General features: G+C 45.0%; 1 protein-coding gene and 1 long non-coding RNA gene across 15 annotated transcripts; one reads left to right on the top strand and one right to left on the bottom strand.

Moving 5' to 3' along the window:
• The first annotated feature begins 11,337 nt into the window (after nt 1–11,337).
• On the top strand, nt 11,338–13,194 carry LOC139584086 (uncharacterized). The gene is made up of 3 exons (XR_011676695.1): nt 11,338–11,406; nt 12,869–12,970; nt 13,069–13,194. It is a non-coding gene; the product is annotated as an uncharacterized lncRNA (long non-coding RNA).
• Nucleotides 13,195–23,793: 10,599 nt separating this feature from the next.
• On the bottom strand, nt 23,794–195,801 carry LOC139530924 (serine/threonine-protein phosphatase 2A 56 kDa regulatory subunit epsilon isoform-like). 14 transcript variants are annotated; one of them, XR_011666151.1, is made up of 15 exons: nt 195,638–195,773; nt 193,764–194,939; nt 84,042–84,205; nt 43,839–44,035; nt 39,002–39,103; nt 38,601–38,693; nt 38,340–38,470; nt 38,162–38,246; nt 31,797–31,905; nt 31,410–31,463; nt 31,228–31,278; nt 27,350–27,469; nt 26,825–26,952; nt 26,570–26,671; nt 23,794–26,269 (listed from the first exon to the last, which is right to left on the bottom strand). XR_011666151.1 is itself a non-coding variant. In XM_071327730.1 (15 exons), exons 2-15 carry the CDS (start codon nt 194,912–194,914, stop codon nt 26,170–26,172), a joined length of 2,562 nt encoding a protein of 853 aa, XP_071183831.1. In that variant the 5' UTR covers nt 194,915–194,939; nt 195,638–195,773; the 3' UTR covers nt 23,794–26,169. The 14 variants fall into 14 exon arrangements, 9 of the variants coding, with proteins under 9 accessions (XP_071183831.1, XP_071183836.1, XP_071183832.1 ...); XM_071327730.1 differs by having other exon boundaries at nt 38,187–38,246; XR_011666152.1 differs by lacking the exon at nt 26,570–26,671.
• Nucleotides 195,802–247,503: the final 51,702 nt, after the last annotated feature.

Raw genomic sequence — 247,503 nt, 5'->3', positions numbered from 1 at the left:
CTGTTGTCAATGTCAATATACTCAGTGTAAATGTGGATATCGACTTGACCACTTCAGCCTGGTTTTCCACCTATAGGTTTCTGTGCCTATGCACCACACACACAACCACTAAGTAACGCTTTACCGACATCGAGCGCTTCATGGTTTGAGTTAACATTACAATCAAATAGAGTATGTCAAGCTCGACACAGACAATACATATGTCACGCCCTGGCCTTAGTTATCTTTGTTCTCTTTATTATGTTGGTTAAGTCAGGGTGTGACGAGGGTGGTTTGTGTGTTTTTGTCTCGTCTAGGGTGTTTGTACTGTCTAGGTTTTTTTTGTAGATTTATGGGGTTGTGTTCATTCTAGGTGTTTAGGTAAGTCTATGGTTGCCTAGATTGGTTCTCAATTAGAGGCAGGTGTTTATCGATGTCTCTGATTGGGAACCATATTTAGGCAGCCATGTTCTTTGGGTATTTTGTGGGTGATTGTTTCCTTTGTCAGTGTTTGTGCCACACGGGACTGTTTCGGTTTGTTCACGTTTATTGTTTTTGTATTTGTGTTCATGTTCAGTTTTCCCTATTAAAACATGGACACCTACCACGCTGCGTATTGGTCCGATCCTTGCTACACCTCCTCTTCAGACGAAGAGGAGGAAATCTGTCGTGACAGAATAACCCACCAACCAAGGACCAAGCAGCGCGGTAACGGGCAGGAGCAGGAGAGACAGCGAGGTCAGGATTTCTGGACATGAAAGGAAATACTGGACTGAAAGGGACCATGGAAACAGGCTGGTGAGTATCGCCGCCCCAAAGCTGAGCTGGAGGCAGCGAAAGCGGAGAGGCGGGGTGGTATGAGGAGGCTGCACGAAAGCGCGGCTGGAAGGCAGAGAGGCAGCCCCAAAAATGTCTTGGGGGGAGGAACACGGGGAGTGGTGTTAGGCCAGGTAGGAGACCTGAGCCAACTCCCCGTGCTTACCGTGGAGAGAGAGCGACGGGCAGGCACCGTGTTATGCAGAGATGCGCACGGTGTCCCCGGTACGTGTGCATAGCCCGGTGCGGTACATTCCAGCACCTCGTATCGGCCGGGCTAGGGTGGGCATCGAGCCAGGTGCCATTAAACCGGCTCTACGCATCTGGTCTCCAGTGCGTCTCCTTGAGCCGGGGTACATTCACCCTCATTTGTTGACTTCTGTGATCGAAAAAGCCTTGGCCTCATGCATGTCAACATCAGAAGCCTCCTCCCTAAGTTTGCCTTACTCACCGCTTTAGCACACTCTGCCAACCGTGATGTCCTTGCCGTGTCCGAATCCTGGCTTAGGAAGGCCACCAAAAATTCTGGGATTTCCATACCCAACTATAACACTTTCCGTCAAGATAGAACTGCCAAAGGGGGAGGAGTTGCAATCTACTGCAGAGATAGCCTGCAAAGTTCTGTCATACTTTCCAGGTCTATGCCCAAACAGTTCGAACTTCTAATTTTAAAAATTAATCTCTCCAGAAATAAGTCTCTCACTGTTGCCGCCTGCTACCGACCCCCCTCAGCCCCCAGCTGTGCCCTGGACACCATCTGTGAATTGATCGCTCCCCATCTAGCTTCAGAGTTTGTTCTGTTAGGTGACCTAAACTGGGATATGCTTAACACCCCGGCAGTCCTACAATCCAAGCTTGATGCCCTCAATCTCACACAAATCATCAAGGAACCCACCAGGTACAACCCTAAATCCGTAAACATGGGCACCCTAATAGACATTATCCTGACCAACCTGCCCTCCAAATACACCTCTGCTGTCTTCAATCAAGATCTCAGCGATCACTGCCTCATTGCCTGTATCCGCCACGGGTCCGCGGTCAAACGACCACCCCTCATCACTGTCAAACGCTCCCTAAAACACTTCTGCGAGCAGGCCTTTCTAATCGACCTGGCCCGGGTACCCTGGAAGGATATTGACCTCATCCCGTCAGTTGAGGATGCCTGGTCATTCTTTAAAAGTTACTTCCTCACCATATTAGACAAGCATGCTCCGTTCAAAAAATGCAGAACCAAGAACAGATATAGCCCTTGGTTCACTCCAGACCTGACTGCCCTCGACCAGCACAAAAACATCCTGTGGCGAACTGCAATAGCATCGAAGAGCCCCCGCGATATGCAACTGTTCAGGGAAGTCAGGAACCAATACACGCAGTCAGTCAGGAAAGCAAAGGCCAGCTTTTTCAAGCAGAAATTTGCATCCTGTAGCTCTAACTCCAAAAAGTTCTGGGATACTGTAAAGTCCATGGAAAACAAGAGCACCTCCTCCCAGCTGCCCACTGCACTGAGGCTAGATAACACGGTCACCACTGATAAGTCCGTGATAATCGAAAACTTCAACAAACATTTCTCAATGGCTGGCCATGCCTTCCTCCTGGCGACTCCAACCTTGGCCAACAGCCCCGCCCCCCCCGCTGCTACTCGCCCAAGCCTCCCCAGCTTCGCCTTTACCCATATCCAGACAGCAGATGTTCTGAAAGAGCTGGAAAACCTGGACCCATACAAATCAGCTGGGCTTGACAATCTGGACCCCCTATTTCTGAAACTGTCCGCCGCCATTGTCGCACCCCCTATTACCAGCCTGTTCAACCTCTCCTTCGTATCATCTGAGATCCCCAAGGATTGGAAAGCTGCCGCGGTCATCCCCCTCTTCAAAGGGGGAGACACCCTGGACCCAAACTGTTACAGACCTATATCCATCCTGCCCTGCCTATCTAAGGTCTTCGAAAGCCAAGTCAACAAACAGATCACTGACCATCTCGAATCCCACCGTACCTTCTCCGCTGTGCAATCCGGTTTCCGAGCCGGTCACGGGTGCACCTCAGCCACGCTCAAGGTACTAAACGATATCATAACCGCCATCGATAAAAGACATTACTGTGCAGCCGTCTTCATCGACCTGGCCAAGGCTTTCGACTCTGTCAATCACCATATTCTTATCGGCAGACTCAGTAGCCTCGGTTTTTCTAATGACTGCCTTGCCTGGTTCACCAACTACTTTGCAGACAGAGTTCAGTGTGTCAAATCGGAGGGCATGTTGTCCGGTCCTCTGGCAGTCTCTATGGGGGTACCACAGGGTTCAATTCTCGGGCCGACTCTTTTCTCTGTATACATCAATGATGTTGCTCTTGCTGCGGGCGATTCCCTGATCCACCTCTACGCAGACGACACCATTCTATATACTTCCGGCCCTTCCTTGGACACTGTGCTATCTAACCTCCAAACGAGCTTCAATGCCATACAACACTCCTTCCGTGGCCTCCAACTGCTCTTAAACGCTAGTAAAACCAAATGCATGCTTTTCAACCGTTCACTGCCTGCACCCGCACGCCCGACTAGCATCACCACCCTGGACGGTTCCGACCTAGAATATGTGGACATCTATAAGTACCTAGGTGTCTGGCTAGACTGCAAACTCTCCTTCCAGACTCATATCAAACATCTCCAATCCAAAATCAAATCAAGAATCGGCTTTCTATTCCGCAACAAAGCCTCCTTCACTCACGCCGCCAAACTTACCCTAGTAAAACTGACTATCCTACCGATCCTCGACTTCGGCGATGTCATCTACAAAATAGCTTCCAATACTCTACTCAGCAAACTGGATGCAGTTTATCACAGTGCCATTCGTTTTGTTACTAAAGCACCTTATACGACCCACCACTGCGACCTGTATGCCCTAGTCGGCTGGCCCTCGCTACATGTTCGTCGTCAGACCCACTGGCTCCAGGTCATCTACAAGGCTATGCTAGGTAAAGTGACGCCTTATCTCAGTTCACTGGTCACGATGGCTACACCCACCCGCAGCACGCGCTCCAGCAGGTGTATCTCACTGATCATCCCTAAAGCCAAAACCTCATTTGGACGCCTTTCCTTCCAGTTCTCTGCTGCCTGCGACTGGAACGAATTGCAAAAATCTCTGAAGTTGGAGACTTTTATCTCCCTCAACAACTTTAAAAATCTGCTATCCGAGCAGCTAACCGATCGCTGCAGCTGTACATAGTCCATCTGTAAACTACCCACCCAATTTACCTACCTCACCCCCCATACTGCTTTTATTTATTTACTTTTCTGCTCTTTTGCACACCAGTATCTCTTCTTGCACATGATCATCTGATGATTTATCACTCCAGTGTTAATCTGCTAAATTGTAATTATTCGATTTATTGCCTACCTCATGCCTTTTGCACACATTGTATATAGATTCTCTTTTTTTTCTACCATGTTATTGACTTGTTTATTGTTTACTCCATGTGTAACTCTGTGTTGTCTGTTCACACTGCTATGCTTTATCTTGGCAAGGTCGCAGTTGCAAATGAGAACTTGTTCTCAACTAGCCTACCTGGTTAAATAAAGGTGAAATAAAAAAAATAAAAACATGGCACCAGCCCTACGTATGGTGTCTCCCATACGTGTTCATAGCCCAGTGCGGCTGATTCCACTTCGCCGTACTGGCATGGCCACGGGGAGTATTCAGACAGGTAGGGTTGGGCAGGCTCGGTGCTCGAGACCTGTAGTGCGCCTCCACGGTCCGGTCTATCCGGTGCCTTCTCCACGCACCAGTCCGCCTGTGGCAGCCCCTCGCACCAGCCCAGTACCACCTGTGCCAACACCACGCACCAGGCTTCCTGTGCGTCTCCAGAGTCCAGTACACCCTGTTCCACCTCCCCGCACTAGCCTTGAGGTGCGTTTCCCCAACCCGGTACCACCAGTTCCGGCACCACGCACCAAGCCTCCTGTGCGTCTCCAGAGCCCTGTACGCCCTGTTCCTGCTCCCCGCACTCGCCCAGTGGTGCGTGTCCCCTTACAGAGTCCTGCCTTTATAGAATTCTGTCTTTGCATAACGTATAGAGTCCCCTCCCTCTATATGAAAATAGCTTCCATTGACATTTCTCCATTATTTTATTTTCATCTCAGAGCTTGCTTGTTCATGCCCACTAACGCTCATATCTGCTTTTGGTTAGGTTATAATGATGGTAGAACCCTTTTCACGTCCTAAAAATAATGCATGCATTGCATGCTGTCACGTTCTGACCTTAGTTCCTTTGTTTTGTCTTTTGTTTTGTATGGTCAGGGCGTGAGTTGGGATGGGCAGTCTATGTTTTCTGTTTCTATGTGGCGTTTCTTGTTTGGCCTGATATGGTTCTCAATCAGAGGCAGGTGTTAGTCATTGTCTCTGATTGGGAACCATATTTAGGTAGCCTGTTTTGTATTGGGGGTGGTGGGTTATTGTCTATGTTATGTTGCATGTTACCACAGTGTTTCTATAGCGGTCACGTTCGTCTTATTCGTTTTGTTGTTTTTGTTTAAGTGTTCTTCATTAAATCTAGAAATATGTATTCAAACCACGCTGCGCTTTGGTCCGCTTCTTACGACGATCGTGACACATGCTTATGTTTCACGTGTCAGTCATCAGTTATTTTGCATCCATCCTTCTCCCTGTATCCTTCTGACCATAGTACGTCCAGCTGTCATAAATGTGCGTATGGCCCTGGTTAATGTACTCTTTCAAAAATAGAGTATAGCCTGGGTGTCATATGGCCTGGGTGTCATCTTCTCTTAATGTGCATGTCCTTGCTTCTTCAGCCTGGCAACTAGACCTATTTATATTTAACGCTCAGCTCCAACATAATCCCTCCTCTGAGACTAAACAGTCTCACACAAAAACACTTAAAGAACACCAAGAGGATGGAGGCAAAATGAACATCAACTATATACATACAAATAGAAGATGAAATGAATGTGAATATGGCACACAACCGCACAACTGGACCAAACATCTCCAATCAATAACACAGATAGGAGTAAAAGATCCAGTCAGAAACAAAAATAAAACACAGAAGCAATGAGCATGTAGTATGCCCACACATCCAGAAACTATCAGCTATACAGTGGGGAGAACAAGTATTTGATACACTGCCGATTTTGCAGGTTTTCCTACTTACAAAGCATTTAGAGGTCTGTAATTTTTATCATAGGTACACTTCAACTGTGAGAGACGGAATCTAAAACAAAAATCCAGAAAATCACATTGTATGATTTTTAAGTAATTAATTTGTATTTTATTGCATGACATAAGTATTTGATCACCTACCAACCAGTAAGATTTCCGGCTCTCACAGACCTGTTAGTTTTTCTTTAAGACGCCCTCCTGTTCTCCACTCATTACCTGTATTAACTGCACCTGTTTGAACTCGTTACCTGTATAAAAGACACCTGTCCACACACTCAATCAAACAGACTCCAACCTCTCCACAATGGCCAAGACCAGAGAGCTGTGTAAGGACATCAGGGATAAAATTGTAGACCTGCACAAGGCTGGGATGGGCTACAGGACAATAGGCAAGCAGCTTGGTGAGAAGGCAACAACTGTTGGCGCAATTATTAGAAAATGGAAGACGTTCAAGATGACGGTCAATCACCCTCGGTCTGGGGCTCCATGCAAGATCTCACCTCGTGGGGCATCAATGATCATGAGGAAGGTGAGGGATCAGCCCAGAACTACACAGCAGGACCTGGTCAATGACCTGAAGAGAGCTGGGACCACAGTCTCAAAGAAAACCATTAGTAACACACTACGCCGTCATGGATTAAAATCCTGCAGCGCACGCAAGGTCCCCCTGCTCAAGCCAGCGCATGTCCAGGCCCGTCTGAAGTTTGCCAATGACCATCTGGATGATCCAGAGGAGGAATGGGAGAAGGTCATGTGGTCTGATGAGACAAAAATAGAGCTTTTTGGTCTAAACTCCACTCGCTGTGTTTGGAGGAAGAAGAAGGATGAGTACAACCCCAAGAACACCATCCCAACTGTGAAGCATGGAGGTGGAAACATCATTCTTTGGGGATGCTTTTCTGCAAAGGGGACAGGACGACTGCACCGTATTGAGGGGAGGATGGATGGGGCCATGTATCGCGAGATCTTGGCCAACAACCTCCTTCCCTCAGTAAGAGCATTGAAGATGGGTCGTGGCTGGGTCTTCCAGAATGACAACGACCCAAAACACACAGCCAGGGCAACTAAGGAGTGGCTCCGTAAGAAGCATCTCAAGGTCCTGGAGTGGCCTAGCCAGTCTCCAGACCTGAACCCAATAGAAAATCTTTGGAGGGAGCTGAAAGTCCGTATTGCCCAGCGACAGCCCCGAAACCTGAAGGATCTGGAGAAGGTCTGTATGGTGGAGTGGGCCAAAATCCCTGCTGCAGTGTGTGCAAACCTGGTCAAGAACTACAGGAAACGTCTGATCTCTGTAATTGCAAACAAAGGTTTCTGTACCAAATATTAAGTTCTGCTTTTCTGATGTATCAAATACTTATGTCATGCAATAAAATGCTAATTAATTACTTAAAAATCATACAATGTGATTTTCTGGATTTTTGTTTTAGATTCCGTCTCTCACAGTTGAAGTGTACCTATGATAAAAATTACACACCTCTACATGCTTTGTAAGTAGGAAAACCTGCAAAATCGGCAGTGTATCAAATACTTGTTCTCCCCACTGTACCTTAATCCTGATTCTTTAACATTTCAAGAGATAATGTTACTTGAGTTATATTACCACATTTACCTTTGTGATTCACAATCATTCCTTTATCAAATTACAAACTCCTGCAGTATCTAACACCCAAATAGTTTAACAATTAACTATAGTGTTTCCCACATCCATCCCATTATCTCCATAGCTGTAGAAACATTCATATTTACTTTTTACAGTAGTAAACCTATCATTATGAGGACCATTCAATTCAGTTCTTATGTCATATGTTGCACATTCATGTTCTCCCAACATATTTTTATTTAATTCACTTCTGCCTTTAGTGCTACCTAATGCCAGACTGCATTCTATGTTACACAAAGGAATGTAGTATTTTCTCTGAATACACTGAACATTTTCCATTTAACACATTCTTCAAATGATGCAAGTTCAAGTACTATCAAAAGATCAGGCAAAGGTGATTTGCTACACAAAATGCAATTGTCCATCCCATGTTTAGCTGTTGTGTACTTAGCCCACTTATACAAGTCATTCTTTACTGCTTTTCTACATTTTTGGTCAATGTTTGATTCTGGGGTAGTTTCTTCATTATGGCAGTTAACAGATGTCCAGATTTTCTGCATCAACCCACTTTTTTGTGGTCTTGCTATTGTCTTAGTTGGTGTACTAGTCTCTAGTTAGAGGTGATTTTACAATTTCTTCTCTTCCTGCTTTCACCATACTTCTTGATTGTGCGTGAGTCTGTTGTTTCTATACCAGTGTTCACTGTTGCTCTTGTCATGTCAATGTCATTATTCTTTTGTTGTTCTAACTTCAATTGTCTGTTAAGGGGACCATTCAAGAGCTGAAAAGTCAATTGTGGGGAAATCCCCCTCTTCTTCAGCCTGTGAGACTTTTCCTTCTCCTTGTGGGGTCTCCCCTTCTGTTCCTTCCCCTGAGGTTCCCTCCTCTGACCGGACTGGGCTTCCATCTGGAAAGGCATTGATTTCAGGGAAGAGTCGTTCCCATTCTGTAGGTGGTACTTCGGGGTCCCACTGCAGAGGGCTTCCGTCAGGGAGGTCTGCCACACCAGGTATGTCATTAGGAGTAGCAGGCATGTCACTCTCCCCCAACCCTGAACTCTCTGGCCCCTCAGGAGAGAATGTCGGTTGTCTGCAGGTTTTTTTCTCCAGCGTTGTCTCTCCTTCGTTCTCTTTTGGGTGCATCAGGCAGTGCATTCGTCGTATCCTGGTTTCCACTTGGTCTGCTGATTTCTTTGCTCCTCCCCGGCGTCTCGATCTCCTCTGTTCCCGTTCCCTTTTGACACCTATCTGGTGTATCAGCATTCTCTGCGTCTTCATGACCTAGGGGTTGTCTCTTCCTTTCCGACGGGACTTTGGTACAGTGGTTTAGATAGTACCACGTGTTGCTTCCTTTCACCTGGACAGCAGTTAACGTTGTTCGAGCCACCTTGCAGGGACCTTGGCTCATTCCATTCTTCCAGAACACTCGGACCTGGTCACATTGGATCATCAGACGTGAAACCTCTGGTCCTGGTCCTGATTCAGGTTTCTGCCTTTTTTCTGCGAGGCATTCAAACTTAGAGACTTATGGCCTCTGTTCTATGATTACACCATACACCATACAATTAGTAAAAATGTCTCACCCCATGTTCAAGAATGGCCTATTTCTCGCTCATTTTACGTTATTTGAAAACAAAATAATCTCCAAATATATATATATTTTTTAAACAAAGCGGTTATTATTATTAATAATTTAGAATTATATAAAAGCCCCTTGGATATTCTCACAGATATATTATTAACCCTGTTATTAGCATGACAATATATATTGGTCATGGCTCCCGAGTGGGGCACAATGAGATTGCCTTGCAGTTCTCCAGCTGTATCCACTGAAAGCGTGCGAGGTTCAAGGCACGAGGGCAGAGGGCACGGGATGGGCCGCAGAGCCGCGCACAATTAGACGGACCTAGCCCATGGGGGAGGGGGGAGGGGGGTGGACCCCCACCCCGCACTGGGTAGCACAGAGCAACACTTTAAGGGGCATTGCAGAGAGACTAGAGAAACGTTCTCGCTGTTCTTAGTGCCAGTCTGCACGTTCCAACTAAAACATGTAACTAATAATGGCATCTTTATGCTTTCGTTAATAAAATAATTATGAAAATACTCTTTCAAAATGCCGATGTTTATTTAGTTATGGATCGATAACGAATTACTATGGGAATAAATATCACTGAATTACAGAAATATTGGAACAAAGTTGTCTAATGAAGGTAAACAAATTGTTGCTTACTGGAAAATACTCTTTCAAACACACACGGCCAAGTTGTACAGCGCCATTATGGCTATTAGCAGGTAGCTGGACAATATACTTGCCAAGAAGGAGGGTAGGGGTAGAATTCTAGAATTTCTCTTCCTCTAAAATCAGAAATAAATGTTTTGGCCTTCACAAATATTCTTTTGGCCTTTATTCAGATTACAATCGCTCACTTTCGTTTTTTTGAAAACGAAATAACCTCCAAAATATCGTTATATATTATCAAGTTGATGGCGCAGTCATATAGCTGAGCGACTCACTCATTCATGGCTTTGGATCAAAATAAATAAGTACCAACATTGTTTCTGATAGTCTTTAATAAAGAAATGTTTTGATTATCCTGACCTGGACACAACGTACAGTATTATAATAGCCCATTATGGGCTATTAGCAGGACAATATACCTTTACCAACATCTCTCTGTATTTTGATACTTTGTGGATGGGGGCTCCAGAGTGGATGGTGGCTCTCGCAGTGCAAACCGATGAAGGTTCACAGTTGCAGGTTCGATACCCGTGCCGGCTGCCACCGGGAGACCCATGAGGCGGCTTCTGGTTTTAATTTAGAATCCTCCAATCCTCTATATGTAATTATTTGCGGATAGTCACGTCATATTTTTCTGTATATACTGTAGGCCTACCGTAGACGACATGAGTCTCACTAGTGTTGAGTAATGTGCTGTTAAAAGTGGTGTAGGTCTTATTTATTTTAGAGCATATTGAAGTTTAGAAGCAATAGGATTTGAAGCAATAGCCTACAACTATTTTAGCACCGTTTCGCACTGCTCTGAGACAAGCATGTCAGTTAAGAACAAATTCTTATTTACAAGACAGTCTACTCCTTCCTCCCCATCGAAGAATTGAACCCCGGTCTCGCGCAATGACGCGATGACGACCGGGCTGTCCTTGTAAATAAGAATTTGTTCTTAACTAATTCCATATGTGTTATTTCATAGTTGTGATGTCTTCGCTAATATTCTACAATGTAGAGATGGTAAAAATAAAGAAAAACCCTGGAATGAGTAGCTGTGTCTAAACTTTTGACTGGTATTTGCTTAATTCATTTGATTAATATTATGTTGTTTCTATTCCAAGAAAAACGTAAAAAGCCTGTCATTCATTGGTTGTTTCTTTGGAGCTAGCTAAGCTATCATTAGCTAGCTAGGTGGATAATGTAATGTGCAGTAGGCTACAGTAACGTTACAGTATTACTGATTGACAATAATACAGCCTTGTCACTACTAGTTGGTTGATATGGGGTGCAGTAGGCTAGCGTCGTTGTTATTCGTTGGGTCCCTTGACAAAATTATGTTATTTTTGACTTGGTAAAATAAGCTAATGGTTATGTGCACTCTCACTAGAAGGAATTGTGTGCTTTGGTGGCAGATTTTCAAAAGAATATAGACATATACTGTATATCATCAGCAATTCTCAATCAGATGAGATACACAGCTAACCCATATTGAATTTCATTCATTCATAAATGTGGACACTAATTATTAATATTCCAATTCTCTAGGCACTCCATTCCCAAACCCGAAGCCCCCTGTCCCGAGCAGGAAAGACCAGGAAAAAGTGTTGGCTTAAGGTACAACTTCCTATTGAGGAAATGTAAGACAACTCAATGTTATATTTAGATTTAGCGTTATTTACATGAATAGAAGCATATACAAGCCATCTATCAAATGTATTTTATAAATCTCCTTTTACATCAGCAGTTGTCACAATGTGCTTATACAGATACCCAGCCTAAAACCCCAAAGAGCAAGCAATGCAGACGTAGAAGCACAGGAAACACTCCCCAGAAAGGCAGGAACCTAGGAAGAAACCTAGAAAGGAACCAGGCTCTGAGGTGTGGCCAGTCCTCTTCTGGCTGTGCTGGTGGAGATTATAAAAGAGTACAGCCATTTAGCCAGATTATTCTTCAAGACTTTTAACTGTTCATAGATGACCATCAGTGTCAAATAATAGAGGGTTATAGAGGGTGCAATAGTTCAGCACCTCAGGAGTATATGCCAGTTGTCTCTTCATAGCTGAGCATTTAGAAGTTGAGTCAGTAGGTCCGGTAGAGAGAGACAGGATCAAACAGCGGGTCTGGGACAAGTTAGTACCTCTGGTGAGCCTTGAGCAGGTCAGGGTTCCATAGCTGCAGACAGAAACAGCAGAGACGGAATCAGCAGCATGACTAGGTGGCCTGGAGACAGGGACAGCCAGGAGTCGTCAGGCCAGGTAGTCCTGAGGTATGGTCCTAGAGCTCATGTCCTGCATCCTTTATTTCACTTGAGTGTAGACTAAGCCCTAGAGGTTTGTAACTTTACATGATTTAGCCTTCTTGTCAATCCAGATCTGAATATTTGATATCCTTTTTACTGTACTGTACACTGTACACTGTTCCCAAGCTAATCACTGAATGGCCTACTACAAGGATGTGGTCAGGTTGAGGTTGAGGTTGAGACTTCTAAGTCATAATAACACAGAACACACACACATCAGATTGCAAGGGCAAGTGTAATGAGCAGTTGGGAAAATGAAGTCTGCTGCGTGGGTTGCCAGATACACACACACACACGCACACGCACACGCAAACGCACACACACACACACGTAATTAGTTTGCTGTATTGTATTTATTATGGATCCCCATTAGCTGCTGCAAAGACAGCAGTTTCTCTTCTTCAGGTCCAGCAACATTAAGGCAGTTATACAATTTTAAAAACATTACAATACATTCACAACACATTAAGTGTGTGCCCTCAGGCCACTACTCTACTACCACATATCTACAACACTAAATCCTTGTGTACGTCTGTGTACAGTGCGTATGTTATCGTATGTATGCATGTGTCTCTTCAAAGTCCCCGCTGTTCCATAAGGTGTATTTTTATCTGTTTTTAAATCAAATTTTACTGCTTTCGTGATTTAATTGATGTGGAATAGAGTTCCATGTAGTCATGGCTCTATGTACTACTGTGCACCTCCCATAGTCTGTTCGGTTTAGGTTAGTGTGTAATCAAGGCTTTGTCATTAAAATTATATTTGCCCATTTTTCAGATCTGCTAACCTGCTCGCTTTCCACCAAGCTGTTCCAGGCCTGGAGTGGCATGCTGGAACTTCCAGAGGCATGTAGACCTGAAGCAGTGTGATGTGGTCCAGGTAATTATTAAACACATGTTTACACACTCACTGAATCACTCACTCTGTTTTGTTGTATAATTATTTTAACTTAAGAAAATTGTTCCTCTCTCTTTTAGATCTCACACCCTTATTAGCTCAACCACAGTCTTCACAGCTGCAGTCGTTTGCATCGGCAACGCCAACCACGATAGGTGATACAGGTAATTATCACATGCACGTATACACACATGCACACTCTCCCTCACTTGGGGCTCTATTCAATCACATCCGCTTTAGCCGGCATCCATATAGTGGTTGTCTTGGCGGTGTCTGAGGTGGAACTGTGTTAGAGCTGTCAAATTCACAAGTGACTCCTGGCATTATACCTAAAGCGGACATTGCCATTGGCTGCACGTAGTCGCATTAACAGAAATCTCATGCAGCCCTGCTTACAAGTTAGAACACTGGAATTTGATATCTACACCTCGATTAGGCTGATAGAAATCCTCATTATTTAGTTGAATGATTTTGAATTTGAGCGTGATTATTTATATATAACCTACACTTTCTCGTTCTGAACTTATAACGCGAGTAGGATGGCTGTAGTTTTGTGACAATGATCAAGAGCTGCTGCTTACCGATTTTGACAGATCCAACACAGTTACACCTTAGACACCGCCAAAACATTAGCTATGCGGGTGTAGGCTATCACCGGTTAACACCTTACAACTAAAAAGACTGAATGAGTGTATGATTATTGTCAGTTAAGAAAATTGTCCCTCTCTCTTTTAGATATGCCACCCCCAGCAGTTCAGCTGCAGTCACAGCTGTCCTCTGCTGTGGTATTTAATTAACCGGCTGCACCAGTTCCTTCTACACTGGCTGTGGAGGGAGAAACTTTTGAGGATTTATTTTTAGTAATATTTTGCGCCCTGCAATTCAGCGGTTGTTTAGGAAAATTATCCATCAAAAGGGATACGTAGAGCAGAGAAGTTAAGAAGGACGGAAATTCCACAAATTAACTTTTAACAAGGCACACCTGCTAATTGAAATGCATTCCACGTGACTACCTCATCAAGCTGGTTGAGAGATTGCCAAGAGTGTGCAAAGCTATCATCAAGGCAAAGGGTGGCTACTTTGAAGAATCTCAAGTATAAAATATTTGTTTCACACTTTTTTGGTTACTACCTGATTCCATATGTGTTATTTCATAGTTATGATGTCTTCACTATTATTCTACAATGTAGAAAATAGTACAAATAAAGAAAAACCCTGGAATGAGTAGGTGCGTCCAAACTTTTGACTGGTACTCTATATCCAACGAGACTGGATATAACAAGACAGCTTTAATTCCTTTGGCAGGCGCCCTGCTCCGAAGATCAATACATGTTACTTCTGACGTGGACAATTTTGCCTGATCCAGTGCACACTTCTTCTGTTTTTCATCAACACAATTAACCAAAACAAGGCCGCTTCTAGTCACCTTGAGTAAATCCACAGATGTTGCCATGGTGAAAGGGTGGCTTAGTACCTCACCCTCTGCTTCCTTTTGGAAATTAAGCTACAGCACCAAGGGACTTTCTGACTCCTAGCTGAATCAAGCACTTTGTTACCACTGTAAGGTCAACATTGTTGAACGCTTTGGCACAATATTATGTTATTATAGTGTGTTTATAATGGTCTTACTTGCATCAGTGGAATTTACATCATATCTAGCAGGCTGACCAACACATCTGTCGTCGACCTGCCCTTTTTACATTCAAGCTGTCTTTGGTCAAGCTTGTGGTCGATGTCTTCCAGCATCCAATTGGTGGCAAAGCTGTCAGCCACCTTAGCTCCAGTATTCCAGAATTGTTCCAGTGTTCAACAGCTGTAATGCCTGTAGAACCATTCAGACTGTGAAAGGTTCTTGGCAGTATGGCGAAGTACCCCTCCAAACAAGGGCTTTGGGATGGAAATGCAATATGGCAGTCTTGCCAACATACAGTGGGGAGAACAAGTATTTGATACACTGCCGATTTTGCAGGTTTTCCTACTTACAAAGCATGTAGAGGTCTGTAATTTTTATCATAGGTACACTTCAACTGTGAGAGACGGAATCTAAAACAAAAATCCAGAAAATCATATTGTATGATTTTTAAATAATTAATTTGCATTTTATTGCATGACATAAGTATTTGATCACCTACCAACCAGTAAGAATTCCGGCTCTCACAGACCTGTTAGTTTTTCTTTAAGAAGCCCTCCTGTTCTCCACTCATTACCTGTATTAACTGCACCTGTTTGAACTCGTTACCTGTATAAAAGACACCTGTCCACACACAATCAAACAGATTCCAACCTCTCCACAATGGCCAAGACCAGAGAGCTGTGTAAGGACATCAGGGATAAAATTGTAGACCTGCACAAGGCTGGGATGGGCTACAGGACAATAGGCAAGCAGCTTGGTGAGAAGGAAACAACTGTTGGCGCAATTATTAGAAAATGGAAGAAGTTCAAGATGACGGTCAATCACCCTCGGTCTGGGGCTCCATGCAAGATTTCACCTCGTGGGGCATCAATGATCATGAGGAAGGTGAGGGATCAGCCCAGAACTACACAGCAGGACCTGGTCAATGACCTGAAGAGAGCTGGGACCACAGTCTCAAAGAAAACCATTAGTAACACACTACGCCGTCATGGATAAAAATCCTGCAGCGCACGCAAGGTCCCCCTGCTTAAGCCAGTGCATGTCCAGGCCTGTCTGAAGTTTGCCAATGACCATCTGGATGATCCAGAGGAGGAATGGGAGAAGGTCATGTGGTCTGATGAGACAAAAATAGAGCTTTTTGGTCTAACTCCACTCGCCGTGTTTGGAGGAAGAAGAAGTATGAGTACAACCCCAAGAACACCATCCCAACCGTGAAGCATGGAGGTGGAAACATCATTCTTTGGGGATGCTTTTCTGCAAAGGGGACAGGACGACTGCACCGTATTGAGGGGAGGATGGATGGGGCCATGTATCGCGAGATCTTGGCCAACAACCTCCTTCCCTCAGTAAGAGCATTGAAGATGGGTCGTGGCTGGGTCTTCCAGCATGACAACGACACGAAGCACACAGCCATGGCAACTAAGGAGTGGCTCCGTAAGAAGCATCTCAAGGTCCTGGAGTGGCCTAGCCAGTCTCCAGACCTGAACCCAATAGAAAATCTTTGGAGGGAGCTGAAAGTCCGTATTGCCCAGCGACAGCCCCGAAACCTGAAGGATCTGGAGAAGATCTGTAGGGAGGAGTGGGCCAAAATCCCTGCTGCAGTGTGTGCAAACCTAGTCAAGAACTACAGGAAACGTATGATCTCTGTAATTGCAAACAAAGGTTTCTGTACCAAATATTAAGTTCTGCTTTTCTGATGTATCAAATACTTATGTCATGCAATAAAATGCAAATTAATTACTTAAAAATCATACAATGTGATTTTCTGGATTTTTGTTTTAGATTCCGTCTCTCATAGTTGAAGTGTACCTATGATAATAATTACAGACCTCTACATGCTTTGTAAGTAGGAAAACCTGCAAAATCGGCAGTGTATCAAATACTTGTTCTCCCCACTGTATCTCATCAGCCACCTGGTGGAAGGGACTTTGTGGATCTGAGGCCCTTTCCCCTGTTGCCTCCATCATCCTCCAAATCCCACCAACGTCATCTGCCTCAGAGCGCAACTGGTCCTTGTTTGGGAACACACACACCAAAGCACGCAACAGGCTGACCAATACAAGGGTTGAGAAATTGGTGGCCATCCGGGCAAATTTGAGGCTTTTTGAGCCTGACAACGAGCCATCCTCAACAAGGTTGGAAAGTGACAGTGAAGATGAGGCCTCAGAGTCTAAAATCATCCCATGTGAAGAGTCAACTCATTTAATTTAAGTTAAATTCGTAACTAAACATAATTTTTTTTTCTATTGGAAGGATTTAATCATTTGCGATTATGTCTACTTATGATCAGGTAAAAGGTGTATGTTTCTGTCTCCATATGATATGGTAAATATATCCAATGCAAAAAAACATCTACATTTAAATGGTATTAATATTAAGTTGCATATATTTCCGTTAATTGCCCATATATTCCCGTTAATTCCCACTGAAAGTTTCCACCTCTGAATATTCCCCAAAATGTGCAACCCTAATTGCTACTATGCAAATATGCAAGTGACCATTTCACTGTACCGTTTACACCTTCTGTGAGCCTATGCATGTGACAAATAAACATATATAGTGTGTGTTTACCAGAGACGGTAATTTGAAGAACAACATGACCTGCATCAAAGTCAGATTAGGATAAAAGCCAATGACTAGATAAAGTGTATTTTTACCTGTAGTTCTTTATTGTAGGCTACTACTTCCACCACTTTTAGACTTGAAATCTTTGGTTGTTTACTACACTACCTTACTTTAGCACATGGCTTCACATGTAAATCCTTAAACATCAAGGAGTAAAACTGTGGGTTAACTGAGAACTGTGGATTAACTGAGACCTATTCTTAGTTTTACGAGGAACGTCCGACCCTGCATGTACTGTAAATCCATCTCTGCTGTACAGAAACTATTCCACAATAGGTGGTACACCACACACATACTGTAGTTCTGCAATAGACTCATGCTATAAAAACACCTGTGGCCAGTCAACATGCATGAGGACCTGTCTGCCTGTCCTCTGATCATGCAGGTAACATCAGTGGATCAATCCTCTATGTCAAGGGCAAAGGATGATGACAAAAAACAACAACATGTACATAAATACAGAGATGAAAAAAAGCAGATGTACATTTAAAAAAAAGCATGAGTAAAAACACTGTCCAAGCTCTATCCCACTCCCAAAATAATATTACCCTGGAATGCACTGGGTACGTACAACACCTCTCCTTCAGATATCCTCTCCTTCTTTAATTTCCTCTCTTCTCCTCTCCTCTCTCAGCTCATCATCAATTGTCACTCCAACCTAGCTCTCCGCTGTTAATGGCATCATCATGTCCCTCTCCCCACCCTGGGTTCATAACATGCCTACCCCATCTGGTGGTGGGGCACTGGAACAACAACTCTGAGTTCCGGGCCAGACTGGGGAGTTTCTCTGGTTTCTACATGTAAATCGTGGGAAAGTTATTGGTTGGCCACACTCCAGGTGGCCGGGGGATCAGACACAGCTTGTTGGATGGCAGCGGTAGGTACAGTTGGCCAGGGGTCTCGTTCTGCCCCGCCGGTCCGCACTCTGGGAGCAGCCCCACTCAATTGGAGACTCTGAAACAGAGACAGGGAAAGTTCAGGACCAGACACACTGTGATCTTGGAAATCAAGGCTCTTTACTAAAACTTTACTAGTTTTAGTGAGTGAGAACTATCATAGTTTAACTTGTCTGTGTAATGGCTAGCTAGTTAGCGGATACGCGCTAATAGCGTTTCAATCGGTGACGTCACTTGCTCTGAGACTTGAAGTAGGGTTTCCCCTTGCTCTGCAAGGGCCGCGGCCTTTGTGGAGCAATGGGTAACGATGCTTCGTGGGCGACCGTTGTTGATGTGTGCAGAGGGTCCCTGGTTCGCGCCCGGGTCTGGGCGAGGGGACGAACTAAAGTTAAACTGTTGCATTGATGCTGTTGACCCGGATCACTGGTTGCTGCGGAAAAGGAGGAGGTTGAAAGGGGGGTGAGTGTAACGGATGTGAAATAGTTAGAGGGTACGCGCTAATAGCATTTCAATCGGTTACGTCACTTGCTCTGAGACTTGAAGTAGGGTTTCCCCTTGCTCTGCAAGGGCCGCGGCCTTTGTGGAGCGATGGGTAACGATGCTTCGTGGGCGACCGTTGTTGATGTGTGCAGAGGGTCCCTGGTTCGCGCCCGTGTCGGGGCGAGGGGACGGTCTAAAGTTAAACTGTTAAATCTGCGCTACGGATCCCTTTAGCGGGATCATTTTCCTAAACAACCGCTGAATTGCAGGGCGCAAAATATTACTAAAAATATTTATAATCATGCAATCACAAGTGAAATATACCAAATCACAGCTTAGCTTGTTGTTAATCCACCTATCGTGTCAGATTTTGAAAATATGCTTTGCAGCGAAAGCAATCCAAGCTTTTGTGAGTGTATCAATCAATGCTACAACAGCTAGCCCTAAATTAGAATGGGTACGAAAGTCAGAAAAGCAATAAAATTAATCGCTTACCTTTGATAATCTCCGGATGTTTGCACTCACGAGACTCCCAGTTACACAACAAATGTTATTTTTGTTCGATAAATATGACTTTTATAACAAAAAAACTGCATTTGGGTTGCACGTTATGTTCAGAAAACCAAAGCCTCGTTCCGTTCGACGAAAATTCCAAAAGTATCCGTAATGTTCGTAGAAAAATGTCAAATGTTTTTTATTATCAACCCTCAGGTTGTTATTAACAAACATAATCGATAATATTTCAACCGGACCGTAACCTATTCAATAAAAGAGAGAAAGAAAATGGAGAGCTACCCCTCTCGCGCGCAGGAACTAATCAGAGGACACCTGACTAGTTTTGAAAAATCTCGCTAATTTTTCAAAATAAAAGCCTGAAACTATGTCTAAAGCCTGGTCACAGCCTGAGGAAGCCATTGGAAAAGGAATCTGGTTGATACCCCTTTAAATGGAAGAAAGACGGGCCAGGAAACACAGATTCTTAAAAAAAAAAATTACTTCCGGGTTAGATTTCCTCAGGTTTTTGCCTGCAGAATCAGTTTTGTTGTACTCACAGACAATATTTTGACAGTTTTGGAAACTGGAGTGTTTTCTATACTAATCTGTAAATTATGTGCATATTCTACGATCTGGACCTGAGAAATAGTCCGTTTACCTTGAGAACGTTATTTTATTTTTTTATAAAAAAAATCTGACCCTAAGTGAGATACTTGTTTTGTTATTCAACTACATGTCATCCTAATGGGTTGTGCTGTGAGCCACTGAACTGTGTGTTCCTCCTCAGCCTCAGGCAGCAGCAGGTGTCTTCTATAGGGGCTGGGCAGGTTGGTCTGACTGGGAGCCTCCTGACTGGTCCTCAGCTGGACCGCCACTGTGGCATTAAACGCTTGCTGCAAGACGCAAACATATTCCCATCAGAGATGTACGCAATGATATTAATAAACTAATTGGAAACCTTTTATAAGCCACTTATAAAAGTAAAATTTGTAAAATTTCATTTTGCACCATAAAGCTCACAAAATGTTACATGAAGTTATAATAGTTGATAGCAGGAGAGTGCAATAAGAGTAACCCACTCTCCATCTGCGTGCACTGTTCCAGGACTACTGAAGAACCTGGTCACATGTTTAGCTCATCCTTGCGTCCTTGTCTATCAGGTGGACTATAAAGTCTTCAGCTAAAAAACACCACAGGGACACACACAACGATTTCTGTTTTTCTCATGTGAGAGTGGAGGACTACCTGAGTCTAAGATATCGTCGAGAAAGGGGGTGGAGAGAGAGGAACGTGAAATGTCAAAATAATGATAGACAAATATTGCCACAAATATGATGTAAAAGATTAAAGACTGGACATACTTCAAATCAAATTTTATTGATCACATACACTTGGTTAGCAGATGTTATTGGTCACATACACTTGGTTAGCAGATGTTATTGCGAGTGTAGCGAAATGCTTGTGCTTCTAGTTCCGACAGTGCAGCAATATCAACAAGTAATTTAACAATTCCACAACAACTACCAAATACACACAAATCTAAGTAAAGGGATGGAATAAGAATATGTACAAATAAATATATGGATGAGCAATGACAGAGCGGCATAGGCAAGATGCAATAGATGGTATAAAATACAGTATATACATATGGGATGAGTAATGCAAGATACGTAAACATCATTATTAAAATGGCATTAATAAAGTGACTAGTGGCCAATGATTTCAAGTCAGTATGTAGGCAGCAGCCTCTCTGTGTTAGTGATGTCTGTTTAACAGTCTGATGGCCTTGAGATAGAAGCTGTTTTTCAGTCTCTCAGCCCCAGCTTTGATGCACCTGTACTGACCTCGTCTTATCGATGGTAGCAGCGTGAACAGTCAGTACTTAAACCAGGGGTAGTGATGGGGGAAAATACCGATACAGTTACACATCGGGATATTATCACAATATTGTTTTTGCACTAGTTTGCAGTACCTGCACCAAAACTCCAGGATTTTGTCTTCGTAGCTTGTTCTCCATCTTCTTTTTAAATAGGGAGACAATTCGTTTTCAGCACTTTTATTTCCATGACTGATCAAAACATGACTTCTCATGGCTCTCTCTTGTCCTTCTGCAAGAGAGCCATAATCGTGAGAATATGGTGAGCAATATGTTTGGAACATCAAATCGCAATAAAATCACAGTATCGAATCGCAATACATATAGGATTGTGAGAATCGCCTCCCGGGTGGCGCAGTGGTCTAGAGCACTGCATCGCAGTGCTATGCTGCGCCACCAGAGTCTGGGTTCGCGCCCAGGCTCTGTCGCAGCCGGCCGCGACCGGGAGGTCCGTGGGGCGACGTACAATTGGCTTAGCGTCGTCCGGGTTAGGGAGGGTTTGGCCGGTAGGGATATCCTTGTCTCATCGCGCTCCAGCGACTCCTGTGGCGGGCCGGGCGCAGTGCGCGCTAACCGAGGGGGCGGGTGCACGGTGTTTCCTCCGACACATTGGTGCGGCTGGCTTCCGGGTTGGAGGCGCGCTGTGTTAAGAAGCAGTGCGGCTAGGTTGGGTTGTGCTTCGGAGGACGCATGACTTTCGACCTTCGTCTCTCCCGAGCCCGTACGGGAGTTGTAGCGATGAGACAAGATAGTAATTACTAGCGATTGGATACCACGAAAAATTGGGGTGAAAAGGGGATAAAAATTATAAAAAAAAAAAAAAAAAAAAAAAAAAAAGGATTGTGAGAATCGCAATACATTTCGTATCGGCACCTAAGTATCGTGGTAATATCGCGTTGTGAATTCCCTGGCAATTCACAGCCCTAACCAGGAGTGGACAATCTAAGGCCATTTATGACTAGTCCATAATGTAATAACTGACAATAATGTAATTGCTTTTTCATTTCTAATGTAATAACCAGTCTCCTGGCCCCTAGCGATAGAAGAAAAAGAGAGCGAGATAGAGTGATAGAGAAGGTGTAGTACCCCTGACACTATAGTCCACACCGGTCTCATGGCCAGCATCACAGTGAGGCAGTAATCCATCAGATGGAAGTTCTGCAGAGAGATTAGACAATATAAACAGACTGAAGGAATGAGTGTGTGTGTGTGAATTTTCTCACCTGAGAGGTAGAGGCAGCAGGTGGCTGTGTGTGTGTGACTGTGTGCAGGTGTGTGTGTCTATATTATTATTAACCAGAGACGTTGAGGCCGCTGGATGACTATAGGGTTACCACAACACAGTCCTTTATCAATGTACTGTGTGTGTCTGTGTGTGTGTGTGTCTGTGTCTACTACAACCCACCAGAGATATGGAGGTGGCAGGATGACTGTAAGGGTACCACCACACGGTACTTTAGATGTTGTTGTACTAAATGAACAGCGTCACTGGGACGGCAGGTAGCCTAGCAGTTAAGAGCCTTGGGCCAGTAACTGAAAGGTTGCTGGTTCAAATCCCAGAGCTGGTAAGGTGGAACAAAAATCTGCTGTTCTGCCCTTGAGCAAGGCAGTTAAGCCCCCAACCACAGGGTACCTTGGCATTCTTGGGCACAGGGACACCATTTCAAATGCCAAGGCAGCAGCTTCTCTTCCTGGGGTCCAGCAAAAATTAAGGGAGTAATATACATTATAATACAAATGTTAAAATACATTTTACAAAATTTTCACAATACACAATCCAGATTAACGTGTGTATATTGTGTATGTTATGTACGTTTGTGTTTGTACCTGTGTATGTGACTCTTCACAGTCCTCGTTTTTCCATAAGGTGTATTTGTATCTGTTTTTTAAATCTGATTTAACTGCTTGTGTGAGTTACTTGATGTGGAATAGAGTTCCATGTAGTCATTGCTTTATGTAGTACTGTGTGCCTTCCATAGTCTGTTCTGGACTTGGGGATTGTGAAGAGACCTTTGGTGGCATATCTTGTGGGGTATGTGTGGATGTCCGAGCTTTGTGCTAGTAGTTTAAACAGACAGCTCGGTGAATTCAACATGTCAATACTTCTTACATAAACAAGTACTGATGAAGTCAATCTCTCCTCTACTTTGAGCCATGAGAGATAGACATGTATATTTTTAATCTTAGCTCTACCTGTACATTTGAGGGCCAGCCATGCTGCCCTGTTCTGGGCCAGTTGTAAAGTCCCTCTTTGTGGCACCTAACCACACGACAGTAGTCGACAGTAGTCCAGGTGCGACAACTAGGGCCTGTAGGACCTGCCTTGTTGATATTGTTGTTAAGAAGGCAGAGCAGCACTTTATGGACAGACTTCTCCCCATCTTAGATACTGTTGCATCAATATGTTTAGACCATAACAGCATAATTTAGGTCGGACTGTGTCTTGAACGTACTGAAGTTGAAGTCGGAAATTTCCGAGTACCCAGTTCCGAGTTCCCAGTTGTTTTGAATACGGCATTAGTCACAGCGGAGGGAGAGAGAGCAACTGAGTGTCCGTCTCTCATGGTCCCTGCTCTCTCCTTCCCTTCCTCCGTTGAGACTGACCAGAGAGGGGACACCGTCTTCCACTTGATGGCGTAACTCGTATCGCACCGCATCTGCCTCATGCACAAATTCATCTTGTTACTATGACCAGAGAAAGATAAATATTCCACGATATTAAAATTGACACAACCAGCTGCTAATAATAATAAAAACACAGGGCTATCTATATCACCGGTCAAAAGTTTTAGAACACCTACTCATTCAAGGGTTTTTCTTTATTTTTACAGTTTTCTACATTGTAGAATAATAGTGAAGACATCAAAACTATGGAATCATGTAGAAACTAAAAAAAGTGTTAAACAAATGATATATTTGAGATTCTTTAAATAGCCACCCTTTGCCTTGATGACAGCTTTGCACACTCTTGGCATTCTCTCAACCGGCTTCATGAGGTAGTCACTTGGAATTCATTTCAATTAACAGGTGTGCCTTCTTAAAAGTTAATTTGTGTCATTTCTTTCATTCTTAATGCGTTCGTTTGAGCCAATCAGTTGTGTTGTGACAAGGTAACCCTATTTGGTAAAAGACCAAGTCCATATTATGGCAAGAACAGCTCAAATAAGCGAAGATTAAAGACAGTCCATCATTACTTTAAGACATGAAGGTCAGTCAATACGGAACATTTCAAGAACTTTGAAAATCAACTACATGGTGACTCAATGGCTGCTTTGGGGTCCGTCAGATTTGAAGTCTTGCTGCCCTCCTGTGGCACTTCATGGTAGCATTACATTTGTTGTATTGTAAAATTAGCTTCACTTAAACTGAAAAACAAAACTCACATTCTGCTAATTATTGGTGAACCAAAGCAATTAAACAATGAGTAAAATCCTGTAATCGATCATTCATCATACCAAAGGATATTGAGACGGGTCTATGTTGACTGCAGACTACTTTACAGTTGTTGCTGACTTGCTTGACTAGCCAAGTGACAAGCAGAATCAATTAGTCATGAAATACATAGCAGAGTAGCTAAGCAACAATCAAAAACCCATGATGCCTTCATGTGTTTTTCACCTCTCCATCACATACAAAGTAAACAGTAGTATGCTGTCTGAAAATAAAGCAATCCAGCATCTGAGCTTTCATCACAAAACAGGTTTAATTATATTATATGTTTTTTAAATAAATGTATTTCTTCAACCCCTTTTTTCTTCTTTTCATTCATATTATATCTGGGCCACCTTAAAGCAACTTACTGTACATTTAAACGGGATATGAACTGGGCCAAGCCTTCCCTCTCTCTGCCATTCCCTCTTCCACTCCACAATAAAAAAATATCTGATGGTCAAAGAAACAATAAAAATCCCCAAATGAGAGATTAAAAACCAAGAAGGAAACAAAGAGAAAAAACAATCATAAATACCAGATAGTCTTGTTCCATATTAACTCATATACTGAATACTTCTTGGCTGTTCCTAAGCAAAAATATACACAAAATTACTACAAGATACAATATATCAGTGTACTGCGTTTAATAACAATATACAGGTTTGTAATACTGTGTAAAGCACACATGGGAGTGACACTCCTTTTCACAATAGGCGAGTTTGGTGCTCCTCTATAGCTTGCAATCGGTTTTTTAAATTTTTCATATTTTCTGTGTGGCTGGAGGGTACCAGTACCAGACTGATACCAGGCTACCTGGTACTGCAGGGTCAAAGTCCACAAAACCAAAGAGACAACTGAACTGACAGAAACCAATCAATCATTGGGGAGACATACACACACACAAGTGAAAAAAAACAAATGTGGAAGTGGGGAGAAAAATGGGGCGAGAGAATGAATGTAAGTGTGTGTATGGAGATCTTCCCTTGTTTTTTTATTTTAGTCCCTGTACATACAGGACCTTAACATGTTCGCCTCTTGGAGGAGGGGTTGAGAGGGACGAGGGGTTAAATTCATTTCCTCATGGCTAATGGGTCCATAATATAATACCAGCATAGCTTCAGCATGAGTCAGGTCAGGAGGGGTGAGAGGGTGGTCCTTATAGAGAAGGGGTGCCCTCTTGGTCAGGGCGGGGCCTCCCAGGTATCTCACTCAGTCAGGACGTCCCACAAAGGGAGAGAGGTACAGAAGCACCAAAGTGTGAGAGGGACAGAGAGAAGAGAGAAAGAGCAAAGAGTAGAACCAGAGATGGAAAACGGGTTTGTATTCAAGGAGAGTGGGTGGGGTTCTCAAATAGGAGGGAAGTTAAAACAATCTGTTATTTTTGCTGTTCATTTCAAGTCTTAATGTCCAAAGAATATTTTTACCCCCACACAAGTTCCTTATCGCGTTAGAATTTTTTTTGAAAATTTTTTATTTTGCAATAATAGCAGTTTAAGGATAAAAGTTATTTACAGTGCTGTTGAAATAATGAAACAACGTGTGAATCTACCATAAAGTAAGTCGCACAATACAGAAAAAAACAACAACAAAAAACCCGGTCGCTCCATGCCGTTCCAGATGGCCGTTCCAGATGGCCGTTCCAGATGGCCGTTCCAGATGGCCGTTCCAGATGGCCGTTCCAGATGGCCGTACAGGATCCGCGGGGCGTGCTCCGGTGGACATGGATGGGAGAGGAGGCGCTTCGTTAAGTGGGAATTATCCCGTCACGCCTAAGGCTCCTCTTCAGCTCCAGGTCCTCTAACTTCTTCCAAAGCTCCTCCCTCTCCTTCTCCTTCTCCTTCTCACTGCAGACAGTACAGGGGGGGGGGGGGGGGGGGGGCAAGGTAGGACTAGCTGCATATTACTGAGATATTACTACTGGGTTTACCACCACTAAGTACATATCCTTATCCTGCTAGTCAAGAATCACAATATTACACACACCACACAGTGTATGAGGAAAAAAGTGTTATTCTGTATTGTAATTTTCCGTGTAGTGAGCATGGGCCTATTTGAATAGGTGTCTAAAACTATACACGCTTAATACAACAGCACTATGCAGTACCACACCAGAGAGGCCCCATTAATGATGCAGCATATCTTACCGCTGGCGGTCTGACTTGTAAGTAGCTGTGAGCTCATCAAACAAGGTACTGTTCATCTCCATGAAGGCTTTCAGTACGTTGTACACCAACGCCACTATCGCGCTTCAAGGCAAAATAAAAAAACATGTAAAAAAAACAGCCAATTTCAACTCTTTCAGAACTTATGTTTTCTCTAATGAAAACAAATACAAGATGATAAATCAAGTTTTTTGATAGGACCAATCTATGTGTGAGTGTGTGTTGAGGTGGACTCACGGGTTCCAGTGTTCTTTGGAGATCCTGTACAGGCTGGCGAACATGATGGGTAAGATAACGCTGGAGTTCTCCTCAATCAGACTCATGATGTACTCGTTGTTCCAGTAGTACAGGGCCCTTTCTGCCACCTGCCAGGGACACAGAGATGTAATACACAATACCTACACCCATACGCACTAGCCTCTTTTCAGATTTATTTTGTGATCCTATGGTTATTGTCATGACAACGACCATAGAAGTTAGCTATACAGCACAAACAGATCTGGGACCAGGCTAAACCCTCCAACAACAACCATGTACTTATAAGAGCACCATAGATATGCTGAGATTACCCCTAAAAAAACAGGGTCCGTGCTATCCGGGATCCTTGGGACATCCCTTTGAAGATTAAATAAGGGACGTGGTAGGTCAGGGACAGGTTATGGTAAGAGTATGGGTTAAGATTAGGGTAGGGACATCCCAAGGATCTCAGACAGCACTGACCTAAAAACCCACCAGGATTTGTGTCCTTCTCTATAGACTGACCTGGAAGTGTGGGCTGGATACGCATCTGGAGATCTGTTTGAAAAGCGGCTCCTGGATCTTGACGAACTGTGTCGGCTCGATCACGTCTAGGATCTCCTCCAGCTCCCCCAGGTACATAACCTGAGAACACACACAGTTACAAACACACCTGAGGTACATCACCTGACAGGGTTTGACATTTAGGTAAATTAGATTGTGGAACACTAGGCTAGTAACAAGTAAAAAGTACTGTCCCGAATGAGAAAATTACTGGCCTGGGCCAGATTACAGGAAAGCAAGTAATGCACGCAGAATTTCAACCATGGGGGGGTTTAATTTGCAGTCTGGACAAGTACCTTATAGGCGATTGTAGCCAACCATACATTCTGATATTTACACTGATTGGAAAACAAAAATAAAACCATGCCAACTCTCAATGAGGACATACAAATCTGTTGTTCTGCCCCTGAACAAGGCAGTTAACCCACTGTTCCTAGGCCGTCATTGAAAATAAGAATTTGTTCTTAACTGACTTGCCTAGTTAAATAAAGGTAAAAAATGAAAAACACTGAGCGCACAACACATTAGGATCACCTCTTTCCATGACAGACTGACCAGCTACGCCACCTGTTAAATCCACTTCAGTATAGATGAAACGGGGGAGACAGGTTAAAGAATAATTTTTAAGCCTTGCGACATGGATAGTGCATGTGTGCCATTCAGAGGGTGAATTTTTATTTTATTTAACTAGGCAAGTCAGTTAAAACAAATTCTTATTTTACAATGACGGCCAAACCCGGATGACGCTGGGCCAATTGTGCGCCGCCCTATGGGACCCCCGATCACGGCCTGTTGTGATATAGCCCGGGATCGTACCAGGGTCTGTAGTGACACCTCTAGCACTGAGATGCGGTGCCTTGTGCCACTCAGGAGCCAAAAGATTTAAGTGCCTTTGAACGGAGTATGGTAGTAGGTGCCAAGCGAACCGGTTTGAGAGTGTCAAGAACTGCAAAGCTGCTGGTTTTTCCCACTCTCAACAGTTTCCTGTGTGTATAAAGAATGGTCCACCACCCAAAGGACATCCTACCAACTTGACAACTGTGGGAAGCATTGGAATCAACATGTTCCAGCATCCCTGTGGAATGCTTGACACATTTTAGTCCATGCCCCGACAAATTGAGGCAGTTCTGAGGGCAAAAAGAAGGTGCAACTCAATATTAGGAAGCCATTACTAATGTTTTGTACACTCAGTGAATAGCCTTAACATATGACACTTCATAAAATGTAATATTCCCCCCTAGAAAGGAGGCCAATAGCATATTGAAGAAAAGTAATTTCTTTAGGGCCTATACATGGTCCATATTGCAGGCAGGTGTGCTATTTTAACAATAAACATTATCACATGTAGCCTGATGCAGCATCGTGGCTACATGGCTGAATGCTCAGCTGCATTGTTTACCCCAATGGGATAATCAGTTAGCTAGATCACAGACTTGATATGTCCTTGCTGCTTGTTTAATGTCCTAAAAACTGCCACTAGCATGAATAAAATTGTGATTTGTACAGTGTTTATAAATACAGAGTTATTGTGTCAATTTCAGTGAATATAGGCCTACTGTTTATGCACTCGAATGGCAGTTATGTAAATGTTAACACAAAATGCTTATTTTTTTGTCATGCTAGACACTCAGATGTGTAAATAAGATTCAGTTTTACCAAGTGACGTGTAAATTATGTTTTAACAAGCAAGCAGCTACATAGTGTACGCCTACGTGAACCTTTCTTTGCAATTATGGCATTGCTGTGTAGGATGTCTGATATGAGAAAAGGCAGGTGGAGGTCTTTTATTCTGCGATTGTGAAACGCCCATGCCAATCTTTAACTCTGCCTCCACTGAGACAGGTCTGGGGCAAGTACAGAGGCAAAAAAAGGTATGTGAACCCTTCGGAAATACCTGGATTTCTGCATAAATTGGTCATAAAATTTGATCCGATCTTCATCTAGGTCACAACAATGCGTTTGTCTAGTCTGCTTAAACTAATAACACATAATTATACGTTTTCATGTCTTACTTGAACACACCGTGTAAAGATTCACAGTGCAGGGTGGGAAAAGTATGTGAACCCTTGGATTTAATAACTGGTTGACCCTCCCCTTTGGCAGCAATAACCTCAACCAAACGTTTTTTGTAGTTGCGGATCAGACCTGCACAACGTTCAGTAGGAATTTTAGACAATTCCTCTTTACAAAACAGTTTGTTCAGCAATATTCTTTCGATGTCTGGTGTGAACTGCTCTCGAGGTCATGCCACAACATCTCAAATCGGGTTGAGGTCAGGGCTCTGATTGGGCCACTCCAGAAGGCGTATTTTCTTCTGTTGAAGCCATTCTGTTGTTGATTTACTTCTGTGTTTTAGGTAGTTGTCCTGTTGCATCACCAAACTTCTGTTGAGCTTTAATTGGCGGACAAAGAACATAACATTCTCCTGCAAAATGTCTTGATAAACGTGGGAATTGATTTTTCTGTCGATGATAGCAAGCTGTTCAGGCCCTGAGGCAGCCCCAAACCATGATGCTTCCTCCACCATACTTTACAGCTGGGATGATGTTTTGATGTTAGTGTGCTGTGCCTTGTTTTCTCCACACATAGTGTTGTGTGTTCCTTCCAAACAACTCAACTGTAGTTTAATCTGTCCACAGAATATTTTGCCAGTAGCGCTGTGGAACATCCAGGTACTCTTTTGCGAACTGTTTTTTTTGGACAGCAGTGGCTTCTTCCGTGGTGTCCTCCCATGAGCACCATTCTTGTTAAGTTTGTTACGTATCGTAGACTCGTCAACAGAGATGTTAGCATGTTCCAGAGATTTCTGTAAGTCTTTGGCTGACACTCTAGGATTCTTCTTAACCTCATTGAGCATTCTGCGCTGCGCTCTTGCAGTCATCATTGCAGGACGGCCACTCCTAGAGAGAGTAGCAACAGTGCTGAACTTTCTCCATTTATAGACAATTTGTCTTACTGTGGACTGATGAACATCAAGGCTTTTAGAGATACTTTTCTAACCCTTTCCAGCTTCATGCAAGTCAACAATTCTTAATCGTAGGTCTTCTGAGAGCTCTTTTGTTCGAGGCATGGTTCACATCAGGCAATGCCTCTTGTGAATAGCAAACTCAAATTTTGTGAGTTTTTTATAGGGCAAGGCAGCTCTAACCAACATCTCCAATCTCGTCTCATTGATTGGACTCCAGGTTAGCGGACTCCTAATTCCATTTAGCTTTTGGAGAAGTCATTATCCTAGGTGTTCACATACTTTTCCCAACATACACTGTGAATGTTTAAATGATTCAATATAGACAAAAAATATATTGATTTGTGTGTTATTAGTTGAAACACAGTGTTTGTCTATTGTTGTGACTTAGATGAAGATCAGATCAAATTTGATGACCAATTTAGAAATCCAGGTAATTCCAAAGGGTTCACATACTTTTTCTTGCCACTGTATGCTGACCATACTGAGGCTTTGACATTCTTGCCTCAGCTTGGAAACCGAATGTTGGTTGATAGCAAGAGTGAAGCGTCAGACGTCGGTTAGATTGTGAAAGATGAAATATAAATAATAATTGTTCTGTTTTGGAGTTTGAAAATGTACTGCCCCACGCGGGCCATATGAAAGCTTGATTAACTGGCCAGGTTAGCTTGGCAGATGTTGCCGTGCCAGCGGGCAGCCCTGAATTAGTTACTAACACACCCTAACCCAGGTACACCACCTGAGAACACAGTTACAAACACCTGAGCAGGACAACACATCAGGTCGTTACTATCCAGGTAACAGATCTAAACTCCCATTAACATTAGCAGCTCAGTGCTCCAGACCAAGGAAGGGAAACTTCCAGTGCTCTTACCTCTTTTTGACTGCAGGTTTTTCGCCAGAACTTCAGTAAGCCCCTGATGACCTATAGATAGATTAGATTAATAGATGTGAGATAGGCGTGAGAGAGAAATGTGTGACTGAAGGGAGACGATGACTGATTAATAGACCCTTCTGATTACAAAGTGGTGTGACCATGGGCGAGATAACACTTACTGGTTCTGTTAACGCTGGGTCTTTCTCTAGGAACTGTACAATGCAATACGCCAACTGGAAAAATAAGTCGCGATAAAGAAAAACATAACACATTGTCAATGGTATGGTTGGAAAATGTGGAACACCAATTAGGATCGACTCACTGGACAGACTCAATCATGTAGAACAGGGCTCTCCAACCCTGTTTCTAGAGAGCTATCGTCCTGTCAGTTCTCTCCAACTCTAATCTAGTGCACCCAATTCTAATATTTAGCTGGTTGATAAGTTCCAACTGGGGTTTGAGCGAAAACCTACAGGAGGGTAGTTTCCAGGAACAGGGTTGGAGAACCAAACCCGGATGTTGAACATCAACAAAATTAGGATTGCACACAGTCATACACACAGTACCTGTGCGTGGAAGAGGGACAGACTCCTGACAGTGTGGAGGGGGATCAACACTTTGACCAGAAACTGTTTGTGCTCTGCTTTGAGCGGCAGGGCAAAACCATTGATTATGCTGCAAGAGAGTGGGAGAGGAGAACGCATCGCTAAGCCAGGATGGCAAATTACACATGTCAGTACAAAGAGACAAGAATTTAGTATAAAGCTTACTGGAGAATCAATGTTAACAAGACTGAGGCAAAGATACATTAAGGGTCAATAGCTTTTACATGGGCCAACGGAAATTACACAGGTACTGTAACTACTTTATGCAAAGTTACCAACAAGCTTTAGCCTGGGCTACAGAACTAAGACCCACGGAGGATGAAATGGTAACTCCTTTAACCCTTTATACTTGTACCCGTATACAGTTTGAACATGGCAGATTTGGACACTAATAAGCACCTAAATTGGATCGCAGTGGCTGTACAGTAAAATGCTATAAACTACATCAGAGCTCAGGCTCTGCGCTTCACATGGCTGTATGGGGTTTTGAATGACAGACTTTCGGAAGTTGAGCACCACACGTGGCAAGATGTTGCTCCCAACCCTCCTGCTAATTGGGCAACTTGCACACATTTTTTGTTGTCCGAGTGAGGAAAACGCTGTAAATTAAGAGGAATCAATCCATTTTGAAAGATGCGACGTTGAGGATTATAATAAATAGTGCTTTGGATGTCATACAAGCAAGTCAAACACCCGTAAGTCTAGGGTTGTCTGTCCCCAACCCCAAAAAAATCTTGGTCGACCAAGAGTCGTCTGTTCTTTAGACCAATCGATTGGTCAAAATGTTTAAACATGTCATTTTCCATAGACACATCCTATGTGTTTTAATCAAATTAACTATATTCACTGAGCTTGACTGATGATTAAATAATTAAGACACACAAATGACTAGAGGGAGTTCGACCAGCAATTTATTTGATTGTGCCAGCCTCAGACTCGCTACTTTGTGTTAAAAGAAAAAGACAGTGATTGTGTGACTAGCACCGCTCTCTTCCATGCTGTAGCGACCACCACAGCGTTTATCGCGCTGTTCGTGTTGCTGAAACTGCAATATAATTACAGAATTCTGACAGAAAAGTTCTGTTAACGAAAGCCCTCATTTGTTTAGAAAAAAACATTCCCTATTCCCTCAACCCTTGATCTCTTTACGTGACACATGTATGCATTAAATGCACTTGACCAATAGGGCCTGACCTAAGCACATCAATAAATTGGTTATAACAAACTCCGAACATTAACAGCAAAATGGATGCAGAGGACGTGACAAAAACTCGAAATGGGGGAATGTTTACTGGTTGCTCATGAGGTAAAGGGGAAGTCAGATGTGTGGAAATTTGATTAATTATGGAAAAGACTGGAGCTCAAGAAAAATAAGGTAAGGAGCAAGAACTGCCAAACAGGTGCAGTTGAATTACAATATAATTTTTCTGACCGTTGGGAACAATGTAAACACTAAATAAATTCTAAGCGTACCAGAGTCTGTTGTAACTTTTTTGTTAAGCCTTTATTACAGCAGACTAAAAACAGCCGCATTGTGAATGCAATTTCCGTAATAGAACGGTTTATTTATGATTTAAGCTAATTATTCAAGGCTAGCTTTATTTTAAAACTAAAATGCTTGATTGCATTTCAATTCTTGAATGACTCGTATACTGTGTGATGACATGAACAAAATAATGACTGATTGATACAGTAGCCTATACAAATATTGAAATATAGGCAGGCCTAAGTAAGTTACAGTATAGAGACTTAACAGGATGCGCTCTTAGGCCTACAGTTCAATGGTGGTTGTACAAGGCTGCTATACTAAGCCTACTAATGATGACATTACTTATTATTATGATAATGATCATAATAACAATCAGTAGATCAAGAAAAAAAAGAGCATTATTATGAATATAATTTTTGGGACGATATGGAACAGTGTCAACACTAAATACATTTTATAATACCAGAGGCTATTCTAACGAAAAAAAGTAGAACGCCTTTATTACAGCAAAGCAAAGATAAAAACAGCAGAATTTGTCAAATTGTTTACATGTTGTTGCGAGGCTTGGTGCTCACGGAACCAGTAGGCTATTAAACACTCAAACCAGCAACAGAAGCAGGATCTGTCTTATTTCTGTAGATATACAGTGCATTCGGAAAGTATTCAGACCCCTTAAATTTTCCCACATTTGTTAAGTTACAGCCATATTCTGAAATGGATTAAATCGGCGGTGTCAGAGGAAGGCCCTAAAAATTGTCAAAGACTTCAGCCACCCTAGTCATAGACTGTTCTCTCTGCTACCGCACGGCAAGCGGTACCGGAGCACCAAGTCTAGGTCCAAGAGGCTTCTAAACAGCTTCCACCCCCAAGCCATAAGACTCCTGAACATCTAATCAAATGGATACCCAGACTATTTGCATTCCCCCCCCCCCTTCAACGCTGCTGCTACTACTCTCTCTTATTATCTATGCATAGCCACTTTAGTAACTCTACCTACATGTACATATTACCTCGACTAACTGGTGCCCCCATATTACCTCGACTAATTGGTGCCCCTGCACATTGACTCTGTACCGGTACCCCCTTTATATAGCTTTGCGATTGTTATTTACTGCTGCTCTTTAATTATTTTGGACTTTTTTTATTAATTTTTTCCCCTTAAAACTGCATTGTTGGCTTGTAAGTATTTTACTAAGTTCTACACCTGTTGTATTCGGCGCATGTGACAAATAAAATTATAACGTTTTTCCCCTTTCCCCAGTCTACACACAATAACCCATAATGACAAAGCAAAAACAGGTTTTTAGAAATGTTTGCTAATTTATCAAAAATGTTAAACGGAAATATCATATTTACATAAGTATTCAGACCCTTTACTCAGTACTTTGTTGAAACATTTTTGGCAGCGATTACAGCCTTGAGTCTCCTTGGGTATGACGCTACAAGCTCGGCACACCTGTATTTGGGGAGTTTCTCCCATTCTTCTCTGCAGATCCTCTCAAGCTCTGCCATGTTGGATGGGGAGCGTTGCAGCGAAGCTATTTTCAGGTCTCTCCAGACATGTTTAAATCAGGTTCAAGTTCGGGCTCCGGCTGGGCCACTCAAGGATATTTAGAGACTTGTCCCAAAGCCACTCCTGCGTTGCCTTGGTTGTATGCTTAGGGTCGTTGTCCTGTTGTAAGGTGAACCTTCACCCCAGTCTGAGGTCCTGAGCGCTCTGGAGCAGGTTTTCATCAAGGCTCTCGCTGTACTTTTCTCCGTTCATCTTTGCCTCGATCCTGACTAGTCTCCCAGTCCCTGCTGCTGAAAAACATTCTAACAGCATGATGCTGCCACCGCCATGTTTCACCATAGGGATGGTGCCAGTTTTCCTCCATACGTGACGCTTGGCATTCAGGCCAAATAGTTCAATCTTAGTTTCATCAGACCGGAGAATCTTGTTTCTCATGGTCTGAGTCTTTGGGTGCCTTTTGGCAAATTACAAGCGGACTACCATGTGTTTTTTACTGAGGAGTGGCTTCCATCTGGACACTACCATAAAGGCCTGATTGCTGGAGTGCTGCAGAGATGGGAGAACCTTCCAAAAAGAGCCATCTCCACAGAGGAACTCCAGAGCTCTGTCAGAGTGAACATCGGGTTCTTGGTCACCTCCCTGACCAAGGCCCTTCTTCTACGATTGCTCAGTTTGGCCAAACGGCCATCTCTAGGAAGAGTCTTGGTGATTCCAAACTTCTTCAATTTAAAAACGACGGAGGCCACTGTGTTCTTGGGGACCTTCAATGGGGCAGACATTTTTGGTACCCTTCCCCATCCTGTCCTGGAGCTCTATGGACAATTCCTTCGACCTCATGGCTTGGTCTTTGCTCTGACATGCACTGTCAACCGTGGGACCTTATATAGACAGGTGTGTGCCTTTCCAAATCATGTCCAATCAACATAATTTTACCACAGGTGGACTCCACTCAAGTTGTAGAAACATTTCAAGGCTGTAAAGTAACAAAATGTGGAAAAAGTCAAGGGGTCTGAATACTTTCCGAAGGCACTGCATATTATTTATAAAGCCAGCAACATTTAACAGTTAGTCTATTGATTATAGGCCAAATTAAGTTGGGGTTTCCTTCCTCCTCACTTTTCTTAGACAATAAGGCAAGGGCTGTTTTCTCATCTCCTCATTTTGCTGCTGCCTCCACCACACCAATAATCTGGTTAACTTTGATATTGTGCACATAGCAATATGGTCTAGGAAAAGGCAACAGCGCACTGATGCGTTTCAGAACCATGGACAGCGACCACTATTCAACGTGAAAAAAGTGCATTTTTTATCCCCCCCAAAAATGTGTATTAGTTTTTGTGCCCATAGGCGACGTTGTTGTCGGTGATGTCTAGTGAAGACCTGAATTACAACAGGCCTACAAGCCCTCAGTCCAGCCTCTTTCAGCCAATTGCGGACAGTCTGAGCACTGATGGAGGGATTGTGCATTCCTGGTGTAACTCGGGGAGTTGTTGCCATCCTGTACCTGTCCCGCAGGTGAGATGTTCGGATGTACCGATCCTGTACAGGTGTTGTTACACGTGGTCTGCCACTGCGAGGACGATCAGCTGTCCGTCCTGTCTCCCTGTAGCGCTGTCTTAGGCGTCTCACAGTACGGACATTACAATTTATTGCTCTGGCGACATCTGCAGTCCTCATGCCTCCTTGCAGCATGCCTAAGGCACGTTCACGCAGATGAGCAGGGACCCTGGGTATCTTTCTTTTGGTGTTTTTCAGAGTCGGTAGAAAGGCCTCTTTAGTGTCCTAAGTTTTCATAACTGTGACCTTAACTGCCTACCGTCTGTAAGCTGTTAGTGTCTTAACGACCGTTCCACAGGTGCATGTTCATTAATTGTTTTCAAAAGGCCCTCAGGGCCGACAGAGAAGTTCTCCACTTTTTCCCCTTTCCATTTATTCCCATAGTAATTCATTCATTATAGACACCAGCAGAGTAAGTAGACCGTTAAGTAGTAAAATAAAGGTTAATTAAAAATAAGACCTACAACACTTAACAGCACATTACTCAACACTAGTGAGACTCATGTCGCCTACGGTAGGCCTACAGTATATCTATAAATATTTTTTCATCTCTACATGTAGGTCTCCTGATTTAAACCCGATCAAACTTGTTGCAACTAAAATGTAGTAGAAATAATCTGCATGTTTGCCTGGCATGGATTGTGACTCCATCTTGTTCTTCGCCCTCTCCAACTCCGCCAATAATAACATTTAGAGGATTGGAGGATTCTAAATTAAAATCTAATCTGTGAGAATATCTAAGGGGCTTTTATATAATTATAATGCAGGGTTAATAATAATAATAATAATCGGTTTGTTTAAAAAAATTACCGAAAGTGAACGATTATAATCTGAATAAAGGGGAAAAGGCCATTCTTGAACACGGGGTGAGACATTCTTACTAATTTGTAAATAAAGCCAGTTTGTTATTTAGAATGATTTATTTCTGTTTTTAGAGGGAGAGAAACCAAAAGCTCACAGCGCCTATTTTTCGGAAAATCGTCAGTCCAAATGTCAAGTGAAATACTCCCATGTTATTTACCCAAGTTCTCTCTTAACTCCAGGACCACCGATAGTTTTTGTTGTTGTTGCAGGACTCTAGTGCCAGAGGAGAGACTCTCAGATGGAAAACGCCTCCATTAATTGCCACAGTTTAGACTACCGGTAGAGCAGAGTTCTAACTCCCCCTTGTGATAGTGTGGTGCAATGACAGAATGCAACCATCTACCACAAACGGTCACGGCATAAACTCTGAACTTTTAAAGGAAGAACCACTATAGGAGAGCAAAATAAAAAATAAAATCACCTTATAATTGAATACTGAGTCATAAAAGTGCATTGAAATTACTTAGGAACTGTGCACATTTGAGAGTTGTGTGACAACTGAGACACCAGTTAGTCCTCTCACTCAAACCCTTGTCATTTATTTGTCTTGTGTTGCACCTAACCCACATTTTTCAAGAATATTCTTATGTTAGTGAATGTATCCAGAGTATTTCTAGATTTAGTTATCAACAAATGCGACGAAAAGTACAGTAAATGTAAAATACACAGTGTAATGTTTGGATTCAGTCTTGTGTCAGGTGAACCTGTTACGTCCTCAACTTTGGTATAATACGTTTCCCATAATCTCCAAACTGTTCCTTTTCAATTGCTACCATGCTTAGGCATGTGCCTTTCATACTTATTTTGTAAGAAACATTTCAATTTATCCCTATCCATATAGTCCAATTCCCACAAGTGTAAAGGGTTAAGACGGCGCCTGAGAACAAAGGAGTCAGAACTAACCATAAATGAATCCAGGGTCACGTACCTTCCCAAGATCTCCAGCAACTCAGCAACCCCGTTAAAGTGCTCAGTCTCATAAACAAAACTTTACGGGAGAGGAGAGAGTGGATAAACGTTAGTGAAACATCAGTAAAAGTACCACGACGGTCTGAGTAGAGAATGAGGAGCGCCGTCTTACCGTAGAAAAATATTATTTATCTGTTTTCGTATAAAAGCCCTCAGCCCCAGGAATTTCCCATATATTCTGTGTAAGACTGTTTTCAGGTAATCTCTCTCCCGAGGGTCCTCACTGTCAAAGAGCTCCAAGAGCTACAGAGAGCCAGGGAGAAAGAACAAAAAGGGAAAGAAAAAGATATGAAACAACTACAAACTCCTCAAACTTGTACAACACTAGTCTACATTTTTTAAAGTGCAGCTTCAATGTAACAGTCTCACTCACCTGTAGAACAAATTTCTGGTCTATGTACTTTTTGGCAATGCTGGGCTGGAATTCTTGACTCTCCAAGAATCGTATGAAGAACTCATACACTAGCTATGATACAGTGAAAGAAAGAGCGAGATGGAGATGTTAAGGAGGCAGAGCAGCAGTTACAAAGAAACGGGGGTGAGAGAATGAACACCTGACAATAGACCCGTAATAATATCTTACTAAATCAGGGACCGAGAAACAGAACACGCTCAACACCAGCTCAAATGTCCACATACAAAATAACATTATATCAAAAATAGCTATGGCACCAGGAAGGTTCTCATGGGGGGGGAGACGAAACTCAGTCTCCAAATGAAGACAGAACGAACACTCACAAAAACGTATACATCAATTCTAGCCTATGCTGTTACCTGTAAGTGCGGCCATGAGGCCTCGAGTGTGGGTTCATCCTCCTCTGGGTCAAACTCATTACTGTCCGTGGGCGGAAGGGTGCGGAATATGTTGTAAGACACCTGGAAGACAGGGTAAAGGGGTAAATCAACTGATTTCACTGGAAAGTAAGGCAATTGACACAGAGTAATATAACAATCAGTTTTATAGCCAACTCAGGCACTTCAATACTGATGTGAAACCCAAATGTTGACTAATGAGCATTGTTCTTGTCAACTAGCTAAATTAAATTAAATACAAACAGCAGAAAATTCCCCACCCTCTTCCACTCGCCACCTACCATCCGTCACTCCCACTTCCTGTTTACTGAAGATCGGGACTTCCTTCCCCCACACCTTAAGTAGGTTCACCTGATTCCAATCAAGGTGGTTACCTGATTGAATTGTTTTGGTTAGTTTTTTAAAATGTAGTTTATAGTCCTATCCTTTGAAGTATATCTCCCTTCAATGGATGTGTTATTGACCAAGTAAGTTTATCCTCTCTCCTTTATACCTTCGCATTTGGTGTTGACTTTCTTTCTATAGAGTGTTACATGGTTTGCCATGTGTTAGCCACTAGCCGAGCCTTACCTTTTTTGTAGTCCTTGGTTCTTGAGACTATACTGATCAAAAATATAAACGCAACGTGTAAAGTGTTGGTCCCAAGTTTCTTGAGCTCAAATAAAATATCCCGGAAATGTTCCATACGCACAACTTATTTCTCTAAAATCTAAAATGTTTACATCCCTGTTAGTGAGCATTTCTCCTTTGTCAAGATGTTCCATCCATCTGATTAAACAGCATGATCATTACACAGGTGCACCTTGTGCTGGGGACAATAAAATGTCACTAAAATGTGCAGTTTTGTCACGAAAAACAATGTCACAGATGTGTCAAGTTAAAGGGTCCAATTGGCATGCTGACTGCAGGAATGTCCACCAGAACTGTTGCCAGAGAATGGAATGTTAAATTCTCTACATACGCCACCTCCAACATTGTTTTAGAGCCTTGTATACTCACCAGACATGCTACCCATTGAAGAGTGGTACAACATTCCACAGGCCACAATCAACAGCCTGATCAACTCTATGCGAAGGAGATGTCGCACTGAATGAGGCAAATGGTCGTCACACCAGATACTGACAAGTTCTGCTCCACCCCCCTAACTTTTTTTTAAGGTATCTGTGACCAACAGAAACATATCTGTATTCCCAGTGATGTGAAATCCATAGATTAGGGCATAATGAAAAATAAAATCCAAATAACATTTTATTGGTCACATACACATGGTTAGCAGATGTTATTCGAGTGTAGTGAAATGCTTGTACTTGTACAGTGCAGCAATATCAACAAGTAATCTAACAATTCCACAACTACCTAATACACACATATCTAAGTAAAAGGATGGAATAAGAAAATGTACATATAAATATATGGATGAGCAATGACCGAGCGGCATAGGCAAGACGCAATAGATGGTATAAAATACAGTATATAAATATGGGATGAGTAATGCAAGATACATAAACATAATTAAAGTGGCATTAATGAAGTAACTAGTGATCCATTTGTTAGAGTGGCTAATCATTTCAAGTCTATGTAGGAAGCAGCCTCTCTGTATTAGTGATGGCTGTTTAACAGTCTGATGGCCTTGAGATAGAAGCTGTTTCTCAGTCTCTTTGATGCACCTGTACTGACCTCGCCTTCTGGATGATAGCGGGGTGAATAGGCAGTGGCTCAGGTGGTTGTTGTCCTTGATGATCTTTATGGCCTTCAGGTGCTATAGGTGTCCTGGAGGGCAGGTAGTTTGCCCCCGGTGGTGCGTTGTGCAGACCGCACCACCCTCTGGAGAGCAATACGATTGTGGGCGGTGCAGTTGCCGTACCAGGCGGTGATACAGCCGGACAGGAAGCTCTCAATTGTGCATCTGTAAAAGTTAGTGAGGGTTTTGGGTGCCAAGCCAAATTTCTTCAGCCTCCTGAGGTTGAAGAGGCGCTGTTGCACCTTCACCACACTGTATGTGTGGGTGGACTATTACACTTTGTCCGTGATGTGTACGTTGAGGAACTTAACTTTCCACTGCTGTCCCGTCGATGTGGATGGGGTGGTGCTCCCTCTGCTGTTTTCTGAAGTCCACGATCATCTCCTTTGTTTTGTTGACGTTGAGTGAGGTTGTTTTCCTGACACCACACTCTGAGTGACCTCACCTCCTCCCTACAGTCTGCCTTATCGTTGTTGGTGATCAAGCCTATTACTGTGTTGTCTGCAAACTTGATGATTGAGTTGGAGGCGTGCATGGCCACGCAGTCATGGGTGAACAGGGAGTACAGGAGGGAACTGAGCATGCACCCTTGTGGGGCCCCAGTGTTGAGGGTCAGCGAAGTGGAGATGTTGTTTCCTACCTTCACCACCTGGGGGCGGCCTGTCAGGAAGTCCAGGACCGAATCGCACAGGGCGGGGTTGAGACCCAGGGCCTCCACCTTAATGATGAGCTTGGAGGGTACTATGGTGTTGAATGCTGAGCTGTAGTCAATGAACAGCATTCCTACATAGGTATTCCTCTTGTCCAGATGGGATAGGGCAGTGTGCAGTGTGATGGCGATTGCATCGTCTGTGGACCTATTGGGGCGGTATGCAAATGGTAGTGGGTCTAGGGTGGCAGGTAAGGTGTGAGCTGTAGTCAATGCTGTAGTCAGTGCTACCGGGCAATAGTCATTCAGTTCAGTTACCTTTACCTTTGCCTTCTTGGGTACAGGAACAAAAATGGTGGCCATCTTGAAGCATGTGGGGACAGCAGACTGGGATAGGGAGAGATTGAATGTCCATAAACACACCAGCCAGCTGGTCTGCGCATGCTCTGAGGACACAGCTAGGGATGCCGTCTGTGCAGGCAGCCTTGCGAGAGTTAACATGTTTAAATATCTTACTCACGTCGGCCATGAAGGAGGAGAGCCCACAGTCCTTGGTAGCGGGCCGCTTCGGTGGCACTGTGTTATCCTCATAGCGGGCAAAGGTGTTTAGTTTGTCTGGAAGCATGGCGGTGTCCGTGACGTGACTGATTTTCTTTTTGTAGTCCGTGATTGTCTGTAGACCCTGCCACATAAGTGTCTGAGCCGTTGAATTGCGACTCCACTTTGTCCCTATAATGACATTTCACTTGTTTGATTGCCTTGCGGAATGAATAACTACATTGTTTGTATTCGGCCATATTCCCGGTCGTCTTTCCATGGTTAAATGCGGTGGTTTGCGCTTTCAGTTTTGCCAATGCCACCATCTGTCCATGGTTTCTGGTTAGGGTAATTTTAATAGTCATAGTGGGTACAACATCTCTGATGCACTTCCTTAAACTCACTCACCGAATCAGCGTAAAAATCTATTATTCTCTGAGGCTACCCGGGAACATATCCCAGTCCGCGTGATCAAAACAATCTTGAAGCGTGGATTCCGATTGGTCAGACCAGCGTTGAATGGTGCATCATGTTTTTGAGTTTCTGCCTATAGGAGGGGAGAAGCAAAATGGAGTCATGGTCAGATTTGCTGAACGGAGGGAGGGGGAGGGCCTTGTATGCATCGCGGAAGTTAGAGTAGCATTGATCGTGTTTTGCCAGCCTGGGTACTACAATCAATATGCTGATAGAATTTAGGTAGCCTTGTTCTCAAATTTTCTTTGTTAAAATACACAGCTACAATAAATGCAACCTCAGGGTATATGGTTTCCAGTTTCCATAGAGTCCAGTGGAGTTCCTTGAGGGCCGTCGTGGTATCGGCTTGAGGGGGGATATACACGGTTGTGACAATAACCGACGAGAATTGTCTTGGGAGATAATGCGGTCGGCATTTGATCGTAAGGAATTCTAGGTCAGGTGAACAAAAGGACTTGAGTTCCTGTATGTTACAATTACACCATGAGTCGTTAATCATGAAACATACAACCCCGCCCTCCTTCTTCCCGGAGAAATGTTTACTCCTGTCAGCGCGACACACAAAGTATCCCGGTGGCTGTACAGACTCCGACAGCATGTCCCCAGAGAGCCATGTTTCTGTGAAACAGAGTATGTTACAATCCCGGATGTCTTTCTGGAAAGCAACCCGTGCCCTAATTTCATCTACCTTGTAATCTAGAGACTGGACATTAGCAAGTAATATACTCGGAAGCGGTGGGTGGTGTGCGCGCCTCCGAAGTCTGACCAGAAGGCCGCTCAGTCTACCTATTCTGAGGCGACGTTGTTTTGGGTCAGCCTCTGGAATCAGTTAGAATGCTTTGGGTGGTTTGAACAAAGGATCCGTTTCGGGAAAGTTGTATTCCTGGTAAGTTGACGTCGCTCTGATATCCAATAGTTCTTCCCGGCTGTATGTAATAACACTTAAGATTATCTGGGCTAACAATTTAAGAAATAATACATACTGCATAGTTTCCTAAGGACTAGAAGCGAGGTGACCCTCTCTGTCGGCACCATCTTCCCTTAGAAGAGTCAACTGACTGATTTCCTTATGAACTGTAACTCAGTAAAATTTTGGAAAGTGTTGCATGTTGCGCTTATTTTTCTTCAGTGTAGTTATCCTTTGTATATATTTTATGTTGAACTGACATCTATTCCTTATTGTTTACTCCCAGAATCCTAGGCTAGCAACCATCATATCCAATTACATCCCTTTTCAAAATAAATGGTAAACTAGGAGATGGGTACTCGTGTTCTTACAGACTACTCTGAAGCTGAGTAGTCTGTAAGAACCAGAAACCCTCCAGGATTTTACAAACTAAAATTGTAGCGTGGCTAGGAGTTAGTTTACTTTAAGGCACAATGTGTTGTGGCCTCACCATTTTGACAACCTCCGGGTAGGCCTGTTCTGTCAGGTAGCCCCTGCTGACGGTGACATAGTCCACCAGTTCGTTGAGCGTGGAGCGCTTGTACTCTTTCATCTTTAGGTCAGACAGCGTGTCCATGAAGTCAAAAACAGTACAGCACTGTTGCAGCTTCTTCAGGAACAGCTCCGGCTGCTCCGGCGCCGGCACGTCTACACACATAGGGAGAGAACGAGAAACGGTCAGTAGAGGCCTACTAGTATAGGGAGACTTCTGGTGGAGAGGGGGAGGACAACATTGGAGTAGAGATGGAGAGTGAATGAGGAAAGGAAAAGCTGTGAATTTTAAAGGACCTTCAATTGTTAATTTTTTATATATACACCCAGATGAACCAATCCAACTAACTCAGTCTTCCATGATTACGTAAGAGATGAGCTGCTATAGAGGCAACGGACCACACGCCACACGAACCTACAGGTCCCTCATTACTGCAGCATGTCACTGTAGTCAGATTACTGTGGATGTTGCTCTCACTGTTACCAGCGTAGTATAGGTAGAAGCGCAAAGACCATACATACAGTAGAAATCAGAGGAACCTGATCCAGACATGAAATTGCTTCCATCAGAAACCAGTTTGCACAAGATCTTAAATCTAGGCTATATGTACTTGTACTTAGGGTATATCTATATAGTCAGTCAGTGCCTGCAGTTTAAACAGGTGGTATAAAAAGTGGATAAAAGTGACCTCATCACAGGCCATCCCTAAGACTAAGTATCTACACTAAACTATCTACGGTCTTCTCAGCCAAGCATCTGTCAACATGGCATTACACAGGGCAATACAGGTAACAACCAAAATAAAGGCAAAACCAACAGTGTCTTAATAGGGTGTTGGGCCACCCCGAGCCACCAGAACAGCTTCAATGTGCCTTGGCATAGATTCTAAGAGTGTCTGGAACTCTATTGGAGGGATGTGACACCATTCTTCAAACGGGAAATTCCATAATTTGGTGTTTTGTTGATGGTGGTGGAAAACGCTCCAGAATCTCCCATGTGTTCAATTGGGTTTAACTGGTGACTCACACACACACCTTTAAAGCCCCTATGGTCCTTTCAAGACCCCTCTTTCAAAGTCAAGAGATCTCTTCTAGACACGGTATCCAAAATAATGGGCAACTGGGCATTTTTACATGACCTTAAACACGATGGGATGTTAATTGCTTAATTAACTCAGGAAACACACCAACTCCGCCATGCTGCAGCTCCTTACCAAGAGGGGCCTAGAGCCCAGGGACCAAGATGTGGCCATCATAGAGGAAGACCTCAGCCACACGCCCATCAGGACTGTGCGTTAGTGTGTGCGCGCATTCTTATAACCCTAACATTACTCCTATCATTGATCCTTTGCTCTCTCATGATTGGCTCATGGTCTGCTTCACTCGGTCTGAATGATCTGGAGAAGGTCCACTTGGTCCTGATTGACACGCTGATGTCACTGGCTGCCATGGAGACTGTTGGCAAGGTGAAGATGGCAGCGGAGGCGGAGCAGATGGGGGGGGCGGGGCTCCATGGAATAACACCCTCTTTTGGGTTAACCAGGTAAGACCAGAGCACAACCAGGTCATTCTAGAACACGACAAGGTAATTCTAGAACATGACCAGAACATTCTAGATCACAGCCAGGTCATTCTAGTACACGAACTGGTCATTGTAGATTACGACCATCGTACTGTTGACAATGTGATTGTCTCGATCTCTATCTGCAGTTAAATCAGAAGTTGAGAGCGAGCACTGAGGATGAGGAGGCTCCAACCTGCACAGACCTACAGCCTGTTTAACCAACAGTTAGTGTACACACACACACACACACACACACACACTAAGGTTGAATGGCAAAAACACGGTTACTGAGATTTACCGCCCAAAACCAGTCCCCTTTCCCAGGATAAATAACTGCGAGAAACCGGTAAATAATTAGTCATACCGAACAAAAATAAACACAACTAACTTTACTGAGTTACAGTTCATATAAGGAAATCAATTGAAATAAATTCATTAGACCCTAATCTATGGATTTCACATGACTAGGCAGGGGCGCAGCCATGGCTGGGTCTGAGGGCATAGGCCCACCCAATGGGGAGCCAGGCCCAGCCAATGAGAATTCATTTCCCCCCCCAAAAAGGGCTTTATTACAAGCAGAAATACTCCTCTGTTTCATCAGCTGCCCGGGTGGCTGGTCTCAGACAATCCCGCAGGTGAAGAAGCCGGATGTGGAGGTCCCTGGGCTGGCGTGGTTACACGTGGTCTGCAATTGTGAGGACGTTTGGAAGTACTGACAAATTCTCGAATAAGACGTTGGACGCGGCTTATGGAAAATAAATTAACATTAAATTCTCTGGTAAGAGCTGTGGTGGACATTCCTGCAATCAGCATGCCAATTGCACGCTCTCTCAAAACTTTAAACATCTGTGGCATTGTGTTGTGTAACAAAACTTCACATTTTAGAGTGGCCTTTTATTGTCCCCAGAACAAGGTGCACCTGTGCAATGATCCTGCAGTCTAATCAGCTTCTTGATATGCCTCACTTGTAAGGTGGATGGATTATCTTGACAAAGGAGAAACACTCACTAACAGGGATGTAAACAAATTTGCAAAAAAGAGAAACATTTGAGCTCTTATTTCAGCTCATAAAACCAACACTTATGTTGCGTTTATATTTTCGTTCAGGATATAAGAACAGCATGGCGTGAAATGATACGAAATGTTTAAATATGGCTTCTCTGTGGCCTCTGCATGATAAACCATCAACGCTCAGAGCATAGCAATGGAAAGACACAGATCTTGTGAATTCAGACAATATTTCAGATTTTCTAAGCGTTTTACAGCGAAAACACAATAAATCGTTATATTAGCATACCACATGTGCAAACGTTACCCCAGCATGAATCAAAGGCAAGGGGAGCGATAACGTTATGATCACCAAAATATATTAATTTTTTCACTAACCTTCTCAGAATTCTTCTGATGACACTCCTGTAACATCATATTACAAAATACATATAGAGTTTGTTCGAAAATGTGCATATTTAGCCACAAAAAAACGTGGTTATACAATGAGAATACTAGCAAAACTGCCCTGAAAATGTCGGGCGCTATATTTGAGAGTGATCTAGTCTAATCGATAGCTAATCATAAACTTGACTAAAAAATACAGGGTTGACAGGAATCGAAAGACAAATTAGTTCTTAATGCAATCGCTGACTTACATTTGTAAAATTATCCTTACTGTGCAATACCGGGTCCGCCAAGCGAAGCTACACATAACAAAATGGCGACATATGCGTTTAAAATTTTTCAACAGAACAGCGATTTATCATCATAAATAGTTCTTACTGTGAGCTGTTCTTCCATCAGTATCTTGGGCAATGTATCCTTTCTTGGGTCTAATCTTCTTTTGGTCGAAAGCTGTCCTCTTGTCCGTCGAAATGCCCACTAACGTTCGACCGGGACCCCGAAACGTGCCCGGCGCTTCAATGTGCATCACAAAGCAATGCCTCAAAATCGCACTAAACGGATATAAATTGCTATAAAACGGTTTAAATTAACTACCTTATGATGTTTTTAACACCTATAACGAGTAAAAACATGACCGGCGATATATAAGTGGCTAAACCAACGCTTGGAAAGAGAGAGAGTCCGACGTCCATCTTGCGTGAGGCGCAGCAGGAAAAGAACGGTACATCCGGTCTTTCGCGTTTTATACTGGCCCTGATTGCGCAATGGACTCCATTCAAATTGTCACCTCTTACTGACATCTAGAGGAAGGCATGGGCAGTGTTTGTATCCTCATAGGATTTACAGGGACTTTAAAACTGACCTGGGACCAGAGGCCAAAATGTCTGAAATCTCACTCCATATCAGGAAAAGTGCTGTAGAATGAGTTCTGTTTCACTCAGAGACATAATTCAAACGGCTATAGAAACTAGAGAGTGTTTTCTATCCAATAATAACTATAATATGCATATTGTACGAGCAAGAATTGAGTATGAGGCAGTTTAATTTGGAGACGATAAATGCTAATGTTGAAACAGCACCCCCTATATTGAGAAAAGGTTAACGGGATCTCAGCCGTAAGAAGTTAAAGCAGCACAGATAACGGAGACCGTCAGGATGAGCGTGTGGTTAGCCAAGTCTAGTACAATGCCTGCTATTAGACCAGCCCCAGTCCCGTTCCTGGTTGATTCATGTAATTTGTGCGCCAGTCCAGCCAGTGATGGTCTTCCTCCATCCATCCAGCATCTTTGCATCATCATGATGATATGGCCGGTGACACTTTCCTTCTTGAAAGTGCAAAACTTGACTCCTGACATGCAAAACATTTTTGGGTGGATTAATTAAAAAAATACCAAAAACATAGTTTGAGTAGACTTTCCCTTTAAAAGGAAGCAATTAACAGAGCATGTAATCCCACAGGAAAAAGTAATCCCTCCAGGGAGGAGAGAGAGCCCGGAACCACACACATGCACACCCCTCAAGACATGCCACTAGAGGTCTCTTCACAGTCCAGAACAGACTATGGGAGGCACACAGTACTAGATAGAGCCATGACTACATGGAACTCTATTCCACATAACTCATGCCAGCAGTAGAATTACATTAAAAAAAACAGATAAAAATACACCTTATGGCATTGGCAGCAGCTAATGGGGATCCATAATATACACAAAAACACACACAAGCACACTCCGCAACTGCAGTGCTCTCCAGAGGGTAGTGCAGTCAGCACAACGCATCCCACAGGGGCACACCACTTCCTGCCCCCCAGGAAATCCACAGCACCTGGTGTCACAGGAAGGCCAAGAAGATCATGAAGGACCTCAGCCTCCCGAGCCGAGCCACAGCCTCTTCACCCATCTACCATCTAGAAGGCAGAGACAGTACAGGTGCATCAAAGCTAGGATGGAGACACTGAAAAACAGTTTATATCTCAGGCCATCAGACTTAAATAGTCACCACTAGCCAGCCTCCGCCCAGTACCTTGCCCTGAATTCTTGTCACTGTTACTAGCCAGCTACCACCCGGTACTCAACCCTGCTCTTTAGAGACTGCTGCCCTATGTAGATAGTCATTGAACACTGGTCACTAATGTTTACATACAATTTTACCCACTACTTGCCCAAATGTATGTATGTACCTACCCGTCGAACATTTCATTCCAAAATCACGGGCATTAATATGGAGTTGGTACCCCCTTAGCTGCTATAACAGAATCCACTCTTCTGTGAAGGCTTTCCACTAGATGTTAGAGCATTGCTGAGGGGATTTGCTTCCACTCAGCCACAAGAGCAAAATACCCTCAAAAATTGTCATATGCGGCGAATACAACAGGTGTAGATATTACCGTGAAATGCTTACTTACAAGCCCTTAACTCCTATTTTTCTTAAAACTGCATTGTTGGTTAAAAAAATAATATTTACTAAATAAAGTAAAACATAGCAACAATAAAATAACAATAATGAGGCTATATCCAGGGTGGGTACCGAGTCAATGTGCGGGGGTACAGGTTAGTCGAGGTAATATGTACATGTAGGTGGGGGTAAAGTAACTATGCATAGATAAAACAGTGATTAGCAGCAGCGTAAAAAAAGGGGGGAGGGGCAACGTAAATAGTCTGGGTAGATTTGATTACATGTTCAGCAGTTCTATGGCTTGAGGATGGAAGCTGTTAAGAAGCCTTTTGGACCTTGACTTGGCGCTCCGGTACCACTTGCCGTGCGGTAGCAGAGAGAACAGTCTATGACTAGGGTGGCTGGAGTCTTTGACAATTTTTACAACCTTCCTCTGACACTGCCTGGTATAGAGGTCCTGGATCGCAGGAAGCTTGGCCCCAGTTATGTACAGAGTTGTACCCACTACCCTCTGTAGCACCTTGCGGTCGGAGGCCAAGCAGTTGCCATACCAGGCGGTGATGCAACCAGTCTGGATGTTTTCGATGGTGCAGCTGGAGAACAATAAGGATCTGAGGACCCATGCCAAATCTTTCTAGGATCCTGAGGGGGAATAGGCATTGTCGTGCCCTCTTCACAACTTTCTTGGTGTGTTTGGACCATGTCGGTGATGTGGACACCAAGGAACTTGAAGATCTCAACCTGCTCCACTACAGCCCCGTCGATGAGAATGGGGGAGTGCTCGGCCCTCCTTTTCCTATAGTCCACGATTATCTCCGTCTTGATCACGTTAAGGGAGAGGTTGTTGTCCTGGCACCATACTGCGAGGTCTCTGACCACCTCCCTAAAGGCTGTCCCACTGGTGTCGGTGATCAGGCCTACCACCATTGTGTCGTCGGCAAACTTAATGATGGCGTTGGAGTCGTGCTTGGCCACGCAGCCATGGGTGAACAGGGAGTACAGGAGGAGACTAAGCACGCACCTATGAGGGCCCCCTCGTTGAGGATGAGCGTGGCAGATGTGTTGCCTACCCTTACCACCTGGTAAGTGACACATGCCTACCAGCTCATCTGGTAGGCTCATTGTTGTCCGTAATAGTTTGTAAGCCCTGCCACATCCGACAAGCGTCGGAGCCGGTGTAGTAGGATTCAATCTTAGTCCTGTATTTACACTTTGCCTGTTTGATGGTTTGTCTGAGGGCATAGCGGAATTTCTAATAAGCATCCGGGTAAGAGTCCCGCTCCTTGAAAGCGGCAGCTCTACCCTTTAGCTCAGTGCAGATGTTGCCTGTAAACCATGGCTTCTGGTCAGGGTATGTACGTACGGTGACTGTGGGGACAACGAAATCGATGTACTTATTGATGAAGCCGGTGACTGATGTGGTGTAATGCAAACAAAGTGAAAAAACACAAAGTGGCACAATTGTTTAGGAGCCTGTAAAATGGCAGCCATCTCCTCCGGTGTCATTCTGTCAGGTCGGGCACTGATGTTGGGCGATTAGGCTTGCAGTTGGCATTCAAATCAAATATTGTCACATTACATATTCAGCAGATGTTATTGCGGGTGTAGCAAAATGCTTGTGTTCCTAGCTCTAACAGTGGAGCTAACAATTTACAACAAAACAAAAATCTAAAAGAATGAAAATAAGAAATATTAGGACGAGCAATGTCGGAGTGGAATTGACCAAAATACAGTAGAATACAGTATATACATATGAAATAATTAAAACAGTATGTTAACATTATTAAAGTGACCAGCGATTCCATGTCTATATACATATGGCAGCAGCCTCTAGGGTGCAGTGTTGAGTAACCTGGTGGAAGCCGGCTAGGGATGGCTTTTTAACAGCATGTTGGCCTTGAGATAGAGACTAAAACAGCTTCTAAAACAGCTTCTTAGTCCCAGCTTTGATGCACATGTAATGACCTCACCTTCTGGGTGACAGCAGGGTGAACAAGCCTTTGCTCAAGTGGTTGATGTCCTTGACGATCTCCTTGCCTTCCTGTGACATCAGGTGCTGTAGGTGTCCTGGAGGGCAGGGAGTTTGTCCCCGGTGATACGTTTGGCGCAACACCCTCTGTAGAACCCTGCGCTGCAGGCAGTGCAGTTGCCGTACCAGGCGGTTATACAGCCTGACAGGGTGCTCTCATTTTGTGCATTTTCAATAAAAAATATATTGGTCACATACACATATTTAGAACATTTTATTGCGGGTGTAGCAAATTGCTTGTAAAAGTGTGTGAGGGTCTTAGGAGACAAGGTGAATTTCTTCAGCCTCCGGCGGTTGAAGAGGAGCTGTTGCGCCTTCACCACACTGTCGGTGTGAGTGGACCATTTCAGTTTGTCAGTGATGTGTACGCCGAGAAACTTGAAGCTCTTCACCTTCTCCACTGCAGTCCTGTCAATGTGGATGAGGGCGTACTCCCTCTGCTTTCTCCTGAAGTCCAAGATAAGCTCCTTCATTTTGTTGACATTGAGGGAGAGGTTATTATCCTGGCACCACTCTGCCAAAACCTTACCTCCTCCCTGTAGGCTGTCTTGTCATTGTTGGTAATCAGGCCTACTACTGTTGTGTCTGCAAATTTGATGACTGAGTTGGAGGTGTGCGTGGCCACGCAGTCATGGGTGAACAGGGAGTATAGGAGGGGGCTGAGCACACACTTTTGTGGGGCCCCAGTGTTGAGTATCAGCATAGTGGAGGGGTTGTTTCCTACATTCAATACCTTGGGGCGACCTGTCAGGAAGTCTAGGACGCAGTTGCCCAGGGTTGGGATCAGACCCAGGGCCCCGAGCTTAATGATGAGCTTGGAGGGTCCTACGGTGTTAAAAGCTGAGCTACAGTCAATGAACAACATTCTTACATTAGGTATTCCTCTTGTCGAGATGGGATAGGGCAGTGTGCAGTTCGATTGCATCGTCTGTGGATCTATTGGGGCGGTATGCAAATTTAAGTGGGCCTAGGGTGTCAGGTAAGGTGGAGGTGATATGATCCTTGACTAGTCTCTCTTAGCACTTCCTGATGACACATGGCAATAGTAATTTAGTTCAGTTACCTTTGCCTTCTTGGGTACAGGAACATACATATTGAAGCATGTGGGGACAGCAGACTGGAATAGGGAGATATTGAATATGTCCATAAACACTCCAGCCAGCTGGTTCATCAGTAAGTGAACAGGGGCTACGGATGCCGTCTGGGCCGACAGTCTTGCGAGGGTTAACACGCTTAAAATGTCTTACTCACGTCGGCCACGGAGAACGAGAGCCCACAGTCCTTGGTAGCAGGCCGCATCACTGGCAATGTGTTATCCTCAAAGCGGGCGAAGAAGGTGTTTAGCTTGTTGGGGAGCAAGACGACAGTGTCCTTGATGTGGATGGTTTTCCCTTTGTAACCCGTGATTGTATGTAGACCCTGCCACATACGTTGTGTCTGAGCCATTGAATTGAGACTCCACTTCGTCTCTGTACTGACGTTTTGCCTGTTTGATTGCCTTACGGAGGGAATAACTACACTGTTTGTATTCAACCATATTCCCAGTCACCTTGCCGTTGTTAACTGAGGTGGTTCGCGCTTTCAGTTTTGCGTGAATGCTGCCATCTATCCACATTTTTTGTAGGTTAATAGGTCACAGTGGGAACATCCCCTATACACTTCCTGATTAACTCTGTTACATGTATATGTCATTGTTATTGTCAGAGGCAACCCAGAACAAATCCCAGTCCGCATGATCAAAATCTTGAAGCATGGATTGTGATTGGTCAGACCAGCATTGAATAGACCTTAGCACGGCTACTTCCTGTTTCAGTTTCTGCTTACAGGAAGGTAAGAGCAGAATATAGTTGTGATCTGATTTTCCAAAGGGAGGGCCTTGTAGCCATCTTGGAAGGGAGAAACAATAGTTGAGAGTTTTTGAAGAGGCAGTGCAACAGGCAATGCATTTTGCTAAGAGCATTTGTTTTGTTAAAATACCCAGCTACAGTAAATGCGGACCCAGGATGTGGTTTCCAGTTTGCACAACGTCCAGTTTAGTTCCTTGAGGGCCATCGTGGTATCTGCTTGATGGGGAATATACACGGCTGTGACTATAACCGAAGAGATCTCTTGGACGGTAATACGGTTGGCATTTGATTGCGAGGTATTCTACGTCAGGTGAACAAAAGGACTCAAGTTCCTGTACTTTACCAGTCACACCATAAGTAGTTAATCTTGAAACATGCGCGCCTTCTTCCCGGGAAGTTCTTTATTCCTGTCTGCGCGATGTACTGAGAACCCAGCTGGCTGTATGGACGGGGACAGTATATCTGGAGAGAGCCATGATTCCGTAATACACCCAGTGTATTACATCCCTTGATGTCTCTCTGGAAGGAGATACTCGCAGTCAACTCAAACTTTATTTTCCAGGGACTGAACATTAGCGAGCAATATACTCGGAAGCGGTGGATGGTGTGCACGCCTCCTGAGTCGGACAAGAAGTCCACTCAGAATACCTCTGCCGGCGGCGTCTTGGAGCAGCCTCTGGGAAAAGTTGAATTGCCCTGGGGGTTAAGAACAAAGGAAGCAATTAAAGGAAGGTTGTATTTCTGTTTGTAATGCTGTTGAGTTACCGCCGCTCTGATATCCAAAAGTTATTTTCGGCGGTATGTATTAACACAAAAAAAGTTTTGGGCTAATAATGTAAGAAATAACAAGAAAACTAAATACTGAAGTTGCTTAGGACCTAGAAGCAGAGCTGCCATGTCTGTCGGAGCCATTTGTGTGCCATTCCAATTTATCCCAAAGGTGTTTCTATTGGGTTGAGGTCAGGGGTCTGTGCAGGCCAGTCAAGTTCTTCCACATCGATCAGGACAAACCAATTCTGTATGGACCTCACTTTGTGCACAGGGGAATTGTCATGCTGAAACAGGAAAGGGCCTTCCCCAAACTGTTGCCACAAAGTTGTAACCAAAGAATAATACAGAATGGCATTGTATGCTGTAGCGTTAAGATGGCCTTACACTGGAACAAAGAGTTCTAGCCCAAACCATGAAAAACAGCCACAGACCATTATTCCTCCTCAACCAAACTTCCAGAGTCCAATTGCTGCAAGCTTTACACCACTTCAGCTAATGCTTGGCATTGTGAATGGTGATCTCGTCCATGGAAACCCATTACATGAAGCTCCCAACGAACAGTTATTGTGCTGATGTTTCCAGAGGCAGTTTGGAACTCGGTAGTGAATGTTGCAACCGAGGACAGACGATTTTTACGTGATACAGCACTCTGCAGTCTGTTCTGATGAGCCGTTGTTCCTGGACATTCCCACGTCACAATAACAGCACTTACAGTTGAACGGTGCAGCTCTAGCAGGGCAGATATTTTACGATCTGACTTGTTGGAAAGGTGGCATCCTATGACGGTGCCATGTTGAAAGTCACTGAGCTCTTCAGTACGGGCCATCCTACTGCCAATGTTGGTCTATGGAAATTGCATGGCAGTGTGCTAGATTTTATACATCCGTCAGCAACGGGTGTGGTTGTAAGAGTCGAATCCACTAAATTCCACTACTTTTGGCCATGTAGTGTATTTACACGGAGAAAACCAAACACTAGGAACACCTTTCTAATATTGATTTGGACCCCCCCCCTCTCTTTTGCCCTCAGAACAGCCTCAAGTCATTGGGACATGGATTCTACAAGGTGTCGAAAGCGTTCCACAGGGATGCTGGCCCATGTTGACTCCAATGCTTCCCACAGTTGTGTCAACTTGGCTGACACTCGTCCTTTGGGTGGTAGACCATTCTTGATAGACACAGGAAACTGTTGATCGTGAGAAACCCAGCAGCGTAGCACTTCTTGGCACATACTACCATACCCTATTCAAAAGGCACTTCAATCTTTTGTCTTGCCCATTCAGCCTCTGAATGGCACACATACACAATCCATGTCTCAATTTGTTTAAAGGATTAACAATACTTTTACCTGTCTCCTCCCCTTCATCTACACTGATTAAAGTGGATTTGACAAGTGACATCAGTAAGGGATCATAGCTATCACCTGGTCAGTCTCATGGAAAGAGTAGATGCTCTTAATGTTTTGTCTACTCTGTGTATACTGTACTATAGTCAAGGCTCATCCTATATGACTACTGCTGTATAGGCTTGGGCAGTATACCGTATATACTGGGGCATTTGGAAATAGCCACAGAATGGTTTTTCAATATCGTAAATTCTGTTGAATATTAACTACTTAAGTAAATACCTGCTGTCAGCTTGTGCAATACATTAAGAGATAAAGCAGATCGCGTTCTTCATATTACCTGTCACATTAACTTCTCTAGGGTAGAGGGGAGCATTCGGAATTTTGGATGAAAAGCATGCCCAAATTAAACTGCCTGCTTCTCGGGCCCAGAAGATATGATATGCATATAACTGGTAGACTTGGATAGAAAACTCTAAAGTTTCCAAAACTGTTAAAATAGTGTCTGTGAGTATAACAGCACTGATTTGGCAGGCGAAAACCTGAGAAAAATCAATTCAGGAAGTCGTTTTTTGGGGGGGGTTTGTAGTTTTCTATTCAATGCCATTACAGTATCCATTGACTTAGGACTCAAATTGCAGTTCCTATGCATTCCACTAGATGTCAACAGTCTTTAGAAATTATTTCAGGCTTGTATTCTGAAAAATGAGGAAGTAAGAGCAGTCTGAATGAGTGGACCCTAAAGTGTCACAGAACTTTTTCATGTGCGCGACCGAGAGAGTGCCTTTCTTGTTTACATTTTAAATTGACGACGTTATTGTCCGGTTGAAATATTATCGATTATTTAGGCTAAAAACAACCTGAGGATTGAATATAAACATCGTTTGACATGTTTCTATGAACTTTACGGATACAATTTAGATTTTTTTGTCTGCCTGTTTTGACTGCGTTTGAGCCTGTGGATTACTGAAAACGCGAACAAAACTGAGGTTTCTGGATATAAAGAGACTTTATCCAACAAAAGGAACATTTATTGAGTAAATTAATGTCTGCTGAGTGCAACCATATGAAGATCATCAAAGGTAAGGGATTCATTTTATCTCTATTTCTGACTTGTGTAACTGTTCTACTTGGCTGGTTACTGTTTGTAATGATTTGTCTGCTGGGCTATGTTCTCAAATAATCGTACGGTATGCTTTCGCCGTAAAGCATTTTTTAAATCTGACACCGTGGTTGGATTCACAAGAAGTTAATCTTTAAACCTATGTAAAATATGTTTTGTTTTCTGAATTTCTATAATGAATATTTCTGTATTTGAATTTGGCGCCCAGCAGTTTCACTGGCTGTTGAAGAGGTGGAACGCTAACGTCTCACGTACCCAAGAGAGGTTAAGAAGCTTACCATAGTTCCCCAGAACAGTAGAGCCAGTCACTTGTTTGTAAATAACACAAATGGGAGAAAGCGGGAGCAGGTGAGTCCAGCTATGCATTGACAGGGGTTAATATTTTGTTGGGGCTTCAATAGAGTGACGAGGAACGTGCAACTATAGTTTTCCTTCACAGAAAATACATTAGTGCAACACATTTGGCAGAAAATATACTTTTTAAATCAGAAGACAACAGAAGTGCAACACTATTTGGCTGGCAGCCACAAGTAAATGAGCTTACAATGAAAAAGCAAGGTCTGTCTTGCAAAAATTATGCACGGTCAAAGAATGTAATCAGCTACATTTGCTAATGCTTTGCTTAAAGTTATCTTTCATTTCACCTGAGTAAAGAATTCTGGTACACCGAGAAATTTCCCAAAGAAAAGTTTCTACACAATCAGAGTGCTGTCTGCTGATAGAATGCCAATTCATCAATTCTCATCCGAGTGGAGAAGTGCAACTGAAGCGTAAAATTAGTCTGATGCCGAGCAGAAATTACAATAAGCATTTTATATCTGCGTTTACAAAAAGCAGCAAGCGATTTGCTTTTATTTTTTTGGTTTAACTTGGTAGTCATCTAAGTAAGTTAATAAATTGATAAGGTGACGGGGCACCATATTTTGTAAGCTTTATGCTGTGTTTGAGAAGTCAAAGCCCTTAGGATGAGTTCTGTACAGCTGCCACTGCCATCATGATTTCCTTTCTCTCCACGGCCCGTCTGCTCCTCTCCCATCTTCTCCAAGCAGAGCAGGCAGGCCCCTTGCCCTACCGACTCCAGATTCAACACAGCCTATAGCCTTAACATGCTGTTTCAGAGCCAGTACTGTTCTTCCTTCAGACAAGCATGCGTCCAAATTTTGTTCATTTGCACCATGTATCTTGTTCACTTTCATCTGTAAAATGTCCAAACTCATCAAAAATGACATTCGGTAGCTTTTACCTATATATAAACTCAGCAAAAAAAAAGAAACGTTCATTTTCAGCAAACGTGTAAATATTTCTCTGAACATAAGATTCAACAGACAAACTGAACAAGTTCCACAGACATGTGACTAACAAATGGAATCATGTGTCTTTGAACAAAGGGGGGGGGTCAAAATCAAAAGTAACAGTATCTGGTGTGGCCACCAGCTGCTTTAAGTACTGCAGTGCATCTCCTCCTCATGGACTGCACCAGATTTGCCAGTTCTTGCTGTGAGATGTAACCCCACTCTTCCACCAAGGCTCCTGCAAGTTCTCTGACATTTATGGGGAGGAATGGCCCTATCCCTCACCCGCCGATCCAACAGATCCCAGGCGTGCTCAATGGGATTGAGATCCGGGCTCTTTGCTGGCCATGGCAGAACACTGACATTCCTGTCTTGCAGGAAATCATGCACAGAACAAGCAGTACAGCTGGTGGCATTGTCATGCTGGAGGGTCATGTCAGGGTGAGCCTGCAAGAAGGGTACTACATGAGGGAGGAGGATGTCTTCCCTGTAAAGCACAGCGTTGAGATTGCAATGACAACAAGCTCAGTCCGATGATGTCGTGACAAACCGCCCCAGACCATGACTGACCCTCCACCTGCAAATCGATCCCGCTCCAGAGTACAAGCCTCGGTGTAACGCTCATTCCTTCGACGATAAACGCCAATCCGACCATCACCCCTAGTGAGACAAAACCACGACTCGTCAGTGAAAAGCACTTTCTGCCAGTCCTGTCTGGTCCAGCGATGATGGGTTTGTGCCCATATGCGACGTTGTAGCCGGTGATGTGAAGACCTGAATTACAACAGGCCTACAAGCCCTCAGTCCAGCCTCTCTCAGCCTATTGCAGACAGTCTGCGCACTGATGGAGGGATTGTGCCTTCCTGGTGTAACTCGGTCAGTTGTTGTTGCCATCCTGTTTCTGTCCCGCAGGTGTGATGTTCGGATGTACCGATCCTGTGCAGGTGTTGTTACACATGGTCTGCCACTGCGAGGACGATCAGCTGTCCATCCTGTCTCCCTGTCTTAAGCGTCTCACAGTACGGACATTGCAATTTATTAACCTGGCCACATCTGCAGTCCTCATGCCTCCTTGCAGCATGCCTCCTTGCAGCAAGGCACGTTCAAAGATGTGCAGAGACCCTGGGAATCTTTATTTTGGTGTTTTTCAGTCAGTAGAAAGGCCTCTTTAGTGTCCTAAGTTTTTATAACTGTGACCTTACAGCCTACCGTCTGTAAGCTGCTAGAATCTTAATGACCGTTCCACAAGTGCATGTTCATTAATTGTTTACTGAACAAGCATAGGAAACAGTGTTTAAACCCTTTACAATGAAGATCTGTGAAGTTATTTGTATTTTTATGAATTATCTTTGAAAGACAGGGTCCTGAAAAAGGGATGTTTCTTTTATAGCTGAGTTTATGTATAACTTTATGAGCTGGATTGCCTGTCTCTGCAATTTGATTATTTTTGTTTGCGCTCATTAGCACATTTAGATAGCAGCCTACATGGAATTGCACTATTAGTTGTGTTAATTTTGTTAGCATTCTGGTAACAGATGCCATACGGTATTTTTTGCATTTTGTATTATGCTGGTCATATCGTAAATCCCAGGATGAGAGGACAGTATTAAAACATATATAAATAAATAATAATAAAATCAGGAAGCCACCCAACCCTACTGCTCTACACCTTTTATGTCTATACACTGTGGTGTACAGCAGGTCAGCCACCAGGGGGAGACTCGTCGAGGGAGACTCGTCCAAACGTTTGGACCAACATCGTGACGTCACAAGGGAGCTAGCTGCCAGATGATGGTAGGTGCAGTACCAGAGTTGCCGGGTACCTCTCCTAGTGGGACGGGATTGTGCGCTGTTCACGGCCCTATGGGGGCACGAGCTGAAGAAAAAGCTACGAGAAGGCCGAAGAAGAGCGCGGGGACGACCCATCCCCTGTACGGCTCGGAAGCAATCGGTTGACCAACCTGTATCTACAGGTCCGGAGTTGGCGCCGGAACCCGAACTCCCGGGGGAACCACTGGAGGAGTCCGGCCTCCCCCTCCTCAATTCCGAGGGGCCAGTCGAGACACCCGCTGGGGGCCAACTGAGGGGACAATTCGTGACGGCCCAGTGGGAGGATCTGAACTTGAAAGCCGCCGCAGCCCAAGGAATAGCAGTGGATGGACAGCTACTTCTGGGGGTGAGTGACTGGCGATACCCCCATTTCCAAATCAAGAATAACCTTTTGTATCAGGTGTCACACCCTCAGGGGGAACTTCGAGAGGTATTGTTGCTGCCCCGACGGTACATGGGAACCGTTCTTCAGCTGGGCCACACCCACCTTTTGGGGGCGCACCTGGGAATGGAGAAGACCCGGGAATGGAGAAGACCCGGGAACGGATCGCCGCCCGGTTCCACTGGCCCGGGATGAGGAGGGCTGTAGAAGACTACTGTCGCAGCTGCCCGGAGTGTCAACTCATTGCCCCAAAAGCACACTTCCGAAACCCACTGGTCCACCTACCGATCATCGGTGTGCCCTTTGAACGTATCGCCATGGAAATAGTGGGACCCCTGGTAAAAACAGCACGATGACACCGGTGCATCCTGGTGATAGTAGATTATGCCACCCGGTATCCCGAGGCTATTCCCATACGGGCGGCGGTATCCAAGTGAATCGCCCGGGAGCTGTTCCACCTCTTTAGCCGGGTGGGCATCCCGAACGAGATCCTGACAGACCAAGGTACTGAGTTTGTCCCGCCTAATGAAAGATGTGTGCTCTCCTGCAGATCCGGACCTCTGTCTTTCACCCGCAGATGGATGGGCTCGTCAAGCAGTTCAATAAAACGCTCAAACAAATGCTGCGGAAGGTCATCGAGCAGGATGGGAAGAACTGGGACCAGATACTACCCCACCTAATGTTCTCAATCTGAGAAGTACCCCAGCCCTCCACTGGATTTTCCCCTTTCAAACTCCTCTACAGGAGGAGGCCACGCGGCCTACTGGACCTCACCAAGGAGGTGTGGGAAGTCCAACCGACCCCCTTACGCAGCGTGGTAGGGCACGTGGAGATGAGGGAGCGGATGACAGCCATACGGCCAGTGGTAAGGCCCAATGCGCCCAAGCCTACACAAATCGGGGAACCCAGCCCCGAGAATGGTCTTAATCCCCACGGCCGAAAGTAAGTTCCTGGCAACATGGCACGGGCCATACGAGGTGACAGAGAAGCTGGGACCCGTCAATTACTGCTTACGGCAGCCGGGGAGATGGAAACCCCAACAGATTTACCACGTGAACCTGTTGAATAAGTGGCACGAGAGGACAGCCTTGGCCGTGTTATGGTTTCAGGACCCAGGACGCCAATGGTACCAGTGGTGGTCCCGAGCAATGAGGACCTGAACCCAGCCCAGAAGCAAGCGCTCAGGGAGCTCGTCGATCGGAACATGGCGGTGTTCTCCGAGAAGCCGGGCCGCACGACAATCATTTAACACCACATCCGTACCCGGCCCAGGGAAACGGTAAGAAAACGGCCATATCGGATTCCGGAGGCCCAAAGGAAGGTCGTGAAACAAGAAGTGGAGGCTATGCTAAGGATCGTTGAAGAGTCCCACAGTGCATGGTGCAGCCCCATCGTGTTGGTGCCTAAACCGGACGATGGCCTGCGCTTCTGTAATGATTTCCGGGGTGTGAACGAGATCAGCTTGTTCGACGCCTACCCCATGCCGAGGGTGGATGAACTCATCGACCGATTGGGAAAGGCCCGGTACATCAGCACCCTTGACCTGACCAAAGGATATTGGCAGGTACCGTTGACAGCCTCCTCCCGGGAGAAGACAGCGTTTTCGACACCAGACGAACTATATCAGTACCGGGTGCTCTCGTTCGGTCTCCACGGAGCCCCACCCACCCCACATTACAGCGCCTGATGGACAAAGTACTTCGACCCCACCAGTAGTATGCAGCGGCCTATTTGGATATCATCCACAGCCAAGGTTGGGAAGAGCACCTGACGCACCTCCAGGTGGTGCTGGACGAGCTCAGGCAAGCCGGGTTGGCAGCGAACCCGAAGAAATACGAACTAGCATTCGAGGAGGTGGAGTACCTGGGTTATTTGATCGGACGGGGGAACGTCAAGCCCCAGGAGAGGAATGTTCACGCGGTACATGACTGGCACGTTCCACGCACCAAGACACAGGTCAAGTCCTTCCTGGGACTGGCAGGACACTATAGCCGGTTTATCTCCAACTTTGTGGCTATAGCTTCCCCCCTCACCAATCTAACGAGGGCCCGCCTCCCGAAAACAGTGAAATGGACGGACGAGACAGAAGCGGCGTTCAGGCGCCTGAAGGAAGCACTGTGCTCCCCATCATATTCTCTTAATAAATCCTGTTTGGGATAGGGGGCAGCATTTTCACTTTTGGATTAATTGCGTGCCCAAACTGAACTGCCTCCTACTCTGTCCCAGATGCTAATATATGCATATTATTAGTAGTATTGGATAGAAAACACTCTGAAGTTTCTAAAAGTGTTTGAATGATGTCTGTGAGTATAACAGAACTCATATGGCAGACAAAAACCTGAGAATAAATCCAAACAGGAATCCAGAAATCTGAGCTTGTATGTATTCACCAGACTCCAGACGGAGTCTACATCACAAGGCGATGGCTCCCTCTGCTGGACGTGCCAGGTCTCGACCGGCTCTGCGGCCAGGACTAATTGGGGCTGATTGTGGTTGGTGGGTAATCAAGGGCTGATTGCTCACCAGCTGTACGAGTCCAATAAAGCTGCCAGAAGGGCAGCACACAAAGGGGAGGGACTGGGGGAAGAAAGGTGACTTCCGTATAGTTGAAGACAGTGCGAGCTAAAAGGAGGGAGTTCCGTTTTTGTGCCCGACAGGATACAGCAAGACCCGGAGTCCAGAAGACGGTATCCAAATTTTGATCTTACTGCCTGAATTTAAATTGAATTAAATTGAGATTTTTACAGTGCCGTGAAAAAGTATTTGCCCCCTTTCTGATTCTCTCTATTTTTGGAACTGAATGGTATCAGATCTTAAACCAAAACCTAATATTAGATAAAGGGTAACCTGAGTATACAAATAACAAAATGGATACTTATTTTATTTATTTAATTAAGTTATGCAACACCCAAATCTCATGTGAAAAAGTAATTGCCCCCTTACACTCAATAACTGGTTGTGCCACCTTAAGCTGCAATGACTGCAACCAAATGCTTCCTGTAGTTGTTGATCAGTCTCTCACATTGCTTTGGAGGAATTTTTGCCCACACTTGCATGGAGAGCTGCTTTAACTCAGCGACATTTGTGGATTATCAAGCATGAACTGCTCGTTTCAAGTCCTCCCACATCATCTCAATTGGGATTAGGTCTGAGCATTGACTAGGCCATTCAAAAACTTCAAATGTATTGCTTTTTAAACATTTTCATGTAGACTTGATTGTGTTTTGGATCATTGGATCATTGGATCACATTCTCCTGTAGAATTCTGATACAGAGCAGAATTCCTGGTTCCTTCTATTAAGGCAAGTCATCCAGATCCTGAGGCAGCAAAGCATACCCAAACCATCCCAATACCACCACCATGCTTAACTGTTGGTATGAGGTTCTTTCTGTGGAATGCAGTGTTTGGTTTTCGCCAGGCATAATAGGACCAATCAGGACAACCAGTCAAACAAAAGTCAGTTATATTTCTATGGCAACAAATCCTTCAGAACTAACTTGCTCCAGGGCAGGCTAACTCAATTTATCTTGAATGAAGTGGGAGTTGAGGATCAATGAAATCAGATACCCTCCCTCTCGCAAAGATTGTGTCATTGTCCTTAGGGCCTGGGTTAAATGCATTCAGTTGTTCAACTGATTAGGTATACCATTTCCCTTAATTTTAGGAAGACAACTGATTAAATATTTAATTTAAAAGTTTTATATAATGTTAAAAAACCCTTCACTTGACATTTAGTAATGACAGCATTTGTTTTTCCAAACTGTAGACAATCCATAGATGGTAGTTCCCATTCAAGTAAAGACTGGCAGCCATTGCGAGCATACGAGTTTAACAGTCAAATTATCAGGGTTAGAGGTTACAAAACCCTTCTATGGATTATGTCTACAGCCACAACACAACAAGCTATTCCACAAATAGAAGGAGCGATAGGAGTGGGGAAAAGTGGCTCGTGCGTGCACTGATAAGCACACCAAAGACCGCAGTAACGATAAGTAATAAAATAAAAGATGGCACTTCTAAATGCCTATTTCACACCATAGCCTGCTGAATTTGGACGCTCTCTCAATGAAAGAACATTTTTCAGCACAAATGAAAATGTGGCACTCGCCCATGGATTGATGCTTCAGCATTGTCTTAATGAAGATTTCAGAGTTGGACTAGCCATGTGCGACATGCACACACAGTTACAAGCCTGCTAGAGTTAGAGGCACACGGACGAGCAATATCCACTGTCGTAGTACGGAGCCTGAGCTGGAATGTGACGCTAGTTAGCTTTAGAAAACCCTGAGTAGAGCTAGCATGCTTCGTAGGATACCCCTCTGACGTAGTACACCAAACCACACTGAACAACCCTACACATGACAGCCCTGCCCACAACACAGCACACATTGTCCACCCAGCAGTGGGAACACCGCTCAGCTGACCACAACAGTGGCATTACGGCATGGAACACACAGACTTGGCAAGCAGCACCATTCAGATACCAGCTCTACCATCTCAGTTTATGACAATACTGAGTATGTTTCTCTGCCCAGGACACACAGCCCAACACAGTACAATCCAGGATTCCAATGTGTAACAAAGTACCGTGGGGCAAAAAAGTATTTAGTCAGCCACCAAATTGTGCAAGTTCTCCCACTTAAAAAAATGAGAGGCCTGTAATTTTCATCATAGGTACACTTCAACTATGACAGACAGAATGAGAAAAATAAGTCCAGAAAATCACATTGTAGGATTTTTAATGAATTTATTTGCAAATTATGGTGGAAAATAAGTATTTGGTCACCTACAAACAAGCAAGATTTCTGGCTCTCACAGACCTGTAACTTCCTCTTTAAGAGGCTCCTCTGTCCTCCACTCGTTATCTGTATTAATGGCACCTGTTTGAACTTGTTATCAGTATAAAAGACACCTGTCCACAACCTCAAACAGTCACACTCCAAACTCCACTATGGCCAAGACCAAAGAGCTGTCAAAGGACACCAGAAACAAAATTGTAGACCTGCACCAGGCTGGGAAGACTGAATCTGCAATAGGTAAGCAGCTTGGTTTGAAGAAATCAACAGTGGGAGCAATTATTAGGAAATGGAAGACATTCAAGACCACTGATAATCTCCCTCGATCTGGGGCTCCACGCAAGATCTCACCCCGTGGGGTCAAAATGATCACAAAAATCCCAGAACCACACGGGGGGACCTAGTGAATGACCTGCGGAGAGCTGGGACCAAAGTAACAAAGCCTACCATCAGTAACACACTACGCGGCCAGGGACTCAAATTCTGCAGTGCCAGACGTGTCCCCCTGCTTAAGCCAGTACATGTCCAGGCCCGTCTGAAGTTTGCTAGAGAGCATTTGGATGATCCAGAAGAAGATTGGGAGAATGTCATATGGTCTGATGAAACCAAAATAGAACTTTTTGGACAAAGAATGCTGAGTTGCATCCAAAGAACACCATACCTACTGTAAAGCATGGGGGTGGAAACATCATGCTTTGGGGCTGTTTTTCTGCAAAGGGACCAGGACGACTGATCCGTGTAAAGGAAAGAATGAATGGGGCCATGTATCGTGAGATTGAGTGAAAACCTCCTTCCATCAGCAAGGGCATTGAAGATGAAACGTGGCTGGGTCTTTCAGCATGACAATGATCCCAAACACACCGCCCGGGCAACGAAGGAGTGGCTTCGTAAGAAGCATTTCAAGGTCCTGGAGTGGCCTAGCCAGTCTCCAGATCTCAACCCCATAGAAAATCTTTGGAGGGAGTTGAAAGTCCGTATTGCCAAGCAACAGCCCCAAAACATCACTGCTCTAGAGGAGATCTGCATGGAGGAATGGGCCAAAATACCAGCAACAGTGTGTGAAAACCTTGTGAAGACTTACAGAAAACGTTTTTCATTGCCAACAAAGGGTATAACAAAGTATTGAGATAAACTTTTGTTATTGACCAAATACTTATTTTCCACCATAATTTGCAAATAAATTCATTAAAAATCCTACAATGTGATTTTCTGGATTTTTTCTCTCATTTTGTCTGTCATAGTTGAAGTGTACCTATGATGAAAATTACAGGCCTCTCTCATCTTTTTAAGTGGGAGAACTTGCACAATTGGTGGCTGACTAAATACTTTTTTGCCCCACTGTATATAGTTTAGTAGTGGAAAATAGGTGAGAGTCCAAGTCTAACCCATCCCTGCCAGACTATCCTAACACAACCCTGGGCTTGGCCCAGATTCACACCACTGAAGATAAAGCATTCAGCATGTCTCAATCCCAATTTTCCCCAATAAACTACATAGGAAATATCAGCGCCATGTAAACATTTAACAATTCACCCATTTCTGTTATATCCTATTTGTTTATCTCTGAGCGACGTTCTATCGATTCCTGGGGTCCTTAATTGTTTTGATGTGTATTGTAGCTATTCAAGCAGCCAGAAATACAGCTGGTATGACGATGCAAAAGTAGTCAAACTGTGCTTGAACAGCAAATGGCTTCAAAACACATTGAAAACCGAATCGAAAGAACATTGCTCAGCATTTGCACAAATACGGTGAATCTTTCGTTTAAAATGACATTGACATTTTTCAGATGCCAAGCCCATACCAGCAGAGCAGAGCACAGCAATCCACAGCACCCTGCCCATAGCCCCGACTAGGTCAGCACAAGGAGTTGAGCTCAATCCAGTGCAGTGAACTCTAGAAATCTGACAAGCCCCAGCACAGGGATGGGAGCATCATCTTAGCTCCCGTTGCAGACTAAATGAAGACACTGGTGTTTAATTAATGTGGAGAAAGCTGAGCTTCTCAAAGATGGAGAACGAGAGTAGTTTAACAGTTCACCACAGGAAATGTTCAAAGTTAATGTGAGTCACTTAAAGCTATTGAGCAGAGTTCAAGCCTATACAGAGAGCTCAGTCATCATCGCCACATAAACAGGGTCCTTTCATAGGACAGGACGACTGAAAGAATGATGACTACTGATGAGACTGGAGCCTCAGGAACATCATGTACTAGAAGTTGTCTCAGACATGGACTCACTGTAAGATGCAACTCCACTGCATGGTGATATGACTCCAACTCAGCCCGCTGTCTGCCATTTCCTTACTCCTCACCTTTACCTTTTAACCTGACTAAAAAAGATGGGTTAAACAGAGAGACCTGCAGGCTGAGAATAGCTAGAAGCAAAAGGCAGAAGCAACATTGCTAAGTAAAGGTACAAGTACTCATACTGAACTGTTCGGTACGGGGACCTCGGTTCGGTCCGCACTGTGAACCCGAATGAATACATTTAAAAAATGTAAAAGATTATGATTTTTCAACGCCGATACCGATTATTGGAGGACCAAAAAAAGCCAATACCGATTAAAATCGGCCATTTTTTTTTGTTTGTAATAATGACAATCACAACAATACTGAATTAACACTTATTTTAACTTAATATAATACATCAATAAAATCTATTTAGCCTCAAATAAATAATGAAACATGTTCAATTTGGTTTAAATAATGCAAAAACAAAGTGTTGGAGAAGAAAGTAAAAGTGCAATATGTGCCATGTAAAAAAGCTAGTTCCTTGCTCAGAACATGAGAACATATGAAAGCTGGTGGTTCCTTTTAACATGAGTCTTCAATATTCCCAGTTTTAGGTTGTAGTCATTATAGGAATATTTCTCTATACCATTTGTATTTCATATACCTTTGACTATTGGATGTTCTTATAGGCACTTTAGTATTGCCAGTGTAACAGTATAGCTTCCGTCCCTCTCCTCGCCCCTACCTGGGCTCGAACCAGGAACACATCGATAACAGCCACCCTCGAAGCATCGTTACCCATCGCTCCACAAAAGCAGCTGCCCTTGCGGAGCAAGGGGAATAACTACTTCAACGGCTCAGAGAGTGACGTCACCGATTGAAACGCTATTAGCGCACACCCCGCTAACTAGCTAGCCATTTCACATCAGTTACACCAGCATAATCTCGGGAGTTGATAGGCTTCAAGTCATAAACAGCTCAATGCTTGAAGCACAGCTTAGAGCTGCTGGCAAACGCACAAAAGTGCTGTTTGAATGAATGCTTACGAGCATGCTGCTGCCTACCACCGGTCAGTCAGACTGCTCTATCAAATAATAGACTTAATTATAACATAATAACACACAGAAATACGAGCCTTAGGTCATTAATATGGTCAAATCCGGAAACTATCATTTCAAAAACAAACGTTTATTCTTTCAGTGAAATACGGAACCGTTCCGTACGGGTGGCATCCATAAGTCTAAATATTCCTGTTACATTGCACAACCTTCAATGTTATGTCATAATTACGTAAAATTCTGACAAATTAGTTCGCAACGAGCCAGGCGGCCCAAACTGTTGCTTATACCCTGACTCGGCGTGCAATGAACTCAAGAGAAGTGACACAATTTCCCTAGGTTAATATTGCCTGGTAACCTGGATTTATTTTAACTAAATATGCAGGTTTAATAAAATATACTTCTGTTTATTGATTTTAAGAAAGGCATTGATGTTTAGGCACATTCGTGCAACGATTGTGTTTTTTTCGCAAATGCGCTTTTGTTAAATCATCTCCCGTTTGGCGAAGTTGGCTGTCTTTGTTAGGAAGAAATAGTCTTCACAGTTCGCATAGAGCCAGGCGGGCCAAACTGCTGCATATACCCCGACTCTGTTGCACAGAACGCAAAAGAAGTGACACAATTTCCCTAGTTAAAAGAAATTCATGTTAGCAGGCAATATTAACTAAATGCAGGTTTAAAAATATATACTTGTGTATTGATTTTAAGAAAGGCATTGATGTTTATGGTTAGGTACACATTGGTGCAACAGTGTTTTTTTTCGCGAATGCGCTTGTTAAATCACCCGTTTGGCGAAGTAGGCTATGATTCAATGATAAATTAACAGGCACCGCATCGATTATATGCAACGCAGGACACGCTAGATAAACTAGTAATATCATCAACCATGTGTAGTTAAATAGTGATTATGTTAAGAATGATTGTTTTTTATAAGATACGTTTAATGCTAGCTAGCAACTTACCTTGGCTCCTTGCTGCACTCGCATAACAGGTAGTCAGCCTGCCACGCAGTCTCCTCGTGGAGAGCAACGTAATCGGCCATGATCAGTGTCCAAAAATGGCGATTACCGATTGTTATGAAAACTTGAAATCGGCCCTAATTAAATCGGCCATTCCGATTAATCGGTCAACCTCTAATGCCTACACTGCGTTGTATGCCACTCCTTCAAGTAAATCTGAGCTGAAAAAAACATTAGGCCATTTCGTTAAAACTATAGCCTATGCGCACGTGGTAATCAAAATTCTCATCGTAACTGCCGTATTTCAAACTATCCTTTTGTGAAGCTCAGCCGGGAACTAGTTCTGTACGATGGCGAGTGGTGGAGTTGATAAACCAGAATTGGAAGATCCTCCATCATTTAAATCTCCAGTTTGGGAACACTGACTTCACAGTAGATTTCCACGCCGATGGAAAGAGACCGGGGATAAAAGGTTTACAGCATGTCGCCACTGTTCAGAATAGCTTATACAGAGTGGTGCGTGTACATTGTTGTCGGCCAATCACAAGTAATCAACGCGGCATTACAGTCAGGGCTGCCATGTGAAGGCAAGGCAGGAGACTATCAATGGAAAACGGAATTAAAAGTTAAATGAGAAGGATACACTACAATGACACACACAGAGACACGCAAAGTCCCGGGCCACTCTATAAAAGCAGTGTGTGTGACTGGCTGGTCAGGCTTGAGTTACGGCTGCAAGAGAGAGTGAGCGGCTCCAACAGATGGGCTCATCAGGTGACCAGGCCAACACCATGCCAGAGACTGAAGGTTGATATGTACTGTATGTATACACAGAGAGGCAGACCATCACAACACATATACACAGAGAGGCAGACCATCACAACACAGAGGGAGAACCACACACAGTCTCCATAGTCTCTGAGCTGCAGAGAAGACAACCAGCCAGGTAAGGGTCAGGGAGATGTGTTTGAGTGAGAGGATTGCGCCCGAGGATTTGGCCAAGTGCAAATGCACTCTGTTCAGTGCGCTCTCTACTTAGCAGCAGTGTCTCCTGGGCCATATACAGCGTTCCTCACTGAGTTCCCTGAATTCCTATCGGACCTTGTAGTCATAGCAAATAATATTCTAATTTTTGGTGATTTTAATATTCACATGGAAAAGTCCACAGACCCACTCCAAAAGGCTTTCGGAGCCATCATCGACTCAGTGGGGTTTGTCCAACATGTCTCTGGACCTACTCACTGTCACAGTCATAGTCTGGACCTAGTTTTGTCCCATGGAATAAATGTTGTGGATCGTAATGTTTTTCCTCATAATCCTGGACTATCGGACCACCATTTTATTACGTTTGCAATCGCAACAAATAATCTGCTCAAACCCCAACCAAGGAGCATCGAAAGTCGTGTTAAAAATTCTCAGACAACACAAAGATTCCTTGATGCCCTTCCAGACTCCCTCTGCCTACCCAAGGACGTCAGAGGACAAAAATCAGTTAACCACCTAACTGAGGAACTCAATTTAACCTTGCGCAATACCCTAGATGCAGTTGCACCCCTAAAAACTAAAAACATTTGTCATAAGAAACTAGCTCCCTGGTATACAGAAAATACCCGAGCTCTGAAGCAAGCTTCCAGAAAACTGGAACGGAAATAGCGCCACACCAAACTGGAAGTCTTCCGACTAGCTTGGAAAGACAGTAGCGTGCAGTATCGAAGAGCCCTCACTGCTGCTCGATCATCCCATTTTTCCAACTTAATTGAGGAAAATAAGAACAATCGGAAATGTATTTTTGATATTGTCGCAAAGCTAACTAAAAAGCAGCATTCCCCCAAGTGAGGATGGCTTTCACTTCAGCAGTAATAAATTAAATAACTTCTTAGAGGAAAAGATCATGATCATTAGAAAGCAAATTACGGACTCCTCTTTAAATCTGCGTATTCCTCCAAAGCTCAGTTGTCCTGAGTCTGCACAACTCTGCCAGGACATAGGATCAAGGGAGACACTCAAGTGTTTTAGTACTATATCTCTTGACACAATGATGAAAATAATCATGGCCTCTAAACCTTCAAGCTGCATACTGGACCCTATTCCAACTAAACTACTGAAAGAGCTGCTTCCTGTGCTTGGCCCTCATATGTTGAACATAATAAACGGCTCTCTATCCACCGGATGGGTACCAAACTCACTAAAAAAGTGGCAGTAATAAAAGCCTCTCTTGAAAAAGCCAAACCTTGACCCAGAAAATATAAAAAACTAAACCGGCCTATATCGAATCGCCCATTCATCTTAAATTGTTTTGAAAAAGCTGTTGCACAGCAACTCACTGCCTTCCTGAAGACAAACAATGTATACGAAATGCTTCAGTCTGGTTTTAGACCCCATCATAGCACTGAGACTGCACTTGTGAAGGTGGTAAATGACCTTTTAATGGCGTCAGACCGAGGCTCTGCACCTGTCCTCGTGCACCTAGACCTTAGTGCTGCCTTTGATACCATCGATCACCACATTCTTTTGGAGAGATTGGAAACCCAAATTGGTCTACACGGACAAGTTCTGGCCTGGTTTAGATCTTATCTGTCGGAAAGATATGAGTTTGTCTCTGAATGGTTTGTCTTCTGACAAATCAACTGTAAATTTCGGTGTTCCTCAAGGTTCCGTTTAAGGACCACTATTGTTTTCACTATATATTTTACCTCTTGGGGATGTCATTCGAAAACATAATGTTAACTGCTATGCGGATGACACACAGCTGTACATTTCAATGAAACATGGTGAAGCCCCAAAATTGCCCTCGCTAGAAGCCTGTGTTTCAGACATAAGGAAGTGGATGGCTGCAAACTTTCTACTTTTAAACTCGGACAAAACAGAGATGCTTGTTCTAGGTCCCAAGAAACAAAGAGATCTTCTGTTGAATCTGACAATTAATCTTGATGGTTGTAAAGTCGTCTCAAATAAAACTGTGAAGGACCTCGGTGTTACTCTGGACCCTGATCTCTCTTTTGACGAACATATCAAGACTGTTTCAAGGACAGCTTTTTTCCATCTACGTAACATTGCAAAAATCAGAAACTTTATGTCTAAAAATTATGCAGAAAAATGTATCCATGCTTTTGTTACTTCTAGGTTAGACTACTGCAATGCTCTACTTTCCGGCTACCCGGATAAAGCACTAAATAAACTTCAGTTAGTGCTAAATATGGCTGCTAGAATCCTGACTAGAACCAAAATAAATTGATCATATTACTCCAGTGCTAGCCTCCCTACACTGGCTACCTGTTAAGGCAAAGGCTGATTTCAAGGTTTTACTGCTAACCTACAAAGCATTACATGGGCTTGCTCCTACCTATCTTTCCGATTTGGTACTGCCGTACATACCTACACGTACGCTACGGTCACAAGACGCAGGCCTCCTAATTGTCCCTAGAATTTCTAAGCAAACAGCTGGAGGCAGGGCTTTCTCCTATAGAGTTCAATTTTTATGGAATGGTCTGCCTACCCATGTGAGAGACGCAGACTCGGTCTCAACCTTTAACTCTTTACTTAAGACTCATCTCTTCAGTGGGTCATATGATTGAGTGTAGTCTGGCCCAGGAGTGTGAAGGTGAACGGAAAGGCTCTGGAGCAACGAACCGCCTTTGCTGTCTCTGCCTGGCCGGTTCCCCTCTCTCCACTGGGATTCTCTGCCTCTAACCCTATTACAGGGGCTGAGTCACTGACTTACTGGTGCTCTTTCATGCCGTCCCTAGGAGGGGTGCGCCACTTGAGTGGGTTGAGTCACTGACGTGTTCTTCCTGTCTGGGTTGGCGCCCCTTGGGTTGTGCCATGGCGGAGATCTTTGTGGGCTATACTCGGCCTTGTCTCAGGATGGTAAGTTGGTGGTTGAAGATATCCCTCTAGTGGTGTGGGGGCTGTGCTTTGGCAAAGTGGGTGGGGTTATACAAGTTTCTCTTGGCTTAAAACAGAAATAACGAGGAGCGCCCACAATAGGTTTTGTGCAGGGAAGTGCTTAGTAATGAGTCTCTCAAAATTAACAAATTAAAAACACATCCTGACCAAACATCCACAGCATGACGGTAAACCCAAGGAGTTCTTTCAGAACAGGACAGAATGCTTCAGGAAACAGTGCTTCGACAGTGGAAGAGTAAGTCAGCTAGCAAGGAAGGCATTGTCGTTGTCATTTTATAACCGGTGATAAGCAGCAAGGAGGGAGTACTCCCTCTCATAGTAGTAGATGGGTTTTTTTTTGAAGGAGAAACTCACATGTACACAGCTAATAACTAGCTAACGTTAGCCAAAGCTAGCTAGCTAGCTACTGATGGTGCAACCCTAAGTAACAGTACATGAGACTGACCAGCTCAAATCGGTCTTAAGAAGTAAAAATGTGTACATTTTTTATTTATTTTTATTTTTACATTGGATAAAAGTAGAGACTCTGTGCTAGAAAATGGGATATCATACACTACAGTTGAGGAAGAACCTATGCGGAGTGGAGCAGCGGTCTAAGGCACCGCATCTTAGTGCAAGAGGCATCACTACAGACCCTGGTTCGATTCCAGGGTGTATCACAACGCACAATTGGCCCAGCGTCGTCCGGGTTAGGCTGGCATAGGCCGTCATTTTGAATAAGAATTTGTTCTTATTAACTGACTTGCCTAGTTAACTTCTTTGGGATAGGGGGCGCTATTTTCACTTTGGGAAAAAATCGTGCCCAATTTAAACGGCATCGTACTCTATTCTAGATCGTACAATATGCATATTATTATTACTATTGGATAGAAAACACTCCCAAGTTTCTAAAACCGTTTGAATTATATCTGTGAGTAAAACAGAACTCATTTTGCAGCAAACAAGAGCTCTTGGAATGACGTGACCCCAAATTTCCTTTGTTCAGCAAGGCGCGGGAAGGAACCCTGGATTGCCTTCTGAAAAGCTTTCGGTATAGACGGCTAATATCTCCGGCTTTGATTTTATTTGATACATGTGATAATATCATCGTAAAGTATGTTTTTTTCAATATAGTTTTATCAGATTATTGAACGTTTGTCGGGAGTTTTGGCGTTTTCCGTTCTCTGCGTTTGGTGAAGATGGACAACTTCGTGCCACTTGGCTAGCTTTGGTTGCTAATTCGACAGGAGAAGAGGACATTCTAAAACCAAACAACGATTTATTCTGGACAAAGGACTCCTTGTACAGGATTCTGATGGAAGCTCAGCAAAAGTAGGAACCATTTATGATGTTATTTCGTATTTCTGTGGAAAATGTTTAGTACTATTTTCCGCCCTCATTGCAGGCCCTGTCTCGCTATAACGTACTAAAGTTATTTTTAGAATTCTAACACGGCGATTGCATTAAGAACTAGTGTATCTTTCATTTGCTGTACAACATGTATTTTTTAGTAAAGTTTATGATGAGTTCTTTGATTAGATTAGGTGAGTCAGAAATATATCCGGATAATTTTGTGCAGTTTGGCTACGTATTCACATTGTAAAACCACGATTTGTACCGCTAAATATGCACATTTTCGAACAAAACATATGTATTGTGTAACATGATGTTATAGGGCTGTCATCTGATGAAGTTTGTCAAGGTTAGTGAATAATTTTATATCTTTTGCTGTTTTTTTGCGATCGCTACCTTTGCGGTGAATGAATGCGGTTGTGTGGTTGGCTATTGTGGTACGCTAATATAATGCTATATTGTGTTTTCGCTGTAAAACACTTAAAAAATCTGAAATATTGGCTGGATTCACAAGATGTTTATCTTTCATTTGCTGTACACCATGTATTTTTCATAATTTTCATAACTTTTCATAACTCATTTTATGATGAGTATTTAGGTATTTCACATTGCTCTCTGTAGTTATTCTTGCTGCTTCGGTGCTATTTGTGATTGTAGCTGCAATGTAAAACTATGATTTATACCTGACATATGCACATTTTCGAACAAAACATAGATTTATTGTATAACATGTTATAAGACTGTCATCTGATGAAGTTGTTTCTTGGTTAGTGACTAATTCTATCTCTATTTGGGGGTTTTGTGCAAGCTACCTGTGCTGTGAAAGAAATGTCTGTGCTTTTTTGTATTTGGTGGTGAGCTAACATAAATATACGTGGTGTTTTCGCTGTAAAACTTCTTTTTTTTTTATCGGACATGTTGGCTGGATTCACAAGATGTTTATCTTTCATTTGCTGTATTGGACTTGTTAATGTGTGAAAGTTAAATATTTCAAAAAAATAATTGAATTTCGCGCGCTGCCTTTTCAGTGGAATGTTCTGCTAGCGGAACCCCGGGGCTAGACAGGTTAAATAAAAGGTTTAATAAAATTAATGTTTTGGTACTACTTACTAGAGAGCCCTTCTTTGTCTACACCCATTCAGCATCGTTCACACCCTCTTAAGCTTTAGCCCCACCCATCTCTTTAAGGGTTGATTCGAGCGTTCTGTACTAACAGCAGCAGTCAAGCTAACTTGCTAGCTACTTCCAGACACAAATGAGAGAACAGCTCACTGTACATTACTAACCCAAGTAGAGCTGGTTAGGCTGTTAAGTTATCCAGAGCGTTGGTGACTGCAACTGTGCTATCAGGTTGTCCATTCGTAAATTCAGAGCACACTCTGGACGCTCTGGCCGATGAGTAGGGTTTATCCATTGGCTAGCTTGCTAGCTACTTCCAAACAGAAATTAAAGAACACCCCACTCTGACCATTTTAGTCACCCTAGCAGAGCTGGTTAGGCTGTTATGTAATCCAGAGCGATGGTGACTAACTGTACTGCTGGCAACAATTTAATACCGCTTTCATCCCTTTTTCTGTGGCTAAACCAACTATGCTAGTAATTGTATTCATATTTACAGACAGCATACAAGTTTGTTATTAAGACACATGAAAGTTCACATGTTCCAGAAGGCATTTCTGGAGAAAAAAAAAGAAAGAAAAAAAAATATTTAAATGTAAAGTTTATGTTCAAACGGCTCTCCTGGGAAGTAGTGACCCGCGACATACGCCTAGTTTCCTGAAATGGGCAACATACGAAAAATGATCAGGCCTATTATACATCTTACTCTAGAAATGATTGGTGAAAACAAGTCTAGGTTGGAACTGTTGCTGTTAAAATACAACTAAACATTTTCATTCTGAACTGGAATGAACACGAAGCAAGATGCTGTTTTGCGGCAAACACACTCACACAGTTCTGGGTTGCTCATCTACAGCAGGAAGCGGTCTCCTGCCTGAGAGAAAGCAGTAGATGTTCTGGTCTTGTTTGGCACCACATAACTATGCGAGTCAGGGCTCTCAACACTGGCATACTTAAAAAAACAAGTACAGAAACAGACTGAATGCTAAGCATGACCTCAGGGTTGCACTGTCAAAAACTGATCCCAGAATAGACTTGTTGAAAACTTCAACCAGCCACACACACACACACACACACACACACACACACACACACACACACACACACACACACACACACACACACACACACACACACACACACACACACACACACACACACACACACACACACACACACACACCTCTCATTAGGAGTGTGTGTGTGTTTTCTGGTCTACATCTGTGTGATGTGATTAGTTTATTTCAGTTCAGAATGAAAATAATTTATTGTATTTTAACAGCAACAGTTCCAACCTAGACAGATATGTGTTTTTAAATGGGGAAAAATAAACACGAATTGCTATTTATATGGGTATTTCATTGATATTTGTTTTAGTCTATATTACGTTTGTTTCAGGCATAAGGGCAATGAAATGTACCGATATTTATGTTTTTTGAAGCTTGGGTCCCAGTAAAACACAGAATTTCTCATTTGGGTCACAGGCTGGAATGGTTTAAGAACCCCTGGCCTAGTTGAAACACCCAACTCTGAACCACACATCCCCTTTGCAACAGGATTACAATTCTCACCTGAGCCCATTGTCTGTGTGCCCCTCTTACTATCCATCTCCTCTCTACATTGACTTTTATATATAATAAAATACCAAAGCAGATTGGAATTTAAAAAAAAGCTCAATTCAGTCAACCACTATACAAATTAATGACTAGAGTAAATGTTGATACAAGCCTAAATATTTGTAATATTTTCAGCTATTTGCCCATTTATGTGTTCTCATATGGAAGCTTCCCTGAAGTATCAGTATGAACTACTGTCAATCATTGACTGATGTAATCATCCTATGCAAACTTGGCTCTCCACTGTGGTAACACTATATGACCAGTCAATATCATTTGTTTTAACTTATGCCATTGAAAGCATCTGAGGCATTGTAAAGCAACTGTTCATTTGTTGTCACTAATAAAAATCACATCATCTCTTAGTAGAGTGGTGAGCAGTCTCTGTGTGCCTAAAACAAGACATTTCACTGCACCTTAGGGCTGGGCGGTATACTGTATTTTACGATATACCGGTATTGATGCGCCTGATGCGTAAAAACTGGTTTGGGTTTTTACATTACCTTCTATAAAAGGTATTTGAATGTTTGGTTTGTTAAATGTGGTACGCCGTGTGTAAAGTCCATTTTTATAGATTACTCCGCTACTTTAGTCATCCCTCTCCGCTCTCTCTCTCTCCATTCCACACAGATCTACAGTAGGCCCGCCCCGTCACTCAAGGAGCGCATTGACAGTTTACACGGTCAATGAAGCACGTGCAACAACGTTGATGACAACGATGCTGTTTTCACTTTGCTTCTTAATATAAATCCACTAGCGTTCTATAATTATACTATTAGTTTGTGTTTCTTACATCTGCAAATGGCTAGTTTGTCTTTTCTTAACAAGTTGGGCCTAAATTGGTTTGGCCGCTAATGCTAATCGCTAGTTAGCTGGCTAGCTAATAAATGTACTGAGTCAGAGAAAACGTAACTAGCTATACTGCCTGATAATACCAGTGATGGTGTAGAGCTAAATCAGTATGTTTGTGCAATAGTATCTTCTAAATCAAAGAAGAATACGTGAAGCATGAATGTGTTAGCTATATGAAATAGCTAAGAGACAACATTCAATCTAGCCAAAGATTATAGGGTCCCCTAGGAAACAACACTTGTTCGTACCCTGTCACAATAACTCTTCCTCCTCTCGTAGCATCGTTGTACCATTAGGTGCAAAAACTCCACATACCCAGTTGCAGCCCACTTTTTGGAAGCGAACCACTACTTCGTCCTTACGTTATAATCGGCATGGAACACGTCACCCTCCCTAGGAGGAGAGGGGGTGACCTTGACAATTTATTTTTTAAACGAGAGGCTGCCTGGATATTTAATTTAAAGAGCCTTGCTCCCTTCGGTCTCAACGTCGACTTTGATCCGAAGCCATTCTGGCGAATGTGATTTTGCTATTCATTGTAAATGTTTGCAAGCTTATGTAGCCAAATTGTATCTATGATTGTATGCTATCCATTCATGTGTTTTATATGTTCAGTTTATATGTGTAAATAACCATTGCTATCAAGCAACAACCAGGTAGGATTACAGACACCTATGTGTGTCCTTTGAAACTATATAAACTAGTGACCCGCAGTGTTTGTCATTATACCCTGATGACAGCTTGTCTTTCAAAACGTTGGTTATAAAATTATTGCTTCTGAGCTCCCTAGTGTGCGGCTCTCCTTTTCTTTTTCCAAGTGTTCTACTCCACTAGCCAGCACCTCGCCTGAACAGGTGTGTGTTTCTTTCGCCTCCACAATAACTCTTCCTGGCATTTTTCATTCGTTGTCATGTCAAACATTATATTCATAGTGCACACTATTATATTCTAACTATAGAATTTGAACAATCATTCCATTTCCATGATTCCAAAAGTTCACACAAGTATTTTTCTCTAAATCGCGAGTCAAATAGTAATTGCAACATTTGGTTAAAAATAAGGCCTAGATTGTTTGCTCATATTGTGCAGCTCTTAAGTGGCAATGTGGAAATAACCTCAAATTAATACAGGAAGTTGAGAAATTGATCATTTATTTTTAGTTGAAGTTTAATTGAACAGAATAAAACTATCAGAATGGAGAAAGATCCATTGAAATCACTTAGAATGTATGTGTTGCCACCCTAGGGTGATATATTTTGGATATATCATCCAGCCCTACTACACCTATCCAGTGTATTTGATAAATATGTTTCCTCTCCTTTCAAAAAGGCACTCTGTGTAAAGAGAACCTTTGTGTGGACAGCCCTAGATTACTCACATCGACAGCTGAGAGGGGCAGCAAGATCTGGGAAAATTACATAGCAAACATTCCACGAGCCATAGGCACCACACTATGCCCTTAACAAGCACAACTCTGAAAACACCTGCAAGCAGCAGCCTTGCCTGCAGCAACACCTGCTTGGCTACCACAACATCCTCTGGCAGACAGAGAGCCAACAGGAGAGAGAGGTTGCTGTGTGGCAAACAGAGAAGCTACTGCCCATCCAAAATACGACTCACCTCTACACCAGCACTCCTTAGAGATGCTTGCTGCACAGGCAGATCCACCTTTCTCCTACGTCCCACTTAAAAGCTCAGTCAAACCCTCTTTCGTTCTTTCCATTCTCCATCTCTACTATAGCCTAGTAAACCATGTCCCTCTGCCATTACCACTCCATTCTCTCCACTCAGCCCCACAGACAGACCAGCACAGCCCTGCTGGCCAAGTCATAGAGGGCACCTAGCAGGCCAACTATAACACTCTTACCCCCGGCAGCACCACGGACACTCACTCAAGCAGGTTTCCGTACCGCTGTAGAATCAATCAGCCAAAAATGTTTCACAAAAAATATAAAAACATGATTGTGTACAAATCAGTTTGTTGAGGTAGTGGGCCCACGCTCCCCTGTGCTGCTTGTTTGGAGCGAGTGGGTCTGCAAGTCTAAAGAAACACCTCGTGGATCAGGTTACCTCTGAGGGGAGGGTGTGGAGGGGAGCAGGGAGAGGCCAGGAAACAGCAGAGGGGGGCTCTACAGCCGGTGCTTTACACCCACCCCACCCTTTACCATGTTCCAGTCTTCATTCTATTTCGGCTCCCTTCTTTTTAAAATTCTGCTCACGAGGTCAGAGACCGCGATCCTGCTTACGTATTACACAGAGACGTGGCCCTAAAAACAGGCATCTCCCCAGCTCTCTTCCTTAAAAAGTCTAATGCAGCCTTTTATCTCAAAATAAAATCATTTCTGGGTAACATTTAAGTACCCTAGTGTTATTGTTTTCAATAAAAAATGGTCAAAAATAAACAATTAGCAATTTCTAAAGCAATAATTAAGCTAGGACATGTCAGTGGTCTGAGTGGGGAGGGGAAAACAAAAATTGCCAGAGCGGTTTGGAAATCTTTCTTATTGGTCTATTAACCAAGGCAAGTCACCTATCCCACCAAAACAGGCTGTCATTTAAGATGGTCTTTTCAAACAGCTCTTACACTAAAAAGGGCATTATCATTATTTTCACAATATTATCCCAACCTCAGTGTGGAAATATATTTAAAAAACAGGAAAATCAAGTTTGACTGCATTTAACCTTTAACTTTGGCATCACTCCACCAAGACTTCAGTAAAAAGAGGAAAGAGGGATTCTCAACTTCATCTAGGAAATGTGGAATGAGGGGAAAGGGTTTTCCTGACCTGGCCAAGTGTTGGAAACCCCTCTGCCATGGAGCATTAGGACACACTAATCCTTTCTCCAGGCGCCATGTTAGGCTCATACTACTTCTTCCTCTGTCACTATCACCATCCCTCTAACTCTCTGTGTAGAGGCTCTTAAAGAACTACCACAACAAAACTCCTGACTTGCACACTGACGGAGGCATCCATGCAGACCTGGAACTACTAACGGGAACACAATATCTAGGAATAAAAAGGTGCTCTTGTTGAGGCCATGGGCTCTGCAGCCTAGCAAATAAAAATGTGTATCATTGTTGATGCGGAGTGAAAATCTGTCCCCTTTCCACTTTCAAGAAAACTGAAAAGAACTGAAACATTAGGAGGTTCTGATAAAGTTCCAGGAAAACCATATCATTTCCCTGGCTGTGACTAGCAGGCGAAGTCTGATAGGCCTCCTTCCCAGTCTCACCACTCTCCAGAGTACATACTAAAGCACTCTGCCCCTATGGGTCAAAGGTCAGTCAGTGGATGATTAAAGAGGGCATGTGGCGGCGCAGCGTGGAGGGACGAGGCATCGCCAGTCTCCACAACCTAGTTGGATAGATTAACCCAGGCCCTGCAGCTCAGCTAACAGGCCACAACACACACACATACCATTTCAATGCATTTAAGCTCTGCTGCTGCGTTTCACTGTGGTGGTGTGCTCATCCCTTTAACTGGACCAGCCCTAAAGGCTATGATTTGAGACACTTCCAGCAAGTTAATAAACCACTGGACTCCTAGATCTGCATCTACTTGGTGTGCTCCTTTGAGGAGTTATATAAATGGAGGAGATTAGAGCTAAAAAGCTGTCTCTAAAATGGAATCCAATATATTTATTTAAAAAGGCACTCACGCAAAGATGACAATCTTTACGTTTAAGAATTCTGAATTATTGTGGCCAATATATTTGCACCTTCTATCATGCAGGTGTTAATATAAGGACATAGAGGGTATACACTAAGAGTACAAATCATTAGGAACCCTTGCTCTTTCCTTGACACACTGACCAGGTGAAAGATATGATCCCTTATTGACGTCACTTGTTAAATCCACTTCAAATCAGCGTAGATGAATGTAACGAGACCTGTTAAAGATGGATATTTAAGCCTTGAGAAAAGGTGTGTGTGTGCCATTTAGAGGGTAAATGAACAAGACAAAAGATTGAAGTGCATTTGAACGGGGTATGGTAGTAGGTGCCAGGCACACCGGTGTGAGTGTGTCAAGAACTGCAATGCAGCTGGGTTTTTCATGCTCAACAGTTTGCCGTGTGTATCAAGAATGGTCCACCACTAAAAGGACATCCAGCCAACTTGACACAACTGTGGGAAGCATTGGAGTCAACATGGGCCAGCATCCATGCGGAGCGCTTTCGAAACCTTGTGGAGTCCATACCCCGACGAATTGAGGCTGTTCTGAGGGCAAAAGGGGGTGCAACTCAATATTAGGAAGTTCCTTATGTTTTGTACTAGAGGTCGACCGAATAAATCGTAATGGCCGATTAATTAGGGCCCATTTCAAGTTTTCATAACAATCGGAAAATCGGTATTTTTGGACACCGATTTTTTTTAAAGGGTACACCTTTTTTTAACTAGGCAAGTCAGTTAAGAACATTTTCTTATTTTCAATGGCGGCCTAGGAACGGTGGGTTAACTGCCTTGTTCAGGGGCAGAAAGACAGATTTTTTACCTTGTGTAACCGATGTGAAATGGCTAGCTAGTTAATAACGTTTCAAACGTCACTCGCTCTGAGACTTGCAGTAGTTGTTCCCCTTGCTCTGCATGGGTAACGCTGCTTCGAGGGTGGCTGTTGTCGATGTGTTCCTCGTTCGAGCCCAGGTAGGAGCGAGATGACGGACGGAAGCTATACTGTTACACTGGCAATACTAAAGTACCTATAAGAACATCCAATAGTCAAAGGTATATGGAATACAAAAATGGTATAGAGAGAAATAGTCCTATAAATACTATATTAACTACGACCTAAAACTTCTTAACTGGGAATATTGAAGACTCATGTTAAAAGGAACCACCAGCTTTCATATGTCCTCATGTTCTGAGCAAGGAACTTAAACGTACATGGCACATACACTTTTACTTTCTTCTCCAACACTTTGTTTTTGCATTATTTAAACCAAACTGAACATGTTTCATTTTATTTATGTATTATATTAAGTTAAAATAAGTGTTCATTCAGTATTGTTGTAATTGTCATTATTTACATTAAAAAATAAAATAATAATACATTTAAAAAACGGCCGATTTAAAATCGGTATCCGCTTTTTTGGTCCTCCAATAATCGGTATCGGCGTTGAAAAATCATAATTGGTCGACCTCTATTTTGTACACAGTGTATAGTGCACAGCAGTGCTGCCCAAACCTATCATCATCATTGAGGTATGAATGCAGAGCAAAGTCAGGCACACAAGCAGAACATAAGAGCGCGACTGGGCATAGTGTCATTCTGACTAACAACAGGACATCAACAGGAGACAGCTACCCACCCGGTCCTCAGAGAAAGGAGAGGACATAACCTGAGAGGTCTGCACCCTGCTCGCCCAGAGCTCTGCCATGTTCTGCAACTGCACTGGCAGGTAACAGTGACAGACTAACTCACTCACAGCCAGGAAAATAGACTATAGGGTGGCCCTGAGTGGATAAGAGCGAGGTGAGGCCATGCCTAATGGGGCACAGACACCCTCAAGAGGGAGGGATACACCCTGGCTGCTAAAGGCGGCTGAGGTTGAGGCGGGGGGGGGGGTCTAGGCACTGGCTCCTGTTGGGGAGCATTTCACACGTCACTCTAGTCTCACTAACAGCCTGTATAGAGCCAGGCCTGAAGGAGAGGACTGACCTGCCTGTGAATCAGCAGGCTTCCTCTCTGTCTGGGCATGCAGGTCACACAGGGAAGGGATCACTGCCGCTACCTCGCTTTCCAAACAAGGTGCATGAATTGAGGAGCAAACTGAAGGACAGGAGAATGAACAACCCCTGGAGGACAATGGAATTCAATTTTTAAAAATTAAAGATGTATTGCTGAAAGTAAAATCAATGCGTTTTGGCATTCATCAGGGTTTTTACAGAAATACAACTAAAACAGAACAGGGCTTTCTGCCCCATTCTGTAAAAACCCTGATAAATTCCAAAACACGAAACGCGTTGGTTCTTCTTTCAGCAATAAAAACATGTTGAATTCCATAGTCATGCATGTCACACAAACAACAGCATGCATATACACTGACGTATATAATGTATGAGCATAGAGGGACTCAGATAAACACACGCTCACACACTGGGAGTGGCCCAGGCTTTCATGAAGAAATGACCTGGCAGAACTGATGAGCAGGAACTAGGCTGACTGCTGGCTTCCCACCATGCTGGTATGGACATTCACTACTAAACACACCATCACAACACTCACAGGTAGCACGACAGTTTTGATGTTGGGTTGAGAGGAGGGTTCGGAGGAGAGACTAAGTAAGTAGTAGAGTTGAGGTAGTTGATATTAAATCCTTACCCTTGAGCAGGGGCAGGGGCGTGAGCTCGATGGGTTTGCCCTGAGACCGGAATTGGGACGAACTCTGCGATCGCTTCTGCTTGGCCTTCCTGACAGACTTCCGTGAAAATCCGTCCACTTTGTCCACAGATGGAGGTGTGGTTGCTGCCGAGGACATAGCCCTGCTATAGGAGGTGAGACAAGGACAAGTCTCAGCTTAACATCTAGCCACAACACACAAACACAAGACAGCTTCCTCACAGCGGTGTCTGTACCAAGGAAATGTCCAGTTGTGTGTGCTGCTGATTATGCCTCATTGATTAGGTGCCCCTGGAGGGGAAGCCGGAAAGCCACACTGTACACAACCAACCGCCTGCTCACAGTCAGAAGAGGTGAAAACCAACTGCACTGAACACAACTAAACCGAATAGCGCATATGCGCCACATTTTATCCACCAATTAAGGCAATTCATAATTAGATTATTTACTACAGGTCTCAGAGTCTGTGTGTGTAAGAAGAAAACCACAGTTTAGCAGCGTGAGGGACGGCACTGACAGAAGGTTTGCAGCAGAGTTAACAAGAATCCATCGATCAGGTCAAATTTATACAATGTCTCTAATGCATTATAACTGGTAAAGAGCCAGGCAGAGGGAGACAGAGAATAAGACATAGTAAAGACACTCAGCCCTGAACCTAGACACACAATCATGTCATGTAGCTTGCCCTGAGGCTGTGGGTGGCATTGATAGCCATGGCTTTATCAGTCTATTCACTGATCCACGGGTGAAATATAGTTCATCAGAAGTCTCATTGCTGCTTACCTGCATAGCCCCACAGGTCTTGTGTTATCATGGCAAAAAAAACTAAACAAAATCTAGACAGCACAAATACTTCCCTTTCCCCAGAAAACTACTGTGATAGTTTGCCATTCAAAACTGGACAGGCCAATTCAAATGTTATACAAAGTGAGTCCCTGGAGCCAGAGAACATGCTACAAAAGCCCTGTCACGGCATATCATGAAAACACAAAAAGACATGCAAATAGCATCACCACCTGCCACCATGCAGTGGAGACAAAGGAGCTGCATGGTCAATCCGACATCTGCATTGGCCAAGCAGCATTTACAGTGATGCTGCCTCTGCAAAAGTAAGGGCATTCATACATCTTATACTTCGTGGAGCGGAGCAGAGCTGTTGAGCAGAGCTGTTGAGCAGAGCTGTTGAGCAGAGCTGTTGAGCAGAGCTGTTGAGCAGAGCTGTTGAGCAGAGCTGATGAGCAGAGCTGATGAGCAGAGCTGATGAGCAGAGCTGTTGTCAAGGAACTGAGAATGTGTTTATACAGGACCTCCCGCCCACACCTATAGTCAACCAATCATGTCAATGCGGGGCTTTACGGAAACCACCGCAGAGCTCAATTACCCCTCTGGAGGCTCTGCAATTGAGTTACACCCTCCATATGGCATCTCCGACCACATTTTCTAATCAAGCATGAATTTGCTTTTAGGCTACAGACAATGTAAACCCAAGCACACTAAGGTGCATGCTATTCACAAATCACAAAACAAACCACAAGCCCTAATGGTTGAGGAACGGGTGCTGCTGCTGCTACACAAGGGACAGTGCTGGTCGGGCATAGAGCACAGTACAAAGCCTCCCCATGCCTCCTACATAAGCGACCAGATGACATCCACAGTCTGGGGGGATTAAAGAAAGAGACCCGAAAGGGGAGAAGATGGCGGGCATGTTCGCAGTCTGGCAACTGGCGGGCAAAATACCTAAGATCTTCAAAAAAGGCCGCACAACATTGATCCCAAAATCAATGGCGAATGAAGAGCTCATGGCGATAGGGGGCTGGAGGCCGATCACAATTGGATCAATGGTCTTGAGACTGTTCTCAAAAATTCTAACGGACAGACTGGAAAAAGCCTGCCCGATCAATCCTAGGCAGAGAGGCTTCATCGCTACCCCGGGATGTGCGGAAAACCTGATGATATTGAATGGGGTCATGCATCAGAGCAAGGCGGAGAGAAGGGACCTAGCAGTAGTATTTATAGACTTTGCGAAGGCGTTCGACACAATATCGCACGAGCACCTAATCCATGTCCTGAGAGAGAGGGGACTGGATAGCCACGTGATTGGCCTGTTAGAGGACTCTTACGAGGGGGTGCAAACGACAATAACAGCAAAGGGAGGAGAAACCCCCCCCATAGACATGAAAACAGGTGTGAAGCAGGGAGACCCAATGTCCCCGCTGCTCTTCAACCTGGCAGTGGACCCACTAATCAATCAACTCGAGGGCTCCGGCGAGGGATACATGTTCGACGGGAACAAGGTAACCACCCTAGCATTCGCAGACGACTTGGTGCTCTGAGAGCACAGCAGGAAAGGGTGGCCACAGCACTGAAGGGAGTGATTGAAAAAGCTTCTTCTACTTTCCCCAACGCACAAGTGGTTATCTCCACCCTGCTACCATGAAAAGACTTCCACCCTGCTACAATACAGCGGGTAAACGCAAGCATTTCCCGTGACTGTGCCTCAAAACCAAATGTTTTTCTGGCCCACCACTCCACCCTGGACTTGAACAGCCTCTATGACCAGGTCCACCTCTACAAGGCAGCAGTGCCCACCTTTGCCCGGACTCTAAAGGACATCGCTCTCAAACGAAGCCCCAACACTTCACACAGGAGCAACAGATCAATAGACACCCCACCCAGACCAGCGAGACACCCTCCAAGACCTCCAGGACCCCCCCCCTGGACCCACGCCAAGAGGACTCACATCCAGACCACAGCACCCCCAGACACATCCACACCCCCACCCCAACCAACCAACACCCCCCCACATCAACCATGCCCACACCCAATTTAGGCCCCCTCAGATCAGACCCATGCCACTCCTGCCCACCCCATGCACCCCACCCCCGCAAAGAGGGCATCAACATGGAAGTCACACATACGCCCAGGTAGTGAGCGGGCAAACAGGCCCAACCCCCACTCTTACACTCGCCCAAGCCAACGGCATGTACCAGATGCTCAGCAGGCTCTGCTCACACTTACTGGCCTGAGGCCAAACCCCGACCAACAACATTGGACACTTTATGGAACAAAAAGCCTTCACTATATCATCCTGGAATATCCAAGGTCTGAAGTCATCTGCCTTTGGCCTAAAGAGCAGGAACCCGGACTTCACCAAAGAAATCGGCAATGCAGACATTGTCATCCTGCAAGAAACATGGTATAGAGGAGACGGACCCACTGGTTGCCCTCTAGGTTACAGAGAGCTGGTAGTCCCATCCACCAAACTACCAGGTGTGAAACAGGGAAGGGACTCAGGGGGAATGCTAATTTGGTATAGAGCAGACCTAACTCACTCCATTAAATTAATCAAAACAGGAACATTTTACATTTGGCTAGAAATTCAAAAGGAAATTATCTTAACAGAGAAAAATGTCCTCCTGTGTGCTACCTATATCCCCCCACTAGAATCCCCATACTTTAATGAAGACAGCTTCTCCATCCTGGAGGGGGAAATCAATCATTTCCAGGCCCAGGGACATGTATTAGTCTGTGGCGACCTAAATGCCAGAACTGGACAAGAACCTGACACCCTCAGCACACAGGGGGACAAACACCTACCTGGAGGTGACAGCATTCCCTCCCCCATATGCCCACCTAGGCACAACTATGACAACATAACCTGCAGCTCTGTCGCACGCTGGGTATGTACATAGTCAATGGTAGGCTTCGAGTGGACTCCTATGGTAGGTACACCTATAGCTCATCTCTTGGCAGTAGCACTGTAGACTACTTTATCACTGACCTCAACCCAGAGTCTCTCAGAGCGTTCACAGTCAGCCCACTGACACCCCTATCAGACCACAGCAAAATCACAGTCTACTTGAACAGAGCAATACTCAATCATGAGGCATCAAAGCCAAAGGAACTGAGTAACATTAAGAAATGCTATAGATGGAAGGAATGCAGTTTGGAAACCTACCAAAAAACAATTAGTCAACAGCAAATTCAATCCCTTTTAGACAACTTCCTGGGTAAAACGTTCCACTGCAATAGTGAAGGTGTAAACTTGGCAGTAGAAAATCTTAACAGTATATTTGACCTCTCAGCTTCCCTATCAAATCTAAAAATCTCAAATAGAAAACCGAAGAAAATGAACAACAATGACAAATGGTTTGATAAAGAATGCAAAAATGTAAGAAATAAATTGAGAAACCTGTCCAACCAAAAACATAGAGACCCGGAAAACCTGAGTCTACGCCTTCACTATGGTGAATCACTAAAACAATACAGAAATACACTACGGAAAAAGAAGGAACAGCACGTCAGAAATCAGCTCAATGTAATTGAAGAATCCATAGACTCTAACCAATTCTGGGAAAATTGGAAAACACTAAACAAACACAAAGAATTATCTATCCAAAATGGAGATGTATGGGTAAATCACTTCTCCAATCTTTTTGGCTCTATAACAAAGAATAAAGAGCAAAAACATATACATGATCAAATACAAATCCTAGAATCAACTATTAAAGACTACCAGAACCCACTGGATTCTCCAATTACCTTGAATGAGTTACAGGACAAAATAAAAACCCTCCAACCCAAAAAGGCCTGTGGTGTTGATGGTATCCTTAATGAAATGATCAAATATACAGACAACAAATTCCAATTGGCTATATTAAAACTCTTTAACATCGTCCTTAGCTCTGGCATCTTCCCCAATATTTGGAACCAAGGACTGATCACCCCAATCCACAAAAGTGGAGACAAATTTGACCCCAATAACTACCGTGGAATATGCGTCAACAGTAACCTTGGGAAAATACTCTGCATTATCATTAACAGCAGACTCGTACATTTCCTCAATGAAAACAATGTACTGAGCAAATGTCAAATTGGCTTTTTACCAAATTACCGTACAACAGACCATGTATTCACCCTACACACCCTAATTGACAACCAAACAAACCAAAACAAAGGCAAAGTCTTCTCATGCTTTGTTGATTTAAAAAAAAGCCTTCGACTCAATTTGGCATGAGGGTCTGCTATACAAATTGATGGAAAGTGGTGTTGGGGTAAAACATACGACATTATAAAATCCATGTACACAAACAACAAGTGTGCGGTTAAAATTGGCAAAAAACACACATTTCTTCACACAGGGTCGTGGGGTGAGACAGGGATGCAGCTTAAGCCCCACCCTCTTCAACATATATATCAACGAATTGGCGCGGGCACTAGAACAGTCTGCAGCACCCGGTCTCACCCTACTAGAATCCGAAGTCAAATGCCTACTGTTTGCTGATGATCTGGTGCTTCTGTCACCAACCAAGGAGGGCCTACAGCAGCACCTAGATCTTCTGCACAGATTCTGTCAGACCTGGGCCCTGACAGTAAATCTCAGTAAGACCAAAATAATGGTGTTCCAAAAAAGGTCCAGTCGCCAGGACCACAAATTCCATCTAGACACCGTTGCCCTAGAGCACACAAAAAACTATACATACCTCGGCCTAAACATCAGCACCACAGGTAGCTTCCACAGAGCTGTGAACGATCTGAGAGACAAGGCAAGAAGGGCATTCTATGCCATCAAAAGGAACATAAATTTCAACATACCAATTAGGATCTGGCTAAAAATACTTGAATCAGTCATAGAGCCCATTGCCCTTTATGGTTGTGAGGTCTGGGGTCCGCTCACCAACCAAGATTTCACAAAATGGGACAAACACCAAATTGAGACTCTGCATGCAGAATTCTGCAAAAATATCCTCCGTGTACAACGTAGAACACCAAATAATGCATGCAGAGCAGAATTAGGCCGATACCCACTAATTATCAAAATCCAGAAAAGAGCCGTTAAATTCTACAACCACCTAAAAGGAAGCGATTCCCAAACCTTCCATAACAAAGCCATCACCTACAGAGAGATGAAACTGGAGAAGAGTCTCCTAAGCAAGCTGGTCCTAGGGCTCTGTTCACAAACACAAACACACCCCACAGAGCCCCAGGACAACAGCACAATTAGACCCAACCAAATCATGAGAAAACAAAAAGATAATTACTTGACACATTGGAAAGAATTAACAAAAAAACAGAGCAAACTAGAATGCTATTTGGCCCTAAACAGAGAGTACACAGTGGCAGAATACCTGACCACTGTGACTGACCCAAACTTAAGGAAAGCTTTGACTATGTACAGACTCAGTGAGCATAGCCTTGCTATTGAGAAAGGCCGCCGTAGGCAGACTCTCAAGAGGCAGGCTCTCAAGAGAAGACAGGCTATGTGCTCACTGCCCACAAAATGAGGTGGAAACTGAGCTGCACTTCCTAACCTCCTGCCCAATGTATGACCATATTAGAGAGACATATTTCCCTCAGATTACACAGATCCACAAAGAATTCGAAAACAAATCCAATTTTGATAAACTCCCATATCTACTGGGTGAAATTCCACAGTGTGCCATCACAGCAGCAAGATTTGTGACCTGTTGCCACAAGAAAAGGGCAAACAGTGAAGAACAAACACCATTGTAAATACAACCCATATTTATGCTTATTTATTTTAACTTGTGTGCTTTAACCATTTGTACATTGTTACAACACTGTATATATATATAATATGACATTTGTACTGTCTTTTTTGTTTTGAAACTTCTGTATGTGTAATGTTTAGTGTTAATTTTTATTGTTTATTTCACTTTTGTATATTATCTACCTCACTTGCTTTGGCAATGTTAACACATGTTTCCCATGCCAATAAAGCCCCTTGAATTGAATTGAGTGAGAGCGCAACAGAGGGGGAGAGAGAGCAAGAGGGTGCGCGAGCGACACAGGGCGGGCGGGGGGGAGCGAGCGCTCTCTCTCTTGCTCTCTCTCCCCCTCTGTTGCGCTCTCACTCACTCATTCTCTCTTTCTTTAATCCCCCCAGACTGTGGATGTCATCAACTCTGTTGCGCTCTCACTCACCCACCCTGTGTCACTCACGCGAGCGACACAGGGCGGGCACACGAGCCACAGAGGGCGAGCGAGGGAGCGAGCTACAGAGGTGGAGAGAGCGAGCTACAGAGGTGGAGAGAGAACGAGCTACAGAGAGACAGAGAGAGCGAGCTACAGAGAGACAGCGAGAGAGAGCGAGCTACAGAGAGACAGCGAGAGAGAGCGAGCTACAGAGAGACAGCGAGAGAGAGACAGCTACAGAGAGACAGCGAGAGAGAGCGAGCTACAGAGGGAGAGAGAGAGAGCGCGAGAGAGAGCGAGCTACAGAGAGCGAGCGAGTTACAGAGCGAGCTACAGAGAGAGAGAGCGAGCGAGCGAGCGAGCTACAGAGAGAGAGAGCGAGCGAGCGAGCTACAGAGAGAGAGAGCGAGCGAGCGAGCTACAGAGGGAGGGAGAGAGCGAGCGACAGAGGGAGGGAGAGAGCGAGCGAGCGAGCTACAGAGGGAGGGAGAGAGCGAGCGACAGAGGGAGGGAGGGAGAGAGCGAGCGAGCTACAGAGGGAGGGAGAGAGCGAGCGACAGAGGGAGGGAGAGAGCGAGCGAGCGAGCTACAGAGGGAGGGAGAGAGCGAGCGAGCGAGCTACAGAGGGAGGGAGAGAGCGAGCGAGCGAGCTACAGAGGGAGGGAGAGAGCGAGCGAGCGAGCTACAGAGGGAGGGAGAGAGCGAGCGAGCGAGCTACAGAGGGAGGGAGAGAGCGAGCGAGCTACAGAGGGAGGGAGAGCGAGCGAGCTACAGAGGGAGAGAGCGAGCGAGCGAGCTACAGAGGGAGAGAGCGAGCGAGCTACAGAGGGAGAGAGCGAGCGAGCGAGCTACAGAGGGAGAGAGCGAGCGAGCGAGCTACAGAGGGAGAGAGCGAGCGAGCGAGCTACAGAGGGAGAGAGCGAGCGAGCGAGCTACAGAGGGAGAGAGCGAGCGAGCGAGCTACAGAGGGAGAGAGCGAGCGAGCGAGCTACAGAGGGAGAGAGCGAGCTACAGAGGGAGAGAGCGAGCTACAGAGGGAGAGAGCGAGCGAGCGAGCTACAGAGGGAGAGAGCTTGCGAGCGAGCTACAAAGGGAGAGAGCGAGCGAGCGAGCTACAGAGGGAGAGAGCGAGCGAGCGAGCTACAGAGGGAGAGAGCGAGCGAGCGAGCTACAGAGGGAGAGAGCGAGCGAGCGAGCTACAGAGGGAGAGAGCGAGCGAGCGAGCTACAAAGGGAGAGAGCGAGCGAGCGAGCTACAGAGGGAGAGAGCGAGCGAGCTACAGAGGGAGAGAGCGAGCGAGCGAGCTACAGAGGGAGAGAGCGAGCGAGCGAGCTACAGAGGGAGAGAGCGAGCGAGCGAGCTACAGAGGGAGAGAGCGAGCGAGCTACAGAGAGAGCGCTACAGAGAGAGAGAGCGAGCGCTACAGAGAGAGAGCGAGCGCTACAGAGAGAGAGCGAGCGCTACAGAGAGAGAGCGAGCGCTACAGAGAGAGAGCGCGAGAGAGCTAGAGAGAGAGCGCTACACGGAGAGAGCGCTACACGGAGAGAGCGCTACACGGAGAGAGCGCTACACGGAGAGAGAGCTCCGGAGTTCCAAATTAAGCAGCAGCAGCTGAAAAGATGAGCTCCTAAAAATATTGAAATTTATATGGTTTTTAGAGTAAAGTACATCGAAAAAATGCAAAAGAAAACTGCTAGACTGAATAGGAGACCAAACAAGCAGCAAACAAAGAAGAAAGGATTTTGAAAAAGTAACATTTTTTCATAAAATTATACCGTTTTCTTAGCTAGCTAAGTTGTTTACCTGTTGCTAGGCAGTTGCTAGGGACTCTCCTGAAAGAAGCTAGCTAGCTAACAAGGAGTGTCTAGTTGACAGAAGAGAAGAAGGGACAAAGTGGGACAAAATAAGGACAGAAGAAAAGGGAAAGGGGACATCAAGGTGAAGCAGTCCTCTAAAGACATAAAAGACAATAATACAAGAAACAACACTTCTATTGCAACATTGTAGCCAACATCACCAGCGTTGCTATGGAAATTGTTTACCCACCAGACATCAAAACAGAGAAAGCTAAGAAAAGTTTCAAAGGTTTGTTGATGGGACAGAACCATGAATGCCTGTTTGCAGATCTTACCAGTTGCAAAACAAGAGCAAATTTAATTTTTAATACCAAACGAGGGCATATATGGAAAAGGGTTATTTGCAACCATTTCCCTTTCTCAAAAAAGAGAGGCATCAGCCAAGGATGTCAGATCAGCATTTTTGAAGAGGCTGACCCTAGCAACACATATCAAACAGTAAATGTATATAATAATGGAACTGTATTGATACAAGGCAATGATTCAAGCCTCCAGGCTTTTGAGAATAGGTTTACTACCCTAAAAGCAGAAGCTGAAATCATCTCAGAAACTGAGGAAAAAGTCAAGGAGGGAGATGACGGTGAAGAGCAGCCCCCAACGGTCTCTGTGACCCAGCAAGAAGCCCTCAGTGTCCCTCTACCTACCTCACCTGCAGCAGACAGGGCCAAGGACATGCCTACAACACCAAGAACACCTGCTATGCAACGTTTCCACAACACCCTCTCTCTAGTCGAAGCAGAGGTCATAGAACTCAGAGAGAACAAGCTTCAAGAGGAGGACACTGTCCAGAAACTTAAAGAAGAGATGAAACAGTTCAAGGAGGAGAGCAGAGCATCTATTGCTAAACTGGAAAGCAGAATGGACAAACTGAGTCAGACAAATTATGACCTCAGAGACCATCTGAGCACAACAAGAAAGGAGCTAGAACAAAGAGAGAGATACATTGACCTCCTCAACCAGCAGCGAGTCATTATGTCCTCTGCATCTGGAGAACATGTCCACCAGCTTGGCACAACACAAGCAGAACCCGAGACCAGCATGGCCTCCACCACACAGCCTGATGACACTGCACCAGCCTACCAGTCTGCTCCAGCCCAGGTCAGCCAACCAGCCTCTCAGTCTGCTCCAACACAGTGTGCTCCAGCCCAGGTCAGAATACCAGTCTCCCAGTGTGCTCCAGCCCAGGTCAGAATACCAGTCTCCCAGTCTGCTCCAGCACAGGTCAGAATACCAGTCTCCCAGTCTGCTCCAGCACAGGTCAGAATACCAGTCTCCCAGTCTGCTCCAGCACAGTGTGCTCCAGCCCAGGTCAGAATACCAGCCTCTCAGTCTGCTCCAGCCCAGGTCAGCCAACCAGCCTCTCAGTCTGCTCCAACACAGTGTGCTCCAGCCCAGGTCAGAATACCAGCCTCCCAGTCTGCTCCAGCCCAGGTCAGAATACCAGTCTCCCAGTCTGCTCCAGCCAGACAGTCACCCACAACTGCAATCCTTATTGATTCAAATGGGAAGTTCTTAGTACAGGAAAGATTATTCCCTAGACACCAGGTGTATAAGTTCTGGTGTCCTACAACTGACAGTGCAATGCAGCTACTCAGTCAGACCAGGATTGACACCCTCGACAACATCATCATCCACACTGGCACAAACGACCTTCATGCCAAAGGTGAAGATGTATCTGGGGCAGTGAGAAGAGTGGCAGAACGGGCACAGGCTGTGTTCCCAACAACCAATATAGTTGTGTCCACCCTCCTACCAAGAAAAGACTTCCCAGGACAGTTGATCGACAAAATAAATCAACAGATCACTGTGGACTGTGCCTCACTACTCAACGTCAGAACGGCTCACCACCCCACTCTGACATGTCAACACTTATACGATAATGTACATCTTGATCAGGACAGTGTCAGAACCTTTGCCAAGGACCTAAAAGATGCAACACTTGGCAGGGACCCACACACCCATCACCCCAGCAACAGAGGTCCCCCGCCCCACCTTCTGAAACAACAGTACCTCCACCATCCCCAGGAGAAAAGAGCCAGACACGGCTTATTACAGCACAGCTCTACTAGACCAGGCCCAACACAACACAGATTTACGAGACCAGGGCCTTCACAACACAGCTCTACTAGACCAGGCCCATCACAACACAGATTTACGAGACCAGACCCGCATCAGGACAACACGACTAGACCAGGCCCAACACAACACAGCTCTACTAGACCAGGCCCATCACAACACAGCTCTACTAGACCAGGCCCAACACAACACAGATTTACGAGACCAGACCCGCCTCAGGACAGCACGACTAGACCCGGCCCATCACAACACAGCTCTACTAGACCAGGGCCTTCACAACACAGCTCTACTAGACCAGGCCCATCACAACATAGCTCTACTGGACCAGGCCCATCACAACACAGCTCTACTAGACCAGGCCCATCAGAACACAGCTCTACTGGACCAGGCCCATCACAACACAGCTCTACTAGACCAGGCCCATCACAACACATCTCTACTAGACCTGGCCCATCACAACACAGCTCTACTGGACCTGGCCCGTCACAACACATCTCTACTGGACCTGGCCCATCACAACACAGCTCTGACCACTACTCCAGGGTCGGACAGAACACTGTCCTTCAGAGAAGTACACCACATGATGCAGTCCACACCATGTATCATTCAGATCATCAGCCTACACATGCTGAGGTAACCTCTGGCAAAAGACACCTAGAACAATCAGAGATAGGAGAGGTGCGCCAACTACTGCAACTAATATGCAGACTACTGAGCTAGACAGACCCTTTAATTCACGGGCACACACACACACACAGGGTTGCAGATTGCATTGTACTTATTTTTTGTGCAGTCTTATTCCATTCTTATTAATTTGTTTACAACTATTCTTAATTTTATTGGCACCAGTATAATAATAATATTTATATATAATGGTGTGTGTATGTATGTATGTATGTATGTATGTATGTATGTATGTATGTATGTATGTATGTATGTATGTATGTGTGTATGTATGTGTGTGTGTGTGTGTGTATGTATGTGTGTATGTATGTGTGTGTGTGTGTGTGTGTGTGTGTGTGTGTGTGTGTGTGTGTATGTATGTGTGTATGTATGTGTGTATATGTATATATATATATGTATGTATGTGTATGTATATATGTATATATATATATATATATATATATATATATTATTTTGTATTGTTTTCAATGTACTTTACTCAAACCAGTGAATATCACTTATTATAAATGAGATCATTAACTATCAGCTCTTGGAATATCCAGGGACTTTACTCTTCACATTTTGGTTATAAAACAACAAATCCAGAATTGATTAAAAACATCAAAGGACAGGACATCATAATCCTACTGGAAACATGGTGTCGTGGAGACATAGATACTCAGTGTCCCTCAGGCTATAGGGAAAGTTTACTACCATCAATCAAACATAAAAATGTTAAACGGGGCCGAGACTCAGGTGGAATCATCATTTGGCATAAGCAGGACTTGGCACTGAATGAAATGAAAAAAGGTACCAGTCACATTTGGCTAAAACTTAACAAAGGTACAATCTATTGTGACAATGATGTGTACATATGTGCAGCTTATGCTCCTCCTTCAGATTCACCATATTATGATGATCAGTTTTTTGACAATCTCCATACAGAAATCATTACATTTCAGGCAGAGGGTAAAGTGCTTCTTTGTGGAGATTTCAATGCAAGAACAGGTTCTGAGCCTGACTACACTGATGCGGGAGGTAACCACCACATATTTGGTCACCCCTCCTTGTACAGCAGCCCTATTATAAATAATAGAAACAGTCCTGACCAAATACTGAACAAAAATGGGAAGGAGTTAGTGCATCTCTGTCGAGCCTTAGGCCTGTACATGCTTAATGGTAGAATCAGAGGGGACTCTTTAGGTCAGTTTACTTACTGCTCAGCTCTTGGGACAAGTGTAGTCGATTATGCCATCACGGACATTGACCCCTCCTCCATTAGTGCATTCACTGTCAGACCACAGACACCATTGTCAGATCACAGTCAGATCAACGTGTTTTTGAAGAAATTAACCGGCAATATTCATTCAAAAAAACTGCCCAATAAACTCTTCAACATAAACCAATCATACAGATGGGCTCCAAACAGTGCAGAGGGATTCATTGAAACATTGAACTCAAAAGAAATGATGAACTCTATACAGTTTTTCAATAACTCACAATACCAAAACAATAAAGATGGTGTCAATTCGGCTACTCTAAACATCAACTGCATATTCCAAAAAGCAGTATCGAAAGCAAATTTGAGAAAACCAAAGAAATGCAACATCAGAAACAAAAAACAAAATGTTTCTGACAAATGGTTTGATAATGAATGTAAAACAATTAGAAAACACCTAAGACAAATGTCAAACAAAAAACATAAGCAGCAAAACAACCCAGAGCTACGATATGAATACTTTGAAACTCTGAAACAGTATAAACATACACTGAAACGCAAGAAACTGAATTATACCAACAAGACACTTGATGAAATTGAAAACGCAATTGACCAAAATCAGTTCTGGGACATGTGGAACAATTTAAGCACAACAAAGCCACAAGAATTAGCCATACAAGATGTAGGAATTTGGAAAACTTATTTTGATAATCTATACAAAAACATCCCACAAAAAGACTTAAAACAGAACCAATTAGAAATTAAAGAAAAATTGAAAATCCTTGAATCAGTCATTAAAAATAACCAAAATCCATTAGATTACCCAATAACCCAACAAGAACTAAATGAAAAGCTCAAATCTATTAAATCAAAGAAGGCTTGTGGTCTAGACAACATCAGAAATGAAATGCTGAAAAACAGCACACCTGAGTTGCAAAATGCTGTGCTTAAATTGTTCAACATGGTTTTAACTTCTGGCTGCTTCCCTGATGTCTGGAACCAGGGGCTCATCTCCCCTATCCACAAAAGTGGAGACAAATCAGACCCCAATAATTACAGGGGAATTTGTGTAAACAGTAACTTGGGAAAGGTTTTCTGTAGCATTTTGAATTCAAGAATCCAAACCTTTCTTCAAGAAAAAAATGTAATAACTAAATGTCAAATTGGCTTTCTCCCTAACCATCGCACTACTGACCATATATACACCTTACACACACTAATTAATAAACACGTCCACCAAAAAAAAGAGGGCAAAATCTTTGCTTGCTTTATTGACTTTAAAAAAGCATTTGATTCTATTTGGCACGAAGGGCTATTCTACAAAATTCTACAAAGTGGGCTTGGTGGTAAGGTGTATGACTTAATAAAATGTATGTACACAGAAAACAAGTGTGCAATAAAAATCAAAAACCAAAGAACAGAATTCTTTTCACAATGTCGAGGTGTGAGACAAGGCTGTAGTTTGAGTCCAAATCTTTTCAACATTTATATCAATGAATTAGCAGACATGTTGGACCATTCTCCAGCCCCAGGACTCACACTATTTGACACAGAGGTGAAATACCTGCTATATGCTGATGACTTGGTACTTCTATCACCAACCAAAGAAGGTCTTCAACAGAACATTAATATTCTAGAGCAATATTGCCATAATTGGGCCCTGGCAGTAAATTTCCCAAAAACTAAAATCATGATTTTCCAAAAACAAAACAGATGTCAGAAACACAAATATAAATTCACCCTGAACAACACCATAATTGAACACACAAAAAATTACACCTACCTTGGTCTGACCATATCTGCATCGGGAAACTTTAATATGGCAGTGAATGCACTCAAAGAAAAAGCCCGCAGAGCATTGTATGCAATAAAAATGAAATTATTCAAAATCAACATCCCAATTAGAATTTGGACCAAAATATTTGACAGTGTAATCCTACCAATAGCTCTTTACGGAAGTGAGGTTTGGGGGCCACTCAATAAACTGGACTTTAAAATGTGGGACAAACATCCAATTGAAACCCTACATGCAGAATTCTGTCGGAAAATCCTACAAGTCCAGAGAAATACACCAACTAATGCATGTAGGGCAGAATTGGGCCGCTTTCCAGTAATAATGAAAATACAGAAAAGATCATTAAAATTTTGGCTACATCTAAATTCAAGTCCAAATTCGAGTCTGCAATTTAAAGCACTTCAAACCCAAGAACTGAGCCCAGAAACGAGCCCTCTCAGTCAGCTGGTGTTGGACCTAACCAACCAAGCTGACACCGGCACTGCTTCAAAAGAAAGAATTCCAATAAACAAAATCATGAACCAATCAAAGGACTCATATTTACAACATTGGAAAAACGAAACAAAATCCCAAAGCCGACTAAATTGCTATCTGACCCTAAACAGAGAATATGAATTGGCTGAATATCTCTACTCTGTCAGAGATTCGAAGCAGAGACAGATCCTTACCAAGTACAGGCTGAGTGACCACCGATTGGCAATAGAAACCGGCAGACATAAAAAGACATGGCTACCCAAAGAGGAGCGTGTATGTGGTCACTGCACGACAGGGGAGGTAGAAACAGAGATGCACTTTCTCCTTTACTGTGATAAATATTCCTCACCAAGAGATTCATTATTCACAGAAATGACTACATTTATTCCAAATTTTAACTTATTAAACCCAGAGGAAAAACTAAAAATACTCATGGGCGAAGGAGCAATGGCTCCTCTTGCAGCCAAATATGTATTTGCCTGCCATAGCCTGAGGGACACTGAATAATAACATCTGCATAGTAAGCAGTAACTTACTTATTATGACTGTTATTGTTATTACTGTTATTGTTATTAGTATTATTATTGTTGTTTATCATTCCAAATAGTAATGGTATGGGTGGTAATGGTAATGATAGCAGTTTAATGATAGTGGTGGTGGTAGTGGTGCATTACACCATACATTACATTCGACTATTGACTGTTACCATTTTATTGTTACTATTTTTTATATTTAATTTTGTATTATTATTTACTGCCATTCTATATTATTATTTGTCATTGTTTTAATTGTATTACAATGTATATTGTATACATTGTTGCTTTGGCAATATTGACACAATGTTTTTCATGCCAATAAAGCAGCTTGACTTTGAATTTGAGAGCTACACGGAGAGAGCGCTACAGAGAGAGAGAGCGCTACAGAGAGAGAGAGCGCTACAGAGAGAGCGCTACAGAGAGAGAGAGAGAGCGCTACAGAGAGAGAGAGAGAGCGCTACAGAGAGAGAGAGAGAGCGAGCGCTACAGAGAGAGAGAGAGAGCGAGCGCTACAGAGAGAGAGAGAGAGCGAGCGCTACAGAGAGAGAGAGAGAGCGAGCGCTACAAGAGAGAGAGAGAGCGAGCGCTACAGAGAGAGAGAGAGAGCGAGCGCTACAGAGAGAGAGAGAGAGCGAGCGCTACAGAGAGAGAGAGAGAGCGAGCGCTACAGAGAGAGAGAGAGAGCGAGCGCTACAGAGAGAGAGAGAGAGCGAGCGCTACAGAGAGAGAGAGAGAGCGAGCGCTACAGAGAGAGAGAGAGAGAGCGAGCGCTACAGAGAGAGAGAGCGAGCGAGCGCGAAAGAGAGAGAGAGAGAGCGAGCGCTACAGAGAGAGAGAGAGAGAGAGCGCTACAGAGAGAGAGAGAGAGAGCGCTACAGAGAGAGAGAGAGAGAGCGCTACAGAGAGAGAGAGAGAGAGAGAGAGAGAGAGAGAGAGAGCGCTACAGAGAGAGAGAGAGAGAGAGAGAGCGCTACAGAGAGAGAGAGAGAGAGAGAGAGAGCGCTACAGAGAGAGAGAGAGAGAGCGCTACAGAGAGAGAGAGAGCGCTACAGAGAGAGAGAGAGAGAGAGAGAGAGAGAGAGAGAGAGAGAGAGAGAGCGCTACAGAGAGAGAGAGCGAGCGCTACAGAGAGAGAGAGAGAGCGCTACAGAGAGAGAGAGCGAGCGCTACAGAGAGAGAGAGAGAGCGCTACAGAGAGAGAGAGCGAGCGCTACAGAGAGAGAGAGAGAGCGCTACAGAGAGAGCGCGAGAGAGCTACAGAGAGAGCGCGAGAGAGCTACAGAGAGAGCGCGAGAGAGCTAGAGAGAGAGCGCGAGAGAGCTAGAGAGAGAGCGCTACAGAGAGAGAGAGCGAGCGCTACAGAGAGAGAGAGAGCGCTACAGAGAGAGAGCGCGAGAGAGCGACAGAGAGAGCGCGAGAGAGCTACAGAGAGAGCGCGAGAGAGCTAGAGAGAGAGCGCTACACAGAGAGAGAGCGCTACACGGAGAGAGCTACACGGAGAGAGCGCTACAGAGAGAGAGAGCGCTACAGAGAGAGAGAGCGCTACACGGAGAGAGCGCTACAGAGAGAGAGAGCGCTACAGAGAGAGAGAGCGCTACAGAGAGAGAGAGCGAGAGCGCTACAGCGAGAGAGAGAGAGAGAGCGCTAGAGAGAGAGAGAGAGAGAGAGAGAGAGAGAGAGAGAGAGAGAGCGCTACAGAGAGAGAGAGAGAGAGAGCGCTACAGAGAGAGAGAGAGAGAGAGCGCTACAGAGAGAGCGCTACAGAGAGAGAGAGAGAGCGCTACAGAGAGAGAGAGAGAGCGCTACAGAGAGAGAGAGAGCGCTACAGAGAGAGAGAGAGAGAGAGAGAGAGAGAGAGAGAGAGAGAGCGCTACAGAGAGAGAGAGAGAGAGCGCTACAGAGAGAGAGAGAGAGCGCTACAGAGAGAGAGAGAGCGCGAGAGAGAGCGAGCTACAGAGAGCGAGCGAGTTACAGAGCGAGCTACAGAGAGCGAGCGAGTTACAGAGAGAGAGAGCGAGCGAGCGAGCTACAGAGAGCGAGCGAGCGAGCGAGCTACAGAGAGAGAGAGCGAGCGAGCGAGCTACAGAGAGAGAGAGCGAGCGAGCGAGCTACAGAGAGAGAGAGCGAGCGAGCGAGCTACAGAGGGAGGGAGAGAGCGAGCGACAGAGGGAGGGAGAGAGCGAGCGAGCGAGCTACAGAGGGAGGGAGAGAGCGAGCGAGCTACAGAGGGAGGGAGAGAGCGAGCGACAGAGGGAGGGAGAGAGCGAGCGAGCGAGCTACAGAGGGAGGGAGAGAGCGAGCGAGCGAGCTACAGAGGGAGGGAGAGAGCGAGCGAGCGAGCTACAGAGGGAGGGAGAGAGCGAGCGAGCTACAGAGGGAGGGAGAGAGCGAGCGAGCGAGCGACAGAGGGAGGGAGAGAGCGAGCGAGCTACAGAGGGAGGGAGAGAGCGAGCGAGCTACAGAGGGAGGGAGAGAGCGAGCGAGCGAGCTACAGAGGGAGGGAGAGAGCGAGCGAGCTACAGAGGGAGGGAGAGAGCGAGCGAGCTACAGAGGGAGGGAGAGAGCTAGAGAGAGAGCGCTACACAGAGAGAGAGCGCTACACGGAGAGAGCTACACGGAGAGAGCGCTACAGAGAGAGAGAGCGCTACAGAGAGAGAGAGCGCTACACGGAGAGAGCGCTACAGAGAGAGAGAGCGCTACAGAGAGAGAGAGCGCTACAGAGAGAGAGAGAGAGAGCGCTACAGAGAGAGAGAGAGAGCGCTACAGAGAGAGAGAGAGCGCTACAGAGAGAGAGAGAGAGAGAGCGCTACAGAGAGAGAGAGAGAGAGAGCGCTATAGAGAGAGAGAGAGAGAGAGAGAGCGAGAGAGAGAGAGAGCTACAGAGAGAGAGAGAGAGCTACAGAGAGAGAGAGAGAGCGCTACAGAGAGAGAGAGAGAGAGCGCTACAGAGAGAGAGAGAGAGCGCTACAGAGAGAGAGAGAGAGAGCGCTACAGAGAGAGAGAGAGAGCGCTACAGAGAGAGAGAGAGCGCGAGAGAGAGCGAGCTACAGAGAGCGAGCGAGTTACAGAGAGAGAGAGCGAGCGAGCGAGCTACAGAGAGCGAGCGAGCGAGCTACAGAGAGAGAGAGCGAGAGAGCGAGCGAGCTACAGAGAGAGAGAGAGAGCGAGCGAGCTACAGAGAGAGAGAGCGAGCGAGCGAGCTACAGAGGGAGGGAGAGAGCGAGCGACAGAGGGAGGGAGAGAGCGAGCGAGCGAGCTACAGAGGGAGGGAGAGAGCGAGCGAGCTACAGAGGGAGGGAGAGAGCGAGCGACAGAGGGAGGGAGAGAGAGAGCGAGCGAGCTACAGAGGGAGGGAGAGAGCGAGCGAGCGAGCTACAGAGGGAGGGAGAGAGCGAGCGAGCGAGCTACAGAGGGAGGGAGAGAGCGAGCGAGCGAGCTACAGAGGGAGGGAGAGAGCAAGCGAGCGAGCTACAGAGGGAGGGAGAGAGCGAGCGAGCTACAGAGGGAGGGAGAGAGCGAGCGAGCGAGCTACAGAGGGAGGGAGAGAGCGAGCGAGCGAGCGAGCTACAGAGGGAGGGAGAGAGCGAGCTACAGAGGGAGGGAGAGAGCGAGCGAGCGAGCTACAGAGGGAGAGAGCGAGCGAGCGAGCTACAGAGGGAGAGAGCGAGCGAGCGAGCTACAGAGGGAGAGAGCGAGCGAGCGAGCTACAGAGGGAGAGAGCGAGCGAGCGAGCTACAGAGGGAGAGAGCGAGCGAGCGAGCTACAGAGGGAGAGAGCGAGCGAGCGAGCTACAGAGGGAGAGAGCGAGCGAGCGAGCTACAGAGGGAGAGAGCGAGCGAGCGAGCTACAGAGAGGGAGAGAGCGAGCTACAGAGGGAGAGAGCGAGCGAGCGAGCTACAGAGGGAGAGAGCGAGCGAGCTACAGAGGGAGAGAGCGAGTGAGCTACAGAGGGAGAGAGCGAGCGCTACAGAGAGAGAGAGCGAGCGCTACAGAGAGAGAGCGAGCGCTACAGAGAGAGCGCGAGCGCTACAGAGAGAGAGCGAGCGCTACAGAGAGAGAGAGAGCGCTACAGAGAGAGAGAGAGAGCGATACAGAGAGAGAGAGAGAGAGCTACAGAGAGAGAGAGAGAGCGCTATAGAGAGAGAGAGAGAGCGCTACAGAGAGAGAGAGAGAGCGCTACAGAGAGAGAGAGAGAGCGCTACAGAGAGAGAGCGCTACAGAGAGAGAGAGAGAGCGAGCGCTACAGAGAGAGAGAGAGAGCGAGCGCTACAGAGAGAGAGAGAGACGAGCGCTACAGAGAGAGAGAGAGAGCGAGCGCTACAGAGAGAGAGAGAGAGCGAGCGCTACAGAGAGAGAGAGAGAGCGAGCGCTACAGAGAGAGAGAGAGAGCGAGCGCTACAGAGAGAGAGAGAGAGCGAGCGCTACAGAGAGAGAGAGAGAGCGAGCGCTACAGAGAGAGAGAGAAAGCGAGCGCTACAGAGAGAGAGAGAGAGCGAGCGCTACAGAGAGAGAGAGAGAGCGAGCGCTACAGAGAGAGAGAGAGAGAGCGAGCGCTACAGAGAGAGAGAGAGAGAGAGAGCGCTACAGAGAGAGAGAGAGAGAGCGCTACAGAGAGAGAGAGAGAGAGTATTATTATTAGTAATATTATTATTGCTGTTGGTTCCACCATTTATTTATATATAAATATATATATATTTTGTATATATATACATATATATATTAGATTTTTATTTTTCGATATGTATACTTTGACAATGTAAGTAATAATGCCATGTCAATAAAGTCAATTGAATTGAATTGAATTGAGAGAGAGAGAGCGCTACAGAGAGAGAGAGAGAGAGCGCTACAGAGAGAGAGAGAGAGCGCTACAGAGAGAGAGAGAGAGCGCTACAGAGAGAGAGAGCGAGCGCTACAGAGAGAGAGAGCGAGCGCTACAGAGAGAGAGAGAGAGCGCTACAGAGAGAGAGAGCGAGCGCTACAGAGAGAGAGAGAGAGCGCTACAGAGAGAGAGAGCGAGCGCTACAGAGAGAGAGAGAGAGCGCTACAGAGAGAGAGAGCGAGCGCTACAGAGAGAGAGAGAGAGCGCTACAGAGAGAGAGAGCGAGCGCTACAGAGAGAGAGAGAGCGCTACAGAGAGAGAGCGCGAGAGAGCTACAGAGAGAGCGCGAGAGAGCTACAGAGAGAGCGCGAGAGAGCTACAGAGAGAGCGCGAGAGAGCTAGAGAGAGAGCGCTACAGAGAGAGAGAGCGAGCGCTACAGAGAGAGAGAGAGCGCGAGAGAGCGAGAGAGCTACAGAGAGAGCGCGAGAGAGCTACAGAGAGAGCGCGAGAGAGCTAGAGAGAGAGCGCTACACAGAGAGAGAGCGCTACACGGAGAGAGCGCTACACGGAGAGAGCTACACGGAGAGAGCGCTACAGAGAGAGAGAGCGCTACAGAGAGAGAGAGCGCTACACGGAGAGAGCGCTACAGAGAGAGAGAGCGCTACAGAGAGAGAGAGAGAGCACTACAGAGAGAGAGAGAGAGCTACAGAGAGAGAGAGAGAGAGAGAGCGCTACAGAGAGAGAGAGAGAGAGAGAGCGCTATAGAGAGAGAGAGAGAGAGAGCGCTACAGAGAGAGCGCTACAGAGAGAGAGAGAGAGCGCTACAGAGAGAGAGAGAGAGCGCTACAGAGAGAGAGAGAGAGCGCTACAGAGAGAGAGAGAGAGAGCGCTACAGAGAGAGAGAGAGAGCGCTACAGAGAGAGAGAGAGAGCGCTACAGAGAGAGAGAGAGAGAGCGCTACAGAGAGAGAGAGCGCTACAGAGAGAGAGAGAGAGAGAGCGCTACAGAGAGAGAGAGAGAGAGAGCGCTACAGAGAGAGAGAGAGAGAGAGCGCTACAGAGAGAGAGAGAGAGAGCGCTACAGAGAGAGAGAGAGAGAGAGAGAGCGCTACAGAGAGAGAGAGAGCGCTACAGAGAGAGAGAGCGAGCGCTACAGAGAGAGAGAGAGCGCTACAGAGAGAGAGAGAGAGCGCTACAGAGAGAGAGAGAGAGAGCGCTACAGAGAGAGAGAGCGCTACAGAGAGAGAGAGAGAGAGCGCTACAGAGAGAGAGAGAGGGAGAGCGCTACAGAGAGAGAGAGAGCGCTACAGAGAGAGAGAGAGCGCTACAGAGAGAGAGAGAGAGAGAGCGCTACAGAGAGAGAGAGAGAGAGAGAGAGAGAGAGAGAGAGAGAGCGCTACAGAGAGAGAGAGAGAGCGCTACAGAGAGAGAGAGCGAGCGCTACAGAGAGAGAGAGAGCGCTACAGAGAGAGAGAGAGAGCGCTACAGAGAGAGAGAGCGAGCGCTACAGAGAGAGAGAGCGCTACAGAGAGAGCGCGAGAGAGCTAGAGAGAGAGCGCTACACAGAGAGAGAGCGCTACACGGAGAGAGCGCTACACGGAGAGAGCTACACGGAGAGAGCGCTACAGAGAGAGAGAGCGCTACAGAGAGAGAGCGCTACAGAGAGAGAGAGCGCTACAGAGAGAGAGAGAGCGCTACAGAGAGAGAGAGAGCGCTAGAGAGAGAGCGCTACAGAGAGAGAGAGCGCTACAGAGAGAGAGAGCGCTACAGAGAGAGAGAGAGAGCTACAGAGAGAGAGAGAGAGCTACAGAGAGAGAGAGCGCTACAGAGAGAGAGAGAGAGATCCAAATTAAGCAGCAACAGCTGAAAAGATGAGCTCCTAAAAATATTGAATTTTACATGGTTTTTAGAGGAAAGTATATCGAAAAAAAGCAAAAGAAAACTGCAAGACTGATTAGGAGACCAAACAAGCAGCAAACAAAGAAGAAAGGCTTTCGAAAAAAGTAAAATTATACAATTTTCTTAGCTAGCTAAGTTGTTTACCTGTTGCTAGGCAGTTGCTAGGGACTCTCCTGAAAGAAGCTAGCTAGCTAACAAGGAGAGAGAGAGAGAGAGAGGTCATGATCAGATGATCAGATGAGCTCCTGCATTTTTCAGCATTTTCTTTAAAAAAGATAGATTTAGAGTTAGTTAAACTTGGATTTTTTGTGGAACTGAGAGAGATACAGCTTCAACTGTATTCAACTGTAACTGACTTGATACAGCTTCAACTAGCACTGACGTGTCAAGTGAGAGGTGTCAAAGACCATTAGCCCAACAATGGCAGGAGAGTCGAATAGTCTACCCCAACCAAATGGAGAGGCCTTAGAAGCTCCCTCCTGCTGTTCAGAGGTAATTAAAATACAGTACCCTGTGAGTGTAAAGAATGATAAGGCAAGAAAAGAGCACAAAATGAAGCTCCTTATGGAAAATCAAGAGACACTTTTTGCTGACTATTACAAAAATGGGAACATCAGCAACCTTATCTTCCACACAAACCATCCCCTGGCATGGCACAGTGCTATATTAGCACACTACCCCTCTGTTAAGAGAGGGGGGGTTAACGAGGGGTGGAAACTCAGGATACTTGACAACGAGGACTCTGAGTCAGCTAACATAAATCTATATAAGTCTGGAACAGTATTGGTACAGGGCAACCCCAAACAGTTTCAGCTGGACTTTCACCTAATCAAAGAATTAGCCCAGCAGGAGAAGCTCTCCCTTGATAAAGATACCCCCACCCCAAGCGGGTCAGACCAGACCTCTTCATCATATAACCCCACAGACGAGCAACCCTCAGCAGACAGTCAACCTCCCAGTACAGAGCACTTCTCCCTCATTGAAATGAAGGATAAATTCACCCAGCTGGAGGTAAGGCAGGTGGAGCTGGAACAGCAGGTGATTACACTCCAGTCAGCACAGACCCAGACAACAGTCCAGCACAACAACCCCTTAACCAGACCAGGAGAGCTGGAGGTGGAGAGAGACATATCTGCACTCTGGACAGTGGTGAGACAACTTCAACAGGAGAAAGAGCAGAAGCAGGAGCAGAACAAAGCACTAGAGGAGAGGATCAGACTGCTGGAGGAGAGGGAGAGGGGGATGGAGGAGAGGATCAGACTGCTGGAGGAGAGGTTGAGGGGGATGGCATGTGACAGAGAACAACCCACTAGGGAGGTGGCCATCCCCACAGAGACGCCAGCAGAACAGCCCACCTCAGCACCGGACAAAAGTCTCGACACCACAGCAGAACAGTCCACACCAGACCCTGACCATAGAGTCAACATCACAGCAGAACAGACAAAAGAAAAAACCCAAGCCCAGCAGCTCTCACCCCCCCTGAGCACCCCCCCTGTCAGCCACCCTGATAGCCCTCCTGACAACCCCCCCACACCCACTGAGAACAAACACAAGACACAGATTGTTCTCCTTATGGACTCAAATGGGAAATATATAGAAGAAAAAAAACTTTTTCCCAAACACAGTGTGTCTAAACTCTGGTGTCCAAACACCCAGCGCGCCCTAGACCTTCTGTCTGAGGACAAACTAGGCTCACCTAGCCACATAATAATACACACAGGCACAAACGACCTGAGAGCAAAGCAGGAAAGGGTGGCCACAGCACTGAAGGGAGTGATTGAAAAAGCTTCTTCTACTTTCCCCAATGCACAAGTGGTTATCTCCACCCTGCTACCACGAAAAGACTTCCACCCTGCTACAATACAGCGGGTAAACGCAAGCATTTCCCGTGACTGTGCCTCAAAACCAAATGTTTTCCTGGCCCACCACTCCACCCTGGACTTGAACAGCCTCTATGACCAGGTCCACCTCTATAAGGCAGCAGTGCCCACCTTTGTCCGGACTCTAAAGGACATCGCTCTCAAACGCAGCCCCAACACTTCACACAGGAGCAACAGATCAATAGACACCCCACCCAGACCAGCGAGACACCCTCCAAGACCTGCAGGACCCCCCCCGTGGACCTACACATAGAGGACCCACGCCAAGAGGACTTACATCCAGACCACAGCACCCCCAGACACATCCACACCCCCACCCCAACCAATCAACACCCCCCCACATCAACCATGCCCACACCCCATTTAGGCCCCCTCAGATCAGACCTATGCCACTCCTGCCCACCCCATGCACCCCACCCCCGCAAAGAGAGCATCAACATGGAAGTCACACATACGCCCAGGTAGTGAGCGGGCAAACAGGCCCAACCCCCACTCTTACACTCGCCCAAGCCAACGGCATGTACCAGATGCTCAGCAGGCTCTGCTCACACTTACTGGCCTGAGGCCAAACCACACGGCCAACAACATTGGACACTTTATGGAACAAAAAGCCTTCACTATATCATCCTGGAATATCCAAGGCCTGAGGTCATCTGCCTTTGGCCTAAAGAGCAGGAACACGGACTTCACCAAAGAAATCGGTAATGCAGACATTGTCATCCTGCAAGAAACATGGTATAGCGGAGACGGACCCACTGGTTGCCCTCTAGGTTACAGAGAGCTGGTAGTCCCATCCACCAAACTACCAGGTGTGAAACAGGGAAGGGACTCAGGGGGAATGCTAATTTGGTATAGAGCAGACCTAACTCACTCCATTAAATTAATCAAAACAGGAACATTTTACATTTGGCTAGAAATTCAAAAGGAAATTATCTTAACAGAGAAAAATGTCCTCCTGTGTGCTACCTATATCCCCCCACTAGAATCCCCATACTTTAATAAAGACAGCTTCTCCATCCTGGAGGGGGAAATCAATCATTTCCAGGCCCAGGGACATGTATTAGTCTGTGGCGACCTAAATGCCAGAACTGGACAAGAACCTGACACCCTCAGCACACAGGGGGACAAACACCTGCCTGCAGGTGACAGCATTCCCTCCCCCATATGCCCCCCTAGGCACAACTATGACAACATAACCAACAAAAACGGGTCACAACTCCTGCAGCTCTGTCGCACGCTGGGTATGTACATAGTCAATGGTAGGCTTCGAGGGGACTCCTATGGTAGGTTCACCTATAGCTCATCTCTTGGCAGTAGCACTGTAGACTACTTTATCACTGACCTCAACCCAGAGTCTCTCAGAGCGTTCACAGTCAGCCCACTGACACCCCTATCAGACCACAGCAAAATCACAGTCTACTTGAACAGAGCAATACTCAATCATGAGGCATCAAAGCCAAAGGAACTGAGTAACATTAAGAAATGCTATAGATGGAAGGAATGCAGTTTGGAAACCTACCAAAAAACAATTAGGCAACAGCAAATTCAATCCCTTTTAGACAACTTCCTGGGTAAAATGTTCCACTGCAATAGTGAAGGTGTAAACTTGGCAGTAGAAAATCTTAACAGTATATTTGACCTCTCAGCTTCCCTATCAAATCTAAAAATCTCAAATAGAAAACCGAAGAAAATGAACAACAATGACAAATGGTTTGATAAAGAATGCAAAAATCTAAGAAATAAATTGAGGAACCTGTCCAACCAAAAACATAGAGACCCGGAAAACCTGAGTCTACGCCTTCACTATGGCGAATCACTAAAACAATACAGAAATACACTACGGAAAAAGAAGGAACAGCACGTCAGAAATCAGCTCAATGTAATTGAAGACTCCATAGACTCTAACCAATTCTGGGAAAATTGGAAAACACTAAACAAACAACAACACGAAGAATTATCTATCCAAAATGGAGATGTATGGGTAAACCACTTCTCCAATCTTTTTGGCTCTATAACAAAGAATAAAGAACAAAAACATATACATGATCAAATACAAATCCTAGAATCAACTATTAAAGACTACCAGAACCCATTGGATTCTCCAATTACCTTGAATGAGTTACAGGACAAAATAAAAACCCTCAAACCCAAAAAGGCCTGTGGTGTTGATGGTATCCTTAATGAAATGATCAAATATACAGACAACAAATTCCAATTGGCTATACTAAAACTCTTTAACATTGTCCTTAGCTCTGGCATCTTCCCCAATATTTGGAACCAAGGACTGATCACCCCAATCCACAAAAGTGGAGACAAATTTGACCCCAATAACTACCGTGGAATATGCGTCAACAGTAACCTTGGGAAAATACTCTGCATTATCATTAACAGCAGACTCGTACATTTCCTCAATGAAAACAATGTACTGAGCAAATGTCAAATTGGCTTTTTACCAAATTACCGTACAACAGACCATGTATTCACCCTACACACCCTAATTGACAACCAAACAAACCAAAACAAAGGCAAAGTCTTCTCATGCTTTGTTGATTTAAAAAAAAGCCTTCGACTCAATTTGGCATGAGGGTCTGCTATACAAATTGATGGAAAGTGGTGTTGGGGGTAAAACATACGACATTATAAAATCCATGTACACAAACAACAAGTGTGCGGTTAAAATTGGCAAAAAACACACACATTTCTTCACACAGGGTCGTGGGGTGAGACAGGGATGCAGCTTAAGCCCCACCCTCTTCAACATATATATCAACGAATTGGCGCGGGCACTAGAACAGTCTGCAGCACCCGGTCTCACCCTACTAGAATCCGAAGTCAAATGTCTACTGTTTGCTGATGATCTGGTGCTTCTGTCACCAACCAAGGAGGGCCTACAGCAGCACCTAGATCTTCTGCACAGATTCTGTCAGACCTGGGCCCTGACAGTAAATCTCAGTAAGACCAAAATAATGGTGTTCCAAAAAAGGTCCAGTCACCAGGACCACAAATTCCATCTAGACACCGTTGCCCTAGAGCACACAAAAAACTATACATACCTCGGCCTAAACATCAGCACCACAGGTAACTTCCACAAAGCTGTGAACGATCTGAGAGACAAGGCAAGAAGGGCCTTCTATGCCATCAAAAGGAACATAAATTTCAACATACCAATTAGGATCTGGCTAAAAATACTTGAATCAGTCATAGAGCCCATTGCCCTTTATGGTTGTGAGGTCTGGGGTCCGCTCACCAACCAAGATTTCACAAAATGGGACAAACACCAAATTGAGACTCTGCATGCAGAATTCTGCAAAAATATCCTCCGTGTACAACGTAGAACACCAAATAATGCATGCAGAGCAGAATTAGGCCGATACCCACTAATTATCAAAATCCAGAAAAGAGCCGTTAAATTCTACAACCACCGAAAAGGAAGCGATTCCCAAACCTTCCATAACAAAGCCATCACCTACAGAGAGATGAACCTGGAGAAGAGTCCCCTAAGCAAGCTGGTCCTAGGGCTCTGTTCACAAACACAAACACACCCCACAGAGCCCCAGGACAACAGCACAATTAGACCCAACCAAATCATGAGAAAACAAAAAGATAATTACTTGACACATTGGAAAGAATTAACAAAAAAACAGAGCAAACTAGAATGCTATTTGGCCCTAAACAGAGAGTACACAGTGGCAGAATACCTGACCACTGTGACTGACCCAAACTTAAGGAAAGCTTTGACTATGTACAGACTCAGTGAGCATAGCCTTGCTATTGAGAAAGGCCGCCGTAGGCAGACATGGCTCTCAAGAGAAGACAGGCTATGTGCACACTGCCCACAAAATGAGGTGGAAACTGAGCTGCACTTCCTAACCTCCTGCCCAATGTATGACCATATTAGAGAGACATATTTCCCTCAGATTACACAGATCCACAAAGAATTCGAAAACAAATCCAATTTTGATAAACTCCCATATCTACTGGGTGAAATTCCACAGTGTGCCATCACAGCAGCAAGATTTGTGACCTGTTGCCACAAGAAAAGGGCAACCAGTGAAGAACAAACACCACTGTAAATACAACCCATATTTATGTTTATTTATTTTAACTTGTGTGCTTTAACCATTTGTACATTGTTACAACACTGCATATATATAATATGACATTTGTAATGTCTTTATTGTTTTGAAACTTCTGTATGTGTAATGTTTACTGTTCATTTTTATTGTTTATTTGACTTTTGTATATTACCTACCTCACTTGCTTTGGCAATGTTAACACATGTTTCCCATGCCAATAAAGCCCCTTGAATTGAATTGAATTGAAATTGAGAGAGCGCTACAGAGAGAGAGAGAGAGAGAGCGCTACAGAGAGAGAGAGAGAGAGAGAGAGCGCTACAGAGAGAGAGAGAGAGAGAGCGCTACAGAGAGAGAGAGAGAGAGAGCGCTACAGAGAGAGAGAGAGAGCGCTACAGAGAGAGAGAGAGAGCGCTACAGAGACAGAGAGAGCGCTACAGAGAGAGAGAGAGCGCTACAGAGCGAGAGAGAGAGCGCTACAGAGCGAGCGCTACAGAGAGAGAGAGAGCTACAGAGAGAGAGAGAGAGCGCTACAGAGAGAGAGAGCGCTACAGAGAGAGAGAGCGCTACAGAGAGAGAGAGAGAGCGAGCGCTACAGAGAGAGAGAGAGAGAGAGCGCGACAGAGAGAGAGAGAGAGCGAGCGCTACAGAGAGAGAGAGAGAGAGCGCTACAGAGAGAGAGAGAGAGCGAGCGCTACAGAGAGAGAGAGAGAGCGAGCGCTACAGAGAGAGAGAGAGAGCGAGCGCTACAGAGAGAGAGAGAGCGAGCGCTACAGAGAGAGAGAGAGAGCGCTACAGAGAGAGAGAGAGAGAGCGCTACAGAGAGAGAGAGAGAGAGCGCTACAGAGAGAGAGAGAGAGAGAGCGCTACAGAGAGAGAGAGAGAGAGAGCGCTACAGAGAGAGAGAGAGAGAGAGAGAGCGCTACAGAGAGAGAGAGAGAGAGAGAGAGAGCGCTACAGAGAGAGAGAGAGAGCGCTACAGAGAGAGAGAGAGAGCGCTACAGAGAGAGAGAGCGAGCGCTACAGAGAGAGAGAGAGAGCTACAGAGAGAGAGAGAGAGCTACAGAGAGAGAGAGAGCGCTACAGCAGCCCTATTATAAATAATAGAAACAGTCCTGACCAAATACTGAACAAAAATGGGAAGGAGTTAGTGCATCTCTGTCGAGCCTTAGGCCTGTACATGCTTAATGGTAGAATCAGAGGGGACTCTTTAGGTCAGTTTACTTACTGCTCAGCTCTTGGGACAAGTGTAGTCGATTATGCCATCACGGACATTGACCCCTCCTCCATTAGTGCATTCACTGTCAGACCACAGACACCATTGTCAGATCACAGTCAGATCAACGTGTTCTTGAAGAAATTAACCGGCAATATTCATTCAAAAAAACTGCCCAATAAACTATTCAACATAAACCAATCATACAGATGGGCTCCAAACAGTGCAGAGAGATTCATTGAAACATTGAACTCAAAAGAAATGATGAACTCTATACAGTTTTTCAATAACTCACAATACCAAAACAATAAAGATGGTGTCAATTCGGCTACTCTAAACATCAACTGCATATTCCAAAAAGCAGCATCGAAAGCAAATTTGAGAAAACCAAAGAAATGCAACATCAGAAACAAAAAACAAAATGTTTCTGACAAATGGTTTGATAATGAATGTAAAACAATTAGAAAACACCTAAGACAAATGTCAAACAAAAAACATAAGCAGCAAAACAACCCAGAGCTACGATATGAATACTTTGAAACTCTGAAACAGTATAAACATACACTGAAACGCAAGAAACTGAATTATACCAACAAGACACTTGATGAAATTGAAAACGCAATTGACCAAAATCAGTTCTGGGACATGTGGAACAATTTAAGCACAACAAAGCCACAAGAATTAGCCATACAAGATGTAGGAATTTGGAAAACTTATTTTGATAATCTATACAAAAACATCCCACAAAAAGACTTAAAACAGAACCAATTAGAAATTAAAGAAAAATTGAACATCCTTGAATCAGTCATTAAAAATAACCAAAATCCATTAGATTACCCAATAACCCAACAAGAACTAAATGAAAAGCTCAAATCTATTAAATCAAAGAAGGCTTGTGGTCTAGACAACATCAGAAATGAAATGCTGAAAAACAGCACACCTGAGTTGCAAAATGCTGTGCTTAAATTGTTCAACATGGTTTTAACTTCTGGCTGCTTCCCTGATGTCTGGAACCAGGGGCTCATCTCCCCTATCCACAAAAGTGGAGACAAATCAGACCCCAATAATTACAGGGGAATTTGTGTAAACAGTAACTTGGGAAAGGTTTTCTGTAGCATTTTGAATTCAAGAATCCAAACCTTTCTTCAAGAAAAAAATGTAATAACTAAATGTCAAATTGGCTTTCTCCCTAACCATCGCACTACTGACCATATATACACCTTACACACACTAATTAATAAACACGTCCACCAAAAAAAAGAGGGCAAAATCTTTGCTTGCTTTATTGACTTTAAAAAAGCATTTGATTCTATTTGGCACGAAGGGCTATTCTACAAAATTCTACAAAGTGGGCTTGGTGGTAAGGTGTATGACTTAATAAAATGTATGTACACAGAAAACAAGTGTGCAATAAAAATCAAAAACCAAAGAACAGAATTCTTTTCACAATGTCGAGGTGTGAGACAAGGCTGTAGTTTGAGTCCAAATCTTTTCAACATTTATATCAATGAATTAGCAGACATGTTGGACCATTCTCCAGCCCCAGGACTCACACTATTTGACACAGAGGTGAAATACCTGCTATATGCTGATGACTTGGTACTTCTATCACCAACCAAAGAAGGTCTTCAACAGAACATTAATATTCTAGAGCAATATTGCCATAATTGGGCCCTGGCAGTAAATTTCCCAAAAACTAAAATCATGATTTTCCAAAAACAAAACAGATGTCAGAAACACAAATATAAATTCACCCTGAACAACACCATAATTGAACACACAAAAAATTACACCTACCTTGGTCTGACCATATCTGCATCGGGAAACTTTAATATGGCAGTGAATGCACTCAAAGAAAAAGCCCACAGAGCATTGTATGCAATAAAAATGAAATTATTCAAAATCAACATCCCAATTAGAATTTGGACCAAAATATTTGACAGTGTAATCCTACCAATAGCTCTTTACGGAAGTGAGGTTTGGGGGCCACTCAATAAACTGGACTTTAAAATGTGGGACAAACATCCAATTGAAACCCTACATGCAGAATTCTGTCGGAAAATCCTACAAGTCCAGAGAAATACACCAACTAATGCATGTAGGGCAGAATTGGGCCGCTTTCCAGTAATAATGAAAATACAGAAAAGATCATTAAAATTTTGTCTACATCTAAATTCAAGTCCAAATTCGAGTCTGCAATTTAAAGCACTTCAAACCCAAGAGCTGAGCCCAGAAACGAGCCCTCTCAGTCAGCTGGTGTTGGACCTAACCAACCAAGCTGACACCAGCACTGCTTCAAAACAAAGAATTCCAATAAACAAAATCATGAACCAATCAAAGGACTCATATTTACAACATTGGAAAAACGAAACAAAATCCCAAAGCCGACTAAATTGCTATCTGACCCTAAACAGAGAATATGAATTGGCTGAATATCTCTACTCTGTCAGAGATTCGAAGCAGAGACAGATCCTTACCAAGTACAGGCTGAGTGACCACCGATTGGCAATAGAAACCGGCAGACATAAAAAGACATGGCTACCCAAAGAGGAGCGTGTATGTGGTCACTGCACGACAGGGGAGGTAGAAACAGAGATGCACTTTCTCCTTTACTGTGATAAATATTCCTCACCAAGAGATTCATTATTCACAGAAATGACTACATTTATTCCAAATTTTAACTTATTAAACCCAGAGGAAAAACTAAAAATACTCATGGGCGAAGGAGCAATGGCTCCTCTTGCAGCCAAATATGTATTTGCCTGCCATAGCCTGAGGGACACTGAATAATAACATCTGCATAGTAAGCAGTAACTTACTTATTATGACTGTTATTGTTTTTACTGTTATTGTTATTAGTATTATTATTGTTGTTTATCATTCCAAATAGTAATGGTATGGGTGGTAATGGTAATGATAGCAGTTTAATGATGGTGGTGCATTACACCATACATAACATTCGACTATTGACTGTTACCATTTTATTGTTACTATTTTTATATTTAATTTTGTATTATTATTTACTGCCATTCTATATTATTATTTGTCATTGTTTTAATTGTATTACAATGTATATTGTATACATTGTTGCTTTGGCAATATTGACACAATGTTTTTCATGCCAATAAAGCAGCTTGAATTTGAATTTGAATTTGAGAGAGAGCGCTACAGAGAGAGAGAGCGAGCGCTACAGAGAGAGAGAGAGAGCGCTACAGAGAGAGAGAGCGAGCGCTACAGAGAGAGAGAGAGAGCGCTACAGAGAGAGAGAGCGAGCGCTACAGAGAGAGAGAGAGAGCGCTACAGAGAGAGAGAGCGAGCGCTACAGAGAGAGAGAGAGAGCGCTACAGAGAGAGAGAGCGAGCGCTACAGAGAGAGAGAGAGCGCTACAGAGAGAGAGCGCGAGAGAGCTACAGAGAGAGCGCGAGAGAGCTACAGAGAGAGCGCGAGAGAGCTACAGAGAGAGCGCGAGAGAGCTAGAGAGAGAGCGCTACAGAGAAAGAGAGCGAGCGCTACAGAGAGAGAGAGAGCGCGAGAGAGCGAGAGAGCTACAGAGAGAGCGCGAGAGAGCTACAGAGAGAGCGCGAGAGAGCTAGAGAGAGAGCGCTACACAGAGAGAGAGCGCTACACGGAGAGAGCGCTACACGGAGAGAGCTACACGGAGAGAGCGCTACAGAGAGAGAGAGCGCTACAGAGAGAGAGAGCGCTACACGGAGAGAGCGCTACAGAGAGAGAGAGCGCTACAGAGAGAGAGAGAGAGCGCTACAGAGAGAGAGAGAGCGCTACAGAGAGAGAGAGAGAGAGAGAGCGCTACAGAGAGAGAGAGAGAGAGAGCGCTACAGAGAGAGAGAGAGAGCGCTACAGAGAGAGCGCTACAGAGAGAGAGAGAGAGCGCTACAGAGAGAGAGAGAGAGCGCTACAGAGAGAGAGAGAGAGAGCGCTACAGAGAGAGAGAGAGAGAGCTACAGAGAGAGAGAGAGAGCGCTACAGAGAGAGAGAGAGAGAGCGCTACAGAGAGAGAGAGCGCTACAGAGAGAGAGAGAGAGAGAGCGCTACAGAGAGAGAGAGAGAGAGAGCGCTACAGAGAGAGAGAGAGAGAGCGCTACAGAGAGAGAGAGAGAGAGAGCGCTACAGAGAGAGAGAGAGAGCGCTACAGAGAGAGAGAGCGAGCGCTACAGAGAGAGAGAGAGCGCTACAGAGAGAGAGAGAGAGCGCTACAGAGAGAGAGAGAGAGAGCGCTACAGAGAGAGAGAGCGCTACAGAGAGAGAGAGAGAGAGAGCGCTACAGAGAGAGAGAGAGAGAGAGCGCTACAGAGAGAGAGAGAGAGAGAGCGCTACAGAGAGAGAGAGAGCGCTACAGAGAGAGAGAGAGAGCGCTACAGAGAGAGAGAGAGAGAGAGCGCTACAGAGAGAGAGAGAGAGAGAGCGCTACAGAGAGAGAGAGAGAGCGCTACAGAGAGAGAGAGCGAGCGCTACAGAGAGAGAGAGAGCGCTACAGAGAGAGAGAGCGCTACAGAGAGAGAGAGAGCGAGCGCTACAGAGAGAGAGAGCGCTACAGAGAGAGCGCGAGAGAGCTAGAGAGAGAGCGCTACACAGAGAGAGAGCGCTACACGGAGAGAGCGCTACACGGAGAGAGCTACACGGAGAGAGCGCTACAGAGAGAGAGAGCGCTACAGAGAGAGAGAGCGCTACAGAGAGAGAGAGCGCTACAGAGAGAGAGAGAGCGCTACAGAGAGAGAGAGAGCGCTAGAGAGAGAGCGCTACAGAGAGAGAGAGCGCTACAGAGAGAGAGAGCGCTACAGAGAGAGAGAGAGAGCTACAGAGAGAGAGAGAGAGCTACAGAGAGAGAGAGCGCTACAGAGAGAGAGAGAGAGAGCGCTACAGAGAGAGAGAGAGAGAGCGCTACAGAGAGAGAGAGAGAGAGAGAGAGAGAGAGAGAGAGCGCGAGAGAGAGAGAGAGAGAGAGAGCGCTACAGAGAGAGAGAGAGAGCGCTACAGAGAGAGAGAGAGAGCGCTACAGAGACAGAGAGAGCGCTACAGAGAGAGAGAGAGCGCTACAGAGCGAGAGAGAGAGCGCTACAGAGCGAGCGCTACAGAGAGAGAGAGAGCTACAGAGAGAGAGAGAGAGCGCTACAGAGAGAGAGAGAGAGCGCTACAGAGAGAGAGAGCGAGAGACCACGAGAGATTCACTGTCAGACCACAGACACCATTGTCAGATCACAGTCAGATCAACGTGTTCTTGAAGAAATTAACCGGCAATATTCATTCAAAAAAACTGCCCAATAAACTATTCAACATAAACCAATCATACAGATGGGCTCCAAACAGTGCAGAGAGATTCATTGAAACATTGAACTCAAAAGAAATGATGAACTCTATACAGTTTTTCAATAACTCACAATACCAAAACAATAAAGATGGTGTCAATTCGGCTACTCTAAACATCAACTGCATATTCCAAAAAGCAGCATCGAAAGCAAATTTGAGAAAACCAAAGAAATGCAACATCAGAAACAAAAAACAAAATGTTTCTGACAAATGGTTTGATAATGAATGTAAAACAATTAGAAAACACCTAAGACAAATGTCAAACAAAAAACATAAGCAGCAAAACAACCCAGAGCTACGATATGAATACTTTGAAACTCTGAAACAGTATAAACATACACTGAAACGCAAGAAACTGAATTATACCAACAAGACACTTGATGAAATTGAAAACGCAATTGACCAAAATCAGTTCTGGGACATGTGGAACAATTTAAGCACAACAAAGCCACAAGAATTAGCCATACAAGATGTAGGAATTTGGAAAACTTATTTTGATAATCTATACAAAAACATCCCACAAAAAGACTTAAAACAGAACCAATTAGAAATTAAAGAAAAATTGAACATCCTTGAATCAGTCATTAAAAATAACCAAAATCCATTAGATTACCCAATAACCCAACAAGAACTAAATGAAAAGCTCAAATCTATTAAATCAAAGAAGGCTTGTGGTCTAGACAACATCAGAAATGAAATGCTGAAAAACAGCACACCTGAGTTGCAAAATGCTGTGCTTAAATTGTTCAACATGGTTTTAACTTCTGGCTGCTTCCCTGATGTCTGGAACCAGGGGCTCATCTCCCCTATCCACAAAAGTGGAGACAAATCAGACCCCAATAATTACAGGGGAATTTGTGTAAACAGTAACTTGGGAAAGGTTTTCTGTAGCATTTTGAATTCAAGAATCCAAACCTTTCTTCAAGAAAAAAATGTAATAACTAAATGTCAAATTGGCTTTCTCCCTAACCATCGCACTACTGACCATATATACACCTTACACACACTAATTAATAAACACGTCCACCAAAAAAAAGAGGGCAAAATCTTTGCTTGCTTTATTGACTTTAAAAAAGCATTTGATTCTATTTGGCACGAAGGGCTATTCTACAAAATTCTACAAAGTGGGCTTGGTGGTAAGGTGTATGACTTAATAAAATGTATGTACACAGAAAACAAGTGTGCAATAAAAATCAAAAACCAAAGAACAGAATTCTTTTCACAATGTCGAGGTGTGAGACAAGGCTGTAGTTTGAGTCCAAATCTTTTCAACATTTATATCAATGAATTAGCAGACATGTTGGACCATTCTCCAGCCCCAGGACTCACACTATTTGACACAGAGGTGAAATACCTGCTATATGCTGATGACTTGGTACTTCTATCACCAACCAAAGAAGGTCTTCAACAGAACATTAATATTCTAGAGCAATATTGCCATAATTGGGCCCTGGCAGTAAATTTCCCAAAAACTAAAATCATGATTTTCCAAAAACAAAACAGATGTCAGAAACACAAATATAAATTCACCCTGAACAACACCATCATTGAACACACAAAAAATTACACCTACCTTGGTCTGACCATATCTGCATCGGGAAACTTTAATATGGCAGTGAATGCACTCAAAGAAAAAGCCCGCAGAGCATTGTATGCAATAAAAATGAAATTATTCAAAATCAACATCCCAATTAGAATTTGGACCAAAATATTTGACAGTGTAATCCTACCAATAGCTCTTTACGGAAGTGAGGTTTGGGGGCCACTCAATAAACTGGACTTTAAAATGTGGGACAAACATCCAATTGAAACCCTACATGCAGAATTCTGTCGGAAAATCCTACAAGTCCAGAGAAATACACCAACTAATGCATGTAGGGCAGAATTGGGCCGCTTTCCAGTAATAATGAAAATACAGAAAAGATCATTAAAATTTTGGCTACATCTAAATTCAAGTCCAAATTCGAGTCTGCAATTTAAAGCACTTCAAACCCAAGAGCTGAGCCCAGAAACGAGCCCTCTCAGTCAGCTGGTGTTGGACCTAACCAACCAAGCTGACACCAGCACTGCTTCAAAAGAAAGAATTCCAATAAACAAAATCATGAACCAATCAAAGGACTCATATATACAACATTGGAAAAACGAAACCAAATCCCAAAGCCGACTAAATTGCTATCTGACCCTAAACAGAGAATATGAATTGGCTGAATATCTCTACTCTGTCAGAGATTCGAAGCAGAGACAGATCCTTACCAAGTACAGGCTGAGTGACCACCGATTGGCAATAGAAACCGGCAGACATAAAAAGACATGGCTACCCAAAGAGGAGCGTGTATGTGGTCACTGCACGACAGGGGAGGTAGAAACAGAGATGCACTTTCTCCTTTACTGTGATAAATATTCCTCACCAAGAGATTCATTATTCACAGAAATGACTACATTTATTCCAAATTTTAACTTATTAAACCCAGAGGAAAAACTAAAAATACTCATGGGCGAAGGAGCAATGGCTCCTCTTGCAGCCAAATATATATTTGCCTGCCATAGCCTGAGGGACACTGAATAATAACATCTGCATAGTAAGCAGTAACTTACTTATTATGACTGTTATTGTTTTTACTGTTATTGTTATTAGTATTATTATTGTTGTTTATCATTCCAAATAGTAATGGTATGGGTGGTAATGGTAATGATAGCAGTTTAATGATGGTGGTGGTGGTAGTGGTGCATTACACCATACATAACATTCGACTATTGACTGTTACCATTTTATTGTTACTATTTTTATATTTAATTTTGTATTATTATTTACTGCCATTCTATATTATTATTTGTCATTGTTTTAATTGTATTACAATGTATATTGTATACATTGTTGCTTTGGCAATATTGACACAATGTTTTTCATGCCAATAAAGCAGCTTGAATTTGAATTTGAATTTGAGAGAGCGCTACAGAGAGAGAGCGCGAGAGAGCTACAGAGAGAGCGCGAGAGAGCTACAGAGAGAGCGCGAGAGAGCTACAGAGAGAGCGCGAGAGAGCTAGAGAGAGAGCGCTACAGAGAGAGAGAGCGAGCGCTACAGAGAGAGAGAGAGCGCTACAGAGAGAGAGCGCGAGAGAGCGAGAGAGCTACAGAGAGAGCGCGAGAGAGCTACAGAGAGAGCGCGAGAGAGCTAGAGAGAGAGCGCTACACAGAGAGAGAGCGCTACACGGAGAGAGCTACACGGAGAGAGCGCTACAGAGAGAGAGAGCGCTACAGAGAGAGAGAGCGCTACACGGAGAGAGCGCTACAGAGAGAGAGAGCGCTACAGAGAGAGAGCGCTACAGAGAGAGAGAGCGCTACAGAGAGAGAGAGAGAGACGCTACAGAGAGAGAGAGAGAGAGCGCTACAGAGAGAGAGAGAGAGAGAGAGCGCTACAGAGAGAGAGAGAGAGCGCTACAGAGAGAGCGCTACAGAGAGAGAGAGAGAGCGCTACAGAGAGAGAGAGAGCGCTACAGAGAGAGAGAGAGAGAGCGCTACAGAGAGAGAGAGAGAGCGCTACAGAGAGAGAGAGAGAGCGCTACAGAGAGAGAGAGAGAGAGCGCTACAGAGAGAGAGAGCGCTACAGAGAGAGAGAGAGAGAGAGCGCTACAGAGAGAGAGAGAGAGAGAGCGCTACAGAGAGAGAGAGAGAGAGCGCTACAGAGAGAGAGAGAGAGAGAGCGCTACAGAGAGAGAGAGAGAGCGCTACAGAGAGAGAGAGCGAGCGCTACAGAGAGAGAGAGAGCGCTACAGAGAGAGAGAGAGAGCGCTACAGAGAGAGAGAGAGAGAGCGCTACAGAGAGAGAGAGCGCTACAGAGAGAGAGAGAGAGAGAGCGCTATAGAGAGAGAGAGAGAGAGAGAGAGAGAGAGAGAGAGAGAGAGAGAGCGCTACAGAGAGAGAGAGAGCGCTACAGAGAGAGAGAGAGCGCTACAGAGAGAGAGAGAGAGAGAGCGCTACAGAGAGAGAGAGAGAGAGAGCGCTACAGAGAGAGAGAGAGAGCGCTACAGAGAGAGAGAGCGAGCGATAGAGAGAGAGAGAGAGCGATAGAGAGAGAGAGAGCGCTACAGAGAGAGAGAGAGCGAGCGCTACAGAGAGAGAGAGCGCTACAGAGAGAGCGCGAGAGAGCTAGAGAGAGAGCGCTACACAGAGAGAGAGCGCTACACGGAGAGAGCGCTACACGGAGAGAGCTACACGGAGAGAGCGCTACAGAGAGAGAGAGCGCTACAGAGAGAGAGAGCGCTACAGAGAGAGAGAGCGCTACAGAGAGAGAGAGAGCGCTACAGAGAGAGAGAGAGCGCTAGAGAGAGAGCGCTACAGAGAGAGAGAGCGCTACAGAGAGAGAGAGCGCTACAGAGAGAGAGAGAGAGCTACGAGAGAGAGAGAGAGCTACAGAGAGAGAGAGCGCTACAGAGAGAGAGAGAGAGAGCGCTACAGAGAGAGAGAGAGAGAGCGCTACAGAGAGAGAGAGAGAGAGAGAGAGAGCGCTATAGAGAGAGAGAGAGAGAGAGCGCTACAGAGAGAGAGAGAGAGAGAGAGCTACAGAGAGAGAGAGAGAGCGCTACAGAGAGAGAGAGAGCGCGCTACAGAGACAGAGAGAGCGCTACAGAGAGAGAGAGAGCGCTACAGAGCGAGAGAGAGAGCGCTACAGAGCGAGCGCTACAGAGAGAGAGAGAGCTACAGAGAGAGAGAGAGAGCGCTACAGAGAGAGAGAGCGCTACAGAGAGAGAGAGCGCTACAGAGAGAGAGAGAGAGCGCTACAGAGAGAGAGAGCGAGCGCTACAGAGAGAGAGAGAGAGCGCTACAGAGAGAGAGAGCGAGTGCTACAGAGAGAGAGAGAGAGCGCTACAGAGAGAGAGAGCGAGCGCTACAGAGAGAGAGAGAGAGCGCTACAGAGAGAGAGAGCGAGCGCTACAGAGAGAGAGAGCGAGCGCTACAGAGAGAGAGAGAGCGCTACAGAGAGAGAGCGCGAGAGAGCTACAGAGAGAGCGCGAGAGAGCTACAGAGAGAGCGCGAGAGAGCTACAGAGAGAGCGCGAGAGAGCTAGAGAGAGAGCGCTACAGAGAGAGAGAGCGAGCGCTACAGAGAGAGAGAGAGCGCTACAGAGAGAGAGCGCGAGAGAGCGAGAGCGCGAGAGAGCTACAGAGAGAGCGCGAGAGAGCTACAGAGAGAGCGCGAGAGAGCTAGAGAGAGAGCGCTACACAGAGAGAGAGCGCTACACGGAGAGAGCTACACGGAGAGAGCGCTACAGAGAGAGAGAGCGGTACAGAGAGAGAGAGCGCTACACGGAGAGAGCGCTACAGAGAGAGAGAGCGCTACAGAGAGAGAGCGCTACAGAGAGAGAGCGCTATAGAGAGAGAGAGAGAGAGCGCTATAGAGAGAGAGAGAGAGAGCGCTACAGAGAGAGAGAGAGAGAGAGAGCGCTACAGAGAGAGAGAGAGAGCGCTACAGAGAGAGCGCTAGAGAGAGAGAGAGAGAGCGATAGAGAGAGAGAGAGAGCGCTAGAGAGAGAGAGAGAGAGCGCTACAGAGAGAGAGAGAGAGAGCGCTACAGAGAGAGAGAGAGAGAGAGCGCTACAGAGAGAGAGAGAGAGAGAGAGAGCGCTACAGAGAGAGAGAGAGAGAGAGCGCTACAGAGAGAGAGAGAGCGCGCCAGAGAGAGAGAGAGAGAGAGCGAGAGAGAGAGAGAGCGCTACAGAGAGAGAGAGAGAGAGAGCGAGAGAGAGAGAGAGAGCGCTACAGAGAGAGAGAGAGAGAGAGCGCTACAGAGAGAGAGAGAGAGCGCTACAGAGAGAGAGAGCGAGCGCTACAGAGAGAGAGAGAGAGCGCTACAGAGAGAGAGAGAGAACGCTACAGAGAGAGAGAGCGAGCGCTACAGAGAGAGAGAGCGAGCGCTACAGAGAGAGAGAGCGCTACAGAGAGAGCGCGAGAGAGCTAGAGAGAGAGCGCTACACAGAGAGAGAGCGCTACACGGAGAGAGCGCTACACGGAGAGAGCTACACGGAGAGAGCGCTACAGAGAGAGAGAGCGCTACAGAGAGAGAGAGCGCTACAGAGAGAGAGAGCGCTACAGAGAGAGAGAGCGCTACAGAGAGAGAGAGAGCGCTACAGAGAGAGAGAGAGCGCTAGAGAGAGAGCGCTACAGAGAGAGAGAGAGCGCTAGAGAGAGAGCGCTACAGAGAGAGAGAGCGCTACAGAGAGAGAGAGAGCTACAGAGAGAGAGAGAGAGCTACAGAGAGAGAGAGAGAGCTACAGAGAGAGAGAGCGCTACAGAGAGAGAGAGAGAGAGCGCTACAGAGAGAGAGAGAGAGAGAGATAGAGAGAGAGAGAGAGAGAGAGAGCGCTACAGAGAGAGTGAGAGAGAGAGAGCGCTACAGAGAGAGAGAGAGAGAGAGCGCTACAGAGAGAGAGAGAGAGAGAGCGCTACAGAGAGAGAGAGAGAGCGCTACAGAGAGAGAGAGAGAGCGCTACAGAGAGAGAGAGAGCGCTACAGAGAGAGAGAGAGAGCGCTACAGAGCGAGAGAGAGAGCGCTACAGAGCGAGCGCTCAAGAGAGAGCGAGCGCTACAGAGAGAGAGAGAGCTACAGAGAGAGAGAGAGAGCTACAGAGAGAGAGAGAGCTACAGAGAGAGAGAGAGAGCGCTACAGAGAGAGAGAGAGAGCGCTACAGAGAGAGAGAGAGCGCTACAGAGAGAGCTACAGAGAGAGCTACAGAGAGAGAGAGAGCGCTACAGAGAGAGAGAGAGCGCTACAGAGAGCACTACAGAGAGCGAGCTACAGAGAGAGCGCTACAGAGAGCGCTACAGAGAGAGAGAGAGAGAGAGAGAGAGCTACAGAGAGAGAGAGAGAGAGAGAGAGAGAGCTAGAGAGAGAGAGAGAGAGAGCTACAGAGAGAGAGAGAGAGCGCTACAGAGAGAGAGAGAGAGCGCTACAGAGAGAGAGAGAGAGCGCTACAGAGAGAGAGAGCGCTACAGAGAGAGCGCGAGAGAGCTAGAGAGAGAGCGCTACACAGAGAGAGAGAGAGAGCTACAGAGAGAGAGAGAGAGCGCTACAGAGAGAGAGAGCGAGCGCTACAGAGAGAGAGAGCGAGCGCTACAGAGAGAGAGAGCGCTACAGAGACTCAGTCAGACCAGGATTGACACCCTCGACAACATCATCATCCACACTGGCACAAACGACCTTCATGCCAAAGGTGAAGATGTATCTGGGGCAGTGAGAAGAGTGGCAGAACGGGCACAGGCTGTGTTCCCAACAACCAATATAGTTGTGTCCACCCTCCTACCAAGAAAAGACTTCCCAGGACAGTTGATCGACAAAATAAATCAACAGATCACTGTGGACTGTGCCTCACTACTCAACGTCAGAACGGCTCACCACCCCACTCTGACATGTCAACACTTATACGATAATGTACATCTTGATCAGGACAGTGTCAGAACCTTTGCCAAGGACCTAAAAGATGCAACACTTGGCAGGGACCCACACACCCATCACCCCAGCAACAGAGGTCCCCCGCCCCACCTTCTGAAACAACAGTACCTCCACCATCCCCAGGAGAAAAGAGCCAGACACGGCTTATTACAGCACAGCTCTACTAGACCAGGCCCAACACAACACAGATTTACGAGACCAGGGCCTTCACAACACAGCTCTACTAGACCAGGCCCATCACAACACAGATTTACGAGACCAGACCCGCATCAGGACAACACGACTAGACCAGGCCCAACACAACACAGCTCTACTAGACCAGGCCCATCACAACACAGCTCTACTAGACCAGGCCCAACACAACACAGATTTACGAGACCAGACCCGCCTCAGGACAGCACGACTAGACCCGGCCCATCACAACACAGCTCTACTAGACCAGGGCCTTCACAACACAGCTCTACTAGACCAGGCCCATCACAACATAGCTCTACTGGACCAGGCCCATCACAACACAGCTCTACTAGACCAGGCCCATCAGAACACAGCTCTACTGGACCAGGCCCATCACAACACAGCTCTACTAGACCAGGCCCATCACAACACATCTCTACTAGACCTGACCCATCACAACACAGCTCTACTGGACCTGGCCCGTCACAACACATCTCTACTGGACCTGGCCCATCACAACACAGCTCTGACCACTACTCCAGGGTCGGACAGAACACTGTCCTTCAGAGAAGTACACCACATGATGCAGTCCACACCATGTATCATTCAGATCATCAGCCTACATATGCTGAGGTAACCTCTGGCAAAAGACACCTAGAACAATCAGAGATAGGAGAGGTGCGCCAACTACTGCAACTAATATGCAGACTACTGAGCTAGACAGACCCTTTAATTCACGGGCACACACACACACAGGGTTGCAGATTGCATTGTACTTATTTTTTGTGCAGTCTTATTCCATTCTTATTAATTTGTTTACAACTATTCTTAATTTTATTGGCACCAGTATAATAATAATATTTATATATAATGGTGTGTGTGTGTATGTATGTATGTATGTATGTATGTATGTATGTATATATGTATGTATGTATGTATGTATGTATGTATGTATGTATGTATGTATGTATGTATGTGTGTGTGTGTGTGTGTGTGTGTGTGTGTGTGTGTGTGTGTGTGTGTGTGTGTGTGTGTGTGTGTGTGTGTGTGTGTGTGTGTGTGTGTGTGTGTGTGTGTGTGTGTGTGTGTATGTGTGTATGTGTATATATATATGTATGTATGTGTATATATATATATATATATATATTATTTTGTATTGTTTTCAATGTACTTTACTCAAACCAGTGAATATCACTTATTATAAATGAGATCATTAACTATCAGCTCTTGGAATATCCAGGGACTTTACTCTTCACATTTTGGTTATAAAACAACAAATCCAGAATTGATTAAAAACATCAAAGGACAGGACATCATAATCCTACTGGAAACATGGTGTCGTGGAGACATAGATACTCAGTGTCCCTCAGGCTATAGGGAAAGTTTACTACCATCAATCAAACATAAAAATGTTAAACGGGGCCGAGACTCAGGTGGAATCATCATTTGGCATAAGCAGGACTTGGCACTGAATGAAATGAAAAAAGGTACCAGTCACATTTGGCTAAAACTTAACAAAGGTACAATCTATTGTGACAATGATGTGTACATATGTGCAGCTTATGCTCCTCCTTCAGATTCACCATATTATGATGATCAGTTTTTTGACAATCTCCATACAGAAATCATTACATTTCAGGCAGAGGGTAAAGTGCTTCTTTGTGGAGATTTCAATGCAAGAACAGGTTCTGAGCCTGACTACACTGATGCGGGAGGTAACCACCACATATTTGGTCACCCCTCCTTGTACAGCAGCCCTATTATAAATAATAGAAACAGTCCTGACCAAATACTGAACAAAAATGGGAAGGAGTTAGTGCATCTCTGTCGAGCCTTAGGCCTGTACATGCTTAATGGTAGAATCAGAGGGGACTCTTTAGGTCAGTTTACTTACTGCTCAGCTCTTGGGACAAGTGTAGTCGATTATGCCATCACGGACATTGACCCCTCCTCCATTAGTGCATTCACTGTCAGACCACAGACACCATTGTCAGATCACAGTCAGATCAACGTGTTTTTGAAGAAATTAACCGGCAATATTCATTCAAAAAAACTGCCCAATAAACTCTTCAACATAAACCAATCATACAGATGGGCTCCAAACAGTGCAGAGGGATTCATTGAAACATTGAACTCAAAAGAAATGATGAACTCTATACAGTTTTTCAATAACTCACAATACCAAAACAATAAAGATGGTGTCAATTCGGCTACTCTAAACATCAACTGCATATTCCAAAAAGCAGCATCGAAAGCAAATTTGAGAAAACCAAAGAAATGCAACATCAGAAACAAAAAACAAAATGTTTCTGACAAATGGTTTGATAATGAATGTAAAACAATTAGAAAACACCTAAGACAAATGTCAAACAAAAAACATAAGCAGCAAAACAACCCAGAGCTACGATATGAATACTTTGAAACTCTGAAACAGTATAAACATACACTGAAACGCAAGAAACTGAATTATACCAACAAGACACTTGATGAAATTGAAAACGCAATTGACCAAAATCAGTTCTGGGACATGTGGAACAATTTAAGCACAACAAAGCCACAAGAATTAGCCATACAAGATGTAGGAATTTGGAAAACTTATTTTGATAATCTATACAAAAACATCCCACAAAAAGACTTAAAACAGAACCAATTAGAAATTAAAGAAAAATTGAAAATCCTTGAATCAGTCATTAAAAATAACCAAAATCCATTAGATTACCCAATAACCCAACAAGAACTAAATGAAAAGCTCAAATCTATTAAATCAAAGAAGGCTTGTGGTCTAGACAACATCAGAAATGAAATGCTGAAAAACAGCACACCTGAGTTGCAAAATGCTGTGCTTAAATTGTTCAACATGGTTTTAACTTCTGGCTGCTTCCCTGATGTCTGGAACCAGGGGCTCATCTCCCCTATCCACAAAAGTGGAGACAAATCAGACCCCAATAATTACAGGGGAATTTGTGTAAACAGTAACTTGGGAAAGGTTTTCTGTAGCATTTTGAATTCAAGAATCCAAACCTTTCTTCAAGAAAAAAATGTAATAACTAAATGTCAAATTGGCTTTCTCCCTAACCATCGCACTACTGACCATATATACACCTTACACACACTAATTAATAAACACGTCCACCAAAAAAAAGAGGGCAAAATCTTTGCTTGCTTTATTGACTTTAAAAAAGCATTTGATTCTATTTGGCACGAAGGGCTATTCTACAAAATTCTACAAAGTGGGCTTGGTGGTAAGGTGTATGACTTAATAAAATGTATGTACACAGAAAATAAGTGTGCAATAAAAATCAAAAACCAAAGAACAGAATTCTTTTCACAATGTCGAGGTGTGAGACAAGGCTGTAGTTTGAGTCCAAATCTTTTCAACATTTATATCAATGAATTAGCAGACATGTTGGACCATTCTCCAGCCCCAGGACTCACACTATTTGACACAGAGGTGAAATACCTGCTATATGCTGATGACTTGGTACTTCTATCACCAACCAAAGAAGGTCTTCAACAGAACATTAATATTCTAGAGCAATATTGCCATAATTGGGCCCTGGCAGTAAATTTCCCAAAAACTAAAATCATGATTTTCCAAAAACAAAACAGATGTCAGAAACACAAATATAAATTCACCCTGAACAACACCATAATTGAACACACAAAAAATTACACCTACCTTGGTCTGACCATATCTGCATCGGGAAACTTTAATATGGCAGTGAATGCACTCAAAGAAAAAGCCCGCAGAGCATTGTATGCAATAAAAATGAAATTATTCAAAATCAACATCCCAATTAGAATTTGGACCAAAATATTTGACAGTGTAATCCTACCAATAGCTCTTTACGGAAGTGAGGTTTGGGGGCCACTCAATAAACTGGACTTTAAAATGTGGGACAAACATCCAATTGAAACCCTACATGCAGAATTCTGTCGGAAAATCCTACAAGTCCAGAGAAATACACCAACTAATGCATGTAGGGCAGAATTGGGCCGCTTTCCAGTAATAATGAAAATACAGAAAAGATCATTAAAATTTTGGCTACATCTAAATTCAAGTCCAAATTCGAGTCTGCAATTTAAAGCACTTCAAACCCAAGAACTGAGCCCAGAAACGAGCCCTCTCAGTCAGCTGGTGTTGGACCTAACCAACCAAGCTGACACCGGCACTGCTTCAAAAGAAAGAATTCCAATAAACAAAATCATGAACCAATCAAAGGACTCATATTTACAACATTGGAAAAACAAAACAAAATCCCAAAGCCGACTAAATTGCTATCTGACCCTAAACAGAGAATATGAATTGGCTGAATATCTCTACTCTGTCAGAGATTCGAAGCAGAGACAGATCCTTACCAAGTACAGGCTGAGTGACCACCGATTGGCAATAGAAACCGGCAGACATAAAAAGACATGGCTACCCAAAGAGGAGCGTGTATGTGGTCACTGCACGACAGGGGAGGTAGAAACAGAGATGCACTTTCTCCTTTACTGTGATAAATATTCCTCACCAAGAGATTCATTATTCACAGAAATGACTACATTTATTCCAAATTTTAACTTATTAAACCCAGAGGAAAAACTAAAAATACTCATGGGCGAAGGAGCAATGGCTCCTCTTGCAGCCAAATATGTATTTGCCTGCCATAGCCTGAGGGACACTGAATAATAACATCTGCATAGTAAGCAGTAACTTACTTATTATGACTGTTATTGTTATTACTGTTATTGTTATTAGTATTATTATTGTTGTTTATCATTCCAAATAGTAATGGTATGGGTGGTAATGGTAATGATAGCAGTTTAATGATAGTGGTGGTGGTAGTGGTGCATTACACCATACATTACATTCGACTATTGACTGTTACCATTTTATTGTTACTATTTTTTATATTTAATTTTGTATTATTATTTACTGCCATTCTATATTATTATTTGTCATTGTTTTAATTGTATTACAATGTATATTGTATACATTGTTGCTTTGGCAATATTGACACAATGTTTTTCATGCCAATAAAGCAGCTTGAATTTGAATTTGAATTTGAGAGCGCTACAGAGAGAGAGAGAGAGAGAGAGAGCGCTACAGAGAGAGAGAGCTACAGAGAGAGAGAGAGCTACAGAGAGAGAGAGAGCTACAGAGAGAGAGAGAGAGCTACAGAGAGAGAGAGAGCGCTACAGAGAGAGAGAGAGCTACAGAGAGAGAGAGCTACAGAAAGAGAGAGAGAGAGCTACAGAGAGAGAGCTACAGAGATAGCTACAGAGAGAGAGAGAGAGCTACAGAGATAGCTACAGAGAGAGAGAGAGAGCTACAGAGAGAGAGAGAGAGCTACAGAGAGAGCGAGCTACAGAGAGAGAGAGAGAGCTACAGAGAGAGAGAGAGCGCTATAGAGAGAGAGAGAGAGCGCTACAGAGAGAGCGCTACAGTGAGAGCGCTAGAGAGAGCGAGACAGAGAGAGCGCTACAGAGAGAGCGCTACAGAGAGAGCGCTACAGAGAGAAAGAGAGAGAGAGCGCTACAGAGAGAGAGAGAGAGAGAGCGCTACAGAGAGAGAGAGCTACAGAGAGAGAGAGAGAGAGAGCGCTACAGAGAGAAAGAGAGAGAGAGAGCGCTAGAGAGAGAGAGAGAGAGAGAGCGCTACAGAGAGAGAGAGAGCTACAGAGAGAGAGAGAGAGAGAGCGCTACAGAGAGAGAGAGAGAGCGCTACAGAGAGAGAGAGAGCGCTACAGAGAGAGAGAGAGAGAGAGCTACAGAGACAGAGAGAGAGAGAGCGCTACAGAGAGAGAGAGCGCTACAGAGAGAGAGAGCGCTACAGAGAGAGAGAGAGCGCTACAGAGAGAGCTACAGAGAGCGCTACAGAGCGAGAGAGAGAGCGCTACAGAGAGAGAGAGAGCGCTACAGAGAGCACTACAGAGAGCGAGCTACAGAGAGAGCGCTACAGAGAGAGAGAGAGCGCTACAGAGAGAGCTACAGAGAGCGCTACAGAGAGAGAGAGAGCGCTACAGAGAGCACTACAGAGAGCGAGCTACAGAGAGAGCGCTACAGAGAGCGCGCAGAGAGAGAGAGAGCGCTACAGAGAGAGAGAGAGCGCTAGAGAGCGCTACAGAGAGAGAGAGAGTGCTACAGAGAGAGAGAGAGAGCGCTACAGAGAGAGAGAGAGAGCGCTACAGAGAGAGAGAGAGAGCGTCAGACAGAGAGAGAGAGAGAGCGCTACAGAGAGAGAGAGCGAGCTACAGAGAGAGAGAGAGAGAGCGCTACAGAGAGAGAGAGAGAGAGCGCTACAGAGTTCAACAAAAATCTTAAAGATGTTGACGTCATCATTCTGCAGGAGACATGGTGTAAGGCTGACATTGTCACTCACTGTCCCACAGGTTACAGAGAGGTAATTGTGCCGTCACAAAAACACAGCTCTGTCAATAGAGGCAGAGACTCTGGAGGACTGATCATTTGGTACAAATCCGACCCACAACATCTAATTGATCCCCTCAAAATTGGCAAATATCACATTTGGTTAAAACTGAAAAAAGAACTTGTACTGACAGAAAAAGATGTGTTCCTTTGCGCAATTTATATGCCCCCCTCAGAATCCCCATATTACTCAGAGGAGATCTTCCCCACCCTTGAGGAAGAGATGTGCCATTTCCAGGCCCAGGGAAATGTGCTCATCTGTGGTGACACAAATGCGCGCACAGGAACACTACCTGATCTAACGAGCACACGAGGGGACAGCTTTATTACAGGCCATAATGTTTCTAACTGTCTTAATCTCCCCAATAGAAACAACAGTGACAGCACCGTCAACAAAAACGGAAGGGATCTGTTGCAGCTCTGTAGAAGCCTGGGTCTGTACTTTGTCAATGGTAGGTTACGGGGGGACTCTTTGGGGAGATTCACCTACTGCTCACCTCTTGGCCACAGTACAGTAGACTATATGATCACAGACATTGACCCCTTCTCTCTCAGCTCATTCACTGTCAAGCCACTAACACCTCTGTCTGATCACAGCCAAATTACATTGTTCCTCAAAAGAACAGACATGGAAACAACCACACATTCACAGCCCAGTAAGCTGTACAACATCAGACATTCATACAGATGGGCCCAAAACAGCACAGAAGAATACCAGAAAGCAACCTGGAACCAAAATATCCAAACACTCTTAGATAACTTTCTGGATACCACATTCACTCACAGTAAAGAAGGCATCAATCTAGCAGTACAAAACATCAACTATATATTCAGGCAAACGGCAAAAGAAGCACAATTGAAATTGATAAAAAACAAAACAAAAAAGATCACAGATGACAACTGGTTTGATGCAGATTGTAAAATTATAAGGAAAAAACTTAGAACACTATCCAACCAAAAGCACAGACACCCAAATAATGGTGAATTACGCCTTCATTACTGTGAGACTTTAAAACTCTATAAACGTACACTCAGAACCAAAAAAGCACAGTACAACAGAAAGCAGCTGACGCTAATTGAGGAGTCCATAAACACAAACAACTTCTGGCAAAATTGGAAAAAAATAAAAAAATCTAAACAAGAGGAATTAGCGATACAAAATGGTGACATTTGGACAACCCATTTTAAAACACTCTACAACACCGTTCAAATTGACACAAACGCAGAACAACGCCAAATTCATGAGAAGTTGAATGGATTAGAAAGAGCTATAAAGGACAATCAAAATCCACTGGACTCCCCAATTACTGACCAGGAGCTCTATAAGAAACTTCAGGCTCTCAAATTTAAAAAGGCATGCGGACCTGATGGCATCCTAAATGAGATGCTCAAACTCACTAGTGCAAAATTTCAGTTGGCTATATTAAAACTGTTTAATTTGATCCTGAGTGTAGGTTATTTCCCTGACATCTGGAATCAAGGACTCATAACCCCAACCTTTAAAAACGGAGACAAATTTGACCCTAACAATTACAGAGGCATTTGTGTGAACAGTAACCTGGGGAAGGTTTTCTGTAGTATTATAAATGTAAGAGTTCTAAACTTCCTTAATAAGCACAATGTCTTGAGTAAAAGCCAAATTGGATTTATACCAAAACATCGCACGACCGATCATATTTACACCCTACACACCCTGATAGATAAACATGTCCACCAAAATAATACCAAAATATACGCTTGCTTTATCGACTTCCAAAAAGCATTTGATTCTATTTGGCACACAGGACTGTTCTACAAAGTTATTGAAAGTGGTGTAGGGGGTAAAACATATGACATAATTAAATCAATGTATACTGGCAATACGTGCAGCATTAAAATTGGCAAGAAAAGAACAGAATTCTTTAACCAGGGGCGGGGCCTTCGTCAGGGTTGTAATCTGAGCCCAGCACTCTTCAATATTTACATCAACGAATTGGCCACTATTCTAGAAAAATCCTCAGCCCCTGGTGTTAGTCTCCATAATTCAGAGGTTAAATGCCTACTCTTCGCCGATGACCTATGCCTGCTGTCACCCACAGCACATGGCCTACAGCAGAGCCTGGACCTGCTAGAGCAGTACTGCCAGACCTGGGCCCTGGCAGTAAACCCCAAAAAGACTAAAATAATGATTTTCCAGAGAAGATCCAGATCTCAGGGAATTAGACCAAAGTTCTCAATTGGTACAAAATATATAGAGCACTGCACACACTACAATTACTTAGGTTTAAAAATAAGCTCAACTGGACACCTTAATGAAGCAGTGAATGAACTGAGAGAGAAAGCACGCAGGGCATTCTACGCAATTAAAAAGCAAATTCAAATTGAAATACCTATTAAAATTTGGCTAAAACTAATTGAATATGTCATTGAACCAATTGCACTTTATGGCAGCGAGGTGTGGGGTCCACTTGCAAAACAAGATTTCATCAAATGGGACAAACATCCCATTGAAACCCTGCATGCAGAGTTCTGTAAGATTCTCCTACATGTCCAGAGGAAAACTACAAACAATGCATGCAGGGCAGAATTAGGCAAATATCCACTAATAATAAAAACTCAAAAAAGAGCAATTAAGTTTTGGAAACATCTAAAATACAGTGACCCCCTCTCATATCATTACCAAGCCCTGCAATACCAAGAGCTGAACAAAGAAAAGAGTCCCCTCATCCAGCTGGTCCTGGGGCTGAGTTCACAAACCTGTTCTACTAACACACTGAAGCCTCAGGACCAGAACATCCAATCAATCAGGATAAACCAAATTACAACACAGTCAAAACAAAACTATATTGCTTATTGGGAAACACAAGCACAAGCACAGAGCAAAATGCAGTGCTATCTGGCCCTAAATCGACAGTACACCGTGGCTAAATATTTGACCATGGTTACTGATCAAAACTTTAGAAAAACCTTGACAAAGTACAGGCTCAGTGAGCACAGCCTTGCCATTGAGAAAGGTAGACACAGGAAAACCTGGCTCCCTGTAGAGGAAAGGCTGTGCAACCACTGCACAATAGCAGAACCTGAGACGGAGCTGCATTTCCTGACAAAATGTCAAAAATATAAAACAATTAGAGAGTGTCATTTCCCCAAATTTGAAACTCTTATTCAAGGTTTCAAAGACCTCTCTGATGAGGATAGACTACCCGTCCTGTTGGGGGAGGACGCAGAGAGCTGTGGGTTGGCAGCGCACTACATTGCTGCCTGCCATAAGTTGAGGGACAGTGTCTGACAAACCAATCAACCTGCACATGTCCTTTACTGTATGTTTATTGTTATTGTTGAATGTATGGTTATTTTGACCCTTGGTTATTGTTGTTACTGTTGTCCCGTTGACAATTTTGATTCTCATTTTTACATTGTAAACAAGCTTTGGCAATATGTACATTGTTACGTCATGCCAATAAAGCAAATTGAATTGAATTGAATTGAGAGAGAGAGCGCTACAGAGAGAGAGAGCGCTACAGAGAGAGAGAGAGAGAGAGAGCGCTACAGAGAGAGAGAGAGAGAGAGAGAGAGCGCTACAGACAGAGAGAGCTACAGAGAGAGAGAGAGCTACAGAGAGAGAGAGAGCTACAGAGAGAGAGAGAGAGCTACAGAGAGAGAGAGAGCGCTACAGAGAGAGAGAGAGAGCTACAGAGAGAGAGAGAGAGCTACAGAGAGAGAGAGAGAGAGCTACAGAAAGAGAGAGAGAGAGCTACAGAGAGAGAGCTACAGAGAGAGCTACAGAGAGAGAGAGAGCTACAGAGAGAGCGAGCTACAGAGAGAGAGAGAGAGCTACAGAGAGAGAGAGAGAGCGCTACAGAGAGAGAGAGAGCGCTACAGAGAGAGAGAGAGAGAGCTACAGAGAGAGAGAGAGAGCGCTACAGAGAGAGAGAGAGAGCGCTACAGAGAGAGAGAGAGCGCTACAGAGAGAGAGAGAGAGAGCTACAGAGCGAGCTACAGAGAGAGAGCTACAAAGAGAGAGAGCGCTACAGAGAGAGAGAGAGCGCTACAGAGAGAGAGAGAGAGAGAGCGCTACAGATAGAGAGAGAGAGCGCTACAGAGAGAGAGAGAGAGCGCTACAGAGAGAGAGAGAGCTACAGAGAGAGAGAGAGAGAGAGAGCGCTACAGATAGAGAGAGAGAGCGCTACAGAGAGAGCGCTACAGAGAGAGCGCTACAGAGAGAAAGAGAGAGAGAGAGAGCGCTACAGAGAGAGAGAGAGCTACAGAGAGAGAGAGAGAGAGAGCGCTACAGATAGAGAGAGAGAGCGCTACAGAGAGAGAGAGAGAGCGCTACAGAGAGAGAGAGAGCGCTACAGAGAGAGAGAGAGAGAGCTACAGAGAGAGAGAGAGCGCTACAGAGAGAGAGAGAGAGCGCTACAGAGAGAGAGAGAGCGCTACAGAGAGAGAGAGAGAGCTACAGAGCGAGCTACAGAGAGAGAGCGCTACAGAGAGAGAGCGCTACAGAGAGAGAGAGAGAGCGCTACAGAGAGAGAGAGAGCGCTACAGAGAGAGAGAGAGCGCTACAGAGAGAGAGAGAGCGCTACAGAGAGAGAGAGAGAGAGCTACAGAGCGAGCTACAGAGAGAGAGCGAGACAGCGAGCTACAGAGAGAGAGAGCGAGAGAGCTACAGAGAGAGAGAGCGAGAGAGCTACAGCGAGAGAGCGCGAGCGAGCTACAGAGAGAGAGAGAGCGAGCGAGCGAGCTACAGAGAGAGAGAGAGAGCGAGCGAGCTACAGAGAGAGAGCGAGCGAGCTACAGAGAGAGAGCGAGCGAGCTACAGAGAGAGAGCGAGCGAGCTACAGAGAGAGAGCGAGCGAGCTAGAGAGAGAGAGAGAGCGAGCTACAGAGAGAGAGCGAGCGAGCTACAGAGAGAGAGCGAGAGCAAGCGAGCTACAGAGAGAGAGAGAGCGAGCGAGCTACAGAGAGAGAGAGAGAGCGAGCGAGCTACAGAGAGAGAGCGAGCGAGCGAGCTACAGAGAGAGAGCGAGCGAGAGAGCTACAGAGAGCGAGCGAGAGAGCTACAGAGAGCGAGCGAGAGAGCTACAGAGAGCGAGCGAGAGCGCTACAGAGAGCGAGCGAGAGCGCTACAGAGAGCGAGCGAGTGCGCTACAGAGAGAGCGATACAGAGAGAGCGCTCCAGAGAGAGCGCTCCAGAGAGAGAGAGAGAGAGAGCTACAGAGAGAGAGAGCGAGCTACAGAGAGAGAGAGCGAGAGAGCTACAGAGAGAGAGCGAGAGAGCTACAGAGAGAGAGAGAGAGAGCTACAGAGAGAGAGAGCTACAGAGAGAGAGAGCGAGAGAGCTACAGAGAGAGAGAGCGAGAGAGCTACAGAGAGCGAGAGAGCTACAGAGAGCGAGAGAGCTACAGAGAGAGAGAGAGCGAGCTACAGCGAGAGAGAGCGAGCGAGCTACAGAGAGAGAGCGAGCGAGCTACAGAGAGAGAGCGAGCGAGCTACAGAGAGAGAGCGAGCGAGCTACAGAGAGAGAGCGAGCGAGCTACAGAGAGAGAGCGAGCGAGCTACAGAGAGAGAGAGCGAGCGAGCTAGAGAGAGAGAGAGCGAGCGAGCTACAGAGAGAGAGCGAGCGAGCTACAGAGAGAGAGCGAGCGAGCTACAGAGAGAGAGCGAGCTACAGAGAGAGCGAGCGAGCGAACTACAGAGAGAGAGCGAGCGAGCGAAAGAGCTACAGAGAGCGAGCGAGAGAGCGAGCTACAGAGGTGGAGAGAGCGAGCTACAGAGGTGGAGAGAGCGAGCTACAGAGGTGGAGAGAGAACGAGCTACAGAGAGACAGAGAGAGCGAGCTACAGAGAGACAGCGAGAGAGAGCGAGCTACAGAGAGACAGCGAGAGAGAGACAGCTACAGAGAGACAGCGAGAGAGAGCGAGCTACAGAGGGAGAGAGAGAGAGCGCGAGAGAGAGCGAGCTACAGAGAGCGAGCGAGTTACAGAGAGAGAGAGCGAGCGAGCGAGCTACAGAGAGCGAGCGAGCTACAGAGAGAGAGCGAGCGAGCGAGCTACAGAGAGAGAGAGCGAGCGAGCGAGCGACAGAGAGAGAGAGCGAGCGAGCGAGCGAGCTACAGAGAGAGAGAGCGAGCGAGCGAGCTACAGAGGGAGGGAGAGAGCGAGCGACAGAGGGAGAGAGGGAGAGAGCGAGCGACAGAGGGAGAGAGCGAGCGAGCGAGCGACAGAGGGAGAGAGCGAGCGAGCGAGCTACAGAGGGAGGGAGAGAGCGAGCGACAGAGGGAGGGAGAGAGCGAGCGAGCGAGCTACAGAGGGAGGGAGAGAGCGAGCGAGCGAGCTACAGAGGGAGGGAGAGAGCGAGCGAGCGAGATACAGAGGGAGGGAGAGAGCGAGCGAGCGAGCTACAGAGGGAGAGAGCGAGCGAGCGAGCTACAGAGGGAGGGAGAGAGCGAGCGAGCTACAGAGGGAGAGAGCGAGCGAGCGAGCTACAGAGGGAGAGAGCGAGCGAGCGAGCTACAGAGGGAGAGAGCGAGCGAGCTACAGAGGGAGAGAGCGAGCTACAGAGGGAGAGAGCGAGCTACAGAGGGAGAGAGCGAGCTACAGAGGGAGAGAGCGAGCGAGCGAGCTACAGAGGGAGGGAGCGAGCGAGCTACAGAGGGAGAGAGCGAGCTACAGAGGGAGAGAGCGAGCTACAGAGGGAGAGAGCGAGCTACAGAGGGAGAGAGCGAGCTACAGAGGGAGAGAGCGAGCGAGCCACAGAGGGAGAGAGCGAGCGAGCGAGCCACAGAGGGAGAGAGCGAGCGAGCGAGCCACAGAGGGAGAGAGCGAGCGAGCGAGCCACAGAGGGAGAGAGCGAGCGAGCGAGCCACAGAGGGAGAGAGCGAGCGAGCGAGCCACAGAGGGAGAGAGCGAGCGAGCGAGCCACAGAGGGAGAGAGCGAGCGAGCTACAGAGGGAGAGAGCGAGCGAGCGAGCCACAGAGGGAGAGAGCGAGCGAGCGAGCCACAGAGGGAGAGAGCGAGAGAGCGAGCCACAGAGGGAGAGAGCGAGCGAGCTACAGAGGGAGAGAGCGAGCGAGCTACAGAGGGAGAGAGCGAGCGAGCTACAGAGGGAGAGAGCGAGCGAGCTACAGAGGGAGAGAGCGAGCGAGCTACAGAGAGAGAGAGCGAGCGCTACAGAGGGAGAGAGCGAGCGCTACAGAGAGAGAGAGCGAGCGCTACAGAGAGAGAGCGAGCGCTACAGAGAGAGAGCGAGCGCTACAGAGAGAGAGCGAGCGCTACAGAGAGAGAGCGAGCGCTACAGAGAGAGAGAGAGCGCTACAGAGAGAGAGCGCGAGAGAGCTAGAGAGAGAGCGTTACACGGAGAGAGCGCTACACGGAGAGAGAACTACACGGAGAGAGAGCTACACGGAGAGAGAGCTACACGGAGAGAGCGCTACACGGAGAGAGCGCTACACGGAGAGAGCGCTACAGAGAGAGAGAGCGCTACAGAGAGAGAGCGAGAGCGCTACAGAGAGAGAGAGAGAGCGCTATAGAGAGAGAGAGAGAGCGCTACAGAGAGAGAGAGAGAGAGAGCGCTATAGAGAGAGAGAGAGAGAGAGCGCTATAGAGAGAGAGAGAGAGAGAGCGCTACAGAGAGAGAGAGCGCTACAGAGAGAGAGAGAGAGAGAGCGCTACAGAGAGAGAGAGCGCTACAGAGAGAGAGAGCGCTACACGGAGAGAGCGCTACACGGAGAGAGCGCTACAGAGAGAGAGAGCGCGCTACAGAGAGAGAGAGCGCTACAGAGAGAGAGAGAGAGAGCGCTACAGAGAGAGAGAGAGAGCGCTACAGAGAGAGAGAGAGCGCTACAGAGAGAGCGCTACAGAGAGAGAGAGAGAGAGCGCTACAGAGAGAGAGAGAGAGCGCTACAGAGAGAGAGAGAGAGAGAGAGAGAGCTACAGAGAGAGAGAGAGCGCTACAGAGAGAGCGCTACAGAGAGAGAGAGAGAGAGAGAGAGAGAGCTACAGAGAGCGCTACAGAGAGAGAGCGAGAGAGAGCGCTACAGAGAGAGAGAGAGAGAGAGCGCTACAGAGAGAGAGAGAGAGAGAGAGCGCTACAGAGAGAGAGAGAGAGAGCGCTACAAAGAGAGAGAGAGAGCGCTACAGAGAGAGAGAGAGAGAGCGCTACAGAGAGAGAGAGAGAGAGAGAGAGCGCTACAGAGAGAGAGAGAGAGAGAGAGAGAGAGAGAGAGAGAGAGAGAGAGCGCTACAGAGAGAGAGAGAGAGAGAGCGCTACAGAGAGAGAGCGCTACAGAGAGAGAGAGAGAGAGAGAGAGCGCTACAGAGAGAGAGAGAGAGAGAGAGAGCTACAGAGAGAGAGAGAGAGAGAGCGCTACAGAGAGAGAGAGAGAGAGCGAGAGAGAGAGAGAGAGAGAGAGCTACAGAGAGAGAGAGAGAGAGCGCTACAGAGAGAGAGAGAGAGCGCTACAGAGAGAGAGAGCGAGCGAGCTACAGAGGGAGAGAGCGAGCGAGCTACAGAGGGAGAGAGCGAGCGAGCTACAGAGAGAGAGAGCGAGCGCTACAGAGGGAGAGAGCGAGCGCTACAGAGAGAGAGAGCGAGCGCTACAGAGAGAGAGCGAGCGCTACAGAGAGAGAGCGAGCGCTACAGAGAGAGAGCGAGCGCTACAGAGAGAGAGCGAGCGCTACAGAGAGAGAGAGAGCGCTACAGAGAGAGAGCGTGAGAGAGCTAGAGAGAGAGCGTTACACGGAGAGAGCGCTACACGGAGAGAGCTACACGGAGAGAGAGCTACACGGAGAGAGAGCTACACGGAGAGAGCGCTACACGGAGAGAGCGCTACACGGAGAGAGCGCTACAGAGAGAGAGAGCGCTACAGAGAGAGAGCGAGAGCGCTACAGAGAGAGAGAGAGAGCGCTACAGAGAGAGAGAGAGAGCGCTACAGAGAGAGAGAGAGAGAGAGCGCTACAGAGAGAGAGAGAGAGCGCTACAGAGAGAGAGAGAGAGAGAGCGCTACAGAGAGAGAGAGCGCTACAGAGAGAGAGAGAGAGAGCGCTACAGAGAGAGAGAGAGAGCGCTACAGAGAGAGAGAGAGCGCTACAGAGAGAGCGCTACAGAGAGAGAGAGAGAGAGCGCTACAGAGAGAGAGAGAGAGCGCTACAGAGAGAGAGAGAATGTATGTACATAGTATGTACATAGTCAATGGTAGGCTTCGAGGGGACTCCTATGGTAGGTTCACCTATAGCTCATCTCTTGGCAGTAGCACTGTAGACTACTTTATCACTGACCTCAACCCAGAGTCTCTCAGAGCGTTCACAGTCAGCCCACTGACACCCCTATCAGACCACAGCAAAATCACAGTCTACTTGAACAGAGCAATACTCAATCATGAGGCATCAAAGCCAAAGGAACTGAGTAACATTAAGAAATGCTATAGATGGAAGGAATGCAGTTTGGAAACCTACCAAAAAACAATTAGGCAACAGCAAATTCAATCCCTTTTAGACAACTTCCTGGGTAAAATGTTCCACTGCAATAGTGAAGGTGTAAACTTGGCAGTAGAAAATCTTAACAGTATATTTGACCTCTCAGCTTCCCTATCAAATCTAAAAATCTCAAATAGAAAACCGAAGAAAATGAACAACAATGACAAATGGTTTGATAAAGAATGCAAAAATCTAAGAAATAAATTGAGGAACCTGTCCAACCAAAAACATAGAGACCCGGAAAACCTGAGTCTACGCCTTCACTATGGCGAATCACTAAAACAATACAGAAATACACTACGGAAAAAGAAGGAACAGCACGTCAGAAATCAGCTCAATGTAATTGAAGACTCCATAGACTCTAACCAATTCTGGGAAAATTGGAAAACACTAAACAAACAACAACACGAAGAATTATCTATCCAAAATGGAGATGTATGGGTAAACCACTTCTCCAATCTTTTTGGCTCTATAACAAAGAATAAAGAACAAAAACATATACATGATCAAATACAAATCCTAGAATCAACTATTAAAGACTACCAGAACCCATTGGATTCTCCAATTACCTTGAATGAGTTACAGGACAAAATAAAAACCCTCAAACCCAAAAAGGCCTGTGGTGTTGATGGTATCCTTAATGAAATGATCAAATATACAGACAACAAATTCCAATTGGCTATACTAAAACTCTTTAACATCGTCCTTAGCTCTGGCATCTTCCCCAATATTTGGAACCAAGGACTGATCACCCCAATCCACAAAAGTGGAGACAAATTTGACCCCAATAACTACCGTGGAATATGCGTCAACAGTAACCTTGGGAAAATACTCTGCATTATCATTAACAGCAGACTCGTACATTTCCTCAATGAAAACAATGTACTGAGCAAATGTCAAATTGGCTTTTTACCAAATTACCGTACAACAGACCATGTATTCACCCTACACACCCTAATTGACAACCAAACAAACCAAAACAAAGGCAAAGTCTTCTCATGCTTTGTTGATTTAAAAAAAAGCCTTCGACTCAATTTGGCATGAGGGTCTGCTATACAAATTGATGGAAAGTGGTGTTGGGGGTAAAACATACGACATTATAAAATCCATGTACACAAACAACAAGTGTGCGGTTAAAATTGGCAAAAAACACACACATTTCTTCACACAGGGTCGTGGGGTGAGACAGGGATGCAGCTTAAGCCCCACCCTCTTCAACATATATATCAACGAATTGGCGCGGGCACTAGAACAGTCTGCAGCACCCGGTCTCACCCTACTAGAATCCGAAGTCAAATGTCTACTGTTTGCTGATGATCTGGTGCTTCTGTCACCAACCAAGGAGGGCCTACAGCAGCACCTAGATCTTCTGCACAGATTCTGTCAGACCTGGGCCCTGACAGTAAATCTCAGTAAGACCAAAATAATGGTGTTCCAAAAAAGGTCCAGTCACCAGGACCACAAATTCCATCTAGACACCGTTGCCCTAGAGCACACAAAAAACTATACATACCTCGGCCTAAACATCAGCACCACAGGTAACTTCCACAAAGCTGTGAACGATCTGAGAGACAAGGCAAGAAGGGCCTTCTATGCCATCAAAAGGAACATAAATTTCAACATACCAATTAGGATCTGGCTAAAAATACTTGAATCAGTCATAGAGCCCATTGCCCTTTATGGTTGTGAGGTCTGGGGTCCGCTCACCAACCAAGATTTCACAAAATGGGACAAACACCAAATTGAGACTCTGCATGCAGAATTCTGCAAAAATATCCTCCGTGTACAACGTAGAACACCAAATAATGCATGCAGAGCAGAATTAGGCCGATACCCACTAATTATCAAAATCCAGAAAAGAGCCGTTAAATTCTACAACCACCGAAAAGGAAGCGATTCCCAAACCTTCCATAACAAAGCCATCACCTACAGAGAGATGAACCTGGAGAAGAGTCCCCTAAGCAAGCTGGTCCTAGGGCTCTGTTCACAAACACAAACACACCCCACAGAGCCCCAGGACAACAGCACAATTAGACCCAACCAAATCATGAGAAAACAAAAAGATAATTACTTGACACATTGGAAAGAATTAACAAAAAAACAGAGCAAACTAGAATGCTATTTGGCCCTAAACAGAGAGTACACAGTGGCAGAATACCTGACCACTGTGACTGACCCAAACTTAAGGAAAGCTTTGACTATGTACAGACTCAGTGAGCATAGCCTTGCTATTGAGAAAGGCCGCCGTAGGCAGACATGGCTCTCAAGAGAAGACAGGCTATGTGCACACTGCCCACAAAATGAGGTGGAAACTGAGCTGCACTTCCTAACCTCCTGCCCAATGTATGACCATATTAGAGAGACATATTTCCCTCAGATTACACAGATCCACAAAGAATTCGAAAACAAATCCAATTTTGATAAACTCCCATATCTACTGGGTGAAATTCCACAGTGTGCCATCACAGCAGCAAGATTTGTGACCTGTTGCCACAAGAAAAGGGCAACCAGTGAAGAACAAACACCACTGTAAATACAACCCATATTTATGTTTATTTATTTTAACTTGTGTGCTTTAACCATTTGTACATTGTTACAACACTGCATATATATAATATGACATTTGTAATGTCTTTATTGTTTTGAAACTTCTGTATGTGTAATGTTTACTGTTCATTTTTATTGTTTATTTGACTTTTGTATATTACCTACCTCACTTGCTTTGGCAATGTTAACACATGTTTCCCATGCCAATAAAGCCCCTTGAATTGAATTGAATTGAGAGAGAGAGAGAGCTACAGAGAGAGAGAGAGCGCTACAGAGAGAGCGCTACAGAGAGAGAGAGAGAGAGAGAGAGCTACAGAGAGCGCTACAGAGAGAGAGAGAGAGAGAGCGCTACAGAGAGAGAGAGAGAGAGAGCGCTACAGAGAGAGAGAGAGAGCGCTACAGAGAGAGAGAGAGAGAGCGCTACAAAGAGAGAGAGAGAGCGCTACAGAGAGAGAGAGAGAGAGCGCTACAGAGAGAGAGAGAGAGAGAGAGAGAGAGAGCTAGAGAGAGAGAGAGAGAGAGAGAGCGCTACAGAGAGAGAGAGAGAGAGCGCTACAGAGAGAGAGAGAGAGAGCGCTACAGAGAGAGAGAGAGAGAGAGAGCGCTACAGAGAGAGAGAGCGCTACAGAGAGAGAGAGAGAGAGAGAGAGCGCTACAGAGAGAGAGAGCGCTACAGAGAGAGAGAGAGAGAGAGAGAGCGCTAAAGAGAGAGAGAGAGAGAGAGAGAGCGCTACAGAGAGAGAGAGAGAGAGCTACAGAGAGAGAGAGAGAGAGCGCTACAGAGAGAGAGAGAGAGCGCTACAGAGAGAGAGAGAGAGAGAGCTACAGAGAGAGAGAGAGCGCTACAGAGAGAGCGCTACAGAGAGAGAGAGAGAGAGAGCTACAGAGAGCGCTACAGAGAGAGAGAGAGAGAGAGCGCTACAGAGAGAGAGAGAGAGAGCGCTACAGAGAGAGAGAGAGAGCGCTACAGAGAGAGAGAGCGCTACAGAGAGAGAGAGAGCGCTACAGAGAGAGCGCTACAGAGAGAGAGAGAGAGAGCGCTACAGAGAGAGAGAGCTACAGAGAGAGAGAGAGAGAGCTACAGAGAGAGAGAGAGCGCTACAGAGAGAGCGCTACACGGAGAGAGCGCTACAGAGAGAGAGAGCGCTACAGAGGGAGGGAGAGAGCGAGCGAGCGAGCTACAGAGGGAGAGAGCGAGCGAGTTCCGGAGTTCCAAATTAAGCAGCAGCAGCTGAAAAGATGAGCTCCTAAAAATATTGAGATTTATATGGTTTTTAGAGTAAAGTACATTGAAAAAAACAAAAGAAAACTGCTAGACAGAATAGGAGACCAAACAAGCAGCAAACAAAGAAGAAAGGATTCTGAAAAAGTAACAATTTTTCATAAAATTATACAGTTTTCTTAGCTAGCTAAGTTGTTTACCTGTTGCTAGGCAGTTGCTAAGGACTCTCCTGAAAAGAAGCTAGCTAGCTAACAAGGAGTGTCTAGTTGACAGAAGAGAAGAAGGGACAAAGTGGGACAAAATAAGGACAGAAGAAAAGGGAAAGGGGACATCAAGGTGAAGCAGTCCTCTAAAGACATAAAAGACAATTAAACAAGAAACAACACTTCTATTGCAACATCAGCCAACATTACCAGCGTTGCTATGGAAGTTGTTTACCCACCAGACATCAAAACAGAGAAAGCTAAGAAAAGTTTCAAAGGTTTGTTGATGGGACAGAACCATGAATGCCTGTTTGCAGATCATACCAGTTGCAAAACAAGAGCAAATTTAATTTTTAATACCAAACGAGGGCACATATGGAAAAGGGTTATTTGCAACCATTTCCCTTTTTACAGAGAGAGCGCTACAGAGAGAGAGAGAGAGAGCGCTACAGAGAGAGAGAGAGAGCGCTACAGAGAGAGAGAAAGAGAGAGCTACAGAGAGAGAGAGAGCGCTACAGAGAGAGCGCTACAGAGAGAGAGAGAGAGAGAGAGAGCTACAGAGAGCGCTACAGAGAGAGAGAGAGAGAGAGCGCTACAGAGAGAGAGAGAGAGAGAGCGCTACAGAGAGAGAGAGAGAGAGAGCGCTACAGAGAGAGAGAGAGAGAGCGCTACAGAGAGAGAGAGAGAGCGCTACAGAGAGAGAGAGAGAGAGCGCGACAGAGAGAGAGAGAGAGAGAGAGCGCTACAGAGAGAGAGAGAGAGAGAGAGCGCTATAGAGAGAGAGAGAGAGAGAGCTACAGAGAGAGAGAGAGAGAGCGCTACAGAGAGAGAGAGAGAGAGAGAGCGCTACAGAGAGAGAGAGCGCTACAGAGAGAGAGAGAGAGAGAGAGAGCGCTACAGAGAGAGAGAGCGCTACAGAGAGAGAGAGAGAGAGAGAGAGCGCTACAGAGAGAGAGAGAGAGAGAGCGCTACAGAGAGAGAGAGAGAGCGCTACAGAGAGAGAGAGAGAGAGCTACAGAGAGAGAGAGAGAGAGCGCTACAGAGAGAGAGAGAGAGCGCTACAGAGAGAGAGAGAGAGAGAGAGCTACAGAGAGAGAGAGAGCGCTACAGAGAGAGCGCTACAGAGAGAGAGAGAGAGAGAGAGAGCTACAGAGAGCGCTACAGAGAGAGAGCTCCACACCTGGAGGAGCCACAGCCCAGCAGGCAGAGCTACGCACAGGCTGTGAGAGGAGCAACTGGCCCAGCCCCCACCAACCAAATGAGTGACATTAAACAAATGCTGAGTCTACTATGCTCACATGTGATGGGCCGAGGGTCATGGTAAGATGAGCACAAGAACTCCACCATTCTCACACTACATCCACCCAAGTGGCATGACACAAATTCTATCTTAAATGATAAACAAATCACATTTGCAAAATAAGAGTTTACTTTAATTGAAAAATCCTATTTTAATGGTTCTTCTTGGATTGTGAGTGTTTGTCTCATTTTGAAAGGTAAAGAAAAGAGAAAAAAAAAAGTTATGAAGTCTTTTTACGTTGCATGTTGGAATATACAAGGATTGAAGTCCTCTGCTTTTGGGCTAAAGAGCAGAAACCCAGACTTCCTGAAAGAAATTGATGATGTTGATATTTTAGTACTACAGGAAACATGGTGCAGAGGTGATGTTTCCACTGGCTGTCCACTAGGTTATAGGGAGATAATCATACCATCCACTAAATTAAAAGGAATCAAACAGGGCAGAGACTCAGGGGGAATGCTAATATGGTATAAATCTGAACTAATTAATTCAATCGAATTGATCAAAACAGGAGAATTCTTTATCTGGTTAAAAATCAACAAGGAGGCTATCTTGACAGATAAAAACGTCTTCCTCTGTGCCACATACATTCCCCCCTCAGAGTCACCCTACTTCAACGAAGAGAGCTTCTCCATTCTAGAGGGAGAGATTAGTCACTTTCAGGCCCAAGGCAACGTACTGGTCTGTGGAGACCTGAATGCTAGAATAGCAGAAGAACAAGACACTATTAACAGTCATGGGGATAAACACCTACCAGGAAGCAATAACCTTTCCCTCCCCACATACCCCCACAGAAACAACTATGACAAAGTGAAAAACAAAAATGGATTACAGCTCCTGAGGCTCTGTCGAACACTGGGTCTGTACATAGTCAATGGCAGGCTGAGAGGAGACTCTTTTGGTAGGTACACCTACAGCTCATCCCTTGGCAGCAGCACTGTAGACTACTTCCTCACCGACCTAAACCCAGAGTCTCTCAGAGCCTTCACAGTCAGCCCACTAACACCTCTCTCAGACCACAGTAAAATCACAGTGTATCTGAGAAGAGCAGAACCCAACCATGAAGCATCATGGCCCAATAAATTACATGGTACTAAACAAGCCTATAGATGGAGTGCAAACAGTACAGACATCTACCAAAAAGCAATTAGTAGCCAAAAAATACAATCTCTCCTGGACAACTTTTTAGCCTTAACATTCTCCTTCAGCAATGAAGGTGTAAATTTGGCCGTTAGGAACATAAACTTTATATTTGACAAATTAGCCTCCTTGGCTAATCTAAAGAAGCATAAGAGCAAACCAAAAATAACAGATAATGAAAAATGGTTTGATAATGATTGCAAAAATCTAAGAAAGTCATTGAGAAATATATCTAATCAAAAACACAGAGAACCAGACAACAAAAATATACGCCTTCAATATGGGGAAACACTGAAGCAATACAAACGCACCCTAAGAACAAAAAAGGAACAGCACATTAGAAATCAGCTGGATGGAATTGAGGAATCCATAGAATCAAACCACTTCTGGGAGAATTGGAATAAATTAAACAAACCTCATCATGAGGAGTTGGCTATCCAAAATGGGGATATGTGGAGAAATCACTTTGCAAACCTCTACAGCAATATAACAAAGAGCCCAGAACAAAAAGATATACAAGAAAAATTACAAATCCTTGAATTAGCAGTCAAAGACTATCAGAATCCTGTGGATACCCCAATTACAGAAGAAGAATTATTGGAAAAAATATGCAATCTCCAACCCAAAAAGGCCTGTGGTGCTGATGGGATTTTAAATGAAATGATCAAATATACAGACCACAAATTCAAATTGGCTATACTCAAACTCTTCAACATTATCCTCACTGCAGGTATTTTCCCCGATATTTGGAACCAGGGACTGATCACACCAATCTATAAAAATGGAGACAAATTTGACCCAAATAATTACAGAGGAATATGCGTTAACAGCAACTTGGGGAAAATTCTCTGCAGTATTATAAATAGCAGACTACATCATTTCCTTGACGAACACAACGTCCTGAGCAGAAGCCAGATTGGATTTCTAAAAAATTATCGTACAACAGACCACATTTACACCCTCCACACTCTAATTGATAAACAAGTTAACCAAAACAAAGGCAAAATCTACTCGTGTTTTGTAGATTTCAAGAAAGCATTTGATTCAATTTGGCACGAAGGTCTTTTTTATAAACTAATAGAAAGTGGTATTGGAGGGAAAACATATGATTTTATTAAATCAATGTACACTAAAAACAAATGTGCGGTTAAAATTGGCAACAAGCAAACAGACTTCTTCTCTCAGGGGCGGGGAGTGAAACAGGGCTGCCCAATAAGTCCAACATTATTTAACATCTACATGAATGAATTGGCAAAAACATTAGAAGAATCGACAGCACCTGGTATCACCCTACACAACACTGAAATCAAGTGTCTGCTGTACGCAGATGACCTGGTGCTGCTGTCTCCCACTAAAGAGGGGTTACAGCAACACCTAGATCATCTTCACAGGTTCTGTCAGACTTGGGCTCTGACCGTTAATCTAAAAAAAACAAATATAATGATATTCCAAAAAAGGTCCGGAAATAAGGATGACAAATATAAATTCTATTTGGACACAGTTCTATTAGAACACACCAAAAACTACACATATCTAGGACTAAATATCAGCAACACAGGTAGCTTTCACATGGCTGTGAATGAGCTGAGAGACAAAGCAAGAAGAGCATTCTATGCCATTAAAAGGAACATCAAAATTGAAATTCCAATTAGAATCTGGCTCAAAATTTTTCAATCAGTTATAGAACCAATTGCTCTATATGGCAGTGAAGTATGGGGTCCACTCTCTAATAATGAATTTACTAAATGGGACAAACATCCAATTGAAGTATTGCATGCAGAGTTTTGCAAGACTGTATTGCAAGTACAAAGAAAAACTCCAAATAACGCATGTAGGGCAGAATTGGGCCAATATCCCCTCCTCATTCGAATAGAAAAAAGAGCCATCAAATTTTACAACCATCTAAAAACAAGTGACCCTAAAACATTCCATCACACAGCTCTACAATGTCAAGAGATGAAACCAGAGAAGAGTCCCCTCAGCCAGCTGGTTCTGAGGCTCAGTTCACCAACCCAAACCAACCCCATAGAACCTCGGGACAGCCCTCAGAAAATCTGGCCCAACCAAATCATCACAAAACAAAAAGAAAAATATATAACCTATTGGAAAGACACCACAAAAAATCAAAGTAAACTTCAATGCTATTTGGCTCTAAACAGACAGTACATGGTGGCAGACTATCTGACCACTGTGACTGATAGAAAACTGAGGAAAACATTGACTAGGTACAGACTCAGTGAGCACAGTCTGGCTATAGAGACCGGTCGTCACAGACAAACCTGGCTGCCCAGGGAGGACAGGCTGTGCTCACTCTGCTCCAGGGGAGAGGTAGAGACAGAAGTGCATTTCCTACTACACTGTGACAAATACTCAGACCTAAGAGCATATTTCTTTCCCAAAATTATAATTCAATACAAAGAATTTGAAACTATAAAAGATGAAGAAAAATTCAAATATTTGTTGGGTGAAAAGCCAAAATGTGCAGTTTTGGCAGCCAAATATGTGTCCTCCTGCCACAGCCTGAGGGACAGCCAGTGAAAAATGCAAAGTAATGTTGATAATATTTCCCATTTAGCTTAGTTTTGTTTTGTCTTTCGTACCAGGTCATGTGTCTTCTCAGTCATGTTGACACTGGTCTACTACTGTTGCTTTAATGTATTGTTGTTCTGATTAATATTGTTGTTGTAGCTGTTATTAATGGTAATCCCATGTCCACTACTACTATTATTATTACTGTTAGTCCCACCATTTATTTATATATAAATATATATATATTTTGTGTATATATATACATATATATTTTATTTAAATTTTTCGATATGTATACTTTGACAATGTAAGTAATAATAACTTGCCATGTCAATAAAGTCAATTGAATTGAAAAAAAAAAAATTGAGAGAGAGAGAGAGCGCTACAGAGAGAGAGAGAGAGAGCGCTACAGAGAGAGAGAGAGCGCTACAGAGAGAGAGAGAGCGCTACAGAGAGAGAGAGAGCGCTACAGAGAGAGCGCTACAGAGAGAGAGAGAGAGAGCGCTACAGAGAGAGAGAGCTACAGAGAGAGAGAGAGAGAGAGCTACAGAGAGAGAGAGAGCGCTACAGAGAGAGCGCTACACGGAGAGAGCGCTACAGAGAGAGAGAGCGCTACAGAGGGAGGGAGAGAGCGAGCGAGCGAGCTACAGAGGGAGAGAGCGAGCGAGTTCCGGAGTTCCAAATTAAGCAGCAGCAGCTGAAAAGATGAGCTCCTAAAAATATTGAGATTTATATGGTTTTTAGAGTAAAGTACATTGAAAAAAACAAAAGAAAACTGCTAGACAGAATAGGAGACCAAACAAGCAGCAAACAAAGAAGAAAGGATTCTGAAAAAGTAACAATTTTTCATAAAATTATACAGTTTTCTTAGCTAGCTAAGTTGTTTACCTGTTGCTAGGCAGTTGCTAAGGACTCTCCTGAAAAGAAGCTAGCTAGCTAACAAGGAGTGTCTAGTTGACAGAAGAGAAGAAGGGACAAAGTGGGACAAAATAAGGACAGAAGAAAAGGGAAAGGGGGAAAGGGGACATCAAGGTGAAGCAGTCCTCTAAAGACATAAAAGACAATTAAACAAGAAACAACACTTCTATTGCAACATCAGCCAACATTACCAGCGTTGCTATGGAAGTTGTTTACCCACCAGACATCAAAACAGAGAAAGCTAAGAAAAGTTTCAAAGGTTTGTTGATGGGACAGAACCATGAATGCCTGTTTGCAGATCTTACCAGTTGCAAAACAAGAGCAAATTTAATTTTTAATACCAAACGAGGGCACATATGGAAAAGGGTTATTTGCAACCATTTCCCTTTTTCAAAAAAGAGAGGCATCAGCCAAGGATGTCAGATCAGCATTTTTGAAGAAGCTGACCATAGCAACACATATCAAACAGTAAACGTATATAATAATGGAACTGTATTGATACAAGGCAATGATTCAAGCCTCCAGGCTTTTGAGAATAGGTTTACTACCCTAAAAGCAGAAGCTGAAATCATCTCAGAAACTGAGGAAAAAGTCAAGGAGGGAGATGACGGTGAAAAGCAGGCCCCAGCGGTCTCTGTGACCCAGCAAGAAGCCCTCAGTGTCCCTCTACCTACCTCACCTGCAGCAGACAGAGCCAAGGACATGCCTACAACACCAAGAACACCTGCTATGCAACGTTTCCACAACACCCTCTCTCTAGTTGAAGCAGAGGTCATAGAACTCCGAGAGAACATGCTTCAAGAGGAGGACACTGTCCAGAAACTTAAAGAAGAGATGAAACAGTTCAAGGAGGAGAGCAGAGCATCTATTGCTAAACTAGAAAGCAGAATGGACAAACTGAGTCAGACAAATGATGACCTCAGAGACCATCTGAGCACAACAAGAAAGCAGCTAGAGCAGAGAGAGAGGTACATTGACCTCCTCAACCAGCAGCGAGTCATTATGTCCTCTGCATCTGGAGAACATGTCCACCAGCTTGGCATAACACAAGCAGAACCCGAGACCAGCATGGCCTCCACCACACAGCCTGATGACACTGCACCAGCCTACCAGTCTGCTCCAGCCCAGGTCAGCCAACCAGCCTCTCAGTCTGCTCCAACACAGTGTGCTCCAGCCACGGTCAGAATACCATTCTCCCAGTCTGCTCCAGCACAGGTCAGAATACCAGTCTCCCAGTCTGCTCCAGCACAGTGTGCTCCAGCCCAGGTCAACCTACCAGCCTCTCAGTCTGCCTCTCAGTCTGCTCCAACACAGTGTGCTCCAGCCAAGGTCAGAATACCAGTCCTCCCAGTCTGCTCCAGCACAGTGTGCTTCAGCACAAGTCAGACCTACCAGCCTCTCAGTCTGCTCCAGCCCAGGTCAGCCAACCAGCCTCTCAGTCTGCTCCAGCCCAGGTCAGCCAACCAGCCTCTCAGTCTGCTCCAGCCCAGGTCAGCCATACCAGCCTCTCAGTCTGCTCCAGCCCAGGTCAGCCAACCAGCCTCTCAGTCTGCTCCAACACAGTGTGCTCCAGCCAAGGTCAGAATACCATCCTCCCAGTCTGCTCCAGCCAGACAGTCACCCACAACTGCAATCCTTATTGATTCAAATGGGAAGTTCTTAGTCCAGGAAAGATTATTCCCTAGACACCAGGTGTATAAGTTCTGGTGTCCTACAACTGACAGTGCAATGCAGCTACTCAGTCAGACCAGGATTGACACCCTCGACAACATCATCATCCACACTGGCACAAACGACCTTCATGCCAAAGGTGAAGATGTATCTGGGGCAGTGAGAAGAGTGGCAGAACGGGCACAGGCTGTGTTCCCAACAACCAATATAGTTGTGTCCACCCTCCTACCAAGAAAAGACTTCCCAGGACAGTTGATCGACAAAATAAATCAACAGATCACTGTGGACTGTGCCTCACTACTCAACGTCAGAACGGCTCACCACCCCACTCTGACATGTCAACACTTATACGATGATGTACATCTTGATCAGGACAGTGTCAGAACCTTTGCCAAGGACCTAAAAGATGCAACACTTGGCAGGGACCCACACACCCATCACCCCAGCAACAGAGGTCCCCCGCCCCACCTTCTGAAACAACAGTACCTCCACCATCCCCAGGAGAAAAGAGCCAGACACGGCTTATTACAGCACAGCTCTACTAGACCAGGCCCAACACAACACAGATTTACGAGACCAGGGCCTTCACAACACAGCTCTACTAGACCAGGCCCATCACAACACAGATTTACGAGACCAGACCCGCATCAGGACAACACGACTAGACCAGGCCCAACACAACACAGCTCTACTAGACCAGGCCCATCACAACACAGCTCTACTAGACCAGGCCCATCACAACACAGCTCTACTGGACCAGGCCCATCACAACACAGCTCTACTGGACCAGGCCCATCAGAACACAACTCTACTAGACCAGGCCCATCACAACACAGATTTACGAGACCAGACCCGTCTCAGGACAGCACGACTAGACCCGGCCCATCACAACACAGCTCTACTAGACCAGGGCCTTCACAACACAGCTCTACTAGACCAGGCCCATCACAACACAGCTCTACTGGACCAGGCCCATCACAACACAGCTCTACTGGACCAGGCCCATCAGAACACAGCTCTACTGGACCAGGCCCATCACAACACATCTCTACTAGACCTGGCCCATCACAACACATCTCTACTAGACCTGGCCCATCACAACACATCTCTACTAGACCTGGCCCGTCACAACACATCTCTACTGGACCTGGCCCATCACAACACAGCTCTGACCACTACTCCAGGGTCGGACAGAGCACTGTCCTTCAGAGAAGTACACCACATGATGCAGTCCACACCATGTATCATTCAGATCATCAGCCTACATATGCTGAGGTAACCTCTGGCAAAAGACACCTAGAACAATCAGAGATAGGAGAGGTGCGCCAACTACTGCAACTAATATGCAGACTACTGAGCTAGACAGGCACTTTAATTCAGGGGCACGCACACGCGCGCACGCACACACACACAGGGTTGCAGATTGCATTGTACTTATTTTTTGTGCAGTCTTATTCCATTCTTATTAATTTGTTTACAACTATTCTTAATTTTTTATTGGCACCGGTATAATAATAATATTTATATATAATGGTGTGTGTATGTATGTATGTATGTATGTATGTATGTATGTATGTATGTATGTATGTATGTAGTGTGTATGTATGTATGTATGTGTGTGTGTGTGTGTGTGTGTGTGTGTGTGTGTGTGTGTGTGTGTGTGTGTGTGTATATGTATATATGTATATATATATATATATATGTATATATATATATATATATTATTTTGTATTGTTTTCAATGTACTTTACTCAAACCAGTGAATATCACTTATTATAAATGAGATCATTAACTATCAGCTCTTGGAATATCCAGGGACTTTACTCTTCACATTTTGGTTATAAAACAACAAATCCAGAATTTATTAAAAACATCAAAGGACAGGACATCATAATCCTACTGGAAACATGGTGTCGTGGAGACATAGATACTCAGTGTCCCTCAGGGTATAGAGAAAGTTTACTACCATCAATCAAACATAAAAATGTTAAACGGGGCCGAGACTCAGGTGGAATCATCATTTGGCATAAGCAGGACTTGGCACTGAATGAAATGAAAAAAGGTACCAGTCACATTTGGCTAAAACTTAACAAAGGTACAATCTATTGTGACAATGATGTGTACATATGTGCAGCTTATGCTCCTCCTTCAGATTCACCATATTATGATGATCAGTTTTTTGACCATCTCCATACAGAAATCATTACATTTCAGGCAGAGGGTAAAGTGCTTCTTTGTGGAGATTTCAATGCAAGAACAGGTTCTGAGCCTGACTACACTGATGCGGGAGGTAACCACCACATATTTGGTCACCCCTCCTTGTACAGCAGCCCTATTATAAATAATAGAAACAGTCCTGACCAAATACTGAACAAAAATGGGAAGGAGTTAGTGCATCTCTGTCGAGCCTTAGGCCTGTACATGCTTAATGGTAGAATCAGAGGGGACTCTTTAGGTCAGTTTACTTACTGCTCAGCTCTTGGGACAAGTGTAGTCGATTATGCCATCACGGACATTGACCCCTCCTCCATTAGTGCATTCACTGTCAGACCACAGACACCATTGTCAGATCACAGTCAGATCAACGTGTTCTTGAAGAAATTAACCGGCAATATTCATTCAAAAAAACTGCCCAATAAACTCTTCAACATAAACCAATCATACAGATGGGCTCCAAACAGTGCAGAGAGATTCATTGAAACATTGAACTCAAAAGAAATGATGAACTCTATACAGTTTTTCAATAACTCACAATACCAAAACAATAAAGATGGTGTCAATTCGGCTACTCTAAACATCAACTGCATATTCCAAAAAGCAGCATCGAAAGCAAATTTGAGAAAACCAAAGAAATGCAACATCAGAAACAAAAAACAAAATGTTTCTGACAAATGGTTTGATAATGAATGTAAAACAATTAGAAAACACCTAAGACAAATGTCAAACAAAAAACATAAGCAGCAAAACAACCCAGAGCTACGATATGAATACTTTGAAACTCTGAAACAGTATAAACATACACTGAAACGCAAGAAACTGAATTATACCAACAAGACACTTGATGAAATTGAAAACGCAATTGACCAAAATCAGTTCTGGGACATGTGGAACAATTTAAGCACAACAAAGCCACAAGAATTAGCCATACAAGATGTAGGAATTTGGAAAACTTATTTTGATAATCTATACAAAAACATCCCACAAAAAGACTTAAAACAGAACCAATTAGAAATTAAAGAAAAATTGAACATCCTTGAATCAGTCATTAAAAATAACCAAAATCCATTAGATTACCCAATAACCCAACAAGAACTAAATGAAAAGCTCAAATCTATTAAATCAAAGAAGGCTTGTGGTCTAGACAACATCAGAAATGAAATGCTGAAAAACAGCACACCTGAGTTGCAAAATGCTGTGCTTAAATTGTTCAACATGGTTTTAACTTCTGGCTGCTTCCCTGATGTCTGGAACCAGGGGCTCATCTCCCCTATCCACAAAAGTGGAGACAAATCAGACCCCAATAATTACAGGGGAATTTGTGTAAACAGTAACTTGGGAAAGGTTTTCTGTAGCATTTTGAATTCAAGAATCCAAACCTTTCTTCAAGAAAAAAATGTAATAACTAAATGTCAAATTGGCTTTCTCCCTAACCATCGCACTACTGACCATATATACACCTTACACACACTAATTAATAAACACGTCCACCAAAAAAAAGAGGGCAAAATCTTTGCTTGCTTTATTGACTTTAAAAAAGCATTTGATTCTATTTGGCACGAAGGGCTATTCTACAAAATTCTACAAAGTGGGCTTGGTGGTAAGGTGTATGACTTAATAAAATGTATGTACACAGAAAACAAGTGTGCAATAAAAATCAAAAACCAAAGAACAGAATTCTTTTCACAATGTCGAGGTGTGAGACAAGGCTGTAGTTTGAGTCCAAATCTTTTCAACATTTATATCAATGAATTAGCAGACATGTTGGACCATTCTCCAGCCCCAGGACTCACACTATTTGACACAGAGGTGAAATACCTGCTATATGCTGATGACTTGGTACTTCTATCACCAACCAAAGAAGGTCTTCAACAGAACATTAATATTCTAGAGCAATATTGCCATAATTGGGCCCTGGCAGTAAATTTCCCAAAAACTAAAATCATGATTTTCCAAAAACAAAACAGATGTCAGAAACACAAATATAAATTCACCCTGAACAACACCATCATTGAACACACAAAAAATTACACCTACCTTGGTCTGACCATATCTGCATCGGGAAACTTTAATATGGCAGTGAATGCACTCAAAGAAAAAGCCCGCAGAGCATTGTATGCAATAAAAATGAAATTATTCAAAATCAACATCCCAATTAGAATTTGGACCAAAATATTTGACAGTGTAATCCTACCAATAGCTCTTTACGGAAGTGAGGTTTGGGGGCCACTCAATAAACTGGACTTTAAAATGTGGGACAAACATCCAATTGAAACCCTACATGCAGAATTCTGTCGGAAAATCCTACAAGTCCAGAGAAATACACCAACTAATGCATGTAGGGCAGAATTGGGCCGCTTTCCAGTAATAATGAAAATACAGAAAAGATCATTAAAATTTTGGCTACATCTAAATTCAAGTCCAAATTCGAGTCTGCAATTTAAAGCACTTCAAACCCAAGAGCTGAGCCCAGAAACGAGCCCTCTCAGTCAGCTGGTGTTGGACCTAACCAACCAAGCTGACACCAGCACTGCTTCAAAAGAAAGAATTCCAATAAACAAAATCATGAACCAATCAAAGGACTCATATATACAACATTGGAAAAACGAAACCAAATCCCAAAGCCGACTAAATTGCTATCTGACCCTAAACAGAGAATATGAATTGGCTGAATATCTCTACTCTGTCAGAGATTCGAAGCAGAGACAGATCCTTACCAAGTACAGGCTGAGTGACCACCGATTGGCAATAGAAACCGGCAGACATAAAAAGACATGGCTACCCAAAGAGGAGCGTGTATGTGGTCACTGCACGACAGGGGAGGTAGAAACAGAGATGCACTTTCTCCTTTACTGTGATAAATATTCCTCACCAAGAGATTCATTATTCACAGAAATGACTACATTTATTCCAAATTTTAACTTATTAAACCCAGAGGAAAAACTAAAAATACTCATGGGCGAAGGAGCAATGGCTCCTCTTGCAGCCAAATATATATTTGCCTGCCATAGCCTGAGGGACACTGAATAATAACATCTGCATAGTAAGCAGTAACTTACTTATTATGACTGTTATTGTTTTTACTGTTATTGTTATTAGTATTATTATTGTTGTTTATCATTCCAAATAGTAATGGTATGGGTGGTAATGGTAATGATAGCAGTTTAATGATGGTGGTGGTGGTAGTGGTGCATTACACCATACATAACATTCGACTATTGACTGTTACCATTTTATTGTTACTATTTTTATATTTAATTTTGTATTATTATTTACTGCCATTCTATATTATTATTTGTCATTGTTTTAATTGTATTACAATGTATATTGTATACATTGTTGCTTTGGCAATATTGACACAATGTTTTTCATGCCAATAAAGCAGCTTGAATTTGAATTTGAATTTGAGAGCTACAGAGAGAGAGAGAGAGCGCTACAGAGAGAGAGAGAGCTACAGAGAGAGAGAGAGAGCGCTAGAGAGAGAGAGAGCGCTACAGAGAGAGAGAGCTACAGAGAGAGAGAGAGAGCGCTACAGAGAGAGAGAGAGAGCGCTACAGAGAGAGAGAGAGAGCGCTACAGAGAGAGAGAGAGAGAGCTACAGAGAGAGAGAGAGAGCTACAGAGAGAGAGAGAGAGAGCGCTACAGAGAGAGAGAGAGCTACAGAGAGAGAGAGAGAGCGCTACAGAGAGAGAGAGAGAGCACTACAGAGAGAGAGAGCTACAGAGAGAGAGAGAGAGCGCTACAGAGAGAGAGAGAGAGCGCTACAGAGAGAGAGAGAGAGCGCTACAGAGAGAGCGCTACAGAGAGAGCGCTACAGAGAGAGCGCTACAGAGAGAAAGAGAGAGAGCGCTACAGAGAGAGAGAGCGCTACAGAGAGAGAGAGCGCTACAGAGAGAGAGAGAGAGCTACAGAGAGAGAGAACGCTACAAAGAGAGAGAGCGCTACAGAGAGAGAGCGCTACAGAGAGAGAGAGCGCTACAGAGAGAGAGAGAGAGAGCGAGAGAGAGAGCGCTACAGAGAGAGAGAGAGAGAGAGCGCTACAGAGAGAGAGAGAGAGAGAGAGAGCGCTACAGAGAGAGAGAGAGAGAGCGCTACAGAGAGAGAGAGAGAGAGCGCTACAGAGAGAGAGAGAGAGAGAGAGCGCTACAGAGAGAGAGAGAGAGCGCGCTACAGAGAGAGAGAGAGAGAGAGCGCTACAGAGAGAGAGAGAGAGCGCTACAGAGAGAGAGAGCGCTACAGAGAGAGAGAGAGAGAGAGTTCCGGAGTTCCAAATTAAGCAGCAGCAGCTGAAAAGATGAGCTCCTAAAAATATTGAAATTTACATGGTTTTTAGAGTAAAGTACATCGAAAAAATGCAAAAGAAAACTGCTAGACTGAATAGGAGACCAAACAAGCAGCAAACAAAGAAGAAAGGATTTTGAAAAAGTAAAAAATTTTCATAAAATTATACCGTTTTCTTAGCTAGCTAAGTTGTTTACCTGTTGCTAGGCAGTTGCTAGGGACTCTCCTGAAAGAAGCTAGCTAGCTAACAAGGAGTGTCTAGTTGACAGAAGAGAAGAAGGGACAAAGTGGGACAAAATAAGGACAGAAGAAAAGGGAAAGGGGACATCAAGGTGAAGCACTCCTCTAAAGACATAAAAGACAATAATACAAGAAACAACACTTCTATTGCAACATTGTAGCCAACATCACCAGCGTTGCTATGGAAATTGTTTACCCACCAGACATCAAAACAGAGAAAGCTAAGAAAAGTTTCAAAGGTTTGTTGATGGGACAGAACCATGAATGCCTGTTTGCAGATCTTACCAGTTGCAAAACAAGAGCAAATTTAATTTTTAATACCAAACGAGGGCACATATGGAAAAGGGTTATTTGCAACCATTTCCCTTTCTCAAAAAAGAGAGGCATCAGCCAAGGATGTCAGATCAGCATTTTTGAAGAAGCTGACCCTAGCAACACATATCAAACAGTAAATGTATATAATAATGGAACTGTATTGATACAAGGCAATGATTCAAGCCTCCAGGCTTTTGAGAATAGGTTTACTACCCTAAAAGCAGAAGCTGAAATCATCTCAGAAACTGAGGAAAAAGTCAAGGAGGGAGATGACGGTGAAGAGCAGCCCCCAACGGTCTCTGTGACCCAGCAAGAAGCCCTCAGTGTCCCTCTACCTACCTCACCTGCAGCAGACAGAGCCAAGGACATGCCTACAACACCAAGAACACCTGCTATGCAACGTTTCCACAACACCCTCTCTCTAGTCGAAGCAGAGGTCATAGAACTCAGAGAGAACAAGCTTCAAGAGGAGGACACTGTCCAGAAACTTAAAGAAGAGATGAAACAGTTCAAGGAGGAGAGCAGAGCATCTATTGCTAAACTAGAAAGCAGAATGGACAAACTGAGTCAGACAAATGATGACCTCAGAGACCATCTGAGCACAACAAGAAAGCAGCTAGAGCAGAGAGAGAGGTACATTGACCTCCTCAACCAGCAGCGAGTCATTATGTCCTCTGCATCTAGAGAACATGTCCACCAGCTTGGCATAACACAAGCAGAACCCGAGACCAGCCTGGCCTCCACCACACAGCCTGATGACACTGCACCAGCCTACCAGTCTGCTCCAGCCCAGGTCAGCCAACCAGCCTCTCAGTCTGCTCCAACACAGTGTGCTCCAGCCCAGGTCAGAATACCAGTCTCCCAGTGTGCTCCAGCCCAGGTCAGAATACCAGTCTCCCAGTCTGCTCTAGCACAGGTCAGAATACCAGTCTCCCAGTCTGCTCCAGCACAGGTCAGAATACCAGTCTCCCAGTCTGCTCCAGCACAGTGTGCTCCAGCCCAGGTCAACCTACCAGCCTCTCAGTCTGCTCCAGCCCAGGTCAGCCAACCAGCCTCTCAGTCTGCTCCAACACAGTGTGCTCCAGCCCAGGTCAGAATACCAGCCTCCCAGTCTGCTCCAGCCCAGGTCAGAATACCAGTCTCCCAGTCTGCTCCAGCCAGACAGTCACCCACAACTGCAATCCTTATTGATTCAAATGGGAAGTTCTTAGTACAGGAAAGATTATTCCCTAGACACCAGGTGTATAAGTTCTGGTGTCCTACAACTGACAGTGCAATGCAGCTACTCAGTCAGACCAGGATTGACACCCTCGACAACATCATCATCCACACTGGCACAAACGACCTTCATGCCAAAGGTGAAGATGTATCTGGGGCAGTGAGAAGAGTGGCAGAACGGGCACAGGCTGTGTTCCCAACAACCAATATAGTTGTGTCCACCCTCCTACCAAGAAAAGACTTCCCAGGACAGTTGATCGACAAAATAAATCAACAGATCACTGTGGACTGTGCCTCACTACTCAACGTCAGAACGGCTCACCACCCCACTCTGACATGTCAACACTTATACGATAATGTACATCTTGATCAGGACAGGGTCAGAACCTTTGCCAAGGACCTAAAAGATGCAACACTTGGCAGGGACCCACACACCCATCACCCCAGCAACAGAGGTCCCCCGCCCCACCTTCTGAAACAACAGTACCTCCACCATCCCCAGGAGAAAAGAGCCAGACACGGCTTATTACAGCACAGCTCTACTAGACCAGGCCCAACACAACACAGATTTACGAGACCAGGGCCTTCACAACACAGCTCTACTAGACCAGGCCCATCACAACACAGATTTACGAGACCAGACCCGCATCAGGACAACACGACTAGACCAGGCCCAACACAACACAGCTCTACTAGACCAGGCCCATCACAACACAGCTCTACTAGACCAGGCCCAACACAACACAGATTTACGAGACCAGACCCGCCTCAGGACAGCACGACTAGACCCGGCCCATCACAACACAGCTCTACTAGACCAGGGCCTTCACAACACAGCTCTACTAGACCAGGCCCATCACAACATAGCTCTACTGGACCAGGCCCATCACAACACAGCTCTACTAGACCAGGCCCATCAGAACACAGCTCTACTGGACCAGGCCCATCACAACACAGCTCTACTAGACCAGGCCCATCACAACACATCTCTACTAGACCTGACCCATCACAACACAGCTCTACTGGACCTGGCCCGTCACAACACATCTCTACTGGACCTGGCCCATCACAACACAGCTCTGACCACTACTCCAGGGTCGGACAGAACACTGTCCTTCAGAGAAGTACACCACATGATGCAGTCCACACCATGTATCATTCAGATCATCAGCCTACATATGCTGAGGTAACCTCTGGCAAAAGACACCTAGAACAATCAGAGATAGGAGAGGTGCGCCAACTACTGCAACTAATATGCAGACTACTGAGCTAGACAGACCCTTTAATTCACGGGCACACACACACACAGGGTTGCAGATTGCATTGTACTTATTTTTTGTGCAGTCTTATTCCATTCTTATTAATTTGTTTACAACTATTCTTAATTTTATTGGCACCAGTATAATAATAATATTTATATATAATGGTGTGTGTATGTATGTATGTATGTATGTATGTATGTATGTGTGTGTGTGTGTGTGTGTGTGTGTGTGTGTGTGTGTGTGTGTGTGTGTGTATATGTATATATATATGTATGTATGTGTATATATATATATATATATATTATTTTGTATTGTTTTCAATGTACTTTACTCAAACCAGTGAATATCACTTATTATAAATGAGATCATTAACTATCAGCTCTTGGAATATCCAGGGACTTTACTCTTCACATTTTGGTTATAAAACAACAAATCCAGAATTGATTAAAAACATCAAAGGACAGGACATCATAATCCTACTGGAAACATGGTGTCGTGGAGACATAGATACTCAGTGTCCCTCGGGCTATAGGGAAAGTTTACTACCATCAATCAAACATAAAAATGTTAAACGGGGCCGAGACTCAGGTGGAATCATCATTTGGCATAAGCAGGACTTGGCACTGAATGAAATGAAAAAAGGTACCAGTCACATTTGGCTAAAACTTAACAAAGGTACAATCTATTGTGACAATGATGTGTACATATGTGCAGCTTATGCTCCTCCTTCAGATTCACCATATTATGATGATCAGTTTTTTGACAATCTCCATACAGAAATCATTACATTTCAGGCAGAGGGTAAAGTGCTTCTTTGTGGAGATTTCAATGCAAGAACAGGTTCTGAGCCTGACTACACTGATGCGGGAGGTAACCACCACATATTTGGTCACCCCTCCTTGTACAGCAGCCCTATTATAAATAATAGAAACAGTCCTGACCAAATACTGAACAAAAATGGGAAGGAGTTAGTGCATCTCTGTCGAGCCTTAGGCCTGTACATGCTTAATGGTAGAATCAGAGGGGACTCTTTAGGTCAGTTTACTTACTGCTCAGCTCTTGGGACAAGTGTAGTCGATTATGCCATCACGGACATTGACCCCTCCTCCATTAGTGCATTCACTGTCAGACCACAGACACCATTGTCAGATCACAGTCAGATCAACGTGTTTTTGAAGAAATTAACCGGCAATATTCATTCAAAAAAACTGCCCAATAAACTCTTCAACATAAACCAATCATACAGATGGGCTCCAAACAGTGCAGAGGGATTCATTGAAACATTGAACTCAAAAGAAATGATGAACTCTATACAGTTTTTCAATAACTCACAATACCAAAACAATAAAGATGGTGTCAATTCGGCTACTCTAAACATCAACTGCATATTCCAAAAAGCAGCATCGAAAGCAAATGTGAGAAAACCAAAGAAATGCAACATCAGAAACAAAAAACAAAATGTTTCTGACAAATGGTTTGATAATGAATGTAAAACAATTAGAAAACACCTAAGACAAATGTCAAACAAAAAACATAAGCAGCAAAACAACCCAGAGCTACGATATGAATACTTTGAAACTCTGAAACAGTATAAACATACACTGAAACGCAAGAAACTGAATTATACCAACAAGACACTTGATGAAATTGAAAACGCAATTGACCAAAATCAGTTCTGGGACATGTGGAACAATTTAAGCACAACAAAGCCACAAGAATTAGCCATACAAGATGTAGGAATTTGGAAAACTTATTTTGATAATCTATACAAAAACATCCCACAAAAAGACTTAAAACAGAACCAATTAGAAATTAAAGAAAAATTGAACATCCTTGAATCAGTCATTAAAAATAACCAAAATCCATTAGATTACCCAATAACCCAACAAGAACTAAATGAAAAGCTCAAATCTATTAAATCAAAGAAGGCTTGTGGTCTAGACAACATCAGAAATGAAATGCTGAAAAACAGCACACCTGAGTTGCAAAATGCTGTGCTTAAATTGTTCAATATGGTTTTAACTTCTGGCTGCTTCCCTGATGTCTGGAACCAGGGGCTCATCTCCCCTATCCACAAAAGTGGAGACAAATCAGACCCCAATAATTACAGGGGAATTTGTGTAAACAGTAACTTGGGAAAGGTTTTCTGTAGCATTTTGAATTCAAGAATCCAAACCTTTCTTCAAGAAAAAAATGTAATAACTAAATGTCAAATTGGCTTTCTCCCTAACCATCGCACTACTGACCATATATACACCTTACACACACTAATTAATAAACACGTCCACCAAAAAAAAGAGGGCAAAATCTTTGCTTGCTTTATTGACTTTAAAAAAGCATTTGATTCTATTTGGCACGAAGCGCTATTCTACAAAATTCTACAAAGTGGGCTTGGTGGTAAGGTGTATGACTTAATAAAATGTATGTACACAGAAAACAAGTGTGCAATAAAAATCAAAAACCAAAGAACAGAATTCTTTTCACAATGTCGAGGTGTGAGACAAGGCTGTAGTTTGAGTCCAAATCTTTTCAACATTTATATCAATGAATTAGCAGACATGTTGGACCATTCTCCAGCCCCAGGACTCACACTATTTGACACAGAGGTGAAATACCTGCTATATGCTGATGACTTGGTACTTCTATCACCAACCAAAGAAGGTCTTCAACAGAACATTAATATTCTAGAGCAATATTGCCATAATTGGGCCCTGGCAGTAAATTTCCCAAAAACTAAAATCATGATTTTCCAAAAACAAAACAGATGTCAGAAACACAAATATAAATTCACCCTGAACAACACCATCATTGAACACACAAAAAATTACACCTACCTTGGTCTGACCATATCTGCATCGGGAAACTTTAATATGGCAGTGAATGCACTCAAAGAAAAAGCCCGCAGAGCATTGTATGCAATAAAAATGAAATTATTCAAAATCAACATCCCAATTAGAATTTGGACCAAAATATTTGACAGTGTAATCCTACCAATAGCTCTTTACGGAAGTGAGGTTTGGGGGCCACTCAATAAACTGGACTTTAAAATGTGGGACAAACATCCAATTGAAACCCTACATGCAGAATTCTGTCGGAAAATCCTACAAGTCCAGAGAAATACACCAACTAATGCATGTAGGGCAGAATTGGGCCGCTTTCCAGTAATAATGAAAATACAGAAAAGATCATTAAAATTTTGGCTACATCTAAATTCAAGCCCAAATTCGAGTCTGCAATTTAAAGCACTTCAAACCCAAGAGCTGAGCCCAGAAACGAGCCCTCTCAGTCAGCTGGTGTTGGACCTAACCAACCAAGCTGACACCAGCACTGCTTCAAAAGAAAGAATTCCAATAAACAAAATCATGAACCAATCAAAGGACTCATATTTACAACATTGGAAAAACGAAACAAAATCCCAAAGCCGACTAAATTGCTATTTGACCCTAAACAGAGAATATGAATTGGCTGAATATCTCTACTCTGTCAGAGATTCGAAGCAGAGACAGATCCTTACCAAGTACAGGCTGAGTGACCACCGATTGGCAATAGAAACCGGCAGACATAAAAAGACATGGCTACCCAAAGAGGAGCGTGTATGTGGTCACTGCACGACAGGGGAGGTAGAAACAGAGATGCACTTTCTCCTTTACTGTGATAAATATTCCTCACCAAGAGATTCATTATTCACAGAAATGACTACATTTATTCCAAATTTTTACTTATTAAACCCAGAGGAAAAACTAAAAATACTCATGGGCGAAGGAGCAATGGCTCCTCTTGCCGCCAAATATGTATTTGCCTGCCATAGCCTGAGGGACACTGAATAATAACATATGCATAGTAAGCAGTAACTTACTTATTATGACTGTTACTGTTATTACTGTTATTGTTATTAGTATTATTATTGTTGTTTAACATTCCAAATAGTAATGGTATGGGTGGTAATGGTAATGATAGCAGTTTAATGATGGTGGTGGTGGTAGTGGTGCATTACACCATACATAACATTCGACTATTGACTGTTACCATTTTATTGTTACTATTTTTATATTTAATTTTGTATTATTATTTACTGCCATTCTATATTATTATTTGTCATTGTTTTAATTGTATTACAATGTATATTATATACATTGTTGCTTTGGCAATATTGACACAATGTTTTTTATGCCAATAAAGCAGCTTGAATTTGAATTTGAATTTGAGAGAGAGCGCTACAGAGAGAGAGAGAGAGCGCTACAGAGAGAGAGAGAGAGAGCGAGAGAGAGAGAGAGAGAGAGCGAGAGAGAGAGAGAGCGCGCTACAGAGAGAGAGAGAGCGCTACAGAGAGAGAGAGAGCGCTACAGAGAGAGAGAGCGCTACAGAGAGAGAGAGAGAGAGCGCGCTACAGAGAGAGAGAGAGAGAGAGAGCGCTACAGAGAGAGAGAGAGCTACAGAGAGAGAGAGAGAGAGCTACAGAGAGAGAGAGAGAGAGCTACAGAGAGAGAGAGAGAGAGCTACAGAGAGAGAGAGAGAGAGAGCGCTACAGAGAGAGAGAGAGCGCTACAGAGAGAGCGCTACAGAGAGAGCGCTACAGAGAGAGAGAGAGAGAGCGAGAGAGAGAGAGAGAGAGCGCTACAGAGAGAGAGAGAGAGAGCGCTACAGAGAGAGAGAGAGAGCTACAGAGAGAGAGAGAGAGCTACAGAGAGAGAGAGCGCTACAAAGAGAGAGAGCGCTACAGAGAGAGAGCGCTACAGAGAGAGAGCGCTACAGAGAGAGAGAGCGCTACAGAGAGAGAGAGAGCGCTACAGAGAGAGAGAGAGCGCTACAGAGAGAGAGAGCGCTACAGAGAGAGAGAGAGAGAGCGAGAGAGAGAGAGAGAGAGAGAGAGCTACAGAGAGAGAGAGAGAGAGAGCGAGAGAGAGAGAGAGAGCTAGAGAGAGAGAGAGAGAGAGAGCGCGACAGAGAGAGAGAGAGCGCTACAGAGAGAGAGAGAGCGCTACAGAGAGAGAGAGAGAGAGCGCTACAGATAGAGAGCGCGCTACAGAGAGAGAGAGAGAGAGAGCGCTACAGAGAGAGAGAGCGCTACAGAGAGAGAGAGCGCTACAGAGAGAGCGCTACAGAGAGAGAGAGAGAGAGAGAGAGAGAGAGAGAGTCATGCTCAACATGAGCTCCTGATATATTTGATTTTTTTGGTTTTTAGAATGAGATAAACACTCTAATCGAAGAAGAATTCCAGACAAGAAGTGATGAACAACAACTCTATACATTCAGAATAGAAAAAAAAGTAACTTGGCGCCTCAAGTTAAGAAGTTTTGAGTCTAGCTAGCTAGCTACACAACAAAGACCCAGCCAGCAGACTAACAAGCTAGCCATAAGAAACGAGCTAGAACAAAACTAGCAAGGTCAGTTAATACAACTACATCAAATGACCAAACTGAGTGAGTAAAACAAAAAGGAGCACGGACTAACTGTAAACATATCTTCAGTCTTTTGTGTGAGGATTTTTCACTATTTTTGCTGTTTTTTGAAAGTAGCGCGAACAGCAGACGAACAAATCGGTTGCCATGGCAACGGGGCAGCAGAACAGCGCAGCAGTAGCGGTAGTAGCAGAGCGCACAGACACCATGTCCCCACTCCCCCTCAGCGCAGAATCCATTCTCTACCCAAAAAAGGTCAAAAATGACACAATGAGGAAAGCTTTCAAACAGAAACTACTAGAGAAGAGGCCAGAAACCCTTTTTGCAGACCTCTACAAAAACGGTGACGTGAGTAATCTCATCTTCCTCACTGACCAGCCAAATGCATGGCGCTCAGCAGTCTGCTCTCACTACCCATGCATAAAGAAAGAGGGAATCTGTAATGGGTGGAAGCTGAAAATCAAAGAGACAGATGACCCTGACAGCACCATGATAACAATCAACCTCTACAAGACTGGGACTGTCATGGTGCAAGGTAACATCAGGCTGTTTGAAACAGACTTTCAGACCATTAAGGAGAGAGCGGAGAGAGAGAAGGACACCACCAGTGACATGCCCTCCCACAACACAAACTCCACCCTCACCCCTACCCTCCCCACCCAAAAAGGCACATCCAGCACCTCTCTTTCCACCATAGTGGAGGACACGACCCAGGAGGAGAGCGACCCCCTCAGTGCAGAGCAGGCTCAGGCCCTCCTCACCACCATGGCTGCCATGAGGGATGAGTTCACCAAACTGGAGGGGGAGGTGGTCCTGCTCAGGGAGAGCGTGAGCAAACAGCAACCAGACAACCACACCTTAGAGGAGCTCCTAACCAAGGTGAGGACAGAGCAGGACAGCAGCCTTGCAACACAGCTGAAAGAGGTTCAGCAAGAGAGAGACGGACTCAAGAGAGAGCTGGCTGATCTAACAAAGGAGGTGAGAGAGCTCCAAAAAGACAGGCAGAGCAGCAATAAGGAGCTGACCGCACTAAGAGAGGAGCTGCAGGAGAGAAAGAGAGCAGAGGACAGGCTGCAGGAGCAGATAGATCACCACCCTATGACCTGCCCTCACACAGCAGAGGAGCCCAGCTCAACCAGCCAGACTTCCCCAGCCCTGGCTGCTGCACCCCTCCTCCCCAACCCACAGAACAGCCTCCCACTGACAGTGGCACCCACACAGACCAGCCACACCCCAGCTCCAACACCCACCAGCCCCCCCTCTGCCCCCCCCCAGTCCAGAAGAAACACTGGCTGACATCGTCCTGTTAATGGACTCAAATGGGAAGTATGTTCAGGAGAAGAAACTTTTCCCTAGACACAAAACGAGAAAGGTGTGGTGCCCAACAACGCAAAGTGCCATGGAGCTGCTTGATAAGAACCATCTCGGGTCGCCAAGCCACATAATCATACATACCGGAAGCAACGACCTGCGTGCTCAGCAGGAGAGGGTGGCGACTTCACTACGGGGAGTGATTGAGAAGGCCTCCGCAATCTTCCCCAACTCAAGAATCATAGTGTCAACCCTTCTACAGAGGAGGGACTTCCACCCTGCCACAATCCAAAGAATAAATGCCAGCCTATCCCGGGACTGTGCCCTGCGACCCAATGTACACCTGGCCCACCATCCCACCCTCGATCTGGACTGTCTCTATGACCATGTTCACCTGTACAGGGAGACAGTCCCCATCCTTGCCAAGACTCTCAAGGACGTCGCTCTAAACCGCAGCCCGACCTCTCCACCCAGGAACAGCGGAGCAATCTCCACCCCGCCGAGATCACTGAGACAACATCCCGGACCAGCACCCTGGACCCCCCAGCCACGACCACAGCACCACCAACCTCAATGCCCACCACAGCCAGCGCAGCACAGACCACCCCAGCCCAGCTTCAGAGCCACCCAGATGAGGCCTACCACCCCCCTCCTCCCCACCGCAGACCCACACCTGGAGGAGCCACAGCCCAGCAGGCAGAGCTACGCACAGGCTGTGAGAGGAGCAACTGGCCCAGCCCCCACCAACCAAATGAGTGACATTAAACAAATGCTGAGTCTACTATGCTCACATGTGATGGGCCGAGGGTCATGGTAAGATGAGCACAAGAACTCCACCATTCTCACACTACATCCACCCAAGTGGCATGACACAAATTCTATCTTAAATGATAAACAAATCACATTTGCAAAATAAGAGTTTACTTTAATTGAAAAATCCTATTTTAATGGTTCTTCTTGGATTGTGAGTGTTTGTCTCATTTTGAAAGGTAAAGAAAAGAGAAAAAAAAAAAGTTATGAAGTCTTTTTACGTTGCATGTTGGAATATACAAGGATTGAAGTCCTCTGCTTTTGGGCTAAAGAGCAGAAACCCAGACTTCCTGAAAGAAATTGATGATGTTGATATTTTAGTACTACAGGAAACATGGTGCAGAGGTGATGTTTCCACTGGCTGTCCACTAGGTTATAGGGAGATAATCATACCATCCACTAAATTAAAAGGAATCAAACAGGGCAGAGACTCAGGGGGAATGCTAATATGGTATAAATCTGAACTAATTAATTCAATCGAATTGATCAAAACAGGAGAATTCTTTATCTGGTTAAAAATCAACAAGGAGGCTATCTTGACAGATAAAAACGTCTTCCTCTGTGCCGCATACATTCCCCCCTCAGAGTCACCCTACTTCAACGAAGAGAGCTTCTCCATTCTAGAGGGAGAGATTAGTCACTTTCAGGCCCAAGGCAACGTACTGGTCTGTGGAGACCTGAATGCTAGAATAGCAGAAGAACAAGACACTATTAACAGTCATGGGGATAAACACCTACCAGGAAGCAATAACCTTTCCCTCCCCACATACCCCCACAGAAACAACTATGACAAAGTGAAAAACAAAAATGGATTACAGCTCCTGAAGCTCTGTCGAACACTGGGTCTGTACATAGTCAATGGCAGGCTGAGAGGAGACTCTTTTGGTAGGTACACCTACAGCTCATCCCTTGGCAGCAGCACTGTAGACTACTTCCTCACCGACCTAAACCCAGAATCTCTCAGAGCCTTCACAGTCAGCCCACTAACACCTCTCTCAGACCACAGTAAAATCACAGTGTATCTGAGAAGAGCAGAACCCAACCATGAAGCATCATGGCCCAATAAATTACATGGTACTAAACAAGCCTATAGATGGAGTGCAAACAGTACAGACATCTACCAAAAAGCAATTAGTAGCCAAAAAATACAATCTCTCCTGGACAACTTTTTAGCCTTAACATTCTCCTTCAGCAATGAAGGTGTAAATTTGGCCGTTAGGAACATAAACTTTATATTTGACAAATTAGCCTCCTTGGCTAATCTAAAGAAGCATAAGAGCAAACCAAAAATAACAGATAATGAAAAATGGTTTGATAATGATTGCAAAAATCTAAGAAAGTCATTGAGAAATATATCTAATCAAAAACACAGAGAACCAGACAACAAAAATATACGCCTTCAATATGGGGAAACACTGAAGCAATACAAACGCACCCTAAGAACAAAAAAGGAACAGCACATTAGAAATCAGCTGGATGGAATTGAGGAATCCATAGAATCAAACCACTTCTGGGAGAATTGGAATAAATTAAACAAACCTCATCATGAGGAGTTGGCTATCCAAAATGGGGATATGTGGAGAAATCACTTTGCAAACCTCTACAGCAATATAACAAAGAGCCCAGAACAAAAAGATATACAAGAAAAATTACAAATCCTTGAATTAGCAGTCAAAGACTATCAGAATCCTGTGGATACCCCAATTACAGAAGAAGAATTATTGGAAAAAATATGCAATCTCCAACCCAAAAAGGCCTGTGGTGCTGATGGGATTTTAAATGAAATGATCAAATATACAGACCACAAATTCAAATTGGCTATACTCAAACTCTTCAACATTATCCTCACTGCAGGTATTTTCCCCGATATTTGGAACCAGGGACTGATCACACCAATCTATAAAAATGGAGACAAATTTGACCCAAATAATTACAGAGGAATATGCGTTAACAGCAACTTGGGGAAAATTCTCTGCAGTATTATAAATAGCAGACTACATCATTTCCTTGACGAACACAACGTCCTGAGCAGAAGCCAGATTGGATTTCTAAAAAATTATCGTACAACAGACCACATTTACACCCTCCACACTCTAATTGATAAACAAGTTAACCAAAACAAAGGCAAAATCTACTCGTGTTTTGTAGATTTCAAGAAAGCATTTGATTCAATTTGGCACGAAGGTCTTTTTTATAAACTAATAGAAAGTGGTATTGGAGGGAAAACATATGATTTTATTAAATCAATGTACACTAAAAACAAATGTGCGGTTAAAATTGGCAACAAGCAAACAGACTTCTTCTCTCAGGGGCGGGGAGTGAAACAGGGCTGCCCAATAAGTCCAACATTATTTAACATCTACATGAATGAATTGGCAAAAACATTAGAAGAATCGACAGCACCTGGTATCACCCTACACAACACTGAAATCAAGTGTCTGCTGTACGCAGATGACCTGGTGCTGCTGTCTCCCACTAAAGAGGGGTTACAGCAACACCTAGATCATCTTCACAGGTTCTGTCAGACTTGGGCTCTGACCGTTAACCTAAAAAAAACAAATATAATGATATTCCAAAAAAGGTCCGGAAATAAGGATGACAAATATAAATTCTATTTGGACACAGTTCTATTAGAACACACCAAAAACTACACATATCTAGGACTAAATATCAGCAACACAGGTAGCTTTCACATGGCTGTGAATGAGCTGAGAGACAAAGCAAGAAGAGCATTCTATGCCATTAAAAGGAACATCAAAATTGAAATTCCAATTAGAATCTGGCTCAAAATTTTTCAATCAGTTATAGAACCAATTGCTCTATATGGCAGTGAAGTATGGGGTCCACTCTCTAATAATGAATTTACTAAATGGGACAAACATCCAATTGAAGTATTGCATGCAGAGTTTTGCAAGACTGTATTGCAAGTACAAAGAAAAACTCCAAATAACGCATGTAGGGCAGAATTGGGCCAATATCCCCTCCTCATTCGAATAGAAAAAAGAGCCATCAAATTTTACAACCATCTAAAAACAAGTGACCCTAAAACATTCCATCACACAGCTCTACAATGTCAAGAGATGAAACCAGAGAAGAGTCCCCTCAGCCAGCTGGTTCTGAGGCTCAGTTCACCAACCCAAACCAACCCCATAGAGCCTCGGGACAGCCCTCAGAAAATCTGGCCCAACCAAATCATCACAAAACAAAAAGAAAAATATATAACCTATTGGAAAGACACCACAAAAAATCAAAGTAAACTTCAATGCTATTTGGCTCTAAACAGACAGTACATGGTGGCAGACTATCTGACCACTGTGACTGATAGAAAACTGAGGAAAACATTGACTAGGTACAGACTCAGTGAGCACAGTCTGGCTATAGAGACCGGTCGTCACAGACAAACCTGGCTGCCCAGGGAGGACAGGCTGTGCTCACTCTGCTCCAGGGGAGAGGTAGAGACAGAAGTGCATTTCCTACTACACTGTGACAAATACTCAGACCTAAGAGCATATTTCTTTCTCAAAATTATAATTCAATACAAAGAATTTGAAACTATAAAAGATGAAGAAAAATTCAAATATTTGTTGGGTGAAAAGCCAAAATGTGCAGTTTTGGCAGCCAAATATGTGTCCTCCTGCCACAGCCTGAGGGACAGCCAGTGAAAAATGCAAAGTAATGTTGATAATATTTCCCATTTAGCTTAGTTTTGTTTTGTCTTTCGTACCAGGTCATGTGTCTTCTCAGTCATGTTGACACTGGTCTACTACTGTTGCTTTAATGTATTGTTGTTCTGATTAATATTGTTGTTGTAGCTGTTATTAATGGTAATCCCATGTCCACTACTACTATTATTATTACTGTTAGTCCCACCATTTATTTATATATAAATATATATATATTTTGTGTATATATATACATATATATTTTATTTAAATTTTTCGATATGTATACTTTGACAATGTAAGTAATAATAACTTGCCATGTCAATAAAGTCAATTGAATTGAATTGAATTGAATTGAGAGAGAGAGCGCTACAGAGAGAGAGAGAGAGCGCTACAGAGAGAGAGAGAGAGAGCTACAGAGAGAGAGAGAGAGCTACAGAGAGAGAGAGAGAGCGCTACAGAGAGAGAGAGCGCTACAGAGAGAGAGAGAGAGAGAGCGCTACAGAGAGAGAGAGAGAGAGAGAGCGAGATAGAGAGAGAGAGAGAGAGAGAGAGAGAGAGAGAGAGAGAGAGAGCTAGAGAGAGAGAGAGAGAGCGCTAGAGAGAGAGAGAGAGAGAGCTACAGAGAGAGAGAGAGAGAGCGCGCTACAGAGAGAGAGAGAGAGCGCTACAGAGAGAGAGAGAGAGAGCGCTACAGAGAGAGAGAGAGAGAGAGAGAGAGAGAGAGCGCTACAGAGAGAGAGAGAGAGAGAGCGCTACAGAGAGAGAGAGAGAGAGAGCGCTACAGAGAGAGAGAGAGAGAGCGCTACAGAGAGAGAGAGAGAGCGCTACAGAGAGAGAAAGAGAGAGCTACAGAGAGAGAGCTACAGAGAGAGAGAGAGAGCTACAGAGAGAGAGAGCGCTACAGAGAGAGAGAGAGAGCGCTACAGAGAGAGAGAGAGAGAGCTACAGAGAGAGAGAGAGCGCTACAGAGAGAGAGAGAGAGAGCGCTACAGAGAGAGCGCTACAGAGAGAGCGCTACAGAGAGAGCGCTACAGAGAGAAAGAGAGAGAGCGTAACAGAGAGAAAGAGAGAGAGCGCTACAGAGAGAGAGAGAGCGCTACAAAGAGAGAGAGCGCTACAGAGAGAGAGCGCTACAGAGAGAGAGAGCGCTACAGAGAGAGAGAGCGCTACAGAGAGAGAGAGAGAGCTACAGAGCGAGAGAGAGCTACAGAGCGAGAGAGAGAGCTACAGAGCGAGAGAGCTACAGAGAGAGAGAGAGAGAGCTACAGAGCGAGAGAGAGACAGAGCGAGAGAGAGAGCTACAGAGCGAGAGAGAGAGCTACAGAGCGAGAGCGCTACAGAGAGAGAGCGAGAGCGCTACAGAGAGAGAGCGAGAGCGCTACAGAGAGAGAGCGAGAGCGCTACAGAGAGAGAGCGAGAGCGCTACAGAGAGAGAGCGAGAGCGCTACAGAGAGAGAGCGAGAGCGCTACAGAGAGAGAGAGAGAGAGCGCTACAGAGAGAGAGAGAGAGCGCTACAGAGAGAGAGAGAGAGCGCTACAGAGAGAGAGAGAGAGCGCTACAGAGAGAGAGAGAGAGAGCGCTACAGAGAGAGAGAGAGAGCGCTACAGAGAGAGAGAGAGAGCGCTACAGAGAGAGAGAGAGAGAGCGCTACAGAGAGAGAGAGAGAGAGCGATACAGAGAGAGAGAGAGAGCGCTACAGAGAGAGAGAGAGAGAGCGCGACAGAGAGAGAGAGCGCTAGAGAGAGAGAGAGAGAGAGCGACAGAGAGAGAGAGAGAGAGCGCTACAGAGAGAGAGAGCGCTACAGAGAGAGAGAGCGCTACAGAGAGAGAGCGCTACAGAGAGAGAGCGCTACAGAGAGAGAGAGAGCGCTACAGAGAGAGAGAGAGAGCGCTACAGAGAGAGAGAGAGAGCGCTACAGAGAGAGAGAGAGAGAGAGAGAGCGCTACAGAGAGAGAGAGAGAGCTAAAGAGAGAGAGAGAGAGAGCGCTACAGAGAGAGAGAGAGCGCTACAGAGAGAGAGAGCGCTACAGAGAGAGAGAGCGAGCGCTACAGAGAGAGAGAGCGAGCGCTACAGAGAGAGAGCGAGCGCTACAGAGAGAGAGCGAGCGCTACAGAGAGAGAGCGAGCGCTACAGAGAGAGAGAGCGCGCTACAGAGAGAGAGAGAGCGCTACAGAGAGAGAGCGCGAGAGAGCTACAGAGAGAGCGCGAGAGAGCTAGAGAGAGAGCGCTACACAGAGAGAGAGCGCTACACGGAGAGAGCGCTACACGGAGAGAGCGCTACACGGAGAGAGCGCTACACGGAGAGAGCGCTACACGGAGAGAGAGCTACACGGAGAGAGAGCTACACGGAGAGAGCGCTACACGGAGAGAGCGCTACACGGAGAGAGCGCTACACGGAGAGAGCGCTACACGGAGAGAGCGCTACAGAGAGAGAGAGCGCTACACGGAGAGAGCGCTACAGAGAGAGAGAGCGCTACAGAGAGAGAGAGCGCTACAGAGAGAGAGAGCGCTACAGAGAGAGAGAGCGCTACAGAGAGAGAGAGCGCTACAGAGAGAGAGAGCGCTACAGAGAGAGAGAGAGCTACAGCGAGAGAGAGAGCGAGAGCGCTACAGAGAGAGAGCGAGAGCGCTACAGAGAGAGCGCTACAGAGAGAGAGCTACAGAGAGAGAGCTACAGAGAGAGAGCTACAGAGAGAGAGCTACAGAGAGAGAGCGCTACAGAGAGAGAGCTACAGAGAGAGCGCTACAGAGAGAAAGCTACAGAGAGAGAGCTACAGAGAGAAAGCTACAGAGAGAGAGCTACAGAGAGAAAGCTACAGAGAGAGAGAGCGAGAGCTACAGAGAGAGAGAGCGAGAGAGCTACAGAGAGAGAGAGCGAGAGCGCTACAGAGAGAGAGCGAGAGCGCTACAGAGAGAGCGCTACAGAGAGAGAGCTACAGAGAGAGAGCTACAGAGAGAGAGCTACAGAGAGAGAGCGCTACAGAGAGAGAGCTACAGCGAGAGAGAGAGAGCTACAGAGAGAGAGAGCGAGAGAGCTACAGCGAGAGAGAGCTACAGAGAGAGAGAGCTACAGAGAGAGAGCTACAGAGAGAGAGCGAGCTACAGCGAGAGCGAGCGAGCTACAGCGAGAGCGAGCGAGCTACAGCGAGAGAGCGAGCGCTACAGAGAGAGAGAGCGCTACAGAGAGAGAGAGAGCGCTACAGAGAGAGAGAGCGCTACACGGAGAGAGAGCTACAGAGAGAGAGCGCTACAGAGAGAGAGCTACAGAGAGAGCGCTACAGAGAGAAAGCTACAGAGAGAGAGCTACAGAGAGAAAGCTACAGAGAGAGAGCTACAGAGAGAAAGCTACAGAGAGAGAGAGCGAGAGCTACAGAGAGAGAGAGCGAGAGAGCTACAGAGAGAGAGAGCGAGAGCGCTACAGAGAGAGAGCGAGAGCGCTACAGAGAGAGCGCTACAGACAGAGAGCTACAGAGAGAGAGCTACAGAGAGAGAGCTACAGAGAGAGAGCGCTACAGAGAGAGAGCTACAGCGAGAGAGAGAGAGCTACAGAGAGAGAGAGCGAGAGAGCTACAGCGAGAGAGAGCTACAGAGAGAGAGAGCTACAGAGAGAGAGCTACAGAGAGAGAGCGAGCTACAGCGAGAGCGAGCGAGCTACAGCGAGAGCGAGCGAGCTACAGCGAGAGAGCGAGCGCTACAGAGAGAGAGAGCGCTACAGAGAGAGAGAGAGCGCTACAGAGAGAGAGAGCGCTACACGGAGAGAGAGCTACACGGAGAGAGAGCTACACGGAGAGAGCGCTACACGGAGAGAGCGCTACACGGAGAGAGCGCTACACGGAGAGAGCGCTACAGAGAGAGAGAGCGCTACACGGAGAGAGCGCTACAGAGAGAGAGAGCGCTACAGAGAGAGAGAGCAGAGAGAGAGAGCGCTACAGAGAGAGAGAGCGCTACAGAGAGAGAGAGCGCTACAGAGAGAGAGAGCGCTACAGAGAGAGAGAGAGCTACAGCGAGAGAGAGAGCGCTACAGAGAGAGAGCGAGAGCGCTACAGAGAGAGCGCTACAGAGAGAGCGCTACAGAGAGAGAGAGCTACAGAGAGAGAGAGAGCGCTACAGAGAGAGAGCGAGAGCGCTACAGAGAGAGAGCGAGAGCGCTACAGAGAGAGCGCTACAGAGAGAGAGCTACAGAGAGAGCTACAGAGAGAGAGCTACAGAGAGAGAGCGCTACAGAGAGAGAGCTACAGAGAGAGCGCTACAGAGAGAAAGCTACAGAGAGAGAGCTACAGAGAGAAAGCTACAGAGAGAGAGCTACAGAGAGAAAGCTACAGAGAGAGAGAGCGAGAGCTACAGAGAGAGAGAGCGAGAGAGCTACAGAGAGAGAGAGCGAGAGCGCTACAGAGAGAGAGCGAGAGCGCTACAGAGAGAGCGCTACAGAGAGAGCGCTACAGAGAGAGAGCTACAGAGAGAGAGCTACAGAGAGAGAGCTACAGAGAGAGAGCGCTACAGAGAGAGAGCTACAGCGAGAGAGAGAGAGCTACAGAGAGAGAGAGCGAGAGAGCTACAGAGAGAGAGAGCTACAGAGAGAGAGAGCTACAGAGAGAGAGCTACAGAGAGAGAGCTACAGAGAGAGCGAGCTACAGCGAGAGCGAGCGAGCTACAGCGAGAGAGCGAGCGCTACAGAGAGAGAGAGCGCTACAGAGAGAGAGCGCGAGAGAGCTACAGAGAGAGCGCGAGAGAGCTAGAGAGAGCGCTACACAGAGAGAGAGCGCTACACGGAGAGAGCGCTACACGGAGAGAGCGCTACACGGAGAGAGCGCTACACGGAGAGAGCGCTACACGGAGAGAGCGCTACACGGAGAGAGCGCTACACGGAGAGAGCGCTACACGGAGAGAGCGATACAGAGAGAGAGAGCGCTATAGAGAGAGAGAGCGCTACAGAGAGAGAGAGCGCTACAGAGAGAGAGAGCGCTACAGAGAGAGAGAGCGCTACAGAGAGAGAGAGCGCTACAGAGAGAGAGAGCGCTACAGAGAGAGAGAGCGCTACAGAGAGAGAGAGAGAGCTACAGCGAGAGAGAGAGCGCTACAGAGAGAGAGCGAGAGCGCTACAGAGAGAGAGCGAGAGCGCTACAGAGAGAGAGCGAGAGCGCTACAGAGAGAGCGCTACAGAGAGAGAGAGCTACAGAGAGAGAGAGCTACAGAGAGAGAGAGAGAGCGCTACAGAGAGAGAGCGAGAGCGCTACAGAGAGAGAGCGAGAGCGCTACAGAGAGAGCGCTACAGAGAGAGAGCTACAGAGAGAGAGCTACAGAGAGAGAGCTACAGAGAGAGAGCTACAGAGAGAGAGCGCTACAGAGAGAGAGCTACAGAGAGAGCGCGAGAGAGCTACAGAGAGAGAGAGCGAGAGCGCTACAGAGAGAGAGCGAGAGCGCTACAGAGAGAGCGCTACAGAGAGAGAGCTACAGAGAGAGAGCTACAGAGAGAGAGCTACAGAGAGAGAGCGCTACAGAGAGAGAGCTACAGCGAGAGAGAGCTACAGAGAGAGAGAGCGAGAGAGCTACAGAGAGAGAGCTACAGAGAGAGAGCGCTACAGAGAGAGAGCTACACAGAGAGAGAGCTACAGAGAGAGAGAGCGAGAGAGCTACAGAGAGAGAGAGCTACAGAGAGAGAGCTACAGAGAGAGAGAGCTACAGAGAGAGAGAGCTACAGAGAGAGCGAGCGAGCTACAGCGAGAGCGAGCGAGCTACAGTGAGAGCGAGCGAGCTACAGCGAGCGAGCGAGCTACAGCGAGCGAGCTACAGCGAGAGCGAGCGAGCTACAGAGAGAGCGAGCGAGCTACAGAGAGAGCGAGCGAGCTACAGAGAGAGCGAGCGAGCTACAGAGAGAGAGAGCGAGCGAGCTACAGAGAGAGAGAGAGAGCGAGCGAGCTACAGAGAGAGAGAGAGAGAGCGAGCGAGCTACAGAGAGAGAGCGAGCGAGCTACAGAGAGAGAGAGCGAGCGAGCTACAGAGAGAGCTACAGAGAGCGAGCGAGCTACAGAGAGAGAGAGAGAGAGCGAGCTAGAGAGAGAGAGAGAGAGCGAGCTACAGAGAGAGAAGCGAGAGAGCTACAGAGAGCGAGAGAGCTACAGAGAGCGAGAGAGCTACAGAGAGAGAGAGAGCTACAGAGAGAGAGCTACAGAGAGAGCTACAGAGAGAGCTACAGAGAGCAAGAGCTACAGAGCGAGAGCTACAGAGCGAGAGCTACAGAGAGAGAGCTACAGAGCGAGAGCTACAGAGAGAGAGCGAGAGCGCTACAGAGAGAGAGCGAGAGCGCTACAGAGAGAGAGCGAGAGCGCTACAGAGAGAGAGCGAGAGCGCTACAGAGAGAGAGCGAGAGCGCTACAGAGAGCGAGAGCGCTACAGAGAGCGAGAGAGCTACAGAGAGAGCTACAGAGAGAGCTACAGAGAGAGCTACAGAGAGCGAGAGCTACAGAGAGAGAGCTACAGAGAGAGAGAGAGCTACAGCGAGAGAGAGCTACAGAGAGAGAGAGCTACAGAGAGAGCGAGAGAGCGAGCGAGCTACAGAGAGAGAGAGAGCGAGCGAGCTACAGAGAGAGAGAGCGCTACAGAGAGAGCGCTACAGAGAGAGAGAGAGAGCGCTACAGAGAGAGAGAGAGCGCTACAGAGAGAGAGCGCTACAGAGAGAGAGAGAGAGCGCTACAGAGAGAGAGAGAGCGCTACAGAGAGAGAGAGAGCGCTACACAGAGAGAGAGCGCTACACGGAGAGAGCGCTACACAGAGAGAGAGCGCTACACGGAGAGAGCGCTACACGGAGAGAGCGCTACACGGAGAGAGAGCTACACGGAGAGAGCGCTACACGGAGAGAGCGCTACACGGAGAGAGCGCTACACGGAGAGAGAGCTACACGGAGAGAGCGCTACACGGAGAGAGCGCTACACGGAGAGAGCGCTACAGAGAGAGAGAGCGCTACACGGAGAGAGAGCGCTACAGAGAGAGAGAGCGCTACAGAGAGAGAGAGCGCTACAGAGAGAGAGAGAGCGCTACAGAGAGAGAGCTACAGAGAGAGAGCGCTACAGAGAGAGAGCTACAGCGAGAGAGAGAGAGCTACAGAGAGAGAGAGCGAAAGAGCTACAGAGAGAGAGAGCTACAGAGAGAGAGCTACAGCGAGAGAGAGCTACAGAGAGAGAGAGCTACAGAGAGAGCGAGCTACAGCGAGAGCGAGCGAGCTACAGCGAGAGAGCGAGCGCTACAGAGAGAGAGAGCGCTACAGAGAGAGAGCGCGAGAGAGCTACAGAGAGAGCGCGAGAGAGCTAGAGAGAGCGCTACACAGAGAGAGAGCGCTACACGGAGAGAGCGCTACACGGAGAGAGCGCTACACGGAGAGAGCGCTACACGGAGAGAGCGCTACACGGAGAGAGCGCTACACGGAGAGAGCGCTACACGGAGAGAGCGCTACAGAGAGAGAGAGCGCTACAGAGAGAGAGAGCGCTACAGAGAGAGAGAGCGCTACAGAGAGAGAGAGCGCTACAGAGAGAGAGAGCGCTACAGAGAGAGAGAGCGCTACAGAGAGAGAGCGCTACAGAGAGAGAGAGCGCTACAGAGAGAGAGAGCGCTACAGAGAGAGAGAGAGCTACAGCGAGAGAGAGAGCGCTACAGAGAGAGAGCGAGAGCGCTACAGAGAGAGAGCGAGAGCGCCACAGAGAGAGAGCGAGAGCGCTACAGAGAGAGCGCTACAGAGAGAGAGAGCTACAGAGAGAGAGAGCTACAGAGAGAGAGAGAGAGCGCTACAGAGAGAGAGCGAGAGCGCTACAGAGAGAGAGCGAGAGCGCTACAGAGAGAGCGCTACAGAGAGAGAGCTACAGAGAGAGAGCTACAGAGAGAGCTACAGAGAGAGAGCTACAGAGAGAGAGCGCTACAGAGAGAGAGCTACAGAGAGAGAGCTACAGAGAGAGAGAGCTACAGAGAGAGAGCTACAGAGAGAGAGCTAGAGAGAGAGCGCTACAGAGAGAGAGCTACAGCGAGAGAGAGAGAGCTACAGAGAGAGAGAGCGAGAGAGCTACAGAGAGAGAGAGCTACAGAGAGAGAGCTACAGAGAGAGAGAGCTACAGAGAGAGAGAGAGCTACAGAGAGAGCGAGCTACAGCGAGAGCGAGCGAGCTACAGCGAGAGCGAGCGAGCTACAGCGAGCGAGCTACAGCGAGAGCGAGCGAGCTACAGAGAGAGCGAGCGAGCTACAGAGAGAGCGAGCGAGCTACAGAGAGAGCGAGCGAGCTACAGAGAGAGAGAGAGAGCGAGCGAGCTACAGAGAGAGAGAGAGAGCGAGCGAGCTACAGAGAGAGAGAGAGAGAGCGAGCGAGCTACAGAGAGAGAGAGAGCGAGCGAGCTACAGAGAGAGAGAGCGAGCGAGCTACAGAGAGAGAGAGCGAGCGAGCTACAGAGAGAGAGAGAGAGAGCGAGCTAGAGAGAGAGAGAGAGAGCGAGCTACAGAGAGAGAAGCGAGAGAGCTACAGAGAGCGAGAGAGCTACAAAGAGCGAGAGAGCTACAGAGAGAGAGAGCTACAGAGAGAGAGAGAGAGCTACAGAGAGAGCTACAGAGAGAGCTACAGAGAGCGAGAGCTACAGAGCGAGAGCTACAGAGCGAGAGCTACAGAGAGAGAGCTACAGAGCGAGAGCTACAGAGAGAGAGCGAGAGCGCTACAGAGAGAGAGCGAGAGCGCTACAGAGAGAGAGCGAGAGCGCTACAGAGAGAGAGCGAGAGCGCTACAGAGAGCGAGAGCGCTACAGAGAGCGAGAGAGCTACAGAGAGCGAGAGAGCTACAGAGAGAGCTACAGAGAGAGCTACAGAGAGAGCTACAGAGAGAGAGAGCTACAGAGAGAGAGCTACAGAGAGAGAGCGCTACAGAGAGAGAGAGCGCTACAGAGAGAGAGAGCGCTACAGAGAGAGAGAGAGCTACAGCGAGAGAGAGAGCGCTACAGAGAGAGAGCGAGAGCGCTACAGAGAGAGAGCGAGAGCGCCACAGAGAGAGAGCGAGAGCGCTACAGAGAGGGCGCTACAGAGAGAGAGAGCTACAGAGAGAGAGAGCTACAGAGAGAGAGAGAGAGCGCTACAGAGAGAGAGCGAGAGCGCTACAGAGAGAGAGCGAGAGCGCTACAGAGAGAGCGCTACAGAGAGAGAGAGCTACAGAGAGAGAGAGCTACAGAGAGAGAGAGAGAGCGCTACAGAGAGAGAGCGAGAGCGCTACAGAGAGAGAGCGAGAGCGCTACAGAGAGAGCGCTACAGAGAGAGAGCTACAGAGAGAGAGCTACAGAGAGAGAGCTACAGAGAGAGAGCTACAGAGAGAGAGCGCTACAGAGAGAGAGCTACAGAGAGAGCGCTACAGAGAGAAAGCTACAGAGAGAGAGCTACAGAGAGAGAGCTACAGAGAGAGAGCGCTACAGAGAGAGAGCTACAGCGAGAGAGAGAGAGCTACAGAGAGAGAGAGCGAGAGAGCTACAGAGAGAGAGAGCTACAGAGAGAGAGCTACAGCGAGAGAGAGCTACAGAGAGAGAGAGAGCTACAGAGAGAGCGAGCTACAGCGAGAGCGAGCGAGCTACAGCGAGAGCGAGCGAGCTACAGAGAGCGAGCTACAGCGAGAGAGCGAGAGAGCTACAGAGAGAGAGCGAGCGAGCTACAGAGAGAGAGCGAGCGAGCTACAGAGAGAGAGCGAGCGAGCTACAGAGAGAGAGAGAGAGCGAGCGAGCTACAGAGAGAGAGAGAGAGCGAGCGAGCTACAGAGAGAGAGAGAGAGAGCGAGCGAGCTACAGAGAGAGAGAGCGAGCGAGCTACAGAGAGAGAGAGCGAGCGAGCTACAGAGAGAGAGAGCGAGCGAGCTACAGAGAGAGAGAGAGAGAAGAGAGAGAGAGAGAGAGAGAGAGAGAGAGAGAGAGAGAGCGAGAGAGCTACAGAGAGCGAGAGAGCTACAGAGAGAGAGCGAGAGAGCTACAGAGAGAGAGAGCTACAGAGAGAGAGCGAGAGAGCTACAGAGAGAGCTACAGAGAGAGCTACAGAGAGCGAGAGCTACAGAGCGAGAGCTACAGAGCGAGAGCTACAGAGCGAGAGCTACAGAGAGAGAGCTACAGAGCGAGAGCTACAGAGAGAGAGCGAGAGCGCTACAGAGAGAGAGCGAGAGCGCTACAGAGAGAGAGCGAGAGCGCTACAGAGAGAGAGCGAGAGCGCTACAGAGAGCGAGAGCGCTACAGAGAGCGAGAGAGCTACAGAGAGCGAGAGAGCTACAGAGAGAGCTACAGAGAGAGCTACAGAGAGAGCTACAGAGAGAGAGCTACAGAGAGAGAGCTACAGCGAGAGAGAGCTACAGAGAGAGAGAGCTACAGAGAGAGCGAGCTACAGCGAGAGAGAGCGAGCTACAGCGAGAGAGAGCGAGCTACAGCGAGAGCGAACGAGCTACAGAGAGAGAGAGAGAGAGCGAGAGAGCGAGCGAGCTACAGAGAGAGAGAGAGCGAGAGAGCGAGCGAGCTACAGAGAGAGAGAGAGAGCGAGCGAGCTACAGAGAGAGAGAGAGAGCGAGCGAGCTACAGAGAGAGAGAGCGCTACAGAGAGAGAGAGCGCTACAGAGAGAGAGAGAGAGCGCTACAGAGAGAGAGAGCGCTACAGAGAGAGAGAGAGAGCGCTACAGAGAGAGAGAGAGAGCGCTACAGAGAGAGAGAGAGAGCGCTACAGAGAGAGAGAGAGAGAGAGAGCTACAGAGAGCGCGAGAGAGAGAGCTACAGAGCGAGAGCTACAGAGCGAGCTACAGAGCGAGAGCTACAGAGAGAGAGCTACAGAGAGCGCGAGAGAGCGCTACAGAGAGAGAGAGTGAGAGAGCGCTACAGAGAGAGCGAGAGAGCGCTACAGAGAGAGCGAGAGAGCGCTACAGAGAGAGCGAGCGAGAGAGCGAGAGCTACAGAGAGAGAGCTACAGAGAGAGAGCTACAGAGAGAGAGCTACAGAGAGAGAGAGAGCGAGCGAGCTACAGAGAGAAAGAGAGAGAGCTACAGAGAGCGAGCGAGAGAGCTACAGAGAGTGAGCGAGAGAGCTACAGAGAGCGCGAGAGAGAGAGCTACAGAGAGCGCGAGAGAGAGAGCTACAGAGCGAGAGCTACAGAGCGAGCTACAGAGCGAGAGCTACAGAGAGAGAGAGAGAGAGCGCTACAGAGAGAGCGAGAGAGCGCTACAGAGAGAGAGAGTGAGAGAGCGCTACAGAGAGAGCGAGAGAGCGCTACAGAGAGAGCGAGAGAGCGCTACAGAGAGAGCGAGCGAGCGAGAGCTACAGAGAGAGAGCTACAGAGAGAGCGCTACAGAGAGAGCGCTACAGAGAGAGCGCTACAGAGAGAGAGAGAGAGAGAGAGCTACAGAGAGAGAGAGAGAGCGCTACAGAGAGCGAGAGCGCTACAGAGAGCGAGAGCGCTACAGAGAGAGAGCGAGAGCGCTACAGAGAGAGAGCGAGAGCGCTACAGAGAGAGAGCGAGAGCGCTACAGAGAGAGAGAGCGCTACAGAGAGAGAGCTACAGAGAGAGAGCGAGAGAGCTACAGAGAGCGAGCGAGCTACAGAGATCGAGCGAGCTATAGAGAGCGAGCGAGAGCGCTACAGAGAGCGAGCGAGAGCGCTACAGAGAGCGAGCGAGAGCGCTACAGAGAGCGCGATACAGAGAGAGCGCTCCAGAGAGAGAGAGCGAGAGAGCGCTCCAGAGAGAGAGCGAGCTACAGAGAGAGAGAGCGAGAGAGCTACAGAGAGAGAGAGAGAGAGAGAGAGAGAGAGAGAGAGAGAGAGAGCTACAGAGAGAGAGCGAGAGAGCTACAGAGAGAGAGAGCGAGCGAGCTACAGAGAGAGAGCGAGCTACAGAGAGAGAGCGAGAGAGCGAGCTACAGAGAGAGAGAGAGAGAGAGAGAGCTACAGAGAGAGAGCGAGCTACAGAGAGAGAGCGAGAGAGCTACAGAGAGAGAGCGAGCTACAGAGAGAGAGCGAGAGAGCGAGCTACAGAGAGAGAGAGAGAGAGCTACAGAGAGAGAGAGAGCTACAGAGAGAGAGAGCTACAGAGAGCTACAGAGAGAGAGCGAGCTACAGAGAGAGAGCGAGCGAGCTACAGAGAGAGAGAGAGCGAGCTACAGAGAGAGAGAGAGCTACAGAGAGAGAGAGCGAGCGAGCGAGCTACAGAGAGAGAGAGCGAGCGAGCTACAGAGAGAGAGCGAGCGAGCTACAGAGAGAGAGAGCGAGCGAGCTACAGAGAGAGAGCGAGCGAGCGAGCTACAGAGAGAGAGAGCGAGCGAGCTACAGAGAGAGAGCGAGCTACAGAGAGCGAGCGAGCTACAGAGAGAGAGCGAGCGAGCTACAGAGAGAGAGCGAGCGAGCTACAGAGAGCGAGCAAGAGAGAGAGCAAGAGAGCTACAGAGAGAGAGCGAGAGAGCTACAGAGCGAGAGAGCTACAGAGCGAGCGAGCTACAGAGAGAGAGAGAGCGAGCTACAGAGAGAGAGAGAGCGAGCTACAGAGAGAGAGAGAGCGAGCGAGCTACAGAGAGAGAGAGAGCGAGCGAGCTACAGAGAGAGAGCGAGCGAGCGAGCTACAGAGAGAGAGCGAGCGAGCGAGCTACAGCGAGAGAGCGAGCGAGCGAGCTACAGAGAGAGAGCGAGAGAGCTACAGAGAGAGAGCGAGAGAGCTACAGAGAGAGAGCGAGCGAGCGAGCTACAGAGAGAGAGCGAGCGAGAGAGCTACAGAGAGAGCGAGCGAGCTACAGAGAGAGCGAGCGAGAGAGCTACAGAGAGAGAGCGAGCGAGAGAGCTACAGAGAGAGAGCGAGCGAGAGAGCTACAGAGAGGGGAGAGAGAGCGAGCGAGCTACAGAGGGGGAGAGAGAGCGAGCGAGCTACAGAGGGGGAGAGAGAGCGAGCGAGCTACAGAGGGGGAGAGAGAGCGAGTGAGCTACAGAGGAGGGAAAGGATGGACAGAAGTGGGAAAGGATGGACAGAAGTGATGAGGGGATCAAGCAGATGTGCCATACTGCAAACTCCTTATGCACCATTCCCTCATCATGGGTCAGACCTACTTACCTGCATAGCCTCACAGGTCTGTTAGAATGGCAAACAAAACCAAAATCTAGAAAGCACAAACCTCTTTCCCCAGAAAACCATTTCGATAGCTTGCCATTCAAAATTACTAAAATGGTTTAATCGTAATGCTGCATTGAAACTGAAGACGTGTGTTAGCCTACTACTTTATAAACAGTAATCCGGATTTGTGCCAATGTACCTTCAACTTTCCTAGTAACAAATGCATTCTGAATCATGAGAACTTACAGGTGACCCTGTCAGTTCTGGATAGTCTATAACAATTGTAGAGCTCAGGTACATCATAAAACAATGCACCAAGCCTATGCTGACAGGCACCCAGAGAAGGCTAATAAGGTGGGGACCAGTGACTTGGGCTATATTACAGGCACATGGGCCCTCATTCCCATCATAAATACAGGGGACTTTGGATGCAAGGTTATCTTGACTGGGACGTGACTCTTACCTTGCTCATTGTGACATTCAAAACCCTTGAGAATGTGCAGGTGAGATTTAAGTGTGTACAATGGCACACACCTTGCGCTTCCACTCCAGCAAGAATGGCAGAATGCTTAGATCACAGAATCATGTACACCTATAGCACAGTGCAATGGTGAATAAGAACAAGACTAAAAGTACACACTGGTGGTCAACATCTTCATTCCAAACGGAAAGACTCAGAAGTGTCACAACACTCCCCAGCCAAACAGGGCCAATGTTGGTATGATGCGTTTGACTCTGAACCTGACATTCTGGGCCAGCCTCCACAAGAACAAACGGATTAAACGAACTATGAAACCCTTGGTTAGCCCACAGACGTATATTAAAACCAGGTTAATTTAACCACGATTGTTGACAATTGGTAAACTCAAACTAACTAGCTATAAATCTAACAAATACATGTACTTCAATAGATACCTATATCTAGCCATGTCGTCTGTGGAACATTTAATATTTCATATGGACCTGCCAATTTGCCCATGCTTTCTTTGTTGGAATATGGCTAAATACACCCTGACCACTAACAAATTACTGCATTTGCAGGTTAACTCGAACAGCAGTGTAAATTTCGTCTAGTCTGATCGTTAAAACATATGCGAGTCCATAAATTATACATCTCAAAGATAGCTACCTAACTTAGCTTCTAACTACCGACCTTTGGCATTGTTGGGACATTCTGTCAACACCTATACAATGTCAATGTCAACTAGCTAATATTGGTGTCGTGACTAGCATCTAGTTGGTGCTGGGCCAAGCAAATTAGTTCTCCATTTAGTTTGACATTATGATGAGCAAACACGTCAAGTAGCTAGTGAAGGCACATCAGATACGACCACAGTAACTGGTGCACTAGCTGGCTAACGAGTTAGCTAGCTAGTACAGTAGCCATCCGATATTTCCACCAAAAACAAGTCCTCTTCAGTGTGTTCATCGTTATCTAGCTGTATTTGCAATTTACTGTTTCTTAGAATAATATTATTTCATAATGGTAACGTAGGTCGTTATATTGCCAAAATATAAAATGGTCGTTAATGGCAAGTAACGACCGAAAGTGAACTATTTAACGGTTAGCTGTGATGCTGCCTGGGTCGTTCGCATGCTAATATTCTAGCCAAATTAGCTAGCTAGTCAGCCAGTCAGAGGCTAGCTAGGTAATGTTATCGAGTTACGTAAATGTTACAGGAATACTCATTAGTGTGTGTTAAATGGATTTATAACTAGCTAGTTAACGTTGCAACAAATATGTCACTTTGCAAAAATATATTTATTCTGACGTCAAGCTGTGTAAACGAGCTGAAAATGAATCCCACATCTCTCGATATGGAAGCAAACTAGCTACTATTGCTAACTGGCTAGAATCACACATAGGTACCCAGAAACAAGCTATCTGCAGATTAACGACAATGAGCCGTAACGTGTTACCTTGATCCTCTGTTGTCCGGAACGAATACGGTGGCAAGTTGTTATCCTCTATTATACGATATTAAACAAAAATGCTTCCAATCGCGTAAGAGTAGCCTCTCCAAGTAGCGGCAAAACAGCAGGAAGGCTATTTTGGCTTTTTTTAGACAGACAAACCAACGAGTGCCTATTTACCTTATAACGAAATAATCCTCCGAGTCCCATTAATAACAAAATACAGATGTATAAAAACATTAAGTGGAGTCAATCACATTCCCTATTTATGAGATGAAAAAAAAGTAAACTTGTTTACACCACACTTTTTTTGTTATATTTCTGTAGACAGTGTTTAATTTGGAGACATCTCTTTTCACTCTTTTGTCAATATTACTGGGCTGAGTCCATGGCACACATAAGAGATACAATCAACATTGATGCTCGGTTTGGCACTATAGACGATGGTGATTGGTTTGTTCGAAGCACGTAATGGATGGGGTTGGACATTAGATAACGTCCATCATTCCGCTCACAGTCGCTCCTTGAGATGAATTTAAAAAAAGGTAGGTTGAGGTGTATGGGACTAGGAAGGATATTGGGTTGAAGACGAGGTGGAATTTTATACTTTAGTCGCTGCCTAACCCTCTTCCTGGAGATCTACCGTCCTGTGGATTCAGTTCAACCCCAATTTAACACCTAATTCTACTAATTAGCTGCTCAACAAGACCTTGACTAGCTGAATCAGATATGCTAAATTGGAGTTGGACTGAAAACCTACAGGACAGTAGATCACCAGGAAGAGGGTTGGGCAGCCCTGGCGAGTGGGTGGGGAATCCCCCCCTTATGGCATGAAGCTAAACCTGTTAATTAAGGCCCAACCCTGATTTACCGTTCATCCACACTGAAGGACGGTCTTGAACGGGCAAGGACTAACTACTTCTCTTGGTTTCCCATTAGTTATATTATTTAAAGAGCAAGAGTCTAAGCCCTGTCTAAACTGAGGGAGCGGGTTCTACTAAGATATATGGAATTGTTTTAAGGTCATACCAAGGATAATTTTGCTATTTGTGTTTGAATTTTAAAAGAACCCTCAAAGTATCAAAAAATATTTGATGAACATTTTTTATTCAGCCTTACTGCTTTTAGACCATACAAACATATTCACTACATTGAAAAACAGTCCCCACCCCTCAAAAAAAAATCTAAATTAAGTTTGTTCTGAAGTGTCTTTCCTATATATGAGAGATACAGTGTAAGAAAGATCTGTTACTTTTTATGTACATGTATTTAACCCCTTATTTTTCACACTAAACAGTCTAAGCCCTGTCTAAGCTGGGGGAGAGGATTCTACTAAGCTATATGGAATTGATTTAAGAAGGTCATACCAGAGATCATTTTGCTATTTTATTTAGAGTTTTAAGATCCCTCGAAATATCAAGAAAATATTTGTAAAACAAATATACACTACCATTCAAAAGTTTGGGGTCACTTAGAAAGTCATTTTTGAAATTAAAGCATATTTTGTAGTCCATTAAAATAACATCAAATTGATCTGAAATACAGTGTAGACATTGTTAATGTTGTAAATGACTATTGTAGCTGGAAATGGCAGATTTTTAATGGAATATCTACATAGGCAAATAGAGGCCCATTATCAGAAACCACCACACCTGTGTTCAAATGGCACATTGTGTTAGCTAATCCAAGTTTATCATTTTAAAGGCTAATTGATCATTAAAAAAAACTTTTGCAATTATGTTTGCACAGCTGAAAACTGTTGTACTGATTATAGAAGCAATAAAACTGGCCTTTAGACTAGTTGAGTAGCTATCTGGAGCATCAGCATTTGTGGGTTTGATTACAGATTACAAAATGGCCAGAAACAAATAACTTTCTTCTGAAACTTGACAGTTTATTCTTGTTCTGAGAAATGAAGGCATGCAAGAAATTGCCAAGAAACTGAAGACCTCCTACAACGCGGTGTACTACTCCCTTCGCAGAACAGCACAAACGGGCACTAACCAGAATAGAAATAGGAGTGGGAGGCCCTGGTGCACAACTGAGCAAGAGGTCAAGTACATTAGAGTGTCTAGTTTGAAAAACAGATGTCTAACAAGTCCTCGACTTGCAGCTTCATTTAAATGGTACCCGCAAAACACCAGTATCAACGTCAACAGTGAAGAGATGACTCCGGGATGCTGGCCTTCTAGGCAGAGTTGCAAAGAAAAATCATATCTCAGACTGGCTAAAAAAAATGAAAGATTAAGATGGGCAAAAGAGCACAGACACTGGACAGAGGAACTCTGCCTAGAAGGCCAGCATCCCGGAGTCGCCTCTTCACTGTTGACTGAGACTGGTGTTTTAAATCAGAACAGTTTTCAGCTGTGCTAACATAATTGCAAAAGTGCTTTCTAATGATCAATTAGCCTTTTAAAATGATAAACTTGGATTAGCTAACACAACGTGCCATTGGAACACATGAGTGATGGTTGCTGATAATGGGCCTCTGTACGCCGATGTAGATATTCCATTACAAAAATCAACTGTAATAGTCATTTGCAACATTAAATGTCTACACTGTATTTCTGATCAATTTGATGTTATTTTAAAAAGGACAAAAAAAATATGATTTTCTTTCAAAAACAAATACATTTCTAAGTGACCTCAAACTTTTGAACGGTATTGTATATAAAATGGTTAATTTGGCCTTACTGCTATTAGCCCATTCAAAAACGCATTGAATAACAGATTCACTACATGGAACAACAGATAGTCCCCCCCCAAAAAAATCTAAAGGAATTTTGTTCTGAAGTGTCTGTCCTATATCTGAGAGGTACAGTATTAAAAAGAAAAAGATCAGGAATTTTTTCTTTTAACATGTATTGAACCCCTTATTTTTTGGCACTAAAACAGTCTCCATTTTTTGAACTGGTACCGGGGGACCTTCAGACGAGTCTTGTGAGGCCTGTGGGCGTCCTAGAGCAAAAACAATGTGCGTGTTTGTGAGAGTCTCATCTTTCCATAGAGTGGTCATAATAGTTTGTAGGCCAAACCGTTCGGACCCTACAGACGATTTTGTGAGAAGACCGATTTTCAGGATGTCTCATGGTCTGATAAACACCGCTCTAGCTCTATCACCGCAGATGCGGAAGTGTGACATAGGCGGATGCGTTCTCTAGCTTAAAACTGACAGATTTTGGGGGGGATTTGTTCATTATGCTAATTAGATTCCCGTGGGGCCCAGACATCGACCTTAGGGGGTCAACCTAACTCCTAAACTTAACTCGAACCGGAGAGGATGGCTGCCGTTTCATGGGCTCTTAACCTTGTAATTTTACTGCTGCTGTTTAATTATTTGTTACTTTTATTTATTTTGGTATTTTTCTTGTTTTTTCTTGGTTAAGGGCTTATAAGTAAGCATTTCACTGTAAGGCCTACACCTGTTCTATTCAGCACATGTGACAAATAACATTTGATTTGATTTTGAACCTTAACCCCTAACCTTGCGAACGTTAGCCAGGTAGTTTGTTAAAAACCTAGCTAGAATTTGTAACATAGCATTCGTTTTGCAAATTTGTAAAATATTGTACGTTCAGCATATTCGTAACATATCATACAAAATGAGTGATGGACATCCACAAATTAATACATATCATACGAAACTTAGCATATCGTAGTAAATGGTGTGTCTTAGATTTACGTACAGAATAATATGAAATGATCTGAGACCAGGTTGACATATGCAGAGTCCCTGCATAGCAACTGTCATGTTATTCCACTCTGTGCCATTTGAGTGGAATTAAAGCTGCTCCTCTGAATATGAAGTATGATGAAGTACTGCATGCTCTGGTTCTGAACCCTGGCCTTTGTGACCCACTGAGTATGTTAGTTAAATTACAGGAGAGCATGCATTAGATTAACTAGATACAATTAGAATTATATTTCTAAAAAAAAAAGTTGGTTTTAGCTAAACAAAATACCAAACAAGTTGGAAGAAACACATTTGAAAAACAAATACTGCGATTCAATCTCATTTTAAGCCCTAGCGGTTAAAGAGATTATTAATGAGTTTCTGGGATAAGTATAATACTACTTTCAAGAAAAAATATATATAATTGTGTTGATTTCATGAATCCAAACGAGTACTCTGTGAGTGCAAGAGGAGTATTGATTGATTAAATAGGGACTGCAGTCTTGCCCTTCTTTGAAAATCCTCTATTGCATCCGACTCACACTTCTAGCTTCTTATCCCTCTTGGAGCCATGCTTCTTGTATGGTCTAGATTTGAGTTTTAATGCAGAGGCACTCTTCAGGGTGTCCCTCTTCCCTGAGGTGAATTCCTCCGCCCCTGGCTTCCACAAGAGCAGCTGTGCATCCTCCCCTCCCGTGAGCAGGGCCTCCCCTGCGGGATCCCAGAGGAAGCAGCGCACTGTGGAAGAGTGGCCCCCTTGGAGGGACCTCAGCAGACACAGACCTTCCTCACTACACTCCAGAAGGTGGATGTCTCCATTGTTTGTCCCACCTAGCACTAGTAAGCACCCTGCCTCCTCCAGCCAAGTCCCGCCAACAAAGTAATCCAGGGCCACTTCATCAGAGAGAGGGGTCAGGCTGCGGGCGTCAGCGGCACTGAAGAGTGTGAGGGGCTTGTCTGTGTCCAGCTGACCCAGGTCCCACAGATGGAGGCCCTCATCGTGGCTGAGGCACAGCAGCTGGTTGAAGTCCTTCCCTGCCCAGCACACTGAGCTAGCAGAGGAGCCACAGTTACAGGTAGCCAGCAGGGCCTCCTCCTCTGCACCAAGGCTCAGGTCAAACACATTCACCAGGCCATCAGTGGAGCCAGATGCCAAGTGGTCGGCATTCCGGGGGTGGAAACGAACCTGCGTGATGTCATCACTGTGGGACTCAGAGTACACACCCAGAACCCCTCCCTTCTCCTTTGCCATGCGGGCATCCCAGAAAACCAAGAAGCTATCATTTTCATCGACCTGCTCAGTGCCTGCACATAGGACCACATCGCTGCAGCTCACATCAAAGCTGCAGAAGTGGTGGGAGGAGTCACTCTTGAACACCTGTGCTGCCTCTGAACCAGGGCAGCGGACATCCCACGTCCTCACTGTCCCATCCGCAGAGCCTGAGAAGAGCAGGTCAGGGGAGGTGTGGGAAAAGCACACCCCACAGATTGCACCACTATGTCCCTGGTACTCCCTGAGCAGGCTGAGGCTGTCCTCACTGTGCAAACGGATGGAGAGGTTGGAGCAGCATACGGCCACCAACCCTGGGCCTGAGACAGTCTGGTGGGACAGGTCCAGCAGGTAGGTGAGCTCATCTGGCTGGACACGCCGAGTGATGGACAGAGCTTTGAACTTCTCCCCCAGACTCTCCATGGCAACTTCCTGCAACTACACCCAGCTGGATAGAGAGGATGTGCAGAATATAGATGTGTAATATTGAAGAAACTCCATCTAATCACAAAACATACACCTACTTACTCACTTAACTCAAAATGTGGGTCTGGTAATGGTTCAATTAACACAAGAAAGAACCATGGGACTTAGTTCCCATAGAGTCCACTGTGATTTGTGAGGCTTGTTGCACTCACTCGGTGTACAAAAAACAACGCCTAGGCTACTAGACAACTTACACCAACAGCAATGACAGGCAGCTATCTCTAAAGTTAGTAGCTCACTGTGTGTGATAGATTTTGTTAGAAACACTAGCCAACTAACTGTGAATACTATCCTCTGTTAGTATTATGTCCCTGCCAAACAGATTTAACTTATAGCTGTTGTCTGGATTGATAACTAAAAAGATGATACCTACCTAGATAATATTAGTCACCAATGAAAGTGGCGAGTCTGAAGTTACTATAGTAGTAGCAAATAAAGTGACTAACTTAGCTAGCTAAAAACACATGCTAAATTAGCTAGCTAAACGTTTGCTAACGTTAGCTTGCAAGTGGAAAGTTCTTGAAGGGTTCACTTATTGAAGGACCAAAGAAAGTACGTTAACGTTCCAGTAACATTTGTATTCAATGCCCAGTATGAACCACAAATACTAAAAAAAAAAAACATATGTAATATCTGTAACCTTGTAAACGACTCACTTACCCGGCAAAATAGACGGTATCTGATTTTCATGAGCACGTTGTGACACGGTGTCACTGTATTTACTGCCCGTTGATGGACCAATTTCCTCAATGCATGAGTTCCGCTGTTGAATTTCAGAGCATAAATTACAGTCATAGACAGTACAGTATGAAGATAGGCAGAAACTGCTTCTCCAATAGAAATCACCGACCACACTTGTAGGCGATGTCATGGCGACGTTAGCCAAGTAAACACATACGCAGAAACACGTCAGCGTGAGACGACGGGTCTAACCGTCCTCTCGCGCCAAACTGCGCATGTCGTCAAAGGCACTCCTTCGATATAAAGTATTTTTTTCGGAAATGGAAACGTGTCAGTTTGTTACTTTCACAAGGTTGGAGTAATAACATGTTCAACTGCTTAAAACACTGTCTCGAATCAAGGTTGTGCCTTTAGATTTCGAGAAAATGAACAACTAAGGAATAATATTTCGAGGCCTGGTCGGTTTGGTCTGTTTCGCAAGAGTTCCCGGAAGTCTCACGATGTTGCGCGTCTGGGATTAGAAACTCTGCTACAGTACAGGTGTAACGGATGTGAAATGGCTAGCTAGTTAGCGGTGGTGCGCGCTAATAGCCTTTCAATCGGTTACGTCACTTGCTCTGAGACCTTGAAGTAGTGGTTCCCCTTGCTCTGTAAGGGCCGTGGCTTTTGTGGAGCGATGGGTAACGACGCTTCGTGGGTGACTGTTGTTGATGAGTGCAGAGGATCCCTGGTTTGCGCGAGGGGACGGGCGTAAAGATAAACTGTTACACAGGCAATACCAATGTCGATAAAGACACAGACTTTTTTTAAATCGGTGAATCGACCCGGGCGCGAACCAGGGACCCTCTGCACTCATCAACAACAGTCACCCACGAAGCGTCGTTACCCATCGCTCCACAAAAGCCATGGCCCTTACAGAGCAAGGGGAACCACTACTTCAAGGTCTCAGAGCAAGTGACGTAACCGATTGAAAGGCTATTAGCGCGCACCACCGCTAACTAGCTAGCCATTTCACATCCGTTACACTCACCCCCCTTCAACCTCGTTCTTTTCCGCATCATCCGGCACGATAGAGAGCGGGTCATCACTGGCCATGCTGGAGTGGACAGAAGTAATGGCACCGTCTAAACCTTAGCCCTTGATCATGATTCGCATTGCCGTTACATTATACATAACAGTCATTAGACGAATATGTCTTCTGTATGGGGGAGTTTTGAGCCCGGACACTCAATCTGAACATTAACGCGCGTCGTTTACGGTACGGTATTGGAAGCATAAGAACATTATCTTTCGTATCATATCTTTCAAAACGAAAGTTAAATTGATATACACCTTAATAGCGTTAGTATCCCCACATGGTCATATTTCCATGGTACAGCGTTTGTTTACAGAAAAAGGGGAAAATATGCATACTTTATTTTTGAAACACCATTTTCCAGCACCATTTTCGTATTTTCTGACAATTTAGGATGTGGCACATGAGTTCAGCCAAGGGTGTGCAACATCCTAAATTGTCCGAAAATCGAAAATGGTGTAATAAACTCATGTGTAATACTATGTGCGATTCAAACATAAGGTAGTGAAGTACTTTAAACCACTAGCTTCAATACTCTCTAAATATTAGGGATTCAAGATCCTCAAAGTTATTGGCATTGGAAATTGCCCACAAAAGGTTCTTCCAAGAACCCCATAGGAGGTGGGGTTCATCGAGGAACCTCCTTAGTTGGTGGGGGTTCTTGCAGGAACCTAACTGCCCAACTGTTACATTTGGATTTTAAATTAAGGACAGCAGGTGCAGGCACTTGAAATGAGATCTTTACATTTTTCGGTTATGGTAAGGTTTGTCCCTTATATGATCTAAATTGATATTGTTTTATGATGATACCATCTATCTTTTCATATTTGTGCAAATATTTGTAAAGCTGAAAATAGACAATTCAATGGAGGTAAGAATATGTATGCTATAAGAATATGTTGAAAGTTAGCTGTATTGGGTGCAGATGACTGAGCTGCTCACTTTTGTGTCTAAGTATACAGACTAGGAGGCATACAAAGGTATGTCAATTGGTATGTTATGCAGATCACATGTACCATCCTCTTCCCTTACCTCTACATTTTCATTCACATTATCCAAGATGGCGCAGCAGTAAGACGTGTTTGTTTTCATCCCATTGTCTTTTTCGGGGGGGTTTTGTATACATAAAAAAAAAAAAAAATCTAAATAAATATACATTCCTGCAACCTGCCTCACCCAATGTGGTACGGATCAGCTATAATTTTTTGGGGACCTTAAAACTGGAACCTCCATCAGAAGCTAGCCAGCTAATTAACTACTAGCTATTTAGTCATTGTTAGCCTCTGCTACCGGTCTTTACCTTTAGCTTGGACTCCTGCCGCTTTAGCCTGGATAGACGGATAATACCTGCCAGTATGCACAGCGTGATACCAGCCCTGGGCATATCAGACTGTTTTTTTCCACTACATCACCGGATTCCTGCCGCAAGCTCTGGACCATTACACCGGATCTTCGCAGCTAGCTAGTTGCTACCGAGGAGCTATTGTGGCTAACACCTTTGTCCAGAAGCATGCACCAGTTAGCCCCGAGCTAGGCTCATCTCCCGGCTAGCAAACGAAATACACCAACTACAACGCTTCTCTTGCCAATTGGCCTGGACCCTTTGTCGACACGGAGCCCCTCCGAGCCATCACGACTAGTCTGCTGAAGTAACTCGGCCGATGTGCTCTCAACCGGCCTCTGGGTCGTGGATGTTTGGTGATGATCCATCTGCTTGCCCCGGCCTGCTAGCTCCCTGAACTCTGTGTCTTCCGCTCGCTCAACATAGTAATCGACTAACGAACTGTTCCGTGTTTCATCTAGTGCTGCTCATTGGACCCTATGATAACTCGGCTACACAGCCGATGCCTGCTGGACTGTCCATTAACACGATACTTCATTTTGTTTATCTGTCTGCCCCAGCCTCAAACTCAGGCCCTGTGTGTAGCTAACTGACCGTCTCTGCCCATTCATCACCATATACCCGTTGTTGTTGTCCTAGCTGTTTGCCCGTAATTGTCTCACCCGTTTACCCGTTGTCTCACCCGTTGTTGTCTTCGCTCTCCCAATCAACACCTGTGATTGCTTATGCCTTTCTCTAATGTCAATATGCCTTGTATACTGTTGTTTAAGGCAGCTCTCATTGTTTTATTTTACTGTGGAGCCCCTAGTCCTGCTCAACATGCCTCAGATAGCTCCTTTGTCCCACCTCCCACACATGCGAAAACTGCACCCAGCTTAACTGGCGCCTCCAGAGATGCAACCTATCTCATCGTCACTTAATTCCTAGGTTTACCCCCACTGTACTCGCACCCTACCTTACCCTTGTCTATACACTATGCCCTGAATCTATCCTACCACACCCAGAAATCTGCTCCTTTTATTCTCTGTTCCCAACACAGTAGACGACCAGTTCTTATAGCCTTCAGCCGTACCCTCATTCTACTCCTCCTCTGTTCCTCTGGTGATGTAGAGGTTAACCCAGGCCCTGTGTGTCCCCAGGCGCTCTCATTTGTTGACTTCTGCAACCGTAAAAGCCTTGGGTTCATGCATGTTAACATCAGAAGCCTCCCCCCTAAGTTTGCTTTATTCACTGCTTTAGCACACTCCGCTAACCCTGATGTGCTAGCCGTGTCTGAATCCTGGCTTAGGAACCCTGAAATTTCCATCCCCAATTACAACATTTTCTGTCAAGACAGAACTGCTAAAGGGGGCAGAATTGCAATCTACTGTAGAGAGAGCCTGCAGAGTCCTGTCATACTATCCAGGTCTATGCCCAAACAGTTCGAGCTTCTACTTTTAAAGATCCATCTCTCCAGAAATAAGTCCCTCACTGTTGCCCCCTCAGCTCCTAGCTGTGCCCTGTACACCATATGTGAACTGATTGACCCCCATCTATCGTCAGAGTTTGTACTGCTAGGTGACCTAAATTGGGATATGCTTAACACCCCGGCCGTCCTACAATCTAAACTAGATGCCCTCAATCTCACACAAATGATCAAGGAACCTACCAGGTACAACCCTAAATCCGTAAACATGGGCACCCTCATAGATATCATCCTGACCACTTGCAGTCTAAATACATATCTGCTGTTTTCAACCAGGATCTCAGCGATCACTGCCTCATTGCCTGCTTCCGTTATGGGTCTGCGGTCAAACGACCACCCCTCATCACTGTCAAACGCTCCCTAAAACACTTCTGCGAGCAGGCCTTTCTAATCGACCTGGCCCGGGTATCCTGGAAGGATATTGACCTCATCCCATCAGTAGAGGATACCTGGTTGTTCTTTAAAAGTGCTTTCCTCACCATCTTAAATAAGCATGCCCCTTTTTCAAAAATGTAGAACTAAGAACAGAAACAGTCCTTGGTTCACGCCAGACTTGACTGCCCTTGACCAGCACAAAAACACTCTGTGGCATACTGCACTAGCTTCGAATAGTCCCCGCGATATGCAACTTTTTAGGGATCCGTGTAACCATTTGGTTACCTGTTCAGGAGTCTTTTAGCTTCGGGGTAAAAACTGTTGAGAAGCATTTTTGTCCTAGACTTGGCACTCCGGTACCGCTTGCCATGTGGTAGTAGAGAGAACAGTCTATGACTGGGGTGGCTGGGGTCTTTGACAATGTTTAGGACCTTCCTCTGACACCGCCTGGTGTAGGGGTCCTGGATGGCTGGCAACTTTGCCCCAGTGATGTACTGGGCCGTATGCACTACCCTCTGAAGTGCCTTGCGGTCGGAGGCCGAGCAATTGCCGTACCAGGCAGTGATGCAACCGGTCAGGATGCTCTCGATGTTGCAGGATGGGTCCACACAGTCAGTTAGGAAAGCAAAGGCTAGCTTTTTCAAACATAAATTTGCATCCTGCAGCACTAATTCCAAAAGGTTTTGGGACACAGTAAAGTCCATGGAGAATGAGAGTACCTCCTCCCAGCTGCCCACTGCACTGAGAATAGGAAACACTGTCACCACTGATAAATCCACAATAATTGAGAATTTCAATAAGTATTTCTCTACGGCTGGCCATGCTTTCCACCTGGCTACCCCAACCCCGGCCAACAGCTCTGCACCCCCCGCAGCAACTTGCCCAAGCCACCCCCACCCTCCCCCCACCCCCGCTTCTCCTTCACCCAAATCCAGACAGCTGACGTTCTGAAAGAGCTGGATCCCTACAAATCAGCTGGGCTAGACAATCTGGACCCTGTCTTCCTAAAATTATCCGCTGCAATTGTTGCAACCCCTATTACTATTCTGTTCAACCTCTTTTGTATCGTCTGAGATTCCTAAAGATTGGAAAGCGGCCGCGGTCATCCCCCTCTTCAAAGGGGGAGACACTCTAGACCCAAACTGTTGCAGACCTATATCTATCCTGCCCTGCCCTTCTAAAGTCTTCGAAAGCCAAGTGAAAAAACAGATCACCGAGCATTTCGAATCCCACCGTACCTTCTCCGCTATGCAATCTGGTTTCCAAGCTGGTCACAGGTGCACCTCAGCCACGCTCAAGGTCCTAAACGATATCATAACCGCCATCGATAAAATATGGTACTGTGCAGCCGTCTTCATCGACCTGGCCAAGGCTTTCAACTTATTCTTATCGGCAGACTCAACAGCCTTGGTTTCTGTAATGACTGCCTCACTAACTACTTCTCAGATAGAGTTCAGTGTGTCAAATCGGAGGGCCTGTTGTCCGGACCTTTGGCAGTCTCTATGGGGGTGCCACAGAGTTACATTCTCGGGCTGACTCTCTTCTCTGTATATATCAATCACATCGCTCTTGCTGCGGGTGATTCTTTGATCCACCTCTATGCAGACGACACCATTCTGTATACACCTGGTCCTTCTTTGGACACTGTGTTAACAAACCTACAAAAACGAGCTTCAACGCCATACAACACTCCTTCCATGGCCTCCAACTGCTCTTAAATGCTAGTAAAACGAAATGCATGCTTTTCAACCGATCGCTGCCCGCACCTGCCCGCACCTGCCCGCCCGACTAGCATCACTACTCTGGACGATTCTGACATAGAATATGTGGACAACTACAAATAATCAGGTGTCTGGCTAGACTGTAAACTCTCCTTCCAGAACTCACATTAAGCATCTCCAATCCAAAGTTAAATCTAGAATCGGCTTCCTATTTTGCAACAAAGCCTCCTTCACTCATGCTGCTAAACTTACCCTCGTAAAACTGACTATCCTACCGATCCTTGACTTAGGCGATGTCATTTACAAAATAGCCTTCAACACTCTACTCAGCAAATTGGATGCAATCTATCACCGTGCCATCCGTTTTGTCACCAAAGCCCCATATACTACCCACCACTGCGACCTGTACGCTCTCGTTGGCTGGCACTCGCTACATATTCGTCGCCAAACCCACTGGGGGTCATCTATAGGTCTTTGCTAGGTAAAGCTCTGCCTTATCTCAGCACACTGGTCACCATAGCAACACCCACCCCTAGCACGTGTTCCAGCAGGTATCTTTCACTGGTCATCCCCAAAGCCAACTGTCACGGTCGTCTTGAGGTGAGAGAGAGGACCAAGGCGCAGCGTATGCAAAATACATCTTCCTTTATTTTACTACGAAGATGAACACGACACGAAACACTTATACAAACTATACAAAAACAACAAACGACCGTGAAGCTACAAACGCAAGTGCACACACAAACTACTTACGTTCAACATAGACAATTCCCCACAAACAGCTAAAGCCTATGGTTGCCTTAAATATGGCTCCCAATCAGAGACAACAATAACCAGCTGTCTCTAATTGAGACCCAATTCAGGCAACCATAGACTTTATTTTACTACGAAGATGAACACGACACGAAACACTTATACAAACTATACAAAAACAACAAACGACCGTGAAGCTACAAACGCAAGTGCACACACAAACTACTTACGTTCAACATAGACAATTCCCCACAAACAGCTAAAGCCTATGGTTGCCTTAAATATGGCTCCCAATCAGAGACAACAATAACCAGCTGTCTCTAATTGAGACCCAATTCAGGCAACCATAGACTTTCCTAGATACCTACACTCAACCATAGACACAGCTAGACTACTATACTAAACATAAACCCAACTACTCTAATAAACCCCCTAAACCTTACAACCACCCTAGACACTACAAAAACCACATACATTCCCCATGTCACACCCTGACCTAACCAAAATAATTAAGAAAACAAAGAATACTAAGGCCAGGGCGTGACACCAACACCTCCTTTGGCCACCTTTCCTTCCAGTTCTCTGCTGCCAATGACTGGAACGAATTGCAAATATCACTGAAGTTGGAGACTTATCTCCCTCACTAACTTTAAGCGTCAGCTGTCAGAGCAGCTTACCGATCGCTGCCGCTGTACACAGCCCATCTGTAAATAGCCCATCCAACCAACTACCTACCTCATCCCCATATTTGTTATTCTGCTCTTTTGCACACCAGTATTTCTACTTGCACATCCTCATCTGCACATCTATCACTCCGGTGTAAATTGCAAAATTGTAATTACTTCGCCACTATTGGCCTATTTATTGCCTTACTTCCTTACTTAATTTGCACAAACTGTATAGAGATTTTTTATTGTGTTATTGACTGTACGATTGTTTATCCCATGTGTAACTTTGTTTTGTTGCACTGCTTTGCTATATCTTAGCCAGGTCGCAGTTGTAAATGAGAACTTGTTCTCAACTGGCATACCTAGTTAAATAAAGGTGAAATAATAAATAAAACACAAAAACCAAGGTATGAATACTGTTGTGTACATGTTTTATTAAACATCTGTATAATTACGATTTTGGGGATTCACAGACTTCACCCTCCCTACAACTCTGACTGTAACAGGAAACCTGTTCGATCACCATGCACTGTAAAATCATTCTGCTATGGATACGGAGAGCATCAACACGCCAGAGGATAAATTCATTGGACTTGGTGCTCTGCTGGGAGTTTACCTCATATTTTGATATTTTATTATGCTTTGGTATTAAATCATAATGAACACTGACAACTAAAATATTGTGTTATTGTTATGCATACTATTAATAATATGAATAATAACAGAGGGGGGTAGTTAAAAAATGTACCCCAAAAGGTTATCCAGGGATCCATTAAAAGGGCTACCCCCACAGTTTCAATTTCAAGAACCAGGGACCTTTTATTTTTAGTGTACCCCGTTGGGCGACGATGCAGAAAGAAAAAAATGCCTGGGCTACAGACGTCTATTGGTCCGCTAATACAGGACTACTTTTGTGAAAAAATTTAAACTCAATGTATTTGCCAGCATTTGTGACTTGAGTCTGATAATTATCTGTATAAAACAGTTAATCTGATAATACTTGTGGAATATAAAAATACTTGATATATGTTTGTCAGTTTCTTGAGATACTTTGCAATGCAACTTTCTATGTGAAAACTGAAACGGTTCATTCATTCCTTTTACGTTTTAGTAGAAGCTCTTATCCAAAGCAACTTACAGTAAGTAGTAAATGCATACATTTGCGTACTGGTGCCCCATGGGATTCAAACCCACAACCCTAGTGTTGCAAATGCCATGCTTTACCAACTGAACCAATAATTACTGTATTGTTTTTCTTAATGGTGATGGGAAGTCTACAGGTACACACCTAGATGACCTGCCTATGTACAATACAGTAATGTACATTGACATTGTGGTTTGTGGTTTGTAAGGATGGTAAATTAATACTGTACAAAAAGTGGTTGTCCATGTTACTTGATCAAGAAAAATATTACATTTGATGTGGATGTGTTGGGTCTTTGCCCATAACTTTGCACCTTTTGATGGAAATGTTTGAGGACAGGGTTTGGTTCTTTCTGGATTCCTTTAGAATGATGATCGCAGAGAAAGGGACAGGGCAACAAGTCTTACAATTCCACCCATTGAATCTTGCAAGATACTGTTCTTAATTATACAACTAGCATACCTTTTTTGCCAAAGCAGAGATGCAGAATGTTTTGTTGTTTTTGCCAGCGCTACGGTCTATATCGGTCCGCTAATATAGGACTAGCAAACGCCTAGCGCACTACTTTTTTGAGGGGAAAAATACAGGTTTTCACTATAGACTGGCAGCCGTCTTGTCGCGGGTCGGGAGAAGGGAAGGTGAAGGCGGATGTGCTGTGTGACGACCGGAATGAGGCGATGGACAAAAAAAAGTCTCACGGCGCGCGAGACGCGACCACCTTGGAGGGACGCCGGCCTCCCGAGTACTCATTGCTAACTGGGTACCTTAACCCGTCGCTAACCATACCCCCAATGGCTGTGTATATATAAAGCCATACACCCCTAAATGAACGACAAATACAGCACATGCTCCAGCTGTTAGTATTCCACTTGTGGCCCTCTAGTGACTGGTGATCTTCATGGACTTGGCCACTATGTGGGAGTAGACGCCTGCAATCTTGTTGCCTCTGCTGTAAAGCAGTTTTGATACAATAAACTCAACCTATGAATACTATTTCTGATGATGAGATGTAAAAAAAAAAAAAAGAGAATCTGTACAAGTTTAGATAAATTCAACATTGAAGAATGGATAAATCGCCTCCATCCTCTGTTCTATCAACACAGTCTCACATTCAATTCGCGCATATATGTACAAAATGTATTTCAGCAGATTTCGTGCGTTTTTGTGCATTTTTTGTGCATTTTTGGGGTGGTTCAATTCGTTTGAAAATACACGAATTTCTGTGCTACTTAATTCGTGCGAAAAGACACGAATTTAACCAGTAGGCGACACAAGCCGTTGCAACAACCATGTAGACGCGATAATTTGTATTTCATTTTTGTTCTTCTTAATGGCTAATTCAACGTCATGAATATACAGAAATGTTGTCTTTGTTTAACCATGTTTTAAAATGTGTCGTTGTATGCCTATATGTACTGTTTTAGACTTGCTGAACAGAATTTTTGAGAAAAGACGCACATTTAAGTGCGACTTAATTCGTGGGAAATATTGTTTTATTAATGCCAATGCTGTTTTCTGTGCTTGATTTCGCTTAATACTTTGGATACTGGTGCACTTGTAATCAGAACGCCTTTTTGTCATGTAGGCAACCATACACGATTTTCTTCATAACCCATTTCATATTTCGTGGAGCCTAAATTACACCATTTTCTTCATAATGCATGTATTACATGTTAATGTAAAATAATGAATTGTGTTGGCTTACACTTATGGCCTTTCCAAGGCCATTCCATACCTTAAGGGAACATTTTAGCACTCACCATATGGTTAGTGAGAAACGCCACATTGCAAATGTAAGGTCCCTTACTAGACGTCCTGCAACGTTTCTAAAATTCGTGGACGGCGTCGGGCCGTGCGCGGGGGAGAGATCTTTCAGGAAGTCATCAAACTAAATCTCTCGGACGTTCGGTGTCCGTTTTATAAAAATAACACATTTTGGTCATTTTTCCGCAGTCTCGGAAATTCCCACCAGAGGGAAAATAAATAATATTGCAAATGCACAAGCACATTGCAAATGCATGTGGCCTTTTCTCCTAAACGGAAAATATTTCGAAGACGTAATGGACAGTTGGCCCCGAACAAGATGGCGTCGAGGCCTCAACGCTTTTTGAGTTATGGCCATTTTTCTGGGATTAAAGGTCAAAAACGCAAAGTAGGGTGCTAATTTGACATACGGTGTCAGGAAAAAAAGAACCAGCCATTTATCAATCGTAATTTAAGAGAAATCGTACATTGACAAATTGGTCATGTTCACAAAAAGGAGTTAAAAAAAAAAAAAAGTTACAGATCCAGTTGCAGTGTGTTCAGACGAACATTTTTTAAGTGGGTCTCGAAGCTCTGCCAGAATTCTGTGATTTTATGTGATTTTATGAAATAACACACACTCATTTAACCCTCTGTAAATAAGTCAGTTCTTAACATAAAGACTTAAAACTCAATATTGTATAAGAGCCTACCCCAAGGAGGATATGTGTTCACTTTCAGCTTCCTATGTCAACCGGAAGTACCTTCAAATGGTGCCATAGGGTCAGTTTCGAAGGGTTAAAAAGGTCAGATCTGCCTCCCGGGTGGCGCAGTGGTCTAGGGCACTGCATCGCAGTGCTAGCTGCGCCACCAGAGTCTCTGGGTTCGCGCCCAGGCTCTGCCGCAGCCGGCCGCGACCGGGAGGTCCGTTGGCCTAGCGTCGTCCGGGTTAGGGAGGGTTTGGCCGGTAGGGATATCCTTGTCTCATCGTGCTCCAGCGACTCCTGTGGCGGGCCGGGGGCAGTGCGCGCTAGCCAAGGGGGCCATGTGCACAATGTTTCCTCCGACACATTGGTGCGGCTGGCTTCCGGGTTGGAGGCGCGCTGTGTTAAGAAGCAGTGCGGCTTGGTTGGGTTGTGCTTCGGAGGACGCGTGGCTTTCGACCTTCGTCTCTCCTGAGCCCATACGGGAGTTGTAGCGATGAGACAAGATAGTAATTACTAGCGATTGGATACCACGAAGAAAAGGGGATAAAAGGATGGAGTGAAAAAGTACGGTGCTTAAAGACACACAAAGCCTGCAATGGCATTGCCATTATCTCCAGGCCGTGCCGAGTTCAACGAGATGCCCCGCTTGACCGTAGCTAGCTCGGTCTGAGTGCAGCGACAGGGACAAGAAGAAGGACCCAAATGACCCTTTGACCTCAATTTCATATTTTTTTGCTTTTGGGAGACAGAGAGAGAACCGTTAAGGTTAGAAGCACAATTTGACCTCAGGAACGTTCCTAAGGTCCTCCCGATCTGTGCAAGCCTAACATTGACCGTGTGGCATTAACCCTTAATAGTTAAAAGAAGGTGTTTACATCAAACAGTTTACAATGACATGTCTCCCCATAGGAATTAATTGCCTGCTCACCTAAATTCAACCTGAAGCCTATGTGGGTTAATAATGCCTTATGAACCTGTCTTCGATGACAATCCATCAGGCCACTATGAGGTCTACCTGTGTCGATTCTAAGCTTCCTGGAGCAACTGGAAGTGGTTAAATCACCCTAAAAGTGTTTGCCATACCCAACCTGCAGTTTGAGAGAAATAGTGCATGTAAATCAGTGAGTTCTTAACGTATAGACTTAAAACTCAGGATTCTGTAAAAGCCCACTCCAATGAGGATATGTGTTTACTTTCAGCTTCCTGTGCCAACCGGAAGTACCATAATTGGTGTCAAAAGGGCTGTTTCGAAGGGTTAAAAAAGTCAAATCTTTCCAAAACTTAATATATGTGAATAGGCAACCCTCATGAACTGTAAATCAGTCATTCATCCCATCAGATTTCAAGGAAAGATTTACACACCCACACAGAAAGGATGGAGTGACACACTGAGGGGCTTAGAGGCAGACAGTGCCTGCAATAGTTACTTTTGTTTGAACTTTTAAAGAACCGTCAGACCTAGAGTTCTGAAACTTTACAAACCTGTTCTAGAGCTCAGGTCGATTAAGCACGGTGAGTTATGTGGCTCTAGAAGGTTCTCGGACCGATAAAAAGCCTCGGTGCATTTGCATTGACTTCAATTCATTTTGAGCATTACAAAATGGTGACATTTAGAAAAGTCCCAAAGTTGCAAGACTAGGTGCATTGAAACCGGCTCGGCCCATAGAGACGGACCCCAACATTTCTGTCCGATAGCTCATTCAAGGACCCCGTAGCAAGGCATGGAAAAAAGTGGAATTTCAGCACCAATTAAGGTTTTGCTCGGGCACCGAATGACCTATCGAGCCGAACCTTGGGATTCGAGGTCGCCTCACATAGGGCTAAACATAATGTGAAAACTGGACCCGCAGCTAGAACATAACTACGTATTATTTGTTTAATTATGATTTAAATGGAAGGCGCTGTGAATTTTGGGCCTGCTCTGAAATATGTGATAGTTGGCTTCTAAACGAGTTGGAAAAAGTGAGTTTGGAGTCAGATGGTATCAGTTTGGTGTCTGAAAATATCTAATTGGCTGATGGACACTGACTTGCTAGTTGACTTTTGTGCATTTGCAATATGTTTCAACAGTGAAAAACCACCAAAATAGCATTCTGAAATCACCACTAAAAATGACATCACCATAGCCGTGCCGAGTTCAACGAGATGCCCCGCTTGACCGTAGCTTGCTCGGTCTGAGCGCAGCGACAGTGACAAGAAGATGACCCTTGACCTACATTTCAAGTCTTTTGCTTTTGGGAGACAGAGAGAGAACTGTTAAGGTTTAGAAGCACAATTTGACCTCAGGAACGTTCCTAAGGTCTCTGTGCAAGCCTAACCTTGACCGTGTGGCATTAACCCTTAACAGTTAAAAGAAGGTGTTTACATCAAACAGTTTACAATGACATCTCACCCCATAGGAACACATTGCCTGCACCCCTAAACTCAACCTGAAGCCTATGTGGGTTAGGATGAATATGTATGAACTTTCCAATTTGTAAGTCGCTCTGGATAAGAGCGTCTGCTAAATGACTTAAATGTAATGTAAATGTTATGAATGTCTTATGAACCTGTCTTCAATGACAATCCATCAAGCCACTATGAGGTCTACCTGTGTTGATTCCAAGCTTCCTGGAGCAACCGGAAGTGATAAAATCACCCTAATTCTGTTTTTTCTTCTGGAAAATATTTTATGTTTTTTCTTCTCGAGTCAATGGCCTGAGTGATTTATGGAGGTTTTCAAAAAATATTCTAAGTCCAAACTTTTCATGCACCTGGTATTTTTTGGGGGTTACCAGGCGTCATTTTTCAAAACGGTTGAAATTGCTTTTAGGGGGCATCCAGAGTGTCACATGACCGGATGAGGTAACTATTCTTGTTCTTCTTGTAACTTTCCGGTGTGCTAGAAGCTTTCCGGTGTTTTGCTGCTCGACACAGGTCGACGCAGGTATTGCACTTGATTTATCGTTATCGTAACCGTAGGTGCAGCCAAGTGGAAATACGAAAGCTTTCTAGCTATTTCGCACTGACGGTAATTTGAACACAAGAACGTTTCTAGTGAAAAGGTGCTTACACTCAGAGCCATGTATTTACACTCAGCCACCCTAGCCTTATTACGGGTTAACGTTTTGGTAATTTTGGTTGGCCAACAAAATGTAAGACTACAAGTTCTATAGAGCCCCACGGTGGAAGTGTTTAATTTAATTTTTTATTATTAACAACAAATCAATACAGAGAGTACATGGGGGAACACAAGTGTATATATAGATTATATACAATGGACAATTGAGCTAGGGGGTACAATATCACATTACACAAAGACCTTAAGGAACATACATACACTTATTCTAACAGCTTTTTTGATCGAGTATTTAATTGTCTTAAAATACAGTTCAATTTCTTTTTGTAGGGTACGAAAATTTGTTTTTTGTTTGTAAATTTACATTTGTGAATATGAAATTTTGGCCAAAAGAATAATTAAATAAATTACATAAAAATGTTTCAGCTTATTCCTATTGTAGGTAAAGAATCCAAGCAGTACATCTCTCCACAATAGTGTAAGGCCTTCATAAAAGTGTTCAATCATAAATCTACTGATATCTTGCCACAGTTTTCTTACATGAATACAATGCCAAAAAAGATGCAACACTGTTTCTGGGTGGTCATTACAAAAGGAGCAATTTGAGTTGATGTTTTCCTTAAACTTCTTCATATAGTGGTTGGCAGGATAATATTTATGAATAATTTTAAAGGAAACTTCCTTAATTTTGTTAACAAGTAGGTATGTGTGTGGCAACATCCAAACTTTTTTCCAACAGATATTATCAATAAGGCATGACATAAGGTATAGATAGATACAACATCCTGCTGAAACAAGGTTCGTATCGCTTTTGTGAAAAAATGTAAACTCAATGTATTTGCCAGCATTTGTGATGCTGGCAAATACCTTTAAAAAACGTGATAATATTGAATGGACCAAAAGAGAAACAAATCTTTCCTACTGATGAGTCAACAGGATCAATAGAAGGTAGGCTCTGAGGGTCAGGTCTTGACACGTTCCTGAATAATAGAGCAACACCTGAGGGAATGGCATCTAAAACAATTGCAAAATCTTTAGGTGTTACAGGGACCTTGTAAAGTGATAAGAATTCCTTATAACTGAGTAAAAGACCCTCTGCATTTACCAGTTGGCTCACCAATAGGATATTATTTCGGGAACCAATATTCTAAAAACAAAGAAGTATTTTTATACAATATATCCCAATTATTCCATATGTAATATCTTTGTGGAGAAAAATTGTGTTTATAAATTAAGGACCATGACAAGAAAACCTGCCGATGAAAAGCAGAAAGTTTCACTGGAACTTTGTCAATATTATAATTGCAAAACAGCATGAAGTTAAGGCCACCAAAAGTAGAGAAGACATGATGAGGAATAAAATTCCAGATAGAAGTGGGTCTTCTTAGGAATTGTTTTATCCAATTGATCTTAAAAGTATTATTTAAGGTAGTAGAGTCCAGAAAATTCAGCCCACCATTCTCATAAGTGTTCTTTACAACAGTTTTCCTAATGTAATGGGTACGGTTTCTCCACAGAAAGTTGAAAAGCATCTGGTCTATCTCCTTGCTTATTTTACTGTCAAGATATAAAGATAGAGCGCCATATGTTAGTCTAGAGATACCTTCAGCCTTGATTATTAGGACTCTTCTTCTGTTTTTTTTTTAATAAGGGGGTTAACATTTAGTAAGCCTCTAGACTTCTGATCCTTTGTAATGGTTATGCCTACATATATAAGTTATTATTTTACTGGAATACCATAATATGAAGGTGTCACAATCTTTGACAGCCATGAGTTCACATTTATTAATGTTACGATATAGACTAGACGCTTTAGAAAAGGATTGTATCACATTGATCGATATGGGAATTTGGTTAGCATCTTTCAGAAAAAGTGTATCAGCCAGCTGGCTTATATATATTTTTTTTACCAGCTATGGAAATACCTTGTACGGGACTATTATTTAAAGAATTTGCAAGAAGTTGGGTGATTAATAAAAACAGGTACGGAGAGATAGGACAACCTTGCCTAATTCCTCTCTTTAACTCAAATCTAGGTGAGGTGCCATATTTCAATTTGATAGAGCTGTTACCATTTGCATAGAGTCTTAATAGCCTTACAGAAAAAAATGCCCAAAGCCAAGTCTCTCAAGGGAGTGGAAGAGGAACTGATGCTCTACTGTGTCAAATGCTTTATAAAAATCAAAAAATAATATGAAGCTATCCTCGGTTATTAGGTCTAATACTAGTCTGACATTGTTAGAAATATGGTTGTTCCTCATGAAGCCAAACTGTGTTTCATCAATGATTGCATCCAGGACTTCTTTAATTATTTTTGCAAGTAGTAAGGCTAATATCTTATAGTCATTATTAAGAAGACAAATTGGACACCAGTTATCGATGAGCAGCACTTATTTTTTAGGCTTAGGTATCAGTGTTATTAACACCTGACTCATTGTAGGAGGGAGAACATTGTTTTTAATACTCTCTCTAAAAAAAACTTCAAATAGGAAGGGAGGTACTTGTTCAGAAAATAATTAGTAAAATTCTGATGTAATTCCATCAACACCTGGTGATTTATTGTTCTTTAGATGTTTGATAGACTCTATAATCTCTTCGACTTTGATGGGTTCATCACACTGTTTAGATTCTATATCACTGATAGAGTGAACCTTATTCAGTGAGTTAAAAAACATATCTGTGGATTCCTGACAGTACGTAGAGCTATACAATTTTCTGTAAAAATTGCTACAGTATTTAGCGATACATTTTTGGTCATCTGTAATAACACCATCAATGTTTAACTTATGGATAGTGTTATTTTTAGAGTGAAATTTCTCAAGTCGAAAGAAATAGGATGAATTCTGTTCTCCCTCCTCAATCCATTTTTTCCTAGATCTAATAAAGGCTCCTTCTGCTTTTAATATATACAGTGGGGAGAACAAGTATTTGATACACTGCCGATTTTGCCGATTTTCCTACTTACAAAGCATGTAGAGGTCTGTAATTTTTATCATAGGTACACTTCAACTGTGAGAGACGGAATCTAAAACAAAAATCCCCAAAATCACATTGTATGATTTTTAAGTAATTAATTAGCATTTTATTGCATGACATAAGTATTTGATACATCAGAAAAGCAGAACTTAATATTTGGTACAGAATCCTTTGTTTGCAATTACAGAGATCATACGTTTCCTGTAGTTCTTGACCAGGTTTGCACACACTGCAGCAGGGATTTTGGCCCACTCCTCCATACAGACCTTCTCCAGATCCTTCAGGTTTCGGGGCTGTCGCTGGGCAATACGGACTTTCAGCTCCCTCCAAAGATTTTCTATTGGGTTCAGGTCTGGAGACTGGCTAGGCCACTCCAGGACCTTGAGATACTTCTTACGGAGCCACTCCTTAGTTGCCCTGGCTGTGTGTTTCGGGTCGTTGTCATGCTGGAAGACTCAGCCACGACCCATCATCAATGCTCTTACTGAGGGAAGGAGGTTGTTGGCTAAGATCTCGCAATACATGGCCCCATCCATCCTCCCCTCAATACGGTGCAGTCGTCCTGTCCCCTTTGCAGAAAAGCATCCCCAAAGAATGATGTTTCCACCTCCATGCTTCACGGTTGGGATGGTGTTCTTGGGGTTGTACTCATCCTTCTTCTTCCTCCAAACACGGCGAGTGGAGTTTAGACCAAAAAGCTCTATTTTTGAATCATCAGACCACATGACCTTCTCCCATTCCTCCTCTGGATCATCCAGATGGTCATTGGCAAACTTCAGACGGGCCTGGACATGCGCCTGCTTGAGCAGGGGGACCTTGTGTGCGCTGCAGGATTTTAATCCATGACGGCGTAGTGTGTTACTAATGGTTTTCTTTGAGACTGTGGTCCCAGCTCTCTTCAGGTCATTGACCAGGTCCTGCCGTGTAGTTCTGGGCTGATCCCTCACCTTCCTCATGATCATTGATGCCCCACGAGGTGAGATCTTGCATGGAGCCCCAGACCGAGGGTGATTGACCATCATCTTGAACTTCTTCTATTTTCTTCTATTTTCTAATAATTGCGCCAACAGTTGTTGCCTTCTCACCAAGCTGCTTGCCTATTGTCCTGTAGCCCATCCCAGCCTTGTGCAGGTCTACACTTTTATCCCTGATGTCCTTACACAGCTCTCTGGTCTTGGCCATTGTGGAGAGGTTGGAGTCTGTTTGATTGAGTGTGTGGACAGGTGTCTTTTATACAGGTAACGAGTTCAAACAGGTGCAGTTAATACAGGTAATGAGTGGAGAACAGGAGGGCTTCTTAAAGAAAAACTAACAGGTCTGTGAGAGCCGGAATTCTTACTGGTTGGTAGGTGATCAAATACTTATGTCATGCAATAAAATGCAAATGAATTACTTAAAAATCATACAATGTGATTTTCTGGATTTTTGTTTTAGATTCCGTCTCTCACAGTTGAAGTGTACCTATGATAAAAATGACAGACCTCTACATGCTTTGTAAGTAGGAAAACCTGCAAAATCGGCAGTGTATCAAATACTTGTTCTCCCCACTGTATATATATTATCCAGTTTATTTTGTAACTCAATTAGTTCCATCTTCTCCTCCCCCGAGAGGCCGGTTGGGGACCTCTGAGAAAGGGAAGTTATCTTAATGATCACCTTTTCCTCCTCAGCTCTCCTGGTCTTAGCAAGATTACTACCATATTTTCTAAGGTATTTGGACACCTCAAATTTGAAGAGCTCCCAGTTCTTGCAATAAGATTTTTCTTCACAAGCCCTTTCCCAAAAGTGAAGGAGCAGATCTTTAACCTCAAATTTAACTATATCATTATTTAATAATGAGCTATTTAGCTTCCAGTAGGATACTCTACCAAGGTTAGTATCAGGGGTAAATATTTTGATATCAATGTAAATGGCCTTATGGTCTGTGAGGGGAGTAGTACAAATATTTGTAGTAACACACTCACTATCAATACATTTGGATATAAGCCAAAAATCTGTTCTGGATTGTCTGGAACCTGTTTTGTTACTCCAAGTGAATGATCTGTCGGCCGGAAACCTCTCTCTCCATATATCAGTAAGATCAAACTTTTCCATAAAAAGTATTAAACCCAAATTCTGATTGGTTGGTCTACCTTGGGGCCATCTATCAGTTGAATTATCTATAGTAATGTTAAAGTCCCTTCCTATCAATAATAACGAATTGGGAAATTTAGATAACCAATGAAGTATATGTTTCTCGATAGATTCAATTACCTCATCATTCTCATGTTTGGTGTTGTATCTGTAGAAGTTTACAGTAATGAGCGTAATGTCATTGTAACTGATCACAAGACAAATAAAGTGACCAAAGGGGTCACATTCCGAGTGTAAAATATTACCACCAAAGGTATTTTTCATTGTAGTGACACCAGCAGAGCGTTCAGATCCATGAGAAAGCCAAATATTGTTGCCCCACTGCGACCTCCAGAAATTGGCATCAGCCGAAATTGAGTGAGACTCTTGAAAAAAGCTAAAATCTGTTCGAAATTGTTTAGCAAATAAAAATAAGGCCTTGCGGTTCATATTGTTTCGTAACCCCCTAGCATTAAGATAAACTATAGACAAAGGCAAAAACAACAAAGATTATATAAAAGTATAAACTGTAGTAGGATGAGTCAAAGACGTAGGAGCAGTGAACGTAAACGATAAGGAAGCGAGATCTGCACCATTTAAGTCAATTTAAAGTGAAAATAGCTTATTCCATCAACTCTGAGCTAGACGTTATCCGGCTTTGAAATTCAACTCAACTGAAAATTATGTTCAAGACCAAACCAAGGGTTCTTGTAGTAAGAGAGACTTAAAACCCTCTTTAGTGTAATCAGGAACTATTCTGAGAAATAAAATACAAAATAATAATTTAAATAAAAGGGTACCTACTATTTTAAGTGCATATGAAAACTGATCATAAAACAATTTAAGTGTGTGTGTGTAAGTGAAAACAAGTAAAAATTAAACAAAGATTTACTGTGTGTGTAAGTGAAAACAAGTAAAAATTAAACAAAGATTTATTGTGTGCCTTCACTCTGTCTTCCTCATCCCTGGGCCTGCTGTTTCAACATAGCACCTGTCTGTCTCCTTGCCTGTCTGCCTGTCTCCCGCTTTTCTCGCACTCTTTACCCTTTGTAGTGTGTGAAACAATGTCTTGCGGGAACCTGCACAATGTTATTACAGTACATTACAGTCCCACACTTTTATTACACTCGGATACAGTGGACCAGACCACCACATATGTAATATAAATGTGTAGGGGGGTGCACAGTGTGCACTCAATGAAAATGTGTTATTTTACATGTTCTAAACAGAAAATGAGCCAAGGCCAATGAGTCTTTGGTTGATTATTAATTGTATCATTTTTATTTTGGTAAACATTGGAAATGGGTCCCACAGACCCGAACACCACACAAGGGTTAAAGAACTACAAATGCCATGATGATCTGGAAGAGACTGCCTAATCGAGGCAAAGGTGATTATTTCTGGATTAACTATTAGCTAAATGTAGTGATGAATAAATTACATTTATTAAATTTATTAATTAGCATTTTTGAATCTGAGAGTAAATAGAGCCGAATATATTGATAAAAGTCACCTTGTCCGATTGAGATTTACATGGTTATCTGTGGCAAACCTCTTCAAGGTTAGGAGTGTTTGTCACAAATTAAGTGGGAAACTGTCACCAAAATCACCCCAGAATGAGAGTTCCTTCGAACAGGACAGTACCTGTGTGTTTGTTTCTCCGTCCGGGTCCACCCTGGCTGCAGGCAAGGTCAAGGATAGCAGGGTTCGGTACATGAATCGGGTTCACGATAGGTCCAGGTGCAAACGCCAACAGGTAAGTCCAAAACAGTCCAGCTCATAAACGGTAAATCCAGCCAATATACACTGCTCAAAAAAATAAAAATAACACATCCTAGATCTGAAAATTATCAATGGAAATCAAATTTATCAACCCATGGAGGTCTGGATTCGGAGTCTGGATTTGGAGTCACACTCAAAATTAAAGTGGAAAACCACACTACAGGCTGATCCAACTTTGATGTAATGTCCTTAAAACAAGTCAAAATGAGGCTCAGTAGTGTGTGTGGCCTCCACGTGCCTGTATGACCTCCCTACAACGCCTGGGCATGCTCCTGATGAGGTGGCGGATGGTCTCCTGAGGGATCTCCTCCCAGACCTGGACTAAAGCATCCGCCAACTCCTGGACAGTCTGTGGTGCAACGTGGCGTTGGTGGATGGAGCGAGACATGATGTCCCAGATATGCTCAATTGGATTCAGGTCTGGGGAATGGGCGGGCCAGTCCATAGCATCAATGCCTTCCTCTAGCAGGAACTGCTGACACACTCCAGCAACATGAGGTCTAGCATTGTCTTGCATTAGGAGGAACCCAGGGCCAACCGCACCAGCATATGGTCTCACAAGGGGTCTTAAGATCTCATCTCGGTACCTAATGGCAGTCAGGCTACCTCTGGCGAGCACATGGAGGGCTGTGCGGCCCCCCAAAGAAATGCCAGCCCACACCATGACTGACCACCGCCAAACCGGTCATGCTGGAGGATGTTGCAGGCAGCAGAACGTTCTCCACGGCGTCTCCAGACTCTGTCACGTCTGTCACATGTGCTCATCTGCTCAGTGTGAACCTGCTTTCATCTGTGAAGAGCACAGGGCGCCAGTGGCAAATTTGCCAATCTTGGTGTTCTCTGGCAAATGCCAAACGTCCTGCACGGTGTTGGGCTGTAAGCACAACCCCCACCTGTGGACGTCGGGCCCTCATAACACCCTCATGGAGTCTGTTTCTGACCGTTTGAGCAGACACATGCACATTTGTGGCCTGCTGGAGGTAATTTTGCAGGGCTCTGGCAGTGCTCCTCCTTGCACAAAGGCGGAGGTAGCGGTCCTGCTGCTGGGTTGTTGCCCTCCTACGGCCTCCTCCACGTCTCCTGATGTACTGGCCTGTCTCCTGGTAGCGCCTCCATGCTCTGGACACTACGCTGACAGACACAGCAAACCTTCTTGCCACAGCTCGCATTGATGTGCCATCCTGGATGAGCTGCACTACCTGAGCCACTTGTGTGGGTTGTAGACTCCGTCTCATGCTACCACTAGAGTGAAAGCACCGCCAGCATTCAAAAGTGACCAAAACATCAGCCAGGAAGCATAGGAACTGAGAAGTGGTCTGTGGTCACCACCTGCAGAACCACTCCTTTATTGGGGGTGTCTTGCTAATTGCCTATAATTTCCACCTGTTGTCTATTCCATTTACACAACAGCATGTGACATTTATTGTCAATCAGTGTTGCTTCCTAAGTGGACAGTTTGATTTCACAGAAGTGTGATTGACTTGGAGTTACATTGTGTTGTTTAAGTGTTCCCTTTATTTTTTTGAGCAGTGTATATAGTCTCTTTCTCTATGGTTCACAGATCCTTCCAGCCCTCTCTCTTCCTGGTTTGTCTTGACCCTTTATCTGTGGGTCAGCCCCACCTTCTGAGGGTTCCCTTGCTTCTGGGAATTGTAGTTTTGGCATCCGGACATTTTGTGATCTGTAGTTCTGATTGGGGTGGCCATTTTAGTGATCGGGCAAAGCCCGTTTATTAGTTCTGCGCTCACATATCTGCCATTTCACTCGACCCCCTTCTTTGCCACACATCCTCCCCCCTAGATCCGAGCCCCTAGGTCGGGCTACCGCAGCAAAATATGCGTGCATACGGGATAACCCATCCACATTTCCCATTTCCTTCCCTGCTCTGTGTTTCAAGTCAAAGTGAAATGGTTGGAGACTCAAAAAACCACTGCATCACCCGAGCGTTCTTCTCTTTAGCCCTATGCATCCAGGTGAGTGGGGCATGGTCACTGATGAGGGTGAAGTGGTGCCCCAGCAGGTAGTATTTCAGGCTTTCTAGAGCCCATTTTACTGCCAGCCCCTCTTTCTCAACGACTGAGTAGTTGGTTTCTCGTGGTTCCAGCTTCCTGCTTAAAAACAGGATGGGGTGTTCCACCCCTTCTACCTCTTGGGATAGCACTGCTCCCAAGCCGACCTCTGAGGCATCCGTCTGAACCACGAACTCTCTCTCAAAGTCTGGTACCACCAGCACTGAATTACAGCAGAGAGCCTCCTGTAATGTCCAAAATGCTTTGGTGGCCCTTTCATCCCATTTGACCATGTTTGGCCCTCTGGCTCTAGTCATGTCGGTGAGTGGGGCGGTCACTTTGGCATAACTTGGGATGAACTTCCGGTAGTAACCGGTCAGCCCTAGGAAGGCTCGAACCTGCTTCTTATTTACTGGTTTCGGCCATTCTCTAATTGCCTCCACCTTCTTACATTGGGGTTTGATTAACAAGATATTTGTGGAGTGGTTGAAAACAAGTTTTAATGACTCCAACCTAAGTGGATGCAAACTTCCGACTTAACTGTGTATATATATATATATATATCCATTGATTCTTGACGAATATAACTTCTACTTGCTACGCATCCCGGATCCGGGAGCACCCCCATCAGTAAAAAAAGCTGACTAGCATAGCCTAGCATAGCGCCACAAGTAAATACTAGCATCTAAATATCATTAAATCACAAGTCCAAGACACCAGATGAAAGATACAGATCTTGTGAATCCAGCCATCATTTCTGATTTTTTAAATGTTTTACAGGGAAGACACAATATGTAAATCTATTAGCTAACCACGATAGCAAAAGACACAACTTTTTTTTCCCACCATTTTTTTCCTGCATGGGTAGCTATCACAATTTCGACCAAATAAAGATATATATATAGCCACTAACCAAGAAACAACTTCATAAGATGACAGTCTGATAACATATTTATTGTATAGCATATGTTTCTTTAGAAAAATGTGCATATTTCAGGTATAAATCACAGTTCTACATTGCAGCTGCAATCTGAAATAGTGCCGAAGCTGCCAGAATAATTACAGAGACCAACGTCAAATACCTAATTACTCATCTTAAAACATTTCTGAAAAATACACAGCGTACAGCAAATGAAAGCCCAACATCTTGTGAATCCAGCCAATATGTCAGATTTTTTAAGTGTTTTACAGCGAAAACACAATATAGCATTATATTAGCTTAGCACAATAGCCAGAAACAACAAGCAATTTACCAGCAGCACAGGTTAGCGATCGTAACAATACAGCAAAAGATATATAATTTTGGACTAACCTTGATATACTTCATCAGATGACAGTCCTGTAACATCATATTACACAATGCATATAGGTTTTGTTCGAAAATGTGCATATTTAGCAGCACAAATCGTGGTTATACAATGTGATCAGTGGCAACAGGTCATGCATTCTGGCCGGCGCCATCTTGGAAAGGCACCTAATCTAATCGATAAATAATCGTAAACTTGACTAAAAAATACAGGTTGGACAGCAAATGAAAGATGCATTAGTTATTAATGCAACCGCTGAGTTAGATTTTTAAAATTAACGTTACTAGACATACAGTGTGCGTTACAGCCAGACTAGTGCCGCAATAATGGCGGACAAATCCGTTTACATTTTTCCACATAAATACGGAATAACATCATAAATAGCTCTTACTTTTGGACGAGCTTCCATCAGAATCTTGGGCAAGTGGTTCTTTGTCCAAAAGAATCGTTGCTTGGTTGTAAAACGTCGTCTTCAACTTCGGAATTAGCAGCTAACAATAGCTATGTGGCCACAACATGCCCAAATGTTCAAAACGCAATACTAAGGAAATTCCGAAAATAGCAATATACTCGCATAAACTGATATAACTCGGTTTAAAATAACTTCGTTATGATGTTTCTAACACCTATATCGAATTAAATTACAGACGGATATATCTAAGGTCGATAACTGAGCGTTTCAAAATGCCATCCTGAGGTCTTGCTTTGCGCAATGACGAACGTCGAAAAGAGAGCTCCCTTTGTTCCTTGGCCTTTTATAAGCTCTGAGAACTACGTAGAAACTCCATTCCACTTCTCATTGGTTACTGACATCCAGGGGAAGGCGGGTGCAGTTCATGTCGACCCATAGGATACATACAGAGCTTTAAACTGATCTGAGAACAGAGCCTCGTTTTCAGACCTTCGCAGTTCCTGTCATGGATTTCGCTGCAGAAAGAGTTCTGGTTCACCCACAGTCATAATTCAAACGGTTTTAGAAACTAGAGATTGTTTTCTATCCAATAGTAATAATAATATGCATATTGTACGAGCAAGAATTGAGTATGAGGCAGTTTAATTTGGAGACGATATTTTACAAAGTGGAAACAGCACCCCCTATATTGAGAAAAGGATAACTTATAAATGCCTCATGAGCTTAGTTCAACTGTCACACTCCACAAGAGTGCCCTCAATGCACATCTATCCCTCCCGGAGGGATGGGAGCTCCCACCACCGAGAGGTCTAAGGTTGCCACGGTTATTTCTCTGCTGACTGGGCGGGCATTGGAATGGGCTACGGCCGTCTGGGAGAGAGGCGAGGAGGAGCTTGAGGGGTACATGGCTCTGTTTTAAATCTATTTTTGATCATCCTGCGATGGGCAGAGAGGGAGGTGAGCGACTGCTCCAGCAGGGGAATCAGATGGCTGCTGAGTATGCGCTTATCTTCCGGACAGTAGTAGCTTCCAGGAGGTCCAGACGGAACTGGCCTGCCGAAATGACACCCTCACCCTGGACGCACTCGTTGCAATGGCCATCCATCTGGATAACCTCCTCCGGGAGCGTCGGAATCTCCATCGCTGCTCTCCCTCATTCGGCGAGTGTTCGGGATCAGAGCCTGAACCCATGGAGGTAGGGGTCACACACCTTCCCGCGGCAGAACGACGCTGACGGATACAGCTGGGGCTCTGTCTGTACTGTGGCTAGGGAGGGCACAAGAACCAGTGGTGTCCGTTACTTCAGAAACCGGGATCCACTAGAGCAGAGGGGCGGTCACGTGATGTTATATCCCCCGGACCAGGAGTGAGTATTCCATCTACTGCTCTTTCTGTTAGACTCTTTTTAGTACCCATCACTCTGGTTGACTGTCCCTCATGCGCTGTGTCTACAGCTTTAGTGGATTCCGGCGCCGCAGGGAACTTTATGGATCAGACCCTTGCCTCCTCTCTCAATAATACTACCCGCTCTCCTCTCCTTTTCCGGTTCAAAGTGCCGGCCTCTAGGATCCGGACCCATCACACACATCACCCAACCGCTCACCCTCACTGTGGAGCCCAATCACAAGGAAAACATCCCCTTCGTCACCAGTTCACAAGATCATCCTCGGCCTATCTTGGCTTCAGCGCCATAACTACCATCTCATGGTCGAGGATGAGAATCACCGACTGGTCACCTGAATGCCGGGAAGACCTGCTTTCCTGTCCCCTGTGATTCCACGTTGGTTGAGAGTCCTATGGTTGCCCTCCAGCCCAACATCCCAGAGGAATATCAGGATCTAAGGGAGGTATTCTCCATGACCCGCGCTACCTGTCTCCTTCCTCATCGCCCCTGGGACTGTGCCATTGACCTGTTTTCCGGTGCTACACCTCTGCATCTACCCTCTGTCGGTGGCTGAGAACCAGGCAATGGAGGACTACATTCAAGAGGCCCTCCAGGGTTTCATCCACAGGTCCACGTCCCCTGCGTCGGCTGGTTTCTTCTTCGTGGCCAAGAAGGAGGGAGAATTACACCCTTGTATCGATTACCGTGGACTCAATGACGTCACCACGAAGTATCAGTACCCTGTCCCGCTTGTGCCTTTAGCCATCGATCAACTCTGCAGGGCACGTTCTTCACCAAACTGGACCTGCGGTGTGCCTACAATCTCATTCGCATCCGGGAGGGGGGTGAGTGGAAGACAGTGTTCAGCACGATGTCTGTTCATTGCTTAGCCAATGCTCTGTCAGTGTTCCAGGCATTTGTCAACGAGGTGTTCAGGGACATGCTCGGATGTCAGGTATTTGTGTCCATTGATGACATCTTGATCTTCTCGACCGACCTGGAAGATCACACCACTTGCGTTCGAGCAGTCCTGGAATGCCTCTTGGCTAACCACCTGTTCGTCAAGGCGAAGAAGTGCCAATTCCACCAGAGGGCTGTCTCCTTCTTGGGCTACCAAATCAGTCCCCAGGGAATGAGGATGAAGGACAAGAAGGTAGATGCGGTAAGGTCATGGCCAGTTCCAACCACCATCAAGGGGTTACAATGGTTTTTGGGGTTTGGCAACTTTTACTGTCGCTTCATTAGGAACTTCTGCGCCGTCGCCGCCCCTCTCACCTCTCACCTCAAGGGTGGGCCTCGTAGGTTGCTTTGGTCTCCTGCACTCGACGAGGCCTTTCTTCTCCTCGAGGCATTTCACCTCCGACCCCTTGCTGAAACACCCAGATCCCACGTTACCTTTTGTGATTGAGGTAGACGTATCGGAGGTGGGTGTGGGGCAGTTTTGTCACAAAGAAAGGGGGACACACTAAAATTGTATCCTTGTGTTTCTCCAATAAACTGTACCCCGCAGAGGAATTACGTCCGCGATCGGGAGCTCTTGGCGGTGAAGTTGGCATTAGAGGAGTGGAGACACTGGCTGGAGGGCGCCAAGGAACCATTCGTCATCCTCACCGACCATCGGAACCTTGAGTACATATGGACAGCGAGGAGACTGAATCCGCACCAAGCCAGATGATTCGGGAGAGGCTCCTGTCCAGATGGCACCCATAAACCCATCCTCCCGGGTCGTGGGACCAGTGGTATGGGACGTAGCTGTGGACATTCGCCAGGCTCTATCGAGGGAGCCCGCACCCCAGAATTATCTTCCCGCACGCATCTACATTCCCACAGGGATTGGCTGCTGACCTGGGCAAACACAGCTGTCGTCGCTGGACATCCACGTATTTCTTGCACCATCCATTCCATCACTGAGAAATACTGGTGGCTCACCTTGGTGCAAGATGTTACGCGGTATGTCAACTCCTGTTCCGTGTGCTCAAACCAAGTCCCCCCCCCCCGGAATGCTCCAGCAGGGAAGCTCCTGCCGCTTCCCGTGCCTCAGCGACCTTGGTCCCATCTATCCATTGATTTTGTTACTGATCATCCCCCTTCTGATGGTTTCACCCCCAATCTGGTACTAGTGGATAGATAATCCCTCTTCCTGGTCTTCGCACTGCTCTCCAGGTCACTGAGGCACTCTTCCAGCAGGTCTTCCGGCATTATGGCCTTCTGGAGGACATTGTCTCGGACCGTGGCTCCCAATTCACATCCCAAGTATGGAGAACCTTCTTGGATAAGCTCGGGGTCATGGTTAGCCTCACATCCGGGTATTGGCATCAGTCTAGCAGGTGGTGAAGGTGAATCAGGAGCTGGGGAGGTTCCTGAGGAGTCACTGTCAGGACCAGCAGGGTGAGTGGGCACGTTTCCTTCCTTGGGCAGAGTACACCCAGAACTCTCTACGTCACTCCTCCACTGGGTTGGACCCCCTTCCAGTGTGTTTTGGGTTTCCGGCCAGCCCTGGCCCCGTGGACCCTGGGCCAGACCGCGGCTCCTGCGGTAGATGAGTGGTTCCGGCGCGCGGAGTAGGTGTGGAACAATGCGCACGTGAGAGTCCAGCGCACCGTCCATCGTCAGAAGGAGCAGGCAGACCATCACCGCAGTGAGACCCCTGTGTTCCATCCTAGGGGATCGCATCTGGCTCTCTACCAGGAACCTCCCACTCCGCCTGCCCTGCAAGAAACTGAGCCCCTGGTTTGTGAGGCTGTTCAAGGTTCTCCGGAGGGTCAATGAGGTAACATACAGGTTATGATTACCCAGTCACTACCGTATCTCACCCTCTTCATGTCTCCCTTCTCAGCCCGGTGGTTCCTGGTCCCCTAGCTGATGCGTTTTTTTATTAAAACATTTCACCTGCTTCCGACTCACCGCCCCATCAATACAAGAGCACAGAAAAGGGCTCCAGTCTTTTCTCTGCTAGTGAAATTATTCCGGTCAGTGCTCTTTTGTTAACAAACAAACCCTTAACTTCTTCGGTGTCCCTTCCACGGGACAGTTGGGCTAATGCGATTAGCATGAGGTTGTAAGTAACAAGAACATTTCCCAGGACATAGACATATCTAATATTGGCAGAAAGATTAACAAGAATTTAAGCTAACTGCACTGTCCAATTTACAGTGAAAGAATACCATGCTATTGTTTGAGGAGAGTGCACAATTTTGAACATGAAAAGTTATTAATAAACAAATTAGGCACATTTGGGTAGTCTTGATGCAACATTTTGAACAAAAATGCAATGGTTCATTGGATCAGTCTAAACCTTTGCCCATACACTGCTGCCATCTAGTGGCCAAAATCTAAATTGCACCTGGGCTGGAATAATACATTATGGGCTTTCTCTTGCACAAAAATACAAAAGAACAGTTGGTTTTCTATTGTTATATTCTCCTACATTCCTTTCACATTTCCACAAACTTCAGTGTTTCCTTTCAAATGGTACCAAGAATATGCATATCCTTGCTTCAGGGCCTGAGCTACAGGCAGTCAGGGTATGTCATTTTAGGTGAAAATTGAAAAAAGGGGGTGGGATACTTAAGAGGTTATTAAGCAAGAGGAAATATTAAATACTATGATATACTTACTATATGTTATGTTCCACTTTAAAGCAGCGAAAGCCCTGGTCACTTCTTAAAAGTGATATAGTGAGAACACGGTAAGTGTAACTTTACCCTATGCTGTCTCTCCTCCAAAAAACCTAACTATAGCCTGGGTGTATGGTCCAGTTCAGAGCAATATATAGATATTTCTGTCTATAATATATCTCTATGACATTTGTCCAGTCACTATGAACATTGAACAGTTCCAAACAGAGGATGACAAGGCAGGTAGAGAAGGAGGATGGTTGGGGGGAAATGAGGAAGAGACAAGAGGGTGAATGAAACATGCAGTGAGAGAAAAGAGTTACCAAAGCGTTCATTCAAATACACATAGAAGATAAACTGTCTTTAGCCAACACTGCTGAGGGGCTTTCCATGTGAAATTCCTCTGTGGATGCAAAGAATGTTTGTGAACAAGAGATGACCAGAACCTGCATTTAAGCAGAACTTCGCTCCTATACTTATTTCTAGTGCAGCTCTGCCCCATCCCCTCTATCTGTCAGACCCCTGTTACATTTTTTATTTTATTTTTATTTCACCTTTATTTAACCAGGTAGGCAAGTTGAGAACAAGTTCTCATTTACAATTGCGACCTGGCCAAGATAAAGCAAAGCAGTTCGACACATACAACAACACAGAGTTACACATGGAGTAAAGCAAACATACAGTCAATAATACAGTAGAAAAAATAAGTATATACAATGTGAGCAAATGAGGTGAGATAAGGGCAAAAAAAGGCCATGGTGGCAAAGTAAATACAATATAGCAAGTAAAACACTGGAATGGTAGATTTGCAGTGGAAGAATGTGCAAAGTAAAGATAGAAATAATGGGGTGCAAAGGAGCAAAATAAATAAATACAGTAGGGGGAGAGGTAGTTGTTTGGGCTAAATTATAGATGGGCTATGTACAGGTGCAGTAATCTGTGAGCTGCTCTGACAGCTGGTGCTTAAAGCTAGTGAGGGAGATAAGTGTTTCCAGTTTCAGAGATTTTTGTAGTTCGTTCCAGTCATTGGCAGCAGAGAACTGGAAGGAGAGGAAGAATTGGTTTTGGGGGTGACCAGAGAGATATACCTGCTGGAGCGCGTGCTACAGGTGGGTGCTGCTATGGTGACCAGCGAGCTGAGATAAGGGGGGACTTTACCTAGCAGGGTCTTGTAGATGACCTGGAGCCAGTGGGTTTGGCGACGAGTATGAAGCGAGGGCCAGCCAACGAGAGCGTACAGGTCGCAGTGGTGGGTAGTATATGGGGCTTTGGTGATAAAACGGATGCCACTGTGATAGACTGCATCCAATTTATTGAGTAGGGTATTGGAAGTGTCGTGACGTTGTATTAGTTAATGTGACGACTGTTGCTCATCGAATGATTAAAGGTTTATAATTGCGTGATTAACTGAATCAAGCAATTATTAACTCATTAACCTGGGGCACCATGGGAAAATTAGTTTTATTGAGTTTCTATTTCCCAAATTAACTCAAAGAATATCAGAATAACGATTTTACAGCAGCCGCTAATTAATCAGTTACCTCTACAGTCTCGTTCTGAACGTCGCATAATCCGGGAATCTGCACGGACCCGGGTCTCACCAATGAGTTCGTACCACACCAATCTTAGTTGATTATTTATTTACTAGAAAGCTAAAATGATGATAAAAGATACACGTACACAAAAACACATTCTAGGCTATTGATTAGAACTTAGTATAACGGGCCAACACACTATGGCGCGTTACCCAAAATGGGGATTTAAAAGAGAGAGAAACAGAGAAAGTACACGAGAGAAATATACATTTGGGTGAATTTGTCAGCTGTGCTTATTCTAACCCTAGCCTTGCCCCAAACTGCCGCTCTTATGGGTCAGAATATAATGATGTAATTACGTGTGGAATGTCTCCGTGGATTCCCCGTGTGGACCGTTCAGGCTGCTCAATGACGCACTTCTCCGGCGCAACTCTCTAGTTGTCCTCACGATGTCAGTGTCCTTTTTGGCTTACTGGCCTGTTCCCTTGCCCTTGCTCTGGAAGGGATTTTCTGAGGACAGACAGCTCTGTAGCTCAGAGCTCACAGCATAGGAATGAAACAGTGTAGATACCACGATTCGTTGGGGGGTGGACGCTAGGTGGTTCGACTTGAATTCACCCGCTTAGACACAGCTACTCATCCGTAGCTTGGGTAGAAAAATATTTCTTTGTCTTCAAACTTGTGTTGCGTTTTGGGTTCGTTGACTTTTTAGACCTTGGCTGCAGCTCGGGTCACTTAGTCTGATATGTTAATTCTTCATTCACAGGTTTTATACCCTCGGGTCAGAAGTGGGCGTAACCGCCTTTAGGGCAATTCTCTGGGCGTACCAAGTTAAGAGGCAAGGTCTAGATTTTACTCAAATCCAATTTTAGACAACTAACTTCACATTTCATCTTTACCAAAACATTCTCTTTGATTTGGATATTTTCCACACAACGTACAATGTATAAACATCAAACATATACTAGGAAAACTCTTAACGTTACAATGTTTTCGTAATAACGTCATCTATTAACCTTTAATAACAAAACAAAAATGACATACATTTTCATATTCCATCTATCGTCATGACCACCATTGTGGCTGACGGAAACCATTGTTCCAAAGTCCCTTTATTGCATGTTTAATGTTCTGAGGGTGGTTCTCCATATTGAGGCGATTCCGGAATGTTGTGTGGCCTAAGATTTACCAGGGGCATGAGGGGTCATAAAACCCCCACATCTTCAGACCCCTAGATCTCTCCTCCTCTGTTGGGGTTGAGAGATAATCTATAGTGTTGTGGTCTCCTGTAACCTGACCTGATCAGGACAGTCATGACAGAAGCTATTTTGTAAATGACATCGCCGAAGTCGAGGATCGGTAGGATGGTCAGTTTTACAAGGGTATGTTTGGCAGCATGAGTGAAGGATGCTTTGTTGCGAAATAGGAAGCCAATTCTAGATTTAACTTTGGATTGGAGATGTTTGATGTGAGTCTGGAAGGAGAGTTTACAGTCTAACCAGACACCTAGGTATTTGTAGTTGTCCACATATTCTAAGTCAGAACCGTCCAGAGTAGTGATGTTGGACGGGCGGGCAGGTGCAGGCAGCGATCGGTTGAAGAGCATGCATTTAGTTTTACTTGTATTTAAGAGCAATTGGAGGCCACGGAAGGAGAGTTGTATGGCATTGAAGCTCGTCTGGATGGTTGTTAACTTCTCTAGGGTAGGTGGGCAGCATTCGGAATTTTGGATGAAATGCATGCCCAAATTAAACTGCCTGCTTCCCGGGCTCTGAAGATATGATATGCATATAACTGGTAGATTTGGATAGAAACACTCTAAAGTTTCCAAAACTGTTAGAATAGTGTCTGAGTATAACAGAACTGATTTGGCAGGCGAAAACCTGAGAAAAATCCATTCAGGAAGTCGTTTTGTTTTGTTTTTGTAGTTTTCCTTTCAATGCCATTACAGTATCCATTGACTTTGGACTCAAATTGCAGTTTCTATGCCTTCCACTAGATGTCAACAGTCTTTAGAAATAGTTTCAGGCTTGTATTCTGAAAAATTAAGAAGTAAGAGCAGTCGGAATGAGTGGACCCTAAAGTGTCACAGAGCCTTTTCATGCGCACGACCGAGAGAGTGCGTTTCTTGTTTACCTTTTAAATTGACGACGTTATTGTCCGGTTGAAATATTATCGATTATTTCGGCTAAAAACAAACTGAGGTTTGAATATAAACATCGTTTGACATGTTTCTATGAACTTTACAGATACAATTTGGATTTTTTTGTCTTCCTGTTTTGACTGCGTTTGAGCCTGTGGATTACTGAAGAAAACGTGTGAACAAAACTGAGGTTTTGGGATATAAAGAGACTTTATCGAACAAAAGGAACATTTATTGAGTAAACGAATGTCTGCTGAGTGCAACCATATGACGATCATCAAAGGTAAGGGATTAATTTTCTCTAATTCTGACGTGCGTAACTGTTCTACTTGGCTGGTTACTGTTTGTAATTAATTGTCTAGTGGGCTATGTTCTCAAATATTCGTAAGGTAAGCTTTCGCCGTAAAGCATTTTTTAAATCTGACACCGTGGTTGGATTCACAAGAAGTTAATCTTTAAACCTATGTAAAATATGTTTTGTTTTCTGAATTTTTATAATGAGTATTTCTGTATTTGAATTTGGCGCCCAGCAGTTTCACTGGCTGTTGAAGAGGTGGGACGCTACCGTCTCACGTGCCCAAGAGAGGTTAACACAGTGTCCAAAGAAGGGCCAGAAGTATACAGAATGGTGTTGTCTGCGTAGAGGTGGATCAGAGACTCACCAGCAGCAAGAGCGACATCATTGATGTATACAGAGAACAGAGTCGGTCCAAGAATTGAACCCTGTGGCACCCCCAATCCAGCTGACTGGATTTGGGAGAAGGAGAAATGGGGAAGGCTTGGGCGAGTTGCTGTGGGGGGTGCAATGCTGTTGACCGGGGTAGGGTAGCCAGGTGGAAAGCATGGCCAGCCGTAGAAAAATGCTTATTGAAATTCTCAATTATAGTGGATTTATCGTTGGTGACAGTGTTTCCTGTCCTCAGTGCAGTGGGCAGCTGGGAGGAGGTGTTCTTATTCTCCATGGACTTTACAGTGTCCCAGAACTTTTTTGAGTTTGTGTTGCAGGAAGCAAATTTCTGCTTGAAAAAGCTAGCCTTGGCTTTTCTAACTGCCTGTGTATATTGGTTTCTAGCTTCCCTGAAAAGTTGCATATCACGGGGGCTGTTCGATGCTAATGCAGAACGCCATAAGATGTTTTTGTGTTGGTTAAGGGCAGTCAGGTCTGGAGTGAACCAAGGGCTATATCTGTTCCTGGTTCTAAATTTCTTGAATGGGGCATGCTTATTTAGGATGGTGAGGAAGGCATTTAAAAAAAATAACCAGGCATCCTCTACTGACGGGATGAGATCAATATCCTTCCAGGATACCCCGGCCAGGTCGATTAGAAAGGCCTGCTCGCTGAAATGTTTCAGGGAGCGTTTGACAGTGATGAGTGGAGGTCGTTTGACCGCTGACCCATTACGGATGCAGGCAATGAGGCAGTGATCGCTGAGATCTTGGTTGAAAACAGCAGAGGTTTATTTAGAGGACAAGTTGGTTAGGATGATATCTATGAGGGTGCCCGTGTTTACGGCTTTGGGGTGGTACCTGGTAGGTTCATTGATCATTTGTGTGAGATTGAGGGCATCAAGCTTAGATTGTAGGATGGCTGGGGTGTTAAGCTTGTTCCAGTTTAGGTCGCCTAGCAGCACGAGCTCTGAAGATAGATGGGGGGGCAATCAGTTCACATATGGTGTCCAGAGCACAGCTGGGGGCAGAGTGTGGTATATAGCAGGCGGCAACGGTGAGAGACTTGTTTTTAGAGAGGTGGATTTTTAAAAGTAGAAGTTCAAATTGCTTGGGTACAGACCTGGATAGTAGGACAGAACTCTGCAGGCTATCTTTGCAGTAGATTGCAACACCGCCCCCTTTGGCCGTTCTATCTTGTCTGAAAATGTTGTAGTTAGGAATGGAGATTTCAACATTTTTGGTGGTCTTCCTAAGCCAGGATTCAGACACGGCTAGAACATCCGGGTTGGCAGTGTGTGCTAAAGCAGTGAATAAAACAAACTTAGGGAGGAGGCTTCTAATGTTAACATGCATGAAACCAAGGCTTTTACGGTGACAGAAGTCATCAAAAGAGAGCGCCTGGGGAATAGGAGTGGAGCTAGGTACTGCAGGGCCTGGATTCACCTCTACATCACCAGAGGAACAGAGGAGAAGTAGGATAAGGGTACGGCTAAAAGCTATGAGAATTGGTCGTCTAGAACGTCCGGAACAGAGAGTAAAAGGAGGTTTCTGGGAGTGATAAAATAGCTTCAAGGTATAATGTACAGACAAAGGTATGGTAGGATGTGAATACAGTGGAGGTAAACCTAGGTATTGAGTGATGATGAGAGAGATACTGTCTCTAGAAACATCATTGAAACCAGGTGATGTCATCGCATGTGTGGGTGGTGGAACTGAAAGGTTGGATAAGGTATAATGAAGCTCTACAGTGAAATAAGCCAATAAACACTAACCAGAACAGCAATGGACAAGGCATATTGACATTAAGGAGATGCATGCTTAATCGAGTGATCATAAGGGTGCAGTAAGTAGTGAGGTTGGTTGGGGTCACGGCGATTCAGACAGCTAGCTTGTAGCGGTATTAATTTGGCTGGATCTGCATGGATACCTTCAGCATTAACCACATGACCAAGGAACTTGAGTTCCAGCAAACAGAAACGACACTTCTTCAAGTTCAAGGTCAAACCTGCAGCCTTTAGTCTGTCGAAGACGGACTGTATGTCTTTCAGATGATCCGCGACAGAGGAAGAGTAGATTATGATGTCATCCAGATACACAAGACAATTTCTACCCCTCAGATCTCCCAGGACAGTCTCTATCAACCTTTGGAAGGTTGCTGGAGCATTCTTCAAACCAAAAGGCATGACTTTGAAGGAGTACAAACCAGAAGGGGTGACAAAGGCAGTCTTGTCCTGACTAGCGGGATCCATTGCCACCTGCCAATAGCCACTGTTCAGATCCAGATGACTAAAGATAGATGCTCCTGCCAGAGATTCCAGTATGTCATTTATGTTTGGTAGAGGGTAGGCATCGCTTTCGGTTATGGCATTCGGCTTCCTGTAGTCCACACAGAATCGATATCCATCATCTTTCTTAGGAATCAGGACAACCGGAGAAGCCCATCCGGAAAAAGACGGTTCCACAATTCCATTCTCCAACATGCTTTTAATAAGCAGTTCATTGAGGATTGCCAGTTTGGCGGGGGACAACCTGTAGGGACGCTGCTTAATAGGGACATCATGCCGGGTATAGATTTTGTGTTTGAAGATGGTTGTACGGCCGAGTGTAAGAGTGCAGACCTCACTGTTCATCTCCAACATCTGGAAGAGCTTCCACCTTTCATCATCCGACAGACATGCCTGTTCCACTGCTTGTTTGATGTAGAAATCAGCATCAGGTTTGCTTTTGCTCTCGGATAGAAGGGGGGGTACGGCGGTAATCAGGGTGATAGTTGGGTTCTCCGACTTCACTGATGGAACATGTTTTTGTTTTTGTCTCTTTAGATTTTCTCAGTCTCTGACTTGACCTTGTCCGGACTCTGCATAATGTAGCAGGCTCCAGCCTGAAATCAGTGCATTACCAGGTTGAAATGGATGAGGCTGGGAATAGTCAGAGTGCAGCCGATAGGAGGGTTCGGACATCGAGATGATCAGTCCACTGAAGAACAGGAAGTCTAGACCAAGGACTACAGCAAATGCAAGGCTTGACTCTGCAAGAATAGCCACAGGAAGTTTAATAGTCTCATCATGCAGTTGTATTATTATACTAATCCAGCCCAAAGGGGTGGTAGGTTCTCCATTGGCCAAGTACAATGGTCCCTCCTCCCATGTTTGTAGCTCCTCATGAAGTAATGCCATGTTCTGCCACAGGGCCTCTTGCATCAGGGTGTAAGTTGCTCCTGTGTCAATTATGGCCTTCCCTCTCCAGTTCCTAACAGTCAGGGGCACCAATAGTTGTTGCGGAATAGGAATAAGACCGCTAGTTGTGATGTCTAAAGGCTTCATGGGCATTAAGGCTGACCCAATGGTATGCAAGCCACCACGTCTGTCTAGACTGTCGATCTTCTGTCCTTTCTGACCTTTTCCGGAATCCTGACGCTGGACATAGAGCGGGCAAGAACCTGGAGGATGTTGGACTTTACACCTCCAACACATCACTGGACTTTTGTCTTGGCTCTTGGGTACAAATATCTGAGATGGTTTAGCCCCCAGAGAGCTATGGGTATACTGGGATGAGGGAACAGGGTTTTTAGTTTGAAGGTGGTGCTTCCAGTCCTTCTCAAACTGAGTCCCCAGACGCACCAGATCATCCACATTCTGCACACGTTCTCGAAGTTGACTAGCAAGGCGGGGAATCATGTTCTTGAGAATGAGTTTGACCATCTCCGGCTCAGTAATGTCAGCCTTCCATCTCCTACATAGAACTCGATAGGAGAAGGCAAAGTCCCGTATTGGCTCTGCTTCACCTGAACTCTGTTACGAACACGTTCCGCCAGTTCATCCCCATAGTCCTCTGAGAGGAAGGCTGAGAGGAATATTTTTTGAAACTCCTCCCAGGTTTTCACATGTTCACAGGCTATCTCCCACCAGTCTCTTGCTGTACCATGGAGAACACTGCGGAGGGTGGCAAGAACCTCCCAGTCAGTAAGGGGCCGGATAGAAAGAAAAATCATTACACTTAGATAAGAAAAACAGTGGATCAACATCATCTTCTGGGCTGCCAAAAGTGGGGAAAAGTAGTTTGATAGGGAGGGAGCGTTCTAGAGGAGGCATGACAGTTTCAGCGGGAGTTCTGTTTAACAGTATCTTCATAGGGGGTTTTGTAGTGCTACCTGTTCCTATTCCGTTTCTGACCAAGCCAGTGGCAGAGGTAAAACCTAAGGGAGGTACAGAAGATCTGTCCAGAAGGGAAAAGCCTTTCATTTCCTCCTGGTGCAGCTCTTCCATTTGAAGGTCTGTGGCCTTCTGTGCTTTTTCCATCTCATTAACGGTATCCTTTTTAGTTTGTTCAATCAACAATCGTAGTTCCCCTGTGAGAGACTTCTTCATGTCCTCCATAACTTCCTTCAGATAAGAACACACTCCCTTCACAACAGAGGCTGACTCCTCTGCTCTCTGTTTTTGTTCCTCAAGATAGATCAGGACTTGCTGATGGTTAGATTCCATTTGTGTTTTGAACTGGTGCAGTTGTCCCTGAATATCCTGTTTCAGAGAATCGTGTAAATATTTCTGTCTCTGAACAATTTGTTGTTGGTGTTCCCTCATTTGACAGGGAAGGTAATCCAACCTCAGCTGCACATCTGTCTGATGAGCCTCCACACATTCACTGAGTTTGCGAATGGCATTCTCCTGCATTGTCAAACTATGATTGGTGTGTGTCCATTGATGTTCCAGTCGTCCAGTGATCACAGAGACACCTCTCCCAGTCTCTCTGGGCAGGGTAACAGGAAGAGGTTGAGGGGAGGGTAATGGTGGAGAGGTTATAGGCGAGCCAGAAACCTGGGGATTAGGGTCAGTGCTATCCAACTCCATTAGTTCCTCGAATCCTTCCACAATGAAAGAATCTTGAACACGATTACCATTAGGTGTGTCCACATTGACACAGTATGGAGTTCCAACAAAAGACATGATTCAACCTTGTGTGGATGGTGTCATGGGTGTTTCTCTTCAAGTCCCTGTTCGGGCGCCACTTCTGTAGCGGTATTAATTAGAGAAGGGTAAAGAAGATTTTGTTCGGGCGCCAGGCAGGTATTAACCATGCCGAAAGAAAAAAATAGTAGAACAGCGAGAGTACCACTACCAGACCCACACACATCAGCAGAAGAGACTGCCTAGACTGTAGCCTGTTGACCAGATAGCCAGCGGAGAGAAAAAAGAATACACACCCTATAGACATCACAGCACAGTCCTTCCACAATTCTTGGTAACCCCACCAAGCATACCTCATATAATAATAATGGCAGAGCAAATGAACAGCAACTTCATACAATAAAGAATGAACCCAGTCATCACACAGAGGATTTGCAATAGTTTGTATTCTCTTCCAGAGGAGGAGTGCAGAGGGTATGAATGTGTGGTGTTCATATACACACTAGTCCAGCTCCAATGAAACTTCAATGCATTTAGAAAAATAGAGTCTGTTGCAGTGTAAGGCACTGGAACATAGCGGGAAGAGAAAGAGAGAAAGGGAACAAGAGAGGGCTTAGCTGTGGTCTTGAGGGTGCAGGTGTACGATCTGGATGTCCGATGGAGTGTTGGGTTGTAGTTGAACGCTTCGCAACAATGTTGCTACTAATCCATTTGATCCATAACCGTCGCGGTCCCAAATGAGAACAACCACGTCATCGAGCGATCAAACCGAGGATTGATCCAAACACTGTACAACCACATACGCTGAAGACAAACAAAAAAAACTCTGCAGCATAGCACACACAACCAAAACTGTCGCGCCACAAAAGAGCTCCTCCCCAAAGAGCTTAACGAGCTCTTTTATTTCCTCGTTCCTACTGCTCATGCGCTCTTAAAGTGGCAGCGCACGGTGAAGGCTCCGTGCAGGATTTCGCCACAAGCTGAGCCATCGGTAGCAAGCTAGCATAGGATGGAAGTCTGATTTTAGCCACCTCGTGCGTTTCTGACGGTAGATTAGTGGGGTTCCGTGTGGTAGAGGGGATCAATCCAATTGGCAAAATAGATATAGTTATAGTGACCCAAGAAAAATTGTCTGATAGATAGACCTATTTAGATAGCAGCCAATAAGACAGCTAACGATTAGTGGGCCGCAGATGGGCGTTCAGGTAACGTCGCGACGGAGGGGCCAGTTGGATAACTCCCTCGGGCAGATAACGTCGGTAGTCCAGTCGTGAAGGCCCGGTGGGGCTCCGCATCGGCAGTAAAACAGGTCCGGATAGGTGATTGTAGCCCAGAAGTGGCTGATGGAACTCTTCAGCTGGCTAGCTCTGGAATAATTGATGTTTGCTCCGGGATCGACGTAAGCCAATAGTCACATGGATAGCAGCTAGCTAGCTGCGAGATCCAGGTGTAAATGTCCAGAGCTTGCGGTTGAAATCCGGGGATATGGAGAGAAAAATAGGTCCGGTATGTTCTGGTCTGAGTCGCGGGGTACAAAACTGGTGATAGCTTTTCGAGCTCAAGGATAGCTGATGACTTCAAACCGTGGTTAGCTGAATAGTAGCGTTAGCCCAGCGTTAGCTTCTGGTTAGCTTCTGGCTAGCTTCTGGCTAGCTTCTGGTTAGCTTCTGGCTAGCTTCTGGTTAGCTTCTGGCTAGCTTCTGGTTAGTTTCTGGCTAGCTTCTATTGTGGATTTCAGATTTGAGGTAAATAATACTTTTTTTAAAATAATTGGTGAGGCGGGTTGCAGGAGAGTGTTTTGAAGTTAAGTTTTTGGAAAATAAAATATATAAAAGATATGCGAAGAAAGATGTAAATATATATAAACACGGGACACGACAAGACGAGGACAAAGGACGTCTGACTGCTATGCCATCTTGGGACGAATGCCTGTACCCTTGGGGTTGGTGTTATCTCCTCTAATCTCCCCTTGGCCCCTCCAAACACGAGATCCAGAGGAAGTGACTGCATGCTGTCAGGGGCATCCCCTCCTGTAAAATAAAGTTCCTCACTGTGTGTCTGAGTAAAGTCCCCCTGATGCTCAAAACAAACCCATGTCTAACCCCCTGAGGACCTATAGGGACAATGTCCTCTATATATCTATACATCCCTCAGTGACTAAGTGAACCCTCTGCATCATATGTGCCCAGTCATGGTTTTTCTCCCATCAGTCCACAGTAAAAATCTTTACTGAACAAAAATATAAACCCAACATGCAACAATTTCTAAGATTTTACTGAGTTAAAGTTCATATGAGGAAATCAGTCAATTGAAATAAATTTATTTGTCCCTAATCTATGGATTTCACATGACAAATATGCATTTGTTTGTCACAGATAACTACAAAAAAAATGACAGGATCTCGTCAGGATCTCATCATGGTATTTCTGTACATTCTAATTGCCATAGATAAGATGCAATTGTGTTCTTTGTCCGTAGCTTATGCCTGCCCATACCATAACCCCACCGCCACCATGGGGCACTCTGTTCACAACGTTGACATCAGCAAACCACTCACCCACACAACGCCATACACGTGGTCTGCGTTTGTGAGGCCGGTTGGACATACTGGCAAATTCTCTAAAATGACGTCAGAGGCGGCTTATGGTAGAGAAATAAACATTACACTCTCTGGCAACAGCTCTGGTGGACATTCCTGCAGTCAGCATACGAATTGCACGCTCCCTCAAAACTTGAGACCTCCATGGGATTGTGTTGTGTGACAAAACGGCACATTTTTGAGTGAACTTTTATTGGCCCTAGCACAAGGTGCACCTGTGTAATGATCATGCTGTTTAATAAGCTTTTTGATATGCCACACCTGTCAGGTGGATGGATTATATTGGTAAAGGAGAAATGCTCACTAACAGGAATGTTTAAAAAATGGTGTACAATATTTGAGCGAAATAAGCTTTTGTGCATATTGAACATTTCTGGGATCTTTTATTTCAGCTCATGAGACATGGGAGCAACACTACATGTTGCATTTATATTTTTGTTAATCTTCAAAATCAAGGCAAGAAACTCAACAATAATAAATAAAAAGAGCCCTTTAGAAAAATAGATAAAGAGAACACAACCAGGAAACAGATTGAATTTATAAATAAATACTCAGTATAGACAATGTATATGATTAGGAAAGGGGTGACTAATAATAGAAAGACAATTATTAGTCTGGTTGACCCATAACTTACCCTGACGCCCAATGCCAGACGAATACAAAGGCTCTTGACTTCACTAAAATCATTAGTGTTTCCTTTCAAATTGAGATTAAGATCAACAAGAGGTCAAATTCTTAATAGAAAATCTAAGTAGGGAATAGGATTTAGTGATCAGTACTGGCATCCTGTCAACTTAGTCTTTAGGAGATCCCTGATAAGAGGTTTCTGTAGTCAGAGCTGGCAGGGACAAGGGCTAGAGGCGTAGGAGGGTTGGATGAACAGTATACACTGAGTGTACAAAACTGTACAGAACAGCCTCAATTCGTCGGGGCATGGACTCTACAAGGGATGCTGGCCCATGTTGACTCCAATGCTTCCCACAGTTGAGTCAAGTTGGCTGGATGTCCATAGGGTGGTGGCCCATTATTGATACACATGGGAAACTGTTGATCGTGGAAAACCAATTAGCGTTACAGTTCTTGACACAAACTGGTGCGTCTGGCACCTATTACCATAGCCTGTTCAAAAGCACTTACATATTTTGTCTTGCCCATTCACCCTCTGAATGGCACACATATACCATCCATGTCTCAATTGTCTCAAGGCTTAAAAATCGTTCTTTAACCCGTCCCCCCTCCTTCATCTATACTGATTGAAGTGGATTTAACAAGTGACATCAATTAAGGATCATAGCTTTCACCTGGATTCATCTTGTCAGTCTCTGTCATGGAAAGAGCAGGTGTCCTTAATGTTTTGTACATTCAGTGCATCTAGGGTGTGAATTTCCCATGTTCCTATGGCCTGGTTTTGGATGAGCAGGGCAGGGCGAGGGCAGGGCACTGGAAGATCCACAGGGCTCTCCCATCAGGACCTGTAGGGCAGCTCCACCTCCATGTGCTGTCAGGCCTTCCTCACGTCTCTACTTGGGATGCCTTAGATACTGCAGAAATGGTGATGGCCTTCATGAGGGCCCTGGTGGCCAGCAACACCAGCATGCCCAGGCAGAACCTCGGCATTGCCACAGCCAGCAGGCCGGTCCTGAGGGCCGATGGGGACAGGGGCAGCAGGTCCAGCGGGGGGGTCAGACATCAGGCCCAGTTGGTGGTTGAGGTGGGAGGCCAGGGCCACGCCAGCGCCGGTGCCCAGGATCTGAGTGGTGTCTCCCCGTAAAGTGCTCCAGGTGTCCAGAGTGAAGGAGAAGAAGACCATGCCCAGGTGCAGGGAGATGATGATGAGGGGGGCGTAGTGATACATCAGCTTGAAGTTGTCGATCAGGTCCAATGCCGGCTGGAACACCACCAGGATCAGGAGGCTGTACAGGAAGCCAGCAATGATGTCCTAGGAACAACAACAGCTTAGAAACGTATGAGTTATAGAGGCAGCACTCCCACATACATTCATATGATCTTAACAATGCTTTAATCATTTGAGTATTTTAAGACAGACTTTTATCCCGTTGACAGATTCTGGTGGTGCCAGAATAACAACCTATCCCTCAACGTAACCAAGACTAAGGAGATGATTGTGGACTACAGGAAAAGGAGCACCGAGCACGTCCCCATTCTCATCGACGGGGCTGTAGTGGAGCAGGTTGAGAGCTTCAAGTTCCTTGGTGTCCACATCAACAACAAACTAGATTGGTCCAAACACACCAAGACAGTCGTGAAGAGGGCACGACAAAGCCTATTCCCTCTCAGGAAACTAAAAAGATTTGGCATGGGTCCTGAGATCCTCAAAAGGTTCTACAGCTGAAACGTCGAGAGCATCCTGACCGGTTGCATCACTGCCTGGTACGGCAATTGCTCGGCCTCCGACCGCAAGGCACTTCAGAGGGTAGTGCGTACGGCCCAGTACATCACTGGGGCAAAGCTTCTCAACAGTTTTTACCCCCAAGCCATAAAACTCCTGAACAAGTAACCAAATGGTTACCCCTCTTTTACGCAGCTGCTACTCTCTGTTTATCTTATATGCATAGTCACTTTCACTTTAACTATACATTCATTTACATACTGCCTAAATGGCCAGACCAACCAGTGCTCCCGCACATTGGCTAACCAGGCTATCTGCATTGTGTCCCACCACCCGCCAACCCCTCTTTTTACGCTTCTGCTACTCTCTGTTTATCATATATGCATAGTCACTTTAACGATACCTACATGTACATACTACCTCAATAAGTCTGACTAACAGGTGTCTGTATATAGCCTTGCTACTCTTTTTTCAAATGTCTTTTTACTGTTGTTTTTTTCTTTACTTACCTACACACACACACACACACACACACACACACACACACACACACACACACACACACACACACACACACACACACACACACACACACACACACACACACACACACACACACACACACACACACACACACACACACACACACACACACACACACACACACACACACACACACACACACACACACACACACACACACACACACACACATACCTTTTTTCCCCGCACCATTGGTTAGAGCCTGTAAGTAAGCATTTCACTGTAAGGTCTACACCTGTTGTATTCGGCGCACGTGACAAATAAACTTTGATTTGATTTGATTTCACAATAGAGGAAAAGGTTTGTTGACAGAAAGTGGTGGGGTGACATGTGCAGAACCAGAATTGGCTAAGGAGAACAAACCATCAGGACAGTGAGCTCTTGCCTCTGAGCAGAATCAGGCCAAGGGTAATGAAGCAAGCTATAGTATTTAACAAGCAGAAAAATGACACAAATACTGTCCTGCGCTCATGTGTATTTGGGTGACGTTCCAGATCACTTCACCATTTGGTGTGAGAATCCATGGAGTCCACAGAACAAGGACTATGCACACCAACAGCCTTGTGTGACTCATGTCCAATAAAACCGCAGGTCATTCTCTACAGTGATTATTTTCCTGTGAAATAATGAGAACGGTATGAACAGGGTCCAACTACATGTTGGTTAAAGCTAGAATTCTTAGTTGCTACTTCCATTTTAGGACTGATAAAATAATTATATATAGTGCCTTCGGAAAGTATTCAGACCCTGTATTCAGACCCCCCTTTTTTCACATTTTGTTATGTTAGAGCCTTATTTTAAAATGGATTAAAAAAAATTAAAATATCAGCAATCTAGACACAATACCCCATAATGACAGAGTTAAAACAGGTTTTTAGAAATTTTTGCAAATGTATTAAAAATAAAAAACAGAAATAACTTATTTACATAAGTAAATCAGACCCTTTGCTTTGAGACTCGAAATTGAGCTCAAGTGCATCCTGTTTCCATTGATCATCCTTGAGATGTTTCTACAACTTGATTGAACATGATTTGGAAAGGCACACACCTGTCTATATAAGGTCCAACAGTTGACAGTGCATGTCAGAGGTCGAAGGAATTATCCGTAAAGCTCCGAGACATGATTGTGTCGAGGCACAGATCTGGGGAAGGGTACCAAAAAATGTCCCAAAGAACACAGTGGCCTCCATCATTCTTAAATGGAAGAAGTTTGGAACCACCAAGACTCTTCCTAGAGCTGGCCGCCCGGCCAAACTGAGCAGTCGGGGGAGAAGGGCCTTGATCAGGGAGGTGACCAAGAACCCGATGGTCATTCTGACAGAGCTATAGAGTTCCTCTGTGGAGATGGAAGAACCTTCTAGAAGGACAACCATCTCTGCAGCACTCCACCAATCAGGCCTTTATGGTAGAGTAGCCAGACGGAAGCCACTCCTCAGTAAAAGACACATGACAGCCCGCTTGGAATTTGCCAAAAGGCACCTAAAGATTCTCAGACCATGAGAAACAAGATTCTCTGGTCTAATGAAACCAAGATTGAACTCGTTGGCCTGAATGCCAAGCGTCACGTCTGGAGGAAACCTGGCACCATCCCTACGGTGAAGCATGGTGGTGGCAGCATCATGCTGTGGGGATGTATTTCAGCGGCAGGCACTGGGAGACTAGTCAGGATTGAGGCAAAGATGAATGGAGCAAAGTACAACGAGATCCTTGATGAAAACCTTGTCATGACTGTCCTGTGAGGATCACAATGGGTCAGATCAGCTTGGCAATGGCTGACAATAACCAGACCCTCTCCCACCCACTAAGGGGGAGGAGGGAACTGCCGGGTTGACAGGTCACACTCGGTTGTAAATTAAGCCGGAGACGGCTCTCTCTTGCTCTTCAGTATCAACCAAAGGAATGTCTTTGTTCACAGACACTTTTGCCTGCCCAAAATTCTAACGTCCAAAAAGTGAATAATGGAACAATATTTGTAACGTAACGATGTGAGAAATGGTCAGTGGGGAACTATGGAAAACGAATGTAATATTGCTTTTCATTTTGTGATGTTATTAAAAGCTGTATGGACCAAATACTGAAACTTCGAAAGGATTTATCTGTCAAGTTTGCATCTAATTAGTCGTGCATAGGATATGATAAATGATGACCATATTTTTGTTAAGATATGGATGTGATTTTAGGAGTCACAACAATCTGCTCCAGAGCGCTCAGGACCTAAGACTGGGGTGAAGGTTCACCTTCCAACAGGACAATGACACTAAGCACACAGCCAAGACAATGCATGAGTGGTTTCAGGACAAGCACTGGTGTAAAGTACTTAGTTAAAAATAATTTTAAGTACTACATACTTAAGTAGTTTATTTGGGTATCTGTACTTTACTATTTATATTTTTGACAACTTTTACTTTTACTTCACTACATATTGTACTTTTTACTCCATACATTTTCCTTGACACCAAAAAGTACTTGTTACATTGTGAATGCTTAACAGGACAGGCAAATATTCCAATTCACTATAAACAGAACATCCCTGGTCATCCCTACTGCCTCTGATCTGGTGGACTCACTAAACACACATGCTTTGTTTGTAAATTATGTCTGAATGTTGGAGTGTGCCCCTGGCTTTCTGTAAATTTAAAAAAACAATAAAATGGTGCCATCCAGTTTACTTAATATAAGGCATTTTACTTTTACTTTTGATACTTAAGTATATTTTAAACCAAATACTTTTAGACTTTTACTCAAGTAGAATTTTACTGGGTGATTTTGACTTTTACTTGAGTCATTTTCTATGAAGGCATCTTTACTTTTACTCAAGTATGACAGTTGGATACTTTTTCCACAACTAAGGACAAGTCGATGAATGTCCTTGAGTGGCCCAGCCAGAGCCCGGGCTTGAACCCAATCGAACATCTCTGAAGAGACCTGAAAATAGCTATGCAGCAACGCTCCCCATCCAACCCTACAGAGCTTGAGAGGATCTGCAGAGAATAATGGGAGAAACTCCCCAAATACAGGTGTACCAAGCTTGTAGCATCATACCCAAGTAGACTCAAGGCTGTAATCGCTGCCAAAGGTGCTTCAACAAAGTACTAAGTAAATGGTCTGAATACTCATGTAATTGTGATATTTTTGCTTTGTTATTATGGGGTATTTTGTGTAGATTGATGAGGGAATAAAACAATATATATATATTTTAGAATAAGGCTGTATCCTAACAAAATGGGGGAAAAGTCAAGGCGTCTGAATATTTTCTGAAGGCACTGTATACCCATTGATTCATGAAGAATTGTCCAAGACTCCAGCCACCCTAGTCATAGACTGTTCTCGCCGCTACCGCACGGCAAGCGGTACCGGAGCACCAAGTCTAGGTCCAAGAGGCTTCTAAACAGCTTCTACCCCCAAACCATAAGGCTCCTGAACATCTAATCAAATGGCTACCCAGACAAAATGCATTGCCCCCCCCCCCCCCTCTACGCTGCTGATACTCTCTGTTATTATAACCATGGAAAGAGCTCTAGAAATATGACTGAATTTAAACAGTGTAGTTATTCCCTCCACAGGGCAATCAAACAAGCGATTTGCCGGTACAAGGGCAAGGTGGAGTCGCAATTCAACGGCTCAGACACAAGACGTATGTGGCAGGGTCTACAGGAAATCACGGACTACAAAAGCAAAAACAGTCACGTCACGGACACCGACGTCACGCTTCCAGACAAACTAAACACCTTCTTTGTCCACTTTGAGGATAATACAGTGCGCCATCGTCACGGCTCGCTAACAAAGACTGCGTCACCCCCCTCTCCTTCTCCACTGCTGACGTGAGTAAAACATTTAAACTTGTTAACCCTCGCAAAGCTGCTGGCCCAGACAGCATCCCTAGCCGCGTCCTCAGAGCATGCGCAGACCAGCTGGCTGGTGTGTTTATGGACATATTCAATCGGTCCCTATCCCAGTCTGTTGTCCCCACAAGCTTCAAGATGGCTACCATTGTTCCTGCACCCAAGAAGGCAAGATAGCTGAACTAAATGAGCACTTCATGATGACAGAAGTAAGTGCTACGGTGCGGTAGTCATTTGGTTCAGTTATCATGAAGTGCTTTGAGAAAAAAAATGTATAATGAAATGAAGAGCTTTGAGAGGCTAGTCAAGGACCATATCACCTCCACTTTACCGGCCACCCTAGACCACCTTACCGGCCACCTTTTACCCCAACAGGTCCACAGATGACGCAATAGCCATCCCACTGCCCTATCTCATCTGGACAAAAAGAATACCTATGTAAGAATGCTGTTCATTGACTACAGCTCAGCATTCAACACCATAGTACCCTCCAAGCTCATCATCAAGCTGGAGGCCCTGGGTCTCAACCCCTCCCTGTGCAACTGGGTCCTGGACTTTGACGGGCCGCCCCCAGGTGGTGAAAGTAGGAAACAACATCTCCACTTCGCTGACCCTCAACACTGAGGCCCCACAACGGTGTGTGCTAAGCCCTCTCCTGTACTCCCTGTTCACCCACGACTGCATGGCCATGCACGCCTCCAACTCATTCATCAAGTTTGCAGACGACACGACAGTAGTGGGCCTGATCACCAACAACGACGAGACAGCCTACAGGGAGGAGGTGAGGGCACTCGGAGAGTGGTGTCAGGAAAATAACCTCTCACTTAACGTCAACAAAACAAAGGTGATGATCGTGGACTTCAGGAAACAGCAGAGGGAGCACCCCCCGAACCACATCGAAGGGACATTAGTGGAGAAGGTGGAAAGTTCCTCGGCGTACACATCACAGACCAACTGAAATGGTCCACCCACACAGACATCGTGGTGAAGACGGCGAAATAGCGCCTCTTCAACCTCAGGGGGCTGAAGAAATTTGGCTTGTCACCTAAAACACTCACAAACTTCTACAGATGCACAATTGAGAGCATCCTGTCGGGCTGTATCACCGCCTGGTACAGCAACTACTCCGCCCACAACCGCAAGGCTCTCCAGAGGGTGTGGCGGTCTGCACAACGCATCACCGGGGGCAAACTACCTGCCCTCCAGGACACCTACAGCACCCGATGTCACAGGAGGGCCAAAAGATCATCAAGGACAACAACCACTCTAGCCACTGCCTGTTCACCCCGCTATCATCCAGAAGGCGAGGTCAGTACAGGTGCATCAAAGTTGGGACCGAGAGACTGAAAAACATCACTAACTAACGTGGAATAGACGTTGAATTGACATCTGTGCCCAGTGGGATGTGATGTATTTATAATTATTTCAGGTAATATGCAGTCTACAAGAAACCACAAGATAGATAATTAGAAAAATTTGGGGGGTGTAGATTAGATGTAATATTGCACATAGATGTGGCTTCCATCAATGTAATTGTCTGCATAATTTTCAATCCCCCATATATATTTTTTCTAAATATATTATTTTAAATACTGTATATATATATTTTTATATATATTTTCCTTCTTTATTATTTTCCTCTAACCCTACCACCCCTCCCATAATTGGAGCAAACTAATAAATATGTTTTTGTTCTTTATTATTTCCCCCTAACCCTTCCACCCCTAATTGGAGTAAACTAATGGACAACATTACTTGGGCTACTACTTCCAGTTTATACATACTATGTTCATCAAATCAAACTTTATTTGTCACATGCACCGAATACAACAGGTGTAGACCTTGCTGTGAAATGCTTATTTAAAAGCCCTTAAAACAATGCAGTTCAAGAAAGAGTTCAGAAAATATTTACACAGGGGGTACTGGTACCTGTCACACCCTGATCTGTTTCACCTGTCTTTGTGCTTGTCTCCACCCCCCTCCAGGTGTCGCCCCATCTTGTTCATTATCCCCTGTGTTCTCTGTTTGTCTGTTGCCAGTTCGTCTCGTCTTACCAGCATGTTTTCCCGTCTCCCTGCTTTCTCAAGTTCTGTTTCCTAGTTACACCGGTTCTGACCATTCTTCCGGCCCTGACCCCGAGCCTGCCTGCCGTTCTGTACCTGCCTGACTCTGACCCGTTTACAAACCTCTGCTTGTCCTGACACCGAGCCTGCCTGCTGTTCTGTACCTTATTGACTCTGCCCTGGATTACGGACCTCTGCCAGCCTTTGACCTGTCTTTTGCCTGCCCCCTGTTTGGGTCAATAAACATCTGTGACTCTAGCTGTCTGCATCTAGGTCTTATCCTGAGTTCTGGCCACGACTAACCCAGCAGATTCAGACCAGCTCCACAATGCTGTCTCCGTGCAAGGAGCCACCATTGGAAGACACGAGGAGTTACTGCAATGTTATATGGAGGGACTCCATACCCTGGCAGAACGCCATGACCAGGCATTCGATACATTGCTGGAGCAATTCCGCGGATTCCCCACTGGGCAGCAGGTCACACCCGTAATCTTCCAGCCTACCCAAGTACCTCCTACCCGAGTACCCGAGTACCTCCTCCAGAGCGCTACACTGGAGATTACGGAACCTGCCAGGCTTTTCTCTCCCTGTGCTCCCTCATTTTCGAGCTGCAGCCTTCTTCGTTCCACTCGAACCGCTCGAGGATAGCATACATCATAACGCTGATGACCAGGAGGGCACTCGCCTGGGCCACGGCGGTGTGGGAGCAACGTCCGCCGTCTGCCTCAGTCTGGAGAAGTTCGTGGAGGAAGTTCTTGAAGGTGTTTGATTCTCCGTTTTGCCTGTGAGAGAAGCTGCTTGTAAGCTACTCCAGCTATGTCAAGACTCCCATAGTGTGGCAGACTATGCGGTGGATTTTGCACGTTGGCGGCTGAGAGTGCCTGGAACCCGGAAGCATTGTTCGTCATGTTCCTTCACGGATTATCGGAGGTGATCAAAGAGGAGCTCGCAGCCCGGGAGCTGCCCATGGACCTTGACTCCCTCATAGCCTTATCCGGATCGAAGGGCGGCTTCGAGAACGTAGGAGGGAGAGGGAATCTGTGCCCTTTCGCCCTCGCTCGCTTGCCTGTCCCCTGTTTGGGTCAATAAACATCTGTGACTCTAGCTGTCTGCATCTGGGTCTTATCCTGAGTTCTGATAGTACCGAGTCAATGTGCGGGGGTACAGATTAGCTGAGGTAATTTGTATATGTAGGTAGGCCTTGGAGGACCTCTTGGGAGCCGTGGAGACACACCAGAATACAGAGGCTCTGTTGAAGAGGACGCAGGCCGAGTCCAGGAGCCGTCGGAGGGTATGGAAAGACGACCCCACCACGTACTCCCCAATCCGACAGTCAGCCAGGCTAAAGGACTGCTGACCCACAGAGAGACAGCCGGGGGAGAGTTGACCCGCCGACGATGACCCCAGGTGGATGAAGACCAAAGGAGTTGTTTTGAGTGTGGAGCCCGGGGACACCTCGCATGGAATTTCCCGGGTCGAGAGTAGTCGATGCCATCAGCGTGCCCAAAGACGAGCTGGGCCTCCAACCTCCTGGGCTTTGGGTA

Source organism: Salvelinus alpinus, chromosome 9 (genome assembly GCF_045679555.1).
Source record: "Salvelinus alpinus chromosome 9, SLU_Salpinus.1, whole genome shotgun sequence".
Classification (NCBI taxonomy): Eukaryota; Metazoa; Chordata; class Actinopteri; order Salmoniformes; family Salmonidae; genus Salvelinus; species Salvelinus alpinus.
This window is presented reverse-complemented; position numbering and strand designations above follow the sequence as displayed.

Excerpts from the sequence above, each read along its gene's own strand:
- LOC139530924 (XM_071327730.1), bottom strand. The coding sequence starts at position 194,914 with ATGGAGAGTCTGGGGGAGAAGTTCAAAGCTCTGTCCATCACTCGGCGT. Across the intron at positions 31,464-31,796 it reads TGTCCCTCTTCCACGCACAG|TTGGCGTATTGCATTGTACA; the intron begins GTACTGTGTGTA and ends TTATTTTTCCAG. Across the intron at positions 27,470-31,227 it reads AAACCTGCAGTCAAAAAGAG|GTTATGTACCTGGGGGAGCT; the intron begins GTAAGAGCACTG and ends GTGTGTTCTCAG.